Below are 280,632 nucleotides of genomic sequence, written 5' to 3' on the forward strand. Positions count from 1 at the left end.
CCTACTCCTTCATTAGGGGCCAGTAATTAACTGCTCACCCCGGGCTGGAGGGGCAGCCTGGCCCTGAGCCCCTCTGGCAGGCGCCAGCAAAGCCAGTCCTGCCTCAGGACTCTCCAGCAGCTGGAGGGGCCCTGCTGGATGGGGCCAGCACAGCTGGATGGGGGCCAGCACAGCTGGATGGGGTCAGCACAGCTGGATGGGGTCAGCACAGCTGGATGGGCCCTGCTGGATGGGGCCAGCACAGCTGGATGGGGCCAGCACAGCTGGATGGGCCCTGCTGGATGGGGCCAGCACAGCTGGATGGGGTCAGCACAGCTGGATGGGGCCAGCACAGCTGGGATGGGCAAAGGTTCCAAAAGCCATGGATGGACGCCCAGTCCCATGGCTGGCCTGGGGGGGAAGGCTCAGCTCCTGCTCCCAGCCCCTGTCCCCGCTCTGCTGGGTGGCCCTGGGCTCATGGGGACAATCTGGGGACACTTTGGATCACAGCTGGGCTCCGGGGTGGCACCAGAGGCCACAGGGGCTCTCAGCTTCCTCAGGTGGGAACCTCTCCCTGCTCCTGCCAGGGACACGTGCAGCAGCCCTGGAGGGGGAAACACGAGGAGGCAGCAGAATATTCATTTAAAAAGAGGTGGGAGTGGGGTGCAGAGCTTGGGTCGCGCTGAGGAGCCAAAGGAAGGAGAGGAGAAGGTGACCCTGTCACTCCTGGTATGGGCCAGCCTGGCCGAGGTTTTCGTGTTGTATTTGATTTTTTAACATCACTAAATATTGCTGGGTTCTTTCCAGGGTTATTTCTGTGCTCTCCTCTGTATGATCCCCTTTCTTTCAGCTCTTAGCTGTGGGAAGATGATTAAAAATGGCACATTGTCTGCACCTGGAATTCTGACACAGCCCCGGCACAGGCAATTGTGCTCCTGACAGTAACAAGGCGCTCTGGAACTCGGGATCCGGGGACTTTCTGTTCTCCTGCCCTTGCACTTAATGAAACCAGAGTTTGTTTTAGCAAGAAAAAGCCAGAGTTAATTTCAGCTCAGCTCAAACCAGGGGATCCAGAGGCAGGAGCCCGGAGTTATGGGAAAATCCAAGGAGAGGAAGGGATAAGGAGCGCTAGGAAAAGAAAAATCCTTTTCATTTCCCAGGAAGACATGATGAACAGGAGAGAGAGAGAAAAAATCACTTGACAAGGCTCTTCTAAAGAGGAAGAATAGTGCAAAGTGCTGGTTAAATTCCCATTGATCCTTCACTCAGCTTCCCATATACATGTGGGTTTGACTACTTGATACTTCCTTTCACTGTCATAAGTAATAACCGAGGGGAAACAATCATTTCTAAATAACTGCCTATGATTCTTCTATTGTAGTGATTAGTGCTGAATAATTATTAGCTGCGCCGCGTTTCTGCGGGAGCTGCCTATAGACGGTGCCTATAGATGGTGCTCTTGGCCTCGCACAGCCGCTCCTCGCCGGAACCCGCGTCCGAAACCCCCCGGGAATGGGGGAAAAAGGCAGAAATAAGGCAAAAAAGGCAAAAAAGGCAAAAAAGGCTCTTTTCCCCGCGCTGCTCCCCTGCCGGGGTTGTCTGGGAGGCGATGGCGCTGTTTGATCGCCCTGGGAGCGGCAGCAGAGGCAGGTTTGGGTCCTGGCAGGGATGGAGAGCCCGAGGCGATGTCCAAAGCCCTTATCCCGCACTGCCAGCGGCGCTGAAAGGCTCCCGAGCACACAGGTTCGTGACCCCACAAAGGCGGCTATCAAAGGTGCAGACAAAGAGAAATTGCGATCCAGGGGCTCCGAGCAGAGCCTGAGCTTCCCCCGGCGCTCCCCAGCCCAGCAGCGCCGGAATGATTCGCTGGGAACAGCCTCTGCATGCAGGAGCACGCTGACCATGGGCGAACAATAAACAGGGAAAGGAGAGGAGAGGAGAGGAGAGGAGAGGAGAGGAGAGGAGAGGAGAGGAGAGGAGAGGAGAGGAGAGGAGAGGAGAGGAGAGGAGAGGAGAGGAGAGGAGAGGAGAGGAGAGGAGAGGAGAGGAGAGGAGAGGAGAGGAGAGGAGAGGAGAGGAGAGGAGAGGAGAGGAGAGGAGAGGAGAGGAGAGGAGAGGAGAGGAGAGGAGAGGAGAGGAGAGGAGAGGAGAGGAGAGGAGAGGAGAGGAGAGGAGAGGAGAGGAGAGGAGAGGAGAGGAGAGGAGAGGAGAGGAGAGGAGAGGAGAGGAGAGGAGAGGAGAGGAGAGGAGAGGAAGGGCTGCTGAGACACCCTGCCCTGCCCTGGAACGCTCTGCACCAGGAGCTGCATTGCTGGGATTGGCATTTCCCCCAGGATGGGTTTTTGCACTGGGGTTTGTGGGGTTTTGCAATGAGGTTTTTGCGGTTTTGCACTGGGGTTTGTGGGGTTTTGCAATGAGGTTTTTGCGGTTTTGCACTGGGGTTTGTGAGGTTTTGCACTGGGGTTTGTGGGGTTTTGCACTGGGGTTTGTGGGGTTTTGCAGTGAGGTTTTTGGGGTTTTGCACTGGGTTTGTGGGGTTTTGCACTGGGGTTCGGTTCCATTTCTGGGAACGTGCAGCACAGGAGCTGTGCTGGGAACAGAGGAGGAGAGGGAAAAGCCTGCTCAGGAACCACTGCTGCCATCCTCTGAGTGCCTTCTGCTGCCTCTCCCAGGCTCAGCAGCTGCAGCCTGGGGACCTCTCCAGGCTGCCAAAGCCCTCAGCTCTGGAGCTGCACTGAGGGGAGCCTTTCTGTGGGATTGGGCTGTGCTGTGCAGGGGCTGGGCCCTGAGGGCTCTGCAGGGGCTGCTGAGAGGATGGAGACCCTGCTGGGATGGGGAGAGCTCTGACCAAGCGACCAAGCTGTGCCTTTCTCCCTGGGCAGGGCGAAGGGTGGCACCTGCACACTGGGGTGCAGGGCATTCCCTGCTGGACTTCCCATTCGGGGCTCCTGAATCCTCTGCAGGGGCCAAACAGCAAAACCAACCACAATGAGGTCCTTTTCCACCCAAAACTGCTCTTGCAGGGTCTTGCTGACGTGCACCAGGCAGGGAGATGCAGCAAGGCCACTGCTGTGGCCATGGTGACAGCAGCGAGGGTGACAGCAGCGAGGGTGACACGGGCTGGGCTGGAGGGGAGCTGTAAGAGGACATTGGGTTGGTTCAGTCACTCGGGTTTGCTGTGGAGGAGGCCCAGGATGATGGCTCTGGTTTTTCTCTTGCAACTGTCCCAGTGTGTAATAGAAAAATGGTTTAAAAATTCCCGATGACAAGAGCTGGCAAGCAGCAATCCCTCATGGTATCGATCCCCTCCACCAGCTGCACTGCTCGGGATCATTCCCATGGCCCTGCCTGGGTCAGGGTCAGCTGGACCGAGGTGTTCCTGCCTTTGAGGAGCACGAGGTCCTGCTGTGGCACCGGGACTGCCTTTTCCTCCAGGTGTTTGATTCCAGCTGTTCCCAAACCCCTGTGGGCTGCTGCCGGTGACCAGCGAGGTGTGAGGTGTTGGGAGATGCTGCTCCCTTTGGTCCCCTGCAGCTTCCAGGTGTTTCTAAGGCAGCAGGAGAGGCCAGGTCACGGCTCTGTGGCTGAAGCACTCAAACCTGAGGAGGGTTCCTCTGGTTCCCAGCCGCGGGTGCTCACAGCCATGGCCCCTGCCGTTGGGTTCTGGCAGCTTTTGGCAGGAGCTGTGGGGCTCGGTGGCTTCAGGGGCATTGCAGGACATGCCCAGCTCCGGCTCTGCTGGAGGTGACCCGGCCTTGGCAGAGACCCAGCCCTTCCAGAGAGGGGAAACTGAGGAACGGGGAGCTCGGGTGTCGCTGCTGCCACCCGAACTGGAGCCGGGGGGCGCGCAGGGGGTCGGAGCCGGGGCCAGACGCGGCAGCCCCGTTCCCCTCCCTGCAGCCCTTGCCCGGGGTGGGACAGCTGCGGGGCAGCTGCGGGGCTCTGTGGGCACAGCTGTGCCGGGGAGGGAGCGCGGGGAGGCTGCCCGGGCGCTGCGGGGCTTTGTTCCAGCGCGGAGCCGCTCCCGGGCCCGGCTGGGCCGCGCTCTGCGGGACGGGGGGGCGCAGGTGAGGAGGGGAGGGGGCGCCGAGCCCCGCGGGCGGGCAGGGAAGGGTTAACGCGGCGCGGGGGCGGCGCGGGGGCGGGCGGGGAGCGGCGCGGGGAGCGCGCCCGGGCGCGGGGCCGGCGCGGAGCGGGGAGCGCGCCCGGGCTGGGGCGGGCGGATGCGATCAGAGCCGCGCTCGCCGCACTCGGGCAGCGGCTACGGAGGCGATGAGAGGCCGGCGGGGCTGAGCCGAGCCGCGCCGCGCCGGGGGGAGGCCGAGGGGCTGCGGGCAGCGGCGGCCGCCCGGCCCCGGATTGATTTCCGCGGTGCCGGGGGCCGCCGGCATCCCCCGCCCTGAGCCGGGAGCAGCGGAGCGCCCAGGGCCGGTGAGTGGCCGCGGATGGCGGGGGCTGCTGCCCCCGGCCGGGGTGGGGGCTCCGCCGGGCATCCCCCGCCGGAGGACGCGGGGACGAGGCTCGGCATCGCTGCGGCCGCGCCGGGAGGCACCGGGGGCTGCGGAGCGCGGGGTGGTGCCCGCGGAGCTGCGCGGAGATGCCGGGGGTGCCTGGGGAAGGGATGGGGGAGCCCCTCGGAGTGCCCGGTCCCGGGGATCCGGCGCCCGCTCCCTCCCCGGGCTGCTCCGCGTTCCCGTTTGACATCGCCGCCTCCCCGTTAATTCTGCGGCCGCTCGGTACCGCTCAGTCACGCTCTGGAGCCGATGCAGCGGGAGAAACTCATCTCCATGAAAAGTTCCTGCTAGCACGGAGGCACTTTCTGGAAAACAGCCCCGAATCTTGGGGGAAAAGACACAAAATCCCCACTAAAACTTTCCGAAACCCGCGCGAGACCCTCTCTGGACGGGGATGAGGGGAGCGGTGCCGAACGCACTTGCGCTCCCCGGGGGAAATCCCAGCTCCCGGGTGATGCTGCCGGGTTCCGCAGCCCCGGAGCCGCCGGGTGGGTGTCGGTGACAGCCGGGGCTGCTCTGGCTGAGCTGTCCTCGCCGCTGTGACCTCCGTTTAACCTGGCACGGTCAGGCATTCCCGGCTTTGTCTCCGTTCACGCTGCGGCCAATAGTCGCACGTTCCTGGAGGTGAAGTGAGTGATGTTCAATTAATCTGTGTTCTGAGGGGTATCAGAAAGTCAATAGGTTAATTTTAAGCGAGGTGAATAGTAAGTGGCAGAGAGAAATAATCCCTTGTGCGTCTGTGAGCAGCAGCTGAGGCTCGGAGGTGAGGGAACGTGAAGTTCTCCGAGTGCCATGGTGTGAAACCAGCGCTCAAAGGCTGCTCCTGCTCTTGGCTGGGCACTTGATGCTTCACTGGTGGCTCCAGTGTGCCTGGCAGACCTGGGCTGGGCTGGGGACGAGGTGCTGTCCCTCCTGCTCCGGATGGCTTCATTGATAACGGTGACTAAAGTGAGATGAGGTGACCTACTTACAGCTGAGGGACAGATGCCTCGCAAGAATCTGTGCCATCCTCGGAACAGATGTTTGGCTTTTTTACCTTTAACACAGAGGTGTTAGATCCTTTAGAACTCGATGGGGCTTTTTTTTTTTTTTTTTTGGTCTTTATTGCTGTCCTTCTGCCATTTGTTGTCACTTTGAGGACCCTCAGAGCTCAAACGTGGCACTTTGGGGTGGTGCAGGGGAGCAGATAAAGCAGCTTTGATTCGAGGATCTCGGTGCGAGCAGCGAGGGACGTGACCCAGCGGTGTCACTTGTGAAATGCCTTATCAGCCAAGGCAGCCATCCCTCCCAACTCTCCCTGCCACATCCCCGGCGCTGGCTGCAAGAAGATAAAGTAACCCAATTTACTCCTCATTGTCTTTGCGGTGTTGTTGGATGTAATTAATCGAGGAGTTCCCCCCGGCTCGGGAGCTGGTGGGAGCACGCATCGCTGCTGTGTAAGATCTGCCATAACCCAGCACGGGATGGGAGCAGCGCTGCCCGAGCTGCGCCTCGTTCCCCGGTGAGCCCCGAGCCTGCCCCGTTCCCGGAGCTCCGCCGGACGCGGGGGCGAAGCTGCGGGCTCAGCCCGGCCGCGGGACCCGGCGAGGGCAGCGCTGCCCGCTCCTGGCCGTGCTCTTTAACTCTCCTCTGCAAATTGCATTAGGATGTGACAAATTGGCCCGCCGAGCAGTAAATGGAGATGACATTTGGAGCGCTTTGCGGGCAGCCCCGGCGCAGGCTCGGGGAAATGTGTGATTTGCAGGCGCTTCCCGGCAGCTCCCGATTAGGCTCCGCCACGAGGCTTTCCAGAACTTACTTAGGGAACTCCTGTTGCAGCTAAATGTGGGAGTCTCGAGCATGCCTGGGAAAGGTTGCCCAAAAGCTAGGGCAGATGTAGGTGCAGACTGTGTCTCATGCCGTGGGCAGCTGAGATGAGGAGCTGAACCGGGAGAGAAAGCAAAGCCGATATTTAGAAACTGCGTGAGTGGTGCCGAGCTGAAGGTGGGAAGCTGGGCTGGGCTGCTGGTGCCAGCGTGACGCTCTGCTGGGGGAGCAGGGGCAGCCTTGGCACCGAGGGGTGATCCTGGGGGTAAAGAGGCACCTTTGGCACTGAGGGGTGATCCTGGGGGTGCAGGCGCAGCTTTGGCACTGAGGAATGTTCCCGGGGCTAAAGGGGCACCTTTGTTCCCTGATGGGATGAACCTGGGGGTGAAGAGGCACCTTTGTCACCGATGGGTGATCCTGGAGGTGCAGGGGCATCTCTGCTCACCGAGAGATGATCCTGGGGGTGCAGAGGCACCTTTGGCACTGGTGGGTGATCCTGGGGGTACAGGGGCACCTTTGGCACTGGTGGGTGATCCTGGAGGTGCATGGGCACCTTTGTTCACTAAAGGATGCTCTCCTGGGGGAGCAGGGATGCCTTTGCTCACCGAGGGATGGTCCTGAGGGAGCAGAGGTGCCTCTGCTCACTGAAGGATGCTCGGCTGATGGAGCAGGGGCACCTTTGTTCACCGAGGGGTGATCCTGGGCAAGCAGGGTCACCTTTGCTCACCAAGGATGCTGTCCTGGGGGTGCAGGGCTACCTGTGCTCACTGGGGGATGATCCTGGGGAAGCAGGGTCACCTTTGCTCACCAAGGATGCTGTCCTGGGGGTGCAGGGCTACCTGTGCTCTCTGGGGGATGATCCTGGTAGGACAGAGGCGCCTTTGCCGCTTTGTGGCTCTCGGAGGAGGGAGTGCCCCACATCCCAACAGCAGCGTGCCCACCTGCCCCTCTCATCTCCCGGCGCATCCGCGGCCGCTGGAACACGGCGGCGATCAAGCTGCTTTAATTGGCCCCTGTGCAGCCCGAACGATAAATATGCAATGGGGGAGAGTGCCCCGCTGCTGCTCTCGGCGCCGAGCCTGTCATTGCTGACGGGGCAGGGCGTGCTCGCTCCCCTCGCCTCCGCCCTGCGACAGCCGCGCTCCCCCACCTGCCTCCGGCATCCTTAAAAAGAGGGGGAAAAAAACCTGGAAAAAAGATGAACCTGAGCATGCAGCGCTCCTGAGACAGGCCCCTTCACATTTCTAAACACTCTTGATTATTCAGCTAATCTTTATTTCATGGGCCCGTTACAAGAAACACAAACGGGGGAGAAAGTAGAAGGCGGTGACACATTTAAAATACACAAGAAAAGTGCTGGCAGGAATATAATCGCTCTTCTTCCAGCGATATGAAATATTTATGGGCCTAAGTTGTGGCAAGACTCTGCCTCCCCTCCCACCTAACTCCGGGATGTTTTTCCCGGTTCAACAGGAACTGGGGGCACTGGGGGCGCTGCCAGCAGAGCCCCGAGCCCCCGCTCTGGCTGCAGCCGGCCGGGCCCAGCGTCCGTCTGTCCGTCCGTCCGTCCCCGTGCAGGGGAAGGGAGGAGCAGGGCGCGGGCCAGGCTGCCCGCCTCAAACGGGAGCGGAGCTGTTACACTCCGTTAACTCGAAATAATTCAGCGGCGTCCCCTCGGCGAGCTGTGAAAAGCCCCCTTTGAGGTGCCCGTGTTGCGGAGGAGCCGCTGCTCCCTCGGGGCACTCTGCTATTAATTCATTAGATCTGAGGGGCTTTTTCCTCCCGTCCCCCCTCTTTTCTCTCCCACACCCCCCCCTCCCTGGCAATTCAAACAGTGATGAATGGACAAAAATCCCTCAAGGGAAACATTTTTTCACTTAGTTACAAAGATTTCATGGCTAATTAGAGTAAATGTGGTTTTTAGAGTGTTAATCTCTTAACCAGCTTGGCTGGGAGGCCACCGGCACCACAGCAAAGGGGGGGACCCGGGGGGACCGAGGTGCTCCCGACCCCTCGGGGCCGAGGCGGTGCCGGTGCCCCCGGAGCAGCCCTGGCACCTGCTGGGGTGGGTGCCAGCTCCAGGGTGGGGCACAGCGGGGCCGGGGGCGCCCGGGGAGCGGCGGCGGAAAAGCGCAGCGGGAACCGAAGGGAATCCGGGGCAGCAGCGCTGTCTGCAGCGCAAATGAATGGATTTACTGCGGGATGGGGCCGGCAGGGACTCGGGCTGGGCAGCCCGGGCTGTGTCCCCACGTGTGGCTGTGCCACAGGGTGGCCCTGCCGCCTCCCCCGAGCGCGGGCACGCAGCGGGGCCCTATCGCCAAAGGTGTTTTGTGGTGGAAATCCTCTCCTTTTGCGGCTGTGGGGGGATTTATTTCCTTTATTTCTCTTTTCTGCGGTTCTCCCCACCTGGCATCCACATTGCAGCCTGGTTTTGGCTGCACCTCCAGGGGGGAAATGGCAAAAGGGGCAGAGGAGCTCCCGAGGCTGCTCCCCCCGGCACCCAGCACCCCCAGCCAGCACAGGCTGGGAATTGGGGTGGGATGCGGGCTTGAAATTCCTGCTCATCCCACTAGAGGGGATCCTCTGGATCCAGCTAAAATCCGAGCCCAGCGAGGAGCGAAGCCGCAGCCCGGTGCCGATGTGGTGCAGGCTGGAAACCTGAGCCGGGGCCACGGGGGGATTTTGGTGCCTTTCGGACATTCCTGGGTGATCCAGGCTGGCTGTGGCCCTGAGCCTTCGCTCCGTGTCCGTGGCTCCCGTGCCCGGGTGGGGCGCGGCTGCTCCAGCAGCGTTCCCGAGGAAGAGCAACTTCCCCAAGCACACGCGTGCAACACGTGCCAGGGATGGAGCTGAGGTGCTGCGGGCTCCCGGCTGGGCTGGAAATCCCGGCCGGTACCGGGATCCTGCCAGGGACGGGGGCTGGGAAAGAGGAGCCCTCCCCTCCTTATCAGAGAGGGCCCATCTCATGTTTCTCCCTGTAATCGCAGCTTCTGTTTGGCTGAAATCGACCTGCGAGGGGGGAGTGAAAAGCGAGATAAATGTATCCTGCTATGAAAATTTAATCCTGCTTTGCCTGGGCTAAAATTGCGTTCAGGGCTGGAGATAAAAGGCGTCAGAGCCACGTTATAAAAAAGCCCAGATGATCTCCGAAGGCACGGGGAGGGTGAGGCTGGGAGAGCCCTGGCAGGGCTGTGCTGTGCCCCCCTTGCCTGGCACTGCCCTGGCAGAGCCCTGCCCCTGCCCAGCTCCCTGCTAGGGGCACGCTCAGCTCCATCTCCCGTTTGCTGAGGAAGGGGAGGGTTCATGCAGGAGTTTTCCCTGTGGAAGTGCTGTCATGCAGCTGACCCCAGCTCGCTGTGCACCGTGCTCTGTGCCTGCCGGGTCCTAAACCCTCAGTGCCCGGGGGTGACCCCGCTGTGCTCCCGAATGCCTGCAGGAGAGGCCCTGCAGAGCTCCTGCCTGCCCAGCCACTCCCAGAGGGAGCCTGGAGCCAGGCCCAGCCCGAGTGGGCTTGGAGGGCCCTGTCCCAGCCAGGCCCCACTCCCTGGGGCCAGCTCCGGGCTGTGTTTGCTGTGACAGCAGCTTCTCAAGAGGGAACGTCCCTCCCAGCCCTTTTCCTGCTCCAGCCCCGTTTCCCCACTCCATGAAAGTGAAAGGTGAGGTCTGAGTAAATATTGCCCTGACCTCTCACCTCTGCTGCTCCCGCTGCTGCTGCTGCTGCTGCCTCCCCAGGGCTGCCCTGCTCTGCCCCGGGGCTGTGCTGGGAGCAGGGGGCTCTGGGGGGCTCTGGGGGGCTCAGGCTGGAACACAAGCCTGGTGTCTCAGGGCTGAGCTGACAGGAGGGGCAGGGTCCAGCCTGGCTGCCCCAGCCCGGTCAGTGCGGGTGGATCAGCGTGGGGAGCGCAGTGAGCTCTGCCCGTGAGTGTGACAGCCACCAGCACGGTCCCTGCCTGTGTCACAGCCCTGCCATGTCCCTGCCTGTGTCACAGCCCTGCCAGAGCCTGGGGGGAGCCAGGCAGGTGCTGCTCAGGCAGGAGCCTCTGTGAGGGCCCACAGCAGGAACAATCCCTGTGAGCAGGAGAGAGCTCGGAGAGGGGCACAGGCAGGGAGGGCCGAGTGTGGGTGCAGCCTCTGCCCCTCTGTGCGACCTGGCAGGGCTGGACCAGCATCTCCCACCTGTCCCGGGCTCGATCACGCACGGGGATCAGCAGTGGGAATGCTGGGGGGTGCGTGGGACAAATCCAATCCCATTCTCCTGCTGAAGGGGCAGATGGGAGAGCGGCCGTCCTGGGCCAGGCTGCTCCTGCTGGTAGAGCACAGGTTGGAGCCAACTGCTCCTTTTCATTTTCCTGCAGCCCTGCGTGGCTCTGACACAGGATTTGCACGGCAGCAGTTTAACCCCCGCGGTGCCAGGCCCTGCAGCCCCGTTTCCCTGCCGGGGGAGGCTCAGGAGCACAGGAAAGCCGCGGGGCAGCGCTGGCTGTGCCGGAGGAAGCGTGGCCACCGCGGCCCCGTCACTCCCTGACTCAGCGTGGAAGAAGTTCCTCCTGTCATTTCCAGCCTGGGAACAGATTCCTGCAGGGAGATTGATGGGCAGCTCTTGCTCCGTGGAGGCTCTGCCATCAGCCAGAGCCCGCAGCCATCCCCCATGTGCTGGTCCTGCTGAGGGAAGGGCACAGATCTGGAGGGGTTCTCCAGGTGTTCCTGAGTCTCCCTGCTTTGGTTTGTTCGCCTGGGAATGAGCTTCCGAAAAGTGAGTCTGTGCTTTTGAGGTTAATGCCTGGACAGCACTCAAAGGAGGCTTTGAGTTGTTCGGATTTGTGTGGATTTTTGGGCTCTCGGGGTTTGCCTTGGCAGGGTTCCCTTCGTGCCCAAAGTGGCCATTTCCCCTCAGGATGGGAGGCTGGGGTTCTGGGAATTGGGAAAGCTGTGGTGACTGTGAGTGTGTTGGTGGCAGGGTTCAACCCCCCAGGTGATGGCCCTGAAATTGTCATTTTCCCATTTTTTGGGGAACATTTGCACAGGGCAGACCCCGGGGTTGGGTGCTTGCCCAGGTAGCCAAATCCGAGGGGTTCATGTGTGGCCAGCTCGTGTGAAGAGCTTTGTTCCCCGTGGCTGGGCAGATTTATTGGTGTCAGAGCAGAGGAACAGGGAGCTGGCTGAGGAACAGGGATGTTACAGTTCAACTCCATAAAACACGCCGGCTGTCTCCTCTGCTCACTCATCTGCCAAGTCCCCAAAAAGTCGCAGTGACAGGAGCAGAGGATGGAGCTCTGCCCTCATGATCATATTTCCTGTCGTTGCTGGCTTATGTCACAGCCTGGAATGTTATTTGAACAAAAAAAACCAAAAAAATTGCCTGCGAATTTCCTTTTGATTTTTAATGGAAGTGTGAAGAGGTGGGGAGGAAAAGGGAGCGTGCCTGGAGCTTTCCTAACTGCCTTGGTTATTCCTGTGCTTCAAATGTGCCGTTTCACAGCTCTGAAATCTGCTCTGAAGTCAAAACATAGAACTGTGGAATGGTCTGGGTTGGAAAGGACCTCAAAGTCCCTTCCCTGGAGCGTCCAAGGCCAGGCTGGATGAGGCTTGGAGTAACCTGGGACAGTGGAAGGTGTCCCTGTCCATGGCAGGGGTTGGAATTTCAGCTGGGATGGGATTTCAGGTCCCTTCCAACCCAAACCATTCTGTAATTCCATGATAAACCCAGAGTAAGCAAACTGCCAGTGAGAGCTTTTCAAAGTCCACCTTGGGGTGAGGAATCTTGTGTTTGCCTTAAACCTTCCAAAACCCCTGACTTTTGCTGTCCGCCCCTCTGGATTTCCAGGTGAATTTAACACCAGAGGCATCATCCCTTGTGAGACTGGAGCTGGGAGGGCCAGATGGAAACCCCCCAGCAATGAGCTGGGCTGGGAGGTGCTGTGGCAGAGCAAGGGGCCCTGCAGCTTCCCTCTGTCCCTGCTGTGAAGTTTCCTGGCAGCTCTCGAGGAGTTAATCCCAGCAGCAGCGAGGAGCAGCCCTCTCCTGGAGTGCTTGGCCCCACTGGCAGCTGAGGAGCCTCCTGGAGCAGGAATTGTGTTCAGAGGCTGCTCGCTGGTGACAGGTCCAGACTGCCTTTAAAAATCTCACAGCAACCGAGGAGCTCGGGCCAAACTCGCCGGGCTCGGGGGGACACAGAGGCAGCAGCCCCTGGCGTGTCCCCCGGGCCAGAACGAGGTGCTGCTGCCACAAGGGCTTGTGTAACTCTGCTTTTCAGGGCAGGGATTGTGTGGCAGGGACAATATCTGTGTGGCAGGGACAAGTTCTGTGTGACAGGGACAATTTCTGTGTGGCAGGGACAAGCCGGTCCCCTTGGATGAATTCCCCGCGGCCGAGGTTGGGCTCAGCTCAGCAGTGCCAGAACAAACTCCCAGGGAGAAACAACAGCAGAGGCTCTTGTGAGGACTTCCAAGGGGGTTGTATAACTTGGTTAAAAACCAAATGAAAAAAAAGGGATAAAAATTGGCCCGGCCCAGGGTGCTGGTCGCAAGGAGGTTTGGCCTCAGGAGGGACAGGCTGGGTGGAATTGCAGGGACCTTGCAGAGGGGGATTTCACTTCTGGATGTGTTGGATTTTAACCCTTCACTGCCCCACAGGCTTGCACCACGGAGCTCTGTGTCAGTCCTGCCACTGAAATGAGATTGGATTGACTTTAATGAAGGAATGGTCTCCCTGAGGGTGGGTCCTGCTGGCACAGGGCTTTGGGCAGCTCACCTGCCCCAGCAGAACCTGCTCCCACACCCTCTGAGCTGCAAAGATCCATTGGAAACAAAACCATTTTGGCCTAATTTCCTTCTCCTCCCAAGATTTTAATAAAAGCCCCATTATTTTTAACCCAAACTGCAAAATTTCAACATGAGAAGAAGCAGAATATTGGCTCGTTTGTTCATCCCTGCGAATTCCTGCTTCGTTCTCTGCAAATTCCCATTATAAACATGACACTTGGGCAGATTATCTGCTTTAGCCATCGTGTTACTGAGGGGGATATCACATTAATTTCCTTGTCATTGCGTTTGTTCTCATCTGTGTGGGATCGTTTGGTTCAAAGTCTTGTGGTCCTTAATGTAACTCAGTTGCTCTTTGCTTCTGCCTTCGAAGACAAAGGGAGCAGCACTCAGTGCCCCTGGATTTTCCAAAATCACTGATTTTCCTCTGATCTGGGAGGTTCTTTTTGGCCAGGCATCCCGGCTGGGTGGTTTTGGTGAGAGTTCCACAGGTTTTGGGCCAGAGACAACTCCACTGCTGAGTTTTGGCTTTGCCCCCACCAGTCCTCGAGCTCTGTGGGAATGTTTTGAGGATCTGGAGGAGCAGTCTGTGGTTGTAAAGGGGGGATTTGTAAAACTGAACCAGCTCAGAGCAGTGCCCTGGCTCTCACGAGATGTTTTGTTGTGTTTTTTGGAGGAAACTCCTTTTGTGATGGGTCCCTGGGTTTGCCAAAGGAGCCCTGCCACAAATTCGGCCATGGCTTCTCTCCCTGTGGGATCCTCTGAGCATTTTGTGGAGTTTTTGTGCTCAGCTCTTGCCCCACCTCAGTGCTGTGTCCCCTCAGGTGTGACAGGGGGGCTCTGATCCCCCTGTTGCTCCACCCAAGCAGTGCCCTGGGGATCTGGGGAGAGCAGGGATGGGGCTGGGACACCTCCCTGGGCAGAGCTGAATGCAGGGGTGCTGAGGGCTCCTGGGGCAGGCAGGCTGGCTGCGTCCCTGTGAATTATGGCCTCACACATCCTGAAGGATTTATTGTTTTCCGGCAGGGCTGGAGCCTGTCCCACAGGCAGGAGTGGGAGGAAGTGACTCAGTTGCTCTCCAGACAAGTGCAGCTTTGAGCTGCAGGGAGGCAGGAGGCAGCAGAGGGTGTCCTGAGGGAATTCCTGGGAATTGCTGCTCCCGGGGCTCTGGGTGGGATGGGCAGGGCTGGCAGGGCTGCCAGGCTGGGCAGTGGCCTCAGGAGCCATGGGCTGGGGATGTGACAGCAGAGCAGGGGACAGGGGAAGGTGTCACGGAGCAGGGAGAGGCTGTGGGTGCTTTCCTAACTGCCCTGATTGTTCTTATCATAATAAGAAGAAGCAGGGCAGTGATGCAGGGCTGGAGCAGCTGCAGCAGCCCATGGCCAATCGATTGCCACGCCAGGGGCACGGTGTGGGGCACAGTGGGGGACAGAGTCCGAGCAGCTCCCAGGGGCTTTTATGGGGCATTTTCCACCTCCACAGGCAGAAACACAGTGACCCTTCCTGGGTGGGTGCTGCAGCTCCCAAACCTCCCCTCCTGTCACCCCCATTGTCCCCACAGTGCCGCTGTTTGTGCCCTGCTCTGAGCTGCACAGGGATCTCTGGAGCTCCTGGTTTTGCTCAGGCTTTTGGGACATCTCATCCATCAAAGTGTCCAGCCCCTCTTTAGCCTCAGACCTTGTGGCTGATGTCAGATGTGGACGTCAGCAGCTGCTTTCTCCATCTCAGTCTCGGCTTGGCTGGAGAGAGAGAAGTTTTTAAATGACAGAGATCCTTAGCAAAGAAACGAGAGTTAGTGTTAAAAATAAAGAAAACAAGACAGCTCGTTTCATCTAAACAGAAGGGTTATTAAACAGGCTTGAATTAATCAGAGACCTGCCAGAGCTCTGAAATTGAAAAGCAGGGCAGAGGAGCAGGGAGCACACGAGTGTGAAGGAGCCACTTTCTCAAGCAGACATTGATGTCCCAACGCTCTGGGAGAGGAGCTGATGCTCAGCTGATGGTGGCACGGGGGGGAGGCGGCTCCAGGCTTTGGGGTCCTTGCCTGGACCTCAGGCCATGAGGCTGGGGGCACCTGTCCCCCTGGGAGCCCCCAGACCCCAGATCAGCTTGGTGCTGATCCCAGGAGATAAACCCGGCTGGGTGCTGGTCCTGGGAGATAAACCCAGCTTGGTGCTGATACAGGGAGATAAACTCTGCTAGGTGCTGATCTCAGGAGATAAGCCCAGTTTGGTGCTGATACAGGGAGATAAACTCTGCTAGGTGCTGATCCTGGGAGATAAACCCGGCTTGGTGCTGATCCCGGGAGATGAACCCGGCTTGGTGCTGATCTCAGGAGATAAACCCAGCTTGGTGCTGATCCTGGGAGATGAACCCAGCTTGGTGCTGATCCCAGGAGATAAACCCAGCTTGGTGCTGATACAGGGAGATAAACCCAGCTTGGTGCTGATCCTGGGAGATAAACCCAGATTGGTGCTGATACAGGGAGATAAACCCAGCTTGGTGCTGATACAGGGAGATAAACCCAGCTTGGTGCTGATCCCAGGAGATAAACACGGCTTGGTGCTGATCTCAGGAGATAAACCCGGCTTGGTGCTGATACAGGGAGATAAACCTGGGTTGGTGCTGATACAGGGAGATAAACCTGGCTTGGTGCTGATCCTGGGAGATAAACCTGGCTTGGTGCTGATCCCAGGAGATAAACCCAGCTTGGTGCTGATCCTGGGAGATAAACCCAGCTTGGTGCTGATACAGGGAGATAAACCTGGCTTGGTGCTGATCCTGGAGATAAACCCAGCTTGGTGCTGATCCTGGGAGATAAACCCATTCTGGAGGGTCAGGGAGCTCCACCAACCATGCCCAGAGGTCCCCACAGCCCCAGCCCCGCTGGCTGAGAGCGACCCAGGGCTGTTTTGGGCACACCCAGCCCTGAGCAGAGGCTGTGGCCATGGCCCATGTCCTGCCCTGCTGTGTGAGTGCAGCCAGGATCTCACCCAGCGCTGGCTGGCGCAGCCCTGGAGCTCTGCTGCAGCGTCTCTGTTTAATGGAGTGCCTGGGGACCCGTTTAATTTGGAGCTGGGGCTCTTCACTTGCCTGTGGTGTGCTTGGAGTGAGGCCAGCAGAAGCTGCTGCTTGTTTTCCTCCTGCAGCTCGCCGTGATCCTCCCTCGTGCTGCTCTGTAACATTCTCTGGTAATAAACTGCAGCTGGATGTCACCTGGGGACACGGGGCTGCGCTGGGGCTCGGCAGATAAAACTCCCTGCCTCGCCACTGGGACCTTTTGCTTAGCCTTGGGCAAATCATTTCCTCGTTTAATCTGCTTGCACCGAAGGTCAGCAGCCATTAAATTCCATTTTGTTGGGAACGAAGCCCATGAATAATCAAAGGACGCTCAGGTGCACCGGTGGAGAGGTGGGCAAAGCTCAGTCCGTCAGGACTGGGGTAGGAAACCAGAAAAAGCACTTTCTGAGGCACATAAAACTGACCTAGATTGCCTGGAGGGGCTGTGGATTCTGTTTCTGGGGGTCCTTGAGGACTCTTTAGAGAACAGCACTGCAGTGATGGCTCTAACAGCTGGGCCTGCAGCAGGAGGCTGTTACACATCACAGCTCTCCATCCAACTTTGCTCTTTCAACATCATCCAGCACCAGTGACCTGTTTACACAGGTCTGGCTGAACCCCAGCCTCCCCAAACCTTGACTAAACCAGCCATGAAACCTCAGAAGTGTTAAATTTCCCCTTGGTGTCAGACTTCAAGGCAGCCAGGGCGGGCAGGCTGGAGCCTGGGGGCTGCCTGGGGAGTGAAGCCCTCCCTGGCCACCTCTGCACTGCATTCCCCAGAGGAACAGCAGCTCCTCTTCTCCCCCTGGATCTGCAGAGGATCACACACCCTTTCTGCAGGATCCCTGCTCCAGCAGAGCCACCCCTGGCACTGCAGCAGGGCTGAGCCACAATTCCAATGGGACTGATACCAGCACCCTGACCCACAGGGTGTCAGGCTGGGTTCTGACTCTGGCACTGTTGCTTTGGTTCGCTGCATTGTTTATTTTATCCTTTCATTTTCTTCCCTAGTAAAGAACTGTTATTCCCTGCTCCCATAATTTTTGTTGCCTGAGAGCCCCTTAATTTAAAATTTACAGCGCTTGGGACGGCAGGGAAGGGTTCATTTTCTCCATTTCAGGGGAGGCTCCTGCCTCCCTTAGCAGGCACCTGTCTATCCAAGCACAGACAGATTTTTGGCCTGCCCAAGGCAGGTCATTGATGAGCTGTTCCACAGCAGAGCACTCAGAGGCTGCCAGCTGTGGTTTCTCAGAGGGCAGGTGCCAAGCGTGGGGACAGGAGAAGCTGTCTGGTGCATCCAGGCTGGGCTGTGCATTTCCCTGAAGCCCTGTGGGGTTGCTGGGTTAAATGGCTCCAGCTGTAGGGCACAGCTGGGTGACAGCCACAGCTCTGGTGCTGCTCTGTGATGGGGAAGATGAACCAGGAAAGCCTTATCAATAGGACTGCCTGGCAAAGGAGTTTGAGAATATGGAAACTATAAGCAAGATTGAAATGAAAGCAAGCTTTGAGATCCCTCAGTTACTGAACAACAGGAAAACAATGGTGTGGCTGCTGAAGGTGATCCCCTTTTGATGGAACAACACCCTCTGCTTGCAGACAGGCCCAAGGGTCAGAGCAGACCCTACAGCTTGGCAGAAGGGGCCCAAAGAGGACTTTTTAGGGTTTAAAATGTACCACAGTGTGGTAATGTAATGATTCTTATAGGCTGTATGGAAATGCTGTAGGATTTGTATCTTGTACTAGGTTGGACAGTGAGAATCAGAATATTCAACACAGAAGATGATTTATGGCATTGGAACAGGAACTTCGCTCTCTTGCCCTTTTACTCTCTTACCCCTTTTACTCTCTTACCCCTTTTAGTCTCTTACACTCTTGCTCCCTTACCCTTTTACTCTCTTACCCTCCCATCCTCTCTCCCCCTCTCTTCTCTCAGTCCTGCTCCAGCTGTGCCTGGCAGCTCCCAGCAGGGCCCTGCCCCTGGCCCTTTGCAATAAACCCCAAGTTCCAAAAGGCCCCTGCCCCCAGGCCCTTTGCAATAACCCCAAATCCCAAAAGGCCCCTGCCCCCAGGCCCTTTGCAATAAACCCCAAGTTCCAAAAGGCCCCTGCACTTGGTCCTTTGCAATAATCCCAGGTTCCACACCCTGGCCTCAGAGATCTCCCATCTCCATCCATCCCCACCATGCTACCCCTGATGCTCCTACAGAGCTGGGTCCCCCTGGGATGGGGCCTGAGGGTCACAGCTTGTCCAGGCCTGTGTCAGGTGTGGATGATGAGGTCAGATGTCCAGGCTTGTCCAGGCCTGTGTCAGGTGTGGATGATGAGGTCAGATGTCCAGGCTTGTCCAGGCTTGTGCAGCAAACCTGGGACACGCCAGGGGTGGCACTGGCTGTGCTGTGTCCTTGTGCTGCAATCTGCAGCTCCAAACCTGGGGCTCAGGGCAGGGCCCCCCTGGGTTTCGTGTTCCTCTGGACCCGTTGGGATGTGTGTGCACAGGAGGGAGGTGGAGGGGAGGGCTCTGCACAGTGTGTGCTGTATAAACAAATATCTGGGCTCCGGACAAATTTTGTGCATAATTCCTGTGATGTTGTTTGTTATCAGGGAAATGCCTTTTCGTGGCTGGGCTCTGTTCTTCCCCTCCTCTTCCTTGTCCCAGGCCTGGAGGAAGCAATAATCACAATGCTGTGCTTTGCCCTCTTAACTCTTTCTCAGAAGGCTGAGGATGCCATCCCTGGGAAGGAGCAGCCCTGGGAAGGGGGGACTCAGCTCCTGGCACGGGTCCTGCCCTGGCTGCCAGCACAGAGCAGGGACAGGAGGCTGGAGTTTGGTCCAAAGGGTTCAGGTTGTGTTTTAGGGAAATCTTGTTATTTGTCATCCCTGCGGGGAAACCTCGGGAGAAACCTCGCCAGACTCCTCACTGGTGATTTACAACCTGTTCTTGCTGTTGATGGAGTCCAAACAGTAAATAAAAAAGGCCAGGAAGAGGTGGTGGGAGCCATCCTCATGGCTCTGTGTTAGAGAATTTCAATTTTTCACACCCAGGTGCCAGTAACTTGCCTTGGGATCAGGCTCTTGGTGCTGGGGGGCTCCTCTGGCTGTGGTGGCCTGGCCAAAGAGGCAGCACTGAGCATCCAGACCTCTGATCCACGCTGGAAACATCCCAGAGCTTGGAGAAGCTTCCATCAGACACTTTGGCTCCAACTTTTTGCCTAATTAAACCCAAAGTAGATTAATCATGGTAAGGTCTTCCTCCACAGCTGACAAATGTGTGCTGAGTGTCACTCCTTGGAGGGGATCAATCACTGCAGCAGCTCCAGTGCCTGGAAAGCTTTCACAGGAAAATTCCCAACGAGCTGCAGGAGAGATGAGGGCCCAGCATCCGTGATCCCTCTTGCTGCAGGGAAATGGCCAAACTCGGGGCCTTGCCTTCACTCCCAGACCTGGTACGGAGCCGGCAGGAGGGGAAAGGCTCAGGCTGGTGCCAGAGGGCTGTGCCAGGGAGTTTGTCCTGCCTGAGGGTTTGTCATGTGCAGCCTGCCCTGCTGGTGACCCTTGGGGCAGTGCTGGGGGCTGTGACAGCCTTGGGGCAGTGCTGGGGCTGTGACAGCCTTGGGACCCCTGTGGGCAGTTCTGGGGGCTGTGACAGCCTTGGGGCAGTGCTGGGGGCTGTGACAGCCTTGGGGCAGTGCTGGGGGGCTGTGACAGCCTGGTGACCCTTGGGGCAGTGCTGGGGGTGTCACAGCCTGGTGACCCTGTGGGCAGTGCTGGGGGCTGTGACAGCCTTTGGGCAGTGCTGGGGGGCTGTGACAGCCTTTGGGCAGTGCTGGGGGGCTGTGGCAGCCTTGGGGCAGTGCTGGGGGCAGTGACAGCCTTGGGGCAGTGCTGGGGGGCTGTGACAGCCTTGGGGCAGTGCTGGGGGGCTGTGGCAGCCTTGGGGCAGTGCTGGGGGCTGTGACAGCCTTGGGGCAGTGCTGGGGGGCTGTGGCAGCCTTGGGGCAGTGCTGGGGGCTGTGACACCCTTGGGGCAGTGCTGGGGGGCTGTGACAGCCTCCTGACCCTTTGGGCAGCGCCACTGTCCCCACTCCCAGCCATGGACCTTGTGGGGCTGTCAACAGCGAAAGGGGCAGAAGCGCCCCCAGCTTCCAGAGCAACCCCAGCCCCCCCGCCCCTCCTGGCTGCCTCTGTCATTCCTCAGGAGGGTCTGGTCAGGATCACAGCCCCCACAAAGCCAGCGTGGGATTTATGGCCCAATCTGCTCCTCCCCGTGAGTGCCTGGGGAGCCGGGTGGCCTCTGGGCAGGGGGAGGCATGGGGACAGAACAAGGACAGGCAGGGAAAAGCTGGGAGGGTGAGGGGATGGGTGAGGGTGTGGGGTCACTGCGGGTTCTGGGGTCAGCGAGGCACTGGGGGTGTTTGCTGTGCCCTGGAGGTGCTGGGGCACACCCAGAGGGGTGAAACATCCCAAAAGCAGGAGCTGAGGGAGCAGGGGCGATGGGTGAGGGCCCAGTGTAAATCAGCCCACCCCCAAAGAAGAGCCCCCTCAGCAGCAGGCAAACACAGCTGCCACACTGGTGACATCAGAATTGTGCCTTTGAGCCGTCATTGGCCACAGGAGATTCTCTTGTTGTTTTGGCTTTAATTTTCTTTTTTTTTTTTTTTTTTTTTCTTTTTTGGGGGGTCTGCACAAAATGCCACTAATGACAAACTGTGGTGCCCGTGAGTGAGTGACAGCTGAAATGAGAGAAATGACTAATGGTGCCTCCTGAAGCCCTGTCACATGGAGATTAAATGAGCCCTTTTTTCTTCCCCCCTCAATGAGAATCATGGGCATTTGAATAATAATATTATAGTCTCCATTAGGATGACAGTGGGGGAAAAAATCGGCTCAGACCTGTGATTATTCCTTCAATCTAATAATTATTTAAATACCAGATAACTCCTTTCAGCCTAATTGAGGCCTTTCAGCTGCTTGGGTTTATATTGTGTCCCTGAATTTACTCTCTCTTTCACCTTGCGTTACTAATAGCTGCAGATTGCTTCTGAGGCTGTATTTTAAAACTCTCTTCAGAAAAAAAAAAAAAAAAAAAAAGAAAAGAAAGAAAGAAAGAGAGAGAAAATTAATGATCAAATGGTATTAAGGGTGAGAGTTAAAATCACCCATTCTGCTGGTGTTTAACTCCCCAGGTGTTTGCCCTCCTCCACAGGGATGGTTTGGGTTGGAAGGGGCCTTGAAGCCATCCAGGGCCATTTAATCCAGTAGAAATCCCAGACTGGTTTGGGTTGGAAGGGGCCTTGAAGCCCATCCAGGGCCATTTAATCCAGTAGAAATCCCAGACTGGTTTGGGTTGGATGGGACCTTGAAGCCCATCCAGGGCCACCCCCTGGCATGGGCAGGGACACCTCCCACCAGCCCAGGGTGCTCCAAACCCCGTCCAGCCTGGCCTTGGGCACTTCAGGGATGTGGCAGCCACAGCTGGCAACCTCTGCCAGCCTCTCCTGAGCCAAGAATTCCTCCCCAAAATCCCAGCTGAGCCCCACAGGGAGCGGGTTCCTGTGGCTTTGGTGTCTGCCCTGCTCAGCCCTGCACCCTGCCCTTGTCCCCCAGCCCTGGAGACAGGAGCTGCCCCAGGGTGACACAGATCCAGGAGGGGATGGCAGCTCCTGGCCACTCTGCCATGCTCAGATCATGGCCCTGGGGTGACACAGATCCAGGAGGGGATGGCAGCTCATGGCCACTCTGCCATGCTCAGATCATGGCCACTCTGCCATGCTCAGATCATGGCCCTGGGGTGACACAGGGAGAGGATGGCAGCTCCTGGCCACTGCCATGCTCAGATCATGGCCCCAGGGTGACACAGGGAGAGGATGGCAGCTCCTGGCCACTGCCATGCTCAGATCATGGCCCCAGGGTGACACAGGGAGAGGATGGCAGCTCCTGGCCACTCTGCCATGCTCAGATCATGGCCCCAAGGTGACACAGGATGGCAGCTCATGGCCACTCTGCCATGCTCAGATCATGGCCCCAGAGTGACACAGATCCTGGGGAGGATGGCAGCTCATGGCCACTCTGCCATGCTCAGATCATGGCTGAGGCAGATTCTCCTTCCTGGATGATCTCTCTGCCGCTGGCAGTGGCTGCTCATGAGTGCCCTGCCAAACCTTCCCTGTGAGGCAGAGCCAGGGGCTGGCTCACAGCTGACAGCTCTGCTGGGTTTGGGATGGAAATGTGGCTGAAAAAGACCTAAAACTGCTGCGGAACCACACACCCAGATGTGTGTAAAGTTCAATTATTTCAGTGCATTCATTTCTAGCCTGCACTGTCCTTGTGTCACTTTGCAATGGAACAACTTTTTAAGAACTGGAAGTAGGAAAATGGTGTGTGCAGGGCTCTCCAGGAGGCCCTCACTGCTCTCTGCAGGGTCTCTCCCTTTTGGGGCTCCCCTTGAACCAGAGCATGTCCAGGACTTGGGGCATGCAGATAAAGCTGCTCTGGGACCCCCGTGCTCAGGCGTCAGTGCCCACATGTGTCACCAGCACAGAGGGGACACTCCCAGATCCCGGGAGCCCTTTGTCTGTGCCATTTGGAAAGATCCTGGGAGGATCAGGGAACGGTGCTGGGGTGCTCACTCAGACGGAGAGGGAAGAGCCTGGTGCTGCTGGGGGTGTGGGGAGGGCAGCAGGAGCAGCTGCTCTGTGCCCAGCACACCGAGTGTGCCCGTGTGCACAGGGGCCCCAGGGTGAGGGAAGAGACGAGGGTCTGACTCCGTGTTTCAGAAGGCTTGATTTATTATTTTTTAAAATATATTATTTATTTATTTTAAATAAATTATATATTTTAAAATAATAAATATATATATTATAAAAATATAATATATAAATATATATATTTTAAAATGAAATAAGAATAATATTTTAATTTATTATTTCATATATTATATTAAAACTATACTAAAAGAATAGAAGAAAGGATTTCATCAGAAGGCTGGCTAAGAATAGAAAAAGAATGATAGCAAAGGCTTCTGTCTTGGACAGAGAGTCCGAGCCAGCTGGGCTGTGATTGGCCATGAATTAGAAACAACCACATGAGCCCAATCCCAGATGCACCTGTTGCATTCCACAGCAGCAGAGAACCATTGGTTGCATTTTGTTCCTGAGGCCTCTCAGCTTCTCAGGAGGAAAAACCCCAAGGAAAGGATTTTCCATCGAATGTGTCTGTGTCACACTGAGAGGGTGGCAGGGCCCGTGTCCTCCCCAGGACAGACAAACTGCCAAGGTGGGGATGGCGGGCCTGGCAGCGAGAGGGAAGGAAGCAGCTGGGGGAATGTGTCCCTGAGCAGAATGAGAAAGCCATCAGGGCTGCCTCTCCTGTCGTGTCTCCTGTCAGTGGCACAGCGCAGGGACAGAGCTCCTTTGTCACCTCTCAGGAACAGCCGTCCCCAGCTCCCAGCAGGAACAAGGCTAAAGAGAGAGGGACACCTGCAGCTCAGAGCGCCCCTGCGGGGCTGGGAATTGTTGGAAATTCAAATTAAAGCAAACCAGGAGCAGCAGCGGGGGCTCAGAGCTGCAGAGGGCAGGGTTCCTGTGGGGCGTGTGGGGTGTGATGGGTGCACGGTGGTGCCTCATCCTCAGCCTCTGCCCAGCGCTGGGGTGACCCCGAGGTGAGGGAGGGTTCTCTGGAGAGTTCCTTTGCCTGCCCAGCCTGGAGCACGTCAGGAATGCGTAACTGGGGATAAAGGAGAACTTTGTGGTGGTTTTCTCGCACTCAGACACCTCCGTGGTCGGGCCAAGCCAGCTGCTCTAGACTGGTGGTGTCTCTCCTGCTGGCAGGGTTTGGTGGCTGATCGAACCATGTGCTCCCACCTTGGTGGCAGCTGCTTTTTGGCAGGAAAGTACCTTGTGAAGGAGCTCCTGCCTAAAAAGCACCTGCTTGAGAGGCACTTCTGGCTCTGGGGAGGCTTTGAGGGGAGATGTCAACGCCTTCAGTGTGTGCTCAATGAGCTTGCCTGCACGAGGCTTCTTCCTCAGGTTCCCAAATTAAATCAGAGAGGGTTTCAAGGTAAAGAACAGCTCTTATTTCCTCTGCTGCTTCCAGCAACGCACCCTGCAGGAGACATCCTCTCAGCCAAGATTGCAGATGGGTGGCTGGGGCTGTGAGATGCACGCTTTGTCTTGGGCTGGAGCTGATTCTCCCCTCCCTGTCTGAGCAGAGCATGTTCTAAGCAGCCAAACCCCACCACAAATTAAGATGCAGGGGCTGAAACAAGTGGCAAAGCATCAAGCCTGAGCTGCTCTCCACTAAGTTATGGACTCACTTAATTCTCGCTGTGCTTAGAGACATCCTCCCTTTATCTCAAGGACTGTGTAATTAGAAAGCCTCCTTTGAATTTTATCTGCAGGGCACACGGGATCTAATCCTTGGCTCTGGGTGGTTCTTCTCTCCACAGAACCATGTGAGGGACATTGCTGGGGCTCAGGACACGCGCAGGGGACACGGAGCTCTCCTTTCCCAGGATGGATCAGAGGAGGACCTGGCCTCGGCTACTGGACTCTGACGGCTGCTCCGTGGCTCTGCTCTGCCTCCTCCTGGCATCGCTGTCCCGGGACGTGTCCAGCAATGCCTCCTTCAACACTTTCCACGCGGAGAACCGGGACTGGACGTTCAACCACCTGACGGTGCACCGGGGCACCGGCGCCGTCTACGTGGGGGCCATCAACAGGGTCTACAAGCTCTCGGGGAACCTGACCATCCTGGTGGCTCACAAAACCGGCCCCGAGGAGGACAACAAATCCTGCTACCCTCCCCTCATCGTGCAGCCCTGCAGCGAGGTCCTGACGCTCACCAACAACGTCAACAAGCTGCTCATCATCGACTACTCCGAGAACCGGCTGCTGGCCTGCGGCAGCCTCTACCAGGGCGTCTGCAAGCTGCTGCGCCTCGACGACCTCTTCATCCTGGTGGAGCCCTCGCACAAGAAGGAGCATTACCTGTCCAGCGTCAACAAGACGGGCACCATGTACGGGGTGATCGTGCGCTCCGAGGGCGAGGACGGGAAGCTCTTCATCGGCACGGCCGTGGATGGCAAGCAGGATTATTTCCCCACCCTGTCCAGCCGCAAGCTGCCCCGGGACCCGGAGTCGTCGGCGATGTTGGATTACGAGCTCCACAGCGACTTTGTTTCGTCCCTCATCAAAATCCCCTCAGACACGCTGGCCCTGGTTTCGCACTTTGACATTTTTTACATCTACGGCTTCGCCAGCGGGAACTTTGTGTATTTCCTGACGGTGCAGCCGGAGACCCCCGAGGGCGTCTCCATCAACTCCGCCAGTGACCTCTTCTACACCTCGCGCATCGTCCGCCTGTGCAAGGACGACCCCAAGTTCCACTCGTACGTGTCCCTGCCCTTCGGCTGCGTCCGGGGTGACACCGAGTACCGCCTGCTGCAGGCCGCCTACCTGGCCAAGCCCGGGGAGGTGCTGGCCAGGGCCCTCAACATCACGGCGCAGGAGGACGTGCTCTTCGCCATCTTCTCCAAGGGGCAGAAGCAGTACCACCAGCCGCCCGACGACTCGGCGCTCTGCGCCTTCCCCATCCGCACCGTCAACGCCCACATCAAGGAGCGCCTGCAGTCCTGCTACCAGGGCGAGGGCAACCTGGAGCTCAACTGGCTGCTGGGCAAGGACGTGCAGTGCACCAAAGCGGTAAGGGAGCGCTGGGTGTGGGCTGTGGGGGCCCTCGAGGGCCGGGTTCAATCCCTGCCCCAATGGAACACCAGTTTGCAGAGCAGGATCAGCTCATCTGTGCCTCAGTTTCCCTAAATTCAGAGCACCCTTCCCCTTTAATCCACGCTCTCATCCTGCAGTGGGATGACAATGAGGGAAGGGGTGGTGTTAAGGCAGAGTAAAGTGTGCAGCTTCCTGGGAGTCTTTGTCACTCCCAGCCCGGGGCTCTGGAAGCTGCAGGAGCCCTGGGGAAGGTGGCTGGAGCTGGCAGGGGGTGGCACATCAGTGGCCCCCACCCTGCTGCCAGCACCACCAGCTCCCTCCACACCACCCCGAGAATGTGGGGCTGCCCTGGGCTCTGTGTCACTCACAGCCGCCCCAAACCTTGTCTTTCCAGCCAGTCCCCATCGATGACAACTTCTGTGGGCTGGACATCAACCAGCCCCTGGGGGGCTCGGTGCCCGTGGAGGGGGTGACGCTCTTCACCTCCAGCCGCGACCGCATGACCTCCGTGGCTTCCTACGTCTACAACGGCTACAGCGTGGTCTTCGTGGGCACCAAGACGGGCAGGCTGAAGAAGGTGAGCCCTGTGCGTGGCTGTGGAGGGCCAGGAGCTGCTCTGGGGTTGGTGTCTCTCGGGATGCGGGCCAGGGTTTGTGTCTCGGGATGCTCTGGTGCGCCTCGCTGCTGCTGCTGCGCCTCACGGGTGTTTCCCAGTGGGAAACTGGGAGGGAAGCAGGAGTGGGAATGGCAGGGTGTGGGTCACAGCCTCGTGTTGGAGAGGCAGAGCTGAGCTCTCAGCGTTGTTGGTGTGGTTTGGTTTGGTTTGGTTTGGAGTGCCATTTTTGGGAAAGGTGAAGTTGAAGCTGCTGCAGGACGGTCCTGGGAAAGGAACTAAAGGAGGTCAGATGGAAATCTTGCAATGGTTTTGTTTCCCAGCAATCCTTCTGCAACTGCTGGAGAAGACTGGGAGTTGCAAAGCCCTTGCTGGTGCTGGCAGGATTTTGGTCATGGGAGACAGGAATGGGTTAATGTGGCTGCTTTTGGAGCCAAGCCTCAGGGCAGAGTCCTGCTGCTTCCCCTGCCTCTTCCCTGCTGCTGGATGATTGATCAGCCCTGGAACATTCCTTGTCCTCTGCACCACAAACACCGAGGGGGGGTTGCTGGGGCTCAGGTGGGAGTCACAGAACATTTCTGGGTTGGAAGGGACATGGGCAAGGACACCTTCCACTGGCCCAGGTTGCTTCAAGCCCTGTCCAACCTGACCTTGAATGACTTTTAGGCCTTTGGAGCCCAGCTGGGATTTCACTGCTTCTGAGTCACAAAATCCCAGAACATTCTGAGTTGGAAGGGAACTCTCAGATGAGTTCTGCATTTAAAATAAGTTTGGAAGTGGCCTTGGGGTGTAAGCAGAGGTGTGTGAGAGCCCTTGTTGGCCTCTGGAGCTGGAGCTGCAGCTGGGAGCCAGCTCAGCAGTGGGTCTGATCCAGCTCCAGCAAAAACAGCCCTGGAGCTGCTGCTCTGGCAAGCTGAGACCCTTCCAATTAACCTCAGCTCTAAATGACAGCATTAGGTGAACCTGTTAAAAGCAGCCCCTGCTCCTCCACGCCAGGGAAAGAGTTAACAAATGTAATCAACAGCAGGCTGTTAATTTTTTGAGTCCTTAAGCAGCAGGGAATTTCTTCCTCATCTATCCAGGAAGATACAAGGACAGGCAGATACTACACTTGAATGTCTGCATCATTTTAATTACATCAGTTCATTAATATTCATTCAGCACTTTACAAGTGCTGAGTAGTAGTAAATTAGGTGCCTCCCTGGTGCCTCTCGAGTGTCAGTGGGGCAATTTTGAACGTGGGGGAGAGGGAGCTTGTAGAGCAGAGCCCTCCACTCGCCTGCTCCCCGTGCCGTGGCACAGCGGAGAGCCGGGGGTTCTCAGCTAAATGGAAGAAGAGGAGCCCTCAGCACGTCCCAAATGCCTGTGCCAGGCACGGAGCTGGGGATGCAGCAGGGGATGCAGCAGGAGATGCAGCAGGGGATGCAGCAGGGGATGCAGCAGGGGATGCAGCAGGGGATGCAATGGGGAATGCAGCAGGGGATGCAGCCTGGGATGCAATGGGGGATGCAGCCAGGGATGCAGCAGGGGATGCAATGGGGAATGCAGCAGGGGATGCAGCCAGGGATGCAGCAGAGGATGCAGCAGGGGATGCAGGAGGGGATGCAGCCTGGGATGCAGCAGGGGATGCAGCAGGGGATGCAGCAGGGGATGCAGCCTGGGATGCAGGAGGGGATGCAGCAGGGGATGCAGCAGGGGATGCAGCAGGGGATGCAGCAGGGGATGCAGCAGGAGATGCAGCCTGGGATGCAGGAGGGGATGCAGCCCAGTGCTCATTGTGGGCAGGGTTTGGGGACAGGGGAGGCTCCTCTGTCAGAGGCAGCAGCAGCCAAGGGCCTGTGCCTGCACACGAGGTATTTACGGGCTTGTTCCATGAATTATGGAGGATTACAGGAGCAGCAGCCTCTCCAGCAGGGTTTAATTCCTGGTGCTGGTGTGCACTGAACGCTTTCTGATGCAAAGTTAATCTATTCCTGCTCCGCTGTCCAGAGGGAGGCCTGTGGAATCCTTCACCTGCAATCCTTCATCTCTTGGATGAAAATTGGCCCATCAGTGAAGTAAATTCATCCCAGACATCCACTACAGTCAGGTTCTCATGGCATCTGCCCTTATTTAACAGCAGAGCTGCCTGCAGCTGGTGGGATCCATCCCCCTGGAATTAACTGGAACAATCCCTGGTGTGGGGCTGAGGATGCTGTTCTCTCTTTCCCAGCTCTGTCTGCACCTTTAGCAGGTTTTCCCTCCTTTGACACGTGGGATTATCTTTGCCATGGCCTGAGGGAGCCCAGGTGAGGCGGAGGAAGCAGCTCTGCAGGGAGCTGAGGGGCTCTGGCTGCAGAGGAGGGACGTTAACAGGTTGTCTCTGCATTTTGTGCCTGTTCCAAGATAACCAGACCTGTCTGGAAGTCAGGGAGTGCTCAGGATGCTCAGGACTCTCCTCATCTCCCTTTCCCCATCTGTGAGATGATGGTGGAAACGTTCAGCACCTCTGTAAGTGCCAGGGATTGGTGCAGAGCCTTCTCCACCTGATCTCCTCCGCGTCCTCCTCCGTCTCAGATCTGCCCACACCATTAATGTCTGAAAGCTTTGTCACACCTATTCCCTCGCCCACAGCTGTTGATTTCCTTTGGAAACAAGCTGCTGGCTCCATCTGGGCTGCCAGGGAAGGCAGTTTTGTGTGGCTGGAGGAAAGTCAGGGAGATGGCTCCAAAATCCTTCCCATTTGCCTGTGCTCCCCCAGTGGGGATTCCACACTGGAAACACTGGGATATCCCTTGGTGTCCTCCTGCCTTTAGCTCTTCACCAGTGGGGATTCCTCACTGGAAACACTGGGATATCCCTTGGTGTCCTCCTGCCTTTAGCTCCTCACCAGTGAGGATTCCTCACTGGAAACACTGGGATATCCCTTGGTGTCCTCCTGCCTTTAGCTCTTCACCAGTGGGGATTCCTCACTGGAAACACTGGGATATCCCTCCCTTGGTGTCCTCCTGCCTTTAGCTCTTCCCCAGTGGGGATTCCTCACTGGAAACACTGGGATATCCCTTGGTGTCCTCCTGCCTTTAGCTCCTCACCTCACTGCTCCTGCCACATTCCCAGCTCCTGCTGCTTCTGCTGCCCAGGAATTGTCCCAGAGAGGGTGAAAAGCAAACGCTGCTGATGCTGTGGCCCTGTGGCTCAAGCACAGGTACATGGGATGAAATTCTCCCTCCTGCTCTCCTTCAAAGCTCCTCAGCCTCCTGGCTGTGGGAGGAAGGGGAAAGGGGCCCATGTTGGAGACACAACCATTCAGGATCGGGGATTCCTCCAATAAAACCATTTCCATCAAACAAAATGAGAAGGGACATTAATGCAACAGTTAACAGCAACTAAGTGCTGGGGGGAGATGTGTCAGCTTGCTTGTTCTGTTTATGGGCTTCATACAATTCTATCAATATTGATGTGTGATGCCTTTGATTTTGACACTAATCATTGCCATGAATTAAATTTGCAGCCATATAATTAGAACTGCTATTAATAGGGCCTCAAGCTAAGCACTGCTGTGCTAGTTGGCTTTTTCCTGATGGAAAACGGCATCCACGGAACTCAGCTCATGTGGTGTGCCCAGGAGGGGCCGAGCCTGATGTGGAAATTGCCCTGGCTGTGCCGAGAGGGGCTCCTCTGGAAGGCAGGCTCGTGGGGAGGGCCTGGCCCAGAGGTTTCCCAGGAATTCCCCTGGAGCTGCCCTCAAACTTCCCAGTGGTTCGGTGCCCTTGGGATGCACAGGCTCAGTGGGAGAGAGGGGGATTGCAGGGAGAGCAGAGCAGCTGCAGGGCCGCTCCTGCTGTGCTTCCATCTCCCCCTTCCCGTGGCAATCCTCCACTTGTGCCCCAGCCGAGCTGTGTCAGCCCCCTGTGCACGCCTGGTTCCATCTCATCAGCCTGAGCTCAGCCTGGGATGGCAGCAAGGCTCACCACTAAAAATCAATCTTGTATTTCATCCCGAGAGGTCTGTTTCTTATTAGGTCTAATAAATCAGTGAAGTGCCCTTCATTCAGCTTGTCAATGCAGGACATTGTTTGTGATCAAGAATAAATAAATGTCTCTGCTCTGTCTGCCAGCCGCCATCGAGGTATTATTGCTCCATCACGCTGTTTATGCTGGCTGGAGGAAAAATGCAGCTCCTGCAGCCTTGCCTGCCTTCCCACGGGCTGGGAGTGCTCCTGGGTGGCAGAGGGGAGGGAAAAGCTGGAACAGTGATGCTGTACCTGGGTTTCACCCAGCACTGAGCTGCTCGGTGATGATAAGGTTTTAATTTGTGTGCTCGGAGGTGTGGAGGTGTTGCAGTGCTGCAGGCGAGGGCCCAGGTGTGGTTATTTCAGTGCCCTGAGGTGAAGGATGAGGTGTGTGAACGAAATCACCCCCAGTTCTCCTGGAAAAGGGGTGTCACTGCTGTCCTGTTGTCACCCCTGTCCCAGGGGCAGCTGTGCTGGACGGGGCTGGAATCCATCCCAGGGGCTGCCTGCAGGAGTGCCACAGGGACATGCACAGTGCTGGCACTCTGTTCACGATGGGAACACACTCCTGTCACCTGCAGGACTCCTGAACTCTGTCCTTGCTCCTGCGCTTTTCCAAGGGACACCGTGAGCCGTTGGGTCGCGCCACCAGAGGAACGCGGAACTTTTAAGTGCCTTGTTACATCTTGGGACATGAGAGTTTTATTCAGCTTGGCTGGTTTAATTTGTTCCATTAGTGGGAATAAAGGAGGTCTTTCACAATGAAATATATATGTCCGAACCCGTCCTTAGATGACTTCATTTTATGGGTGGTTATCTCACCCCGGTGATTTATCCTTCGTTATCGCCCCCGCCTCACTCCAGGAAAAATCTCTGTTGCATCAGCCTGTGGAGAAGCCAAGAGGACACCAGGCTGTTATTGAGCAGATGAAAACCATCCATTTGCAGGCGCCTTCCCAAGGATTCGTCTGGTTTTAGCGGCAGGTTGGGAGGTCAGGGGCTCTGCTGGCTCCCTGGTCAATCCATCACCCTGGGAGCACAGATCCCCACGGCACAGCAGAGGTGGGAGAGGGCAGATGGTTCTGGTTTGGCTGAAGAAGTTGTTTAATTGAAAGGTCTGAGAAAAAAAGCCTGATTTTTTGCCCAATGATGTGAAATATGGGGGTGTTCAGGACTGTACTTGCTGCTGTGGTTGGAGGAGCTGGGATTTATTTTCTCCCTAAACAAGGATTTTCCAGCCTCAGAAGCAAATTCCCCTTTGCTTCACCTGTGCTGAAAAGGCTCCCCAAAATGCCCCACGGTCCCTTTCACATTTATTATTTTTCATAGCCAGAATTTGGAATCTTATTAATTGGAATTTGTGCAAGGGAATAGGAGAAGTGCTGGAAGCCAGAGGAGAGCTCTGGGCTGTGTTTGGGGCTGGAGATGGGGCAGAGCTGCCAAGTCCCTCCAGACTGTGGCTCTGAGCACTCAGGAATGTCCCTGCCACCTCTTAATGGCATGAAATTGGCCTCTCTTGTCCCAGCATCCCTTCCCTGGGCCTGGGATCTGGCGCCTGCCAGAGCAAGTCACGTCAGAAAAAAGCCAGGAGTTGGCAGAGAATTTTATGGCTGCTGGAGAGGGAAGGGCAGGTGTTCAGGAAATGCTGGGGATGTGAAACGGAGCCAGGTGAGCTCGGGGGCTGCTTTAATCTCATTTCTTGGCTCAGGAGATGGGGATGACTCTGGGTTTTTTACGTGGGTTCAGGCACCTTGAAAAATCAACTGGAAATTTCAGAGGGCAGCGACTGCGTTTGGTTCAGCTCTAAATGAAGTGGGGTTAGTGGGGCTGGGAGTGCTGAGCAGCCTCAGCCATGGAATCCACCCTGCCTGGAATCCATCCTGCCTCTGGAATCAAGGAACCATGGCTTGGCTGGGCTTGGAAGGAGCCTTCAAGGGCTCTGCAATGAGCAGGGACACCTCCAGCCAGAGCAGGCTGCTCAGCACCCCATCCAAACGAGGTTTTCATCCTGAATTCCGCAGATAATTCATCCCCACACCTTCTCCCAGGGGCATTATCTCCATTATGAGCATCAAGTGAGGCAGAAGCTATTCCTCCTCCGTTTCACCACGTTTTCATCAGATTCAATAATGAGTTTCTACCTGAAATGATCTTGGCGAAAAATATCACGAAATTCCCAGCTCTTTGGTGAGCTCCTGATGGTTTTCCTGTCCCTGCTCTCCTTGGAGCGTGGAGCTGGAGGAGTTCTGGGTGTTGTTGGCTTTGGGGGTAGGGCAGTGTCAGACTCCTGCCTTTCCACTCACGAGTCAAGAAGTTCATGCTTTCTTTACTATAAACATCTTTTTCTGCAGGCTTTTAAAATCCTCAGAGGTCAAAATAACACAGGTTTTGGTCCATTTGTAAGATCTTAAATCCCTGGGTGGCAAGAAATACTGTGAGAAGCCCGGGCTATGTTGCTTCTCTAAATGCCTCCTCGAGGCAGGAAAAACAAATGTGGAAACCACAAATGTGCCAGGGGAGAGGGGGGGAATGTGCAGGGAGAGTCCTGGGCGCTGCCACAGCCCCTGAGCTGCTGTGAAATGTTGGGATTTAGGGACAGTCAGGGGGTGAGGTGGGGTTTAGGGACAGTCAGGGGGTGAGGTGGGATTTAGGGACAGTCAGGGGATGAGGTGGGGTTTAGGGACAGTCAGGGGGTGAGGTGGGATTTAGGGACAGTCAGGGGCTGATGTGGGGTTTAGGGACAGTCAGGGGCTGCGGTTTGAGGTGGGGATGGCTGGAGGCTTTCCCTGCGTGTCTGCTGATGCTGCCTTTAGCATTCCCTCCATCCCCCGATGGATTTTACAGCCCGTTGTGGCTGTAAACACCCTCTGGGTGCCTCTTGCTGCAGGGCAGTAAAACCCTGCTGGGTTCGGGGCGGATCCATCACGGAGCATCCCCCGGGATTGCAGGCCTGGAGTAAATTTGGGATCAATGGTTCTGCAGGGCTCTGAAGGCAAAGGGCAGCAGGCTGTGACCCTCTCTGCTTTTCTTCTTTGTGCAGAGCCTTTCACGGCAGCAGCTCGGTGTCGTGAAATAAATAATTGGAATATGGGGAAGGTGCAGGTACAGGGGGAGGGAGAGTGGGAGCCTCAAGGACGCACGGGCTGCCCTCTGCCCCTCCAGGGAAAGGGAGAGCTGCTCCTTCTGATTCACACCGAGTTCAGCTGGGGGTTTGCAACCCAAAGGGCAAAGAAAGCAAGAGAAACACTGACCCTCACGTTAGCAATCAACTGATGAATATGTTTAAATCTTGTCTGTTTTGGAGCAGAGCACATCCCACGGCATGGGGCACATTTGTTGTTATTTGCCCTTGATTTTAAGGGCACATCTTTGATTATTTGCCCTTGATTTTAAGGGGAGTTTGGCCATGCCAGGGGCTGAGATTGGGCTGATTCCAGCAGCTCCAGAGTGGGGATGCAGCAGAATGGGACAGACAGCACCAAACACCAGCTCTGGGGAGAGAAAGGCAGCCCAGGGTTTGCTTGAGAAAACAAACAAGTTTCATGTTTTCAAGTGAGCCTGGCTGGTTCGGAGCCTGTGATCAGAGGCAGCACAGCCCAGGTCCAGCAGGAGCTCTGCTGTTCCTCCAGGAGCATTAAAGAGCAGCCCCTGCCTGCTGGAAATTGTTGATAAAGCTCTCTTTTTAGAGTCATTTCTGCTTCTCTAGCACAAATGTACTATTTCTTGTTTGGATGTGTTGCTTTCTTCATTCACTTTTATTACTGGGGACATTTACATGAAAACAGCTTTTTTTTATATATATTTTTTTTTGCTCTCGCAGCACATTTCCCAATTGCAGCTGCAATTCCTGCATGGAAGGAGAAATCCACCTTCCCTGGGAATGGGATTGGGAATTTGGAATGGGAATGGGGAAATGGGGAAATGGGGATGGGAATGGGGGAATGGGGAATGGGAATGGGGATGGGGGATTGGGATGGGGAATGGGGAATTGGGATGGGAATGGGGAATGGGGAATGGGGAATGGGAATGGAGATGGGAATGGGGAATGGGAATGGGGAATGGGAATGGAGATGGGAATGGGGAATGGGAATGGGGAATGGGGAATGGGGAATGGGGAATGGGGAATGGGGAATGGGGAATGAAGATGGGGATGGGGAAATGAGAATGGGAATGGGGAATGGGAATGGGGAATTCGGATGGGAATGGGGAATAGGGAATGGGGAATGGGGAATGGGAATGGAGAATGAAGATGGGAATGGGGAATGGGAATGGGGAATGAGGAATTGGGAACTGGGATGGGAATGGGGCACTGAGCAGTGCTGGCCCCCGCCCCACAAAGGCTCTGTGTGAATGGGGTCACAGTAAATGTCCCCAGCTCCCAGATTTATTCCTTCATTAGGAATTTAGATCCACTCTGCTGCATGGGATGCTGCTGTCAGGGAGGCTGCTGCTGTTTCCCTCTCTGGAATAAAGGTGGGGGCTGCCAAGGCTCTGCCCAGCCAGGCCCCCTCCCAAACGCCCCAGAGCCAGCGTGGTCTGGGCAGGGGGAGCAGGAATGGGCTGGGGAAGGGGCTGGGGGCTCTGCTCAGCCTCTGCTCAGAGTGAGGGGGGTCTATGGGAGGGAACCCCACCATAGGGGTGAGCAGGAGGGGGCTCCAGGGCTGCAGGGCTGCAGGGATGGTCCCCAATCCCCACGGCCTGGGGAGGAGCTGGGTGGGCTCACAGTGCCATGGCCAGCAGCCGCTCTTGGGGCCCCCACAGCCCCATCAGAGCAGGGAGGGGTCCTGAACATTTCCAGGAGCTGCGGGAAAAGCTCTGAAACTGTGCAGTCATGGAACCAGACAGATCAGGGAAGAGCTGAGGAACTAAAATTAGCAGGAGTGCCCCAGGCAGAGGCCACCTGGGGCTTTGTTTCGTTTCGCTCTCAACTTTCATCTCTTTTATTTATAATTTGTGGCTGATTGATTTTTTTTTTTTAAGCTGTTTTTTTCTTCCCTTTCCCTCCTTTGAAAGCGAGGAGCTTTGCTGGCTCATGATGAGCAATCCCTGCACTCCCAAGGGTGGCACTGCCCCTTCTGGCCCAGTTCTGCCTCCCCTGAGCCCTGGGAGCAGAGCTGGGCCAGCCCCAGGCCCACCCCGGACCAGCTCTCCTCCTCTGCAGCCTTTCCTGGGCTGCTCTTTGTGCTCAGCCCCAGCCTGTAACAGCTCTGGGACCTCTGGGGGCTGGAGGGCTCCCATGGTGATTTCAGACTGGTTTTGAGCAGCTGTGGCTGCCCCTGCATCCCTGGCAGTGCCCAGGGCCAGGCTGGACAGGGCTGGGAGCAGCCTGGGATCATGGACGGGGACCCTGGGCATGGAATGAGAGGAGATTTGAGGTCCCTTCCACCTCAGGCCATTCTCTGGCTCCCCTTCCCCATCCTCCCTTCCCCATCCTCCCCTCCCCATCCTCCCTTCCCCATCCAACTCTGACACTTTGGAGAGGGATTAAAGCCCTGGTGATTTGGCCTGAAACTCATCCCTTTGGAGACTCTTTTGCCTTCATTGTCCAGCAGATAAATCTGCTTTCAGCTGCCTGTGAGTGCTGGGATGGGGATGGAGGAGCAGGAGCAGCCCCAGTGCTGATCCCCCTCCCCAGGTGTGCTGCCCCTTCCACCCCAGCCAGGACCACCAGCATGGGCTGGGGGCCATGGCTCTCTGCCTGTGCCTGCCTCTGTGTCATTCTTCAGCACAAATGCAATTGGAGATACTCATCTCAACAAGGAGAGGCCTCTCTGTGACACTGCCTGGCCTCTCTGGTGGCCCTGGCAGCCCTGGTGGCACTGGCAGCCCTGGTGGCAGCTGGGGCAGGGGGATCAGAGCCCAGCCCAGCTGTGCTGGCCCAGCTGAGCTGGGTTTAGTGCTCTGAACCCTCCCAGCCATTCCTGCAGATTTTCCCAGGGCTCAGGTTGATAATGAAGGGATTAATTTAATTCCCCCAGCCCTCCTGCAGCTGCTGTGTGCTGCTCATCTGGGGCTGCCTTTGCTGCTGAGCTCCAGGCACTGCCCAGGGCTGTGCCAAGGATGGGGGCTGAGGGCTGCAGCCCTGGCACTGCCCTGCCTGGACAGGAACAAAGCCCCGATAAAGGCTGGCACCCCAGAGAGAGCTGGAAATGTTTGGGCTGTGGTGGAGTGCAAAATCCCCTTCCAGCAGTGCCAGAGCAGGGTTCCAGCCCAGCCCTGTGCCCTAGGGGCTCTGGGTGATGCCCAGGGGTGGCACAGCCCCTCTGTGTGTCTGTGTGTCTGTGTGTCTGTCCCTGCCCCAGGGAGGGAGGCAGGGCTGTTCCCCGGCCGGTGCTGGGGACAGGGGACAGGGGACAGGGGACAGGGACGTGTGGCCAGGGAGGGGAGGTGGCTGTAGCTGATCTCACGTTAGCATTGCTGGCTGCAGCTCCTGGCTGTGGGTGGCTGCAGCTTTTTTCCCTCCATTCTATCCCAAACCTGTTTCAGATTAAAAACAAACGCTGCTGCAGATCAGTTTGTCAGTCACTCCAGACATAATCTCCCAAAATAATCTTTACCAGCCCTCTCCTCCCCCAAGATGGGCAACAATTGTTTCAAGACATGTCAGCCTTTGTTTGAAAGTGAGCTTTGTGCTTTCCTGAGGGGAAGGGAAGGGAAGGGAAGGGAAGGGAAGGGAAGGGAAGGGAAGGGAAGGGAAGGGAAGGGAAGGGAAGGGAAGGGAAGGGAAGGGAAGGGAAGGGAAGGGAAGGGAAGGGAAGGGCTGATGTGTCAATGCTGGGGACAATTTTCTGCTGGGCTGGGACACCAGAGCTGGTGACCCTGGGCAGGCTCAGGGGAGCTCCAAACCCCTGCAGCACCTTGGGCCGAGGAGAGGGATCTGCTTTGCCTTGCTCCTGTCTGAACAGCAATCAGTGCTGGAAAATAATCCCTGCCAGGGACTTTTACACATCTGGATCAGTATTAGTCCATTAATCCACCTCCATTCCCTGCAGGTGGATCTGAGTGGCAGTGCCCATTCAGATGCCCCAGGGGCTCCTCCTGTGCCCTGGGCCCATCCCATCAGTGCTCCTGGCTCCTCTGCCCCGTGCCTGTGCAGGGTAAAGGCTCAGGGTCTGCCCCACTATGCTCTCCTGAGCCCTGGAAATGCCTTTTGGGAATGCATTTCCCAAAAGAATAAATGTGGCTTTTATGTGAGAGCTGCTGTGGCAAAGGGGGTTTTTAAAGGGAATCAAACGCCAAAACTTTAAAGGAGTTTGAATCCAGCTATCAGAGGTAATTTTTAGGAAGGCAGAGCTCGCTAGCTGTGCATCCCCTGGGTTTTTTCTCCCACATCAGCCTCCCCCAGCTGTGTGTGCTCCTGTGTGTCCCTGCAGCTCACACCAGGCAGGGAAACACTGCAGAGGTGCCCTGGGACCTGCCAGGCACCCCTGGGCTGTGCTGCTCCTGCTGCCCTGCACAGGATGGGAGGGAGGCTGGCAGAGCTGGGGATTGGCCACCCCTCCCAGCAGGAATTGGTTTGTGGGCTCTCCTGGCAGCCCCAGCATCTGGGACACGTCGGTTCACAAACGTGGTGAGAGCTTATCAGGGAATTGTGGTTTGGATTACAGCAAAATCCCAGAATGAGCAAATCCCGGCCTAATCTGGAGGGCTCTGGCAGCCTGGCTGGGGTTTCTGACAGGGAAATGGAGCTGGCAGAGGTTTCATGTGCCCTCTGGGAACTTTCTCCCAGCTCCCACCCCGTTAGGAGAACAAAGTGAAAATATTGCACTGGTCCCTCCCTCCTTATTTCTGGGCCTCCCTGCATTGGGATTTTCCATTTCTTGCCTCTCCTGGCGGTGCTGCTCAGTGCTGGGATGGTCCAGACAAATGATTTGCCTTGCCCAGGCACTGCTGAAGCTCTTTGTGTGCCTGGGCTAAGGTGGAGAGCCCCAAAGAGGAGCAGGCAGACCCCAGCCCAGCCCAGCCCACCTCCCTGGGTTCTGCTGGCTGCTCTCTCTGCCCTGCATCATTCAGAGCCTGGGGGATGTGATTTGCATTCCTTGCAGCACCGTGGGGTCTCTGATCCCCTCTGGGGGGAGATTACACGAGATTGCAGCGAGACTGGCAGGGAAATTGCTCCAAATTGCACCTCTCATGGCAAGGACGTGGCTGTGCACAGAGCTGCTCTGGGAAGGGAGGGGAGCAGAGAGGGACAGGGGGCTCTGTCACCCAGGGACCCTCAGGGGATGGTGCCCCATCATGGGGGAGCTGCTCTGAGCAGGGGGTGCTGGAATGGGCCCGGTGCTGCTGGTTCAGTCTGGGGCCAGGGTCAACATCAGGGCTCCCCATCCCTGCAGGTGCTCAGGGCCAGGCTGGACGGGGCTCTGGGGAACCTGGGGGAGTGGGATGGTCCCCACCATTGGAATGAGGTGATCTTTGGGGTCCTTCCCAAGCCAAACCATCCTGTGCCAAAGACGGCTTTGCTGTAAATGCAGGCTGCATTATCTGCCTTCTGAACAGACACTGGAGAAGCTTCTGTGTGAATGAGAGCTGCCCAGGCTGTGCTGGAGCTCCTGACCCCAGCATGGCCCCAGATCTCTCCTCTGAGGAGGGCAGGCAGCTCGGGAGCCCCAGGCTCTGAGGGATGGAGCTGGAGGCGGGCGGTGCCTTTGGATGCAGCCCGGATCAATGGGGAAGGCTTTGCCCCCTCGCTGTGTAAAACATCCAGAGCAAATGTAGAGTGACAGGAAAGGGGTCAGTGCTCTGGGTCAGCACTGAGGTGCTGGAGGAGATAATCAGACCCTTTTCCTTCCAGTTGAGTGCCTGCCAAAAACACCGGAGTGCCTCACAAAAGTGCAGGGGGCAGCCAAGCGTGAGCACTCAGAGAGGCCAGCACGGGAGGAGCCGCTGTCCCCACCCCGGTGCCACCAGCCCTGCTCACCCTGCCCTGCTTCAGGGGCTGAGGAGGATCCGGGCCTTGTGAGGGGGGACGTGAAACGTGAGCACTGCCCCAGGTCACCCGGCAGGTGACAAACTTCTCGGGATGCTCTGGGAAGTGTTTTGTGCTCATTCTCTGGATGCTCTGGGAAGTGTTTTGTGCTCATTCTCTGGGATGCTCTGGGAAGTGTTTTGTGCTCCCTTCTCTGGATGCTCTGGGAAGTGTTTTGTGCTCCCCTCTCTGGGGTGCTCTGGGAAGTGTTTTGTGCTCATTCTCTGGGATGCTCTGGGAAGTGTTTTGTGCTCCCCTCTCTGGGATGCTCTGGGAAGTGTTTTGTGCTCATTCTCTGGATGCTCTGGGAAGTGTTTTGTGCTCATTCCCTGGGATGCTCTGGGAAGTGTTTTGTGCTCCCCTCTCTCAGATGCTCTGGGAAGTTTTGTGCTCCCTGGGGCTCAGGGCAGGTGGAAGCAGCCAGCCTGGATTAGCGCTGCTGTTAATAGACCTTGAGAGCATCTCTGCTCCTATGGGGCTGGTAAAAGCCATAAAATGAGGTGATTTAAGAAGGCCAGTCCCCACTAACCCCACTCTAAGGGATTTCTCTCCTAAGCTCTCCCAAGGAACATTTTGGAGTTTGCTGCTGTTCCTCCTTCCCCAAACAAGGCTTTGGTGCTGATTGCATCTCCAAAGAGGCTCCCTGCCAGGGATATTTTGATAGAAAGTGTGATAAAATATAACACAGCAGACACCATCCCCCTTACACTTTATAAGGAATTTTGTAACCTGAGGGGATTCATTCTATGTCATGTTACAACACATAGTATAGATCCTGTCCTCCTGTTTGCTGTTCCTTTGCACACATAATGAACAAATCTGCTTGTATCTGAAAAACTCTTGTGGCTGGGCCTGAGCTAATCAAGTTCTCGTCTCCAGCATCTTCCCCTCACTTTGTCCCCAGATGATCTCGCAGTTATCCCGACTTTCTCAAAAGCACAAAATAAAACACTTTCTGTGAGAGCTGCAATTGCTTTTGACAACTCAATGGCTCTTTGGGATTTGGGAAAACACAAAAAAAAACCCCTCCCAGGCTCCTCAGTTCTGCTCCAGATCCCTTCTCCATCTCTTCCCTGTCATTTACACCCCGTGGAGTGGGTGGCAATGGTGGGAGTGAGATGCTGCTTTAGGAGCTGGGCGATAGGAGGGGTTTGGAGGCACGCAGGCAATTTAGCAGGGATAATCAATGGGATTTGGGCATTTTGGGGAATCTGTCTGTGCTGCTCGACGGGCATTTGTGCAAATGCTCAACAGCTTGAGACGGGAGATTTGTTCCCCGCTCCCTCTCCCTGTCAGCTTTTATTTGCCTTCTGTTGCCCTCCCGCACAATCCATAAGCCCTCCTCTTTTGCATGATTGTCTCGATTTGCATTTCCAGCAGATCCACTGACATTTGGCTGGACTCTGGGTGAAACACTCCTTGAAATTAGCCTGCACGTTGAGTTTGTTCTGGGAAGATAAGAAGGGAAGTGGCAGGGGGGCCTGGGGGGAATTACACATGTGAAACTGCGCTGGGAAAAGGAGCACCAGCAGCCAGACTGGAGGCCAGCAATATTTCTCTGGGATTTGTTTGGGAAGCAGAATTTGTCACCGTGGGCAATGGACTCGTCTCCCTCACCCCAGTGGCTCCCAATCCCAGCACAAACTCGTCTGAGGAAGCCAAAGGATAAATTGTCTGCTCGCCTGCTCTGGAGCTGCTCTGTAGTGCTGGCAATGTGAGACTGAGGAGGAATTTTAATTTCATGCTGTGTAAGAAGAGCGCATGCAACAGTAGCAGCCGTATGGATTTTCATATGAATAGAGTACAGTACTCGTGACAGGGCAGCAGTGTTGTCCCGCAGGTTTGCATTCTTCTCCTTTCTTTGCTGTTCTCACATTCCCCTCGCCGTCCACCCATCCTCGCACTTGCTGAAATGGAAAGTATGTCCCTGCCAGATGGGTGCACAAAGTGACGAGCCTGTTTCTCAGTTAGATGGCAATTGGCTTCAGAGACCTTTTGTTGCTTTAATTTCTGTGCAATCCAAGTGCGAGTCTGTTTTGCTTGAGAGGGAACATTTTTTAGCCTGGTGCCTCTCTTGCTCAGCTTCGCGGGGATCTAAGCACGAGCACTTTGCAGACAGTGGAGCCCATTAATGCTGCTCTGTCTCTAAAATAACAGGACTTAAATCTCTCGCTTGGAGGGGGAAGGCAGGTCCTAGGAATGATTGATCTGCAGGGCTGGGTTGTGTGGGGCTGGACTGGCTGCTTCTCACCCCTGTCCCCTTCCTGGTGATCTCTCTCGTCCTCACCCAAGAGCTGAACTCACCTCAGCAGCAAAGAATTTGGTTCGTAAAACGTGTCACGCTTTCTTCGGAGGAGGTTTTGTTTTATTTGGTTTTAAAAATTTGTGTGTGTTTGTTAGGGAAGGAGCCTGTAGTGATTTTTTCTTGAGGCTGCTGATCTAATACATTCTGCACAGCCATAAAATATGCTTTAGATAAACTTCTCCTCCTAACATCTGCGAGGAGCACTGCTCTGCTCGTTTCCATGCTAAAGCGGTCGTTAACGCGCCGGCACATCCCGGGCATGTCTGTCAAACCCAATCAGTTTTGCCAGGTAGGGCAGGTGGATAAATCTGTCTGCCTGCACACGCTGCTCTTTCTGATAGCCCTGCATGGGAGGAAGAGGCATGAATGGGGGAAATCCTTTTCCAGGCTGCTGGGGAGGTGCGTGCACGCAGCGGGAGACGAGCGCAGGCATCGCCGGATTGTGGGCGCAGCGCAAGCCTGGGCGCTGGGCTGGGGAAGGGGTTTGCAGCAATGCAAGTGGTTTTCTCTCCCAGCCTCGTCTGTCCCTGTGGCAGCTGCTGGCAGCACGCTGAGCTGGAGCCCAGCAGGGCTGGATCTGGCTCCGTGCAGTCCCTGCCAGCCAGCGGGAAGGACACAGAAACCCGGCAGCGTCTCCAGATGGACCTGCCTGGCCACCCTTCCCTGGGCTGGGCACGGCCCCAGCCACTGCCACAGTGGCCCTGGATAGGGTGGATATTGGGAAAAATTTCTTCACTGGAACAGTGGCCAGACATTGGAGCAGCTGCCCAGGGCAGTGGTGGAGCCACCACCCCTGGAAGTGCTCACAAAAGGGGCAGAGGTGGCCCTGGGACGTGGTTTGGTGGCAGCGGCTGAAGGTTGGGTTTGATGCTCTTGGAGGCGTTTCCCAGCCTGAAGGATTCTGTGTTCCACAGGAGAGGGGGGACAGCAGCTTTGGCCATGGCCCCCACCCCGGGCACACCCTGGTGTCCCAGCAGGGGTGACAGCTCCAGGCAGTCGGGTTCAGTGGCTCCTCCATGGCTCCCATTGATGCAGCTGCAAGCACATTAAAGAGTCCAGCAGCAAAGCACACCCACAGTTAATAAAACACAGATTTTCATCTGAAATCATTGCCTGAAATAGCTCCCTAATGGAGGCAGGGAGGCTCTGGGGACAGTGTGTCCTGCCTGGGCACGTCCCTTCAGCAAGGACTGAGCTCCACCAGTGCCCTCAGCACCCTCCAGACACCCAGCAAGGGAGAGCATCCAGCAGAGCCCTGGCAGAGCAGGGCACACCACCAGCTCCGAGCCCTAAAGAACAAGTGCCTGTCTGGATAATTCAGAAAAATCCCACCAGCCTGCAGGATCACACAATTCCCACCCAAACAACCTGAGGACGGTGAACTCTCAGTCAGGTTCAACCAAACAATTCCATGTTGAATGTGGTGAGTTCCTCTGAGGGCTGGTGGGTTCTTCCCCAGGGTAATTCCAGGAGATGCTGTCATGGCCTGAGAAGGGAGAGGCTTCCCCAGGGCACCTCTGAGAGATCCTCTCTCGCCCTGAGGAGGGTCAGGTTTGTGCCTGGCAGGAGCTGCCTCTGCTCAGCCCGGCTGAGAGAGGCTGTTGAGCAGCAGTTTCAAGTGCAGGCTGAGAGGGAAGCTAAAGTGACCAATAAAGTCTCTCTTCAGCACTTGTAGAGCCTTTGGGATGCTCTTATAAATCAAAGCCTGCAGGTAGGCTCAGGTGCTGGAGCACAGAAGCACAAACAGCATTAATGAGGCCGTGGAACATCATCCCCACGGCGGCAGAGGCAAAGGGGAGGGGGTTTCATCTCGCAGAGCCTCTAATGATGGTGCAAGTCCTTCAGAAGGAAAAAAGGGACAGTCTGGGGAAAAGGACCTTCTGGGCTGGCTCCTTCCCAAAGATCCAGGAGCTGCTCATGTTGCCTGCCTGCTAATTGGAGTTGGCTGTAACTGATTTAGAAAGCGATGGCCTTAGGGAGCTGAGATTGTTGTTTGTGTTTGTCTGGGATTAAATACAGATGGAATTAAAACGAGGGGGGAAGAAAACCCCACAACAAACCCTCGGCTGCAGGAGGAAGCTTTGATGGAATGAATTCCTGCTGCTGGCTCGGGGTCTCGGTGCCATTCCCATGGAAGCACCGGGGAAACAATGAAAGGGTAGAGGCAGAAATAGAAAGCAAAAAGATGAGTGGACTCTGATGAAAGGAGTCATATTAATAATGAAAACTGGAGGGTTTGAAGCTGCTTTAGAGTGAATTTTCAAGGCACAGAGCCCCTGGGGAGCAGGTGAAGGCACAAACCACAGCACTCCAGATGCTCAGAGCAGGACCTGGCCCCCAGCCAGGCTCTGGCAGCACAAACTGCAGGAGGAGACAGGGAAATACCTAAATACCTGCTGGCTTGGGCTGGCCAGGCCGTTTTCCTCCAACACCAGGAAAATTGGGGTCTCATGGCTTGAGGTCACGGCAAGATTCCTTCACAGCTGAGTGCAAGCCATGACACAACCAATAAATCATGGCAGTGGCATAGCAGGAGGCCGGGCATCATTAGCAGATTCCTCCCTGCAGAGGTGTGGGTGTGCAGGGGGGCTGTGCTGCTTCTGAGCAGTGGAAGAGGAAGGCAAGAAGGGGCTCAGCTCCTCTGCCATTGAGCAGTGGCCTCGTGCACAGGGGCTGCCCTGGCTGCCAGCCCTCCCTCACTGGGAAAATCTGTCCTGGGAGGGAACTTTCCATATCAGCTCTGAGCCTTGGCTCGGTTTGTAGCCCTTGTTTCAAAAGCTTTAGGAACATTTGATACCTGGTCTGCTTTTAGTGAGAGCAATTCAAAGAACCCCCCCTTGTTGGAACTGCAGCTTCTGGGGGCAGGGGATGGCAAACGGCCCCGTGGTGTCCCTCAGGTCACCTCAGAGCTGGCTGGAGGTGACTGAGCAGCTCCCTTGTGACCCTCCCAGGGTGAGGGCAGAGACGAGGATCTGACTCCGTGTTTCAGAAGGTTCGATTTATTATTTTATTATATATATGACATTAAAACTATACTAAATAATAGAAGAAAGGATTTCATCAGAAGGCTGGCTAAGAATAGAATAGCAAAGAATGATAACAAAGGTTTGTGGCTCGGCTCTCTGTCCGAGCCAGCTGGGCTGTGATTGGCCATTAATTAGAAACAACCACATGAGCCCAATCCCAGATGCACCTGTTGCATCCCACAGCAGCAGAGAACCATTGTTTGCATTGTGTTCCTGAGGCCTCTCAGCTTCTCAGGAGGAACAATCCCAAGGAAAGGATTTTCCATAGGAGATGTCTGTGACACTCCCTTTCCTCCCAACACCATCCCCTGCCCCTTCCAGCACCCCTGGCACTGTCCCTGGCTGGCTGCAGATCTCCTGCCAGGGCTCATCCCGGTGATGCCAGGGCTCCTGATGTTCCTGGGGCTGCCTGCACACACCAGGGCTGGCTCTGGGATCCAGCAGGGACCCAGGGCTCTGCAGGGAGTCAGGCTGCAAGGCTGGGGCTGTGGGAAGGTTCTGAGCCTGCTCCTCACACAGGGAGCTGGTTCTGGGGTCTGCAGTGTCCCAGGCACAAACATTCAGCCCCTACAGCAGCAGCAACCAAACTTGTCCAAACAAAGACCAAGACCTTTCTCCAAAAGCAGAAAAACCCTTTATGAACTGTCTAGGATGAGGAACAAAACCCTCCTTGAGACACTCCAGCAAATACTCCTACAATGATATCGCTTTCAAACCTGTGTTTCAGCAGGCTGGTATTGAGTCTGAAGATGAAGGTGTGACTGCTGAGAGCTGGAGGTGTCTGTAGTTTGTCACAGGTGAATTTTAGAAAGAAAACAGAAATATTTGACAGTGCCTTCAGCAGCTCAGCTCCTCGTTGCTGGGGATGGATGAAATGGTTAAGTGAAGGTGTCTTCTCTCTGTGCTTTCTTGGTTTCTCTGCCTCCCTGTTGGCACACGCATCCACATTCTCTGTTCCTCTCCCATCTGCTTCCCCTTCCCAAAATTCGAACATTTCACTCTTAAAATTCTGCCTTCATGTATATGAATGAACGAGGAAAATATCACTGCAAGCCACGAGGGCTGGGTGCTGGGATGGGGCTGGGATGGGCTCTGATCTGTATGAGGGCTGGGTGCTGGGATGGGCTCTGCTCTGCACAAGGTCTGGGTGCTGGGATGGGCTCTGCTCTGCACAAGGTCTGGGTGCTGGGATGGGCTCTGCTCTGCACCACAAAGCCCCTCGGAGCTGTGGTGGCCTCCAGCCCTGCCTGGCTGTGGTGCTGGTGCTGAGCATCCCCACCAGGAGCCTGTTTCCCCAGCAGGCTCTCAGCTGTGCCTCTCAGGTGCTGAATTTGGGCAGGCAGGGGTGGTGCTGACCCAAAATCCCGGTGAGATGGGGGCTCCACTCCAGCATCAGCAGGGAGGGGGCTCTGGCTGCGCTGCTGGCCTGGCTCCACGCCCCTCGGGGCTGTAACTGGAGCAGCACTTTGGGGAGTTGAGGCCCCTGGAGCAGGGGAAGCTTTGAGGGAAGCAGCCCAAAGGACAGCACAGGGGGAGCTGCTCCAGTGTTGAATTACTGAGCCACACACGCAGTGTTTGCCTAACCAGCTAGACCTGAATTGCTGTTCAAACACTGCTCTGCTGCCTGACGCTGGCAATCAGGGAGCTAATTACACTGGATTAGGGTTTTTCTCTTAATTACATGAAAAATTTAGCGCGGCTGATGTTCATGAGGCTGCAGGGGATTAGGGCGGAAGCCACGTGTTTACCTACAGGTCAATGATGGAGCAGGGCAGGAATGTGCTGGGGCTTTGTGCCTGCACCCTGCACCCAGCCTGGGCCCAGCTCCTGCTGCTGACGTTGGGAAGGGGACAGAGGGACAGGGACAGAGGGACAGGGACAGAGGGACAGGGACAGATGTGTGCCCTGGGCCCAGCCCAGCAAACCCCGCTGCAGCCCAGGCCTGAGCAGCGTTCCATGTGTTGCACACACAGATTATTCAGAGCCAGCTCATCTGCTTATCTGCTGATTGACTCTGAGATGCTGCAAAGGGCATGTGCCGAAGGCTTAGGGAGTTTCAGTGCGGAGATGGAGGAGATTTTGCTTTTTGTTTTTATTTTTATCCTTGATCTGCCCCAGAATAGCACTGGGGAGGCAGCTCAGAGGGGCAGCAGGAGCTTTCCTCACACACCAGGAACCTGAGCTGCCTCAAACCTCCGTCTGATGGAGATTGGGGCATGAATGAGCAAACAGGGAGAGATTCAGCGCCAGGGATTTATTGCAGAGCCTCCAATCAGGAGCCCTCAGTGCTTCCAGGACAGGGAATGCACCAGCCAACGTCCCCAGCCCTGCTGGCCCTGCCTGGTGCCCTCCTGCAGGTGACATTGCTGCAGCTCCTGCATGCCCAGGGATGCTGAGGCAGCCCCAAGCACGGAGCCAGCCCCTGCTGGGGCTTTGCCAGAGCCCAGGCAGGCAGCAGGGCCAGGGGAGGCCTGCAGGGAGCCCTGGGGCGCTGCCAGCCTGCCCGGGGCTCTCTGTCCTCACACGACCTCCGGAGACCCGGCCCTTTGTGAGGCTCTGCCCCGGTTCACAGGCAGAAAATGCCCATTGCCAGCTGCAGCTCTGCCCCTGCTGGGCAGGAGGGCCTGGGGGCTGGGAGAGTCTCCTCATTTCCCTCATTTCCCTCATTTCCCGGGATCTGAGCTGAGCTGAGCTCGGTAATTCTCTCACATCCTCTGCCCCAGCAAGGTTAGATCTGATCAGTAACACATGACTGGCTCTGCATGCACAAGTGAAACCAAAAATGTGCACGGCCTCCTTGTTCACCTGCTGGCTCCTGCCTGACCCAGAGCAGAGCAGAACCACCAGGCAAAGGGTTTATCCACAGCTTTATAAACCCCAAAGACAATAAAATCTGCATTCTCTTATTTCCTTCTGGGTTTTGGCCCTCGGCAGCTCCGAGTTTGGCTCATGTTCCAGCATCCCCCCGAGGTGCTGGGCAGGAAATCGAAGCCATTTCAAACATATTACTTACATGATGTTTTCAAAGAGGAAAGAGAATAATATTTCCTGAGGAGCCCTGTGGCTCCCACCTGATCAGCTGGAAGCCGTGGCTTTGGAGAAACAGGGTTTTTGTGTGGCAATTTTTGACAGTCATTTAGTTTTTTCCTCCTTGGGGAGAATCTCGACTCACTGAAGCTCGTTTGGAGCAAACTTCACATTAGACAGTCTTGTCTAAGTGGCTTTTGATGCCATTTTACATGGCCACTCAAGGTCAACAAAGCAAAGCAAGCAGGACCAATCCCTTCAGCTGTGAAATGCAGAGCTGGAGGAGGATGTTCCTGGGGAGAGAGAGCCTGGCACGGAGCTGTGCAGGATTATTCAGCTGGAAGGGCCCAGGTGAGGTGTGGACACACAACACAGATGCAGGGCTATTTTGGGGGCTTTGGGCAAGAGCTGCAAATGGTTTGTGACAAGCAGATACCTGGTGCCTCCCTCGCCCTAAATAGCACCAGAATGACACCAGCTGTGGGCTTGCTCTGCTGCTCTCTGTGCCTCACAGAGCTCAGGCTCAGCACTCAGCCCTGTTCTCCTGTTTTTCACTCCCCAGACGCCTCTCACAGCTCCCTCCATCCCTGAGTGCGTCCTGCAGACAGAGCCAGGCAGTTCTGGGTTTCTGTCCTGCCTCCTGTGTTCCTTTGGGTGCCTCCAACACTGAGCCCAGCTCTGGCTCAGGGCAAAGGGCAGAACAAGGGCAGAGAACGGGAAAAGGCCGGGAATGGCCCTGCCCAGGGTTTGTGGCACCCAGAGGGCTCAGGGGCAGCCTGGGCTGTGTCCACCCAGCCAACCCTGCAGTGCCCCTCCAGGCTGCCAGGCCCACAGGATGAGAGCAGGATGCTGCAGGAATAAAAACCCCTCTGCCTGCTCCTGGAGCTGTCACCTCCCCAAAAATCAAACAGGAGGGGAAAGGGAGAAGGGGATTATTGCTGAACAGAGGGAAGGGACGTCCCTGCTCCCTGGGGACAGATTAGAGAGGACAGGGTTTGTGCCCTGAGCTCTCCTCCTCCTGGCAGGAAGGCCCCAGGACCCTGAGTGTTCCACCCTTTGAGGGTTGTGTTTGGTGCTGCTGGAAGGTGCAGGGCTGCTGGCCCTGGACCCCCAGCAATTGTCTCTTTTGAACAAGGGCTCCAAAGGGATCAGCTCTGCTCCTGCTCAGCATGGCCTGATCCTGGAGCCCCCCAGATTAACAGCCTCTACCTCCTGCTTTCGTACTGAGCCCTCCCCTGCACTGGATTTCCTCAGAACTATAGAGGAAAATCTTGTGGGCACCTCATACATCATTTTGTACACCTCACTGCTGGTTTGGGCTGGTTTAGGGCTGGTCTGGGCCTTGCAGAGGTGGTGGCAGCACCAGGGTGTGCAGAGCCTGCCTGGGGGCACGGGATGGGAAGGAGCTTCCCTCTGCATGGGAGGGAGAGCTGGGCCTCCAGGAGAAGACAATGCTGCTGATTTAAAGCACCATCCAAAGCAATCCAGCCTCGCCAGCCCAAATTTCATTCTAATGAATCCATCCCCGGAAGAATACTACTTAATTAATTAGCAGCTCATTTGCATGTGAGGTGGCATGTTATTAAAGTTGTGCTGCTGCAAGTAGGGCTGTGACAAGGTGTGAGCTGACAGCTTTTCAAATAAAAAGTCTTTTCAAGGAATGATCTCCTGAACTGGCAGCTTTGTTCTGAAGGAGCCTCTCTTGTGCAGCAATGAATTAAAGACGTGGGGCTGCTGATTGGGCCCTGCATGGTGCCTGTGTGCCACCCTCCCTGCCTCATCCAGAGCAGCTCTGCACGAGGCTGGAGGGAGCACAGGGGTGGGAGAGCCTGGAGATAGGAAAGAACCTCCCCAGTGGCAACTGCTCACAGGGGTTTGTCCTGTCAGGGTGGCTGAGCTGCTGCTTTCCCCTCCAGAGCCCTGCAGAAAGGCAGCAGGGGATCCTGCTCCCCATCCCTTTCCCCGTGGCAGGGGAGGAGCTGTGTTGATGGAATAAATGTTCGTGGAATCTCTTCTCCTGGCAGATCCAACACTGTGGGTGCCCCCACACAGAAAACGAGGCTGGAGCCCCCTGCCTGCCCACTCTGCTCCCCTCTTCCCACCCCCAGAATGCCAAGGGATAAACCCAGGCCCAGCTGCTCAGCCAAGAGAGCCAGAGATGCTGCAGGGCAGGGATTGTCCGAGCCAAGGGCAATTTTAAACTCCCAGTTTCATCCATTGGGAAAGGTGGGATCGAGGTGAGAGGGGACACGTGTGGCTCTCCTGGGGCAGTGTTGGGATGATCCCACCAGGGTCTGAAATGCAGACTTTGTGCAGACTTTCTCCCCAGAGTTTTGCCAGGGCAGCCCCAGCAGTGATTAGTGGGAGTATTTAATGTTCAGTTGGACAGTGTGAGCTGGGAGAGGATGGATTTTCTCCTCCCTCAGGGAGCAGAGCTGCTCTCAGGAGCTGCTTTGCTCCCAGCCTGACAGGACCATGAGCTCCTGCAGGGAACCATCCATGGAGGCTTTGGGGCCAAGGCAAAGGTGATGCCCACGGTGACAGAGCCGTTCCCTCCTAATCTGGGAGAAATGCATCAAGAAAATGTGACAGGAGAGAAAGAGCCTGGGAGAGAGGGAGCCTGCAGGTAATGAAGTTAATTGGATGTGCTGATTTGAATGGAATGTGCATGCAAGGTTTGTCATTAGCTTTCTCAGGGACACATCTCTGATTTAAAGGAAAGGCACCCAATGGGATTCCTGTTGAGCTGAATTCTGAGGGGAGGCTTCCCACGTGGAGCCCAGTCCCACCCTGCTGCTCCTGCCTGCAGGGAAGGCTGGGGGGGGACATGGGGAGGGGTCCTGCAGGGGCCTGGCACACCTGCATTGGCAAACTCACATCCCACATGTGGGCTGGACTGGCTGAAGGGTCCTCAGAAATCCCCACACCCCTCTGGGCTCAGTGATGACCTGGAAACAGGTCCAACCCAGATGTCAGGGGGAGTCTGGGGTATTTCACTCCCAGAGGGCCTGAAGGGCTCTTGGAAACCTTTTGGGTAATAATTTGCAGTTCCAGGTGTGGATTCTCCCCTCCTGGAGGTTGCTGTGGGGGTCAGAGGATGCAGGACCAGGAGAATCGTGCAGGGCCAGATTTCACTTCGCTGCCACTACAAAAATCAGCAAGTTCAGGCAGTGCCTGCTGCTCCTGGCCCTGGGAATCCTCTCAGGAGCCCCTCCAGTGCCTCCCTGGCTGTTTCCACATGGAATCCCAAAGTGCTTTGGGACCCACGAGGCCCCTGCAGAGGTGGGGAGGAGTTCATGGGTGGCCCTGCTGCAGGACCCAGGCTGGGGAATCAGCCCCTTATTCAGCTGTTTTCTCTGGCACCAGGAATTCCATCCTGAGTCAGCCTGGTGGAAACACCCCTAATGAAAACAGACAGGTAATTTAATCATGGAAAGTTCCTGCAAAGAGATTCGATGTCTCCTAATGGGAGCCTGCTGGGGGGGAGTGCAGAGCTACCCCAGCACTGGCACTGCCTGGGCACAGCACCTGAGGGGAACTTTCCTGCACGAGGTGTGCTGGAGCTTCATGTCAGATTAGATCCTTGAGTGGCTCCTACACGCTGCCACAATGTGGTATTTTGCTAATCTCTGGTGGTAAAGCCCAGCTTAGCCTGCAGCTGCATTGTGGGGGTATTAGAGAGCTCAGTGTGAGCCCGGCTCTGCGGGGCTGCAGCCCCTGCACCCAGCACATCCTGCTCCTCCTCCGGGCTGCCCTGCGAGCAGGGACGAGTTTGGATTTGCAGATTAGGTCCTGAGGCGCTTCTCAGGAGGGATTTGTAAACATCCAGCAGGAGGGAAGGGCTGGATGTGGCCCGGGCCGCTCCTCGGGTCCCTGTCCAAGCGTGGCAGCCCGTGGTGTGTCCTCCTGGGCTCTGCTGCCCCTCTGATTCCTGTTTCCAGCTCCTGGGGTGCCTCTCCCCACCCCTGTGCTCCACCCATCCCCACCTCTTCCCTCGGTGCCCCTCTCCTGATCCCTTCCCACGGCCATCACCCTGCCGGGAGAGGGAGGGGACAGGAGCAGACAGGATCAGGGGATCCCAGCCCATCCCTGTGCTCCCCTCTCCCCCAGGGCCCCGGGTTGGGGATGAGCCCAGAGGGGCAGGGCTGGTCCCAGCCCCTGCTCCAGGGACGGCTCAGGAGCTGTCAGGCGCCGGGAGGGCACCCACACGCGAGGCAGAGGAATGGTTTCCCTCTCCAAACGTCAACAAGACGCTTCCTGCTGTGTGAGATGATCCCTTTCTTCCTCCCCGGCCTCGGGAATCATCGCTCTTCTCTCTGACATCATCATTTGTTGCCATGGAAACCGAGCCCCGAGCAAGAGATGCAGCGGAGCATCCCGGTGTCACTGGGTGCCCCTCGGCCTGGGCTGTGGGCAGGGGGCTCTGGGGGCTCTGGGGGCTCTGGGGGCTCTGGGGGCTCTGGGGGCTCTGGGCCTTCAACACCCGCCCAGGGAGTGGCTCTGCTGTCCCCTTGTCCTGGTGGCAGAGTCCCTGAGAGCCCCAGGGCTGCTCCCTGGCCCTTGTGGGGGCAGGAGGGCACAGACAGTGCCCAGCACCCCGTGCTGTGCCCCAAAACTCCAGCCCAGGCACCAAAGCCATCCCAGGCTCCCCTTCCAGGCACAGCTCCAAGGCCTCAGCCGGGCTGGAGAGGCTGTGGGGCACTGCCTCCAGCCCAGAGCTGCAATTCCCAGTTGGAATTGGTCTGCACCAGCCTTGTCCAGTGGTATCTCTCTTTATTAGCCCTGTCTGACCTCATTACTAGAAAGAAGCTCAATTTAACGAGCTGCTGGTGCCCTGAGGGAACTCTGGAAAACAGTTGTTTTTCACAAAGGCTGCTGATCCTTCATGTCCGGGCTTCCATTCCTGTCTGGCCATTAATCAGCCCTTTGTACGGTGGTGGCTGTGGAGCCCTGACAGCCCCGCGTTCCTGCTCTTTATTCCTCGGGTGATTTCTGTCCCTCTGTCCCTGCTGCAGCGTGGGTGACTCAGTGGCAGCACCCAGTAAGGCACTGGGCTCATACTGGTGTGGATCTGCCTCTGATTCTTGGTATTTCACAGGGGCTGTGACAATCCTAATTCTCACAGGTGGAATTAAAGCAGGATTTGACCTTCTGCCTTTTGGGGGATTTTGCTTTCTTTGACCTTCTGCCTTTGGGGGGATTTTGCTTTCTGAAAATTCAGGGTTTTCGAGGCAGTCTTGGGCTGGCAGCTTAATCCTGCCAGGGGCTCCTGTGCCTGGCTGTGGGCGTTCCACAGACCACTCACATTCCCTCCTGATGTTCTGCTATAGCGCTGAACACTCGGGAGGTAAAGGGAAAAAGAGAGAAATGCAGAGAATGAATGTGTTTGTGTGTGTCCAACATGTCTGAACATGGCAGGAGGCACCGGGGCCCTCTCCAAGGGGGGCATTTATTTGGAGAGGGTGCAGGGGAGCAGCTCTGCTCTCCTGGCATTTCCAGCCGGGCTGACTCATTTCTCAGCTAAACCACGAGATTTTTAACAACCTGCTCTCTTAGCTCCCGAGGACAGAAAAAGAGGCTCCTTTCTGTGCCAGTCCTGCCTCTTCTGAAGGTTTGGCCTTCGGGTTTTCCTGCCTTTTGCTCCATTATGCAGCCAGGCAGGGAACCCCGGGGCGGCAGAAAGGGCTGGGGCAGCACAGCCCGGCGGGAGCCGATGGCATCTGTGGGATAAGGAGCTTTCCTAGAGCCGCCTTCCCTCTCCTGGAGGGGCAGCAGCTGCATCCCGGCAATTCCCGGCAATTCCCGACACATCCCGGCAATTCCCGACACACCCCGGCAATTCCCGGTACATCCTGGGCTCATTCCCGGCACATCCCAGCACATTCCCGGTACATTCCCGGTACATCCCGACTCATCTCCGGCAATTCCCGGCACATCCCGGCAATTCCCGTTGCATCCCGGCAATTCCCGGCACATCCCAACTCATCTCCGGCAATTCCTGACACATCCTTGGCACATTCCCGGTACATCCCGGCAATTCCTGGCACATCCCGGCAATTCCCTGCACATCCTTGGCACATTCCCGGTACATCCCGGCAATTCCTGGCACATCCCGACTCATCTCCGGCAATTCCCGGTACATCCTTGGCACACTCCCGGCACATCCCAGCAATTCCCGGCACATCCCAGCACATTCCCGGTACATCCCCGGCATATCCCGGCTCATCCCCGGCCCAGCAGCGCTGTCGCTGCCCGCCCGTGGCTCGCCCAGCGCCGTTCCCATCCCGCGGCTCTCCAAACGCGCAGATCCTGGTGGGAAGGACAACGTACGGAGTTTGTTTATCCCGCTGCCCACAGCCCCCGAGGCCATCAATTATTAACTCGGGGAAGAGAAGGCGCTTCCTCCGCAGCAGCGGCTGCTGGCAGGGACGGCGCTTGTCACAGCCCGGGCAGGTTTTCCTGCGGGAGCAGGGCGGTGTTTGGGAGGCACGGAGGGATGCTTGGACCGGGTGGGGCTGTGCCAGAGCTCTGCTCGCTCAGCACAACGGGCTGGGCTGGCCTGGCCTCGCTGAATCCTCCAGGCAGGGAAGCGGCAGCAGCATCCCCGGGTTTCAAGCAGGGATGATGCTCCAGGAGGATTCCGTGGCAGGAAGAGGTGGTGGAGATTATCCAAGTGTCATTCTATAGGTGTCTAGAGAATTAAAAAAATACCTCTGCAGTATCTTGGCTTTGCTGTTGGCTGTAGAGTTTTGTGGTCTCCTTTCAGGTTTATTTTAGAGAGAATCTTAAAAGTTTACAGTTTTCCTTCCCCCTGGATGGTCAATCACGGCTCACTGGAGGTCTCTGTGCTCGCCTTGAAACCACAAAACTCTCTCATTATTTCTCCTGGAGTGGAGAAATCACACTGGCTACAGTGGAGACAGAACCTTTGCTCCAGCTCCTGCTCCCACACGCTGCCTCTGCTCCATCTGCAGTTCAGGGCTGAGATTTTTGGATCCATTCCTTTTCCTACCTTGTCCCCCTCCTCCCCTCACCCCAAAACAAAGGCAGAATTTGGCAGCTGTGAGGTGCCCCCTGACCTCTGTGTGTGTGTTTTGTGCTGCAGATCCGGGCGGACGGGCCGCCCCAGGGCGGGATCCAGTACGAGGTGGTGCCGGTGTTCAAGGACGGCAGCCGGGTGCTGCGGGACATGGCCTTCTCCACCGACCACAAGTACCTGTACGTCATGTCAGAGCGCCAGGTGAGTGAGTGTCTGCTCCCCTGCCCTGCCCTGCCCGGGGCATTCCTGCTCCTTTCCTTGTGCCCATGCTCACAGGGGTCCCAGGGTGAGGGAAGATGTTTCAGAACTCCACGTTTCAGAAGGCTGATTTATTATTTTGTGATATATATTACATTAAAACTATACTAAAAGAATAGAAGAAAGGATTTCATCACAAGGCTAGTTAAGCTAAGAATAGAATAGCAAAGAATGATAACAAAGGTTTGTGGCTCAGCTCTCTGTCCGAGCCAGCTGGGCTGTGATTGGCCATTAATTAGAAACAACCACATGAGCCCAATCCCAGATGCACCTGTTGCATTCCACAGCAGCAGAGAACCATTGGTTACATTGTGTTCCTGAGGCCTCTCAGCTTCTCAGGAGGAACAGTCCCAAGGAAAGGATTTTCCATCAAAGATGCCTGTGACACTTCCTCAGCACTGTGCTCTGGGGATCAGCCCCGAGGGGCTGGATGGGGATAAGGCCTTGGAGGGCCAGGAGGAGCTCAGGTTTTTCTGCCCCTGAGCAGAGATTGGCAGCAGTGCTTGGGGGAGAGCTGAACCTGTTTGCTCCTGGCTGGAAGGGATGGGAACTGAGCTGGTTTGGGGCTCTGAGCTGTTCCTGCCTCTGTCATGAGCTGCAGGGGTTCCTTGGTTATAAAGTAATTTGAAAGCAGGGAAGAAATGTTTGAGAAGAGGGCAAAGTCTTCTCCCCACTGAAAACCTTGAGGGAGTGAACCCCTGAGGCTGAGGAAGGCATTTTGTGCTTGTTGGAGACACTCAGGGACAGACACTTGCATCTGTAGCAGCCACAAATTTCAGATCCCATCCAGCTCGGGCTGGATAATGAGATCTGTGCAAACTTTGCAATTGAATTATTTTATTCAAATGTTAATTCTTGGTCACTTTGTGGCAGGAGCCACGTGCTGCCCATGCTCCCAGCAGGGAGGGAAGGACCCAGTGCGGATCTCAAACAGTTGAGGAAGTGTTTTCATTAGGAGCAAAGTCCAGGGGGAATGCCTCTAACTCATCTTTTATGAGGCAAGAGCGTCTTAATATTCATCAAAGCGCTAATTTGCTTAATTGTGAAACAAAAAGATGTGAAGAGAATTAGCAAATAATAGAATATTCCTGGAACATTAATTCCATTTCCAGCCACGGCTCTGCCTTGGGGAGACTCCAGGAGCTGGGGGCTGTTGCCTCTCATTCCCTGCAGGGTTTGCCACAGGATTCGCCTGTTGCCCTTGCAGCAATGCATGCTCTGGGTCCCAAAATCCAGCAGCTCATGTATATGGATCCTGTCAGCTCCTGTGGTGACCCCAGTGCCCCCATGCTGCAGTGTGATAGGTCAGCAAAGTGCAGCCAAGGAGATATTGCTCCCTGGTTCTCTCTAAAGGAGGCTGATGATTGAAAAGGGGTCAGAACTGAGAGGAGGAGGGAGGTCCAGCAGCTCCAGAGAGTGAGGCTGTAAATGGTGGGAGGTGCCCTCAGAAGGACCGAGAATACACAGCAAAAAATGGCCTTTAAGGGCTGGAAATGGAGAACAAACCGAAATTTGCCACAGCAGAATGCCACAGGGAGCAGCTGCTCCTGGCAGGGCTGTGCTGCAGTAAACGTGGGGGGAGGATTGCTCAGAGCTGGGGTTTGATATCTGAGACAGAAGCAGGCCAGGGATGTGTCCACACACGGCCCCAAGGAATGGCTGGGGCTGTGAATTCACCTGGGCAAGGTGCTGGGGGTTGTGGAATTTATGTGGGGAACGTGTTGGGGTTTGTGAATTCACCTGGGGAAGGTGCTGGGGTTGTGAATTCACCTGGGGAAGGTGCTGGGGTTTGTACCATTCACCTGGGGAAGGTGCTCCCCAACAGCTGCTGGCACCTCCTGAGCCCCTCTGGGCATGGGGACAGCCCTGGGACAGGCTCTGGGATGGGCTCTGGGGGCAGCTCCTGGGCCTGGGGCTGTGGAGATGGAGCTGTGGGGCTGTGGGGATGGAGCTGTGGGGCTGTGGGGATGGAGCTGTGGGGATGGAGCTGTGGAGATGGGGCTGTGGGGATGTGGGGATGGAGCTGTAGAGATGGAGCTGTGGGGATGGAGCTGTGGGGATGTGGGGATGGAGCTGTGGAGATGGGGCTGTGGAGATGGAGCTGTGGGGATGGAGCTGTGGGGCTGTGGGGATGGGGCTGTGGGGATGGGGCTGTGGAGATGGAGCTGTGGGGATGGAGCTGTGGGGATGTGGGGATGGAGCTGTGGGGCTGTGGGGATGGGGCTGTGGGGATGGGGCTGTGGAGATGGAGCTGTGGGGATGGAGCTGTGGGGATGTGGGGATGGAGCTGTGGGGATGTGAGGATGGAGCTGTGGAGATGGGGCTGTGGGGATGGAGCTGTGGGGATGGAGCTGTGGGGATGTGGGGATGGAGCTGTGGGGATGGAGCTGTGGGGATGGGGCTGTGGGGATGGGGCTGTGGAGATGGAGCTGTGGGGATGGAGCTGTGGAGATGGGGCTGTGGAGATGGGGCTGTGGAGATGGAGCTGTGGGACTGTGGGGATGGAGCTGTGGGGATGGAGCTGTGGGGATGTGGGGATGGAGCTGTGGAGATGGGGCTGTGGGGATGTGGGGATGGAGCTGTGGGGATGTGGGGATGGAGCTGTGGGGCTGTGGGGATGGAGCTGTGGAGATGCTTCCCACAAAGGACGGAGGGAGCTCCTCGGCACAGAGCCCAGCTCCCTTCTGTGCAGGCAGCAGCCAGGAGCAGCTTTGTGCAGAACTGCAGGGAAAAGAGCCTCTCCCTGCTCAGATCTGGAGCTGTGGCTGCAGGCACAGCCCTTCCCCATCCCCTGGCTCCTGTCCCAGCCCTGTCTGTGCTTTGCTCCAGTTTTTCCCTCCCTCTTTTTTTGAGCTCTCCCTGAGCCTTTCATGTCTCGCTGCCAACTCCTTCCAAAGCAGAATATTTGACATTTGATTTCACTCCCACAAAGCACAGAAGCAACAGTTGCACAGCCCAATCCGGGGGAGAGAGGAATAAAGAAACTTTGCTTCCAGGCACTCGGGGCTCTTGAACCACTCGGTTTAAGGGTGGTTATTAGGAGCTCTTTCAGGTTCCCTTCTCTCAGCACCTGCTTTCAGACACTCACAGGGGAAAGGAGAAGTGGCTCTGACACTATTTAAAGCAGGAATTCATTTCTCAGTGTTGGTGGAGCAAACAAAGCCCATTTCTGAGCAAGGCCCATTTCTGAGCAAGGCTGGGGAGAGCTGGATGGAGATGGAGAGGATGGAGAGGATGGAGAGGATGGAGAGGATGGAGATGATGGAGATGATGGAGATGGTGGAGTTGATGGAGATGGGTGGCATTGCAAGAGCATTGTGGGGTCCAAGGGCGGGAATAGCACTGGCTCTGGTGGGTGCTGGCAGAGTTGATCTCCCCAAAATCCCAAATTTTGGGTCCTGTCCCCAAATTCACCATGGGTTCTGTGGTGAGGGGACCAACACAGTCACAGTGAGGGGACCATGGCTCTTCTCAGCCACTGCCCAGCGTGAGCTGCCTCATTTTTCACAGACAAATTCAATTAACAGTTTCTATCAGGAAAAAAACAAAAAACACAAAACACAAAAAAGCCCACAAAAAATAATATATTGACATTGAATTGGTCACATTGCTGCTTCACTGATGAGACGTGAGGTGCACCCAGGGCTGATCAAACAGCAGGTGAAGGATTAATGGCAATGTTTGACAGATGTGGGGCCACCAACGCCCCCCGATTTAAAAATTCCCATTTTGTCACAGAGTCTGTCACAGAGCCCTCACCAACAACCCCTGCACGTGCAGAAAACCTTCTCTGCTCTCCCCCCTGCAGAGGGAAGGGCTGGGGCTCCCACAAGTGCTGCTGGTGCTGAGGGGTGGCTCTGCACCTCAGCCCAGCAGCATCACTTGTCTGGCTGTCAGCGAGGCCCTTGGGCTCCCTCGGTGCCTGAAAGCTCCAGCTCCATCAATCCCGTGGGATGAGGGGGCTCTGATGGCCCCGAGGCTGCAGGAGCCCCCTCTGCTCCCCAGCCTGGCAGGGCTGTGGGCATTGTGTTAGCATCAGCAAAACCGGGGCCAAAGATTTTCGCTGCTCTCGACAGAAGAAGGAATTTGGTTATTTTTAAGGCAGGAGTGAGAGGAGCTCGATCAAACCCAGGGCAGGGATTGCTGGCTCCGAAAGATTTCAGCACCTAATCAAGGGCTGCAGACGTGGAATTTCAATCAGCAGGATCGAAGTGGTGGCTGGAGGGAAGATCCTGTGTTAGGGGTGAGGGAAAACATCCCAGGAGGGCCCTTTCCACCCCAGCCTGGGCATCAGGGGCTCCTGGCAGGTGGGAGCTGCAGGGGCAGAGGAGCTGGTGCTGAGCAGGCTCTCCCTCTGCCCCCACTGCCTCCTCCCTGCCCAAAACCACTGTGCCAACACGAATTTTCCCTTCCTTATTTCCCAGCTCGTGATGCCTCAGTTGTTGGCGCTGCTCAGGTGAAGCCCCAGGTGAGGTGCTGGGGGGAACAGCAGCACCTTCCTCAGCAGGCACTGCCCAGAGTGCTGTAGGTGCAAAATTCACCTTGCAGAGCCGTCCTCCACAATCCCTGCACTGCTCCCAGCCCAGCCAGGGCTGATCCACCCACCAGGGAGGATTTCCCTCTGCTGCTCTGAGGGCTGGAACAGAGCCGCCTCCTGCTCTGGCTGGGAGCCTCAGCGCTCCCCAGGCAGAGAGAAGAGCCCAGAACCACCCCACCAACACCACCAAACACAGCAGAGCTCTGAGGGAGCCCCTGCTGCTCCAGGCAGTGCTGGATGTGCCCTCTGAGGCTTTGGAGGGCACAGGTTTGTGCTCTTTGATGGAACCAGAGAACCACAGAGCGGTTTGGGTTGGGAGGGACCTCAGATCTCATCTCACCCCACCCCAGGCTGCTCCAAGCCCCATCCAAACGGGCTTTGAACTCTGCAGGGATGGGGCAGCCACAGCTCCTCCTCATTGATTCCCAGACCTGTTGCTCTTCCACCGACTGAACTCCCCCTTCCCCCTCCACATCCATCACTGCGGCTTTAGGTAAAGGAATTGTCTTTTAGCCTGCTCTGGGAGCAGTGAAATATTTGCTTTGCAAGTGCCCCTGTGCCAGGAGCCGCAGCTCTCCAGGGATAATTTGTTGTGCATTCCCCTGCCCTGTAACCCCCAAAGGCTTCAGTCCTGTGCAAACTGCTTTGCTTTGGGCTGAATTTTCTGGATGCTGAGGGAGGGGGAGGCCGACAGGAGCTGCCCAGATGATTTAGGAGAGGTTGGATGGGAGTGAGGGCTGAGAAAAACAGGGGAGCCCATCAGTCCTGGAGCCTGAGCAGGGCTGTAAATACCGATGGTGTCCTGAAGAGAACTGAGAAAACATGATAAAAAATGCACGAGGCGTGGATAAAAGGCTCTGCAGTCATCAAGAGGGGAAAAAAATGAACTGATTAAATTTTTAACTACATTATCTGCTACTTGAACAGCCAGTTAGCTGGACACAATCTCAGCAAACTTTGGACACTGGCACAGGGAGAAGGGCTCAGCTGGATCCCACCAGAGGGGGGATCCTCTCTCCCCTGGGCCCCTCCACCTGCTCATGGGCTGGGACAGAGAGGGAGCTGGGATGGGCACAGCAGCCCCTGGAGAGGAAGGGCTGTACCCCTGGGCTGTGTGCACAGCTCCTCCTCCATCCTCCCAAAATTCCCGAGCTCAATTAGGAATAATTAAGAAATTCCGCTAAAAACTTGTCAGCTCTCATTAACGGTACCCGGCTGCCAGGGAGGATGTGTTAATTAGCACGGATTGCCCAAAAAGCCGAGCCCAGGCAGGTGGGGCAGCCTGCTGGGCTCCTGCTGCCCGCACATTTGTCAGCCCTGCTGGGGCTCACCTGCTGCTGGCCCCAGAGCCTCCCCCAGCCCCCAGGGATGTCTGTCCCGACCCAAAATAAACGCGGGCAGCTCAGGGCAGAAGCCTGCGAGGTGAGGAATCCTCGGAGAATAAACTTGGCGGGAGGAAGGGCTGGTGTGAGCAGGGGGTCGCTGGGTTTGTTTTTCCTGCGTGAGTTATGTCGCAGACACCGCTCGTGTGGTTGTTCCTCCCAAGCGCTGCCTGCCTTTGCCTGTTTGCAGTTTGTTTGTTTTGCTTTGGTTTTTCTTTGTATTAGGGCTGTTTCTTCCCCTGCCAGTCACAGCCACAGGGTTCCCACGTGTTTGCTTCGGCATTTGCTTCCCTTTCCAAATCCTCCCCTTCCACAGACCCATTGTTTCATTTCCATTCCAGCCACCGCGGTCCTGAGGTATTTCTAGAATTTCCCTTACGTGCACATTCACGGGCACAGAGCCTCAGCTCCCCAGGCCTGTGGGGTCTGCAAAGGGACCTGGGACATCCCCAGGAGCTCTGATGTCCCTCCAGATTTGGTGCCACCATCCCTGCTCCACCCTGAGGGAAGCTGAGCCCATGGACTCCCAGAATTTTTTGGGGTTGGAAAGGACCTTAAAGCTCCACTGGAAGTGGACAGGGGCACCTCCCATGCTGTCCAGAGCCTCATCCAGCTCTGTGGGTGATGCTGATGTCCAAGGCTGGGTTTGGAAGGCTGCAGGATTTCATGCCTGGATGGACAGACAGACAGACCCAGGTCCTCCTTACCAGCAGTAAAAGGAGAGAGCCGTGTTCCCAGGGGGGAAAAGGCCTTGAAGGAGAGATCTGAAATATCACACTCAGTGCTCAGTGATGAGATTTAGCAGCAAATTTGGATTCTTTTTCCCCTTTAAAGTTCCCCTTGTCCCCCATGCCCGTGCTCCTGGAATAGTTTGTGTCGCCAGCAGAGGAGTTTGGGGGTACTGAGCCAGCGAGGCCGGGAATTGCTCACATCAGGCACCAACAGAAAGGAAACATAACTCACAATATGCTGAGGGGAGCTCTGAAATTGCACAAATTATTCTATTTTATACTTTAATTAGTTCGAATTAGCAGTGGGAATAGATGCATAAAATGATCCAGCGAAGGGTGAAATGGAAAAAGGGCTGCGGCGTGGAGGATCGCTGTATTGTGGTGGGGTTTGTGCAGGAGCTGCTCCTGCTGGATCCCTCCAGCCCCTGGGGGGACTGCCTCACCCCTGGAAGTGCTTCCCTCACCCCTGCCAGTGTCCCAGGCCAGGCTGGACGGGGTTTGGAGCACCCTGGGACACTGGAAGGTGGCATGGTGGCACTGGAAGGGACCCCAGGGCAGAGGTGGCACTGGAGGAGGTTTAAGCTCCTTTCCAGCCCAAACCATTCCTGGGTCTGACTCTGCCAAGTTCAAGCTCTGTCCTGTAGTGCTTTCTTTGGGTCAGGCTTTGCCTGGGCTCCTCAAAAGCCTGGGACAATGTGGCACTTTGCTGGTGGCTGTGTGGGCTGGGGGAGCAGCTGAGAGCCCCCCCAGGATTGCCCTCTCCAGGCTTCCAGCCCCTGCTTGGACTCAATCTGAGGCTCAAGGGGGCAGAAGGATTTAAGAGAGTTCAAATCCACCCTGACTCTTAAAGCCTTTGCCTTTTTCTCCTTTTCCCCCGAAGGTTCTGAAAAATGCCCCCAGATGAGGTGGAACTTGAGTCAAGCTCCTGCAGGCTCCAGATAGGTTGAAAATTATGGATGTGCCCCAGGGAAAGTGGCTGGAATGGCCTTGCAAGCTGGGACTAAATATAAAAGTTTTAAGGCTGGTTGTAAAGCAGGAAAAAAACAACTTTTTGTGAGGTTTGCTCTTGCTCTCCCTCCTCCTCCTCCTCTGGAAAAATATTTCCCATTATAACTTTGCTGTGGCAAAAAATGTTGATATTTTCTGGAGGGAGGTACAGAGATTTCTCAGGGATGTTCCTGGAGAGCACATTCAGCATCCCAAATGGAAATCCTGAGCCCTGGGGCAGATCCTGCCTTTCTAAACCAGAACCCCTCCGGCCTCGGGTGTCCCTCCAGCCCCATCCCTGTGCTGTTCTGAGGAGCCACTTGATAACTGTGGCCTTTCTGCCTGATGCTGGGGAGGGGAGGGAGCTCCATCAATAATCCTGTATTTATTTGAGCAGCGAGCAGGAATGTGCCTGGCAGACTAAACACTGCCTGCTCCCCCTGCCCCAGCCCTGCCCAGGGCCTGCCAAGAGTGCTGGGGGCCAGACAGAGAGGGGGAGCAGCAGTCCCGGCCTGGAGCTTTCTGTGTGGGTGTTAAAGAAATTATTTTTATTGTAATCAAGCCTGGAACGTGCTGCTCACACAGGGGGATTGTTGTTTTCCCTCTTTATTTTCCCTCTGCCTTTTCCACCCGTTTCTCTGCAGCAGCCCCCACCAGGCTGTGAATGTTTGGCTCTCCGCTCCCAGATCTGGGAGATGGGGCAGTAATATCGGGTTTTTAGATCAGGATTGAAGCGTAGAGATGCTGTGTGACCTGTCCTAAGGCACACAGGAAATCTGGGAAAGCCTCCAGACCCTCAGGCCCACAGCCATTCCTCACTTCGCTCCTGCCCAACGAGGACAAGGAGGGAAGAGAAGGCCCTGGGTGGGGTTTGCAGTGCCAGGTTGTTTATAAAGACCCATAAATCCAGGCATCAGCTTCCCAACTGCAACTATTCCCGTGCACTCCTTGGAGAGAGCTTTTAGAATGGGTAAATGCCCATGAGAAGTTGATCCCAGTTTCACCAGTGTTGGTGCTCCCTTTCAAACTGCTGGGCAGGGGCAGCACGGGGGCCTGCAGGGCCTGCAGAGGGAGGGGGCACAAAAAGGAGCCCCGGGCACTGAGGGGCTCTCAGCTGCTGAGGTGGCTGGTGGAGGTGGAATGAGATGAGCTTTAAAGTCCTTTCCAAGGCAAACCATTCCAGGATTCGCTGATTCTAAGGCTCTCAGAGGCAGGGTGCTGCCTTTTGCTTTGTTAGTGAGGCCCTTAAGGACCCTGCCCCGGCCTCCAGAGCCACATCAAAACCAAACTGGCCAAAATCCCTGGAGATGGAGGGCAGGATTTGATCGGGGGTTGCTGCCTGGCTGTCTCTGGAGCTGAGGGGAGCAATTTTCCCCAATCTGTTGGAGTGAGAACAGCACTCAGCACTGGGATCAGGGACTTCTCCTTTGCCTCCTGCCTTATTTTTGGGCTTTTCCTCATCCATTTAAGTGACTCACAACTGTCAGTGCCTTGGGTGCTATTAACACCTCCCTAAGAACTACATCTAAGTATTTTTATTTTCATTTTCTTCGGGAAGGAAGCAGGGCAAGGCCAGGCTTTAACAATAACTCCTCCCTGTGTGGCTGGGCCTTGGAGCAGACAGCGCTGCCCACAAAAACAATTCGCTCAAAAACCCATCCAGAAAAGAGCTGACCACACTTTTATTTGGAGAAGCTGTGCCAGAAACAGCATTCCCGTGCCTGCAGAGAGGAGGGGGCAGGCCCCAGGCACTCAAAAACAAGCTGGGTTTTTCCATTTTAGGCCTCTGCGTGGTCCTGGCTGGTGGCCTGGGCTCCAGCTCGTCCCTGGCACCTCGTCCAAGCAGGATGCTGGAGGAAATGTTGGATTTGTAGGAAAAATCTCCCTGAGAGGCAGCAGCAGGGGGGTGGGATTGGGTTTAGGCTTTGTTTGGGGGATGCAGCCATCCAGAACAGCTATAACCCACCCAAAATGGACCTGAGCCCTCATTTCCAAGGGAAAAAGGGGATGACAGAATTCCCCGAGCTGGGAGGCACCCACAGGAATCACTGAGCCCTGGCCCTGCTCAGGACACCCCAAAACCCCACCCTGTGCCTGAGAGCAGCGTCCAAATGCTGAGTTTTGGTTGTTTTAGGGGTATTTTAAGCCACCAGCAGGATTCTGAAGCTGTAGCACCAGTGTGGGGTTTTGTGTGGGGTCTGTGTGGGGTTTCTGTGGGTTTCTGTGGGTTTTTGTGTGGGGTTTTGTGTGGGGCCTGTGAGGGGGTTTGCATGGGGTTTGTGTGGATTTGTGTGGGGTTTGTGAGGTTTATTGGGTTTTGTGTGGGGGATTTTGTGTGGGGGATTTTGTGTGGGTCTGTGTGGGGTTTGTGTGAGTTTCTGTGGGGTTTGTGTGGGGTTTGTGGGTTTCTGTGTGGGGTTTCTGTGGGTTTCTGAGGTCACCCCGATTTCAGCAGCGTCACAGCACTGGAGGATGGAGACAGAAGCACAGGAGGCTCCCATGAGCTGCCCGTGGTTATTGTCTTTGGGTGCAGGGCAGCACGGGCAGGCTCCAGGCTGGGCTGTGTAAATCTCGTTAGAAAGCCATTCCCAGCTAATGAAACCCTGGGAGAGAGGGATTTGGCTCCCCTGCCCTCAGCTGGAATAAATCCATCTCCAGTTGTGTGTGGGCTGCTCTGCCCTCTCCCCCAGCACAGGGGCAGCAGCACTTGGTGCATCAGCACCTCCATGTCAGGTGATAATTATCTGCTCTTATTTAAAAAAAAAATAAAATAAAAATAAAAACTGCCACGAAAAGCCTCACCTGGCCTTTAATCCTTGTGCAGGAAGCAGCCATGTAAATAATTCTGCCTCCCCTGCAGCCTGCTGGGCTCTAGGTATTAATGCCAGGGGCCAGAGCTGCTGGGGAAAGCTGGTGAGAGGAGGCATTTGGGATAAATGCACCTCAGCTCTGCTGTTTGTGTAGCTGGGATGTGCCTGCCCCAGCCACGGGTCCCACTGGGGTCATGTTTGTTTGGCTGTGCCTTTATTGCTCTAAGTGTGAATTTAGCAGCTCCTACCGGGTGAAATACGATTGTCTCTGTGCTCCATGGCCAGGCTGGGCTTTGCTGAGGTTCTGAGCGCAGCTGCTGCAATATTTGGGTTTATTAACACCCAGCCAAGGCAGACACACAGCCCTGGGGCTCAGCTGCTGGACCTGTGTCCGGATTTGTCCCTTTTCTGCAGGTTTGGGGTGATTTGGGCACCCGGGGCTGGCTGCCATCCCCATCCCTGCAGAGATCCAGGATCCCTCCTGTCCTTGTGCTGGGCCCTCTCCTCCCTGCACGCACTGAGGCAGGGATTGCTCTGCCCTCTGCTTCTTCTTGATTTATCTGCTTTCCCCACACCCATCTTGCCTTTCTCACCTATATTTATCCACATATCCGTGTATCTATCTCTCTACATATTTATCCAGCAACTGAGATGCAAATCCAGCAGTGCAGAGGCAGCCAGGCCCATGTGGGACAGCACAGGCTGCTGGAAATATTTCCATAGCTTTGCATTCCCTTTCCCCCTGCCTGTCCCAAAGAACACAGGGGTATCCTCTGCATGTAATGAAGTCTCTGAAGGGTTGAACAATATTTCTTTTCTGCCTCTAACTAATCTTTTTTAATGCTTGACAGCCTCATGTTCTGTAATTTAATGCATTTTATTTAGAAAATAACATTTAGTGCCACTTTGGATTTCCAATTATTCTTCAATCGGACTTTGAGGGCCTGATGTCTTTGTCACTTGGATGTGTGCAAGAGATGGCAACATCAGAGCAGACAACAGCAAATTATTTCCACTACTGATTACTAGGCTGGGGAGGAAAATATGCAGGGACAAATTTAGTCTCGGCATAAATGTATGAAAATGAGTTAAAGCATTGCAGCAGCAGCGGCTCTGTGGCTGGTGGGGACAGGCAGAGCCAGCCTGGCTCACCCTGCACCCTCCTGCAGCACCAGGGGACCTTTGGGAGGAAGGAAAGGCTCCAAGGAATGGGAGCTGCAGTGTCCCAGCTGGATCTGTCTGTGGTGCTCAGTGTGGGCTCTCAGGGCTTTGCTGACGCCTCCTGTGCAGGAGGAAAAGCCTCCCCACTAAACTCATCAGAAACCCCCAAATTACTGTGGCCAAGGGAGGAGCTGCCTGCTCCCACCTCGTGGGTGCCCCTCGTGCTCAGAGGGGACTCAGGGGTTTGATCTGGAGCTGTCAGGGCAGGTTTAGGTTGGATTTTAGGGAAAGGCTCTTTCCCAGAGAGTGCTGGCACTGCCCAGGCTCCCCAGGGAATGGGCACAGCCCCAAGGCTGCCAGATCTCCAGGGATGTTTGGACAGTGTGATGCCCAGGGTGGGATTTGGGGTGTCTGCGCAGGACAGGGCTTGGAACTGATCCTTGTGGGACCCTTCAGCTCAGGCTGGTCCAGGATTCTCTGATCCTTTTCCTGCCTGTACAAAGTGAGGCTCCCCCTGCCCCGCCTGCACTGGAGTTCCACAGCCTGGGGATCCAGAGAGAAGCAGGATGTCCCTGTTGGTCTAAATCTGCTCTTGGAGTCCAAACCATCCCTCCAGGGCTCCTCTTTAGCCTTGAGACAAGTCTGGCACCTTACCACAGGCTGAGGTGCCCAAGGTCACCGTGGGCAGGGCCAGCCCAGCTCTGTCTTCCCTATGGGAAAAGCAAAATGCCTACAAGACATTACAGAGCAGTAAATTGGGAGAACCCAATGAACTTTCCAGTCTCCAACGTGAACAAAGTGTTAAAATTCAGCCCAAAGTGACTTGGTGTGCACAGGGAGGAGGGAGGATCACCTCAGAGTGATCAAACCTTGTGTGCTGACCGCTCTCAGTGTTCCCTGTGGCCCTGAAGCTTGGCTGTGCTGTCTCCTGAGATGTTTCCTTGGTCTCACTGATGTGTCCATGGGTGGGAACAGACCCATGTCCTACACCCAGCCACGCCGGGCTCCTTCTGTGGGGAAAAAGGCTTAGAGCTCATTTTCCTGCAGAACCCAGGAGTTTGGGATATGCTTAGGACAGCTCGTTCCTCACACTGCCCGTCAGGTTCCTAAATTATTTTTGACAGCCGTGTGTAATGATATACAAATGGGAAAGTGATGGAGTAGCAGAAAATTGACTGGCAAGGACAGCGTGATGGAGTTGGAGAGCAATCCTGCTAAAAAGCCGTGGAGACTGCGGAGTGTTCCTGGAGCAAACACCAAGCAGGGCCCTGGCCAGGCTGTGGAAGCAGCAGTGATACCACTCTGTGACCTTTAAAGCTGCTTAGGACACTCAAATGCTTTGGATTTTCAAGGCTCTGTAAAATGACACAAACCTGCCATGCCTGGCATGTTCCTCCCAGGTCTGTGCAGTGTTTGAACAGTTTCAAGAGCCCTGAATGGTTCAGAAATGAAGAATTGAGCGTTGTGTTCCTGCCCTGTGTGCAGCAGGCCTTTGTGGCTGTGGAGAAGGTTTGAGCAGGGTCTGTACTGGCATTGCTACAGAGCTCACTTGGCAAGGCAGCATCCCGTGGGATGTGGGCTCTGAGGGATGGACCCTGCAGCTCTGCCAGCCAGGATTCATGGAATCCTAGGGTATGGAAGGCACCCACAAGGACCATCCATTCCAAATCCTGCTCAGACACCCCAAAATCCCACCCTGGGCATCCCTGGGGGTGTTGTCCAAATGCTCCTGGAGCTCTGGCAGCCTCGGGGAGCCTGGGCAGTGCCCAGCACCGGTCACCCGCTCTGGGATGTGGGATGCTGTGCTGGAAAAGCAGAGGGAAATGGGCACTGAAGGAGCCAGAGGGGCTGGGAGGCATCATTTGGTGCCCAGCCCCTTCTGTGGGCAGAGCTGCAGCTCAGTAATCCTGCCAGGCACACGCGGGCTGCGGGGCACAGCGAGGCTGGGCCATTGGAGCCGTGCCCGCGTGTGCCAAGAAAACAAACAGAAAGGGCCAGTCAAAGCTTTTCAGTGTCACTGACACCCTGGGACGTGCCAGAGCCGGGAACAGAGGCGGCATTGAGGCACAGCACGGCCTGGGAGGCTGCTGGGAGCGGGCAGATGTGGTGCTGTGCCCACCCTGTGCCCACCCTGTGCCCACCCTGTGCCCACGCTGTGCCCAAGGCCACTCGGACACGGTGGGTGGCAGGACACAGCCTGGGCCGGCCCTTCAGCAAGGAGGGCAAACAAAATGTGGCCTCCATGTCCCCCTGTGTGCCGAGGGTGGCACTGAGGGGGCTCTGCAGGGACAGCAGAACATTCCTGCTCCTGCCAGGCACAAGGCAAAGGCGGCTCCGAGGTGAGGTGGCAGGGCATGGGTGGCTTTGGGACACTGGGATGGACAGGGGCACTGCCACCCGTGCTGTGCCCCACTGCAGTGCCCTGCCTTGCCCCTGAGCTCGGGTGATGTCCCCTTGCTGCTGGCCCCATAGCAGTGGGGCTCTGCTATGATGTGTGAGCACACAGTGACTGTTCCAGCAGGGCTGCAGCTGCCCTGGCACTCCAGGCACACCAGGACACACAGCCTGCGTTGGGGACAGCCAGGGTGACCCGGCCCTGTGGCCGTGGCTGCTTTGCTCCAACTCAGGAAAGCAAGGGTTAAGCTCAGGGCCCCTCTGGAGAGAGGGAAATAACCCCAGGGACCCCGGGGTCCCTCGCTGTGCTCCAGCTGCCTCCGTGCATGTGCTGCTCATTTTTCATCCTGAGCACAGCTGCCGCCAGCAGCGCTGTCCTGCCCCTGCTCCTGCCAGTTTTATGAGCAGAGAATAAAGAGGGGGAGCACACAAAGCACCGAGGTTCATCTGCCAATTGTCAGGCTGCCGGGGCAGCAGGGACCCAGCCGTGGCGGGCACCTTTTCATTAGCAGCGCTCTCTATTCATCCCCCACAAGCTGCTCTCATTTTTGAGGAGGGGACCTGCTGCTGCTGCTGCTGCTGCTGCTCGGGTTTTTATCGTGTTTTGGCCCTGATTAGCTGGGTGGGATGGGAGGAGCTGCCTTCCCTGGGATCTCTCCCGGGGTGCAGAGATCGATGCCAGGGCTGGCAGAGCCCCAGGGCTGCCCCTCTTCCTTCAGCTGGGTAATTAGGAGCTCTGGAGAGGGGGAACAGAGGTCACACGTGCAGTGGGACCATTAACCCCGTCCCTTGCCAGCCACCCTGCAGAGAAATGCCCTGGGAGCAGCTGCTGCAGCGCTGGCTCCCAGCAGGGAGGGAGGCAGCTGAGGCAGGGCAGAGCCCCTGCCAGGGGCATTCACCCTGCTGGGAGGCTGGCAGCTGACAGAAACCGTGCCAGGGACCAGGACTGGTCCAGAAGTGGAGGTTTCATGGTTTCACATGGCAGAAAGAGCCACCCTCGTGGGTCCCTCTCCCTGTCCCTGACAGAAGCAGAACACAGGAGGTTTGCAGCTGACAAACACTGTGCCAGGGACCAGGATTGGTCCAGAAGTGGAGGTTTCATGTCTTTCATGTGGCAGAAAGAATCACCCTTGTGGGTCCCTGTCCCTGTCCCTGACAGAGGCAGAACACAGGAGGTTTGCAGCTGACAAACACTGTGCCAGGGACCAGGACTGGTCCAGAAGTGGAGGTTTCATGTCTTCCACATGGCAAAAGGAACCACCCTTGTGGGTCCCTGTCCCTGCTCCTGCCAGAGGCAGAGGACAGACAGAGCAGGTCATGGATCCCCCAGCCCTTCTCCTGGTTTCTGGCATTCCCACGTTGTCATTGATCCCTGCCCGCCTGCTCAATGCCCCGTCCTGGGGCAATGATTCCCCCTTGTTCCCAGCCTCCCTGGCAGCTGAGGGCTCCCAGTCCCCACAGAAGCTGGTTAATTCTGTCCTCTCCAATCCCTTGCAAGCCCAGAGCTTTTCCTGGAGCTGCTCTGTAGGTAGGCTCAGCACAGGCTGCAGGATCCCCCTGGCAGTCTGTTGGGTCTGCTGCTGCACTGACGCCAGGGATATTTATGGAAATACATGCAGAAGCTCCTCAGTCTCCGATGGAGCAGAAATAGTTTCATGGCATTATTTGCCCAAAATGCCACCGTTCTGAGTGCTGGATGCGGGCACTGAGAGGCTGATGTCAAAGCAGCTGCTTACAGCAGGAGCTGAGGTGGCTGCCAGGGACAAATGCCTTGGTGTGGCAGCCCTGGGAGCATTAATGCAGCAATTCTGGGGTCTGTGTGGGGGCTCTGAGCTTGTATCAGCCCTGGGAGCATTAATGCAGCAATTCTGGGGTCCCTATGAAGGCTCTGAGCTTGTATCAGCCCTGGGAGCATTAATGCAGCAATTCTGGGGTCCCTATGAAGGCTCTGAGCTTGTACCAGCCCTGGGAGCATTAATGCAGCAATTCTGGGGTCTCTATGAAGGCTCTGAGCTTGTATCAGCCCTGGGAGCATTAATGCAGCAATTCTGGGGTTTGTTGGAGGCTCTGAGCTCGTATCAGCCCTGCCTCCCACCAGAGCAGCGCCGCAGCCCCAGAGCTGCTCTTTGATTCCACATCTCCCATGCAGCAGAACAGCAGCCCAAGGAAAAGCAGGTAAAGATCAGAGCCAAACCCTTTACCCGACCTTTTCTGTCTACAAAACCCATCCCAGCTCTCATTTCCCACAACAGGAGGCCCTGGCTTGGTGCTCCCACTTTCCCAGGGGCGCTGCCAAGCCGCAGCAGCCGTGTTTGCTCTGGGCTGTTTGAAGAGCTCGCTTGTGGTGGCACTGCAAGTGAAGTCATGTCCCGAGGGCCGGGGAGGTTGTGGGGAGGTTTGATGGGGGAAAACCGCCGTGTTGTGCCTGGTGACCCAGCCAAACCCTAATTGTGTGTTTAGCACAGCCCAGGCTGGAGCTGTTTCCTTTGCCGCGGTCTTGGCACGCTGCCCTTGGCTGGGATCGCTCGTCCTGTGGTTGGGGCTGCTCAGGAGTCACCCCAGTCATTAGGAAAGGAATGTTAAAGGGCTGTTGTGTAAACCCACTGCTGCCTGAGCAGGCCTTGTTTTCAGTGTAAATCTGCTGCAGGGAATGCTTTAACCTTCATCGTATTTTATTTTTTTTTTTTTATTATTTCATTAAGTAAGATTTATACAGGTAGAGTATTGGAAAGGTCATCTGTCCCTTGAGCTGTGGGAAGAGCTGTGAGCATTTCTCCCTCCCCACTTGGCTGTTATACCCCTGGTTTCAGCTGGGAAAGCACCAGGCCTGGGTTTTGTTGTCTTCTGGGGGTGAATTTATCCCTTCCTGGTACACAGAGCCCCCTCCTGCCCCATTCCCACCCTCAGTGGATCCTCCAGCAGCAGCACCCTGGCCTTTCCCCAGGGGATTGCATCCCAGCTGGGGGAAGCAGGGGGTTATTCCCCTCCTCTCCCCCAGGAAATTTGGCATGTTAGATCTGCAGCAAGGACTCGGGATCTCTGGATGCTTTGCTGCTCCTGTACCCCTGAATTGAGATATTTTATGTCTTTCTTGTTTACTGTATGTGATGAGGCTAAGTGAGGGGTTTTTTGCAGATATTTAAGATCCTCCAGCAGCAAGACCTCAGTGGTTTGCCAGCCAGGGTGTGCTTTAGTGCTCTGCTTATCCCACAGCTCTGAGCATCCCCCAGCACCCAGGACACTCCAGCCAGGCATGGAGCTTCACAGGCCGAGGCAGCAGAGCTGGGAGGGAGCTTTTGCAGCTTTTCTAGCAGCAACCTGTTCTCCAGAGCTTTTCTGAACCCTTAGAACAGATGGCTGGGCTGGAGGCTGAGATGCAAGGACAAGGGACTCATGTTGACATTACCTTTACCAGAGTGCCTTTCATCATTAGCATGTAAATGCCAGCAAACACCCAGGAATTATCCATCTATGATCTCTTCATCAGAAGAGGCCTCTGATCAGGTTAATCTCACTTTCCCAGCGTGGAAAGGAGGATGCTGAGCAGCTGTACCCACCAGCAAGTGGAAGCAGAGTGAATTTCTGAGAGGGGAGGATGCTGTGAGCACCAGGTTTGAAGTGGCTGCCAGTGATTGCTCTGCCTCTTGCACAGCACTGCCAGGGCTGGACTGGCAGAGCTGATGGTGCTGATTGAGCCTGGTGGGGCTGCTCCAGGGGCAGCTGCCCTGGAACGCCCTGGCTGGGTGCTGAGCAGCCCAGCTCTCCCTGTGTCCCAGGCATCTCCTATGGAAAATCCTTTCCTTGGGATTGCTCCTCCTGAGAAGCTGAGAGGCCTCAGGAACACAATGCAAACAATGGTTCTCTGCTGCTGTGGAATGCAACAGGTGCATCTGGGATTGGGCTCATGTGGTTGTTTCTAATTAATGGCCAATCACAGCCCAGCTGGCTCGGACAGAGAGTCTGAGCCACAAACCTTTGTTATCATTCCTTCCTATTCTATTCTTAGCCAGCCTTCTGATGAAACCTTTTCTTCTATTCTTTTAGTACAGTTTTAATTTAATATACATCATAAAATAATAAATCAAACCTTCTGAACCATGGAGTCAGATCCTCGTCTCTCCCCTCATCCAAGAACCCCTGTGAGCACAGTCACACCCGTGGGCAGGAGGGAAGCTCCCAGCCTGCTGCATTTCCATCCTCTCACTGATCTCCTCTCCCTCCTGAGAAGCAGAAGAAGCCAAAGCAAGCGTGGGGGAGGGTGGAGGAAATGTGTTTTAACAGTAAATACGGCCTTGTTATTTATCAATGCAGAGTAATTGAAGTAATTTCATGTCGGTTTTAAATGCAGCACCCAGGGATCTAATCTATCTGTCTAATATTAATGGGGAATATTTGCTTGCCTCATTCATTCATTACTGTTTTCATTAAGACTCTAGTCCCATTTAGGAGTCTGTTTGTCATTTTAAACTCTTCTGTTTTATCTTAGCCTGCCACTATCCTGTTTAACAAGTGAAGTGAATCCGTGAGTTGCAGGCTGGCAGCCTGGGGGAAGGGGCTCTGCTGTCTGGCGTGTGCTGCTCCTGGGGAGCCAGGAGAAACAGACTGCAGGCACTCCCAGGCAGCAGGCCCAGCATCCACAGCCTGGAGATGCAGGGTTCCACAGCAGAGCTGGGGGGCTGAGCTCCCAGCATGGCCATCCCTGCTGGGACACAGCTCTGGAGGCTCCAAGCCAGCCCAGGAAGCTGGGATGGGGTTGATGAGTGCTCAGGGTGCTGCCAGCTGGGTGCTCTGGCTCCTCACAAGGTGTGTTCCCCTCTAAGGCATCCCCACCTTCAGGGGATCACAGAATGGTTTGGGTTAGAAGGGACCTTAAATCCACTCAGTGCCACCCCTGCCATGGCAGGGACACCTTCCCCTGTCCCAGGTGCTCCCAGCCCCATCCAGCCCGGCCTTGGGCACTGCCAGGGATCCAGGGGCAGCCTCAGCTGCTCTGGGCACCTGTGCCAGGGCTGCCCACCCTGCCAGAACAGCATCTCCTCCCACTGCCCGCTGCCAGGGGCTCTGCCCCTGCCCCTGCCCCTGTCCTGGAGCTGGGAGGAGCCCAGGGAGCATCACCTGCAGGGCTGGGCAGGCACCAGGGCTGGAGGCTCCAGGCCTAATTAGGGACCCGAGGAAGGGGAGCATTGTGCTGTTAACGACTCTCTGGCAAAATGCTCTGAGTAAAACAGTAATTTTTCTAAGCACAGCCCAGTTGTGAGTGCTCGTTGAACACCCAATTACTTTGGTTACGACTCCAGAATTATTCCGAATTCTATTTTTGCTGTTTTCTCACCAAACAGAGAGAGGAAGAAGCGCACACTTTATAATTATTCACCTTAATTAATTTTCTGAGCTTCTGTTAAAACTTTTAAATGACTGCAGGGAGCACGCCAGGAGTTCCATGGCAGCCAGGCAAAGCAGGGGCTGTGAACTGATGCGAGATGAAAGTTTCCTGAGCTGGATTGATCCCCACCTGAGCCCGGAGATTCTGGAAGGCTGCCCCACTTTTATCCTGATTAATTAGCTCCCCTGAGGCCTGGGCTAATCAAAGGGCACTGCTCATCAGCTGGTGGCCATGGCAGGGTGGCATCAGAGGACGGTGCCAACACGTCAGGGAGCCACTTGTGATGGCAGCAGTGATGTCCTCTGGCAGGAGCACGGGGATGGGCCCTGGCTGCCCCAGGAACATCATCCTGGGATCCAGAGGGGACTCCCACAGCAGCAGGGAGGCTCTGTCACCCTGGCAGCTGAGGAGAGGGCAGCTCCTGCCTGGATCACCATCCTGGCTTCCAGGAGCTCCTTTGACCCTTTTTGTGCAGTCAGGAATGAAATTGCCACTCCCCTGAGGTGTGGTGGCTTTCCAGGCATCCAGGGACATGGATCCATCACAGCAGGGCCCTGTCCTCGTGGGGGAGACCTTTAGCATCCCATTCCTCGTTTTTGGCACCCTGTTCTTGTCAGGGAGAGGTTCTGTGGGTCAGTTCTGTAAGAAATGAAGTGGTTTAGGGTCCCAAAGGAGAAGGATCTGCTGAGGGTCCTGTCCATCCCTGCATGGGGACACTGAGCTGTCACCAGCGGCCCGGGGGCAGGAGCAGCTCAGAGGAGCCAGGCAGGAGTGGATGTGTGGCTGCACCTCATTATCCCATCCATGAATTTCATGCATTTGCCATTCCAGAAGCTCCTGTGAGTTCCTCAGCCAGGCCTGCACTCCAGATCTCCTTCCAGCGCTGCAGATGACAGAATTTCCTCCTGCCTCGGTGTGGGCACAGCTCTGCCCAGCTCTGGGGGCAGGTGGGCACAGGGTGGCCGTGCCTGCCTGGCCCCACAGTGCCCAGGTGCAGATGGTGTGTGCGAGGCAGGAGGCAGAGCCGGGGCTGCCAGGGCACTTTGGGGCTGTCACCCAGGGCTGGCACTGCTGTGCCAGCCTGAGCAGGGGGCAGATGCCACAGTGGCATCCCAAATGGGATGCCAAGGATCCCAAATGGGATGCCAAGGATGCCAAATGGGATGCCAAGGATCCCAAATGGGAGGCAAATGGGATCCCAAAGGCTGAGCCTCCGGCCACAGCTGGGAGCCCAGCGAGGGTGAGGATCAGGACACCCAGTGCCTGTGCCAGGCAGGGGCACCTGCCCCCGTGCCCACCCTGCAGCCCCAGGGTGTCACTGTCACCTGCTGGGGCAGAGGAGGAGCTGCCAGACCGAGCAGCCCCCGCACAGTCTCGTGCTGGAGATGAAATCCCATTTCCCCTCCTGGATGAGGCTGTGCTGCTCCTGGGAGCTGAGAGCGGGCTGGGATCTCTGCCTGGCACTTTGTTATTCCAACAAACCCCGCTCAGATGTTCCATATTGATGTGATGATTAACTGGAGCCGTGGTAAACCACAGGGAAGTGTTTGTCTGCAGGAGCCCGTGTGCCAGAACACGAGGCTGCTCCGAGCCCTGCCGGGATGCTGGGCCGGATGGATGCAGAAAACTCTGGCTTGAGGACAATTTTCCTGCTCCAGCAAGCCTCACTTCGGGATATTTGCTGTTTTTTCAGCCTTTCTTGCTTCCCAGAGGAGGCTGTCCTTGCTTTCATCACCTCCCTCGGGAGCCTGGCACGCTGCACGGAGGGTCTGGGGCAGCCAAGGAGATGGGAATGTTTGCAGATCTGATCCCTCACTCCAGAGTGATCCAGTCCCTGTGCTCCAGCACAGCTTGTCCCCCTCAGATGTTAATGAGGTTCTTATAGCAGCAAAGCCAAGCCCAAGCAAAGGTTGCCTGGATCAGAGTTGAAGGGGCTCTCTCCGTGCATCTGCAGTGCTGTAATTAAATAATCCCCTCGTAGCCATGGCAACGTTGTCTCCCTGTCCTCTCCCACTCGCTGCTTCTCTGCCACAACTTCCCGGCCTTGATTTGGTTCTGACAGCCCGGGGGGGCTCTGAGAGCCCCTCAGAGTGAGGTGTGGGGCAGCAGAGCTGCTCCTGCAGGAGCCCTGCAGCTGCCAGAGCACTGCCCCTGTGGCACAGGGATGGATGCTGGAGCCATTCCCACCTTTGGGAGCTCCACGGCACCCCGGGGATGCTCCTCTGTTATTTGTGGTTAAAACTCCCCCTTTCCCCTCTCCTCTGTGTCCTGGCTCTGCCCCATGGGTGCATTTCCTGCATCCCACTCACTGCTGCTCCTTCCACACTCCCTGGGGTCTCCACCAGGCAGGAGCAGCAGTTTCCAGGCAGGGATTTCCACAGCCCAAGGCACATTGCACCCACATGTCCTGCTCAGCAAAGCCACAGCGTTCCCACCCCTCCACACTGGGAATTTTCCTGGCAAAGGCAAAGCCCAGCAGGATATTCCACCTGCAGCTCTGCCTGGAGGCACGGGAGGGAGGAGCAGTGGGAAGAGTCTGCCAGACTTTTTACAGCCTCTGGGAAAGTCTGACTTGATTTTCCCCGTCACCCTGACACATTAATGGCTGCAGCTGAGGCGTCCTCCTTGCTCCTTCCCACACTTTTTCACGTCTCCTGCCCCAGCACAAAGCAGAGTTTTTCTCATGAATAAAGGAAAGAATCAAATCTCATTGGAAAGTTCATCAACTTTGGGCTCCTGCTCAGTGAGTGATAGATGGCTTTAATTACACTGAACTAGTTGGCATCTCTACTCCACTCCCCAAAGTCATTAAAAATAGATTTTCTGTTTGAACTCCAGCCCCCCGAGGGGTCTGTGGGCAGCCTGCTGTGGCTGTGGGATGCTCCAGGGGCTGGCTCCAGCCAGGGGAGGTCACAGGACTGGGCTGGCAGCACGCAAAAGCTGTGGAAACTTTGCTTTATTTAATTAATTTATTCCTTTTATTTATTTATTTATTTATTTATTTGGAACTGGTTACTTGTACTTATGTGCTCCGGGGGCTGGCAGAGTTGGAATTTGTGTGTTTTGGAGAGTCTGTATTGATTTTTTTTTTTTTGTAATTTATTTTATTTTGCTGGTGTTATGGGTCAGGCAGTCAGGGACGGTAATAATGAGGCTTTATCATTTAATGGTGGAGCAGCAGGTCCAGGAGGAGAGGTCACAGTTGGGCTGGGGCTGTGCCCTCAGCTGTGAGGAGATCCCCCAGCAGTGCTGGATTCTCGGCCGCTGTCCTTCACACAGATGCTCCTCCAGAGACATTGCTCAAAACCTCGGTGTGGTTTTTAAAGAATTATCATGTGCAGCTCCCGAGCAGAAAAAGAAACGAAGCGCTCAACATCAAATCATCTCTAATGAACTCTTATTCACATAATTCCAACCCTCCGTTATTTATAGAGCGCAGCGAGAGCATCCAGCTCCTCACAAACATGAAACAAGCCCTGAGCTGCATTTAAATCATGGGGACAGATCCTGCCAAGCCTCCCTTTGTGGGTGTGAGCAGGGCATCTGCTCTGCTGGGGGATTTTGGGGCTGGGTCAGGGCTCAGCGTGCTGGGCTGATTTTGGGGCAGCCCAGGCCCCCCCTGGGTGCATCCTGTGCCAGCTGGTGCCTCCCACAGGGAGATTTTTGGGTTGAAAAGCCCAGGTTTGCTGCTGGCTCTCCACCCAGGGGCAGCACTGGTCTGCACTGGTCTGTGCTGGGCGGTCACTGGGCTGGGCAGTGTCTGTAGGAATAGGATGGGCCATCCTGGGGGCTGTTCTGTCACCAGGCCCCTGGGCTTGTTCCCACCCCATCTGGAAAGTGCTGTTTGCCCCTTACAAGGGAGAGGCAAGGCAGCAAAAATCACATCCCCCGTGGCCACCCGAGTGCAGACCCTGCAAGGGCACCCCAGGCCCCTCTGCAGGCAGGAATCAAACCCCAACCCCTCATTTCCACCTCTGAAATTCTCCTCTCGGTTCCTGAAGCCCTTCCCATGCAGCAGGGGCTGCAGGCACTCCCAGCTCTGCCCCTGCCACCCCTCACTCCCAGGGTCCCAACCCGAGCCCTCCACCCTCCCCACGGGCTCCACCTCGGCCAGAAAACTCCAACCCTGGGCGAGCTCTGTTTCGGGAAAAGCTGTTGAGTGGGGCTGAGGAAACAAGAAGAATAGCAGCCCTATTGGTGTCCAGCTCAGAGAGGAACTGGGTTCTCACTGTGTCAACAGCACTTGGCGTGACAGTGGCCGTTGTGTGGGGAGACACTGCTCCTTTCAGCGCGGCTGCTGGGAGCCGGGTGCTGTTGTGACGGACAGAGCCAGAGCCATCCAGCAGTTGTTTGAATTCCCAGCCAGTTGCAGGCATCGCTCCTGGGGCCCAGGAGCTGTGTGAGGCCGGGAGAGGATTATCTGCAGTGTTTGGTGGGGGAAATGGGAGTAGAATGGCAGAATCGCGGAATGGCCAGGGCTGGAAGGGAGCTCAGAAATCATCTGGGCACCTCCTGCTATCCCGGGTTGTGCAAAGCTCTGCCCAGCCTGGATTTGAACACCTCCAGGGGCAGGGAGTCCACAGGCTCTTGAGCAGCCTGTTCCAGTGCACCCCAACCTTACAGGAAGGGATTTCTCCTTGAGTAACCTATTCCAGTGCCCCCAACCCTACAGGAAGGGATTTCTCCTTGAGTAACCTGTTCCAGTGCCCCCCAACCCTACAGGAAGGGATTTCTCCTTGAGCAACCTGTACCAGTGCCCCCCAACCTTACAGGAAGGGATTTCTCCTTGAGCAACCTGTTCCAGTGCTCCCCAACCTTACAGGAAGGGATTTCTCCTTGAGCAACCTGTTCCCGTGCCCCCCAACCTTACAGGAAGGGATTTCTCCTTGAGTAACCTGTTCCAGTGCTCCCCAGCCTTACAGGAAGGGATTTCTCCATATTTTGTACAGGGAACACTACAGGAGCTCGAGATGCAAACCTACCCCTGCTGCTGGAGGTGGCAAGGAATGGGTTGGAAAGGTTAAAGTGGTTCAAAATGCTGGAGGTGGCAAAAGATGTGTTGGAAAGGTTAAAGTGGTTAAAAAGGTTACATATGTCTTTGCTGGAGCCAAGCAGTGACCTGTGGTTAAAGCCTGGTGTCGTTTTGAAGCCTCTGGGCCTTTCAGTGCTGGTAAATAGGTCAGGACTGTGCTGCACCTCACCATCACCATCATTCCTCATGTGCTGTGAGTGGGAGAGGGGTTTACAGCATCCTCCTGTGCTCCCTTCTGTGGCATCCCTGCCTGGAAGGGACAGGGACCTCCAGTGGGTCAGGCCTGGGGGCCCAAGTGGCTGCTGCTGGAAGGGCTCGAGTGGCCCAAGCAGTGAAACCCCCACCAGACCCAGCAAAGCAGTGAAACACCAACCCAGACCCAGCAAAGCAGTGAAACCCCAACCCAGACCCAGCAAAGCACTGAAACCCCAACCCAGACCCAGCAAAGCAGTGAAACAGCAACCCAGACCCAGCAAAGCAGTGAAACACCAACCCAGACCCAGCAAAGCAGTGAAACACCAACCCCAACCCAGCAAAGCACTGAAACACCAACCCAGACCCAGCAAAGCAATGAAACACCAACCCAGACCCAGCAAAGCAGTGAAACACCAACCCAGATCCAGCACAGCACTGAAACACCAGCCCAGACCCAACAAAGCACTGAAACACCAACCCAGACCCAGCAAAGCAATGAAACACCAACCCAGACCCAACAAAGCACTGAAACACCAGCCCAGACCCAGCAAAGCAGTGAAACACCAACCCAGACCCAGCAAAGCACTGAAACACCAACCCAGACCCAGCACAGCAGTGAAACACCAACCCAGACCCAGCAAAGCACTGAAACACCAACCCAGACCCAGCACAGCAGTGAAACACCAGCCCAGACCCAACAAGCTGCCACAATCCCTGTGATTCATCCCCTGCAGCAGCTCCCTGGGAAAGGGGGAGGCAGAAATTGTGAATCAGGGAGGAGAGGGCTCAGCTCCAGCCCAGAGGGGTCCGAGGAGCTGGCAGCACTGCGGGAGCCCAGCTGGGGCTGTCTGTGCCCAGGACTGACCCAGGGGACGGGTGACCTCACATCTCAGTCTCCAGTAATTCCTATTCTTGGATGTCGGAACGAATCCATTTCATTTCAGGCTTTGCCGTCGTGCCTGTGGCTCTGAGGGGCTCAGCGGGCCCTGGGGCTGCTCTGGCTGGCTTGGCAGAGCAGCCCTGAGCGTGTGTGTGTCCCTTGCAGGTGTCCAGGGTGCCCGTGGAGTCCTGTGAGCAGTACACGACCTGCCAGGAGTGCCTGAGCTCGGGGGACCCGCACTGCGGCTGGTGCTCCCTGCACCACATGTGAGTCCAGCCTCGGCTGTTCCCTGGTGACAAGAGCAGCTCTCAGAGCTTCCCAGAGCCTCCCACACAAAACAAGTCAGGCTGAAGTTCCTCAAGTCCATTTTTCCTCCCTTTTGGACATTCCCTGCATTGCAGCTCGGATGCCGCTGGAGATCCCTGAGCTCCCGGGAGAGGTGAAGGGAAATCAGCTCCTGCTTCAGGGGCAGGGTGATGTGGATGGAAAACCAGATGGGAAAATGATGGAAAACCAGGATTTGAACTGGTGGGAATGGAGGCCTGCTGGTTTGCACACCCCTCCTGCTGGTTTGCACCCTCCTGCTCTTTGCCCAAATCCCAATAATGTGGAATTTTTAAAGGCAACAGCAGATGTGATCCTGTGAGTGGGGCTTTGCTCCCAGCGAGGTTTCAGCAGCAGAGCAGAGCACAGGGCCCCTTTAAATCCCCAAAAGGGAATTTTCAATCCTGCAGGGGAGGTCAGGGGGTCCCAGCTCCAGCTGCTCCCGGGGGACCCAGCAGAGGGGCTGGGAGCTGCCACAAAGCTCCGAGGGTGCTTTTCCCCAGGGGAGCTCCAGGAAACCCTCTCTGCATTCAGGAGGTGTCTGTGCCCTTCCTTTCTCTGGCCTGCCATAAAAACCAGCACTTCCTAAGGCGGAAGGGAGCGCACGGGGCAGAGGAGCTGGGGGAGGAGGGACAGAATCCCCCCGGCCCCGTGCCAGCTGCTGGGCAGCCCTGAGTGCCTGGCCAGGGGGAGGCAGGGCTCAGGGGCCCGCACTGCATCTCTTGGCCCCTTGCCTGAGGAGCAGGTGCTGGGGGAGCTGCAGGCTCCTCCACAAACCCGGCCTGGATCCGGGGCTGGGGGCGCAGCAGCTCCCCACTGTGGGTCTGGGTGCTGGGGAAGGGCCAGGAGAGGCAGCTCAGCCCCTGAGCATCCCACAGGCTCCTCTCAGGGACGGGCTGCGGGTGCTAGCAGGGCTCTGAGCATCCCACAGCAGCAGCCCTGGGCACTCTCAGCATCCCTTGGGGGTTTTTAGGATTTTTCCTTTCCAAGCGAGCCCCTACAGCAGAGCCACCCTTGGTGCAGCCTTACCCCAAAGGCCTTACTGCCCCAGCTCCTCTGTCAGAAGGGAATTATTTCCATCCCTGCGTGCAGGAGCAGGGCTGGGGGCTCTGGTGCTGCTCCTGCAGCAGCTCCTCTGCAAGGATCAGCGAGCACTCCCCTCATGCTAATGAGCTGAGTCTTCACAAGCCACCTGGGAGGCAGGTAAAGGTTGTTATCTTCATTTTGCAGAGACAAAACCCTCGATGACAAGAGGAGAGAAAAGTGTCATTTCCTCTGCCCTTTTGGCCATGACATTTCAGCATCAGCCTATTCCCAACAAGGGCTCTTCCCCTGGTGGGATTTCTCAACCCTCCCTCCAAGCATCTGCACTTTGGAGCAGTGATCATTTTTTAGCTTTATTTTTTTAAGCTGTAAATAATTGTGTTTATCTTGCTGTTCCTCAAAGCCTCTGTCATCTTCGTTTGGAGGCCCCAAGTGCTGGAGTGCTTGTATTTAATTTGTCACCTCTCCCCTTTCATTCTCACATGTTCCTGCTTCCAGCTGCTCCGTGGAAGGTGCTGGGCCAGGGGTGATGCTCCCGCTGTGTTTGGGGATGGCTGAAAGGCTGAGGGGTGGAGCAGGAGGTGATTTGCTCATCCTCTGCACGGACAGAGGGATCCTTTGCTCTTTGGGAGCCGTCAGAGGCCTCCAGGAGATTGTTACAGGGTCTCTCCAGCCCAGTGGGATGTGAAGCCTGCAAGACTTCCCCGTGCTGCTCTCTGCAAGTGTGTTATTGTCTCCAAGCCTATTTATCTCTGTTGGGGCTGTTGCCATAAATAGGATGATAAAAAAGAGCCATTCCAGCGAGTCAATGAGATAAAGGCTCCAGTCAAGAGCTCACTTTAGGGCTATCTTAGAGATTCACTTAAACCTCGATATTTCTTCCTTTGGCACCATTCATATTTAGCTCCTTTATGCTCCAAAGGAAAAGGTACAAAAGGAGAGGGTGAGGAGAGCAGCCCCAGCGTTTGTTGGGGATCAGGGGGGTGGTTTGGAAAGGGAACGTGGAAACTTCACTTCCCTTCATCTAAAGCAAACTCCCACTGTTCCACAGAATCCCACAACGCTCGGGTTCAAAGGGACCTTAAAGGCAAATCTGCCACCTGCACCCATGGAGGAGGGCGGGAAGGGAAGGATTTTCCCCAGATGACAGAAAGCAGGGAATCCTGGAGGGCTGCCAGCCCCACAGCGTGCCCTTGGTTCCCAGTGGGTGCCCTGCTGCATTTCCCCCTGCTCCAAGAGCACCTGCAGCAAGAGCAGGGACGAGGAGCTGTGCTGGAGCACATGGAACACCCAGAGGAGCACTCCAGGCACCTTGGCATGCTCAGAGGCTCCTGCTGCTGGGAATGGGGCTGGGAGCTGCAGGATGGCAGCAGCCAAGCCCTGCTGGCAGCAGCTGGAGCTCCCACTCCTGCCTGGGGCTCCCCCCCAGCTCCAGCAGGACATGATTAGGTGTGGGTTTAATTAGGACAGAGGCACCATCCTGTCCCTGCCTGTTACAGCTTTCTGCTTTAGCTGGTGTGCAGATGAGTCCATGGCTCACCCCACGCCCCAGCACATGGACTGGCACCTCTGGATTGTGTCCCAGCGCAGGAATTACTCATGGGATACTCGGGCTTTGTGGTTTTGCTGATCACTGAATATTTTCCAGCGCCCTTTGGTCCTAACCTGGTGCCCAACACCTGCTCCCTGTGCGGGGCATCACCGGGTCCTGCTGTGGAACACCTCCCTGGGGGTTTGGGGTGTGTTCAGTGCTCTGGGGGATGTTTTTGGGGCTCTAGGAGATGTTTTCAGTGCTCTGGGGGGTGTTTTTGGTGATCTGGGGGTTGTTTTCAGTGTTCTAGGGGGTGTTTTTGGTGATCCAGGGGATGTTTTCTCTGCTCTGGGGGATGTTTTCAGTCCCCTGGGGATGTTTTCAGTGCTCTGAGGGATGTTTTCAGTGGTCTCGGGGGTGGTTTTGGTGATCTGGGCATTGTTTTCAGTGCTCTAGGGGGTGTTTTTGGTGCTCTGGGGGATGTTTTTGGTGATCTGGGGGTTGTTTTCTCTGCTCTGGGGGATGCTTTCAGTCCCCTGGGGATGTTTTCAGTGCTCTAGGGGGTGTTTTTGGTGATCTGAGGGTTGTTTCCAGTGCTCTGGGGGATATTTTTCTGCTCTGGGGGATGTTTTCTCTGCTCTGGGGATGTTTTCAGTGCTCTAGGGAGTGTTTTTGGTGATCTGGGGGTTGTTTCCAGTGCTCTGGGGGATATTTTCTCTGCTCTGGGGGATGTTTTCAGTGCTCGGGGTGCCCCTGTGTGGCAGGTGCTCCCCGCGGGACCGCTGTGAGCGGGCAGAGGAGCCGTTCCGCTTCGCCGCGAGCATCGGGCAGTGCCTGAGCGTGGCCGTGCAGCCCAGCAGCATCTCGGTGTCAGAGCACAGCCTCCCGGTGAGCAGCGACAGGGACAGGGCCCTGCGGGACAGCCACCCCCGGCAGGGAGCACTCCACACTCCAGCCTTCCCCCTTGCCTCGGGCACAAGTGTTTTCTCATGAGGTCACACTCACGGAGGGATGGGGCAGCCAAGGGGTCACCCGAGCCAGGGAGAGGGTGGAGAGGGGGGCACAGAAACAAATTCCCCTTCCCCTGGTGTCTCAGCTCACATTTCCCTGCTCTCTGTAGCTGGTGAAGGAGAGGCTTTGTTTCCCAAAAAGCTCCTCTGTGAGCTGGGCTCAGGCCTGGCTCTCTGAAGCTTCCCAGCTGTTGCTGCCCCACTCCTCTGCGGCAGCTGGTCCTGCTGCCCCAGCCCCCCGTGTAGAAATGGTGTGGGGAGAGGGGGCTGAGCCCTCCAGGCCCTGCTTTGCCATGGGGACACTGCCCAGTCATGGTGGGGACACTCCCCAGCTGTGCTGGGCTCACTGGGGACTCTCCTCCCGGCCAGGGCAGGGTGGTGTCCCCCATTCATGCACTGGGGAGGGAGCTGCTCTGAGCTCAGGGCTCTGGGGATGGCCCCTGCTGCTCTCAGGGTCCTGCCACAGGCACTGAGGGTGGCAAAGCTCCTGTAGAGCAACCAGGGGACAAAATCTGCCACTGCCAGCAGTGCTGGCCTGCAGCACCCCAAGGCTCAGCACGGTGGGTTTGTATCACAAAGAACATCCCCGCCTTCCTTTGTCCTCCTCCCTTCCCCATCACAGCACAGCTGGCCACCGACTGTGGGCAGGTGGGTGATTTAAGGGGGATGTTTTGGACGGGAACACAGGCAGGGCTGGGGATTTGAGGGAGGTCTGGGCTGCTCTGCCTGCTGACAGCTCTGCTTTGCTCCCTGGTGTCCGTGCTGCAGCTCAGGCTGCGGGTGAGCGACGCTCCAGACCTCAGTGCCGGGGTCAGCTGCCTCTTCGGGAACCTCAGCGAGGTGGAGGGGCAGGTGTCGGGCAGCCAGGTGCTCTGTGTGTCACCAGCAGCCAGAGATGTCCCTGCCATCCCCGTGGATCAGGGTAAGTGCTGCCTCCTTGGTGCTGGCTGGGGGCTATTTACAGACATGAACGGGATGGGGCTGCTGTGGAACTGCCTTGAGCTGTTTGATTTTCCAGTATCAGTCTCATTATGTGATTGTGACAATGGGAAGATGCCAGCAGCTCACGTTCTAGGGAGCAGACACAGAACTCAATGTTACAACTCACTTTATAAGCTTCTTGACCAATCACACAAAGCAAAAGCACATTGACAGTAGTTCTATCCAACCACTTAAAAGCACAGGTACCTTTGGTTAAACAATGCTTGCTTATTTCGAATACAATACCTACTTGTAAGCCTTAAAACACAACGCACAGAGCTCCATTATTAAGCTTTAACTTCCTTAATATCTCTCTAGATAAACTTTTCTGTAGCTTAGAGAGTTATTCTAGCTAAGCATTAATACACAGACCATTGTTCTATTTGTCTTTGCTTTTCCACAGTTTAAATCATTTCTCTGCTGACCAATCTCATGGCTGCTGCATGGCTCTGCTCACAGTTCTGCTGTCTCTGGGGCCTGCATCTTGCAGCTTTCCCCAAACCCTCTGATGCTGTGGGTTCCCACAGCTCCTGGGCAGTGACACGGTGGCAGACAGTGCAGGGCAGCTTTGGGAGTATCAGCTGAGCAGAGCTGAGCCTTTGGGGCTGCTGCCAGAGAAATTCCTGCTGCTGTCAAAGCCCATTGAGCCCAGGGAGCTTCATCCCCAGGAAATGCATCCCACACAGGGCAGGAGGGGCTGGCAGCAGGGAGTGTCCCTGTCCTCACTCCCTCCCTGTGCTGCCAGACAGCTCCCAGGGCAGGACAGGAGCCGTCTGTCCCCTCCAGGGGGGCTCACAGGAGCTCTCAGCCCTGCCAGGCCGGCTGGATCTGGGAAGCAGCAATGTCCCCTGGGCCTGGCTCAGCACCCACGAGGAGGTGGCTGCAGCTCCTCTGTCTCAGCGCTGCTCTTTGGGCTGGCTCCTCATTAATGTCACCTCTGTCATATTTTCTCTTCCTGAAACTGAAGCACCACTTGCTTGGAGCTCATTTTCCCCTTGGCATCCTTCCAGGTGTCCAGGGTGCCTCCCTGGTGATGTCTTTGTGGTTCTGAGGCATTTTCTGGAGCCTGAGCCTTGGGGAGCCCTGCAGGGGCTTCCCCAGCAGCCCCAAAAGAACAATGTGCTCTCAATGAACCCAGAGCTCAGGCTCCCAGGGAGCTCCACTGCTGCCTCACTTGATTCCAGCAGGGCCTCCTGCTCCAGGAGACAACTCTGGGCCATGAAGCTGTGGAGCCCAGACCCTGGAAGTGCCCAGGGATGGGCTTGGGTGGGGTTTGGGGGATGCTGAAGGTGTCCCAGCCCATGGCAGGGGCTGGCACTGGCTCTCTGAGGGTCCCTTCCAACCCAAACCCCTCCGTGACTGCACAGTTCTGCTCCTGGGCTGGATCTCAGAGCAGCCTCACGTTCTACACTGCAGAGTGAATCAGGGACCAGGGCCAGGCTCCAAAACCATTCCAGGGCCCCTTCACCCCCTGGCTCTGGGGCACTTTGCCACAAGGGCTGGGGTTGGGGGGCATTGCTGGACATGGGCACCCGGGGGGCTCCAGGGCAGGGTGGGGTGGGGTCCTGGGGTCTCCAGGGCAGGGTGGGGTGGGTCCTGCTGGACTCGGGGGGCTCCAGGGCAGGGTGGGGTGGGGTCCTGGTGCTGGGAGGTGCAACCCGAGCTGCCCCAGCAGCAGCAGCAGGGGCTCAGCAGAGGGCAGAGGGCAGTGGGCAGCAGACCCCCCCCTCTGGCTGTGCCAGTGACGAGCCCTGCTCTGTCCCCAGACTGGTTCGGTGTCGTGCTCCAGCTGAAGTCCCGGGAGACGGGCAGGACCTTCGTCAGCACCGAGTTCAAGTTCTACAACTGCAGCGCCCACCAGCTGTGAGTGCCCCTTGCCCACCCCCGAGCAGAGCCAAGAACCAGCCCCGAGCATCCGGGGAGGGGGCGCTGGGGGTGCCACGGGGGGCCCGGGTCACAGGGGGGCTCCGGGAGCCGCCGAGGAGGCAGAGCCGGGAACAACCTCAACCTGCTGGTGCCCCCAAGCTGCGCGATCCCGCAACTGAGAGCGGGGATGGAGCCGGGAGGGATGGGAGGGGATGGGGAATGGGGATGGGGGAATGGGGGAATGGGGAATGGGAATGGGGATGGGGGAAGGGGGAATGGGGGAATGGGGATGGGAATGAGGGATGGAGAAGGGGGAATGGGGATGGGAATGGGGGAATGGGGATGGGCAATAGGGGAATGGGAATGGGGATAGGATAGGGTGGGGGAATGGGGATGGGGAATGGGGAATGAGGAATGGGGGAATGGGGATGGGGAATGGGGGAATGGGGATGGGGAATGGGGGAATGGGGAATGGGAATGGGGATAGGATGGGATGGGGAATGAGGAATGGGGGAATGGGGATGGGAATGGGGGAATGGGGATGGGAATGGGGATAGGATGGGATGGGGAATGAGGAATGGGGGAATGGGGATGGGAATGGGGGAATGGGGATGGGAATGGGGGAATGGGGGATGGGGAATGGGGAATGGGAATGGGGGAATGGGGATGGGAATGAGGAATGGGGGAATGGGGATGGGAATGGGGATGGGGAATGGTGAATGGGGATGGGGAATGGGGATGGGAATGGGGATGGGGAAGGGGGAATGGGGCCCCAGATTTGCTGTGCTGATTAGAATGAGCTCCCCTGGCTATGGAGGTCAGCAGAACGCTCAGGAGAGCACAACTGAGCCATCAGAGCTGCTCACACAGTGCCTGCTCCCTGTGCCCAGCTGGGAGAGCCCTGCCTGCAGAGCTGCTCTGCTCCTCTCCAGAGCTGCCTCAGGCCACGCTGCCACCCCCCTGGTGACATTTGTCTGCCTGGCCTGGCCTTGCTCCAGCAGTCCCGGGCACTTCCCTCTGCAGGCAGCTCAGTGCCTGGAGCCACGGGCAGGGCATGGACTCAATCCACGGGCACAGCTGATCCTTGTGCCACCAAGAGCTGCCACGTGGCACCAGGGGTGGCCTCGGAGATGGAGGAGGTGGCAACTGCCAGGGTTAGCAGCTGTCACAGCTCCTGCCTCTCTGTGAGAGGGGAACAAAACCCACCCAGGCACTCTGCTGGCAGCTGGGTCCCCTGGGGCTCAAAAGGGTCTGTGTTCTTTCAAAAACATTTCATAAGCAGTTATTTTTTTTTTTCCCCAACATGAATCAAAAGCACTTGCAGCACCCCCTGCACTCCGAGGCCAGGCAGGAGTGTTGCTGCTGCCTTGAAGCATTCCTGACTTGCAGAACAACTGATCCCATTTTTGCCAGGCTTGCCTTCTTTCCTAGAAGCTAAAGCCCAAGCCTGGTGCCTGTGCAGTGCCCTGCTCTATTTTACACCAATCCAAGGACGTGCAGCAAATCCCAGCTTGCATTTTACTCTGGGATAAACTGTGAGGCTGCCCCAGGTCTGTCTTTGGAGCCTGTGTGTTTTCCTAAACCCATTTCTCGTTCTGTGCTCTATCAAAACCACCCCCACCAAAGGGAATTATTTTCCCAGGTAAGGCTGAATTTCTGGCACGGCCTGCAGAAGGCTGCAGCCCTGCCAGGGTGCTGGGGGCTGTGCTTAGCCCTGCTCTCCCCCCAGGTGCCTGTCCTGTGTGAACAGTGCCTTCCGCTGCCACTGGTGCAAGTACAGGAACCTGTGCACCCACGACCCCACCACCTGCTCCTTCCAGGAGGGGAGGATCAACGTCTCTGAGGTACCTGTGCTGGTGTCCACAGCGGTCCCAGGGTGAGGGGAGAGACCAGGATCTGACTCCGTGGTTCACAAGGCTTGATTTGTTATTTTATGATATATATTACATTAAAACTATACTAAAAGAATAGAAGAAAGGATTTCATCAGAAGGCTGGCTAAGAATAGAAAAGGAAGGAATGATAACAAAGGTTTGTGGCTCGGCTCTCTGTCCGAGCCAGCTGGGCTGTGATTGGCCATTAATGAGAAACAACCACATGAGCCCAATCCCAGATGCACCTGTTGCATTCCACAGCAGCAGATAACCATTGTTTGCATTGTGTTCCTGAGGCCTCTCAGCTTCTCAGGAGGAACAATCCCAAGGCAAGGATTTTCCATAGGAGATGTCTGTGACAGTCCCACTCTGGGATTCCTCCCTCTATCCTCTGCTTTTCCATGCCACAAGCACCAGAACCCTCTTGGTGTGAGCTTTGAGGGCCTCTCTGGTGCCCAAAAGTGCAGGAGCAGCTTGGAAGCAGAGCAGTGCTGGTGTCACTGAAGTGCTGCTCTTGACCCGAGCAGCAGAGCTGAGCCTCCCCTGCTGTGTGGGAATGCCCAGGTTCATTAATTACAGTAATTGCTGTAGTGCTTTCCCCCAGGGGTCCCAGAGACTCCAGCGCTTTCAGCAGCTCTGCTTTGCTTGCTCAGAGCAGCAGCTCTGGCTGGGCTGGGCAGTGCCTCCTGTTGGGATTCGTGGCAGGGCCTGACTGTGGCTGGTGAAGGAATTACCAAAGAGCACAGCCCCAGATTTTGGAAAAGGGAGCTGGTTTGGGTTCCAACGCCACGGAGCCGGAGCCATCTCTCTTAGCAGCTCATAAAAGGTGTGGGGCTCCCATCCAAAAATGCTTTTAACACTTGGAAAGGCCCAGGCTGTGAATGGCTCTGCCAGCTCTCCTGTGTGTCCCAGGGCAGAGGGATCCGTGGAGGGAAGGGGTTTGTTAGCACAAATTCCCGATTTACCACTGCAAGGAGCCCTTGCTCTGGGGTTTCTGCACTCCTCGTCCTGCCTGATCCCCTGCCTGCCTCATCCACACGGGGTCCTGGTGCTGCAGGGTCCTGCTCTTTGCCCTCACTGTTCCTACAAACAGCTTTGCAGCACCTGAAATGAGTGCAGGTCCTAAAGCTGCAAGGGAAAAACACTTTGAAAGATGCTCTGGAAATCCTGAGGGTGCTGGGAAGTGGGAAAGGCAGCAGTGAGGACATCTACAAATAGGAGAGAAAGAAAGGAGAGGAAGGCATGCCAGCAGCCAGACAAATCCTTGTCAGTGAGTGATGGAGATGGAGAAAAGCAGGGGAGATCAGTCAGTGGTGTGAACACTGAGCTGTCAAAAGGACTGAAGGTTCAGCCAGGTTGGTGCTAAACTGGGAGTAAACTCCACTCCTGTGTCTCCCTGGCTGCCAGGAGATCCAGGGGTAAAGGGCAGAGTCATTTCTGAGCTGTGCAAGGACCTGGTGGGAAGCTGCAAACCCAAGGATGGGCAGCGTGCCTGGGATGGGAATGGGAGCCCAGGGAGCAGCTTCCACCCCAGGAACAGACCAAAGGCTTTCTCCATCCACTCAAAGTCAAGAAAATTCCTTTCACCATATCAAGAGAAGGCAAAACCCTTTGCCTCTCCTCCTCTTGAGTGGTGGGGTGGGTTCAACTCCACACTCCCAGCATCCCTGTTCTCCTCCACACTCCCAGCATCCCTGTTCTCCTCCACACTCCAGGCATCCCTGTTCTCCTCCATGCTCCCAGCATCCCTGTTCTCCTCCACACTCCAGGCATCCCTGTTCTCCTCCACACTCCAGGCATCCCTGTTCTCCTCCATGCTCCAGGCATCCCTGTTCTCCTCCACACTCCCAGCATCCCTGTTCTCCTCCACACTCCAGGCATCCCTGTTCTCCTCCACACTCCCAGCATCCCTGTTCTCCTCCACATTCCAGGCATCCCTGTTCTCCTCCACACTCCAGGCATCCCTGTTCTCCTCCACACTCCCAGCATCCCTGCCCTCCCAGGCTGCACAGGTGGGGCTCTCCCTTCTCTGGGTCCCCAAGCCCAGGATCTCAGGGTGTCTGACAAGTCCCTGCTAAAGCAGGACGATCCCATCATCTCTGTTTTGCTGCTGGGAGCACCCAGGGCTTGCCTGAGGTCACACAGAGGGAGAGGGGAGCAGTTGGAACCCCTGGAAGTTCCTGCTGGGATCACAGGGCTGTCTCCAAAGAACTTCCTCTGTCATCTTCACCTTGCAGAGGATTTCTCACCAGGGATGTTTTGGGGCACCTCACACCTTCCTGGTGATTGGCTCTGGTAAGGGCTGATGATAATGATACAAGTGCTCTCCATCATTTCTCCTCCAGACCTCGGAGCACAGGCAAAACCACCCCAAATAAATGTGTTTGCTCATTAAAGAGCAATGAATTTCCCCTTCACACACAGCCTGGTGATGATGATGCCTTTGCTATGGGCTCTCCACCAACACACAAAGAAGCAAATGCCTCATGGAGAGTTTCCTCTCCTAAACCAATTCAGATCACAACGTTCTCATTGTGTCACGGCCTGATGTATTAGGAAATTGTTTGTGCTTCCCCTGGCTGCCTCCCCAGCAGAGCCAGTGGTGTTTGGAGTGGGGATCTCCGTGCCTGTGCCCTACTTTCAGTCCCCTGTGCCTCTCCTTACGTAAGGTTTACACACGTGTTCACACGGGCCTGCACATCCCTCGCATCTTTATCTTTAATTTAAGGGAAATATCTTGAATATTCCCTTTTACTCCTGGCCCATCAGAGCTGGCATCCCAGTGGGATTGGATGTGTAACGAGCTCCCTTTGATGCTCCCAGGAGTTGTCTGTCTGGAGGAGGAACAAGGGCCCAAAGCCTCAGCCACTTCAGGAGGAGATGGGGGAGAGAATTTCCCTTTCCATGAGCTGTGCTCCTGCTCCTTGCAAGGCTCTGCCCCCAGTGCCCGAGCTGAGTGCTGCCCCTCTGCCCTGCCTGCCAGGGAAATGCAGCCCAGGGAGTTTCCTGATCCCTCCACCTGCCCTGCCAGCAGGAGCTGTGTGCTCAGGTCCAAGGGCAGAGCTCAGGGACAGATGTGGGGGTGCAGAGGGTGTGTGGGTGCTTTAGGAGCAGTGGAGCTGTGGTTTGGGAACACAGATATTCCACAGCCTTTGCAGCAGGGGGATCCTGCAGGACAGAGCTGGCTGCTCCTGATGTTCTCCCTCTGCTGGGAATTTCTAACATGGGGGAACCATCTGAGGTCTCCATTTCCAGGTAGCCAATTCTTTAGGAGCTAATTATTACAGAAGCAATTATTTTCCCATCCTTTTCCTGGTCAGAGCCTTCACTGTCAGCAGAAGGTGCCTGCTCAGACCTTGCCCCCGCTAAATCAGGATTTCTCCAAGAAATTCTCCTGGGTGTGGAGCACTGATTGTCCCACTTTACAAAACCCCAGATCAAGCCCATGATGTCATTTTAATGTGCCTGATGTGGTTTGGCATGTGTGTGTGTGTGTGTGTGAGGTTTTATGATGTCTCTCTCTAAATGAGGAGAAATGTGGATTCATAAACATCCTCACACCCCACCCCAGAGGAGAGCTAGAACCAAATAAATCCTCTTAGCTCCCCAGGATGTGAGAGCCCGTCCCTCTTTGATGTCCAGCGTGTGCTGATAATGCCATTTCCACAGGGGAATGCTGATCTGGGGACAGAGAGTTCCAGATCCGGGGATTTCTGTGCCCTTGGGGCTCCTTTGAATTCCCACTGATTTTGTGGCAACGCCCTTGCCCCTGGCTGTGCCCTTGGGTGCTGAGTGCTGCTCGATGTGCCTTGAAGGAAACCAAACAAAACAAAATCAGCCCTGCAGAGCTGTCCTGGCAATCCCCATCCCAGCAGGGCTGAGATGTGCTGGAGGTGACTCAGAGCCGCAGCTCAGGCCACCAAAGGCAGCCAATGACTTTGCAGGGTCACACCTCACTTTGGGGAGATGCCTTTGCCTGAAATAGGAGCAAAAAGCCTGGTTTCAGCAAAATTCCCTCAGCTCTGAGCCGTGGCCGTGCTTTTATCATCCGTGCTGTGGATGGTTGGTGTTCAGAGGGAGGGAGGCAGGAGGGAAGGGCTGCAGGAGCAGAGGGAGCAGTTCCTGCCTGTAACCCGGGCCAGGGAGCTGCTCCTGCCTCAGCTCCGGGCTGTTCACAGGAGGGGAAGGTCCTGAACATCCCCCTGCCTCCCCAAGTGATGGAGAACAGCCAGGTTAGGGCTCAGGGCTGATGGTGTGGGTTAGGAACTCACCAGGCTGGGCTCCAGCTGCCTTCCTTTCATGTCTGGTTTCCAAGGAACAGGGGCTGCTCTCCCTTCCAGTGGCATAAATGAAGGATAATGTGTTTCCATGAGTGACAGGGACTGTAATTTATATCATTGGGAACACAACTGTGAACCAGGGGTTTACATTCACGTGCCAGATTGGGTTATGTTTATAACTTTAAAATAACGGGCGGCAAGTTAACATTTGTGGAGAGTTTGCGGGGGTTTTTTGAAGATGAAAAGTACAGAAACAGTCTATTTTCTGCCATTTGGGCTAAATCCTGTAGTCAGAAGAATTGCCTGCCATTTCTAGGCAATTTTTTTTTTCCAAATAAGAGCAAAGAGGTTTGACCTACTAAAACTGCTCGGTTAAACACAAATAATAACCATGGGTGCTCTGTTCTGCTCCAGAGACAGCTGCAGAACGTGGGTCTTTAAGGTATTTATAGACCTTGGAGTCTTTGAGGCTAAAAAGTGTTGGAGAAGCATAAAATGTCTTTGTAAATTGTGTGTGCTGATACTTCACAGGCAGAACATTCCCCGAGAGTCTGTGCCACTCAGGCACCCAGCCTTGTCTTCCTGCAGCAGATCTGATCCCTGTTTATTCTGGCTCGGGGAAGTCAAGGAGGATAATGAGAGGATTCTGCCTGTTTGTTTAGAGAGAGGAGGCAATAATGGCCTTTCTAACTCGCTGCAGGATTTACCTCTCATGAATTAAAAAACAAAGTAAACTGATTATGGAACAAGCTGTGTGTGTTCCACCGCCTTTATTCGGTGTTTTCTGGGTGCTTCCAGCTCTTCCCGGGGAGGGAACCAGGATGGGGCGCCCAGGCTGAGCCTGACACAGCGGGGACACGAGGAGGGGCCTTGGCCAGAGCCACAGAGCCCAGCCCAGCAGCAGGGCTGGTGCTGCCAGCCCCTTCCAGGCCTGGGAGATTCCTGTGGAGGGGATCAGCATGGACAGAGGCACTGCCCAGCTGATGATAAATAAAGCCCTGGCAAAATCATTGCTGATGGTAAACCCCTGGCAAAATCATTGCTGATGGTAAACCCCTGACAAAGTCATTTACCTGAGCAGTGGCTGCTCCACCAGGGACAGCTGAGAGAGGTGGTGGAGGGACAAACCACACAGGGTCTGTGGGAAGGGCTGTGTGCGCAGGGATGGGGCAGTGCGGATGGGGCTGTGCAGGGATTTGAGTTTGAAAGGATTTGGGTCACAGGGATGTGGCTGTGCAGGGATTTGGGGTGCAGGGAATTGGGTTTTTGGGGATTTGGGGTGCAGGGACGTGGCTGTGCAGGATTTGGGGTGCAAGGACATGGGGTTTTAGGGATTTGGGGTGCAGGGATGTGGCTCTGCAGGGGTTTGGGTGCAGAGACATGGCTGTGCAGGGATTTGGGTGCAGAGACATGGCTGTGCAGGGATTTGGGGTACAGGGATGTGGCTGTGCAGGGATTTGGGTGCAGAGACATGGCCGTGCAGGGATTTGGGGTGCAGGGATGTGGCTGTGCAGAGATTTGGGTGCAGAGACATGAGTTTTCAGGGATTTGGGGTGCAGGGATGTGGCTGTGCAGGGATTTGGGGTACAGGGATGTGGCTGTGCAGGGATGTGGCTGTGCAGGGCCGTGGGCGCACATCACTGAGGCAGCAATTTAAAAAACAAATTGGAAAAAGAAAAGCCCTGAAAGCTGAGCTTTCCCCAGGGCTGGAAATGCTCACAGGGGCTCCACAGGACGTGCAGGGTCCGAGCTGAGCCGGGCCCTCCCCAGCCCCAGCAGCTCCTCTCGCTCAGCTGAGAAATTCAGCAGCCACTGCCTGCAGCAGCCTGGCTGCCCACGGGCATCCTGGCTTTGCTGGAGTCTGGCATCCTCCTACAGATCCCTGCATCCCCAAATGCAGATCCCTTGTTGGTGTGATCACTGCCAGCCAGCACAGAGGGGCTGCCTCACTCCTGCTCAGGCTGCGCCTGCCTCGCTTTCCCCACAGCTCCAATGTGACATTTTCCTTCCTCTGGAACCAAAGGAATGGGAAAAAAATATTAAATCTATTTTGCCCCACTCGTCTCTAATGATGGCAGAGCAGTTTTTGCTGCCAGCACTTCCAGCAGCAGGGAGCAGATGTGGGATGGAGTCCCCTCCTGTGCCTGGGAAGGAAGGAGCCTTTCCTTAGCAGTCTCCTCACGGACTGAGCTGGCCAGGAGGGATAATGGTCCATAACATATTCATTATTTTCAGGACTGTGCACTGAAGTTCTCCCACTGGTGATGCAAGTGGAGATTTTTTGTTTTCAGTTGTAATGGGGTAAAGGATTCTGCAGCTCTGGGTTGCTTTTCCTTCCAGCCCTCGGGGCTGGGCCCCTCTGCTGGAGCTCAATGGGACTTTGGGGTGAATCAAACCCTTCCATGCAGGCAGGTGGTGAGTGGAAGGTAGCACAGGTGAGTGGTGCTTCAGGAGAGGAGGGAATGTGCAGAGTCAGCCTGGAAGAGCTGGATGGAAAATGCTGTGAATCCAGGGAGTTTGCTGGTGGTGAGCTGGGGCTGGGTCTGGGTGCCAGGGTCAGTGGGAAGCAGGGAATGCCATTCCCTCCCTCCCAGCCTGTGAACCCTCTCCTCTGCAGGAAAGGGCCTCCCTTCCCTCCCCAGCACAGCTGATGGAGTTGGAAATCACTCTTGGCTGTTAATCCGTGAAAGTCCCTGTTAGGAATAAAATAAAATATATATACGGAAAAGTGCCACTAAAAAGGTTTACGAGGCTGCAGTTTGAGTGAGCGGCTGCTCCAGAGCAGAGCAGCTGTTTCTCATTTACAGCTGGTTTGAGCCATGGTGAAACACTTCCCCTGGCCCTGGCTGGGAGCTGCCTGCCTTGGGGACGGGGATTTTCTCCCTGGACAAACATCCTGGGCAGGATGGCTCCTGGCATTGCCATTAGCACGATTGCCTTTCATCCCCAGGCTGCAGGGGCTCGGGATGCCACTCTGGGATTTGGCAGAAGGAACAGAGACGGACGTGTTTGTTCTAAACTCCTGCTTTAGCTGGGGATTAATCACTCAGTGTCAGGTGCTTACAGGTACTTAGGTACCTTGTTCCATTAGATCAAAGCAAATTAGAGCTGAGCAGAATGTAAATACAGCTGATGGTCAGAGGTGTTGCAGCTCCTGCTGTAGAAATTGGAGGAAAATTGTATTTCCCAGTGTGTTGTGCAGAGATAATGTTTGGGATGTTGAGATCTCATGGGAGGGATGTCACACAGTTACCAGCAGCTGATAAGTCATTTTTTGTGGTCCATCTCAGGGTTTCATTTAGACATTCTGTTCGTGCTTGGGTGAGCTGGATATCTGTGCAATGGTGTTTCACAGAGTCACAGATGCGTTGGATGGGAAGGTGTCATGGTTCTGTTCACATCTCTCAGGGCCTGAAACACTGAGGTGTCCTTGATTGCCAGGCCTGGAGAGGAATTGTTGTGTCTGACCAAAATTGGAGAGCAGCATTATATATATAACTACATATATTATATATATATAACTCCAAACTCACACTGTGTATGGAGTTTGGAGTTATACACTCCAAATTTTTCAGGATTTGCAGAATTGAAGGATTACAATTATATTTAAAAAAAAAAAAGAAAAATATGAAAAATATAAGTATGGAGTTTGGAGTTATACATTCCAAATCTTGCAGGATTGCAGGATTACAATTATATATAAAAAAAAGAGAAACATAAAAAATATAAGTATGGAGTTGGGAGTCATGCACTCCAAATTTTGCAGGATTGCAGGATTACAATTATATATAAAAAAAAGAAAAATATAAAAAATATAAGTATGGAGTTTGGAGTTATACATTCCAAATCTTGCAGGATTGCAGGATTACAATTATATATAAAAAAAAGAGAAACATAAAAAATATAAGTATGGAGTTTGGAGTCATGCACTCCAAATTTTGCAGGATTTGCAGAATTGCACGATTACAATTATATAAAAATATATAAAAGAAATATATAAAAAATAAAAATATTAAATATAAAAATATAAAAATATACATATATAAATATAAAATATATAAATATATAAATATGTAAGCTATAAAATATTAAAATATATTAATATAAAATATAAAATATAAAATATAAAATATAAAATATAAAAAAATATAACAAATATAACAAATATAACAAATATAAAAGCTAAAATGCTAAAGCATCACCCGCACACCCCCTCCATGACCTCCCACCTTCTCCCATTGCCTCCCAGGACTGCCCCCAGCTGTTCCCCACGGAGGAGATCCTGATCCCGGTGGGAGAGGTGAAGCCCATCACGCTGAAGGCCCGGAACCTGCCGCAGCCCCAGTCGGGCCAGAGGGGCTACGAGTGCGTGCTCAGCATCCAGGGCATCGTGCACAGGGTGCCCGCCCTGCGCTTCAACAGCTCCAGCGTGCAGTGCCAGAACAGCTCGGTGGGTGAGAGCAGCACGGGCAGGGCTGGCAGCGCCCGGGCAGGGGGGAAAATCTCCCTAATCCTAAATCCCAGGTGGGAGAACGCCCGCGGGGAGGAGATGCTGGATCTGGAGTGCCCTGGCCGCCGGTGGGGGTCAGCCAGGGAAAGGGGAGGAGGAGGGAATGCAGGAGGTGTTGAGGCAGGCTAATTCACACACGGGGAGATAAGGAGAATCACAGACCCCTTATCGGGGAGCTGTCAAATCCCAGGTCACGGTGGCTGGATGAATAGAGCGGTGCTGGAGAGCAGGGAAGGAGGGGGAGAGGGAAAGTGCCGGGGGGGAGAGAGAGAGAGCGGGGCTGGAGAGGGGAATCACCGGGTGGAGAGGGGAATCACCGGGGGATGCTGCCCTGGAGTGGGGAATCACCGGGGGATGCTGCCAGGAGAGGGGAATCACGGGATGGAGAGGGGAATCACCGGGGGATGCTGCCCAGGAGAGGGGAATCACCGGGTGGAGAGGGGAATCACCGGGGGATGCTGCCCTGGAGGGGGAAATCATTGGGGAATGCTGTCCTGGAAAGGGGAATCACCAGGGGATGCTGCCAGGAGAGGGGAATCACCGGGTGGAGACAGGAATCACCGGGGGATGCTGCCCTGGAGAGGGGATGCTGCCCAGGAGCAGGGCAGGGTTACTCATCCCCTCCTCAGGACAGGGCTCAGCCTCACCAGGGCATCCCAAATTCACCCTGCTGGGTACCCTGGGATGCCAAAACTCAAATGGCACATGCAGGCACCCCCACCCTGATGCACAGCCCGAATTTGGGTCCCCCCATGTCCCTTCACGAGCAGGAACAAGCGTGGCCCTTCCTCTGCTCACCATGTGCTCAGAAAGGGCCCTGGGCAAAAAGGGCACAGTCAGTTTGTTTTAGGCAGCACAACAGGGTCCGTTTGAATATTCAGTGCAGATGGCCTTAAATTGTTAATGAAGTTTTGAATTTTTAAAAGTTTTACTGGATATTTATACATTGCTGGCCGTCTTTGGACCTTGCAGCTTGGTGGATAATAAATGTATTAATAGTACATAGTACTTTTCCTATCCAGAGTGATTTATAAGCATTAGAGAAGCACTTTTATTGCTGTTGGGCTGATAGGGAGTGGTAGGGGGAGGATGTGAGGGCCATTCTGGACTCGCAGCTTCATGTTCCACCCCAGCTTAGTAAAAGCCAGTACAGTCAAACATGAGTTAAAACTGCACAGCTGCTGCCCAGGGACAGGCAGAGCACTCTGCCCTGCTTTAATCACCACTCCCTCCTCCCAGAGAGGTTGGCAATGCTCACTCACCTCCTGAAGTCTTTTTAGCAGCTCTTGGTTGACCTAAAGAGAGCTCCAGAGAGAGGCCTGGCCAGTGCTGGGTGTGATAATGGGAATTTCAGCATTCACTGGGAATTCAGCTGCAGCATCCAGCCTCACTCAGCCACAGCCCCCAGGATGTCATAAAAAGGGGAATGATTCAGGCCAGGGCTATCGTGGAGCAGGCTGAGGCAGTGGCTGGGGCTCTGCACCATCTATTTTTGCTCAGCTGTTTCCTGTTCCACCTGCAAAGCTCTGCAGTGGGGCTCTGGAGCTCCCAGTCAGTCACAAACTGGGCAAGGAGCAGCCCAAGGGCAGCAGTCCCAGTCTGGTTACCTGGAGGGGCTGTGTTGGTAAGCCAGAGACAGAGTGACGAGGGCAACCACTGCGAGTGGAATAATTAATCTGTTACCTCTCACAAGGACTAGATCTGATTTAATTATCTCCTCCTGATGAGGAGAAGGGACTCAAAGCAGAACCCTGGAGATGAAGTGTAAAAATGTGGTGTCTGAGGCACCAGCAGATGTTTTTAAGCAGAGAATAAAGATGGTTTCTCTCAAAAAACCCTCTTTGTCTGGGAGTGTTGTCTCCCCAAGCATTTCACTCTGGATCTTACCCTGCAGTACCTCTATGATGGGATGGACATCAGCAACCTGGCGGTGGACTTTGCCGTGGTTTGGAACGGGAACTTCGTCATTGACAACCCAGAGAACGTGAAAGGTAAAATCTGCTTCAATTGGCTTCAGGCCATCCCAACTGTGTCCATCCCATGGAAATCCCTCAATCCCACCTGTACCCCAAGGGGATATCCCAGCTGTATCCTGAGGGAATCTCCCAATCCCAGCCATGTCCCAAGTGAGTCCTCCAGGCCCAGCTGCACCCTGAGTGAATCCCCCCCAGTCCCAGCTGCGCCCCCAGCCCCAGCTGCACCCCAAGGGAATCCCCCAGTCCCAGCTGCACCCCGAGTGAATCCCCAGTCCCAGCTATACCCCGAGTGAACCCTCCCAGTCCCGAGTGAACCCCCCAGCCCCAGCTCCACCCCAAGGGAATCCCCCAGCCCCCTCTGCACCCTAAGTGAATCCCCCCAGTCCCAGCTGCCCCTCCAGCCCCAGCTGCACCCCGAGTGAATCCCCAGTCCCAGTTCCACCCCGAGTGAACCCCCCAGCCCCATCTCCACCCCGAGTGAACCCCCCAGCCCCATCTGCACCCCGAGTGAGCCCCCCAGCCCCACCTGCCCCCCCAGGAGCCCCTGCCTGGCTGACCCCCGTCCCTGTCCCGCAGTGCACCTGTACAAGTGCGCGGCGCAGCGCGAGAGCTGCGGGCTGTGCCTCAAGGCCGAGCCGCGCTTCGCCTGCGGCTGGTGCAGCGGCGAGGGGCGCTGCACCCTGCGGCCCCACTGCAGCTCCCCGGGCGCCCTGCCCTGGCTCCACTGGGCCGGACACAACGTCAAGTGCTCCAACCCGCGCATCACCGAGGTGAGCCCGGCCCCGGCCCCTCCTGCCTGCTGTGCCAGCGAGGCCCCGGACGGGGATGATGGCATTGGCTCCAGGATTGCAGAAGGCTGATTAAATGCTTTATTCTGTCATAAGATACTAAATATATATATACATAATATCTATCTAGATATATAATATCTAGAGATATAGTATATATACTAGAGATATAGAGATATATAGATATATAGATATATGGATATATAGTATATATATACTATAGATATATAGTATATATATACTATATATATGTATAGTATATATCTATATAGACATATACTATATAGATACATATATAGATATATATATAGGTATATAGATAGATATCTATAGCTATATATCTATATCGTATGATAGATATATACTATATGTAGATACATGTTATACTACTGCACTACACTCTGTTATACTACTGTACTCTACACTATATCACACTACTGTACTATATTGTACTACACAGAATCACAGAATCACCAAATCAATCACAGAATCACAGAATCATGAGGTTGGAAGAGACCTCTAAGATCATCGAGTCCAACCTATGCCCTAACACCTCACTTGATGCTAGACTACAGCATCAAGTGCCATGTCCAGTCTTTTTTTAAACACACGCAGAGATGGTGATTCTACCACCTCCCTGGGAAGAGCATTGGTCAGTGAATCCAAACACTGAGTCCAATTAAGAAATCACCCTTTGGTGAACAATCTCCATAACCCATTCCACGTGTGCAGAACAGGCGCAGCAAATGAAGGTAAGAATTGTTTTAATTCTCTCTCCGAGCTTTCTCACAGCCTTCCCCAGGAAAATCCTGGGAAATGCTGTGTCTCTCTCTGTGTTCAGAGGATGTGTGATTGCCACGCTCCCCCAAAATCCTCCCGGCCCTGAGAAATGTGGGCAAAACACTCCAGAACTTTCTGGGATGTTTTTAATGTGCAGCCTCTGCCCCACCCACGCTGCGGTGACCGCCACGGACTGCGGCGGGAATGCTAATTAAACCAGGGAGCTAATTAGTCTGGAGTTGCTGGTTCTGATATTTCTGTTCAGCCCACTGAGGGATGCAAAATGTGTCCCAGGAGCATTTTCAGCAGTGAAACTGCACTCGCTCTGTTAACGCTGCTATGAGGAGTGACACTCCTGTCAGGTGGGAACGAAGGAAGGTTTGGGTTTCTCAGGTAATTAAATCCCCCAAAAACGCCTCCCTTGCCCTGGCTGTGTTTCCACACTGCAAAAGGTGTAACACAGCAGGATCAGAGTTGTCTGTTACACCAGTGCTGCTGGCAGTGCTGCTCAGCACCCAAAACCTGCCAACTGGATCAAAACCCAAGTAAGTGTGGAAGTCTCCTCTTAAATTAAATTAGTTTTTGCACTGGTTTAACTAAACTGGCTCAGATCCCGTGGGAGGGAGGCATCAACCTCCTTTTATGGAGGAGAGGAGGAAGCACAGAGGCTGCTGCTGTCTGTGGGCTGGGTGGGGCTGGCAGGAGAATGATGATGCTGAGGAGGGTCCATCCATCCTCAGGGACATTACCAGACTTTGGGATTTCTTGGCCCTTCTGCCTGCAGTGGTGCACCTTTGCTGGGCAGGAGTTTCTCTCGTGCAGGTGTTGCTCTTGTGCAGGATTTCTCTCGTGCAGGTGTTTCTCTTGTGCAGGATTTCTCTCGTGCAGGATTTCTCTCGTGCAGTGTTTTGTACAGGGCAGAGTGGAGCTGGTGGTTGGTTGTGCAGGGATGGGAAAGCACTAAAAAGGGTTGGAAGCCTGTCCTTTCCCTGCTTGGTTGGTCTCTTTGTTTTCCAAGTCCCAGCTGTGCTACCAAGAGATAAAATGATGCTTAAAGGCTCCCCTGGTTCTTCCCCTTGCCCTGCCACTGGGCAGAACCCACATTTCTCTTGCCCAAGTGCTGTTTTGCTGCGCAAGGTTGTGCTACAAGAAGCAAAACAGCCTCTGCTGAGATTTGCTTCCCCATAAACCATGCAGATAGTTGTCAAGTCAAAGAAATCTTGGAATTATTTATCTGCTCCTCCTTGAGCTGGGCAGAGAAGGGGAAAAGCACTGTGCTCCAGCCACCAAGTGACTGGAATGTGAGCAGTGCCAGGCTGGCTCTGGCAGCTGGCTGCAGGCAGGGCACTGCCACCAAGTGTTTTATCACTGTCCAACTTGAAAGCAATACTTTTGGGCTCTGTCCAAGCAGAAAAGAGCAGAGCTCTGCTGTTACAGATTTCTTGACTCCATCCCCAGGTCTGTGTCTGAGCCCTCAGAGTGAGACTGTGGAGGAGACCATGAGACCTTCCCAGCGTTTGTTGCTGCTGGGTCCTTTCCCAGTATCTGAGTTTTCTCAGGATTTTGGGCACCATTTTGCCATGCCCAGTGCTGCAGAGCTGTACAGATGGGAGGACACCCTGCCCTGGCCCTGACAGGTCCAGGCTGGCACTGCCACGTCCCCCATCCCTTGGGCACCAGCAGCGACAGGACTGGGGAGCAGGGCTTGCTCTCATACTGGAGCTCACATTGCAGCCTGGATTACCCAGAGTAAAAGAGCCTTTAATATGGGCTGGTTTCCACTCCTTTTGCTTCATCTGGCCAGGTTCACCCTTTGTGACAAGGCTGAGGTCAAGGGCCTGGCTCCCAGGCGCCAGTGCCTTCGGGGGATGCATAAATAAGGAGGTTGTGTCTTAATAGTTCTAAAAGTAAATGAGCAGTGGGATATTTGCAGTCCTCTCACTGAGTGAGAGGTCCAGCCCTCCCCAGCAATGTCCCCTCAGCCACTTCAAACTTCCACCCGGCCCGTGGCCTTAGCAATAAATAAATAAAAATCAGTTTTCTGGCGAACAAGCGGCGCTCTGATCTCCTATTCATTTATTTGCAGGCCTCATTAATATAACATCAGCGCAACAAACAGCTGAAGGGGGGGCAGTGTCAGGCTGAATAATGGAGTTGCTCTGCTGAGATAACAATTAGGCTCTGAATGTGCCATCAGCTGAGGCAGAGACAAGGAGGGATCATGCCGGGATGACAATGCTCATGTGCTGCCTCCCCGCTGGGCTCATCAGCCGGGATCCAGGGCTCGGAGCAGCGGCAAAAAAGCACAAAGAGGATGGAGGTGGATGGGTTTGGGGAGGGGGCAGGGGCTGTGCCGCTGATTGGGGTCTCTGTGCAGCCCAGCAGATGCCAAGGGCTCGCTGTGCAGGGCTGCGAGTTCCCTGCAGCTCCGCAGGGAAAGCCCCAGCAGCTCCAGCCCCAGCTCCTCTCTGACTTCTTCTGCAGGCAGAATGTTGCTTCATGTCAGAAATGCTGAAAGATTCGAGCAGCAAGACATGACACTGAGAACATTTATCCTCATTGCTGGAGCTGTGTCTCCTGCAGGCTGCAAGGGGAAGGTTCTGGCACTGGGCTGGGGCTCCTGGATCCAGGGGATCCCTTGGATCCCAACCTGGGGGATCCCTTGGGGTCCAACCTTGGGGATCCCTTGGATCCCAGGCTGGGGGATCCCTTGGGTGCCAGCCATAGGGGTCCCTTGGATCCCAACCTGGGGGATCCCTTGGGTTCCAACCTGGGGGATCCCTTGGGGTCCAACCTTGGGGATCCCTTCAATCCCAACCTCAGGGATCCCTTAGATCCCAACCTGGGGGATCCCTTGGGGTCCAAGCTTGGGGATCCCTTGGATCCCAGCCTGGGGGATCCCTTGGGGTCCAACCTTGGGGATCCCTTGGATCCCAGCCTGGGGGATCCCTTGCATCACAGCCTTGGGGGTCCCTTGGGTGCCAGCCATGGGGGTCCCTTGGATACCAACCTGGGGGATCCCTTAGGTTCCAACCTTGGGGATCCCTTGGATCCCAACCTGCAGGTCCCTTGGGTTCCAGCCTTGGGGGTCCCTTGGATCCCAACCTTGGCGGTTCCTTGGTTCCCAACCCTGGCGGTTCTTTGGGTTCCAGCCTTGGGGGTCCCCACCTTGGTTTCAGGTAAAAAGCAGCAATAAGAGAAGTGCTCTGGAGCACCTGCAGCCCTTCCCTGGCCAAGGGCAGGGTGTGAGGGTGACTGAGCTGCTGCCACCCCCTCATCCCTGTACCCAGCCCATTTCAGGGCTAACACAGGGCTGCACACCTGATCCTGCCCAGCCTTATTGCAGGGTTGGGATTTGTCTCTGCAGTGGGGAGAGGTGACCTGCTCAGGAGAATTCTGCCTCCCACACCCCGCTCAGATCTCAGTGACTTTCAAGCTGCTTCAGTTTAGCAAACAACCTGAAAAAACTTCCAGCAGAGGTGCAGATTCCTAAACAGCAAATATCCAATTCCTGGAATGGCCTTGCTCTTTCTCAGCTGTCCTTTGCAGCTCCTTTTCATCCTCCACAGAGCTCCAAGTGAAAAGCCAGTCTGGTGAAGTGATTTTCTTGAAATTGGGGAATCTTTCTTGCTAATCCTGTCTGTCTCAGATCAGAAATCTGGACTGGCAGCCCTGCAGCTCCCAGCTGGGATTAAGGCAGACCAGGGCTGGCTGTGCTGGAGGTGCCCCACGCTCACCCCAATGAGAAGCTCAGGATGCTGCTCGGAGGGTGCCCAGCTCTGGGTGCACCGGGACCTTTAAGACTTATCTTCTTTCTGCGATTTTGACTGAATCTCTCCAGCTGTAATTAATTGAATGCATCTGTTCTAACCCTGGGGCTGCTTTATGGCACAGTTACTTCAAAACTGTTCAATTAGTGGCCACTAAAATCTAGGTCGAGTGGAGCTCCATATTGGGGATTTTCCAGGTCAGGACATTTGTAAAATACAGCATCAGCTGGGCTTTGTTCGGGGAGGCCTCTCAGCCCTGCTGCTTCTGCTCAGCTCAGGAAATGGCAAGCAGTGACTTCTTTTTTTTTGAGCAGTGATGAGACAACGAGACAGCAGAGTAAGTGCCCCAGTAAATGCATTTTAACATCATCCAGAGCTGCAAAGGACAGTTGTAACTGTCAGCCAAGTTCAGGTGATTCCCCAGCAGTGATGTAAACACCACCAGGCCTCCAGGACTCGGTGTAACACAATCCAGCTTGGTTTTGCAGTGGGTTTATGAGCACGTCGAGCTTCCCGGAGCTAAATGGTACAAGACAGGCCATGGTGTGAGTTACAGGGAACAGCAGCACAACAGGCACTGCGTGGTGAATAAATTAAAAACCTGCAGCAGGCGGGGAGGGGAGAGCGAGGTGGGAATTAAAGGATGTGGAGGAAGGAGGGGGTGGCTTGGTGGGGGCATGGAGCTGGAACAACCTCAGCCAAAAATGGGACAGAAAGCCCAGGGAAGTGCTGGAGTTCACCCTGGCAGTGTTCAAAAACCAAGTGGACGTGGGGATGGTGGGATTCCCTCTTGAAGACCTTGGGTGTCTTTTTGGAGATGCTTTGGGGAACTGGGAAGCACAGAAGTGATGGGGACAGGGGTGTCCCATGAGGGCTGCTGTGGGGCAGGTCACTGGGATGGGGGCACTTGTGTTTGGCCACGTTCCTCACTCCTGAGGAGGTGGAAAAAGCCACCCATCCATCTGGAAACAGCGAGGAAAAGGTTCCGAAGAGCTCAAGCTTTTTGCCAGAGACAAGGGTGGAACAAAGAAGCATAAACAAGATTTATCCATTAAATTAATTAAATTGCATTATTATGGATTGTGTTTATTTATTAATAACTGCAGCACAGGGAAGATTAGAAACTCACCCAAGAGCAACAACAGAGCGGTGGCAGATTCAGGATAACTGTCTGAGAGTCCTGGGTCCAAATTTTGTGACCATGCATTATTGAAATTTATACTCCTCATTGAAGAGGAGATTGTCCTTAGTGCAAGTCCAGGGAAGCAGGGATGATTATGGCTGAGGCAGGCTATAAACAGGCAGCTTGAAAGCACACACCTCAGCCTTTAACGTTTTTAAGTCATTTGAGGTGCCAAGTCACTAATAAAATGTGACATTAACATTCAGAGAACAGCCAAGGCAGAAGGCAAAGTTCTCCAATCACCAGGCTGCTTCTGGAAGGTGACTTAGCCTGTTCTGGATGGAGACAGGAGCCAGGTGTGTCCTTCTGCAAGGATTTCTGGGAATGGCACTGCCCACTCCTCTTGGCCAGCTCAGGGACCTTGGAGTCCTCTCTTGGAGCAGGGCTTGGATGGATTTCAGCATCCTTGGGCTCCTCCAGGACACCCAGAAGAGCCATGAGGGGTGGCCCTGGCTGGTCTGGCAGCAGCAGGAGAGGTTCCAAACCAGGGATGGGTCTGAAGAAGGGGCGTGGTGGGGATGTCACTGTCACTGTGATATTTCATGAAAATCCTTTCGCAAGGCTTTTACTCCTGAGAAGCCTCAGAAAAGCAATGCAAACAATAATTATCTGATTGCTTGGAATGTGGTTTGGAGGCTTCTCACCAACAGGTGCATCTTTGATTGGTTCCTTGTGAATTGTTTTTATTTAATGACCAATCCCAGTCCAGCTGTGTCAGACTCTCTGGTCAGTCACAAGATTTCATTATTCATTCCTTTCTAGCCTTCTGATGAAATCCTTTCTCTCTATTACTTTTAGTACAGGTTTAATATATCATTGTGATATTATTGATACGATATGAGATATGATACGATATGAGATATGATACGATATAATATAATAAATATAATATAATTAATATAATATAATATAATATAATATAATATAATATAATATAATATAATATAATATAATATAATATAATATAATATCAGCCTTCTGAAACATGGAGTCAAGATTCTCACCTCGTCCTGGGGGCCCTCAAACACCACCCCATGTCCTCACCTTGTCCTGTCTCCCTGCAGATCCTGACGGTGTCGGGGCCCCCGGAAGGAGGGACCAGGGTGACCATCCGTGGGGTGAACCTGGGCCTGGACTTCTCGGAGATCGCGCAGGGCGTGCAGGTGGCCGGGGTGCAGTGCACGCCCCTGCCCGAGCACTACGTGGTGGCTGAGCAGTGAGTGTCCCCTCCCCTGTCCCCTCCCCTGTCCCCTCCCCTGTCCCCTCCCCTGTCCCCTCACCTGTCCCCTCCTCTGGGCACCCCCCAGAGCTCCTCCCTTGATGCTGGTTGGGGGCTGTTTACAGACAAGAACGGGACGGGGCTGCTGTGGAACTGCCTTGAACTGTTTGATTTTCCAGCATCACTCTCATTCCATGATTGTGACAATGGGAAGATGCCAGCAGCTCACATTCTAGGGAGCAGACTAGGAACTCAATGTTACAACTCACTTTATAAGCTTCTCGACCAATCACACAAAGCAAAAGCACATTGACAGTAGTTCTATCCAACCACTTAAAAGCACAGGTACCTTTGGTTAAACAATGCTCGCTTATTTCGAATACAATACCTGCTTGTAAGCCTTAAAACACAACGCACAGAGCTCCATTATTAAGCTTTAACTTCCTTAATACCTCACTAGATAAACTTTTCTGTAGCTTAGAGAGCTATTCAGACAAGCGTTAATACACAGACCATTGTTCTGTTTGCTTTTGCTTTTCTACAGTTTAAATCATTTCTCTGCTGACCAATCTCATGGCTGCTGCATGGCTCTGCTCACAGTTCTGCTGTCTCTGGGGCCTGCATCTTGCAGCTTTCCCCAAACCCTCTGATTTTGTAGATTCCCACACTCCCTGACCTCCAGCCAACGCTCAGGAGGCCAAAACCTCACCAGGAAGGACTGTGGAGCATGGGAAGGGATCCCCGCACATCCCCGCACATCCCCACACTCTGGACTCTCTCTGCAGGGGTTAAGCAGCACTTTAAGCTTGCATTAAATGTTCTGTTTCCTTGCACACCGCGGTTCCTGCTTGGCTAAGCACCTTTGCTGATGAGCACCTTGCTGCTGCTGCTGCTGCTGCCTCCCCATCCCACTTGGAATTCCGCCGGCGCCGAGGCTGCAGCTGCCATTTGTTAGGCGGGCGAGGCGCTGACAGCCCCGCGCTCCGAGCGGGCTCCCCTGCAGTCAATCCATTTGTTTCACTGAGAAAAATGTCAGCCCGAAATTAGAGAGCAGGCCTGGGACAGGGGACAGGCAAAGGAACCCCTCGGCGTGGCAGCCGTTCGGGGCTGGGCTGGGCTGGGGGAGCCACGGTGCTCAGGGGGTGTCTGGGGACATCTGTGCTGCGTGGGACAGGAGAAAGAGGTGATGTCTCCTCTTGGGTTGTGTCACCTCCTGCTGGGACCAGGGTGGTGGCCTGGGCAGTAGGACTGTGAGTGTGGAGCTGGCCAAGGTCCCATGGGTGGTCCCAGGAGCACAGATCTGCCCCAGCTTCATCCTCTGCTGGGAAATTCATTTTTCTCTGCTGGGAAACCCATTCGGTGGCTCCCACTCAGACCCCAGCAGGCCCAGGACCCGTCACCAGCAGCATGTGGTGGAGTTGGTTGGGTTTTGTCCATTCCTGGCGTTTCTATGCCCATCTGTAAGGCAGGAGGGGCATTGCTGACCCCTCTGGAGCAGCGAGGGGCAGTGCAGATGGAATTTGGGATCATGGGGTGAAGGGTGCCTGGGCTGCTGCAGGGATGGCACCAATACCCCATCACTGCAAGCAGTTGGGGCTGTTCTGCTGAGCAGTACTTTGCTATATTTTATTTTTCAAATAAAGGATGGAAGATTATGAAATTATCCCCCTTTGATGGTATGAAACCCTGATTTTATAATCATGACTCTAATTACGGCTCTTGAGCTTTCAAAGTTTGTTAACATCATTAAAACATTTACCCTGGGCAGATAACAGCAAGCGTTAGCATGAGAGCTGCCTTTTAAAGATGAATACAGATAAAAGGACCCTCTTAAGGGTTCTGTGGGCAGACTGAATTCCAGGACTGTAATGACTCTGCCATATGCTCCAGCCCCGCAATCTATCAGCCAGCAATTAGGTTAATGTTGGTGAAAGGGCCACTTAGCCCGGCAATCAGCACCCTACAGCTCCGCCGAATGCATCATTTTGTAACAAGGTGCCTGCTGGGGATTTGGCTCTGAGCAGGGCTCGGGACCAGGTGTGCCCGGTCACTGGTGCCCTGTCCCACACCCATCCCTGCCCGGGCTGGGCTGCAGCTGCTGGAGTTGAGTGTTTGGTGTTTCCTTGGGCAGAGAGAACCTCCCCTCTCCTCTCCTGCCCTTGGGGTGCCAGGAACCACCCCCAGGCTTTGTTTGCCCCGAGCTCAGAGTGGGCTCCTCTGCCCGCTGCCAGTCTGCAGGAGGAGGAGGAGGAGGAGGTGGAGGAATAACAGGCAGAGAGGTGCAGGGGCAATGTCTGCTTGAAAGGCAGAGCGAGGAGCACGTGGCAGAGGAAGGCTGGGAGCTGAGAGGCTTCAATCCCTGCTCTCCAAAGGCAGTCTCTCCAGGCAGCCCCTTTTGATGTGCAGCAACGAGGACGTGCACGTTCCAGCTCTTTACCAGCATGTGTGTATTTCATCAGGCCCTCCTGGCATCACCTGTGCACAGCAGCTTCTTTTTTTCCTTCAGTCTTCGTGGTTTATTTTATTTTTTATTTGCAGTGAATTAATTGCTGCTGAAGGCAGCTCAAACACTGCCTCCCCAAACTGGGGCCTTTTCTGTCTTCGTGTGTGATGGGCAGAGGAGGGAGAGCTCCCTTCTCCTTCAAACTCAGCAGGCAGAGGCTGCTCTGGCCCTTCTCTGCTCCCACTCCCAGGGTCAGATCCCCCCAGAGATGGAGCTGCACCTCCTGCCTCAGGCAGGTCACTCCTGCCTTCAGCTTTTCCTCCCTGAGGCCAATCCCCCATGTCCAATCCCCCTCTCAGATTCCCACTCTGGGGCAGGTTCCTCCCACCCTCAGCTTCCCAGAGCCTGCAGGGATGCTCTCAAATTGATCCTCCCAGCATTGCTGTGGCAGCAAGCAGCATGCAGGTCCATCTGGAGAGCCCTGCCAGCTGATGCCCCTCTGAAAACCTCCCCCAGACCTGCTGGCATGCCTGGCATCCGCTTGATCCCATCCCCAGCTGGTGTCACACATCCCCTGTGCCCTGGGAGCTGGGGGTTGTTCATCCTCAGTGAGCAGCCACGGTCAGCCTCAGCAGCTCTCCCTGCTCTGCAGCTTTGCCCTGGGCTTTTGGGGTTGTTCATCATCATCTGTGGTGAACCACAGCTGCTCTCCCTGGCCCTGCAGCTTTCCCAGCCTCAGGATGTGCCCACGGGGCTGAGCTGCACCACACCAGGAGCACAGGGACAAGCTCTGTGACCAGCAGCAGTGTGTTTGTGGCAGCCAGCCCTGTCCCCCAGCAGGAGCTGCTCTCCAGGGCTGTCTCGATCATCCCCCAGCAGGTTTCTCCAGTTGTGATTAACTGGGAGTCTGCAGTGTGAGCTGTTCCCTTAATGAACTCATCTGTTACTCTGAGGACTTCGCACTCACTTTGCTACTGGCTAATATATTGCCATTAGTGCTCTGCTTTGCTCTGGAGTTTACAGCTTGTAATAATTATGTCTAATTTTGATTTTTTTTTCCTTTAAATTACTACACAGGGTAAAAATAGACTCAGTAATTAACTCCTTCCAAAGAGGCAGATATCAAAGTTAAAGAGGAGGGGGGGGGGAGAAAGGAGAAATAATGGCAGCGTGGAGCTGAGCAGGGCACTGCTGGCACCTCCTGCCAAAGCTCCACTGAGGCATTTGTGCTTCCAGGATCGTCTGTGAAATGGGGCAGGCGCTTCCAGGGATCAGCTCCGGCCCAGTGCTCCTGTGCATCGGAGAGTGCAAGCCCGAGTTCACGGCCAAGTCAGCGCAGCACTACGTGTTCGTGGTGAGTCCCTGCTGGGGCCAGCACGTGTGTGCCCAGCACTGAGCCTGGCACACACAGGGGCTCCAGCTCCAGAGGAATTGCTGGGGTTTTTCTGGGGCTTTCCCCCTGGTGTTGCTCAGTTTTTGGTGCCCAAGTTCACGGCCAAGTCAGCGCAGCACTATCTCTTCATGGTGAGTGCCCTGCTGGGGACAGCACTTGTGTCCCCTGGAGCTGAGCCTGGCACACAGAGGGGCTTCAGCTCCAGAGGAATTGCTGGGGTTTTTCTGGGGCTTTCCCCCTGGTGTTGCTCAGTTTTTGGTGGCCCAAGTTCATGTTCGTGGTGAGTGTCCTGCTGGGGACAGCACTTGTGTCCCCTGGAGCTGAGCCTGGCACACAGAGGGGCTTCAGCTCCAGAGGACAGTCCTGGAATTGCTGGTTTTTTTCTGGGGCTTTCCCCTGGTGTTGCTCAGTTTTTGGTGGCTCTCTCAACAAGCACAGCTTGCAGGATTGAGAGCTCACTCTGGATAAACCAGGGCTCCCACAGTGTTCGTATCCAGCTTTGTACCCCCAGAGCAGTGATAATGGAATCACAGATTGGTTTGGGTTGGAAGGGATCCTCAAAGGCCCTGTCCCACCCCTGCCATGGGCAGGACACCTTCCACTACCCCAGGCTGCTCCAGGGATGTCCTGCCCTGTCAGAGCCCCCCCAGCAGCTCCCTGGCTGCAGCAGGGGCCCTGAGCTGTCCTTTCCTCCCTGCAGACTCCAGCTGTGAGTTTCCTGAGCCCCAGCCGTGGCCCGGAGTCGGGAGGGACCATGGTGACCATCTCTGGCCACCACCTGGGCGCTGGCAGCCGCGTCTCCGTGCTCCTGGGGAACCAGACCTGCGAATTCCTCCAGTAAGAGACAGCCCAGGCTCCTGCAGCACCCCCTGCTCCCATCCCAGTACGGATCTGCTGGAGCTGAACGTGCAAAAATCCATCTGGGAGCCCCTAAGGCTGCCTCCTTTATTGCATGAAAACATCTTCTCTTTTATTGTGATGGAGGCTTGCATGGCAAGGGAGGGATTCATCGGTGTCAGTGCTGTTCATTATTTCATTTTAATGCTGTTCCAGTGGTAACTGCTCTGAAAATCACAGTGAAACACCACTGGGATGGAAATATGCTTATGTTGGTCACCTGCCCCCCAACCTGGCTGCTCTGAAGAAAATGGAACATTTATATGAAATCTCTCTCTTTACACAGACCTGCATTGCTTTTATTGTAGCCACTGCTGCAGGTGCCTCAAACTCCTAAAAATGGTCTGGGATCCTCAGGGCAGAGCAAGGCGAGGGTCTGCTCACACCTCCTGCTGAGGAACTTGCACAGCCATCAATCTCTGCTGGGATTTCCATGGCAAATTTGCTTTTTCCCCAGCAGTGTAAACACAGAGTTGACATTTGCAGGGTTTAATGGGTTTTCCTGGGGCTTAGTTAAAAAAGAGATGTTTGGTTTACATCTGTGTGTACCAGTACACAGCCCTGCCCACCCTGCTGGGGCGGGCACAGCCTGGGTGGCAGCCTGGCATCCAAAGGGATTCTGCCTCAGATCCTCACCCAGGCTGCCCAGGAGGAGCTGAGGAAGCTCCTGGGAGAGCAGAGATCCCTGGAGGTGAATTTCTCATCCAAAAGCCCGAGAGGTTCTTGCGTGTGGGAGCTGTGGGTGCTCAGGTGTGGGAGCACATTGGGTTATCAGCAGGGCTTGCTCTGGATCCATGCCAGGATGGTGCCCAGGGCATTCCAGAACCTTCCAGCGCAGCTCAGCCCTCCGGGTGTTAGGCAGTGTAACTGATCCATCAATATTTCCTCCACATCCCAAACAAAGGTGCCAAATTGCTGCCTCAGATGGAGACAGGGAACAGCAGAGGTGTGGGGGCAGCCCTGGAATATCATCCTGGAATATCATCCCTTAAATAAACACCTGATCCTTGTTCAGGCAACCTGCAGCTGCTGAGCTGCAGAACCTGGAGGGGTTTTGGATTCCCTGGGAGTTGTGATGGCAGCAGGACAGGAACCTCAGCCAGGGCTGCTGAGTGCCCCATCCTCACTGGGGCCATGCCTGGGACTGCTCTGAGGCAATGAACTCCAATTGTACTCCAGGGCGTGGGGGAGCCTGACGAGATGAAGCAGCTCCTAATGAGATTCCCTCTAATTACAGCTTCCCCCATTCTCCCCTCTCGGATCGGAGGAGTGGGCAGATTCACCATGACGACACAATAATAGCACAGAGAGCTAATTAGCTGATCACAGGGAGCTGGGAGCTGCTCTGCCAGCAGCCCTGCATCACTCCTAGCCCGTGCCAGAGCTGGGCAGGCACGGGGTGGGCAGCAGCAGGGCAGGAGCCCTGAACAGAATCACCCTGGAGAATCCAAATCCTCACGTGAGGAAGCCTCTGTGGCTAACATTAAACAAGGTGGATGTGATAAAACCAAGTGGGGATAGGAAAAGGAGCAGCAGCAGGGCAGGAAGGGATGGATGTGTTATTGCATCAGCAGCAATGGTCAGTGCAATTGGTTTGAGGTGTTTAGGGGGATGTTTCAGGGGGATGTTTGAGGTGTTTCAGGGGATGTTTGAGGTGTTTCAGGGGGTTGTTTGAGGTGTTTCAGGGGGTTGTTTGAGGTGTTTCAGGGGATGTTTGAGGTGTTTCAGGGGATGTTTGAGGTGTTTCAAGGGATGTTTGAGGTGTTTCAGGGGATGTTTGAGGTGTTTCAGGGGGCTGTTTGAGGTGTTTCAGGGGATGTTTGAGGTGTTTCAGGGGGCTGTTTCTGTCCCCTCAGGTGAAAGGGTGGAAGGGCCGAGGTGTGAGTGGGAACACTGTGGTGCCTGCTGTTCCATGCCCTCCTGAATGCCCATTAGAGAGGGCAGGGGTGTGTAAGGACCCCGAGAAGGGAGCACACCTTGTCCCCCTGGCTCAGAGCTCTGCTGGGAACAGAGCAAGGACTGTACCTGAGCCTCGGCCACCCAGGCACCTCCACAGGCCCTGAGGATGGTGAGGGTGGTGAAGGTCGCCCATTCAGGTTTTGATTTAAGCACCAGACTGGCGGTGAGGTGCTGCAGACCTGCCTGCCCTCTCCCCTGGGGGAACCCAAAACTGAAGGAGCCACAGAAAGAGTGCTGACTTTCCAGTGAGCTGGGGTAGGTCTGGGCACCAAGGAGAGCCAGAGGTGGCCGTGCAGGACGTGCCAGAGATGTGCCTCCAGTGCTTTTTGTAGGATCAGTGCCGGGAGCCGGGTGGTTCCTCCCAGCTCTGTCCTGGATGCTCAGATGCCATTCCCCTTGCCCATCCCTCCGCCCACCGGCGCCTTTGTGCTCTGGCAGTGCCTCCCTGTGTGGCTGCCTGCACCTTCTCTGGGGCCCTGGTGGCAGCAGATGGTCTGTTGTGTCCAGCCAGGCAGCACCGAGCCGAGGTCACCCCGCTCTGGGGGGAGACAAAGCCGAGGCAGCTCTGCCACTGCCACGGCCCTTCCCAGGCAGGGGCTGCTCATTGTGCCGCTCACAAGAGCCTCGTGTGTGCGCTGGGCTGGGGAGGGGAAGAATTTGGCTTTTCACTGAGCTCATGCGTCCCATTGAAAAGGCAGCCATCTGTTTTCACACGCCCAGCAGACGGCAGCGGGTTCAGGGGGATGTGGGAGCTGCAGCTTGGCACAAAGAGGGGTTTCAGGGGGGCTGCACTGCTCCCACCACGGGCAGAGCTCCCCACCTTTCCTTCCATGCCAAACCCTCCTGCCCATCTCAGCAGCTTCCCAGGTGCCAGTGTGGGGCTGGCTGTAGGCTCAGCCCTTTATGGGCTGCCCCAGGACGGGAGCAAGGCTGTTTCCTGCCCCTACACCACTGTGAAAAGTGCATATTATATGGCTCTATGCAGATATTTACTATATTTTGTTGTATTGATTAGCAGTGCTGCATTAACATTTTAATGGTGTGATAAATGCAGTTTTGTAGTTAAAAAGGTAACTTTTGTAGTTAAAAGAGGAACTATGTAAGTGAGATATATTTTTAAGAAAGGAATGAGGTACCAGATAGCAGCCACAGGACTTTCCACAGCCACCACCCCATTAACAGTGCCCGTTTCCCTCCTGTGCAGGCGATCCATGAATGAGATTGTTTGTGTGTCAGCACCCTCAGCCCACGGCCTGGGGGCTGTTCAGGTCTCTGTCAGCGTGGACAGGGCTCAGCTGGAGAGAACTTTGCTGTTTGAGTACATCGATGACCCCAGGGTGCAGCACATCGAGCCCGAGTGGAGCATCGCCAGGTAAAACAGCACCTCCCTGGCTCTCGCCTGCCCTGGGGCTCCTCAGCACACACCCAGGCCAAAAAAGGGGCTGTTTGGGAATGCACATCCCTCCCAGCAGCCTGAACAGGCCAGGGCTGGGCATTTCTGGGGTTTGCATTCAGCACAGCTCAGACCTGGGGTTACAGGGAGGTTGTGTCCAGCCAGGCAGCCACAGCAGACCCTGCACCAGGAGTCTGGGGGCTCAACCAAAGCCCAGACCGCCCCCTCTGCTGCAGAAGGGCACAACTGCTCCTTAGAGGCTCCTTCCTGTGGTCCTGGAGCACCACAAAGCCAGCAGCCACCTAGAAAGGAAAGAGCTGGTGCTGATCAAAAGGGAATGTCAGGGACAGGATGGCTGCAGCTGTCACACCACGGGGACCCTGCTGAAAGCCCTGGGCTGCACCCATCCTCTCAAGCCTGACCCTACCGGCCCCTGGGGCCCAGCCCAGCCCTGATCAGCCTCTCCTGCCTTCCCACAGCGGCCACACTCCCCTGACCGTCACCGGCTCCAACCTGGACGTGATCCAGGAGCCGCGGATCCGCGTCAAGCACAACGGCAAGGAGTTCATCAACGTGAGTAGGGGCTGGGAGCATCGCCCTGCATGGGGCACTGCTGCAGCTGGGACCATCACCCTGCACCCTGCATGGGGCACTGCTGCAGCTGGGCAGGGCAGGGAGCATCCCCCTGCACCCTGCATGGGGCACTGCTGCAGCTGGGAGCACCACCCTGCACCCTGCATGGGGCACTGCTGCCTCCTGCACCCTGCATGGGGCACTGCTGCAGCTGGGCAGGGAGCATCACCCTGCATGGGGCACTGCTGCAGCTGGGCAGGGAGCATCACCCTGCACCCTGCATGGGGCACTGCTGCAGCTGGGAGCATCCCCCTGCACCCTGCATGGGGCACTGCTGCCTCCTGCACCCCTGCATGGGGCACTGCTGCCTGCCTGGGCAGGTCTGGCACAGCAAAAGCAGCTCTGGGGGTATTTCCTGCACTCCCCCAAGCTGGGGGCACTGGGAAGAGGGAATTTGACACACAGAATGTGAGATTGCCTCCTTCCCTTATCTGTGTTCTTTCAGTCCCTGAGTGAGAAGCTGAGATGAACCCCCAGCTAAATGGGGACTAAGTGAGGTTCTTGTATGTGCTACAAGTCAGAATTGAACCTCCAGGACTTCAGAAATTATTCTGGCCAAGTAAAGCTGAAATATATTGTTTCTATGCAGTGATCTCTGTGACTGAGTCTGTATTCTCATGGAAAGGGCAAATCACTGAGAGGTCTTTTCCTATTCCTTTTCTCCCCCTCAAGACCTTTTTCATCTGAGCTCTTTTTAAAAAGACATCTAATTTTGTTGCTAGCACTTGCAGTTACAGTGCTACAAAAATAATTCTGAAGACACAAAATTGAGTGAAATTAAATCTTTCAGTTATGGAGAGAGGCCAAATGGTTGGGCTCTTGCTGCTTTACAAGGCAAGAGCCCCATAAATCAGTGATTTCCCTGCTTTGAGGGCTGCAGGAGCTGTGGGTGTCCTCAGCCCAGCAGGAGATGACCTTCATGTTCCCTCCTGCCCACCAGTGTCACATGCTCCGTTCCCTCCCCTCGCTGGCATTTGGGAATGGCCTCTAATCACCCATTTGCAGCAGGGAACTGGTATTCCCTATGGGTCTGCTTCAGAGCTGGAGAGGAGGAAAGTGGAAAGAAATGGGAAAAAAAATAAAGAAAAATGAGTAAGAGCTGCTGTGTGAGCTTTTAGCTCCATTGAAACAGGGCTCATTTTGGGCTCACCCTCCATCTCTACCCAGTGCCTTCATGTGGCTGGAGGAGAAGCAAATTACCCCAAATCATGGCAGTAATGCCTCATGGAATCAGCAAGGTTGGAAAAGACCTCTGAGACCACGGAGCATCAGGACTGCATTAAACATTCCCAGCTAAGCATGAACCCACTGTGGGCTTCCCATCCACCAGAGCATCAGGGTCCGGCTCAGGGCAGGGTGTTCCTTGCTGAAAACACAGCATTCCCCAGGTGTGCAGGGTGGTGCTCAGGGCAGGGTGTTCCTTGCTGAAAACACCCCCTTCCCCAGGCGTGCAGGGTGGTGCTCTGGGCAGTGTTCCTTGCTGAAAACACAGCATTCCCCAGGCGTGCAGGGTGGTGCTCTGGGCAGAGTGTTCCTTGCTGAAATTCCCCCTTCCCCAGGTGTGCAGGGTGGTGCTCAGGGCAGTGTTCCCTGCTGTTTCCCCCTTCCCCAGGTGTGCAAGGTGCTGAATGCCACAGTCCCAGCTCAGGGCAGAGTGTTCCCTGACGTGTCCCCCAGAGTGTTCCCTGCTGTTTCCCCATTCCCCAGGTGTGCAAGGTGCTGAATGCCATGGCCAGCTCAGGGCAGTGTTCCCTGCCGTGTCCCCCAGAGTGTTCCCCGCTGTTTCCCCCTTCCCCAGGTGTGCAGGGTGGTGCTCAGGGCAGTGTTCCCTGCTGTGTCCCCATCCCCCAGGTGTGCAAGGTGCTGAACTCCACGGCCCTGGCCTGCCTGGCTCCCCCGCTGACGGCCGAGTACCGCCCGGGGCTGGACGCCGTGGAGCGCCCGGACGAGTTCGGCTTCATCTTCAACAACGTCCAGTCCCTGCTGCTCTACAACGACACCAAGTTCATCTACTACCCCGACCCCACCTTCGAAATGCTGAGCTCCACCGGGGTGCTGGAGCAGAAGCCGGGCTCCCCCATCATCCTGAAGGTAGGGAGAGCCTGGCTCGGCCTCGGGGAGCCCCAAAACCCCCGGGAGAGAGGGGGGTTCTTTCTTCTGCGGAGTTTGGGGTGCCCTAAACAGAGCCCCGCTGTTTGCACGGGCTGGCAGCTGGAGGAATGTGCTGCATCTCTGCCGGTGTTGTGTCCCCGTGTCCCCAGGGCAGGAACCTGTGCCCGCCTGCCCCGGGAGGAGCCAAGCTCAACTACACGGTGCTGATCGGGGAGACGCCCTGCGCCGTCACCGTGTCCGAGACGCAGCTGCTGTGCGAGCCCCCCACCCTCACCGGGCAGCACAGAGTGATGGTGAGAGACGGCACGTCCTGTCAGCATCCCCTTCTCCCCTCCTCCCCACCCTTCATCCTCCTCCATCATCCCCTTCTCCCCTCCTCCCCACCCTTCATCCTCCTCCAGCATCCCCTTCCCCTCTCCTCCCCACCCTTCATCCTCCTCCAGCGTCCCCTTCCCCTCTCCCCCCCACCCTTCATCCTCCTTCTCCATCATCCCCTTCCCCTCTCCTCCCCACCCTTCATCCTCCTTCTCCATCATCCCCTTCCCCTCTCCTCCCCACCCTTCATCCTCCTTCTCCAGCTCCCTGACTCTCGGATCCACAATCCCCAGCAGGATTTTCCATTTTATGGGTGTCTGATTGGAAATTTAAAATATTGATGTGGATTAGCATGGAGAGACTTTGTCCTTCCCTCAGAGTCGCTCCCTTCTAGAAGGAAAAATGCCCCTCAGAGCCCTCTAGAAGGAGCAAATCTTCCTGGCAGTGCCTTTGGCACTGGGTGCCATCCTTCCTGTGGATGAAGTTGAGAGCATTCCCAGTGTTCTCCCTCCTGGAGGGGTTAATCAGCCACAGAGGCAAACCTGAGCTGCCAAGTGGATGGAAAGGTTTTGCCTTTTCCCGAAGCAGGAGCCAGGAACATCTGAACCCTGGAGTGGTTGGATCAACCCCCTCATCCAGGACAGCCCTCAGTGCCTCCCTCTGCTCGGGGTTTGGGCATTGCTGCTTCCTCTGCTGCTCCTGCAGACCAAGCCCCAGCTGTTGAACTGCCTGAGCAGAGCCCAAATGAGATTGTAATTGTGATTTATATCCCTTGAAGTTCAGCATCCAAAACATATTCAGATTATCACAGTGTGACTCCCAGCAGCTTGACCTGGCTGAGAGCTGCTCACATCTGCGGCCAGGGCACATCCAAGAAAAGCCTGTCCTGGTGTCATCTCCAGCCTGTTTGCTCCACAGCTCTCACGTGGGGGTTTCTGCTCCCTTCTCTGCTCTGCCCTTGCAGTCACTCTGGTTTCTTGTCAGTGGAATGATCAGGGGCTTGTTAACGTCCACGCTTTACGAAAAGGAGTTGAAAGCTTATAAAATGAAAGTCAAATGGAGCCATCAGATAATAAGAACAAAGCCCAGATAGTGAAGGGCTGGCACATTTATCATCGCTTGAAGCCTCCCCGTGCTCTCACAAGCAGCCCCCTCTGTGTTTGAAGGCAACTGGGGTTTTCTGCTCCTGAGCAGAGGTGGCTCAGTGCTCCCCAGGGGTCTGCAGGGCCCTGTGGTGGGCAGGGTGGGTTCTGGCACAGGGGCACGCCCTGAGCTGCCCTCAGCTGTGCTGTGCCCCGCAGGTGCGTGTTGGGGGGGTCACCTTCTCCCCTGGCTCGGTGAGCATCGTCTCTGACAGCCTGCTGACCCTGCCCGCCATCGTCAGCATCGCGGCCGGCGGCTCCCTGCTCCTCATCATCGTCATCATCGTCCTCATCGCCTACAAGCGCAAGTCCCGCGAGAACGACCTCACCCTCAAGAGGCTGCAGATGCAGATGGACAACCTGGAGTCCCGAGTGGCCCTGGAGTGCAAGGAGGGTCAGTGCTGCTGGGGCTGGGGGGCCCTGGGGGCTGCAGCTCCATGGGTGGGGTCCCAGCTCTCCCAGTGCCCCGGGGAGTGCAGCGGGGAGCTGGAGGGGAGTTTGTGGGTGCTCCTTGGGGTTTTTGTGGGGTTTTTTGTGGGGTTTTTGTGAGTTTTTTGGTGAGTTTTTTGTGGGGTTTTTGTGAGTTTTTTGGTGAGTTTTTTGTGGGTTTTTTGTGGGTTTTTTTGTGAGTTTTTTGTGGGTTTTTTGTGGGTTTTTTGGGGGTTCCCATGCCTGCCCCACTGCGGGAGGGTGGCAGCCCGCAGCGTGTGAGCAGCAGACACGGCTCTGATGTGCAGAGAATGGGATTAGAGCTTGATCCTGCTTAGGCATCCTGCCTAAATTTCGGGTGTTATTTGGAGTATGCAGAGCTGCTGCTTGAGAGCTTCCACATGGGCGAGTCCTGTCCCTTGCAAGGAGGCAGCTGAGCCCTCCTCACCCCGCAGGTGAAGGTGGATTTTGGGGGGTGCTGCTGTTGTTTCTTGCTCCTCCCACCCAGGAAGGGGCTTAATCAAAGTAAAATAAATATCTGCACATTTCATAGTGGAGAGAGAGAGAGTAGCATTGGATTTGTTCAGCCGATTTAAAGGGTAGCCTTGAAAGCACAGGGCAAAAATTGAGATGTATTCAGAAGGCACAGATTCATCTTGGCACAGCCCAGCTGGGGTACAGAGGCTTCCCTGAGCCAGCGTGTCACACTTTGGAGAGGGAACAGGAGGAGACACATCCAGCTGTACAACACGGTGTTAGGAGAGGAAAATAAATCCCTTCCTGACCCCTGCAGCAGCTCAGATTTGATCTGCATCAGATTTGATTATCTTGCCAACTGTTGATCGAGGAGGAAAACAAGAAGAAAGGAAAATAGGGGAGGCAGCAAGTTATGAAAACACATCCTTGTTTCTCTGCGCAGCCTTAAAAGGTGTTTTAGGTGTGTGTGCACAGGTGTGAACTGCATACAAATTACCCACAGCTTTGTTCTCCGTCTCTGCTCTGAGCACAGCCTGCTCTCCCACCCTGGGCTGCTGAGATGGAGCCTCCAGGGGTGCTGAGCTTGTTGGGGCTGGTCTTGTTGGCATCGTGGGGATTGGACATGGGTTGCATTCGGTTATCTCAGGGGTCTTTTCTGACCTGAACCTTTCCTTGATCTGCCCCTCCTGCCGTGCCCACGGAGAGGGCAGCCAGCCCTGCCCAGAGCACCCTGGAGCTGAGCTCTGCCCCTTTCTCTCCCTGAGCAGCCTTTGCAGAGCTGCAGACGGACATCAACGAGCTGACCAGCGACCTGGACCGCTCGGGGATCCCCTACCTGGACTACCGCACCTACGCCATGCGCGTGCTGTTCCCGGGCATCGAGGACCACCCGGTGCTGAGGGAGCTGGAGGTAACCCCCGCCCTGGCCCGGCTCCCCAGGCTCCCCCGAGCCCGCAGGGACGGCAGCAGGAAGCCCTGCAGCGCCCTGAGGGCTCCACACCACACAGCTGTGATCCAGCTTCGGGGGATGCTCCAGCTCCCCTTTTCTTTCTTACTCCCCTGTGGGCTTCTGCATGCGCTTAACTAGACAGGGGAACATGACTAAGAGTATAAAAACAATTATTACAATCTAAAAAATTCCCCTGACAAAAGATGCAACCCATCCTGTGAACAGTCATTGGATGCCCTGGGGTCAGCAGGGTTCATTGTAACTCCCAGCCTGGAGTTTTATCTCCTCCCACATTGCCAGATTCCTTTCGGCTTCTCCTCCCTGGTGTTGGTTGATTTTTATTTTATGGGGGTTTATATCGCTCTAGAGCAGCGGCAGAGCAAGGCAGAGCAGTCGTGGCGTGTTTTAAATGCTCCAAAGTCCCTTGGTGAGGCAGGGGATGGGTGAGAGCCCGGAGCATCCTGCCCGGAGCATCCTGCTGCTGTTCCCTCGCGTGTCCACAGGAGGGCAAGGAGAATGCCCAGGCATCCCAGCCTCCGAGCAAGCGCTCCCATCTCCCTGGATTTCCCACCAGGATGTGTAAAAATGCACAAAAAACTTTCGCTGGGAATACGGAGGAGTTGGGAAGGCACAGGGCTCCATCAGTGCACCTGGAAGACGGGCCCTGCTCACCAGCAATAGGATGGGGTTCATAAACATCACCTCACACCTGGGATGGGGCTGTGATGCCCACCCTGGGATGGAGCTGCCATCCTCCCCGTGGGATGTGCTCAGCTCAGCTCTTCAGGCACTGGGACTGCCCCAGTAAATCCTGAAATCCTGAAATCCTCCACACAGACCAGGGCTGGATGTAGGAGGGAGGAGTCCTGCTTGCTTTAGGGCTGGATTCCTTTAACCAGGAAGGCTTTCCCTACAATTAAAGCATTAATTTGGGTTTCTTTCCTCAGCCACCAGCACCCAGCAGTTGCTGTGGTGTTTCTAAAACAGGAGCAGCCTCTCCCAGCCCATTCCTGCTCCGAGTTCTCCAGCTCCATGCATTATGTTTGCTGTTGGAGTTGCCAAAGAAGCTGACACTCCAGCAAACAAATATGAATGCTTTTTTTTTTTTTTTTTTACTCATGAAAAACAGAATTGCAGAAGTGATAAATGTGTTGCCAATTACACAGTTGCTTAATTATGTAACGTTAGTAAAACCAATACATAACTCTCCAAGATGGTTTGGTAAAGAGTTGCTTCGTGCAGTTCATCATTTTCACTTGTAATGAATTACTTGAATCCGCAACTGGCTGAAAGCCTCAATTAATTTTTTACACTTGGCCCATAATAAAGCAATAGTCTAAATTAGTATTTAATTTACTTACAAGAGTGTCACTTTTTGTGCAGAACAAGCAGAACTGGGTGTCATTTCTGGGGCCATGAGGCTCCAGGCTGCTGCTTTATGGTGTGGACAGGGTGCAGCTCCCAGCCAGGGCTCAGGGCAGCTGAGCAGGGAGAGGTTTGCTCAAAATGCACCAGAAACCACATCCAGGGATGCTGAGATCCTGAGGGTGCAGCCAGGGTTAAACCATCCTGATACCCCCAATGTGAGAAGGGCATAGAACTGCAGGAGCATCTCCAGAGGAGGCCAGGAAGTTCCTCAGGAGGCTGGAACAGGTTGGGAGGGTTGGGAATGTTCAGTCTGGAGAAAATAAAGTTGTGTGGAGACCTCCCAGCACCTTCCAGGGTCTGAAGGGGTGACAAGAGAGCTGGAGTTGGGACTGTTCATCAGGAACTGCAGGGACAGGACCAGGGAGAATGGATTCAGACTGCCAGAGGGCAGAGTTAATGGGATCTTGGGAAGAAATTATTCCCTGTGAGGGTGGGGGGGCCCTGGCACAGAGAAGCTGTGGCTGCCCCTGGATCCCTGGAAGTGACTGAGGCCAGGCTGGAGCACCCTGGGGCAGTGGAAGGTGTCCCTACCATGGCAGAGGGTGGGATGAGTAGATTTTTATGTCCCTTCCCACCCAAACCATTCCCTGCTCCTGAGATGCTGGCAGGGCCACCCTGGTGCTGGCAGCGCTGCCCCGCTGTCCCTTGTCCCTCCGTGCCACAGCTGACGGCCACCATCTCCTCCTGCAGGTGCAGGGGAACGGGCAGCAGAGCGTGGAGAAGGCCCTGAAGCTCTTTGCCCAGCTGATCAACAACAAGGTGTTCCTGCTGACCTTCATCCGCACGCTGGAGCTGCAGCGCAGCTTCTCCATGCGCGACCGCGGCAACGTGGCCTCGCTGATCATGACGGGGCTGCAGGGCAAGCTGGAGTACGCCACCGACGTCCTCAAGCAGCTGCTCTCCGACCTCATCGAGAAGAACCTGGAGAACAAGAACCACCCCAAGCTGCTCCTGCGCAGGTGAGGCCGGGCGCGGGCAGGGGATGGGTCCTGAGGGCGCCTGGTGGGGCTTTCAGGAGGGGTTCCTGCATGGAAAGGGCTGGGAGGGGCTGCCCAGGGAGGTGGTGCAGCCTCTGCAGGGGCTGGTCTTGTTGACAATGTAGGGATTGGACACAGGATGGATTTGATGGTCTCAGGGGTCTTTTCCGACCTGAATAATTCCAGGATTCTGTGATCTGAGGGCTCTGCAGGGTCTGGTCTTGTTGTCAACGTGGGGATTGGACACAGGTTGGACTTGATGGTCTCAGGGGTCTTTTCCAACCTGAATAATTCCAGGATTCTGTGATCTGAGGGCTCTGCAGGGTGTTGGAAGGGAATTGCTGCTCTCCATCCATTTCCTCACCTGTCTCCAGGTCGGGGGCTTAGCCCTACCCTGGGATGGCTGGACAGGGTCTCAGACAACATCCTCTGGCTCTGCCTGGCTGGGGAGCAGCATTTGTGTGCCACAGCTGGGCCAGGAGCTCAGGATGGGTTGAGCAACTCACCCGAGGCAGAGCTGGGAAGAGCCAGCAAGAAAATTGGGAAAAAATGTGCATTAATGCGGGGCATAACAGCGGGCACAAGGAAAAGGCTGCCCCTGTTCTCCCCATCCTTGGGAGTCCTGCAGAGCCTGGCCTTGGCCAGTGCTGCCCCTGGGCTGTGCTGGGGCTCTGCTGGCATCACACTGGAGAGAGGGGAGGATTTCACAGCTCCAGGAAAATTTCAGGGGTCCCTGCAGCCACAATGAATATACTTGACAGGAAATTGCTTTAAATCTGGCTGTGTTTGCGGAGGCAATAACTCATCTTGGCAAAGGAAGCCGCCTTAATTTCCCCCGTGGTTTGACGAGTCACTGGGAAGGCGTCTTCTGCCTCAGCCATCAATAATGACTTTTCCTGGCGCTCCAAAAAACGCAGGGATGGTGATAAGAGCTGTGCCCACTTCTCCCTGAGCAGCCAGCAAGGAGCCAGGGCTGGGGGCTGTCTGTCCTTTGGGCTGTCTGTCCTTTGGGCTGTCTATCCTTTGGGCTGTCTGTCCTGCACCAGGATTTACCCATTGCACAAGGAATCGCAGGATTGGGCATCTACCACCAATCTGGGCAATTTCAGCCAGTGTTTCACCACCCTTGTAAAAATCCCTGCTTTATATCAAGTCTGAATCTACTCCCTTTTAGTCTAAAAGCTTTATTCCTTGTCCTGATACTCCAGGTCCTATTAAACCTTGGCCTGGAGACCTGTCCCAACCCTGTGCCCAGCCCAGCCTGGAGCTCCCTGCTCTGACTTAATAAGGAGTGATCAGCCATGAAGTGAAACACTATTTTTGAAAACGTTTTGAGCTCTCTGGTGGCAGCAGTTGATAACTGACACTCAGTTCTTTCCCTCTTTCTTCCTGGCTTTCCCTTCTCTCTTTCTTCCACGGCTGCCCCTCGCGGGAGACAGCAAGAAAGTTGACGTTAAATCAAACAGCTGCTCTGCTTGCTGGCAACAGCAGTTTGGAGACCTACACAGAGCAGGGAGAATTAATAAAACACATATTTATTCTTTAGGTTCTCCCAGCTCGTTTTGTTTAGCTTTGTTTTCTTGCCGGAGCAGCCAAGGCTGGGCGCTCTTGTCAGGCTCCTTTGGAAAATCATCTCTGGATTGTGCTGTGCCCTCCTTCTGTGGTCAGCATGAGGAGCGTTTCCCCCAAGTCTAGGGGTTCTCCTCTGCCCTGGCAATCTCCAGGAGTTTACTTTTTATTTTTGGAGCAGATTCTTAACAGCATCCAGAGCCTGGTGATGGGACAGAGTGGTGCTGGTAGGGGCAGCTCAAAACCTGGCAGCAGATTTGGGGGCTCAGCAGATTTGGGGGCTCAGCAGAGCCCTCTGTGTGTAGTAGAAAAGCCAGGCTCTGGGCTGTGAGGCAGTTTCCCATTTGCAAGGCAGAGGAGGGCAGGGATGCTCCATGCAGGCATTCCCAGCACCAGGGAGGGTGAGAGCTGCCCCTCTCCACCAGCACAGGGCAGTGAGGATGAACCCAGCATTGACTCCACTGCTGGCTGTCCCCAGGACTGAGACACTGCAAATATCCCACTCCATCCCACCCCATCCTATAAATCCCACCCTATCCCATCCCATTCTTCCCTGCAAAATTCCCCACCTTCTCTGTCCCTCCACTTTTCAGTGCTTTTTGCAGAGCTGGTGTCATGAGCAGCCCACAGGGAGAGGACACAGCAGCTTCACAGGGAGGGCTAATTGGGAGACTTGCTAGTTCTTCATTTAATATTCTATGAACAAAGTAGTTTATTAAATTAATATTCCCCCTGAAGCCCTGAATGTGTTATTTTCTGAGTTTTTCACCTCGTCTGTGGCTTGTGTCAGTGCCTCTCCATTTTCTAGGGCTGTTTGGAAGGGTGCTGGTGCTTCTTCTCTTTAATTGGGTGCCTGAAATATTTCAAACAGGAGAACGACGTGAGTGTCAATTTGTAGGATGAATTTTTAGGCAGTTAATCAATTCAGCCTTAAATTCTTCGGGGATCTGGAGACATTTTCACGAATTCCTGACAGATGTTGCCATCCTAGGAGATGATGGATGATGTTACCCCAGGTCTGTTGGCCGACTGGTGTCAGTTTTTGTTTGTTGAAATCTCTGGCTCCTGTTTATTTTTGATCTGCCTGGCTTTGGAATCAAGCCCTGTGCTTCTTTGGTGTGTGCTTGTAATTCCAAGCACTTGGAATGCTGTGGGGACTGAGAGCAAGAGGCAGCCCCTCACTTAAAGGGAAGAACAGGGAAAAAAGGAGTGGAGTGTGAGATGTGACCCTCTCCAGGTCGGGGAGGAGGTGACCTGGCCCATGGCGAGGGCAGAGGGGTCAGCCCCCAGAGGGAAGGGAATTGCATTCATCCCTCTTTGCTTGCTGGAATTTGGACCAGATCCTGGTGTCCATGAGGGGAAGGATGAGCCAGGCCAAGCCATGGTCACAGGTGGGCATGGTCCTGGTCACAGGTGGCCTGGGACATGGTCACAGCAGCTTCCCCCTGCACGAGGCTGGGGCTCCAATTTGTGACACCCCCCGACTACCAGAACCATCCCATCCCACCCCATCCCACCCCATCCCACCCCATCCCACCCCATCCCACCCCATCCCATCCCATCCCACCCCATCCCATCCCACCCCATCCCACCCCATCCCATCCCATCCCATCCCATCCCACCCCATCCCATCCCGTTATCCCATCCCATTATCCCATCCCATCCCGTCCCATTATCCCATCCCACCCCATCCCCATCCCATCCCATCCCATCCCATCCCACCCCATCCCATCTCATCCCACCCCATCCCATCCCGTTATCCCATCCCGTTATCCCATCCCATCCCAGGAAAAGGGGCTGTGGAGCTTTAAGCAAAACCTCGGGACCCTGCAGAGGCAGCGTTGAAAGCTGCCATTAGGAGCCATTGTATTTAAATTAGAGATAATGTCGGGCACAATGCGGGGAGAGGACACTGGGTGGGACTGCGGAGAAAGCTGCAATTTCCCTGCCATTGTCACTCGGCTGTCCCTGATTGCCGGGAGCTGCTGTAAATCCCAGCGAGTGGCTGAGCCGGGCTGTAATTTGCGCCACGTGCGGGGAGCTGAGTGTCACCAGGCTGGCTGTCACCGGCCCCAGCAGGCTGGGATGGGCTGCAGGGACAGGGACAGGGACAGGGACAGGGACAGCGCTGCTGCTGCCCTCGGTGCAGTTTCTGGGCTCCGTGTGTGATGTTTGCCCTCCTGCCTCCCCCAGGACCGAGTCTGTGGCCGAGAAGATGCTGACCAACTGGTTTGCCTTCCTGCTCCACAGGTTCCTCAAGGTAAGGAGAGGTGGAGCGGGGATCCTGCTCTGCTCTCTCAGCCTCCAAACACCCCGGCAGGGTGAAGCTCTTCCATCAGGCTCCAAGAGATGCAGTGGCAAGGAGGGAAAGGTGGAAATTTGCTCCATGCTCACAGCCTCCCCCAAGCCTCAGGTCTCCCCGAGTAATTCCCACTAAAGGAGGTTCTGTTACACCTCTCTGGTACTTGTGGGGAATTCTCACATCTTCATGCCTCAGCTTCCATAGTTTTAACTTCATTTGCGGCTTTGGAAGCCCCACTGACTCCAGGGGAGTGAGTGGTGAGATCGAGATCTCAAATTCCATTTTTTTACAGCCATAAAGGCTCAGCAGGGATTTACCCTGCCAAAGACAACACAGCCATGGAGCAGTGAAGCTCAGGGCTTTGGCTGAGCTCTCCAGGAGCTGCTGGGCCGCTCATGTGCTCAGGGCTGAGCCCGTGGGGCTGAGCCTGTGCTGGGGCGAATCCAACCAGGGCTGGCACAGGAGGAGAGGCACCTTCCCCCTGGCGAGCCCTGTGTCCTCCTGTGGTGCAGGAATGTGCTGGGGAGCCCCTGTTCATGCTCTACTGTGCCATCAAGCAGCAGATGGAGAAGGGCCCCATCGATGCCATCACGGGGGAGGCGCGGTACTCCCTGAGCGAGGACAAGCTCATCCGGCAGCAGATCGAGTACAAGACCCTGGTGAGTGACAAATCCAGGGATCAGGGCCCTGCCTGGGCTGTGAGTGTTGCTGGGCAATGAGGACACGTGTCCCAGCCAGGTGTGGCCCCAGGTCACAGGTGTGTCAGGAAAATGAATCCACAGACACCAGAGGTTTGTGTCCAAAAAGGAGACAGAGGAGTCCTTTTTGGCTTTATTCCAATAAAGGGAGAGGCCATGGGGTGTTCCCCTGGGATCTCTCACATTTTTGGAGGATGCAGCCTCCCTTTTTATCCCAATTTCTGGCCACATTTCCTTCTCTCTTTCCCCTTTTCTGAGGTACTTGAAAGGTACAGACTTTCCAAAACACCTGATACCAAAGATTCCCCTCTAATGTACAGCCCTCCGTTTTAACTTTTAATTCTTATGGAATTTAGGGTTTTTTCCTTCCCCATTGTTTCTTTCATCTTTCAATGTCTAATTTCATTTATCATCAAACCTAAAGTTTATTTGTAAAAGCAAATACCTTTTCCCATTCATCAATCACTGGAATCCTTCCCATCGTTTCTTTTTTCTCCCAGTGCTGGTTTTATCCACCAGCAGCCCCACAGCTTGTTTGTAAAGACAAATCTGCCATTTCCCCTCGGGTGGGAGGGGAATGCTTTACCTCCCTGTGCTCTGGGCACTGCCCTCCTGCAGCCAGTGGGAATGGACACCCAGGGCCCCTCTCTCAGCAGTAACTGTGTAAATATCACAGATGCAGTAGCAGGGATGCATTTAGGGCTGCAGCGAGGTTGCACCTCTCCTTCAGAGCATGGTGTGCTTCTCCTCCTGCAGATCCTGAACTGCGTGAACCCAGACAACGAGAACAGCCCAGAGATCCCCGTGAAGGTGCTGAACTGCGACACCATCACCCAGGTCAAGGAGAAGATCCTGGATGCTGTGTACAAAAACGTCCCCTACTCCCAGAGACCCAGAGCTGTGGACATGGATTTGGGTAGGGGCTGCCCTGCCTGGAGGGAGAAAGGGAGGGAAGTGATCAGAGGGGCTGGGGGTGATCCCCGGGGGGATCAGAGAGGCTGGGGGTGATCCCTGGTGGGGCTGGGGGGGATCAGAGGGGCTGGGGGGGATCCCTGGTGGGGCTGGCACCCTCTGACCGTGGCTTTCCCCGTCCCCAGAGTGGCGGCAGGGCCGCATTGCCCGCGTGGTGCTGCAGGATGAGGACATCACCACCAAGATCGAGGGCGACTGGAAGCGCCTGAACACCCTGGTGCACTACCAGGTGAGGGAGCAGCCCCACTGACAGCCCCCAGCAAGCTGCCAGCGGGGAAAAGAGCAACAGGAACCCAATTCCCAGTGCCTCCTGTGCCCAGGCAGACAGCCTGTGTGATAAACCAGAAGGGTTCCATGTGCTTCAGCATTAGGGGGGAAAGCAGCCTTGACACGGAGCTCAAAGGAAGCAGCAGAGTTGAAAATTGGCTAAATTGAACCTGCCAGCCGTGGGAGGGAGGCAGAGGGAGCAGTGCAGGGGCTGAGCTGGCACTGCTGGGGATGAGGGGCCTGGGGAGGGCAGCACGGGGGGCTCAGGACTTGGTCTGGGGGCTGGGGCAGCCTGGAGTGCAGCAGGGGAGGAACAAAGGAAGAGAAGTGGAGCCAGGCAGTGAAATGCTCACACAGGGTGGGTGAGAAGGCCTAAGAAATTCTTGTCATCTTTATCTTCTGGATAGGGCAGAGTCTGTGTGAAAGGGCTCCTCACAGTGTGAAAGATTGGAAAAGAGGGAGCTGGGGAAGGTTTGGTTGGAGGGAATCAAAGCAGAAGATGGGAAGAGAGGCAAGGAGGGGGCTGAGGAAGGTTTGGCTGCAGGGAATCAAAGGCTTTCCCTCCCAGCCTGTCTGCAGCACAGGATAAGTGCATTAATTGGGACTGTAACCTACTCCTGTCCATCACCACCTCCCCAGAAGTGTTTAGTGTTTAATCTGGCATCTCTCCCTGTTTATCCAGCATCTCCAGTCCATCAGCCTGACTCACGCTGGGGGACTTGAATGGGAGCCAGTATTGACAGGAGCCCTGCAATCAGGGAGCCAGGCAGGAGAGTGCCATCAATATGCACAGTGCATGTTAAAAAGCACCTCCAGGGTCAACTTTTCCAAGCAGCCCGCAGGATTTAAACACAGATTACCATAAAATGTCAGAGAAGTTGCGCAGATTAATTCCATTGTTCCTAAAAATCTGTTTTACCTGACAGTTGCAAGGGATTAACCAACATGCAGGGAAGCAGCGCGACTTTATTATGCCTTGATCTTTAAAAGTCATCGTCAGGAAGTCACAAGTGAAAGCTGTGCTTGTCTGATGTGTGCTGGATGCTGGGGGAGGGAGCACTTCTGTTCCAGAGCCTGTGGGAAAACCTGAGCCAAAAGCTTCCCCTTAAAATAAACAAAATCCTCGCAGCACTCGGGATGCTGCAGCTCCTGCTGCCATTTGAATGTCAGGTTTGCTCTGGAAGAAGGGAGGAGTTGGCAGCCAGACACCCAGCCAGGTAGGGACACGAGCCCCAGCTCTGCTCAGCCCAACTGAGCTCTCTCAGGCATTACAGAGAAGCCAAATTCTGTTCACTGCAGCAGAAACCCTGTCAAGGCGAGCTTTGACAGGATTTCAAAAACTAACTGATATATATATATATATATATATAAAATATATATATATAAAATTATATATATAATTATATATATAAAATTATATATATAATTATATATATATATAAAATATATATATAAAATTATATATATAAAAGTATATAAAAGTATATATATTATATATAAAAATATTTTTATGTATTATATTAATATACATAGATAAATTTTAAATAAATATATATTTATTTATTTATTTATTTAAAATTTTATTTTATTCTTACCAGTTTGGTTTTTTTGGGGGTTTTTTTTTCTGTCGGAGTAGAAGTTTTTATTAGGTATCAAACCTACAGATGTTCCAGGACTGCACAGTAAAGTCCCAGCTTTAGGAGGGTGTAAAATCACTGGGGTTCCATGTGCTCTCAGCGTTTAACAGGAGTGTGACACATGAGCCAGGTGTGGTTCAAACCATTAAAATAAATGTGGATTTCCAGAAGAAGGGTAAAGATGATCTCTAGGAAAGAAGTGAAAGCTGCTTTGCAAAGCCCTGCCCATTTTTTATGCAGAGCTGTTTTGTCTCTATCCTGCTCTGAAGGCAGGGGAGATCCCTGTGTTTACAGGTGGTGCTGGGGGATGCTCAGCCCAGGTTCCAGGTGTGTCCCTTGGACAGGTGCTGCAGGAGCCTCCTGGTGCTCCTCATTCCCAGGATCCATTCCCCACAGCCCCATTCCTGCAGCTCCAGGGCTCCAAAGCACCCTCCTCCTCCTCCTCCTCCTCCTCCTCCTCCTCCTCCTCCTCTTCCTCCTCCTCACCGTGCCCCGAGGTTGGTTATTTATTTAATCCCAAGGGTTTCCCAGCTCCACACCTGGGTGTTGGATTTCGCTGCTTTTGTTTTCTACATTAGAATCACAAAAATACAATAACTGATCAAATGCATTTTTCATGGGAAGCCTTCACATTCAAAACCCAAATTGGAATTAAAGAGAAATGTTCACCTTTCTAATAGTTTTGAACCACTTTATGAAATTATAGAGAGAACTGTTCACCTCCTGCTTATTTCTTCATTTATAAAAATAGATGTGTAGCTTAAATAAGTGTAATTCTTTGTTTAATTCTCCAGAGCTGTTACACATGGCAGGGAATTGTATTACATTTGTGCAGTATCCTTTTGGCTTCATGGCCATTAAACTCCATGGGAGAGTCCTACCCCGTGTAGTTTCACTCAGGAAAAATGAAACCCTGAATTTCATACGGAATGATTTACAGTGGCTCACGCAGGGTTAACTCAGAGGCAGCAGAGCATGAATACCTGTCAGCCCCTTCCAGTCTGGAGAGGCCAGGAGACCAGGAAGCTGCTTTAAATGAAAAATTAGGAGGAGAAAGGGGAGGTTTGGGTGGAAAATGAGGCTTAGGGAGCGAGGGTGGTGTGGACGCGGAGCTGGAATCATCATCGTGCCCTCGCTGCCCCGCGCAGACACAGCTCCGAGGCCTGGGCTCCCTCCTCCCCCTGCCCAGCTTTCCCTTTCCCTGTCTTTAAGGTGCTTTGTGCCCCGTGTTTCCAGCTCGTAGAATAATCAGAATATTTATAAAGTTGTAGAGCAGCCAGGCAGCCCGGGGCGCGTCCCGGGGGTGCTGTGGCAGCGCACAAACGCGTGCTCCACCTGAGGCTGCTCTGCAGCTGCTGGGGCTGAGCTGACAGCAGCCATTCCACCCCGAATTTACTGAGTGAGAGGGCTCTTTCTGTGTGTGTGTGTGGAATTTTTAGTGCCTCTCTCCCAGTAAAGCACAGCCCTGGTGGAAATGGATCCGGCACTGGAGCACCCCGGGCTCGGGTTTCTCCCTGGTGAGATGGAGCTGGAATGGAAGCTAATAACAGCCCAAGAAAATAATATCAGCACTGATCACTCCTTCCACTGGCTTAATAAATTGGATGAAGTGAGGCAGGAGCAGCAAAGGAAATTATGGAGGTGTTTGGAGTGTTTTGCTTAGAAAAATCTCACTTTTGTGCCGTGAAACACAAGTAACTATTATTTCCACTATCACCAGCAATAATAAGAACTCGGATTTCCATGAAACCTTTCATCTGGATGGAGCCCAAAGCCTTGGAGGCAGCACAGGTCATTGTGTGCAGCTCACCTTGGTGCTGCAGATAGGGTACAGACCCCTGGAGCTGCTGGGGGAGCCAAAACCTCCATTCATGGGGTCAGTGCTGAGTCCATCTCCTGAGTCCTGGCAGATAATGCATGGTTTAGCCCCAAAAGGCAATTCCTGCAGCAGGAAGAGGCATTTCTTTTGTGCTGAGCCTCTAAAAAGCATCTGCTGAGTCCTGGCAAGACGTGGTGGCTCTGTGCTCCCTCACTGTGCTGCACCACAGGTCACAAGTTCAAAATTAAAAGCTCCTCAGGCCCATTCCCTGGAAACCTGCAGCTCCTTAATTAAGGGGAATAAGTTAGAAAACTTCCAGTGACTACCAGATTTATAGGGAGGATAAAATTAAACATGGCTACTAAAATCTGCTGTAACGAAACCTTGTTAGTGCTAATGTTCATTTATAGTTTGACTTCCCAGTGTTTAATTCCTTCTCTGGAGCAGTAAAGGGATAACAATTAAATACCCTGAAAGATGGCTTTATGACTTGCTCCGCTGTAAATCAAACTTTTAAAGTTCGTAAAAATTGCTAAAATAAAAAATGGTTTAATAGGAATGTTTTATGGCCCATAACGTTATTACAGCCCTTTTATTCCCTCTGCATTGTTACTTTAATTGGATCACAACAATTCTTGAGATTCTCATTTTTATTGGGTAAGGCATAACCTTAAATCAGAACGACCAAAAGCATCTTCACCACATCTTTTGATTTATCCCTCGCTTCCCTCGGCCTCCTGCTGCAGCCTGACCCAGCACAGGGCTCAGGGAGCGTGTCCTGGGCTGCCCTTCCCTGGATTTGCTGGATCAGCAGCCTGGGATCACGGGGTGGGCAGGGAATCCCCCTGGCTGGTGACTGGTCCTGCTTTGCCTCCCCAGGTGTCCGACCGCTCCGTGGTGGCTCTGGTGCCCAAGCAAACCTCCTCCTACAACATTCCTGCCTCTGCCAGCATCTCCCGCACATCCATCAGCAGATACGGTGAGAAGTGGGATGGGAAGGGATGGGATGGACGCACACTGGGGTGTAGGTGGGGAAAAAGCAGCAGCTCCCCGCAAAGAACCGCCCAAAACAAGTGGAAATCCAAACGGAAAAACAATCCCTGGCTGCTGGTTTGGATTGCAAAGGCTTTTCCAGCTGTGAGAGCAGCAAAAGGACCAGGAAAGGTGAGAGGAGGGGAAAGGAAATGCCAAGAACAGGAGCAGCCTTTGGGAGTGTGGGGTTTGGGAAAGGTCCAAGGGCTCAGAGGGGATGGGTGATGCAGGAGAGGATCTTTGAGACCCTTGGCCCTGAGCAGCACCACAGATAAACCTGATTTATCTGATCCTCCCCCTGTTCCTCCCCAAGTGCAGGATCCTGAGCTCTGAGCTAATGGGTCACAAATGGGGAAGGGCAATCTTAGCACAGAGTGCAGGGATGTGCACACCTGGGAATTCCTGATTTGCATAATAGAAGGGCTCAGCACATTCCAGAGGGTCCCTGAAGATGCTGCAGCCTGAGAAAATGAGCCTGCAAGGTGCCAGGTGCACGCTTGGAACACTAAATCCACAATAATTGTAATAATAGACTTCCATAAAAGGCAGCAGTGGCAAAATCTCTCGAGTGCTGATCTTTCATTATCGTTCATTTCACAGAGTGTTTTACCAGCAAAAAGTCTCCTGACAAACCCATCTCCTCCTCTTGTTTATAGCTCCCAAAATAATGTTGGTTTTTAGCTCGAGTGAGTGTTCTGAGGAGCCAAAACCAGGGGAGTCTTGAGGTAAAAACCAGGAGAAAAGGCATTTTTCCCTGCCAGGTGCAGGCCCACACATCCCATAGTGCAGGTGATGGAAAAACCAAGGCTGGGTCTCACAGCCTGAGCCCTCAGTGCTCATTGATCTCTGTCAGCTGGAAAAGCTTTTGCAAAGCACCAATACGAGCAATCATTGCTCATGTTAAGATTAATATTTCTAATTGTGCCGGCAGAATTTAAATTAGATACTTATTTACTTCCCCTGTCATATATCAGTACAGAGATATGTTTAAAAATAGAATTACTGCATGCTTCCTGAGCTGTCCCCCTGTCTGTCTCCTTAATTATATCAGTTGGAGCACTCATTTATCTAAGCCTTAATCAGGGATGAAAATCCAGCTACTTTGGTAATGACTTGAGTATTTCCCTCAGCTGATTTACGATCGATCCCCACACTCCTGACGAGGAGGGGGAGCAGTGAATTGAAGGCTGAACTTGAGAAAATGCACGAGATTCCCAGAGAACAAAGAAATGTAGCAGGAGGAAAAATCCAGCAGGGCACATTTGGGCTCCTCAGCCTCATGTCTCATCCTGGAGATGCTGGGGATCGAGGGAGGGACATTCTTTGGGAAGGGAAATATATAAAAACATGTGCCAAATGTCCCCATGGTTTCTGAGCAATGCAGGGAAAGTTGTCTGGTGCCCTTTGAGCTCCCTTTTCCTGCAGGGACAGCAGGGACAGCATGAGGCTGGGATGGGGGACAGCATGAGGGATGGCACAGGGGGCAGGACTGGCCTCAGGCTCTGCTGTTGATGCTCAGCTTGAGTCCTCTCTGCTCTCCTGAAAGCCTCAAGGACAAGCTCAGCAGCTTCTCCTGCCCTTTGCGCTGGCTGTGCTGGGCAGCTCCTCATTATTTACAAAATCCTGAAATTGGAGCTCTGCTTCTGCAGGAGTCAGTGCCCGGGGCTGTGTGCGAGCTGTGACTCAGGGAGGATTTTTGTGTGGATCTGTATGAGGAGGAAAGGATGTGAATGGGGCAGGAAAGGCCATATTGGGAGGGGAAAAAAAAGCTCAATTCTGAGGTTTTTTGTTGAATGGAGACCACCACAGATTTTTGCCAAATTTTGACCGCATAGAACGAGAACGCGCGCGAAACAAAACCGTGCGGGTTTTCCATTTCATTTCCCCGCCAAAAAAAAAAACCAAAACCCACCAACCAAAAAACCCCAGTGCCAGCAATTTGGGCACTATCATCCCTGCTGAGGACACTGAGGAAGTGCAGGAGGGTTTTGCTGTGAGCGTGACCAGCCTTTCTCCCTGGCTCAGACTCCACGTTCCGCTACACGGGCAGCCCCGACAGCCTCCGCTCGCGCGCGCCCATGATCACCCCCGACCTGGAGAGCGGCGTCAAGGTCTGGCACCTGGTCAAGAACCACGACCACGGCGACCAGAAGGAAGGGGACAGGGGCAGCAAGATGGTGTCTGAGATCTACCTGACCAGGCTGCTGGCTACAAAGGTAACTGGGCTGGATTCACCTGGGGAACGCACGGCGAGGGGGTCCTGGTGAGGCTCAGCTCCCAGCCTGGCTGGGTGTTCCTGGCACTGGGAGAGTCCTGGAGCAGCAGCAGAAGCCCAGCCCAGATTTTCTCACACTCAAGGCAATTGCTGCAATTCTCCTTTTTTTTTTTTTTTTTTGCACACTGTTAAAACTTCACCGATTCACAAATTGGTGGATGAAGCAGTGCCTGGAAATATTTACCTATTCCCTCAACCAGATATGATTTTCCTGCTTTCCCCTACGTGCTCATCAGTGTGGATAACACAGCTGGGCTCTGGAAAGCAAAAAATAAATTATTTCAGGTTAGAAATAGAGAGTAAATGAGTGAGTAGCTGCAGGCTGGAGCTTTTTGAAAGACCCCAACCTTGGTTATTCCCATGGGATCTGTGGTGGCACTTTTTGGGGCTGGTAACATTTGGCGTCTCTTCCTGCCATCACTGCTTGGCCAGGGGAGTGCCTGTCCCTCCCCTCACCCCCTGGATTGCTGCTTCTGTCACCAAAACTGCAGGAAAAACAGAGACTTCTAACAGCATCTTTTCAATATTAGAGAATTAGGCATTACTTTATTCTGGCCAGGATGTGCAATAGAAATCATTTCTTCCACACATGCCTGGGTTGTGAAAATCATCCCATCGCACATGGGGTTTTACCCCATTTTTCACATATTTGTACATAAAACCTCCAAGGAAATTCACATTCACTGCTTCTAAATTACACAATTCTCAGTACTTGATCTCCTATTGGTTATTGATCCTTTCAGTGCTAATTTGGGCCTCATGCTTTGGTTCTCTTATCAATCATTTCCCAGACCAGGTGTCTCTGATCACACTGGGGGTGATGTTTGTCAATGTTCATTTATCCCCTCTGTATCTTCTGGCTCTGGGAATCTCCTTTTTGTTGATTGAAGCCCACAAGCTGGAAATTCCCAAACCCTTGGTGAAATGAAGCCTTTCCAAGAGAAAACCTCAATTGCCCCCACCCTGCGCAGAGGCAAACAAACCCCTGAATAAAATCACATTACAAAAAAACACAAAGCTAGAAGCTGTCTGCTCTGCCCTCCTGCCACCAGGGCACGCTGCAGAAGTTCGTGGATGACCTGTTTGAGACGCTGTTCAGCACGGTGCACCGTGGCAGTGCCCTGCCCCTGGCCATCAAGTACATGTTCGACTTCCTGGACGAGCAGGCGGACAAGCACGGCATCCACGACACCGACGTCCGGCACACCTGGAAGAGCAACTGGTAACGGGGGAAAGGAGGCGAATACGGGTGGTTCTGGGCAAAGAATGATGTAGGGGATGGTTTTGGGATGGGTTGGGAATGGCCAAGCCCCAAAGAGGGACACAAAGCTGTGCTGCTCACGGGGTGGGAGCCTCGGTGGGCTGCCAGTGTTCACAGGATGCTAAAATCCTGAAATATCCTGATTTGGAAGAGAAGGGAGACAGCCTGGCTATCGCTCTGCCCAGGGTGGGAGCTGGACACTGCCCTCAGGCTGTAGATCTGCACATCTGGGCTTTGGAAAGAGTGGAAACCAAGGTTCCAGTGCCTGCCCTGTGCTGCCAGCACTGGCTGGGAGGGGGAGCTCAGCCAGTGGCTGCACCTTTCCCATCACTTTGGAAAGCACCTGGGGCATTTGGGCTCCAGCAGGAGGTGGCACAGGGAGAAGGAGCCAGCTCTGCATGCCTCAGGCATGGGCTACAGCCAGGTCCAGCCTCTCCAAACAGTGGGAGATCCCACATCTCTGCCTCTGCTGCTATTTTAGGATTAAAACCTCTGTGGGTTGGAAATTTACCTCTGCAAGAAAGGAATAAAAAAAGCACAACAAATGGTTGTTCCCTGAAGACCTTGCATTTTCCCCTGAGTCCCTCGTGGTTTAAAAGGTCTCTAATCATCATGGCTGCAAAAACTGCTTCCCTGCTAAGGCAGCAGGAAGCTCAAAATGATTAATTTAAAGCCTTAGAAGGAGTTATTGGGATAAAAACTGTAGAACCGCAAGAAATTACGAGAAAAAAAGAAAGCAATGACCACCAGAGTTTGGTCTGCCAGAGCCAACAGGCCCCACCAGGCCTGGACCTTCTTTCTCCCCCATCTCAGCTGAGCTGCAGCATTTCCAGAAAGGGAATTTTTGTGGGGATGTGGGAGAAGGCTGCCCCTGGAGCAGGTTGAAGCAAATGGAAGTTTGGAAGAGGGAGCTGGGGTGTCTGGGGCTGGGGCTGAGCTGCTCTCCTGCAGCACTGCAAGAGTTAAGGCTGCAGCCTTCAGCGAGCTGGAGAGACAGAGAGAGCTGCGACTTGAAAGGTAATAGAAAGCAGCAGCTGCTTTTTTGATCCTGCTATACAGCCAGAGAAAAAAAGGAATAATAATTCCCCTTTGATTGCAAAGGCCCCGGGATTTGGGGACAAAGCCTGTGGTTCCTGCTGCCAGCCCGTGGGTCCTGGAGAGCAGCTGGGCAGAGCTGATCAGTGCCAGGGCTGCCCCTGCTCACCCCGCACTGACCCTGCTCTGCTGAGCTCCTCCTGCAGGTGCCCCCCCAGTATCCCCAAACTGCCCAGCTCTGCCCTGCCCCATCTCCTCCACTGCTCCGTGTGGGATCTGAGCCTGGAGCAGCTCCTGGGCATGGCAGGATCCACCAGCAGCACTGGGCACACTGGGCTAACTGGTGCTTGATGGCCTCAGCCCAGCTCCTGTTTAAATTCTTCTCTTATTCTCCCCACCGCTCGTGTTCTGCCTGGGAGCACCATGCACAGCATGCACCCTTTCCTTTTGTCTTATTTCATTTCATTTCATTCCAATTCTCTCTTTGCCTCCCAGCCTCCCCCTCCGCTTCTGGGTGAACGTGATCAAAAACCCTCAGTTCGTGTTCGACATCCACAAGGGCAGCATCACGGACGCCTGCCTGTCCGTGGTGGCTCAGACCTTCATGGATTCCTGCTCCACCTCCGAGCACCGCCTGGGCAAGGACTCCCCCTCCAACAAGCTGCTCTACGCCAAGGACATCCCCAGCTACAAGAGCTGGGTGGAGAGGTGAGGGCAGCACGTGGGAGTCGGGGTGCAGGGTGCCCTGAAACGCCATGGATCTCAGGACAGAGCATCTTGAGTGGAAGGGAAGCACAAGTGTGACCGTGTTCACAGGGGTCCGAGGATGAGGGAAGAGAGGAGGATCTGACTCCGTGTTTCAGAAGGCTTGTTTTGTTATTTTATCATATATATTATATTAAAACTATTCTAAAAAATAGAAGAAAGGATTTCATCAGAAGGCTGGCTAAGAATAGCAAAAGAAATAATGATAACAAAGGCTTGTGGCTCGGACTCTCTGTCCGAGCCAGCTGGACTGTGATTGGCCATTAATTAGAAACAACCACATGAGACCAATCCCAGATGCACCTGTTGCATTCCACAGCAGCAGAGAACCATTGTTTGCATTTTGTTCCTGAGGCCTCTCAGCTTCTCAGGAGGAAAAATCCCAAGGATTTTTCATAAAATGTGTCTGTGAAGGACACAAGGACCACCAGTGATGCTGCAGGGTGGTTCTCAGCCCCACCAAGCACCGCTGCTCCCGTTTTCAGCTCATTAAAGCCCAGAATCCCATTTTGCTGGATGCAAACACAAAGCAAAAAGCTGTTTTTATCCCTGCAGAGCTTAGCTTAAATCCCAGGGGGAACAGGAGCATTTGGGGCATGCCTGTTTCTCATTTTTCCCCTCGTTCCTGCAGGTATTACGCCGACATTGCCAAGCTCCCGGCCATCAGTGACCAGGACATGAACGCCTACCTCGCCGAGCAGTCGCGCCTGCACGCCGTGGAGTTCAACATGCTGAGCGCCCTCAACGAGATCTACTCCTACGTCAGCAAGTACAGCGAGGAGGTGGGTGTGGGCAGCAGTGTCCCCTGGGCCATGGTGGTGTCCCCTGGAGTGATGGCATCCCCTGGGCCATGGTGGTGTCCCCTGGAGTGATGGTGTCCCCTGGAGTGATGGTGTCCCCTGGGCCACGGTGTCCCCAGGGTGACAGGGCCCCATGGCAGGTGTGTGGGAGAGCAGATGCAGTGCTGGGCTGTGTAGGGATCCCTCTGCTGCCTCCCAGAGCTCCTTGCCCTCCCTTCCCTGGGTTCAGCCCAGCTGTAGCTGGCGCTGCTCCTGCCCCACTGTTCTCTTCACGCACAGAGGGGTTGGGGATTGGCCACACTTGTAGCATCCTCCCCAGGAGGGTTGAGAGCTGAAATATTGTGGGAGCACCTGGATACCTCAGCTCTGGCACGCACCCAGTGAAGTGGAAAATATTCATGACCCATCAAAGCTCCCCAGAAACCTCGGTGTCCTTTGGGAGCAGCACGGTCCAAATCCCCGTTGTAGTGGCACAGGCTCCGCTTTGCAAAGGCTTCCTGGCAGCCTGAGCTCCTTTAATGAATGCATCACTTGAAACCAAGTTCTCGCCATCTGTTCCACCCCTTCATTTCTCTGCAAGAAGAACCGATTTTGTAATTACGTCCACGAAATGGAAGGGTTTTGTCATTGAACTGCATGTAGCCATTTGTGATACAACACCACGGCTATTTTCCCATTAGGCTTGAAAAATCTCATCACTTTCCTGCTAAACGAGACAAGAAACGTGGACTCCAAGGCACCAGAAATGTGGAGTCCAAGGCACCAGAGTGGTTTTTGCTGGGTGGGTACGGAGGGGTCCAACACACCAGTGACAGCCAAGTTGCTTTGCTACTTATTGGGATTTCACAGCTCCTCACATGGAGCTGCTCACATCTCGCTGCCCACCCACCTCTCCCACCTCCTCTCTCACGCTGATTTCTCTCTCTGATTCATTTTCTTCCCCCTTTTCCTGTTCTCCCCCCCAGCTCATCGGAGCTCTGGAGCAGGACGAGCAGGCTCGGAGGCAGCGCTTGGCTTACAAAGTAGAGCAACTCATTGGGGCCATGTCCTTCGAGAGCTGAAGAAAGGTCACGGGCAGCAAAGGGCAGAGCATCGCGCGGACTCTCGGGAATTTGGAGGGAGAACAAGCAAGGAAGGCACTGGACACACCCCCCCAAGGCTCTTCTGGAGAGAGCAGAGCTTGGCTCAAGGACTGGCTGTGTTCAAAAATCATACAGGATCCAGTTTGAAAGGGCAGGAAGGGAAGAAGATGAAGCATCTGCATCAAAGTCCAAGCAAGGTGGATAATTTTTTTGAGTGCACGCAGAAAGAAGGAGCCTGGAAAGTCTGGATGTCTCCACGACTGCTGCTTTGCATGAAAGTTGTTTAATGTATATTGGAAAATAAAACTTTATTTAAAGGGTTTTTTTAAAAAAAATTAAAAAACAAAGGAAGAAAAAGAAAAAAAAAAATAGAGCAAAAACCACAGAGGCCATAGAGATAATCCTGGCAAGGAGGATCAGGTCCGAATCCTGTCCCTGAGAGCCTTCCAAGGACACGGCTCAGGCATTCTGCAAATGGACTGTCACACAATTGGAACGTCTGGAAAACCAAAATGTCTTCGTTTTGGATTCTTACAGCACACAGGAGCACAAGTTTGCACCACACCTTTTTACACAAGAGAAATAGCAGTTTTGCCCAAAAATAGTCCAGTGGCTGAGTAACTTAGAGGCACTAGAAGGAACTTTACCTGAATTGCAAAACCACCAGATCATCCGACCTGTCCTGAAATCCAGCTTTATCCATGTATTTATATCATGTCAATATACCTATTTTTTTTTTTTAATCCCATTTACTGTCAAATGAGGGAAGGTCTGAATTTCATTGCTTTTCCCTTTTCCACCTCCATCCCACCTCACTGGCTGATCCAGCAGTGTCCAGCATGGCCATGGTGATCCAGCAGTGTCCAGCAGTGTCCAGTATGGCTGTGGTGATCCAGCAGTGTCCACCAGTGTCCAGCAGTGTCCAGCATGGCTGTGGTGATCCAGCAGTGTCCACCAGTGTCCAGCAGTGTCCAGAATGTTTATCCAACAGTGACCAACACTGACCCATTCAGTGTCCACTGCTGGTTCCTGCCACATGAGCCAAGGCAGAGCTGGGCTGACACCTCCAGGGTCGGTTTTGGGGGTCTCCAGCAGCCAGCTCTGATTTCTCACAGCAAAACCCCCAGACCCTGATGTTTACGGTGACAATACTTGAAGAGCCTGGATGCTGGGAGAGCAGATCCTTGATTTTCTGCTGGACGTGCAGTCCTTGGGCACAGGCTCCCTGTGGGTGTCTCCTCCAGCGTTTGCCGCCTCACCCAGGGCCAGGACTTGCATTTCCACTGGGAAAGGGAGAGAAATCTCTGCTCCAGGCAAGAGCAAACCTTAACCAGCACCCCGGGCCAGCCAGCTCTGCTGTTGTGTCTCTGTGTCGGCGTCTCGTTGTTCTCCTCAGTTCCTTGCTGGCCCCCACGGCTCCTGTGGCCAGGGACAGGCAAATGTTTGTGAGTGTTATTTCTTTCAAAGACACCAAAGCTTATGTGTGTCCCTTTGTGGAGTGCCAGGAGGGGAAGGAGTGCTGTAAATATTTCTCTCTGTAGTAAATACTGATACATGTGCAGGCTGCAGTGGGGAGGCCAGGGAGAGGAGGCCTGATGGAAATACAAGAGTTGGCTGCAGGAGCTTGGCAATGGCAGCAAAATAATCCCTGGTGTCTGCCCAGGCAGTGTCACACCAGACTGGGACCTTCGTTTGCAGCCAGTGTGTGTTGAAGGAAAATCCATTTCCATCTCCATCCCCCTCCTCCAGCATTCCTGCCTGGAGGAGCCCAGCAGGGCTGCTGGCCTTCTGTGTCCTGCAGTCCAGCACCAGGGGAGGGGAGAAGCACGTAGAGAAATACTCAGGAAACTTGGTTTAATTACCATTCAGTAAAAGCCATGCCAAGTCCACTTTCTTTTGGTAATCCACTTCTGTGAGTCTCTCTGAAAAGCAGAAAATGCTGATGATAATAATCAACCTTGTGCAATAAGTTCTTGACATTTACAGCGGCCTGAGCACTGGATTTACTGAGACAGGGGGAGAGTGGCAGAAACAGAGACTGAAAGGCAGAGCAGTGCTTGTACTGCCTGTTATCCAAGAGCTCCCTTCCCAGGGACCCTGCTCCTGCACAGTGAATCTCATTTCTGAGGCAAAAAATGTGCAAAAGTCCGACTAAAAGTGATTGGAGCAGTCCCAGCCTGGCCTGCTCTTTGCTGCAGGTACCCCAGGGCACGGCACAGGGTCAGGCTTGGAAATCCTGCATTTTTTTTTTTGCTGGTTCTGTTCCTGCTGTTCACAGCGATCCACCACACAGCTTAGGTGAGGGATTGCCGGGTCTGTCCCAGCTGTGGTTGTTGGTTTGGGCTCACCAAGTTCTCACGGTACTCTGAAACCCAAAGAGAGCACTCCAAAAAGCTCCTGGAGGACTTCCAAACGCTTCCAAACACCATTCTGGGGAGTCACCTCTGCAGGACTCACAGTACGAGCACAGCCCAAAGCAAAGGCCTGGCTGAGCATCACCTGGGCCTGGTGACAGTGTCCCTGCCCCACAGCCCTCATGGTGCTCCTCTCTGCATCTCTTTGAGAGGCTCCTGTGTAGCTTTTCATCCTGCTTTCCTCCTCCTGCTGCCTCCCCTCTGGCCAGGAGCACCCCCCAAGCCGAGGCTTTGTCATTCCTCCTCCCCTGTATTTTCTCAGCAGAAATGGAGGTCCCCAAACACCCCCTGGTGTCCCCAAACACCCCCTGGGTTCTCTGGGAGGACATTAAGAAGACAAGGGGACAACTGAGTTCATCTTCTGGGCTGTGGGACGATTCGAGCTGAGAGAAGAAAACGGGAAGCAGCAGGAGCACTTTGCAAACCAGTAAATTCTTACACTTCTGACTGAATCCCGAAGGAAACAGCAAAACCTCCTCTTCCATCACCTGGAAAAGCTTTGGGAGGATGGCAGAGGGAACAGCACAGTCCTGGCTGGAGGGGTGGCCTAGAAATACGTTGCCAAGTATCTTCTCATGGTGGTTGACATTAATTATGGATCTTTGCAGGCAATTATATGGATTGAAGCAACATATCCCCCTGGGGCAGAGCGCTGGGAATCTCTTGCCCTGTTTGCATCCAACATTTCCATTCCTCCTTCGGGAGGAGGAAGCTTCAGATCTCAAAAATGGCATTTTCTTCGCACTGGCAGCAAACTGGACTCGAGATTTGGTCAGGAGGGGGCTCTTGCCTTAGATGAAACGATTTCACGTCCCTCTCATTGCCCCCCTCCTCCTGCAAGGCTGCCCAGAGCTTGGAGTCTCCAGCTCGCTGCGTTTCAGGTATTCCAACGTCAAAGTGGGAGACGTCACTTGCCGGGATCTCTCTGCCTGGTGTCACCGCTTGAATAATTCCCTTTAATCTTCTGCTCACGAGCTATCAAAGCACCCACTCCGAGGGGGAGCGAGGTGCTAATCAAACGCTTCTCCACCTTGAAAGCCTTTATTAAACCCCACACAGGAGAGGGGAGCTCACAGGCACGGCTGGCCCTGCCTGAGCCCCACCGAGGAGCCACAGCCACCAAAGATCAGAGGGTGTGGGCAGCCAGGGCTCCACGCTTTACCATAAAGGATGGGTTTGAAGGGAGGCAGGAGGGATCAGCACGGCTGGAAACCCTGGGAATTCCAGCATGGATATCCCTGGGAACCCTGGATACCCTGTGTGCAGCAGTGAGCACCCACCCTGTGAAATCCAGCATGGATATCCCTGGGAACCCTGAATACCCTGTGTGCAGCAGTGAGGACCCAGCACTGAAGAACAAAACTGCTGCCACAGCCCAGCTGCATCCCAGGTGTGGAATTTCAGGATTTTCCCTGAGGGATGGACGTGGGGACAGCGGTGCCTCCCCAGGGCTGGGGCTGTGACACGCTGGGGACGGTGAGTGCAGTGCCAACAGAGACCTTCATCACAGCAGTGCCTTCCACACTCTGTCTTAAAATCCTGGTGGCCCATCCCCACGTCAGTGTTCCCTCCTACCTTCCACTGGACTCCACAAAAATGTGCCAATGTAGGAAACAGTTTGGGTGGGCACACGGAGGGCAAAGGCGAGAGGGTTTAAGGCTCTGGGGTTGCATTCTGCACGTGCTGGCTCCGAGCTCCTTGTGGGGCTCTTGATGTTTAAATCTGTGTGGGAAAAGGGTCAGAGCATCCCCTCCTGCAGTGGGCACAGCCTCCAAACAAGGCCTCATTCCCAGAGGTCCCCAGGAGCCAGCAGGGATGGGGAAGGCCAGGGTGGCACAGGGCAGAGCAGCTCCCAGCACGGCCCCTGTGCTGCTCCAGAGCCTCGAGCCCCTTCCCTGGCAGCAGCCCAGCCACGTTCTCCTGTCGCTGGCTGTCCTCCATCCAGTTTCCTGTGCTGTCAGAGCTCACCTGTCACAGGGACTCAGCTCCCCAAACTAAATGAAACTAAAGGAGACTGACTTGAATAAGCTGGGCCATCAGGGAGAGCTCACGAGTGACTGTGCCCTGGAGAGAAGAAAAGATGTTCCGAGGAGGGGAAATAACTGACATCAAAGATGCATTAAAATGCCACAGAGCCATCCTATTCCAGATCCACATTTGTACCAGGAACTGCAAGGCAATAGTGAGTGCAGGGAGCTGTGGCATTGTACAGAGTTGTGTGCGAGGAAGAGCCCGGAGCACAGTCCTGTCCTTGGTGCAAACACCAGCCTGGCCCCAAAACCAGAGGCCAGCGGGGTCAGAGGCTGAGGGCAAAGCACTGGGGCCAGCTCTGAGGCCACCTGCATGGGCAGGATGGTTTGGTTTTACTGATGAGACATTCAGTGGGGAAACAATCAGAGTAAGAGATGCATGCACTGCGAAGGGGCTGGTGGGGAACTGCTGAGCTGAGCAACCCCAAACGTGCAATTCCAGTGCACTTTGGTCGGGTTAGTTTTGCTGGGGAAGAGGATGGGAGGTTTGGACCGGTTTTGGCTGTCTGGAAGGCTTTGTGAAAGCCCCTTCACCCTGAGAAGCCCCAGATTTGGGTGCTGGTCCTGTTCTGGGCAGGCAATGGAACAGCAGCCGGAGCCCCGGGTGGTGCCTGGTGCCTTCCTGGCTCCTGGAAGAAAACCGGGGCTCTGTGGTGCGTGCCCTGCACCCCAGGGTGCTCTTTGGGGTGCTGGGGTCAGAGAAGGGGAGGTGGGAGGCTGGGGCAGTGTGGGATGGCAGAGCCCCCCTGCTCCATGCTGGAAAAGCCGCTCTGTCCCTCCCGGGTGTCTGTGCCCCCCTGGCTGAGGTGGCACCAGCGGTGTTGTGGCCGTGCTGTGAGCATGGCAGTGTCTCTGTGCTTGTTCTTTCAAATCCCCTTTTGTCCCTGTGTTTCCCATCCCTCTCCTTCCTTTGTAACCGTGGAATATAATCCCGAAAAAAATTCCCTTTCTGCAGCGTTGAGGAACGCACCCCAAGGGCCCGCAGGGTCCATCCGCTTGCACGGACAATATCCCAAATATCCCAAACTCCCTGGGCCTCCCAGGGCTGCCAAATCAAACACCAGATCTCCTGGATGGCCTTGCCTTTGGGATTTTTAATACCTCTCTTTCGAATAAGCTTGGAAGTTTATGCAACAGCTTCTCTGGCCGGCGCTCCCCTCCCGAGGACTGGGCACTCAAAGGTGCATGAGGAGCCCTGGGGAGGGAAAAAAGCTGATCTGGCCACGTTATTCATGGCTTCAGAAGATGCAGTAGAAATGTCCTTCTCTTACTGCTGAGTTCTGGTGCTGATGGCACCTTGGAGAAGCAGCAAGGGCAAGGGAATGTACAGGTACTAAAACTTCTGGAGTGCCCCCAAAAACATCGCAGAATGTAGAGGTATCAGCCATGGAACAGATTCTGATATTTCTCCTTCCCCTTCTCCTTACAGACCAACCCCCAGCAGTTTTAGGGGATTTGTGTGTTGGCAGGAACAAGGAATTTATTTGTATCTGTGCCCATTCCACCGTATCCTTCTCTGGCTCCTCCCCTCCCCATTATACTTGACACACTGGAGTTCTGTATTATATTTTTTTTTAAGATGATTGTCTGTTTTTTGTTGTTTTTACAAGTGTTGTGGAAAAAAAAAATGTAAGAAAGTTTAAGTATTTAAAAATGTTCCAAGGAAATAAAAGGGGGTTTTGTTATTATTCTAATATATTATTGTGTACCTATTGTAAATATGAAACACTCCTATTTTGCAAGCCAAGGACTCACTTTGTACTGTTGTTATATATAAATAAAGTTTACTGGTTAAAAAAAACCCTCCTGAGTAGCTCTTTATTTTCCAGTATGCAGCATTTACTGTGTGAGGAATATTTATTTACTGAATCCCAGCAGCAAGAAATGGGTGAGTGGAAGTCCCACACTGGTTTGGGTTTGAGGGGACCTTAAAGCCCATCCAGTGCCATTTAATCCAGTGGGAATTCCAGACTGGTTTGGGTTGGAAGGGACCTTAAAACCCATCCAGTGCCATTTAATCCAGTGGGAATTTCAGACTGGTTTGGGTTTGAGGGGACCATAAAGCCCATCCAGTGCCATTTAATCCAGTGTAAATCCCAGACTGGTTTGGGTTGGAAGGGACCTTAAAGCCCATCCAGCCATGGCAGGGACACCTTCCACTGACCCAGGCCTCTCCAAGCCTGTCCAGCCTGGCCTTGGGCACTGCCAGGGATGGGAAATCTGGAAATAACCCCTGGATGGTGCAGCTGGGATGGGGATCCCCAACACTTGCAGGCAGGGGCAGCATGAAATTCCATTTATTTCTGCTCCTGGAGCGGGAGCATCAAACCCTGTTTGTAAATAAAGGACCCGGGTGAGTTCTTCATGTTTTCCCCTGGCTGAAACGCTCAGTCCTGGAGGTGAAACACTTTTGCTTCCATTTCATAAATTCAAGCCAAGACCTCAGCAAATACTGAGAGGCGTCTGCTGAGCAGCAGAATCAGCGAGTGACTTCTCCAGCAGCTGTCTGTCAACTTTAATGACCAATATGGTCGCAATTACAGCAATGAACTTTCTCTAACAGCCCCAAATTACTCTGGATGATGATAAGTGACAGAAAAATGGAGACCCTTAAGGAAGCATTAAAGAAGAAACGTGGATGTGGAACAAGAGGTCTCACTGCTTGTTCTGGAGGATCTCAAGGGGTGGGTTTTTGTTTTTTTTCCTTTACAAATTAGGTACTAAAAAGGATAAATCTGAGCCAGAAGAGGAAAGCCTGGCATGCTGTGGGTCCCAGCAGGGAGTTCAGTGCTGCCCCAGGATGGAGTTTTTATGGACGTTTGAGTCTGAATCCTCTGGTTTTAGTGCAGGGCTGATGGGGAGATGGGAAGCTGCTCCCATTTCAAGGGGATGCAAATCCATCCTGTCAGAGCAGCACTCTGCTCCTCAGGCAGGTCATTCCAGCTTATTTCCCTCAAACTGAGACCAAAGCTTGACACGGACCTCAGGGGGAGCAGTTTGGCCACGTCCTGCTGTCTCCCCCCTGCAAGCAGCAAGTTTTAACCTCCCCAGATGGATCCCATGGGCTTTGCTCTGCTGCTGGAGGCCCTGGAACCATTCCAGTGCTGTGACCACCCAGCATGGAGAGGAGTTTTCACATGATTTGTGAACGAGGGAATAAAAGAGGAGACTCTTGTTTGTCACCTGTGCCTCGGGTAAGTCTAAATTTAAAGAACTAAATAGGAACTGAGTTTCCCAGAGCTTCCCTGAGGGCTGGGGGAGCTGGATTTTGTGGTTTTCCTTCAGAGATGCTGATCCTGTACTTGTTTATCTGTGGCTACTGCCACAGACAGACCCTGGAGGCAGGACAGCAGCTGCCAGGAAAATCTCCACTCCCTGTGACCCTTTGGGAGGTTATTGACTCCTTCAGCTCAGCAGAGGAGAAAGAAATTCCAACAGGAATCGACAGCATCGACCGTGGGGTCATTTGTATTCATCTGCACCTTGTTAATAGATGTAATAAGGATACTCAATTAAAAATTACATTTTATCTGGCGTGCACTTCACAGGCCTTTATTGGCACTGACAAGGTCAAGTGATGCTTAATAAAGGTTATATAAAATGCAGATGGCTTGGGTCCCTCTGTCACACCCACACCCAGGGCAGAGGAGTGAGGAGCCGCAGACGCAGCGTGGGAAGAGTCGGGACAGCAGCTTTGGGTCTTCCACGTGGGAAGTTTGGGGCTCCCAGCACTGAAACAGCAGCAGAAAATCCTGGAGCTTCCCCTCAGCCCCTCATTTGTCCCTGCCACCCCCTGCACCCCCTTGGCCAGCTCCTATTTCCCCTCCTGAGCGAGTGGGGGGCTCCCGTGGTTTGATCACTGTCACTCTGCAGATTGTGCAGCAGATTTTGGACATCCTGGTGCTGCCTTTTCCAGCCTGGTTATCAGGGCGAGCTAATGGAGGTGACACTTCCAATTATCAAATACAGCCGTGGCATTAATTTTGACCTGTTTAAATTTCAGCATCTTTTCCCCTCTGTGAGTGCTTAGCTGGAGGGTGACATAGAATTGTATGGGATCAGACAGTGATCTCAGGCTGGCAATAACAGCCACAAAAATCCCCTGCTCTTTATTTATGCAGGGGCTGGTTATGTTTAAGTGGCCAACTCATTTGTAATGGAAATTTAATTCTGTGTTATTGGACACTTCAGTGCTTAAAATGGAGCAGATCACTAAAACCCACATTAAATCCCCCCCCTCTGGACTCCAGGCTCTTTCCAAGGGACATTCGGGACCCCTCACCTGCAGGGGCTATAAAAATTATAATTTAATTAAAATTTAAAAGTAATAATAATAAAACATAAAACCTGGGTGCCAGGTCAGCCTGGAACCTGCAAAATATGGATGTTGTCCCAGACTGACATCAACATGATGAAAACCCATTAATTAGTTTAGAGATCATCCTGAAGAGAAATCTTGTCAGTGCTCCAGAATATTGACAGGTCTGTGCAGGCAAGTGGATATAAAATAATGTGGAAGTATAAAAACACAATATAAAATAGATGTACAGCATAATCCAACATGAACATGTCTGTATCCATTTGGATCAAGAGTACACCCCGAGGTTCATGTTAAACTTAAAATTACAAATACTGATGCCAAAACAAAGAGGTTGTTTTTCCTCCCAAATTATACTTAGGAAATTGGGAACCACTCAGGCTTTATTGTCACCTCATAATTAACTCCAGTGAAGGAATCTAATTACAATGTTCAATGCTGCCCCAGGGCAACGTGTGTAGGAAAAGGGAAGAGGATGGTCAGGCTTAAACAACTCAGGTAAAAATGAACTCCATGGTAATATTTGATAATTAAGAATGTCTCTATCAGCTTGTCTGGCTATTAATGAATTGGGCTGTTCTTTTCACATTTGATTACTGGAGTTTTATGATGCCTGCTCGCCTTTATTGCTCCTGGGAATGGGTTTGTCTGTGGGCTGAGCACCAGGAATGGTGGTGGAGAATGAGCTGGGTTGGAAATGATCTTAAAATTCACCCAGTGCCACCCCTGCCATGCCAGGGACACCTTGCAGTGTCCCAGGTGCTGCCAGCCCTGCCCACTGGGCACTGCCAGGGATCCAGGGGCTGCTCTGGGCACCCGTGCCAGGGTGTTGGGGGATTTAATTCCATTTTGAGAGCCTTGGCACTGCAGAAACACCAGGGATGGATCCATTCCTTAGTCCTGGCTGGACACACGGACCCCTCGTGTCAAAGGGGTGGGAGATGGCCGGGGGTCCCTGGGGTGCTGGGCAGCCCTGCCAGAGCTGGCTCTGGACAGACGGACACCTCATGTTAGGGTGGCAGTTGTTCTCCAGGAGCCACCAGGACATGGAGAGGGCTGCCAGAGCTGGCTCTGGACACATGGACACCTCATGTTAGGGTGGCAGTTGTTCTCCAGGAGCCACCAGGACATCCAGAACTGGCTGTGGACAGACAGACACCTCATGCTGAGGTGGCAGAGGTTCTCCAGGAGCCACCAGGACATCCAGAACTGGCTGTGGACAGACAGACACCTCGTGCTGAGGTGGCAGAGGTTCTCCAGGAGCCACCAGGACATCCAGAACTGGCTGTGGGCGCCCAGACCCCTCATGTTAAGGTGGCAGTGGCTGCCCAGGAGCCACCAGGACATGCCGGGGGACCACACGGACCCCTGGTGCTGGCGCTGGTGGGTGGCAGAGCCGCCGGACCCGGGGCTGGCTGTGTCACACAGGGCTGCCATTGTCATTCCGCTCCAGCCGCCGCCTGCCTGCAGAGGAGAGCGCGTTTTCTCTTTTGTTCGCACTCAATTAGGCTGAGCTTTGAGGAGAAGATGGGAATGCTTAAAAGTCCCTTTTTTTTTGCCTCGTTCAGCCTGCACAAAGGGATGATCTCGGGGGAGAGGCGCTCCTGCACGCGTTTTTAAGGATTCTTTTGACGTTCATTTGATTTTTGCAGCGGGAACCTGCGCTGTCTCTGAGCTCCCCACAAAGGCATGGCCTCGGGCTGTACAGGGGTTTCTAGCCCGGGTCAGGGACCTCATGAATATTTTACAGGTGCTCAAACAGCATCTCAGCCTTTGACAAGGCCGGGGCACTGCCAGCACCCTTCCTGGGAGGGACATGGCTCAAGGCAAGGCAAGGCACACACAGCAAATGCACCAGCCCAAGAGATCAAGGAGCAGGGATGCTGCAATCCACGCTGGGAGGGGGCTCAGAGCATTGCTGGGTGCTGGGCTGGCCTGGCTGCTGCACAGGCAGGAGCAGGAGGATGGATGGATGGATGGATGGATGGATGGATGGATGGATGGATGGATGATGGATGGATGATGGATGGATGGATGGATGGATGGATGGAGGGATGGATGGATGGATGGATGGATGGATGGATGGATGGATGGATGATGGATGGATGGATGGAGGATGGATGGATGGATGGATGGATGGATGGATGGATGGATGGAGGATGGATGAATGGATGGATGATGGATGGATGGATGGATGGATGATGGATGGATGGATGGATGGATGGATGGATGGATGGATGGATGGATGGATGGGGGATGGATGGATGGATGGATGGATGGATGGATGGATGGATGATGGATGGATGATGGATGGATGATGGATGGATGGATGATGGATGATGGATGGATGGATGGATGGATGGATGGATGGATGGATGGATGATGGATGGATGGATTGAGGGATGGATGGATGGAGGGATGGATTGAGGGATGGATGGAGGATGGATGGATGGATGATGGATGGATGGATGGATGGATGGATGGATGGATGGATGGATGGATGGATGATGGATGGATGGATGGATGGATGGATTGAGGGATGGATGGATGGATGGAGGGATGGATTGAGGGATGGATGGATGGAGGATGGATGGATGGATGATGGATGGATGATGGATGGATGGATGGATGGATGGATGGATGGATGGATGGATGGATGGATGGATGATGGATGGATGGATGGATGGATGGATGGATGGATGGATGGATGGATGTTTCCAGAAGGATTGGGAGCCAGCAGTGATGGCCCTGGCCATGCTGAAGGGTGGAATTCACCTCCCCTGCTGGGAATAAGACAGATCAGTGCTCCTGCAAGGCAAATCACCCTCTGGAGATGCTGTAACTCCCTGTATCCCTGTCAGGGCAGGAGCTGCTGGAGCTCCGAGTGTTGGCAGGGTGAGGGTGTAGGAAATGCAGCAATCTGTACTGATGGCAGGCCTCAAACAAACACCTCATTTACACACACACACACTAATGAATTGGCTCCTTTTGAGGGGAGCTGTGCAGTGGGGAGGCTGCACCTCTGGAACAGGGCAGAATCCCCTCCCTCCATCTGCAGAGGAGCTGCTGGTGGGGAGCCAATGCCCCCAGACCAGGAGCTGCAGGATTAGCAGCTTGGCAATGGATATGGCCAGAGTAATAATCTGTGGAGTGATTAATATGGAGATGATTTTTGGATTAATAAGGATGCAGCAGAGCTGTCTGCTCAGGAGAGATGTTTGCACTCTGCAGCTTGAACGCGGTGACCGTTACCTTAATGCTGTGATTAAATCCACATTTAAGGCACCTCATTAAATTAGAGTGTAAGAGTGAATTCTTACAGCCCACAGCAGGAAATGCATTCAGGCCTGGTGGGTGAAGAATGCCAGCAGATCCCTGGAGCACCTCTGGGGGTGTCTGGCAGCTGCCAGCCCCACCTGCACTGCTCCCAGGTGTGTGGCTTCACCTCGGCTTTGAAGCTGCTGTCCCCCAGCAGGGATCCTGACCATGGTGACACTGCCACAGTCACCCCTGTGCAGCTGTGGCACCTTCAGCGAGCTGGGTTCAGCTGCAGGATGACTCTTGAGCAGAAAAATCCACTGCAAAGCAGAGCTGTGGGGCTCCTGCCATGCTCTGAAGTGCACTGAGCTCGCCCACCTCTGCTGAGCCCTGGAAAACGAGGGGCTCTCACTTCAAAAAGGGGTTAAACGTGCAGGTGGATCCCTGACCTGTCTGCAAAGCACTGACCTAGAATGGAAGGAGACTTTCTAGTGCTTTATGGGCTCCCCTGCAGCTCAAAGCTCAGCTCACGTCCCCCTCAATTGCCTTTCGCTGCTCTGGGGATGAAAGCAGCCTTTGGCAGAGGGGATTTGAGAGCTGAGGCACTGCAAATCCTCTCCTTCCAGCACAGACAAATGCTGCTCCAACCCTGTGAGGAGGCCTGGAGGGGCCCCTGGGTGTGTGCCCAGCCCCATGTGCCCTGTGCTGTTTGTAGAACATTCCCTCGCATTTTCCGCTCGCTTTGGCAGGTCACAGCTGCTCTGGGCTCTGGGCTCTGGGCACATCTGCACAGGTTCCACACGGGAGGGCCCCTCAGCTCCTCCTCACCCTGCATTTCAGGGACAAACCCCTCAGCTGGGACAGGGACTGGGGTGTGGGGAACACGGACAGCACACACTGCACCCCACGGCTCAGGCGAGGATTGCTGGGGCTGCCCTGTGGAGGAGGCCTTCAGGAGAGTTTGCCCTTCACTTATTTCAGCTTCAACTCCCCGGCTTTGCGTTTTCCAAGCCCGAGCCGAGGTGCTTGAGGATTAATTGGTGGCGGCTGCTGAGCGAGGCTCATTAAGCAGCAGCCTTGGGGTGCAAGTGGCCGCTCACCGAGGCTGTAATGAGCAGGACCAGAGCTCCAGGACTGGAACTTCTCTCCCCCAGCATCTGTTGCCACAATTACGGCCCCAGAGCCACGGGAGCAGCGCACAAAAGAGCCCTGTGAGGGCAAACAGGGGGCCAGCAGGGGTTTATGGGGGAGCACCGGGCTGCGGTGGGGTCACCGAGGGGGTTTGGGGACATCCCTGCCCGCCCCACAGCCAGCAGGGCAGGGATGCCATCAACCCCGGGCTCGGGGGGCCGGCAGGGGGCTCCCCCCGGGGCTCACGGCAATTAGCACCCTGCAGTGATTAACACAGCAGTTTGTGCGTGCTGTAATTGCGGGGATAATTTATGCACGCGGGTGATGACAGCGGGACGCTCCTGCTGCCGCTCCTGGGTGCCCAGGGCACAGCTCCGTGCCCCGGGGGCAGTGCCTGGGCCGTGCCCCCTGTCATGGCACAGCGGCCCTGTCCCTCCCGCCGGGTGCTGCCGGTGCCAGGAGGAGGCGCAGGGAATGCAGGAGGTGCTCGGGATGTGGAGGTGTTCGGGATGCAGGAGGATGCAGGAGGTTCAGGGGATGCAGGAGGTGCTTGGGATGTGGAGGTGTTCGGGATGCAGGAGGATGCAGGAGGTTCAGGGGATGCAGGAGGTGCTCGGGATGCAGGAGGTGCTCGGGATGTGGAGCTGTTCGGGATGCAGGAGGATACAGGAGGTGCTCGGGATGTGGAGGTGCAGGGGATGCAGGAGATGCTCAGGATGCAGGAGGTGCTCGGGATGTGGAGGTGCAGGAAATGCTCAGGATGTGTGGCTGTTCGGGATGCAGGGGATGCAGGACATGCAGGGGATGCAGGAGATGCTCGGGATGTGGAGCTGTTCGGGATGCAGGAGGATACAGGAGGTGGTCAGGATGCGGAGGTGCAGGGGATGCAGGACATGCAGGGGATGCAGGAGATGCAGGGGATGCAGGAAGTGCTCGGGATACAGGAGGTGCTCAGCCTGCGGAGGTGCAGGGGATGCAGGACATGCAGGGGATGCAGGACACGCAGGGGATGCAGGAGGTGCTCGGGATGCAGGGGATGCTCGGGATGCTCGGGATGCAGGAGGATACAGGAGGTGCTCAGGATGTGGAGGTGCAGGGGATGCAGGACATGCAGGGGATGCAGGACATGCAGAGGATGCAGGACATGCAGGACACCGCAGGAGGTGCTCGGGATGCTCCGGTCCCGCCGCTCCGGCTGCCATCTGGTGGCTTCCCAGCGTTTGTTTTTCCGCTCCTGGAGCAGCTCCCGAGCTCTCTGAGCCGCGGTGGGAGAGCAGCGCTGGCCAGGCTTTGGAGGGATCGCAGGGATTTGCACTGGGTGGGGACTGACGCCGGATTTCTGTCGGGTTTGTATCAGTTTGCTTTGTTCCAGCACTTTCCGATACGGTTTGGCTCAGCTTTCCCCTGTTTATGGCCCAAATGTGCTCCTGACCCCGGGCACACAGACTCTGACATCAGCCCTGTCTCTGCAGCTCAGGAGATGCCAGGGATGAAGCCCAGGACAAGGGTTTGGAATAATGATCTGTGATGTCCTGGCCTCCCAGCCCAGCTGGCAGCTCAGATCCTGATTTGTAACAGAGCAAACAGTAAACAAAACCAATAAAAATAAAACCCCTGATCTATGTGCAGAGGCAGGGGATTGTAAATGGACTGGCTTTAAAATCTGAAAGCTTGGCCTCTGAACATCACCCTGGGGCTGGGACGAGGCTCTGCATCCTCCTGCTTCTGAGTTTTATGGGGTTTTTTGCCTCATTTGGAAAAGAAGGATAAAATTAAGTAAGAACTTATGACCTCAGAGGGATGGTTGTCACCCCAAAACACTTTAGGGGCTGTGGATCAGCCCTTTGAGCTGCCCTGATGCTCTGCAGAGCAGGAGCTGGGCTCTGAGAGCCAGCAGGGGCTGGATTTTGGAGATGTGACCCCGCTCCAGATGGGATGGGAGCCCCCCAGAGCACAGCCATGACCCTGCAAGGACCAGCTGCTGCTGAGGCAGAAAGAAACCTGAGAAAGAAATGGGATAAAAATGCATTTTGGAAACTGCATGGGCTGCTCCGAGTGTGCGCTTCTGGGGTGAGTGGTGGGAGCCTCCCTCTGGAGTCGTAAAGCCCTGGAATTCCCTGCAGGGAACGTTCCCCATCCAAGCAGGAGGATCCTGCTCCCCCCTGGCTCCCTGGTGCTGCTCCCAGAGGCTCAGGAAGGCACATCAGAATAAATGCGACCCTCTTGAAGGCAGCTGAAGCTGCAAAGGTCAGGAGAAATGACTGACGAGGAGAAAAGTACATGCTAATATTTCTCCAAGAGGAGAAAGAATTACATATAATGGGTGTAATATTCAGAGAGAGAGAGCACAGCCTGGTGACTGATGCCAGCATTTTAAAGGCACTTAAGCCTTAAATTTCCCCTTGATAAAAGTTGTGTCACGTCACTCTGACACGGGCTGTGGGGGAAGTGTCACCAAAACAGAGCCCGGGGAGAGGAGTGCCAGGGAAAAGAGCAGGAGCAGAGGGTGCCACGGCTCTTCCTCCCTGCAAGGTGTGCTCAGCACAGCTCCAGCCCCTGCAGGTTTTTCCTGTCCTTTTTCCTGCAAGAAAGAGCCCCCAGATTCCCCTCTCTGCTGCAGCAGCTGGTTTTGATCATCACCAAGAGCCTCACACCCTCAGCTTGGACACGGCCAAGGGTGGGACTTGTAAATCCTGAGCTTTGGTCCAAGCCCGCGGCGTTTGTGTCGGATTGTTGTGAAATGAGGAGCTGGGGCTGTGAGAAATTCGGGGTTTGGGCAGAAATGAGGGGCTGGGGCTGTGAGAAATTGGGGGTTTGGGCAGAGGGTGCAGGGTGAGGATGCAGCACCCTGAGGGAGCACCAGGTACCCAGCCCAGCACCTCAGTTCTGAGCAGGGAGAAGCTGCTGCTCCAAAACCCCTTCTGATTTATTGAGTTGGGCACACAAAAACCCCCACAGGATAGTAATCAAAGTGATAAACTTCATGCTTCTCTATCACAAAAAAAAAAAAAATAATTGTTCTGCCTGAGCATCATTATCCCAACATTTTTCTGCTCCTGTGTCACTTACTGAAAATAAAGGTTCATTTCTCCCATTATAATGAGCTACACTTTCAATAATTCACAGGCAGTTTTTTACTGGGCTTTATTTTTTAATCTTCATCACAAGGTTATGAAATTTGTGCCACTTTCCTGAGTGTTCCTGAAGGATCTGCAGGAGGAGAAGGGAAGTGAAGATTTGCTGCAGTTCATTTAGTGGGGTTTTCCTGTACTCTTTTGGAACTATTATTATTATTGTTGTTGTTGTTATTACTATTTCCAGTACCTTCTACTGAGGGAAGACTTGGAATGAAATCTGAGCCCAAAGATGCCTTCCAGGATGTTATTTTAGAGACAACATTTTCCATTCCTGATTACTTTGATACCTGCAGAAGTCTCTGAAGCAGCGAAATCCTTGCAAAACCATTCCAGGCTAAAAAATTGCACTTTCCCCCCCTCTCTTTGTATTGTTTCTTACCTGGTTTGATGTATACATATATGCTCTGTGTATACAAATTTAATTTTCCATACAGAAAGTTCTGCCTGTCTTCAGGAGCAGGTTGTGGAACTCCTGTGGCATTAACCTGGAAGCATCATGAATTATGGTGCTATTTCTGAACGCTTTCTTCATCTATATGGAATGATTATTTGACAGAACAGCCGTTCAATGTTGTTGGAATAATTATTACGCTTGTTTACTACATCAATTTCGGCTGTTATCATGGATTCTTTGAAATGCTGGATAATTACATAAATAATTAGGAAACAATCTATCAGTGCATTTTAGGGCAAAGCAGAGCTGCTGATCCTTTATACACCCAGGACAAAAACTTGGGGAAAGAGGAGGGAATCCATGGCACCGTGGATAGGTGGTTTTCCATAAATTCCCACTGTTTGTTGGCTCCTCCTCATCCTCCCTGTGCCCTCAGGGCACTGCACATCCCTAAAATCACGGCATGACCTGGTTATTTCCACAACTCAAATGAGTTAAAATGGGTTTTCCTGACCAGAATGGTGCCTTGTGTCTGGCACCAGCCAAGAGTTGGGGATTCCTTGGGATCCCATGGCCACAAAGGCCCTCTGGGCCCTTCCCTCTCCCTCTGCTCTATCTGGCAGGAACACAGCACCTCTATTGATCCTGAATCTCCTGAGGGGTCATTAACACATCATTAATTAGCACAGAGGCGGAGGGGAGGTCTGTCAGCACCTTCACCTGCCGTTCCCAAACTCATCACCTCCTTCTGCACTGGAAAGGGAATTTTTTTCCTCCCTTTTTAAGGAAAAAAACCAGGGATGGGTGCAAAGAGTGGTGTGGGCAATCGGGAGAAGATGGAATTCCTTAATTTGTGAAGGACGGGGGGAAGGATGGACCTGTGTCACCTGTGCCACCTGTGTCACCTGTGTCACCTGTGTCACCTGTGCCACCTGTGTCACCTGTGTCACCTGTGTCACCTGTGCCACCTGTGCCACCTGTGTCACCTGTGCCACCTGTGCCACCTCTGGCAGCCAAGGATGGGCAGCAGAGGCTCTGCTGGGCGCTGGAGCTGCAGCTCTGGCTCCTCAGCCCAGCACTTTGAACATTTCACAAGAATAAACCAGGTTTGAATGAGGCTCCGTGAGCGTCGTGGGGAGGATCCGAGCCCAGCTCTGCCTTCTGATTGAATTTTCCTGCCTTTGTTTAAACTCCTCTGCCGTGAGGGGAGGCAGCAGCACCCCCTGAGCTGTGAGACCCCACAGCCCTGGCCCCCTCCCCGTTTTGGGGGACATCTGGTGCTGTCAGCTGAGCAGCTCCATCACAGCTCCCCTCGCCATCACTGGGAGACGCGGCGGAACAAAAACAAAAGATGTGACAAATTTGTCCTTTTCTCTTTCATAATTAACCAAAATATCTCGTTGTGTAGCAAAGCGTGGCTCCTAATTAACAGACAGGCGAGAGGCTATTTTTAAAATCCAGACCCCCAGTAATTATATTTGCAGCAGAGAATGATATTTCAGTCAAACGCGACAGACAGTGAGCCAAGCTCCCATGCGAGGCAATTAATATTTCACACCTGCCAAGCAAATCAGTGGCAGGGAGGGGAGGGGATGGCATTGATGCTGCACTGGGGGGCCCTGCCTGTTCATGGAACACCAAAAATCCTTCACTTGGCTGTGGGGTGGCCGCTGAAGCAGCACTGGCTGCTGTTGGGACAAAGAGAGTTGGCCAAAACGGCCAGCGGGAAAGAGAATGGGGAGAGGATCCGTGGGAAGGCTGGAAAGGGGAGAAAATAACCAGGAACTGGAATATCAGCCCTGCCTGTCCCAGCACAAAGTTATTTTTCCTCTCCTGGCTCCTGGGGGCTGCAGCACACCGAGGGTTTGGGCTCCTCTCCTGCTCCAGGAGCTCCTCAGGGCTGGAGCTCCTCTCTCCACAGCAGCATCCTCCTCTCCCCTGCTCTGGAAACAAAAGCCTCTCTTTGCTTCCACTGCTTGTGCAGCCCAGGATTAATCTGCCCTCTGCTAATGGATAATCTGTCAGCCCTGGGATGCTCTGGAAGCTGGGAGCAGGTTCAGGGGGCTGTGGTGCCATCTGCTCGATCAGGAGGGTTTGGAAAGCCGACGTTCCATTTGTTCTGTGGGGTTTGACAGTGGATTATTCTCCGGATTCCAAAATAATTAAGGGAATCAAAAAGCAGAAAGAAGGATGACGAGGAGGAGGAGGCAGAGGGAGGGGAGGCAGCTCTCGACCTGTGCTCTGGGCAGGACAGGCTGACAAACCCTGCCTGGGGAAGCTTTGCTGTCCTTTGTTCCCGCGCTTGGCAATAAAATTCCACAAGCAGGGAGGCAGCAGGGTGATCCTGGAGCACAGCACAGCCACAATTATACCTCATTCCCAGATAATTGTAAAGCTGTTGTGTTTAACAAGGAGCTGGTCTGGGGAAGGGGCTCTGTGGGCCAGGGTTCCTCTCAAACACTCTGTGCCCTGGGCACTGCGGCTCTGGAAATTTCCCTTCCAAATCATGGAGGAGTCTGGCCCAGGCAGGAGCCTCTATTGACCTCCTGCCACCCTCCTAATGAGAAAAGATGATGGTTAAACTCCAGGGGGAGGAAAAGCAAACAAACCTCCTTTCCTCCGTAAAAACAAACCCGCAAACCTGTAACAATTAATCTGAAAGCAGCCGGGAGAGGTCCCAGGATGGGCTTTGCATTTCCAAGGCTCTCTCTGAAGCACTCCCGCTAAGTGATGGAGCCCGAGCCTGCCCACATCGATCGCGTGGCCTTTGCCACCCCAGAGCTTTCTGTAAATGATGCAGTGTCACCTCCCATCACCAACCCCTCCCCGGGACAACAGATGGGGCTGGGGGGAGCTGTGTCCCACGGGACTGAAGGGAAAGTCCTTTTAGGTGGAGAAAAACCCATCAGCTCAGAGCATTCCTCATGAGCATTCCCTCAGTCCTCCTCCCTGGCCGAAGCAGCGCTGGTGACTCTGCTGTGGCCACCGAGGTGCCACCCTGAGCGTGATGGAGACACAGGAAAAAGCTCTGCCCTGTGCCTGGAAAGCTCCTCCTGGGCCTGAAACCCTCCCAGCTGCTCTGGGAGCACCCAGAGTCCTTAACTCTGCTCCTGCAGGAAGTTCTGCACCTTGGTCGTTCCTAATGCATTTTCTTATTCTGTCATAAATATATTTTTTTTGCACCACAGGACTGAGGAGAAGAGTTTGAGGCGGTGCCCACAATTTGGGTGCTTTTTCATGGAATCACAGAGTTATAGAATGGCCTGGGTGGGAAAGGACATTGAAATTTATCCCATCCTACCCCTGCCATGGCAGGGACACCTTCCACTGCTCCAAGCCCTGTCCAGCCTGGCCTTGGGCACTGCCAGGGATGGGGCACCCTGTGCCAGGGCCTGCCCACCCTCACAGGCAAGGATTTATTCCCAATATTCCAGATTTATTCCCAATATTCCATCCAAACCCCCTCTCAGTGCTTCCTCTCAGCAGCACTGTGTGAGACACCCCGTGATTTGTGGGGTAAAGCAGCACAGAGATTTTAAATGCTAATTCTGTGGGATGCTCCTATTGGCTGTGCCTGTCCTGTGAGTCCCACTCCTCCTGAGCTGCCCCTCTCTCCCCTTCCCAGGAGGTTCCACTGGATACCATCCTCTTCCATATGCACTTTGATTCCAGTGATCCTGGGAGCTTTTTGTTCTATTATTCACCACGGGTCTGTGTTGTCTGCGCTTATTATGAGCCATCAGAAGGTACCTGGGAGCCCGCAGCCTTCCCAGCCACTGCTATTGTACAAACACATCAATAAATAAGTGGTGTCTGAATTTAGCTGTGAGCTCGTAGCTGCTGGCAGAGCCCTGTCATTTTTTCAGGTCATCTGGCACTGCAGCTAAAATAGTTTTGCTGTTGCATCCTTCTCTTCAGGAGACAAGCAAAGAAGCGGCTCTTAGGTTCCTGTTCCTTTTCTATTTATCCCTCGAAGAACAAGGAGAGGGCTTCAATCCCAGACAAAAGGAGGGTAGGGAGGCAGAGCAGAGGGGCAGAGCAGCAGGAGTCAGTAATGACCCAGGATGCTCCCGTCCCTGCCTCTGAACAAATCCTCCTTTCAAACAGGGAAAGCCTCTTCCCTCTGGGACCTCGTTTCCCAGGTAGGAACCAGCAGCACTTTATTATCAGCAATTGCCAGGGTGGAGACAGGAGCCCTGGGCAGCCCCTTCCCCTTTTCTGCTGCCACTCTGGGGCTCCAGCAGCGCCTGCCACCGAGCTGCTCTTTCCTTTATTATAAATTAATAAAGCCATTCCTCTGTTTCCCGATTACAGTTTTGGTTTCTCTCTCACAAACACCACCAATTTTATCATTTACCAGGAACTAATATTTAAATTAAAATATTTAAGAAATATTAAAATATTAACTATTTTAAATATTAAACAATAATTAAATTGATTTATTTAATTAATATTAAATGTTGAAATATTAAAATATCGAAATATTAAAATATTAAAATATTAAAATTAAGTGTTTAAATTACACCATATATCCTTACATTATCCAAATCATTTGTCATCAATGCACTTTCAATTAACCTTCCCCTGTATTTCCTAGTATCAAAAACAATAACCAAACACCACCAAAACACCACCAAAGTTGGGTATTTTAAAGGCTGTGCTTCCTTTGCATTGAATTACAGCTGGAGAGGGGGGAAACAAAGGCAATGGAACTGAGATTTCTTTATTTTATTTTTTCTCTGATTCCCTGGGCAGAGGGGATGCTCGGCAGGAGCCAGCCAGGCTTCTGGCAAGTGGAAACTTGGGATCAACGAGGAGACCCACATCGGGTGGTTGTGTTCGAAGCACATTTGTAAAGACAACGAATTAAATGCAGAAAAGCAGCCAACAGGAGGCATTTTTTCACCAAAAGGTTGGTCAAGAATTGGAAAAAACAACCTGGGGTGGAGTCCCCATCCCTGGAGGGGTTTAAAAGATGTGTGGATGTGGCACTTGAGGCCATGGCTGGGACTGGCAGGGCTGGGGAATGTTGGGCCCTTTTCCAACCCTTTAATGATTCCACAATCCCATAACTGCACTTAGAATGAGCAGCATTGCAAAGGGCGCTTATTTGGAATTAAATTCTGAATTAAACATCTCATCCATCTCAGATTCTGCTCACTTGGAGCATCCACAGGAGGGACTTGCTGCAGTGCTGGCGATGGATGGAGAGGGCCAGCCATGAATCCAGCTCCTACATGTTCCTATGACATCCAAAAACGGAGAAATAAATTGCAATTAGCAGCTGCAGACCTGGATGGAGGAGCCAATCTTCACCCTGAATTACCAGACTTATGCTTTAATGATTTTTATCAGTGTTTGACGGTGCTGCTGTTTATTATAGTGAAACATTTTGGAGGGAGCAAGCAATGGAAAGCAATCAATGAAATCAGGTTAATGAGAACCTGACACCACTCTGATGGATGGGGACAGGAATGTCCAGCTCTGTCCTCTCCTCTCTGCCCTCTCACCTTCCTGCAGCTCCTCCTTGCTCCTGGGATGTTCAACTCATTTTGGATCATTCAAACTAATGGGGAAATTTCCAGAAAAATTAAAAAAAAAAAAAAACAAACAGATTTTGAGGGTGGCTTGGTACCTCCACACACTGAGAGGAGGTGCCTGAAGCCACACCTGGTGCATCTGATGGCACACAGGGGTTCAGCTGCACCCTGCAGACATAGGAAATTCACTCATTTACTCTTCCCAAGGGATTGTCATAAAATTCCAGGATGGTTTGGGCTGGGAGGAATCTTAAAATTCCTCCAGATGCACTCCTGCCATGGGCAAGGCCCCCTTCCATTCCCTCAGCTTGCTCCAAGCCCGGTCCAGCCTGGCCTTGGACACTTCCGAGGTTGGGACAGCAATTGAAATATTGGGTTTAGAAGTAAAACCCACATATATATGTACATGGATTTTATAGGTATATAATTTTTTTTTTTTTAACTTGAGCAAATTCTTGCCTCTTCATAACTCTCCCTGCTGCATTTAACTGTGCTCTGCTATTTATCTCCGTCTTGCACAGCCACTTGCACAGAGCAGAATCATTTCTCTGAGAGAAACAGCTGAAAAAACCCCTTCAGAATGTCAGACTTCTGCTCTTCAGATCATACATTTTATTCCAAAAAGCCCTTGGAAATCTTAAAAAAAAAAAAAAAAGAAAAAAAAAGAGAAAGATGCATGGCTGCTGCAGGTCTAACACACTGTTAATAAAAGTGGTCTATTAAAACAAATTGCTCACGGTGATCATCCTGCTAAAATCAATATCTTCAAATAATAAAGCAAATACCAAGTGCACACACGGCTGCAGGCAGGCAAACCATCTGCTGGAGAGATTGCTGAGGAGTTTTGTGCCTGAAACTTTTACTCTGAGGCTGCTGCTTCAAATGGAATCAGGGGATGCTCATTTGGTGCCTCCTGTGTGGGCTGGGAAAAATGTGGATTATATGATTGGCTTTTGCAAATATTAAAATGAATATTATATGTGTTATGTTAGAAAGTGATGCTGCATTAATCCTTTTAAATAGTGTGTTTAATATAGTTTTAAGTTCTAATATTAAAATAGAAACTGAGCAGTATAAGATATTTTTCTAAGTAGCTCAAGGAATGGAGAAGGTAATCAAGAAAATCTTCACACAGAGGTAACAGCAACAAGACACCAAAATCTCAAACTAAGAGTTCTTGCCTCCTTATTGGGAAGGCCCAGACTTGGAGGGACCAAAATTGGTTTACAAGATGAGGGGGGGAAAGTTAACAATAACCAAAAATCTCTGGTTTAAAAAGAATGTGTGCATCCTGTATTGCATGGATTAATATGCAGCAGGCTATTGCTTTTAAAGGTTAATCCTTTGTTAACAAGCCACACATCCAAGAGGAAAGCATCTGAACATTCATCATTCTTTACTTTTTTATTGTCCTAACTCTGATTGTCCAAATTCTTATTACTCTAACTTGTATTACTATTTTTATAACCATTTTATTATTATTAAACTTTTAAACAATTTTAAAACAAGCGATTGGCATTTTTCACACGGGCCATTCCCAGCTCTTTAATCCCTGCAAGGGGCAGGAGGCTGTGATGGAAATCAAGGATTTGAGTGATTTTCCATGAAAATCCGCCCCAGAGGAACATTCTCCTGCAGCAACACCAGAGCTGGGGCAGGTCAGGAGGAATTGCCTACAAAACAAGGTGAGAAGGGGCAAACTCTGCAGCCTGCAGGGAGGGGATGCTTTTCCCAGGCACAGGAACAGGGTTTGGGTGGGAAAAAGGGGAATTCTGGCACAGGATGAGCCGGGAGATGCTCACTGCAGTGACCTGGAAACAGTTGGAGCAGCAGAGGCAGGAAACCAGCCAGGCTGCCCCAGCTCCAGGGCTAAATAAAGCCCTTTGTTGTCCTGGCATGGAATCCCTCCTGGATTTGAGACGGGAAGAAGGAGGCCCCTGGAGATGCTATCTCCTCATCAGCATGGCCAAAGCACAGCTCAGAGGGCAAGAAAATCCATCAACAGCTCTGAAACTCACCCAAAAACCCCCTCAGGTTGTGGGGTTGGTGCTGTGGGGGGAATGGCTCCCACTGAAGCCCTGGGGATGCCTGGAGGAGAAGAAAACAAGGATTCAGGGAGAGCTTTTAGCAGCTCCTGGTCTCCCCAGCAGCCTCCTGGGCAGGAGGGCACGGCCAGGGCTCCCCAGGACAACCTGGTGTAGAAAGGGAATTACACCACCATGAAATCCCAGCAGCATAAAACCAAGGGATGACAAGTTTTAAAGGAAATCACAATAAGGGTGATGCTGCTGGGTCAGCTTTGGGGATCTTTGGGTTTTTTTTAGGTGAATCCCACCTGTCCATCCCTCAGGAGCTGAACCCCACCTGTCCATCCCTCAGGAGCTGAATCCCATCAGTCCATCCCTCAGGAACTGAATCCCATCAGTCCATCCCTGAGGAGCTGAATCCCACCTGTCCATCCCTCAGGAGCTGAATCCCACCCGTCCATCCCTCAGGAACTGCCTGCTCAGGGCAGAGTTTGGGTTCTCCTGCACAGAACCAAAGGTTCCAGGAACCAAAGGACCAGGATTTGGTGCTGCACCAAAGCAGATGTGATCCCAACAGCATTTTCCCAGGAAAAACAACCCAAACTTCACTAAATGCCGTTTTATTTGCAGCTCCACGCTCTGCTCTGGCTGTCCATCATTCCCAGAAGCTGGATCTGCTCCTGCAGCATCTCCTCCTCCTCCTCCTGCAGCAGTTTTTGGGGGCTGAGCGTGCTGGGTGTGAGAGAGGAGAGTAATTTCCAGAAGGAGCTGCTGTCTGGGAATGGGGCAGCCTGCTGAGGGTTGGGATGCAGAGTTTGTGTCCTTTGGGGTTTCCCCATGGTGTGGTTTGCTCCATGTGCCTCCGAAGTGCTGTGGAGAGTTTTTGCCCACTCCATTTGAAGTGGGAAAGTCATCGAAATGCTTTGGAAGCCGTGAGTGGCACTGGGGAGGTGGGTGCAAGGTGGATTTATTTGATGTGTTTGTGCCCAGGAGCAGCCCCCAAACCCTGCACATCCTCTGGGCCAGCAGTGCTGCTGCCTTGGGGGGGATGGTGGGGATGGGATTATTTCATCTGTCCGAAATAGCAGCTTTTAAGAGGTGAGGAAATGACTGCACCAAAACCATTGTGTGCCATCTGCCTGCTAAAATACTTATAGAAAACATGTTTCCTGGCATATAGCTTCCCAGCCATATGTCTATTGCATCATTCACAATTAAATTCAATCACCCCTAAACGCTTGGACGGAATCCCAGCCCGTGTGAGCGAGCCTTCATCGCTGTGCTGCACAAAATTTGGACACTCGATCCCCCAAATGTGGGGCTGGAATTGGCTCAGGCGTTGCTAACCTGATACAGCTGATGCTGAGTGCTGGGAGATAATTCAAGGGCATGTTCCTTATTGTGGTCTTGCAATTTCTGGCCATAAAAATGTGTTGGGGCTCCGAGAGAAAGGAAATAATTGTGCAGGATTTGCCCTCAACACGCTCGAGTCATGGATCCATGAGAAAAGGTGTCTCCTGCTCATGGTATCAACAAAATAACCAAAGGAACAGCTGGATATCTGGGATATTTAGGATACACTCTGAGCTGTGTGCACAGAAACACCCAACAACAAAGCCTGGCCTGCTCTGTGTTAGGCTGGGTCAGATTTTTGTCAGCTGAGGGGGAAGGAGGGTCCCAGTGCCACCAGCACAGCAATTCCTGTGCCACAGGAATGACCAGGAGGGATGGAAGCACCCCTAGATGTGCCCACAGCAATCCTCTGAGGACATCTGGTTAAAGAATAATCTTAATAAGTCACTTATTTTGTGGGTTTGTGGCTCTTGCTTGGAGGAAATGTTGGATTTCCCTGCGCTCAGCTGAGCCACTCTCCCGGAAGGAGCTCTGTGGGATGGTCTGTGCATTAATAGGAGTGAAATCCCACATCTCTGACACAGGGAACCATTCCAGCCCAAAGCTGGTTCCACTGGAAGCCAAACCCAGGAGCTTCCCCTGCGCGGTGTCTGCCAGACCCGGCCATGGCCTATTTTTAGTCCAGCTCTCTATTTCTGGGCTGCTTTTGAGAGGTGAAACAGACCCAGCAGCCAAACCTGGATCATCCTGTTGGTTTCTTTATCCAGGAGCAGCCTGGATAAAGTGGAAAGTGTCCCTGTCCCCAGCAGGGTGCAGTGGAATGGTCCCTTTTATGTCTTTTATGTCCTTTCCAACCCAAGCTCCTCTGTGGATCCATCACTCTGATTTTCAGTCATGTTATTCAACCGAAATTCTCACTTCCATAGACAAAAACATATCTGTTATTTAAATAAGACTCTTGTCTCACTCTGCCTTTCACATCTCATCTCTGAATTCATTTTCTGGGCTGACATGCAATGTAAAACCTGGTTACACACTGAGTCAGGCGCTTCCCAATGTGTGCGTGTGTGTTTGAGGGAGGAAAAAGGGGAAAAAAGGGAAAATTCTTGGTGGGAGCTGCTGGAGTCAGCAGGGCTGTGCCCACACTCAGCTTTTAGACCACATTTTACCTGGATATTTTGGCCTTTCCTAGAGCTGTGTGTCCCTGTCAGTCAGTAATGGATTACTGAACGTAACAGAAATCTTTATATAGATTTTGGAGCCCTTTGCTGAGCCACAGATGTTTCCTTCCAAGAAACATTTTCCTGCCACAGAACCAGAGAAGGCTTTGAGTTGGAAGGGACATTTAAACATCATCACATCCAGCTCCTGTACTGTTCTAAAAGCAAAAGCTACTGGAATTTTGTCCTACAATAAACATGGAAATACCATTTGGGGATTTCTTTGTAGGTAACACCATCCTGTTCTTTTTTTTGTGTATGTTTTTTAATCCTTTTCTGGCTGTAGCCAAATGATGGCCATTCCTGCTCATGCCAGGGGTTTGCAATGAGTTTTTGGGTCCCTTAAAACCCAGAGCAGTTTCTGTGATTCTGTGACTGTAGAAGTGTTCAGGAGCATCCAGGAAAAGAAAAAAACATTGAGTAAGAGCTTCCTCATCCTTCTTTCCACAGCTTTCTTTCCTGTCCACCTCATTTTTCAATTTCCTGTTCCCAATGACTCCTTTAGTCACCTCATCATCCAGCTATAAAAGAAAAGATGGAATTAATACTGAACTGGAGCTGAGTTTCCCAAGTGTTCATCTCTCATTTTTTGTTAAACCCAAAGGCCATAATTTGACTCCCAGGCTGGTTTGGGTTGGAAGGGTGATTCAGGACCCTCTCACTCCACCTTCCCCTGTCCCAGGCTGCTCCAAATCTCACCCAGCCTGGCCTGGAGCATTCCAGGGATGGACACCCCTGTGAGGACACAGAGCATCCCTCCCTCATCCTGCCCTTCCTGAGCTGCTCCCGCGTGTGCCTGCAGGGCAGAACCAGAGCCAGGTTTGCCCCCTGGGAAATAAAACCGCAGCCAGGGCTCCCACAAAGCATCCCCAACGAGCCCAGGGAGGCTCCTGCTCTCCCATCCTGCTCCTGCTCCAGGTTCTGTGCCAAAGCTCTTGCCTGCAGGCTTTTCCCTGCCCCAGACCCTCTCTAACCCATCTGGTTTGTGCTCCCTGTTTGACTGGAGTCAATTTAGTGGAGCTAATGGAGTCACTTCTGCTCAGGTCAGCGGTGATTTCACATCCTTGAGTTCCCTGCTTAATTTGCTGAGAAATCTCTGATTCTGAAGCCCATTTTCAGCGCTCCCCTGTTTCCCACAGTGCCAGGACCAGGCTTGGGGCTCTCTGGGCTGGATCTGGGTTTCCCCACATCCCTGCTCTCCTCGGGCTGTGTTTGCTTTGCTCTGAAGGAGCTCAGCTGCAGGCTGGGCTGCAGTCCCTGCATCCAGCTGCACCAGGCTGTGTCCCTGCCCTCCTTGGACAGGAAAGCAGCAGCTCTCAGGAAAGAGTTAATCCCAGGCAGCCTTTGGGATCCTTTGCTGGGGAGAGGGCTGATCTTTTGTTTGTTTTGAAGCTGCTGGCAGGAAAGCAGGGAGGAGAAAATTACCTAAGTGATAGTGAGGTTGCCACGAACTATATAAAAACTGGGAAATCAAAGCCCAGAAACTCCACCTCGCCGTCCTGAAGCACAAGCACAACCCCTGAAGAGAAACCCACCCCAGCAGCTTTGAGTGATCTCAAAGGCTTGAACTCCAACCAAGCTGCATGAGCTCAGAGCTGCTGCGGGACTGAGCAGCCCAGGAGCTGCCCCGGAGCAGGGAAAGGCTTTGGGAATTCCCACAGCCATGAAGTGGGGGCAGCTCCTCTGCATCCTCTGCCTGCTGGAGCTGGCTGGTGAGTACTGATGTCCCCAAGCCTGGGTGGCAGCAGGGACGGGGCGTGGGGCAGCTCCTGGGAGCAGCAAATGGGGGGAAGATGCTTCTCCAGGAGTTCGGGGTCCAGGGCCACCCCAAAACCTCAGGAAGGGACAGGAATGGGGCTGGAGCTGCCCACAAACTCCCGGGCAGCTCCAGGAGTGGTCCCTGCGCACAGGCAGAGTGCAGCCACAGTTCAAGCTGTCTCTCAGCCTGCTCTGGTGTAAATGAGCCACGCTGCTGTTTTGTGGTTGGAACTAAACATTTGCTGAAAATCAAATGAGTCTCCATAAATATTAAAATCTCCTATTGCAGCTCTTCAAATATTCATCATGCGAAGCGATGAATAACAGCGCCGAGATTTTCTCTAGGTGCTGCTTTTTAAAGGGTTGTGTTTTAGGGAAATATTATCATTTTTGTCCCAAACCCAACAGCCATGAGGTAATAAAAAAGGACTAAAAAAGTGAAGCAGCACTCTGTGTGTTGCCTGGTGTGCTGGGACAGGAGCCAGCAGCCTGCGGGTGTCTCCTCAAATGTGATTTTTTCTTACTCACACGAATGGGAGCGAGGAGATCTATTGCAGGAATTCACTGGGTTTTGTTCTCCTGTTTCACAGAGCTCCTTTCATGTTCCCCTGGCTGCCCAGGTAAATTGCTCACCTGAGCCGCTGGCTGACCCTCCAGTCTGTGTCAATTTGAAAGGAATTGAAAAAGAATCCCAGTTCTATGTGAGAAAAATGACATTCAGGGCTGTGTGGTTGGGCTGAACCGAGCGAGGGTGTGAGACAAAGGTGTGAGGCAAAGCTTGAGCTTCAAACCTCCAGTTCCAAACCTTGAGTACAAAACAAAAGTGATGGAAAAGTGATAAAAAGCTCGGATTTTGGAAGGACAAAGCTCGTGGGCGGCAGGGGCTTTAACGCTTTGTGCAAAATGTGCCCGCACAGCCCCTGCCCGTCGCTCCTGCAGGATTTTCCTGCCTGCAAGGTGGAGGAGGTTGGCTCCTCCTCGGTGTAGCTGCTGGGAAAAACCATCCCTGGGGCTCTGCTGGTTCCTCAGCTCCGTGGGGAGGCCCAGAGGCTCCATCCAAGGCTGTGCAGCTGCCCTGGAAATCCCAGCTCCGGCTTTGGGCTGGAGCCGCTCCTGGCAGCGCTGCTGAGGGTGGGAGCGGCTCCCAGGGCTCCTCCAGCTAAAGGCACGAGTTTTATAGGAAAAACCCACCCTGGGACAGGGGCAGGAGCCCTGCAGGTGCAGTGTGGGGTTGTGCTGTGGGGAGGATGGGGTTTGGGTTCTGGGATCCAACCCCACGGGAGAAAATCCCCCGGGAAAGCCCAAATCCCTGGAACTGCTCCTTCTGCCTGGTCCTTTGGGGTTCCTCCCGGGTTCCAAGGAAGGGATTGCAGCCACCCCTGCTCTGCAGAGTGGGCTGCAGTTCCCAGACCTTCCCAAGCCCCTGGGAGGATGCTGTGAGCAGCTTGTGTTGGATGGGGATGGATAAAGCACGTGGAGAGCTGTCCTGTGCTTGTCTCAGAGTGAGCATGGAACAGGGAGCCTGGGTTGTATTTGTACCTAATAAAAACACTTTATTCTTTCACTTAACCTTTCATCTTTCTTCTTTAAATGTTTTTCATTCCTCTCTGCCAATCCTGATTTTTAGAACAAACCTCTTTTCTTGCCATTTTCACACGTCCTTTCTTTCCTCCACTCCTTCTGCAACGCTTATGAAAGTTCTGAACATCAGGAAAGGAAAAAGAGACTTTAAAGCTTCCAGCTGCTCGAGTTTAACATCCTTCAGAGGCTGCTGCTCCAGCCAGGAGAAATCCCAACCCCGGGAAGGTGCTGGGCTGCCCGAGAGGCCCCAGCCCCAAGGAAAGGCTGGGAGCAGCAGCTGGGCTTTGGTGGGGCAGCTCGGGGGGCTCCCCCGGCCCCCCGGCCCCGGCCCCACACCCACATCCTGTCTGGGCCAAGGAAAAGGGGGAGGGCAGGGATTTTTATCAGATATTTCCAGAGGGAAGAGGGCTCCACCCGCTTGAATTCCTGCCACATGGCTGAGAGCTGCAAAGGCAGCGTGAGTAATGCCGGCTGGAGCGCCTGGAGGGGCTGGGGGGGAGCCGGGGCTGGCTCCGGCCCCAGGGCTCTGCATCCCTGCCCAGAGCTCCTCTCCTGCATCCCACAGCTCCATTTACCCTCCTCTCCTGCATCCCACAGCTCCAGAGCTCCCCTCCTGTATCTCCCAGCCCAGAGCTCCTCTCCTGCATCCCACAGCTCCATTTACCCTCCTCTCCTGCATCCCACAGCTCCAGAGCTCCCCACCTGCATCCTCAGGGCTCCAGAGCTCCCCTCGCTTATCTCCCAGCCCAGAGCTCCCCTCCTGCCTCCCATGGTCCCTTTACCCTCCTGTTCTTCATCCCACGGTTCCTCACCCTCCTCTGCAGCCCTGGACCAGCAGTGCCCTTGTGCCAGCTCAGGGCATCCCATCCCAGAGCTGGGAACAACCTCTGTTTATTCCACTGAACCCTGTTAAAGGCAGAGCTGGGAACAACCTCTGTTTATTCCACTGAACTCTGTTAAAGGCAGAGCTGGGGAACAACCTCTGTTTATTCCACTGAACTCTGTTAAAGGCAGAGCTGGGGAGCTCCCCTGGCCCAGGGCTCTGTGTGTGCCCAAGGAGCCCAAGGAGCCCAAGGCAGAGCAGGGGCTTTGCCAGAGGTGAACCAGGAGATCTGAGGCAGGATCAGCTCAGGGGGTGCAGGTCCTGCCCAGAGATTCCCAGTGGGATTCAGCTCCCTCTGTGCTGTTTGCTGTGGGTCGGGATTGGGATCCAGTGATGGAAACTTCCCTCCTCTTTCCTGAACCTTTGCCACTGTAGAGATTTTTTGTGGCCCTGGCTGAGTGCTCAGGGATGAGTCTTGGAGCAAGTTTAACATTTGTATTGTTGCCTTTTCTTTATTCAATCGAAGATCCTTCCTGAGCCCCATTATTAAAATATCTTTAAAAAATCATTTACTTTTTAAACCCTGGGTGGGTGAACACAATGGGTGCTGGGAAGTGCAATTTTCTTTCCCATCTCTGCATGGTTTTGCTCCTGCACGTGCTTGCATTGCCAGGTGAAGATTTCTCCCAGGTTAATAAATAGCTTGGCTTAAACTCTAAACCCTCAATCCTAACAAACTGACAAAGTTTAATAAAGCCATTAAAAATGCATGGTGCAATAAATAACCCTCTTTAGCTGAGCACCACGTGGATTATCCGGCCCACATCTGGATCATTATTTATCTCACGAGCCCAAAGATTTCATAAAAACCCCTGACCCATGTTTTGTGGAAAAGCTCCTGCAGATGCTCCAAGAAAGGCAAGAAAAAGAAATCCAAAGTGACAGCTCCTCTCCCAAACCACACTGAGCAGCAGCCAGGCCTCCAGTCCAATATTCAGTGCTGAAAAGGCTTTGGTGAGGAGTACCTGGGGTGCTCTGCAAACATCTGGAGGGGTCAGAGGTGTTTGGGTGGCTCTGGTACTCGGGGAGGTCACGGCAGGGCTGCGTTGTTCTGGGGATGTGGGAATTGAGCTGAGCCTAACAGAGCTGTGCCTAAAGCCTGGCTCTGCCCAAAGCCTGGCCCTGCCCAAAGCCTGGCCCTGCCCAAAGCCTGGCCCTGCCCAAAGCCTGGCTCTGCCCAAAGCCTGGCTCTGCCTAAAGCCTGGCCCTGCCCAAAGCCTGGCCCTTCCTAAAGCCTGGCCCTGCCCAAAGCCTGGCCCTGCCTAAAGCCTGGCCCTTCCTAAAGCCTGGCCCTGCCTAAAGCCTGGCTCTGCCTAAAGCCTGGCTCTGCCCAAAGCCTGGCCCTGCCTCTGGGCTGCTCCTTGCTCTGGGCACCAGTCCTGCCTCCTGCTTTTCATTTGCTAAAAGTCAGCAGGAAAACTCAGTGACTTAACCAGCTGGAACTGAGCTGCCTTGGAGAAGGAGGAACTTCTCCCCCTGAGCTGAAAGCTGTGCCAGAACCCAAACTGCAGCTCCAGACACCTGCACTGAGCCTCAGCAGGGCCCCCAGAGCAGCTGCAGCCCAGGAGGGGTGGGAGGGATGCAATGGGATGGGATGGGATGGGATGGGATGGGATGGGATGGGATGGGATGGGATGGGATGGGATGGGATGGGATTGATAGAATGGATAGGATAGGATGGATCAGGATGGATAGGATGGAATGGACAGGATGGATAGGATGGGATGGATAAGATGGATAGAATGGGTCAGGATGGATAGGACAGGATGGATAGGATGGATCAGGATAGGATAGGATAGGATAGGATAGGATAGGATAGGATAGGATAGGATAGGATAGGATAGGATAGGATAGGTCAGGATAGGATAGGATAGGATGGATAGGATGGATCAGGATAGGATAGGATAGGATAGGATAGGATAGGATAGGATAGGATAGGATAGGTCAGGATAGGATAGGACAGGATGGATAGGATGGATCAGGATAGGATAGGATGGATAGGATGGGCAGCACCAGTGTGGGCAGCCCCACAGGACCAGTCTGAGCCCCCCATTTCCCCTCTGGCCCAGCCTCCCCCAGCAGGACCAGCAGAGCAGCTCTGCCCCTGCCACCCACAGCCAAAACCAACCCTGGTGCCTCAGGCTTTGCTCCTCCCAAGCCCATCCAGGCTCTGTGCAGCTGACCCAGCCAAGAGCAGCCCCTGCCAGGCCCATGCCCAGCTCCCAGTGCCCAGGGATGTTCCCTGGCAGCAGATCCTGCCCAGGACCTGCCAGAGCTGCTCCATCTCTCAGGGTGGTTTGGGAGGATGAAGTAACTTTTCTTGGAGCTGGGGCTCCCCTGGGCACAGCTACAAATGAAACAACACATTCTGTATGATTTTCTCTTTAGTGCCTGGATGAGAATCTCAAACAGCAAGAGCCCTGGGGTAGAGACTGGAGCTGTTTGCTGAAAGTGGGAATAGATCCTAGGGAGAGAAGCTGAGGAATGGGGAGAAATGCATTTTCATTGACTCACACAGCTCATTTCAGAAGGAAAAGCTGGAAGTGTCATCTCTGTAAGGCAGCAGGAAGCAATATATAAACTTTAGGTTAGAACAGCAAGCCGCTCTCCAAACATTCTGCTTTACCTCCAAAGATGTTTCTGCTCATGAGTCAGGGCTGATCCCAAGCCAGTGGGAATGTTTCTATTTACTTTGAGACTGTGCCTGCAACTGTAAATCCAACTTATCTATCCTGAGGCACACCAGTGATCTCTTCCAAGGCTTGATTCTTCCCTCCCAGGATTATAAACCCAAACTGCTCTGAAATCCAGAGCTTTGTGCATCCACCAGCGAGCTGGGGCTGGGCTGGGGTGAGGGTGGAGCTTCTCCTCCTCCTCCTCTGAGAGCCCTGGAGCCCCTCTAGGGCTGCACCAGGCTCTGCTGCTCCCCGGGATGAAAAGTTTCCCCCCTGAGCCTCTCCCAGATGTGCCCCAAGGGTTTTTTTTCTTGGGGCAAGAAAAGGCGAATTTGGGAGAGCAGCTGAACCTTTCCTGCTCCCCCCCAGGGGCTCAGCAGCCCCTGAGAGCTTCTCTTCCCCCAGGCTGCACTGCTGGGAGCACCACGGCCACCCCCAGCCCCACAGGAGGGGACAGCAGCAGCGGGACAGCGGGGGACAGCGCCGCCACCGCTGCCAGCACGGCCACAGGGGACACCAGCAGCACCCAGCCAACCTCTGGTAACCTCTGCCTTTGTTCCCCTGTCATTCCCGGCAGCCTCTGTGGCCATAATCAGATTTATTGAGTGCCCCTGCTCGTTAAGGCGTGGTCTGTGCCCTCGGCAAAGGAGGCTGAGCGTGGTCACAAGGTTCAATTCCATCCAGAAATCCCTCCTGGGGACACCCCCCCAGGCAGCTGAGCCCCATCCTGGTCAGAGCAAAGGGCTCAGGGACGTTGATCTCTCCACACACACTGGGAGAGCCACCTGTAGGAGTCCCTTGGGGAGGAGAGGACAAGGGGGAATGGCTCTAAGCGGGAGGAGGGAGCTTTAAATCAGATTTTGGGCAGGAATTGTTCCCTGTGAGGGTGGGGGCCCTGGCACAGGTGCCCAGAGCAGCTGAGGCTGCCCCTGGATCCCTGGCAGTGCCCAAGGCCAGGCTGGATGGGGCTGGGAGCACCTGGGACAGTGGGAGGGGTCCCTGCCATGGCAGGGGGGACACTGGGTGGGCTTTGGGGTCCCCTCAACCCAAACCAGTCTGGGGTGCCAAGATGGGAGGCCCAGCTCAGGCTCTGGAGGGCTCAGGAGGGATGGGAGGATGCAGGGAGCCTTTCCCTGGTGCCGTTTGGGATCAGAGGCTCCTCTGGAAGCCTCGGGGCCGGGGAGGAGCTGGGGGTGATGCTGGGGGGTGGCTGGTGTCACCCAGAAATGAGCCCACTGTCCCTCCCCCAGCTGTGGGTGTGTGTAATGAGGCAGAATTAGCAGAACCAGGGCTAATGAGCTTTTCCTAGCAAGCCAAAGGCTCCTGGTGCTGCTGCTGGCTCTGACAGATCAATGTTGTGTCACACACCGAGCTCACAGGGCTCCTCCTGAGCCCTTCTCTCTGCATTTCCTCCAAGCTGCAGCCACGGCCAGCTCCGGCGCCACCGGGACATCCCCAGAGCTCCTTGGGCAGCTGAACACGAGCCCCCAGCCCAGCCCGGCCCCCACATCCCCGCCAGGCTCCTCCCCGGGGCCCCGGGGCAGCGCGGGGGTCCCCACGAGCCGGAGCGCCCCGACCCAGCCCGGGGACAGCGCACAAGGCCCGGGCAGCCCCAGCCCTGCGGCCTCCTCGGCGCCTCCCGCCGGCCCCGCCGCCACCAGCGCGCTGCCCACGGCCGGGGCCGCCGCCCAGGTGAGGCCGGGGCTGCGGGGAGGCCGGGCTGGGGGCTGGCACCGCAGCGCTCTGACCCCCTGTGCTCTCCTTCCAGCCTGGCATCAGCTGCCGCAGCGCCGGGGACCAGGGGGACCCCGCCGGGGCCGTCTGCCTGCGGCTCAACGAGTCCGGCACCTGCGTGAGTGTCCCTGGGGTCACCCACAGCCCCCCACTGGGGGCTCTTTGGGGTGGGGGCTCCAGAAATCACCCTGGGCTGGGGCAGGAGCGGCTGCTCTCAGCCCCAAAGGGCTCCAGGGGAAACGCGGCCTCGCAGCTGCACAAATTCTCCCTTTTCCTTTGCGCTCTGGGGTCAGCTCGGCTTCTAAAGCATCTCCCACCGTGGCCAACAGGAAGCTGCCTTTGTTCTTCTTCTTCCTCTTCCCTGTTGGAAACAAAAGTGCCTTTTTTTGTCTTGCCAAGTGCCCTAGGAAAGAAAACAGGGCATTGCAAGGAGCTGCTCAGTGTCCCCAGCAGCTCCCAAGGGAACCCCAGGCTCTCTGTGACCGTCCTTGGCCTTGAGCACCAAAAATGGGGAATTTGTAACAGCACAGGGGGGTCTGATGGGCTGGGGGGGAAAAGACCTCTCCCACTGGATATTCGCTGGTGCAAAGAAATTAACGTCAATATGATTGGCAAAAGTTTTACAGAAATTGAATAAGGCACATATACACATCTACTCATGCACGTAGTCAAGCTTACAAAGATCTTCATGTATTTTTTCTAATCTGTTCCCGTGCTGACAGCCCTGTCTTCTTCCTTGCTATGGATACACTGGAAAATCACCAATTGCTATTTCTTTTATTAAGTCAGCTTTGCTGCAGGCCAGCTGCCCAGCCCCTCCAATGCAGGGCTGTCCCTCAGCAGAGCCCTCCCCAGCCCCAGGTGGGAGCAGGCAGCTCCTGGTGATTTATTAAAAATAAATATTGATCTAGTACCGATATCCAATTGGTCTAGTACCGATATCCAACGGTGATGGACAAAAACTCTCTGACAGTTTAAAGTTAGAAAGTGGATGTTTATTGTGGGATAGCTCCCAAATACACAGCACAATTTACAGGTGATTACAGAGTCCTTTTATTGAATTGTATTGAATACCCAAAATGCAAATACATTGTGATGACTTTGGTACATCCCAGTCCCAATATGGATATTGATCTGGTACCAGTATCCAAAAACTCTCAAACAGTTTGAAGTTAGAAAGTGGATGTTTATTGTGGGATAGCTCCCAGATACACACAGTGATTTACAGGTGATTACAGAGCCCTTTTATCTCTACAAGTATGGAATACCCAAAATACAAATCCATATTCATAACTCTGGTACATCCCATTCCCCGCCCCATATGGTAATTAGCTCAAAAGCCATTGAGCATGTACAGTTAGTCCCTTGAAATGGGTCGGTGGTCCCTTTCATGGGGAGGGGTCCCAAAAGGAGGAAGTAAATGAAGTCTTCCTCATTCTGACCTTTCTATCTTTTCAATGCAAATCTGACAAATGAACCCTTGGTAGAACTCCCATTCCCCATCTTCAACTGGTTTCAGAACAGAGGAGCCCTGCAATTGTCTTATGTTCCTAAAAGCCATTTATCAGTTTCTATATTCTTCATGATAAACCCAGCTAACCAAACATTGCCTTGACAAGCAATCAATTATTAGTTAACTACTAACTCTTAACTTCATCAAGGCCTACCCATTTATTTTAATTAACTCAAATCAAGCTTATCTCTAACTAAAATCTTAGCTCCTTTAAAATCTCTAAATCCCTTAAAGTTCCCGTCTCACTGGCAGGACCTGGGAGCCAGAGGAGAGCAGTCCTGGCAGGACCTGTGTCCCTCTCTCCCCCTGGCCTTTCCCGAGGCAAATGAGCAATCAGCTGGCACCGGGAGCTGCTAATTGCAAAGGGAAACTCTGACACTCCGATGAGTTCTTTCCACAGCACAGAAAGGAAAATACACACTTGGGTCTCTTGTTCCATCTTGGCCTTCCTCCTCCCCGAGCCAAGCTCTATAGAAACAGCTGAAAATGATTTGTTTGTTGTTCTCCCGTGGAGGAGTTGCTGGATTTCCACTTTCAGAGGATGGAGGGACCTGGGGATGGTCCTGGGGCAGCTCTGGGAGAGGAGGAGGGCACAGAGCAGGACAGGACAGGGTGGGATCCAGCCCAGGGCAGGGCTCAGTGGAGCTGTCTCTGTCTCTGGGGTGGGCACAGAGGGGCTGAGCAGGGCTTGGCAAAGCTGGGCTCTGTCTGTGAGCTTGGCCGCGTCTGAAAATATCCCCAAGGAGAAATCTCATCCTGTCTGATCCAGAAACCAGCCCACAAAGGCTGCAGCTCCTCACTCCTCTTCCTCTTCCCCTCCCAGAGTCAGTGCAGCTCTAAAATGTGAGAAATGTGGTTTTTTACCTTGCCTTTGATCAGCAACCTAGCAAAAACATTGAAGACATTTCCTAAACAGGAAGGCTCAATGCTTCTTTGTTATTTCCCTCCTTTCCCAGCCCCTGCCTGGGACTCTGAAACAATAGAGCTCTTCAGTTGTTCCAGCCCAAAAACTGGGGAGTCTTGCCATGCGATTCAGAGCCTAAATTTAGCTTTGTTTAAATGCCATTTTCAGGGGTTGCTAGTAATACCTCCATTTAATTTATTCTCATTAAGTTAAGACATGAGAAATGAGCACCTCCAGCCCCAAGGTGTTGGGGCTCTGGGCAGTGCTGGGGTGGGAGGGGAGGGTTTGGCACCCAGAGCAGCTTTGCAGGGCACCAAAATTCAAATGGGAAAGCACAACACCTCCACCAGCGTGGCCGAGGCACAGAATTGCTCAGTTTGCTTGGATTAATGGCTGCTCTTTCTGAAAATTTGTCAGGAACGCTTTTTGGAGAGGAAGGGCTTGGATTTATGGCAAGCACTGTGTGAAAATAGAACCCACAGCGCGGAGTCCCCCTGCAAGATCCAACTCGCTCCATCCAGCCTGGACAGAGACTGTTTGCTCCTCATCCTCGAAGGAGAGAAAGGTCAGTGAGGGCATTCCCTGCCTGGGATCCCCAGATCGTGGTGTGGGCGCTGGGACAGGGCTGGGAGGGGAGGAGAAACCTCCCTGCAATTCTGCTCCTTCTGCTGGGGTCCTGCTGCACCCCTGGAGCTGTGGAACTGCCCCCAGGAGCATCCCCTGTGCCCAGCCAGGCTCCTTGGTGTGCCCTGAGCTGCAGAGTGCAGGATTCGTGTCTGGAGTGTGTGCGGAAGGTGTGTGATGAACATTCAGTGTGTGTAACGTGTGGGATGAACATTTAATGTGTGTAACGTGTGTGATGATCATATTTAATGTGTGTAATGTGTGTGATGAACATATTTAATGTGTGTAATGTGTGTGATGAACATATTTAATGTGTGTAATGTGTGTGATGAACATATCTAATGTGTGTAATGTGTGTGATGAACATATTTAATGTGTGTAATGTGTGGGATGAACATTCAATGTGTGTAATGTGTGGGATGAACATGTTTAATGCGTGTAACGTGTGTGATGATCATATCTAATGTGTGTAACGTGTGTGATGATCATATCTAATATGTGTAATGTGTGGGATGAACATTTAATGTGTGTAATGTGTGTGATGAACATATTTAATGTGTGTAAGGTATCTGATTAACATTTAATGCATGTAACATGTGTGATGAACATGTTTAATGTGTGTAACATGTGTGATGAACGTATTTAATGTGTGTAATGTGTGTGATGATCGTATCTAATGTGTGTAAGGTATGTGATTAACATTTAATGTGTGTAACGTGTGATTAACATATTTAATGTTAATGTAATGTGTGTGATGAGCATATTTAATGTGTGTAAGGTGTGTGATTAATATTTAATGTGTTTAACATGTGTGATGAGCATATTTAATGTGTGTAACATGTGTGGTGAACATTGAATGTGTGTAACATGTGGGATGTGCTCTCCTGTTTTAAATCTCACAGATCCTGACAAACTTCTGAACACGCTCCCAAAGTCCCACTGGGAAAAGGTAAATCCCTGAAGCAAATTTGGCTGCAAAAAGTGCCTGGCCAGGTGGATGAGAGCTGTAGCTGGTCAGCTGAGGCTGGGGACATGCTGAGACTCCCTGCAGGCATCCAAGGCCAGGCTGGACAGGGCTGGAGCCCCTGGGGCAGTGCAAGGTGTCCCTGCCCATGGCAGAGGTGGCACTGGATGATTTTTAAGGTCCAAACCAGCCTGGGATTGATTCTGTGTTTAGAGCCAACCACCAGGGATGCAGCACAAGAGAACCAGCAGAAGCCGTGCCATGGCTCTGTGAATGCTGAAGTGTTCCCCAGCAGAGGTCAGACCCAGCAGTAACTCTCAGGATGCAATTGGCACTCAGCTTCCCCAAAGCCCAGGCTGGCATTCATGAATTCCTCCTCCAGCCCTCCCCTGAGGCTGCCACTGGCTGGGGCTGAGCCCCAGGTGTGTCCCAGGGTATGAACAGCAGAGCTGAGAGATCTCAGCCAGGTGCTCCAGACCCTGGGTGTGCTCCAGAGGCCAAAATTCCCAGTGCCACAGGAGACCCAGGCTGGGAAGGAGCCTGTGAGGGCAGCCAGGGCTGGGGCAGCAGAGCTGCAGTGCTCAGAGCTATCTCAGCCAGGTGCTCCAGACCCCGGGTGTGCTCCAGAGGCCAAAATTCCGTGTGCCACAGGAGACCCAGGCTGGGAAGGAGCCTTTGAGGGCTGGGGCAGGGCTGGGGCTGCAGAGCTGCAGTGCTCAGAGCTATCTCAGCCAGGTGCTCCAAACCCCGGGTGTGCTCCAGAGGCCAAAATCCCCAGTGCCACAGGAGACCCAGGCTGGGAAGGAGCCTGTGAGGGCTGGGGCAGGGGCAGCAGAGCTACAGTGCTCAGAGAGATCTCAGCCAGGTGCTCCAGACCCCGGGTGTGCTCCAGAGGCCAAAATTCCCAGTGCCACAGGAGACCCAGGCTGGAAGGAGCCTGTGAGGGCAGCCAGGGCTGGGGCGGGGCTGGGGCAGCAGAGCTCCCCAAGGAGGTGACAGCAGCATTGTTTGAAGCCTGAGCAGCAGATGCAAACGTTTCCTGTTTGTCCCACTCGCGGCTCCCTTTGGTGTTGTTTTTTTTTTGGTGTTTTTTTTCGCAGTTTGGAATAGAATCCCTGAAGAAGCAGAGCCCGAGGGGCCGGCGGGACTCTCCGCAGAGGACGCTGATCGCGCTGGTGACCTCGGGGCTGCTGCTGGCGCTGCTGGGGCTGGCCGGGTGTCTCCTGATGCGGCGGCGCAGCTGGAGCCCCGCGGGACAGAGGCTGGTCAGTGCTTACAGGTGGCACAGCCGCGCCTAGAGGGGAGCCCGGGGGCACCCGGGGCCATCCCCGCCCCTGCGGCTCTGAGCTCACCCCCCCAGCGCCCCCAGCCTGGGCAGGGCAGGGGCGTTGCACAGAGGGAGGGGGAAGCTCCCTCCTCTGCCCAGATCAGCTCCTGCAGCAGCAGCGCTGCCCCTTTGCCACACTCCCAACAGGTCTAAGGCTTCTTTTTGCTCAGCAGTCAGAGCTCATCCAGCAGGACCCCTCCAGAGCCCCCGAAACCTCATGAGTCTGTCATTACCAGTGCTGCCCCCAAATTCCCGTTCCCTGTGTCAGTCCCGTGTCTGTACCCGTGCTGTAATAAAGGCAGTGTCTCCCCACCAGCCACGGTAATAAAACATATCAAGAAAGAAAGAGGCAGAAATTTCCTATTTCCATTCTCCCCTTCCCAGGCAGGCTGGCCCTGAGGATTCCTCCCTTCCAGTGATTTTTGGGGACGTGACCCTGTGTAAAGTGAGGCTGGGCCACGATTTCCCCACCCCATTGCCCAGCGTGAGCAGCTGTGTGCTGGGAGGCCATGGGGGCATTTCCTGGCCAGGAAGGATTTCCCCAGAGCACAGAGCTGGGAAATGCTGTGTCAGAGGCAGGGACACTGCCTGCTGTCCCTGGGGCTGGCAGCAGTGGCACTGTGTGCCAGGCAGTGCCAAGCTCCAGGTGAGGAGTGTCCAGCCCAGCCATGGAAAAGAGACTGAGTGCAGTCCAGCCAGGAGAGTGCTGGGTGCTGCTGAGGGAATTCCAGCTGGGAATTGCCAATTCCGGGGCTGCACAACGCCTGGGGAACCCTCTTGAGGCCCTGGCTCCTCCAGAGGCACCTGCTCCTCACAGCAACAGCAGCACCCAGCCCTGCAGAGCTGCACTTCTGCCACAGCTGGCAGCGAGTTCTGCACTTCAGAGGAAGGGCAGGCAAAGAGACCATTTCCATCGTTTCCATGGTGTTTTTTCCTTGGCCAGCAGAGGCTCTGTCCCAAGGCGAGGGTGGCTCCAAAACCTGGTTAGGGGAAAACAGCAAAACCTGGCAAAAAGCTTCTCTTGAAGGTTCCCTGCAGGAAAAACTGCACTCCCAAAAACTGCACTTCCAAAAACTGCACTTCCAAAAGCTGCACTTCCTGGGTGTTTTCCTTGCTCCACATTGGTTCAGGCCCTCTTCTCCCCTTCTTGCCAGCAGTGCCCTGACCTGTGTCTGTCTGTCCCTCCTGCCCGGGCACCGTGGGCAGCCCCAGCCCAGCATCCCCTTCCCTGTCTCACCGTGTCCCTTGTGTCCCCAGGCTGAGGACCCCTACGACACGGAGAACGGCAGCCAGGGGAACACCATGCTGATGTCGCCCTCCCAGGAGCCGGCCGAGCTGCAGGAGAAGCCAAACCTGCCCAAGGTGAACGGGGGCACCCAGGAGAAGGGGCCGGGCCACGCGTCCTCCCAGAACGGGCACTCGGGGCGGCAGCACCGCCCCGCCGACACCGAGATGTGACCGCGCCCGGAGCCCCGGGGCACGCAGGAGATCCCTGCGCACACACCGGGCACCGCAGACCTTCTGCAGCATCATCATCGTCCCCGTGAAGGACTCCAAAATCAGCCTAAAGCACACGGAGAGACAGAGCTGCCAAAGAGCGGCTCCTTCTCCTCCTCCTCCTCCTCCTCCTCCCGCTGACCACACAGGACATTTTTTGCAGCTGTTCTCTGCTTTTGTTGTCAGAAGAACATCAGGACAAATGCCAGTGGCCTTTGGCCTCCCCAGCTTTCAGGCAGAGGCAGAGTTTGGCTCCAGGCAGCCCAGATTTCTGGTAGCAATATGTTAAGGCTGACCAAAGTAGTTAAATTGGGATTGCAGTGACAAAAGCCTCTCAGGTTTCAGATAGTTTTGGTTAACAGAGTTGTTTATAATCTCATCTTTATGTTTAAGTGCAGGATTTCTTCCTCTTCTGAGACCATCAGGTATTTAACCCCTCCCTGTCTTTAGGGCTCCTCTACTATTTCCTACCCCAGCAGAATTTGCTGAAGCTGTGCGTAAAACTTTCCAGATGGAATTGAAGGCTGAAATGTCAACTTCTTTCTCTTTGGATCCTACCAGGACTGTGTCCTGAAGGTTCTTTTAGAGGAAAAAAACCTTCCCCAGCCTCCTCCTGCCAGGGGCTGGGGGCTGTGACAGGCAGGGCCAGCAAATTCATCCCCTGAGTGAGATGGAGAACGCTGGGTAGGGCTGGGGGGCTCTGTGGGCACCTGGGGCAGGAATTGGGGCTGGAGAGGTGCCCAAGGGCCCCCAGAGGGGTGAGGGGGAGGCAAAGCCCGGCTCTGCAAAGGGCAGAGCTGCTCTGTCTGCCCCAGAGCAGGGGCATGGGCACAGAGCAGGGTTTCCCTGTGGGAAATTCCAAAGCAGGAGCAGGAGCAGGTGCGGGCCTGGCCCCTCTCTGTGCTGACCCTGCTCCCGAGGGCAGCGCTGCTGGAGCCACATCGAGCCCCTGACACCCCAGCGGGACCCTGGGCAGGTTTGTTCCCCATCCCAAGCACATCTTTAGGGAGCCAAAGCTCTGATTGTGCCAGCCCAGGAGGGGAGGTGGTTCAACACGAGCCCCAGCAGCGACCTCCACACCTCAAATCAGCCCCAAAATGGCCCTTGGAGCTGATCTACCCTCTCATGAGTGAATTCATCCCAGCCTTCTCTCAGTGCTGAACACCTGAGGGAAGGGGTTTTTTTCTGGTACAGTGCTCAAAGCAATGACAGCAGCATCCATCACCACCTGGGGCTGTTTTGTTTTTTTTTTGTGGGTGCAAGAGTCGCTTAAACACAATTAAAATATTCCAGGCTGTTTGCTTTGGTGTGAATTGCTTCTCCCAGATCTCATTGTAAATAATCCCGGTTGAAAAAGAAAAACAATTAAGTACTAAAAGCCGGCTTCTCTGTCGTGTCCTTGGAGCAGCAGCCGCTGATCCCCGCGGGATGTGCGGCTCCGGCTGCTGCCAGCGGGCTGGGAGGACAACGCCTCTCAGAGAGGTTCTTTCCCCGCAGAAATCCCATGACTAAAGGCTCTGGCTTGCCCTGAGCACATTCCTCTCCCCGAAAAACGTCTGCAGGATGAGTGACGTGCAGCAGGCTCTTACACCGCCTTTGTTTGATTTGGGGGTTTTTTTTGATGTTTAAAACACCCGGTTAATTCCTGGGAAAATAAAAGGGACTCCAGAGTGACGTGCAGGGCTGGGGATTGACCTGGCAGCAGGGAGGCTCCACCAGGGGAGGGGCAGGAATTTCAACATGGAAAGGGTGGCCAGGCCTTGGCAGGGGCTGCCCAGGGGGGTTTGGGGTCCCCATCCCTGGAGGTGTCACCTGGAGGTGGCACTGTGTGCTCTGGGCTGGGGACTGATGATCCTGGGGGAATTGATGATCTTCAGTGATCCTGGGATTCTTCTGTAAGGGCTCCCTCACTCTGCAGTAACCAGCAACATTCCCTGCCCCAGAAATCTGCAGGAGAACGCAGGGAAGCCCTTGGGGCCTTCTCTGGTGGAGATGCTGGGGCTGCGCTGAAGGCAGGAGCTTTGGGAACGGGGATCTCTCCCGATTCCTGATCCTCTCTGGGATGCCTGACCCTCCCCAGGGCCGCTTCCCTGGCACGGGCACAGCAGGAGCCCCTCGGGGGACACTCCCAGGCATTGCTCGTGTTCCGGGGCATCCTGACCTCAGGCAGCCCGGCTGGATGCAGGAAAACCAAATTACTTTCCCAGGGAAAGCTCGATGAGCCCGGGAGCTGGGGCCGGCGCTTTTCTCCTGGTAATTGTTTATCTAATTAGCACGAGGAGCTGCAGATCCTATCAAACGTCAGGTGCACTTTTCACAGCTCAGGGAATGTCCTGCAGCCAGGCAGGGACAATAAAGTTACAGTCAAGCGCTCTGCCAAAACAAAAGGTTCCTCCGAAGGCAGCCTGGGGGAAATGCCGGGAGCGGGGCCGGTGCTGAGCCAGCGGAAAAGGCTGGAAAAGGCTGGGGGAAAAAGGCTGGGAAAGGCTGGGAAAAAAAGGCTGGGAAAGGCTGCACTTCCAGCTCAGGAAGTTTTTTGCCTGTGTGTAAACAGCCCTGGCCCGGCCAAAAAGGTTTTTCTTGTTATTCCTTCCTTATCTGCCCCCTTGCATTCCTTCCTTGCCCCCTCCCCTCACCATCCCCGGCAGCCTCGCTCACAGCTGCTTTTTTGGGCCATTTTGTGGGGGTCTGAGCCCATTTCAGCTCCCAAGAGCAGCCTGGTTGCCCATAAACGTGGTTCAAGGCTGGTGCAAGTGCTCCTGCCTGGTTCGTGAGCTCACACTCTGCTCCCACACAATCTTTGGCCAATCTTTACCTTGGGGAGCCTCATATTGAGAGGGGGCAGATAAGGAAGGAATAACAAGAAAAACTTTTTTGGCCGGGCTGTTTACACACAGGTAAAAAACTTCCTGAGCTGGAAGTGCAGCCTTTCCCAGCCTTTCCCAGCCTTTCCCAGCCTTTCCCAGCCTTTTTTTCCAGCCTTTTTTCCCAGCCCTTTTTTCCAGCCTTTTTTACTGCCTCTGATTTCCCATTCTGTAGAGCGGAGCGGGGTGGGAGCCCCGAGCATCCCGCAGGGCTCGGGGCAGCACGGGAGGCACATTTTTGCTCATTTTTGCTCATTTTTGCTCATTCGTGCTCCAATGCTGCTATCTGCTGGCTGCGCCCCGCCAGAGCGCTCCGAGCGGGCGCTGCCCTGGCAGATCCCGCATCTCCTCTTTGATGTGGGAGCTCTCCCAATTTCGCTGCTCCCAAAATCCGGCCCCTGCCCCAGCGCAGGGCCCGCGGCGCTGCGATCCAGCCCCGGCTCAGAGAAAGCGAGGAATTACAGAGGAATGATGGTGTGAGCAGAGGGATGTCACTGCAGGACACAGAACACACAATGTGCACACGCTGCTGTTCTCGAGGTAAAAAAAAGGGGAATTTTGATTTCTGACTCCAACATTTATAGATTTCCAACATTTATAGACTCGGTTTATAGATTTAGATTTAATTTCTGACTCCAACATTTACAGATTTCCAAAAGCGACCCTGGATTGGAGGGTGACAGTGCCACCTCTCCAACGACACTGGACAAACCAACAGCCCATCAAATTTCTCCTCTTCCTTAAAGGAATGCAAAACAATGACTTATTTACAGAAAGCGTGTGAGAAAGTTTGCTACAAGAATGTCAACATCAGAAGGTTTAGAAAATCTTAAAAAATTCAGGGCGACAGTGGGACTTGGGGCTCAAATTCCAGGAACGGGGAACTTGGGGCTCAAATTCCATCCACGGTGCCATTTCCAATGTGGGTTTCACATCAATTTCTTTCCCATCTTCTTGCTCAGTGTCAGATCCTGCGTTTGTTTTTTTTCTGTGGGAGCTCTCCCAGTTTTGCTGCTCCATCCACGCAGGATTTTTGGTCGGACCCAGGGGATTCAGGGGCACAGAAGGGCTCTGGTGACATCCTGTGTCCCACCTCGGGAAAAGAAGCTGGAAAAGCATCACTGGGGCCAGGACATCCCTGAAATCCCAGCAGCAGCCCTGGGCTCAGTCCCTCTGAGCCCAGCTTTGAGCCAGCCTAAACCTCAGCCACCATCAGCTGGCCACAAAGGCATTTCCCAGAGCTGGAAAAGGGAAATGATCAAGCTCATTTTGATTTTTTCCCTCCTTTTCCAACCATGGTGGTGAGCCTGGCAGCACTGGATTAGTGGTTGGACTTGGTCTTAGAGGTCTTTTCCAGCTTTAACTCTTCCATGATCCTGTCTTTGCTTTCCAGGTAAAGGAACAGCATCTGTGTAGGGCTTTCCATCCCCCCTTAAAAAAAAACCAAATTATATTTAGAGCTCCTTGCATCACAGGCACTTCCCATGTGTTTGGAGCCTTTAATCTTGGCCTTCAGATCCATTTAATTTGCTGCTGTTTTGATTTGTAGTAACAGACATAAATGAGATTATCCATCCCCTGAGATCGACTGTCGGAGGCAAACGCTGAGGAATTGGGGTCTGGAAACATTTCCATGTGTGGCAAAGCCGGGGGAGCCAGGACTGAGCTCCCAAAGTGGGATCAGGACCTTGGGCTGGTGCAGAGCTGTCCCTGACCCCTCCTCATTCCTGGAGGAGCCGCAGGGGCAGGAGGAAACACCTTCACAGCCTGCAAAGAGCATCCCAGCTGCTGGGAGGCTGGAAATTTTCCTTTTCGACTTGAAAAGACAAGGATGGGTGAGCCAGGGGTGCAGTTTGTGGGTCAGCGTGGAGCCAGATGCAGAAATTCCTTGGAGTTAAGGTCTTCCAATTGAAAAATTCTTTGTGTTTTTCCTCTGGAGAAGGAAAACCCCGCAATTTTTGAGTAGTTTTTCTGTTAATTTTCTAATGGCAGCTTCTGATGTTGGGGAAGATGGGTTCCATTCCTGGTTCCACTGCTCTGACTGCAGAAAAAGAAAGGTCTGAAAAGTTCTGTCCCTTTTTGTCTTGTGTAAGACACAGGTGCCCCAAGGACTCCTACATGGGAAATTGGTTCTCAAGTCACTTATGTTTTCTTCTTATAAATTAAGAATACATCACCCTTCTGACTCTTAGCTATTTATTTGCTATTTCTGGTTCTTTTGATTTTTTTTTTCATTTTTTTTTTTAATCTTCATGTTTGCATCTTCCTTCTTTCCTTATCTCCTGCCTGCCCCAGAGGCTTATTGCTGCTTTGGCAACATGCTAACGTGTTTAGGAACGATAAGACGTCTAATTAATAGTTTAATTAGCAGTACAAGGCCTTAATAGCTTATTAAAGGAAATACATTCAGAAAATTCTTTTCCTCTCCTCATGCTGGTACAATACAATTTCCCAGCAAATGATAAAACAGTTTGGAACGTTCAGATTTTAGAGAGGGACGTGGGGCTGTGTTGGTGATTTCACGGGGGATTTCACAGCGCTAATGCCATTATTTTGTTGTTGTTGTTGTTTTAAAACAATTTAAGAGATTAACAAAAGCGATTGGGAAGGAGCAGGCAGGGCAGGCAGGAGAGAGGAATGAACAACTGCTTTCCCCGTTCGTGTTTATGAACAATCCTGGGGAAGGCGAACTTGCTCTTTAAGAGGCTCCGGCTGAAATGTCAGGTGGAGGTCGGAGCCGGGGCACAGCGCTGCCTCCTCCCGCTCCTTTCCCACTAAATTACTGAAAATTCTTTCATTGAAACCGAGGCGTCCTTGGCTCACCAACTCCAGCAGAGTCTGGCCCAGCTCTGAGCCCGGTGGCTGCCTCTGGCTTTGGGCAGCGAGGATGAGAAACCCGGAGAGGAGAGGAGAGGAGAGGAGAGGAGAGGAGAGGAGAGGAGAGGAGAGGAGAGGAGAGGAGAGGAGAGGAGAGGAGAGGAGAGGAGAGGAGAGGAGAGGAGAGGAGAGGAGAGGAGAGGAGAGGAGAGGAGAGGAGAGGAGAGGAGAGGAGAGGAGAGGAGAGGAGAGGAGAGGAGAGGAGAGGAGAGGAGAGGAGAGGAGAGGAGAGGAGAGGAGAGGAGAGGAGAGGAGAGGAGAGGAGAGGAGAGGAGAGGACACAGAGCAGGACACAGCAGAACAGGGGAGAGGAGAGGAGAGCACAGCAGAACAGAGCAGAGCACAGCAGGGCAGAGAGCACAGCACAGCAGAGCAGGGCAGAGGAGAGCACAGCACAGCACAGCACAGCACAGCACAGCACAGCAGGGCAGAGAGCGCCGCCGCAGCTCGGCTTCCCCCGCCGCCGTGTTTTTCCTCTGACCCACACAAAGATTTCTTTCTAAATTTATCGCAGCGTTCATCGGCAGTCCCACATAGCGCAGATTAGGCGGCTGGGCGGGCAGAGCCCATCGCAATGAGGGCAGGGGAGCCCGGAGAAGCCCGGGAGAGGGCGAGGGGACCCATCCCCGCTCCCCATCCCCGCTCCCCGGGACCCCCAGCTGCCCCCGGCCCCTGCTCCACAGGATCCCCCCGGCGGCCGCAAAGCCCCCACGGTGGCAGCGCCCCAGCTCCCGGCCGGCTCCAGGGAGGTTTTGCCGCTCCCCGGAGGCCCCGGCGCTGGCACCGCTGGGGAATTTCCACTGGGCTGCGGAATTCTGCGCAGGGCGCGGAGCTGGGGCAGCGCTCGGGGAGGGTCGGAGCGGGGCTTGGTGCGGCTCCCCCGGGCACCGGAGCGACCCCGCGCCTCCCCAGAGCTCTCGTGTGCCCCCCGGGTTATACCTGCGTGGGTCCGTGCCCCGAGGAGCCCCCGGGGGGACACGGACGGGTCCCGTCGCTGATTTGAGCTGCACGCTCTGCAGAGATGAAGCCCTGCCCAGGGAGTCTGAGCCGTGTTTGGAATCACGCAGGGAAATTATGCAGTTCCAAGGATGGCATAATTGGGAGAACGCTTGACTAGCGCAATTTTCTTGTGTGCCTGTCAGCAAATCACTTAATGTGTGCTGTGCCAAGTTTCCCAGGCGTTAAATGGGGAATGATTATCCCACCACTTCCTAAGAGGGAGCGAGGATAATACCCACTAATGACTGTGGAGGTCCTGGAAGGTGGTCCCGGAGTTGTGCAGCGGCGCACGCAGGGGCTGCAGCCCTGCAAGGAACACGCAGCACTTTAAACTCGACCGCCAGACATTTATTTCTCCTCATGCTGCTGTTTTTGGTTTTTGTTTTTTAAATCCCGAAATAGATCCGCGTCTGTTTGTGCCGGATTCTCAAAGACTGCGCCGTCATCCCCTGGGATGGGACATCCCAGCTCCGATGGGGAAGAAGAGGAAAATGCCGGGGGAAGGCGGCTCGGAGGGGTCTGGAGCGGACCCCTCACTCCCGCCCAGCTCCCCCCGCGCCTTTTCCCGGCATTTCGCTGCCTCCTGGGAACTGGAGGCGCTGCGGGGTGACCTTGGCCCCGCGGCCGCCGCCTCTGCGAGGGATCCAGGAGGGCTCGGGGGGCTCGGCCGCCTCCGCCGGCCCCGCTCGGCCCGGGCTCCCCGCGGCGCCCCGGGAGCGATCCCGGGCCGGGGATGCTGCGCCAGGCGAGTACCGGGGCCGGGGAGCGGGGGGATCGGGGCCGGGCACGGCCCGAGCGCAGCCCGCGCACAACCCGCGCACGTCCCGCTCTATCCCCGCGCACATGGCGCGCACGTCGCGCTGGATCTCCGGGCTCATCCCGCGCACGTCGCGCTGCATCCCCGCGCACATCCCGCGCACGTCGCGCTGCATCCCCGCGCACATCCCGCGCACGTCGCGCTGGATCTCCGCGCTCGCCCCGCCGCACCCGCGCTCACAGCGCGCTGCATCCCCGCGCTCACCCCGCCGCATCCCCGCGCACATCCCGCGCACATCCTGCGCACATCGAGCTGCGTCCCTGTGCACGTCCTGCGCACATCCTGCGCACATCCTGCGCACATCCCACTGCATCCCCGCGCCTCCCGTGCGCATCCCTGCCTGCATCCCCCTGCCCATCCCCTGCCCATCCCCTGCATCCCGCCATGCCCATCCCCTGCACATCCCCTGCATCCCCCTGTCCATCCCCTGCATCCCCTGCCTGCATCCCCCTGCCCATCCCCTGCATCCCCTGCCTGCATCCCCCTGCCCATCCCCTGCACATCCCCTGCATCCCCCTGCCCATCCCCTGCCCATCCCCTGCATCCCCCTGCATCCCCCTGTCCATCCCCTGCATCCCCTGCCTGCATCCCCCTGCCCATCCCCTGCCCATCCCCTGCATCCCCCTGCCCATCCCCTGCCCATCCCCTGCTCACCCCACGCCCCCACTCCCGTCCTGCCCCCCGCTTTTCCCCCCGATCCTCGCAGGAGCCGGGACCCCCCCCCCCCCGCCACAGCCCCGGCCCGAGGGGAGGGACTGGCGTGGGAGAGGGATGAGGATAATTTAAAACCATGATAATGCTGATAATGATGGTGATTATTATGAGAATGTCAATAGGAATAATAATAATAATAATAAATAGGAATAATAGGAATAATAACAATAGGAATAATAATAATAAAATCATAATAGTGCTGATAATGATGATTATGATTATTATGATAATGTCAATAGGAATAGGAATAATAATAATAGGAATAATAATAATAAAATCATGATAATGCTGATAATGCTGATGATTATTATGATAATGTCAATAGGAATAATAATAAATAGGAATACTAGAAATAATAGTAACAATAATGATAATGATAATGATAATGGTGATAATGCTAATAATGGTGATAATTATATCATAATTATGTTACATTCTAATAATAATAATAATAATAATAATAATAATAATAATAATAATAATAATAATAATAGTGTTACATTTAAATAAAAGTATCGAAGTAGATAAAATCTTAGCCAGCTCTGCCCAGGCTCCCTCCTTCCCAGTGGATAAGTGGGACTGACAGCCCCAGGCCAAATGGGAACATGAGGTGGAATTCAAGGGTCTCTCATTCTTCCTATTTAACCCAAGGCCACGGGGGTGGAAGGAGCTGCTTCGTATTTCCCCTGTTTTCTATTTAGGGATAATTGCTCCACACAGCATTGTAACTTCCATGCCATGGGCTCTTATGTTCCTGCTCTTTTTTTTCCTCCCAGAATATATGATGCAGGTTCTGTTTGTGGACTGCTTTAATAGCAAGGTGGCTGAGACAAAGTTTACTCAATAAACTTGCTTTTCCCCTTGAGCAGCTTGAGCTTAGATAAACGGGCTTTAAAGTCCCGCTCTAGCGTGGGACTAGGACTGTTTACCATTCATCATTGTTAGTTAATTGCAGTTTGCTTAAATATTTAGTTTGGATTAAGTTCTTTTATTCCCTTTTCTTTAAAAATAATAAATAAAGGTGTGTTTAGCCATGTGGTAAAAGGCTTTTTAGAAGGCTTTTTAAAGACACTGCAGGGGGGAAGCTCCATAAAGTTCTTTATTTATATTTTGCATTTAAATTATCTTATTTTTAGTCTGCTGTGTTGTTATATTTGTAATTAGCCAGGCTGAAGCAGCAAGGACATTTCACTGTTTTCTGTCGAGGCTGCAGACATTTTTACTCCTTATTTCAAAGAGAAAAACCCATTGAATCATGGACTGTCCATAGCTGGAAGGGACCCACGGGACCATCAGCCCCTGGCTCTGCAGGGACAGCTCCAAATGCAATTTTTAGAGCAGGTTAAAGGCACCAAACCCAGCTGGGGGCCCGCAGGTGGATTTGCTCCATGGGAGAGGACAGGGGAAGGGCAGTTTGGGGAAGGAAGGGCACCAAGGAGGATTCCCAGCCCTGTGAGGTGTCCATGAGCAGGGTGAGGAGCCGAGTGCCTGGGCCCAGGGCAATGAGCAGCAGGAAACTGCGGGGACGGGCTGGGGGAGGCCTGGCAGAGAGCAGCAGAGCACTGAAAGGGCCTTTTTTGGTTCAAACTGCCGTGTTCCACAGCAGCAGTGACCCAGTCGTTACGTAAACAAGGGTTTAATTTTGGAACTTTAATATTTCATGGCTTAAGTTTCCTCCCCTCGTTCACACAGGGCCTGGCTGGCAGAACTCTTCTCACCGCTGTTATCAGCCACTAAAGGCATGTCCTGTGCTCTGCTCCAGCTCCAGTCCATGAATATTTCATGAATATTTGGTTTTGGGACAGTTCTGTGCCCCAGCAGGGCTCTGCCAGCCTGGGCAGGGTTTGGAAGGTGCTCCCAGCCCGGGTGGCTCCTCTGAGCCCAGGGAGGACAAGGAACACCAAAGGCTGTTGGTTTCTTTCCATATTCTTGCAGTGAAGGTGCCACAGGTGTCCCCTGGGAGGGGACAGAAGCTCTGCCTGTCCCCTGCTGCCAAAGGCAGAGCTGGATTCTCACCTGCGGTCCAGCCCTCCCTCCTTGGCTGGTCTGTTCCAAACCAGCAGAGAATTCAGGAACAGGAGGTAAATTCCATCAGAAGTGCTTTGAAGGAAGGAGTTTCCATGGAGATGGGGACTGGGTGGTTTATTTCAGGTTATTAGGAGGCAGCAGGTCCTTCCCAAATGAACCTGTGTGGTCTCCATCCCACGACTTCTGCCTTTCCTTCCCCCTGGGCTGCGCTGGCAATGGTGGTTCCATCCTCTCCACTCATGGAATGGCTGCAGCTCCAGCTTGGAACCATCCCTGGACCGTTCTGAGCATCCCCTCCCATCCCAGTGGGATGGATTTCCCTGTCTTGGGTCTGTGAAAAGGATTTAGAGAAAGGTTTGGGTCGGGGGCTTTCAAACTCACCTCATTCCACCCCTGCCATGGCAGGGACACCTTCCACTATCCCAGGCTGCTCCAAGCCCCATCCAGCCTGGCCTTGGACACTTCCAGGCATTCACAGAAGTCAATTTTTGTTCTTTGTGCTGCAGGAATTACCTTGGTATTCCGAGAAAGAAATATTTGCCTTGAAGCTGCAATGGAGCATTTCCCTTGTGTTCCCAGACTTTTCCTACCTGGCTTTCCCTGCCACAGCATTCCCAGCCAGCTTCCACTCCCACAGAGCACCGGGAGAGGGAATAATGGGGACTTTGCACCTTTCAATGTGATTTAATGTGCATTTCTCAGTGCTGGGCTGTGCAAGGGGCAGGGATGTGTTCGGGCACGGCCTGGAGCTGTCCCTGCTGTGCTTACCTGGCACCCCCAGGTGCTGTGTGAGCCTGGCCCGTCACGCTGCCAGCCCTGCCAGCCCTGCCCTGCCCAGCCCTGCCCTGCCAGCCCTGCCCAGCCCTGCCAGCCCTGCCCTGCCCAGCCCTGCCCAGCCCTGCCCGGCCCTGCCCTGCCCTGCCAGCCCAGCCCAGCCCTGCCAGCCCTGCCCACACCTGCCCAGCCCAGCCCTGCCCTGCCCAGCCCTGCCATCCCTGCCCAGCCCTGCCAGCCTTGCCCTGCCCAGCCCAGCCCTGCCCAGCCCTGCCCAGCCCAGCCCAGCCCTGCCAGCCCTGCCCAGCCCAGCCCTGCCCTGCCCAGCCCTGCCAGCCCAGCCCAGCCCTGCCAGCCCTGCCCAGCCCTGCCCAGCCCAGCCTGGCACGGAACTGGCACGGGGCAAGCACGGGGTGAGCCCTGCCCAGCCCAGCCCTGCCCAGCCCTGCCCTGCCCTGCCAGCCCTTCCCAGCCCTGCCCAGCCCTGCCCTGCCCTGCTGGGGCTGCACAACCCGGCCTGCCTGGAGCTGCCCCTACACACAAGGGTGTGATGGGAGGGACTGGGATGTACTGGGATGTGCTGGGATGTACTGGGGTGTACTGGGGTGTGTTGAAGTGTGCTGGGGTGTGCTGGGATGGGCTGGGATGGACTGGGAGGGACTGGGATGTACTGGGGTGTGATGGGAGTGACTGGGGTGTACTGGGATGTGCTGGGGTGTCCTGGGATGTGCTGGGAGGAACTGGGATGGACTGGGGTGTACTGGGAGGGACTGGGGTATGCTGGAGTGTGATGGGGTGTGCTAGGATGTGCTGGGATGGACTGGGATGTTATGGGATGGACTGTGGTGTTATGGGGTGTGACGGGATGTGCTGGGAGGGACTGGGATGTACTGGGCTGTGCTGGTGGAGGATCCCTGGGCCAGAGCAGGGTGTTAATACCAGGGGGTGACGGGCACCTCTGTGACATAACTCTGGTTGCCATGGTTACAGGTGGAAATCTGGGCTATGGGTTACCTGGGGCCAGTGGCACACGGAGCAGAGCCTCCCGTGCCATTTGGGGACACCTGAGGGGGTGTGAGCGGGGCTGGCGGCCACCAGAACCCCCTGAGCCCCCAAACTAGAGCTGGAAACTTCCCCAGAGCTCCCAGACAGGAGGGGCAGAGGGGAGCAGCCCCGGGCATGGCACGGCTCGGGCGGAGCAGCCTCCTGTGACAACAGGCAGGAGGAGCCAGCCCCAGCCCTGGCACCTTCTGGCACTTCTGGATGCTAGCACCCCAAATTGGGCTACCCACATTTGGGCAACCCACGTTGTAAGGCTGCAGCCTGGGCCAGTGGAAGACATGCCTGCCCATGGAACAAGATGGGATTTAAAGTCCCTTCCAACCCAAACCATTCCATGATAATTTATTCTTATTTTCTCAGGTTTTTTTTGGGAAGGATCAGTATTAGATGCTGGCTCAGAGGCTTAAACCCAGTCCTTGCCCTTCCTCAGGTGCTGGCCCTTCCTGCAGGATGAACGAGAATCCTCAGCTTTTTTTTCCCCTTTAAATGAGTAAAATAGGCTGGGAAGGAGCTGGTTTATGTGGCGTTTTTTAAGAGGAAAAGAATTGGCAGGTACATGAGCAAAGCTGAAAGTATTTTCATCTGTTTTGGTTTGTAATGCTTAATGTTTTGTTTTCTACTTGACACGCTATTCAAAGTAATCACTCAAAACAAAGTTCTCCCATTCTGGTAAGGGGAAAAAAAAAATCTGTGTTGGGACTAATGAGATTAACGGCAGGTACACGAGCAAAGCTGAAAGTTTTTTCATCCGTTTTGGTTTGTAATGTTCAATGTTTTGTTTTCTACTTGACACGTTATTCAAAGTAATCACTCAAAACAAAGTTCTCCCGAGTGTGCGGCTGCTTTGGGAGGCACGACGGGGCTTGGGAAATGTGCCGTGATTGATGGGGGAGCCTCAGCCCCGCTCGCAGCCCCGCTCGGCCCCGCTCGGCCCCGCTCGGCCCCCCTCGGCCCCACTCGGAGCCGCTCGGCCCCTCTCAGCCCCGTTCGGCCCCGTTCGGCCCCACTCGGAGCCGCTCGGCCGCTCTCGGCCCCTCTCAGCCCTGTTCGGCCCCGCTCGGCCCCGTTCAGCCCCGTTCGGCCCCACTCGGAGCCGCTCGGCCTCTCTCGGCCCCTCTCAGCCCCGCTCGGCCCCACTCGGAGCCGCTCGGCCTCTCTCGGCCCCTCTCAGCCCCGTTCGGCCCCGCTCGGAGCCGCTCGGCCTCTCTCGGCCCCTCTCAGCCCCGTTCGGCCCCGTTCGGCCCCGCTCGGCCCCGCCAGACGCGCTCGGAGCCGCCCCGGCTGCCAGGGAACGCCCCGAGCCTCAGCCTCGCTGCCACGCACAGCATTTATTCTGCTCCGAAATTTAAAAAAATAAATAAATAAATAAATAATCCTGAAGTGCTTTTTATTACCGAAAATTATCATATTTGGGATTATCATATTCATCAGCTCGGCTGGCCGGGGTGTTCTGCTGCTCCTGATGGGATTGGTGCTGGCAGCGCTGCCTCAGCTTTCTCCCTGCCTCTTGTCTCAGCCTGGAAACTGGGATTGGAAATTATTTTGGCCGGGGATAAACTGGCCTAAATAATTTGCTTGTACAGCGCTGAGCCACTGTGGCCTCTGGGTCTCAGCTGAGCCTTCTGGAGGCTTCTAAAAATAAGGAGTTCTAAGCTATTATCTTTTAAAATGCTTGGAAAAAAAGAGGGGGCAAGACGAGGATTCTTTCACAGTTGTTTTGGCCTCAAACTGCCAAGATTTATTTTTTTAAAAATGTGTTTTCTTGATCAGTTCTCTCCATAGCCTTTCATAAAAAAATGGCTCATAAATTTAGGACAGGTGTTTTGTACTTCTATAGCAAAAATTATTTGAAAACCACCACTAACTTCTAAAATCCAAGCTACCAGTAATAAAATGAAAATTGATCCTAAAGCCATATTTTTATGCATGAGTTGATTACTCTTCCCAGCCTGGAATTATTTTGCAAACACAGCTCAATTAGAGAATGAACTTTTCTATTTTTTTCCTAAGAAAAAATAGACATTGTCATTTTTGAAGATATTTTGGATTTTTTTTTCTTGCCTAGCTAATTCTCATTAATCTCATTAGTCCCAACACAGATTTTTTTTTCCCCTTACCAGAATGGGAGAACTTTGTTTTGAGTGATTCCTTTGTATAACTCACAAAGTAGAAAACAAAACATTAAACATTACAAACCAAAACAGATGAAAATACTTTCAGCTTTGCTCATGTAAAAAAAAAAAAAAAACCACATAAACCAGCTCCTTCCCAGCCTATTTTAAGGTGAAATCACCCCATTCATTTAAAGGTGAAAAAAAAGCTGAGGATTCTCGTTCATCCTGCAGGAAGGGCCAGCACCTGAGGAAGGGCAAGGACTGGGTTTAAGCCTCTGAGCCAGCATCTAATACTGATCCTTCCCCAAAAAACCTGAGAAAATAAGAATAAATTATCATGGAATGGTTTGGGTTGGAAGGGACTTTAAATCCCATCTTGTTCCATGGGCAGGCATGTCTTCCACTGGCCCAGGCTGCAGCCTTACAACGTGGCTTGCCCAAATGTGGGTTGCCCAATTTGGGGTGCTACCATCCAGAAGTGCCAGAAGGTGCCAGGGCTGGGGCTGGCTCCTCCTGCCTGTCCCAGGCTGGGCTCCCCTGGCACAGCTGGTCCCAGTGGGCACAGGGGTTCTGCTGCTGGCCCAGCAGTGCCAAACGAGCTGCTCAGGAATGCCCAACAGGTTTTTTGTTGGTTTGTTTTCCCGTTTGTTCATTTCCCAGCGGGAAAATGTTGCTTTGTTACGCGACAAGGTTGGCAGAACTTTTAATGGGAAGTTTTTGTGTACCCAGGGTGCAGCTCCAGGCAGCTGGGAGGTGACAGCAGGAGGGACAGGCAGGACTGAGGGACAGCCAGGAGCTCTGCCCTGGCCCCATGGGACTTCTCTGGGGGAAGCCAGCAGGGCTGTGCAGGGGAATTTCTGCCCAGCAGCCCACAGGGAGCAACTGCTCCGCACTGAGTCTGTCTCATTTAAATAAAAACAAAATAAAAAAGCCAAATCCTGGATCTGCATTTCAATGCAAAGGGCGATTGAGCCCTAAAAGTGTAAATGGAAATCTTTTCTGATCAGTTCTAAGCAGAAATCCTGTTGCTCCTCAGCACATCCAAACCCTTATCCCCACTGAGAGCTGCCTGCCAGCCTGGACACGATCCTGCCTTTCTCAGGGCTGGGTCCTGGCATTCACCATGACTTTGATTTGTACATAAAACATCCCATCAGGCTCAGCTGGACATTTAAATAAAGCTCATGCTGTTCCCTCTGTACCTGCAGTTGTTCCTCAGGTAAATCCAAGATGTTAAAATTTGATTTCTGCCACAGAAAATAAAAGAAACCCCAGAGCATTCCCTCCTGGTTTCTGATTAAACAAAACTAAGTTGTTACAGCTGAAGGCATTCATTTTCTGACTAAATATTTAAATTGGTAATTAATATCCATCCCTTTGGTGGGAAAAGAGCTGTTTGCCAGAGTTTCCCAGAGTGAATGGGACAAACAAACTTACCAGAGTTTGGAAAACAAGAGGCTTAAATCTGTTTATTTCCCACTAAACATTTTGCAACGCTGCTGACAAGAAGCAGCCAGAGGAGCAGTCAGAGAAGGAGAGAAGCAGTCAGAGGAGCAGAGAAGCAGTCAGAGAAGGAGAGGAGCAGTCAGAGGAGCAGAGAAGCAGTCAGAGAAGCAGCCAGAGGAGCAGTCGGAGCAGAGAAGCAGTCAGAGGAGCAGAGAGCAGTCAGAGAAGGAGAGAAGCAGTCAGAGAAGGAGAGAAGCAGTCAGAGAAGGAGAGGAGCAGTCAGAGGAGCAGAGAAGCAGTCAGAGAAGCAGTCAGAGAAGGAGAGGAGCAGAGAAGCAACCAGAGAAGGAGAGAAGCAGTCAGAGAAGCAGTCAGAGAAGCAGTCAGAGAAGGAGAGAAGCAGCCAGAGGAGCAGAGAAGCAGTCAGAGGAGCAGCCAGAGGAGCAGTCAGCTCGGAGCACTGTCCCAGAGGAAATCAAACTAGCCAGGATTGCTGGCACAGCCCTGCTGCGGGGTTTAAGCAGAGCCTGGCACGGCAGGAGGTGCCCAGGGCTCGATCTTTGGGCAGGGAGGCCGCGGGAGCTGCAGCCGTGCCCGGCAGAGCCCGGGTCACAGCAGAGCCGATCTGCAGCGGGGAGTGCGGCTAAGCCGGGCTGGGCAGCTGGGGCTGCAGCCAAGGCCAGCAGCAGGGACACTGCTGGCACTGGCACTGCCACTGGCACTGGCACCCTCCGAGCCCCCAGGTTAGGCAAGGACGGGCACCGAGTGCCCCCGGCCCCGCTGCGGCCACCCGGGCACGGAGCCCCGCTCCAGTCACAGCCCCTGTGCCCACGGGAACCTGGGCAAAGCAGAAGTGTGGCTGTAATTGGGATTAATCTATTTTTAGCAGGCTGTCTGCTGCCCTGTCCACGCTCCAGCTGAGATATTTAATTCTGTCCAGCTCGAGTGGCACCCAGGACTGATTTTTCTTTCCTTACAAACCTTTAATTTGTTTGTTGTTCTGTTTTGTTTTGTTTTTTTAATTCATTGCTATTCCTTGTTTTGTTTTTTTTAAAAAATCTTTCCCCCCCCCCCTACATACAATAACTGGAAAATCCAGCACTGAAGCAATACAAATGTTGCTGTATTAAAAAAAAAAAAAAAAAAAGTTATACAACGTTTACTATCATTATTATTCATTTTACTATGGAGTTTGGAAACCTCGTCATAGATCAGGAATGTGTTGTACCCTGCGCTGCACAAACAGCACAGAAGGAAAATTGCCTCTTCCAAGCTATATTGGATAAAAACACACAGTGATACCAAGAGGATTTTGGTTAAACAGCAGCAGGACAAGATGTTAAAGCCATCTCTGAGCACCTCACCATTTACTGACCCCGCATTTAAATACCTGCCGTTCGTATCTTTAACCTTTTATGAGGTATTTGCAAAGGGAACTTCGAGATTAGCACTTGGGAAAACACCCTGGAACACAGCTGGACCGACATCAAGAGGCTCCTCCGGCCCGGGAATGTTTGCCTTTCCCAGATCCTCCCGCCCGTGCCAGGGCAGGACCCGCTGCCCGGGGATCGGTGCCTTCAGCAGAGCACGGGGCAGCTCCTTGGGCTTTTCCTGCCCATTGGGAAGATGCTCCGCAGGGAAAACCAGGCACCCGTGCCGAGAGCTGCCCCGCAAACCCAGCCCGGGGCCGGTTCTGTGGGGTTTGGACCCTGCTGGGTTCGGACCCTGCTCGGTTCGGACCTGCCCGGTTCGGACCCTGCCCGCCCCAGCTGTGCCGTGCCGGGCCGGGGTGACTCACGGAGCTGCGGGTGCTGAGCTGGAGCGCGGCTATTTCCGTGCTCCCCCTGCAATCCCTGCTCCTCCGGCTGCGCTGTCAGGCACCTCAGCACCCCCGCCGCCTCTATTCTTAGCAGCTAATAGCTGAAATAATTCCTTTTGTCTCCGCGCTGTTGGCTCCTTGCTTTCGCTGCCCCCACAGCCGCTGCCAGCGTGGGGAGGGCGGCCGGGGGTCCCGGGGATGGGGGCGGTGTCCTTGTGCCCACCGGGAATTCTGGTGTGGGCTGAGCATCCCAAATACCCCGGCCCCGACTCCAACACGAAGCGGTGCTTTGAGGCAGCCGGGATGTAAATGCGGTGCCACCTCTTTGAAAAGGATCCTGGCTCTTCCAGCTGGGTTTCTTAGATTTCACCGGAAAAATTCCAGGTTTTCAGAGGGAGGGCCAGGTTTTCACCTGCGGGCTCTCATTTCAGTGCCTGCTCTGCGCCGTGGGCTGGGTTCGCACCGAGAATGCAAACGCTCCATGCAAATGCGAGTCCCCAATGCCAGCACAGCCGTGCCAGCACATCCCCGACAGCGCCCGGGAGCGAGCCCGCACCTCTGGCAGTGCCAGCTGTTCCACACAATTGCCTTGAACCACCTCCCGAGGGGCACCGAGAGCCCCCCGCCCCGCTCTTTGTGGGGCTGTCAGCTGTGCACACCCAAACAGACGCACGGAATTGGCTTTGGAACTGTCTGGGAAGGGGTTTGTTGCTCTTTATCTGCCTGCTGCTCTTCCTCCTGCCGCTTGGGACCCCAGGGAAAGCAGCAGAGTGTTCCAAATGGAACAGGGTGCCCAGAGCACCCCTGGATCCCTGGAAGTGTCCAAGGCCAGGCTGGATGGGGCTTGGAGCACCCTGGGGCTGTGGGAGGTGTCCCTGCCTATGGCAGGGGGTGGCACTGGATGGGCTTTAAGGTCCCTTCTAACCCAAACCATTCTGTGATTCTGCTGGGCTGGTGAAGAAAGGACTCACTGGCCAATTCTCTGGAATTCACTAAAGAAGCTTGTCTGGAAAACAATAAACCTTTTGGAAAGAAATGAAACCTGAATATTTGTTGAGACTGTCCCTCACTGAGGCTGTGTTTGTAAGGATGAAGTATCACTGGCAAATCCAACAAGAGCTACCCCACACCAGCACTTGAAAAACCGACTATTCTGCATTTTAAAGCAGCTTTTAAGCCTCTGGCTTGGTAAAGTGAAGAAACTTTTCCACTGCCCCGTCCACCTTTGCCCGATTCTTTGCTCCTTCCGCTGGTGCCCAGCCCCTCCCGCGGGGATGTGCCAAGCCTCCCCTTCCACGGCTGAGGTCGAGGGGTTACAGATTTACAGCTGCCCAGACTTGCTCCAGCCCGGGCAGGAATTCGCTTGGCATGAACGAGGCCTTTGGATTATTTATCTCAGCCTTTCAGTGAAACAGGAACATGCCCTGATTTTAACAATCGTGCTTCCTGCGCTGGGGGAAGGTGTGGCCGATGGCATTTAAACCGAAACCCGAGCCAAGGCTTCCCCGGCAGGAAGCTGGAAGTGCGGGCAGGACCACGAGGGTTTCCTTCAGCACTCAAAACACCAAGGGCCTCCCTCAGGTCGTTTTATCACGCCCAGCAGCAGTAATGATGTGCACAGGGTGAGATCTGGGGAGTGTCAGACTCCATTTGTTGTTGATATTAAGGTCATCGCAGCATGACGGCAGAAAATTGCACAGGAGACGCTGGAGAAGGGAGGATGAACCTTCAGGTACAGCCTGGCACAGAAGCAGGGCAAGCCCAAGCTTCCTCTGGAAGCTGAGGAATCGCTCCCTGATCCTTTCGTGGTGTTGAGGGAACTGTCAATGACAGCCTGGAGGGTCAATCCCCTCCTTCCCTCCCTCCTCAAAAAATGGTATTTTCCCCAAATATCCAGCCTGAACCACCCCAGTTGCAAGTCCTGAAATCTTGTTAGAATGCTCAGCACTATAATTTTAATTTTATTAATCAGCACTCTAAGCACTCAGGGCCCAGCTGTGATCAGCCATGGGGTCATCCCCAGTTTTGGAAGAGATTCCTACCTTGCCATTCCAACTGTGACACTGATCTCCCCTGTCTCACACCACAGCCATGGATTATTCCCATTTTCCAAGCCTCCTTTCTAGCCCAGGACTTTGCACACTCATAGGCAGTTCTTACAAAACCAAAGCTCTGCCTCCTACTTTTGAAGTCTGGAAGGAAAAGAAAAAAAGCTAAAAAAAAACCCAACCCAAACCAGTTTCCACACATGGAAATGGCCTCCAGTTAAACCAGAAAAGCAGCCTAGATTTTTATTGTGGAATGTCGAAGATGCTCGAACCAGAAAATGCCAAATCCTGCCCAAGAGTGTCAGAAAATGACTTTATGTTTTTAGGCCTCGTCACTCAGTTCTGAGGGCTGAAGTTTTCCATTGCCCCAAGATTTCTCACAGTTGATTTCTCACAGCTCTGAGCTCTTCTTGGGAGCCTGAGTGCCACCAGCAAGTACCTAGAGGCAGGCAAAGACAGAAACACACCAGGGCTGGTGATTTTCAAAGGAAAGCAAACCATAAAATAAACGCTGCATTTCCCCTGAAAGCAACCAGAAAGAGTCATTTGGGATAAATCAAAGTCGGTTTCACCTTCCTGACACAGCACAGGCCTGACAAAAGCAGTGTGAGCCGACAGCACCAGCGAACTGCCCTGTTTCTGAGGCTCCCAGCTTTCATCTGGTGTCTCATCTCGCTGTGTCACTTCTGGAGCTCCCTGATCTCGAGGTGGGCTCTGCCTGCCTGCACAGCCTGGTGCAAACCACCAGGGAGAAGAGGGAACACAGAAAATTCACCCTGGCCCCGCGTGCCGGGGCTCCTGAGAGAATGGGGGTGACGGGAAGCAGCACAGGCAGCTCCAGTCTCAGCAAAGCCCGGCCTGCTTGGGGGGATGACTCATTTCAGGAGCCTGTGCTCGCTCCCAGTCATTAAGGAAGGAGTTAATCCCTGCAGCTTTGGCCACAAAGTGGATGTGTAAGGCCTGGAGTCCCATGGGCTCGATTGCATAAGAAACCATGTATTGTGGCATTTAGTTGATCATGCACTACTTCTTCTGGTCACATGGAGGCTTGATTTCCCCTTGCATCAGCTACTACAGACTTTTCACATTTCTCATGCTGGTGTCTGTTCAGTTCACCGGGGTCATCCCCTTCACCCCACGGCCGAGCCCCTGCTGCTCACCCAGCCCTGACCCAGGGGATCTCGCCCCATTTTTTGTAGGATCCTATCAGAGAACCGGGCGCTTGTAATTTTTCTCATTTGTGCCTGTGCGTAACAGGTGTCATTTTCAGAGTAGTACAGACAAATCCCAAAATAGCTCAGGCTCTTCAGACGCTGCGAGGAGAAAAAAAACCCGTGGTTACTTCAGCTTTGGTTGTAGTGAAAAACCCAACGCTCGCAGCCGGCTCTGAAGTCAGAATTAAAATGGCAGACGGAGGAGTGGAGCAGGGATCTCTCTGCATTCCGTGTTTCCTGACGGACTGCTCCTCGCTGCTCTGTGTGTGCACATCAACTCCCTCTCAGTGCTGCCTCTCCATCAGCTTCCCTGATTCCCAGGAGCTGCACCTACCACGGATCCTCCTCCACACTTCCCGGTGCTGGCAGAGCTCTGCCTCCCCTGCCGGGTGCCGGGGCTGGCCGGAGGCACCAGAGTTATTGCAGGGATCTGGGGGGCAGAGGCGAGGAGAGAGCGTGCAGCTGCAAAAGGCTCCTTGCCTGGGGATGATGCCTGCTGTGCTGAAATGCAGAGCTGCCTGTGGACTGTCTTTGTCGGGGATTATTGGATTCTGGTGACTCCAGGAGTGCAGTTATTAGTTCCCCTGCCTACGCTGAGCGTTTTGAATCTGTGTGTGTGATAACACTTATTAATGCTGCTCAGATTAAGAAGATCTTGTGGCTTTCCAGCACTTCCAGCACCTTATCTCACGCCATGCATCTGCCCAGCAGCTAAACCACGCTCAGATCAGTGTCTTGTGGCCAGCAGAGCAGGGGCTTGTGGGGCCAGCAGTAGCCTCATGCCCAGAAGTCCTGCATCTGATCACAGCAGCAGCTCCTCTTAAGCTGCCTTGTGTTTTAGGGGATCTGCCTGCTGAGGATTTGCAGGACATGGGCCTAAAATATTTCATTTCAGGAAGTCAAGCAGTGGTTCCTGTCACCAAAACAGTTAATCAGAAAGCACCAACTCTCCACTGCAACGTGTGTGTGCGTGCACGTGTTTTTGTTTTTTAGAGCCAGCAAGATTTGCTTTGGTTTTTTTAAAGCAGAAAACACCAAAAAAGTTGGCTGTGGTTTCAGCTGCTATCGCTCGAGATTTGTACTGCTGACTACCAATGCTAAAAGAGTTAACCTGTATGTAAGTATGACTCAGAAGCAGAGAAGGAGATGCGAGGCTGAGAGCCGGGGAGGCAGCACAGAAACAGAGGTGAGGAACAGAATAATTGCCAAAAAAAGGTGCAGAGTCCAGGAGCGACGCTCCCTCCGGTCTGCCTGGCCCTGGCACCGCTGGCACGGGCTCCCTGGAAAGCTGCAGTTCCGCTCTTATAACACAAGGAGCAGGCTGGAGAATTTAGAGCTGCGTCACAGAGCTCAGCGAGAGAGTGAGAGAGCAAGCTCCGTCGATAGGTCTACCAGCAACAGCCCTGCTGCAGCAAGAGGGGAGAGAGGCAGCAAGAGAGGCAGAGAGGGCTCCAGGAAGAGAAGTGGCACCAACACCACGGACTGGGCTCCTGCCACCATCCACTGCCATTTGCACCTCGTCCTGGGGCTCGCTTGGCGTAGGAGGCTTCGCCCATTGACGATGCTGGAGACCCGGCGCGCTTAATCCCACGGGGAGGGAGAGTGGGCAGACACCGAAAGGGTTAACGGGAAGGAAATTTCTGGAACCTTCTCTTCTGCGGCGCTCCAGAGCGAGCGGAGGGCTGAGGACTGCGCAGATGGTGCACGGGCACGGCTCCTCGGTCCGGTTCGTCTCCCTCACGTACGTACCCTTTGATCAGGATGGGGCTGGAGCTGCAGCTACGTATTTGGATTATTTGCAGGGCGTCCCTTTCCCCCGGCGTCCCTGAGTTCGGATCCCAAAGTGCCTTTATTATTATTTTGGCTGGGTAGGATTGCTCTGTTCTGCGTCAGAGCTGTTTTCTCAATGGAGCGACGGCACAGGTTGTACTAATGTCACTCCTGCCGGCATTGCTGTACTGCAGAGGAGGGTAGTAGTCGTGGGGGAGAGATGACAACTTTGCAAAGACTGCTGTTTTCCCGGTTTGGCTGGGCTTTCTATCCCCCCCCGTGTCCCTGGAGGCTGGCATGTCGGCACGGGGCTGGTGCAGGGGTTAACAGGCGCCCTGCGATTCCGAGCTCGCAGGTTTGTCACTGCGTAGTTCGCAAAGTGGCAAACGGTGACGCAGTGATCATTGCAGGGCACGTCGTCCAGTTTTTAAAAGCACTGGGGACAGGTAGACGGGTGCCTTCCAGACGCTTCCACACCAGCTGAAAGGGGTTAAAGATGAGTCGAGCCGGGAAGCCAGCATTTAGGGATTAAATGTCATCATTTTGGCGTTGGAAAGTTGTTTACCTTGCTCTCTCGGTGTCTCCATGCTGGCAGGCGGCCAGCTCACATGTGATAGTCTTCCCTGGACTGCTGCATCATTAACGAGAGCCAGCGCCGGCTCCCATTGGCCGGGGAGGGCGCAGCGCCGGGGCCGCGCCGCCATTGGGCGCGCCGGGGATGGCAGGTGGAGCGCCCGAGCCCATTGGCCGTGCGCGGGTGTCAGCGGAGCGGGCACGGAGCGGGGCTGCCGTGCCCTCTGACACTGCCCGCTCCTATTCCCTGCCTGCCCACTGCCTGCTCCCTGCCCTGCTCCCTGTTCCCTGCCTGGGGGTGTCAGCGGAGCGGGCACGGAGCGGGGCTGCCGTGCCCTCTGACACTGCCCGCTCCTATTCCCTGCCTGCCCACTGCCTGCTCCCTGCCCTGCTCCCTGTTCCCTGCCTGGGGGTGTCAGCGGAGCGGGCACGGAGCGGGGCTGCCGTGCGCTCTGACACTGCCTGCCGCTGACACTGCCGCTGACACTGCCCGCTCCCTGCTTCTATTCCCTGCTTCTATTCCCTGTTTCTATTCCCTGCCTGCTCACTGCCCGCGGGTATCAGTGGAGCGGGCAGCGAGCAGGGCTGCCTCTGCCCTCTGCTCACTGACACTGCTCGCTGCCGACTGCCTGCTCCCTATTCCCTGCCTGCTCCCTATTCCCTGCTCCCTATTCCCTGCCTGCTCCCTATTCCCTGCCTGCTCCCTGCCCTGCTCCCTATTCCCTGCCCGTGGGTGTCAGCGGAGCAGGCAGCAAGCGGGGCTGCCGTGCCCTCTGACGCTGACGCTGCCCGCTCCTATTCCCTGCCTGCTCCCTGCCCTGCTCCCTATTCCCTGCCCACTGGCGTCAGCAGAGTGGGCAAGCAAGCACGGCTCCCTCTGCCTGCTCCCTGCTTCTATTCCCTGCCCGCTCCCTGCCCGCGGGTGTCAGTGGAGCGGCCATGCAAGCAGGGCTGTCCTCTGCCCACTGCCTGCTTCCTATTCCCTGTCTGTTCATGTCAGAAGAGCGGCTCTAAGAGCGCTGGGCTCCTGCCCTCTGCCTAAGGCCCTGCTCCTTATTCCCTGTTCCCTGCCTGCTCCCCCTCCCTGCCTGTGGGTATCAGCAGAGCAGCCCTGTGAGCGCTGGGCTGCCTCTGCCTGAACGTTGATCCCAGCACTCCGAGTACCAGCAGCTGCCCCTGTCCCACTCCCTGCCTGCTCGTTGTCTGCTCCCCCTGCTCCCTGCCCATTCCCTACCTTCTCCCTGCCTATTCCTTAGCATGCTCCATGACTGTTCCCTGCCTGCTGCTCCCTGCCCAGTTGCTGCCCATTGCTGGCTGCTCCCACCTCCCTTCCCACTCCTGCTCCCTGCCCACTCTCTGCCCGCTCTCGCTCCATGCTCACCTCTGACCCCAGGATGCCAGATGTCCCTCGGGCAGGAGGCAGGACAGGAGCTGGTCACTGCTGGCTCTGCTGGGTGCAGTCCTTCACCCATGGGTGCTCCCAGGAGGTCTCGTTTCGCCATCCACTTGCAATGATGACGTGTCAGAGCTGCAGCCCACGGTGCAGGGGAAAGTACTGGGGTTCAGGGCTTTTCTCCTTGCTTCCTTCTCCCTTGTGAGATGCTGGAGTGTTGGCAGCACTGTGAACTGCTTGGGGCAGGGATTGCACCTGGAAATTATGTCGTGGGAATAGTTAAAGAAATGAAAACGACTCTTGCCCAAACTCAGCTTTTGTTTGCACAAGTGTGAGTGTGCCACAGGCTCGGTAACATCACAGAGAGATGGAGACTGCCCTCAGTGATGGGTCTGTAAAGGTTTGCAAAGGGATAACAGTGTTAGAAAGCAAGGACGGAAGGACTGGGAACTGGTTAAGGATGACTGGGAGACTGAGAGCAGAGACCAGCTCTAGAGAGAGGGTAAGGAAGTGAAAGGGAGAACACTTTTCCCTCTTAACCGTTTACTATACTATTTTTTCACCTCTCTTCTTAAAGCGCCCAGCAATGAAGATGGCAGCTCTGCCTGGAAGTGCTGAGGACACAGCCAGCCTTGAGCTTGGTCCTTCTGGCCGAGGAAGTCTCCCGATTATGCAGTGGAGTGGTAACTTTACTTTCTCATACAACAGGGGCCATTATTCCATAGCCTTTCATCATTCTGAGCTTACCCAAGTTTCAGGATGTGCTAGCAGGAGTGTTTAATCTCTGTTACTCACCGGCTGACATCTCCAGCATCAGGGTTGGTTGTTTAGCAACAATCGCTGGGCTCAGGCACCGCGTGGCCGCCGTCCCCATCGCCTGGGCTGCAGCCTGGGCTCTGCAGGGTGCTCTGGGAGACAGGGAGAGAGGGCAGGGCTGGATTTACACCCCAGACAGAATTTTGGAGGTTCGGTCGCGCAGGCCGCAGGCGCTGCGGATTTTTCGCGACGCCGTCCTTTGCGCAGGGCCGCCATTTCCAACGGCAGTGCGGCACAGGGACGGGGAGGGAAGAGCCCGACAGACTGTACGTGCCACTCCCCACTTTCTTTCCCTCTTTCCCATCTCCATCTTTCCTCCTTCCCCTCCTTTCCTGCCAGATTCCATAGGGAATTTCAGCCTCTTACTGCAGTCATCACAACCCCTCCTGACTCACTGAGTCTTCGCTGGCTGTAGCTGGCTCCGTCAGAGCATCCTTGCCTCCCGCAGCGCCAGATCTGCAGAGCAGGGCAACAACAGCCACAGCAGAGACAATGGTGGCCCCTGCAGACAGACAGACAGGCATAAATACACACACACACATGAGAACAGTCCCAGGCAGCTGTGGAGGGGGTTCTGTATGGCCAGGAGCTGGACTAAGGCATGATGCTGGGTTGTGTGGATGATAGGTGGGTTGAGTCTGTTTTCTCGAGTGTTGGTTGCATGGACAGCTCTTTGTGGTTTTCCCCATCATGGCTGTGGGGTGGAGAAGCCCTGACTTTGTAAAGCTGGTGCTGTTTCATGGCTTTCAAGGAGGTGCCACTGGCTGCTGAATGTGTTCAGCACAAGGATGTATTTGGTTTAATTCTTTTTGCCATCGTGTTTTGGCCGTAGCGATTGTTTAACTGTGCCTAAACGCAGGGAGGGTAAGGAGACGGATATAAGAGGAGTTATTTCAATGTTAAACTCCAGCTGTAAATCTCATTACTCAGGAATTGAGGTTACTGTCAGCAGGTAAATCTGTGGGACTGGCAGGAAACAAGGCTAAGAAGGGGACATGGCATATTTCTGTAGGACAGCAGTGATTGTGTGCACAGGGGTGGCACCGTCACCGTGAGCTGTACCTGGGTAACTGTTCCGCGATCGTTTTCCGCACAGTGCTGCAAAAGGACTGGGGAAAGCTGTGATTTCTCCCTCCCTCTGACACTTGTGTGTGTGACACCGTATGAGCTGATTCATTTTCCTGTATCTGGGTTTCCCTGCTCTGGGGAGTGGGGTTTGCTCTGCCTCGGCCTTGGTGCAGCATCGTGACGCAGCGTTCGGTACCACGCCGACAAAACACACGCAGTTTTCTCAGGCGTTCTGACCGCTCGGGGACCACGGGCTTTGGGGAAGGAAGGGCAGGATTTCACATGCCCATGATATAAATTTAAAAGCATTACCTCTTCTTGTCAGCCAGTGAAGGAAGGCTCTGTGAAGGACGAGACGGCCGTGATCTCCTCCTGCTCTTGTTTTGACGATGGTCATGTTACATCTGTGACGCAGACGAATTTTGCTGTTAGTTCCTGTCGGTGCTTTAGGGAGTGGAGCTGATGGGGGCACAAGCTTGAATATGGTTAGAAATATTCATTTCATGCTGATGTTAGAGTTGAAACTACACCTGAAGGGTCAGGGGTATCAGGTCCACCTAGTGACCCCCCAAATGGTGAAGGAATTCGGATGAGCCCCAGCACCCCTGGCCATTTTGCTGCTCGCAGAGCAGGCTCAGAGCCTGCAGCTCTGCTGCTGCTGCTGTTCATTTCCATGTTATACAAATACAGCATTGGGCTCTGTGTCAGGAGCTTTCTGATGCTGTGAGAAGCTTAGAGTCTACAAGCAAATGTTTTTCTTTTCTTATTTGGGAACATTCATTAAAATGTCTAAATGCCAAGTGTTCTACCCTCTCTCCTCTGACAAATCTCTCCCAGACCCATCCAGAAAATTCAGTGCTGCTGCGTAGGATTTTTTTAAACTTTATCATGGTGTTTTCTTACAGTTTAATATGGGTATGGCTGGGGGGAAGAGTAAGATTTAATTTGGTTAAATATCTGTAATGCTGATGTTAATGGACAGGGATGTAGGCAAGAGATAAGAGTTGTCCATATCCCCTTTATCTCTGTATTTAAACAGTCCAAGCCCAGGCTGTGAGGAAAAAAGGGAATACTCTATCCCATTCCCACCCACCCAAACAATTTCAGTACAAAGGCAGCAGGAGAAAAGGCCAAGCTGGAATGTCACAAAATGGTTCCACCAGCACTCAGAGATGCCAGTGCCGTTTATCCTGGCACGGCTCCGAGAGCGGCACCGTGAGCTGCCTGCTGCAAGGTCATTCCCCTGAGTCATGGTCAGCAACCAGTTGGTTCAGGAACTCCCAATCTACTCCTCTTGCAACTGTGCCCATGCCTGAACCTGGAGGGGAGGCTTGAGAATTAACATTACTGCAGTAGTGGGGGCACTGAGCCCAAAACTGTAGCTCCAAAAAAAATCCCATGTCTCTGAAAGATTTTAAAATCCATATCTGTAGTTTGTTTCTTTGCTAGCTCCAAAAACTTTCCACTAGTTCCCTCATCCCCTTTTCCCCCAAGACTTCCTCTGGACTGCTGGGAACTAGGAGTGCCATGTATTTAAGGGCTCAAACTCTGTTCTAGGAGGAAAACCTCCGTGTACATTTGCATTTCTGTGGCTATCAGGTGGGCTCTGCAGGCTCCCCAGAGCCTGTCAAGCCAGGGGTGTCTCTCAGGTGCTTTCAGTTTCAGGTACCTCAGCTCAGGAGCTGTCTTGTCCCCTCCCAGGTTTCCCCATTATTCCCTGGTGTTCCTATTTACCCATCTCACTTGTATTTTCAGTTGTCTCAGGACAACACCAGCCATGGACATGCTCAGGGCTGTCTCAGCCTCCCAGGCAGCAGAGCAGTGGTTAATGCCTGAGAGCAAAAGAACTTACTTAGTGCCCAAAGTTCAACCTGGGGGCACGTTCTGTGGACAGAGAGGGACAGGGGAGCAGAGCTGCCAGCCCACCTCCTGACCCTGCCCACCATGAGCCTTCGCCACCCTCATCATCACTGCCTGGTTTCCAAAGGGACAGAACCTGGCTGCCAATCCCGATGCCAGTGACGGCTCCTCGCCTACAGGGAGGCAGATGTGATGGCTCGTCTGCTAAAAACTGAGCCAACACACTGTGATTCAGCCCTCCAGCTTTCCAAGGAAGAGCTATTTCTGAGTGAGGCTCATCTCTGCAGCTCCCCCCACAAACACTCACGGCGCTCAGGAGCCCAACAGCAGCCCCTGGGTTTGCATTTGGATCTCCAGCCCAAAAGCTTCTTAAACACCGACTTGGACAGCGGCTCTTGGACACACGGTGATATTTCAGGGATGGAATGATGGAAACCCTGGGAACAGGGACAGACCAGGAGCTCGTGTGCCTGGGGGAGTCAGCCAGGAGTGTTTGGTCAGTGCTTTTCTCCAGCTGTTTTGTTTTGCCAGGTCCTTGTACTGCAGGCAGTGTTAAACTAAAGGCTTGCTTTCAGCTGTCTGGTTTAAAGGCAAGTTATACTTCAGTGAACATCTGGCTGGGTTGGTTTCCTTATGCTCCTCCCTGGCACAGGACATTCTTTTGTCTCTAGAATGACACAAAAGAAAAATATGGCTTCCCTTGCCATTACCTGGAGGAGCTGGAGCGGTGGTGTTGGGGGAACACCGTGTTCCTGAACTGACTGTACAAATCACAACAATCATCTCCCTGTGAGAGCATTCAAGCCCTGCAATCAGTACTTTACATTCTAAAGTGATGCTTAGGTACAGGAGTTAGGAATAGAAAATGGCCCTTCTGGTTGCAGCTGCTTGGGTGGATCATTTCTTTGAGTGGAATGAGTTTTGCAATGCGCTGCTCACTCAGGCTGTGTAGGGCTAAATTTGATGAGTTCTCTTTCCTACTGCCCTTCCCTGACCTCAGCCATGTAAGTGCAGTGCTCTTCTCGAGTTTGCCCAGTTTCACCTCACTGTTCCCTGTGAATTCTGGAATTCTCCACAGGATCCAGGGGTTCAGCAGCTCCTGTGCCCTCCAAACAGGCTCAGGGTTTGCCCAGGAACTCTCCTGAGAGCAAAGCTGGAGGAGAACTGGATGACTCCAGGCAAGTCAAAGCAATTTCAGACGAGCAGGGGGGATCCCAAGATGGGGAACTACAGCACTAATATCTAAGCACACCTCTAATGGTCACCATGCTAAAACAGACACTGCAGAGTGCTCTGACAGATTCCCTTTGACAGGAATTGAAATCAGCGACTCAAACCAAGCAGGCCTGACTGTCCCACTGCTCAGTGAAAAGGGACACAAAGCTGCACAGGCTTTTACCCCCATCCTGTCCCAGTGTTCAGCCTTCCTTGGAGTTTTGGGGGATTTCAGGCACAGAGTGTCTGGCTTTTGACTCCATTTGTACTGCAGTTGTAAGGCTGCAAGAGTAGGACTGAAGGAATAAGCTACCTTCAATTCAGGATTGTAATGTGGAGTTTTTATTGTGGCCTTAATAAAGGAAAAAAATATCTCCCTTATGCTTCAAACTCGTGAAGGAAGTACCTGTTCTTGCTGCCCATAACAGCAGTGGCCTTTTCAGAGCCATCTCCTGGCACAAATATCAATTTTCCTGAGCAGTGCAGCCCTGCTCTGCCTGCCCTCAGCCCAGGCCGGTGCTCTGACACACCAAGGGCTCCACACTGAGGACTGGCTCCCAGTGCAAGTCAGAGCACATTTGTCCACAGCTGACCCACGCAGCCCCAGACCTGCACAACAAAGAGATGCAGTTACAGGCTCCCCACGCTGAGGAGGCTTTTTTTGAAACCTTAGAAGTTCACTCATTTCCATTCCCCTTACAGGTCAGCACTTGTCCTGTCACACCCCTTGTCCTGCACCTGGCCCTGGGCTGATTCATTCCTTCACTGGGAGGATGATGCATCAAGCTCAGATTCTCAGCATGTAAAACAGGGATTATTTTCTCCAGGGGAGACCAGAGCCTGATGAACCACGAGTTTCACCCCATGATGTGAAAATGGAGGAGAAAATTTATGATGCACACTGAGATCTGTTTTGCTTTCTGTAAAAGCCCCAGAACTGCCTTTCTATAGAAGGTTGTGAAAAATCAGGTCTGTGACATCCAGGCTTGCCTTGCTCCTGCAGACTGAAGGTCTCAGGGTAGAGAGGAAGTTCCCTTTCACAGGGAAGGCAGGGATTCCCTTTCTGTCTTTGTCTCCTATGGAATGTATAAAACAGTGTGAAGTCCCTAAAAGGCTTTGAGCTGTTCCTCTGAAAGAAGCGACAGCACTGCCACTAAAACATCTGAAAAGGAGGAAAACCACAGAATGATATTGTACTTTCCCTGCTATTATTTACTGGAAAGTCCAGACCACTGTGACAAAGCCAAGCACAGGTGACAGCATTTGCTGCTCTCCACACAGCAAATGTTGGAGACCAGCATTGCTTCATTTTCTTCCCTGAGAAGGTGGAGAAGGGCTGGGATGAATTCCCAGAGCAGCCCCACCCCTGGGAGTGTCCAAGGCCAGGTTGGAGCAGCCTGGGACAGTGGGAGGTGTCCCTGCCCAGGGCAGGTGTGGCACTGGGTGAGCTCTAAGCTCCCTTCCAACCCAAACCATGCTGTGCTCCTGTTTCCCTGCCCGTGTGCACGTTGCCAGCAGGGAGCTGTGGATCACAGCATCCTGAGCTGCTCCCTTCTCCTGCCCAGACACACTGGGAGCCTTGGAAAGGAGAGCACAGACAGATGTACCCTTCCCAAATGTGCACCTGCACCTTGCCAAGAAGGGCTGACACCTTCTGGGGAGCTTGTGAAGGCAACAGGACAAGCTCCAGGTAGCCTGGAGGAGAAGCAGCAGCATCTTAATTATGCCGAAGTGAAACCTGGTTTTATCAAAACTATAAATAATAAATGAGCCATTGGTCTGCATCTGCTGCATGATATTTCTGGAAAGGTTGGTCTCCTTTGCAGAGGGGAAGATGTGCAGAGGTGTTCAGTCCTGCTAAGTCTCATACTTTGACACAAGTTCCCACTTTCAGCAGCACAAAATTAAGTGACGTTTCCTCCAACTATTTTTCAAAACCCTAATGAAGATTTCTTTGTAATGCTTACTACTGAGGCAAGGAAAAAACCAAAGCCAACCTAAGTGTGAGCCTGTTTCTCAGAGATGCTGCTGTGATTCTGTGATTCTGCACCTGCCTCCCCTCAGCAGCAACTCCTGGTGCAGCTTTTCAGGAGTAAATCTCACCTGCTAATAGAGGGTGCCTCCTAAATAACTGTGCCACACGGCAGGCACTGGGGAGGGAACCTGCTTTCCACTCGTCTTTCACCCTGTTGCCCCAGATAATGGATTTAGAAACGACAGTCAATATCCAGACAAGGAATCTAGTCCAGTTATTTCCCCTTCCTCCACCCCTCTTTCTTGGAAGGACAAGCTCCTGTCTCTGAGCTTCCCCTCTGCTGCCTGGGAGTGTGCATTAGGATGGAGGCACCAGAGCAGATTTTTGGATGTGGTTACACCAGGAATACACAGAGCTGCCAAAACCCCAGGGCATCAATAAGTGAAACTGCTGCCTCCAGTTGTGCTTTGTTCCATTTCACATTGGCCTCCACTCCAGCACAGGTCAGACACTTATCCAAGGGTTGATAGCTCCTGAATTATGCATGTGTGGAGCAGCTCAGAGGCTTCTCAGCACCCCCTCCATTCCCTCTGCTTTGAGCTGTGGACACTGCAGGTTAAGTGCTCAGCCCTGCTGCAGTTCCAGGAACCATCAGCCACTCATCTCCACACTCTCCTTCCTCAACAACTTCCACTGAACCATTTCCAGTTCAATTTGTGAACGCTCCCTTTTTGTTCTGACCCACACTCCAAGTACTTTCAATCCAATTTATCTTCATCCCGCCTGCAGAATTTAAAAGTTGTCTCACAGAAATCTGCAAGTCCTGGCTTACTTAAAGCACAGGGACTGCTGACAGAGGAAGTTCCATCAGGACACTCACATTTCCTTTCCCTGTCACAAAAAGCACCTGATCTGTCCTGTACTCTCTGATCAGTGAGTGACAGAAAGCCAGAACACTCTCTGTCTTGGACAGAATGAGGTTTATAGCTTGGTTTCATCTGCAGTGAAATGGAAAAAGTGTTCCTGAACCACACAGATTTCCCACACTCGCCCCATCAGCATCGTGCTCTGCACTAGCAAGAAATAAAACCTTGATCATCACTTGCTGGGAAGAACTTGAGTGCATTCCACCTGGCTAGGGCAGGAAACAACACTCACTGCCAGGCTGGGGGTTTTCCTCACCACATATTTCATTTCTCCTACACCAGCCTCAACCATCCACAAGATGCCACAAAAAAAGCGTGTCCATAAAGTAGCTAAGCCCAAGTAACTGTCTTGCTGTCTAATAAAATTAAATAAATGAATTTTTCTCTAGGTACGGTGGAGATGAAGGATTTTCTCCCTCAGCCTGCAGCCATGCACAAGATGTGTCTTCCTCTGGAAGCTGGTTTCACATGGTGGCTTAGATTTTCCCACTTTGTATCTAGCACCATTTGAAATCAGTGTTCTAGGAGCAAGAATTACAGCGTGGGAGGAGACCAAGCATTTCAACAACATCCTCTGCTCCTCAGATCAGCCCCTTTTCCAAAGGTGCTTTCTTTGCCAGCCATCCACTTTGTAACATCACCTGATTTCTAGACACTTCTCCAACCACTGTATGCACCCTCCAGGGCCAGGGCCACACCAGCACAGCCTCCTGCTCCTGTACTTCTGCTCAATAAACAATGGATATGAGTTCAAGGTGTCCAGAGTAAAGTGATCCGCAAGTCGCATGAAAACCAACGTGCTATCCCTTGTGCCTGACAGGCAGAGTATGTTTGGTACCCACAAACTAGGATCAACCTTGAATTTACTGCCTCAGAGCAAAAGGATTTCCACCTCCTGCTTGGGGGCTCCATCACCACAGGATTCTCATTTCATAGCTCTGCAAACACAGAAATTCCCCCCAACAATTTGACCTCAGCAGTCAGACACAGAGGCACCTTCAGCAATGCCAGACTGGCTTGGGTTGGAAGGGACCTTAAAGATCATCCTGTTCCAATCTCCTGCCATGGGCATCATGAAGATGCCACACAGCACACACAGAACCCACTCCTTTTTCCAGAATCACTTTTCAGCACACACAGAACCCGCTCCTTTTTCCAGAATCATTTTCCAGCACACACAGAACCCACTCCTTTTTCCAGAATCATTTTCCAGTTTGCTGCTGGTCCCTCCCAGCAATATTTCACTTCTCCAGCCCTGCATCCCAACCTAGAACGAAGCTGAACTCTTTTTTTGCCCTCCCTGCTGCCCAGCGTGTTCCCAGACATGGAAAAGCTGATCCCTGTGTGGATGAAGGTTTGATCAGAGCACTGAGTAGTCATCTCTAAAGAATGCATAGCTGTCATCTCCAAGAGGATCCTTCTCTGAGCCAGGAAAACGTCTCTTACACAGGCTGACCGATTTCTCTTGGTGTTCAGAGTCTCAGTTTTTGTCTAGCACCATTTGAAATCGGTTATGATGTAGGGGGAAAAGCAACAGTAATGGGAAACTTCCTTCCCTCACCCCCCAGGTCACAAACAAACACCATCCTGAGCACCACCTGGCCTCCCCAACACCACTGGCTTGCTGTTCTGTGACCTGGAGTTCCCCCCACAGGCTGAGCATCCTGCACACAAGAGGACAGTCAGCATCCCCTCAAGTGAGGATGGGATGCTCCCAGACAGAGAGAAGCATCTCCTCAAACATAACTCAGCTTCTTCAACTCAAGCAAGCCAGGGCCTGGGTGTGACAACACAGCCACCCACCCCTCTGACCACTTCTACTCCATGTGCTGTTTGTTTGCCTTAACCTGTTCTTTACACAGATTTTTTTTTTTTTCCTTCTGAATAAAATTGTGTGCTCTATGCTCCTGGGCTCTGTCTCAGGCAGAGAGATCACCTTGCTCCCTGCTGGACAACACCTAAGTGCTGCAAGTCTCTTCATTTCAGCCCCCAGCTCCATTTTCACCACCCTTAGAAATATTCAGATTCAGAGAATCAGAATGGTTTGGCTTGGAAGGGACCTTAAAATCATCCAGCTCCAACCCCTGCCATGGGCAGGGCTTAATTTATACTGATTTTAAGTGTGACACTGAAAACCCACCAACCACAGTCACTCCACATTATTTAACCCTAAACCACATAACTCTGGACCTGTTTTGTTACTCCCACTGCCCCTGTCGCCAGTAGATGGCAACAACTCATTTTTATTCCATGCAGCTTTCCCTTAGCAGAGTTCACGTCCCTTTAATTATCAGTTCCAGACTCCAAAAGGAAATAATTCATGCAGCACTGAGTTGTAGAAAAACAGCACAGGACTCATGACAATTAGACCCAATTAATTTGTAGTGTTTAAGTCAGATTCACAGAATCACAGAGCAGAATCCCACAACGGTCTGGGTTGGAAGGGAGATTAAAGATCATCCCATTCCCAGGAACTTTGCTTATCCCCTCAGTGCTCACTGCAATCCCAAACCCCACAGTGTGAAGCTGTGCAGCCTGGCATCATTTCCACACCAACTCACTGGGAGTATCTCAACCACAAACTGCAAAGAAAGACAGCACATGAAGTTATTTTTTCTATTCCACCCTCTGAGAGGCTTCACTCTGTCAGGAGCTGGCTCCACAGCAGTTCAGTACATTTCAAGTGTGAACCTCACACAATTCCTCAATCCACTCTCCCTCACAGGTCACCTAAACCCACCAGAGCTGTATTCCCCAAGGATTGCATTTGTCACACTCTGGACTAAAGGGCCAAAACACCTTCTGGGCTTTGCCTCGAGTGTTCCACCAGAAGAGCCCAAATTTCCTCTTCTCCATCAACTTTTCACCGATTTTTTTCAGGAATCAACACTGTAAAATTTTGGAGGTTCTGGGAAATTCTCTGCAATTCTAAAAGGAAATCCCAAAAGGTGCTCAGCAAATCAAACCCCATCCCCTACACTGCCACTGAGTAATTCTGTGTACAAACTGCAAACCTCAATCTCAGCAGTTTCCACCTGATATTCGGGACATGAAAAATCATCTGGATAACAATGGGAGAAGAGCTGCTCAGCACAATGATGAATGAAAGACAAACACTTACTGCTAAATAATTTAACATTTTTATTTGGAATATTACAAATCATGGCTAATCTTTACATCCAGAAAGAAGAGCAAAAACAACAGCCACTTTTTACAGTGATTTAAATTCCAAATTAAGAACATTCCAGTGTATTTCAGCACATTGCAGATGCCAAAGCAAGCTGAGCTCCTGACCAGCACCACACTCAGTCCCAGTCACACATCCCAGTGTTTACAAACAACTCTCAAGCTGAGCTATCAGCCAGGCCACGAACAGCAAATCCTTCTGCAGAGCCAAAGCCCCTTTCTAACAACCACAGCCTATTATGAGCTCCAACAATACAACTGCTGGGATTGTCCCAAAAAGCCCTATAAAGCCCCAAACAGTTCTGTGCCACTCCAACAATCTGTTTATGACAGGGAGAGCAGTGCCAAGCAGCCACAGACAAGCCAGAGCACTTTCAATGCATCTGAAGCGAGGCTATTTGGGTTTTCTGTGAAAATTAGAAGCTTTCTGGATGCTGATAGTGAGATTCAAGGAGCTAAAACCTGTTCTAGTTAAGATATGGGGTTTGCTGAGGAATTAGAAGTAGCAGTGATTCTAAACTAATGGCAAATACAGTAATGGGGGCTCCTGGAGTGAGAATCTGGACTAAAACATTTGCTGAACAAGCACCAAGCAGCAAACAAGAGACCACCACATGTACCAGCACTCACAGAACTGAACTGGTTTGGTTCTCCTTTAACACGAAAAGCAAGTGACAGGGAAAAGCTTCTGCTTCTAAGCAGGAATCTGATGCTAAATCCAGCTTTTCAGAGCTTGATTTAACATCCCAGTCTGCAGCCAGAGGTTAGAAATGTGGAGTATGTGACTTCAAGTAAAAAAGCAAGGAAAGTGGATCACACAGCACCTGTTTCTACCCCTGAAAGCAAGAGAAGATCTCCAGACCTGACATCAGGGCTCACTAAAATTGAGCACCCTAAGAACTTCCACTGTGCCCATGACAGGACACAGCCACCACTGAGCTCTCAGCAGCTCCTTCAATTAGGGATCTCCTGTCAACAGGCAGGGGATGCCTTTGCTACAGAATCCTTCAGTTTTCAGGTCCAACAAATCCACTGCAGTCTTTGGGAGATTAAAGCAAAGAATCATAAATTTATATATAGCTTTTTTCCTTCTTAAAAGCAAAGGAAAAGCTGTAAAACTCTGATTTCAAGGCACACTTTTTAATTCATTATATATACAGCAACCAACTTCGACAGACAAAGAGGTAGAGTATATAAGATCTTAACTGTGATAGTTTCCAAAAGACATTGCCTCCAATGGCACCAGACTCTTCAGGGAACGAGCAACAACACAAAGGGAACGACAGAACCATTTACAGCACCTCTGCTGCAAAGAGGGATGGGAAGGACAGCCAGGTTTGAGCGAGCAGAGCTCTACAGGACAGAGGAGAATATTGGACATCTTGTGCAAGCCAAGAGGTGGCACTGAAGGCAGCAGGGACAGGGGCATTGCAGCACTCCCACAGGCTCTGGCATGCTACAGGTATTGCCCTTCCCCAGCTGACGTGCACAGAAGGACAGGGAGGGCCCAGGAGGCAAAGCAGGATCTGTGGTAGCTATAGTGCACACACACTTCTTATCCTATCAAGCATCTCCTCCTCCAGTTCACCAGCACAAGGAACTCAAGGGCAGCCACTCAGTGCAAGGGAACCAATCCTTGTCCAGCTCTGCCAGGGACATCCCAGTGCCCAGACCCTCCCACCCCAGCAAGGGCAGTCATGGTTTACACATCTTATATTCGGCAGAACTGGGAGTGCTGTCACGTTTCCTACAAACAAAAAAACAAGTCAGATCAGAGGGTTTCACATTGCAAGAGGTTTTACATTTACACTGAAAGCACATCCTTAGTTTTGGCATTAAAGCTGCAGGTGAAGTCACAATTTAGCCTCATTCTTTAGCCTCTCTTTACCAACTGCTGCACTGAGGAGATTTTAGCTTCATTCAGCTACTGAACTGTCAGCAATGACCCAAGGAGCAGCACAGCCTTAGATCCAAAGGGATCATTCCAAGTGATGCCTGGTATCACCAAAAACTAACACCAGAACAGTTACAGGATTCCCTTAACTCCACCAGGTGCACCCTGGAACTCATTTTAATTACAGTCTGCTTAGTATTTTTTTCCTAACCAAAACTGAAATATTTGTTCATGTGGATTTTGATTCTGCAGTCCACTAACAGCAACTTTACAATACTTAAATACACAAGAATTAAAATTCACAATGATATTCTTAAATATGTCCCAAGTTCTTCAATAACTCCTGTTCTGCTTTAACAAAAAACCCACCCCATACCAAAGCTCAGTGCTATTACTCCAAGTCTCTAAGGAGTTCCTTATTCCATAAGAAAACCTCCAGAATTACCAGTGTCTTGACACACCAGACCAGTAATTTCTCTTATCATGTGTAAAGGTAAGATTGGAATGAAGAATTCTATTCTATCTCCTGATTCATTTTTTTCTCTCCAAAATTAAGCCAAATTAACCCAAAAAGCAGATCCTATCTTAATTAGAAACATCTTTCTTCAGAGTGAAGGTAATATTCCTTAATCTATACATTATTTTGGAATAAACTCCAAGCTTAATATTCATATAAAAACTCAACAAAAATACTGAAAATTCACCCGTTCTTTACAAGTCAATAAAATCAAGACTATGCACATGAAAAGACCTTTGCATTAAGCAGGAATAAGAGAACCCATCACCACCTCAGAATCTGTGCAATGGAGAAAAGCAGCAAAAAAAAAAAGAAGAAGATGCTGATTTTAAAAAATATTTGTAGTTCCAGATCTGTTGAGACTGCAACGACAAAATACTGGCAAGGAGAAGTCAAACTGAGCTGTCCTGTCTGCAGTGTTCAGTTCAAACAAGGCAGGAAGAACCAGATTTTGGAAGAGCCCATTTGACCCTACACAAGTGCAGGAGGAACCCCAAAATTCATCACAGGCATCTCATTGGAGTGAGGTTAAAATACAGGAGAGCACATCAGCTTCAAAGCAACTGAATTTTGATTCTTTTCAGGGCCACAGAACTCTGGGTTTGAAACAGAAATCACCTTTTCATAAGAAGGTTTCAAAAGATCCTTGTTAGACCCTTCATTTATTCTTTTCTAGAAAGCAAAAATGCAGATGAATCAGTAATGGTGAGAGATGTGAGCTGGTTTTCTCTGAAGGGATGCACAACTACCTTTAGAGTTTTAGTGCCCAAAGGTGGTTCCAGCTTCTAATTACAGGGAATTAAACTATTAGCTAAGAAAAGTAACTCACCACTGGGACGGGTGCAGACATTCTTCTGAGTATTGTAGGCAATGTGCTACTCATTCTTCAAACACAACACCAAGAAAATGTGATTTACAATCATTGGAAGCTCTTACTGACACTGCTAAATGATAAATCTCTACATATTATATCCTGTTCTCCCAAAATGAGTGAAAAGTCAAGAGATTCTTTCCTACAGGAAGCCAAGGTTCCCAGCTACTCTTCAGGATTCCACACTCCTGAAATTCCAAGCAAACCACAATAAAAAAGACACTTAAGCTGCATTGCAAAAAGTCCAAATGAAGTGGAAAGTTATACCTTTTCATTAATTCATTTGTGCAGTTTCTTCCATCTCAGCTGGGACATTAGTTTTTAAAATACAAATGTCCTTGCAACTCTCATCAACTGTGTACGAGCTGAACAGCAGAAAGGGAGAAAGGTCTAATTGAATGTCCCATCCAAGGGCATTTCACACACAAAGAAACAGAGGCCAGGAAAGATCTGCTGTCACTTGGAGGCTACAAACTGCAAGGATCAGGGGCTGGAAGCACAACAACAAAGGCTCAGCTGCATCAGGAACTCAGAACACTAAACAGGGAGATGGAGGCTTTCATAAAAGGAGATTAGATCAGGGTTTTCAGACAAGAAAGAGCTTTAACAGTCAGATGTTCAGAGAGGAAGATGAAGGGAAGCACTAGGCACAATGAGGCTTTTCATGCTGTCAGATATTCAGGGATGTCACAGAGTTTAATTTTTGATGATGCTGCTTTAGATCCCTCCTGCTTTCTGCGCCCTGAGAAGCCTCTCCACGGGTGAAGGCAGCAAGTGCTGCCCTGAACTGCAAGAGCTCTCCTCTGGCCCATCCAGGCTGCAGAATATCCAAGTACTGAATAAAAGCAGTGGCTCAAAAGCACCAAATTGCTCAGAGCACACTCTGGCCCTTGGATTGATACTCCACTGTCTATTTTTAAGGCTAAAACCTCACTGGATAAAAACCCTCTCCCAAGTCCTCTGTGCGGACCTCATTACAAATATGAGCCACAGGAATATTCCCTCTGGTTTGCTTCATTTAAAGCATTCCTTCCTTTGTGTCATGTACTGCAGATAAATCCCAACAGGTTCTGGAAAAAGACAACACTGATGAGATGCTCACCCTGACATTCCATGTGTACCACCTAACCTGCCCTGGACCAGCAGCGTTTTGCATTTTACAAAATATTTCTCTGACAAAAAGTTTTTTCCCAGAAGATAAAATCAGACATCACAGCAAAAAGCAATGCACAAAGAGGAACTTAAATCTCCTGCCTCTCCATGAAAAAACACACATAAACCCCAGTTGTTTTGAAGATAAACTTTAAAACACCCCACATGTCTCATTAAAAACAGAACACTAATTGCTTGTGCACAAATCTAGTATTTTACAGTTGATTTTGCAAGTCTTTAACATAGGGACACCAACATTGGGGCTGAAGGAGGAGAATAAAAACCTGAAAACCTTCTGGCAGCACGAGCCCATACAACCAAGACTCCCCCTGGCTTTAGGAGATAAACTGATATGTTGGAAGCAGATGGACAAAATACTTTCCTTGGCAAACACAAGCTTGAGAACAGGGTTTTTCCTTCCTTGAAATTAGTGCAAGTGTTAATTAGCAGCCTAGCTGAACAGCAGATTCAAAACCAAAGACAAATTCATGGTTAGGCTTTAGCTCCCATCAGCTGCTGGGAGGAGCTCACACAAAATCAGACGTTTGAAAAAGAAAGGGCACACAAAGCTCAGGAAACTTAAACATCAGCACAGCTTTGGCTCAGTCATTTGGAAACTTGCAGGATTAAAAAAAAGGAAGCTTACTCACCCATTCTGTGAGAAGAATTTCTTGTAGATCCAGAAGGCTGCCAGGAGCACCACAACTACCACAATCACTTTAGGAAGAAGTGGAAAAAAAAAAAAAGCACTTTAGAGTAATAAAGATCATCTCCAGCTCACAAAAAAGCAACAAAAATTTTGCAGAAATAGCCTTGTTTTCATCTACAGGTCTATCCCACCTCTACCCCCCTAAAAAAACCCACAACCCAACTTATTTATGGAATGAGCCATGTAAATTAAATATTTGATTCTTCAAGATAGTTCAGCTCAGAACCAGTGACCACCAAGATGGCAAAACTCCACCGGCTCAGAAACTAAAACAGGAATGACAGGGGCCCAGTGTTACTTTTTACAAGTTTGTACAAATCTGGTTAAGGAAGGCAAGGACAGAGGATGAACTGAACACTTCTGTTCACTGGCAGAGTTATTTACTCACAGTGAATATTTACTTGTTGGAAACTGCCTTTGAAATGTGACCTCACCACATGAGAAAATACACATTTCACACTAAATTAAACTGTAATAGCTAAGTCATCTTTCTTTGAATCATGCAGCTTTAACCAGAACTCCAAAATCACTCTGCTGCAGTCCCAGGTGATTGGAATAAAAAAATGGACTTTCACATAAAAAAATATAATTTGTATCGTATTTTTTTAAGGTTTTAGAAAATACTTACCACAGATGATGGCTATGATATATCCACCTGAAAACAGAAGGAATCAGCATCACAAGAGGAACACAGATGCTTCTTGCTCAAATATTATCATAAAAATATTCACAGAGCTATTTCAAGTCAAGTACTTCTATCAACACAATCTTTGAGGCAGACTAATTTAAATAATAATATTTAACTTCGAATATGAATATTTTAATTCATTTTAACAAACCCTGTTTTTCCCATTAAAATAAAGAAGGAAGCTGCATTAAATCATTTCTCCTGAGCACAAAAGGACTGTTTTCTGAGCTGTATTTTCATCCTAGTGGAGATTTTGCAGCCTGTACTTACTGAGCTGGCAGGTTGGCACTGCAGGCACCCACTGGTTGTTTCCAACGTACTGAATCCGAGCCTCCCCATTCAAGGTGTAGCCCGTGTAACATTCAATGGTAATGAAATCCCCCACAGAGTAGGAAGATTTTTCTCCCTCTACCACTCTCCCATGGTTTATGACTGGTGTGGAACCAGAACCTTCAGATTCACCTGGAAAGAAAAGGTGGGAGGAAAAAAAACAAAAAGAAGTATTACTAGATCAGATATTTACAACTTGTCAGTCTGCTCCTGATTTTAGCAATTTTACTCACAGGAACACTGCTGTAAAACACCCCAGGAACTCTGTCCCTGGCAGGTCACTGTCATCTCTGCAGAGCCATCAGGGAAGGAGCAGCCACCATTGCACCTGATCTGCACTGACTCTCCTCTTGTATAGGCAGGTTTGTCTGGAATCAGGGCCCCGTTGGGGATCTTCGGGGCAGGACACAAATCTGGAGTAACTAATGCAGGAATTTAAAACAAGATTAGTGAGAATAAAGCTTATTTCATAACTCAGTAACTCATTCCACAAACACAAGTTGCCTTCATGTAAGAAAAATAGCTCAGCACATGTCAGAAGTTTAACTTTACCCCAATTTAAAGTGCAAATATTCCCCTTAGAAAATTTAAACATCACTGTAGGCATTCATTAGGGTAATACAATCCTGTGACATGGCAGCTCAGAAATCCTTACTGGTTCATTATTTCTCTGAGCTCTAGAATCATTTCTAGAAAGCAGGAGCTGAAGAGCTGCATAAAAAAAACACAAAGACTTCAACTACTCCAGAAGGATACTACAGCTTTCCTCACTGTGCATACTCCTAATTCCCTGGATCAAATATTTTTTCCTGTATTCCACATCTTTTCTCCTGCCTTCACCCATGAAATCACTACAACACCAGGATGCTCTATTTTAGCTAAAACAATTTCAACACACAAGAGAAAAGGGAAAATTACAGAAAGTCTTACTTTTCTCACAGGTTGGTTGTGGAGGAACCCAGGTGTTACTTGCTTCACAGGTAATTACCTGTGCTCCAACCATGAAATAGCCTTGATTACACTCAAACACAACTGAGTCCTTGTATCTGTAGGGAAATCCAAATCCAGATATTTTTCTCCCGTTTTCAACTCTGGGGTCCTCACATTTGACCACTGAAAGAGGAAAAACATTCGTTAACACAAACATGCGTTAATAAACAGAAACAAAGCTTGGACACATCTGTTAACACAAACATTTGTTAACACTAACATTTGTTACCAATGAAAACAAAGCTTGGAAACACCTGTTAACACAAACATTGCACCAAACACAACATTCCTTTTCCACACATGCCAATTGCCACAAGTTGTTTTGGAGAAGCTTTGTAGAAACATTGATTCCTGCACTTCCCTAGTGGCTGTGTTTTTAGGAACAGGATTCCTCCTTAGCTTTTTACAAGTCCTATCCAGCCCCCACATCTTTGCCCTTGACACAATTTTTCTGCAGGTTTTGTGGTCTTCCAGTTCCTTCACTTTGGCCTTGTCACTTCTACCAACAAGACACTCAAAATACAGGTATTTTTCAAGCTTTAACTTAAATTTTAGCAATATTCTATTCATAATCCATCCATATCCACCATGCTGATGTAATCTCCACTGGAACTGTACCAAACTTTGTACCACAGCATTTCTTCCTCCTTTCCTAGAGGCTAAGTCCATTCTCCCCACCCCACTTCCAAGGAAAGGGCCAGACACTGTAAAAAAAAAAGAAAAAAAAAAAGAAAAATCCCAACAACCTCGACATTCTGGAGGTGGCCCACTCCAAACTCCGTTTGAGTGTGCATCAGATGTGCAGTAAATGGTTTCTGGGCCAATGAGGGAGAAGGGATCACTGCCCTGGGGGGCACCCAGGCACCTGTAGGTCACGGAGGTCTGGTACACGTAGCTGTCTCTCTCCTCGTACTCCCCGTTGGCTATTTTGGGAGGTGGCTCACAAGGAATTACTGTAAATCAAGCACAAAAACTGGTCAGGTTGGTTTTGCTGTGTTAGCTGGTTCATCTCTAAGAGCAAGCCTTGGTTTTCCAGTCATTTCACTGAAAACCTGAGACAGCCACTCGAAGTCAAGCTACAGAACCTCAGCTTCAACAAGAGGTTGATTTTAATATGAGATATTAAATGAGATAATATGATTTTAATAGGAGACAATTACCACCAAAACTGACCTTTTTCTGTGGTCAATCATCACCCAAGGAGAAAAGAAAAAAACCATCCCTGCTTTCCCATCATTTTTTATACTGGCAAGTTGGTGGCACAGCTGTTTGTAAATAAACTACCCCCTCTGAACAGAAAATCAAACACAGCAGTAATTTACTTACTTTCACAGTAAGGCAGAGCTCCATTCCAGTCAACACCTCCACTCATGGAGATTACACAGGAAATCTCTCCCTTACCCCGTAATCTGTATCTGGACAGGTAAAAATTTTGAAGAAGCGAAATTTAAATTTCTCATTTCTCCAACAAGCACAAAAAAATTGGTTCTTATCAATAATTCTGTTCTGTGATTACAGGGACATAACACACCAAGGTTTTGTTGTAATGAGAACAGAATCTTGCTTATTTTGCTGACAGTCTCACTTTGAAAACAAAACAGAAACAACAGAGAAATCACTAAGGAACTGTGGAAGTCTTACAATTTTTAGAAATATCCTCCAATATTAAAGTCCTAAAATTACTGATACTCAAGGAAAAGGAAAAAACCCTCCTTAGTGTTGTTGACTTAATTATTCAATAATGAAGGATGATGAATATATATCTACCCCCTCTGCCACAGGAGCATTAAAAGAAGTCACCAGAGATAACACTGCAGTTCTGCAAAATCTCACTAAAAAACTTCAGGTTGATGCAAAGAGTAATTAAATCAGAGAATCAAATTAAATTTTGCTGTAATTTTATTTGCTACAGGTAGAATTCAGACTTCAGGTCAGAACTGGAACAGAAAATTTGGGTTTATTTCAAATCTGGTGTAAACATAAAAAAAAAAAAAAAAGAAAATATTAACTTCACCAAAACACTTACCCTTCATTACAATGAAATGTCAATTTTGAACCAAATGCAAGATCTCCTGGATCATAATAACCATTTTCCAAGGATCCTGGGTATTTACATTGTCTCGCTGGGGGAAGGCGGCGGGGGGAAGAAAAAGAAAAGAAAAAATTCTACATTTTTGTAGTTACATACAAAGACAAAATCTTTGGCACTTATTGCTCTTACCCACACCAGCGTTTTCCAAGCTTTATTTAAAATATGGCAAAACCCTAATTCCCACTTGCAAAGCAATTGGAACTGTTAAATGTCAGTGGGAAAAAAAGGTGTACAAAAACTCACCTTTACAGAACACGCTTGTTTCTGACCACTGCAAGTCCTCACCACACATCCAGGTCAGTGACTTCCCTGGGACCCTTATGTATCCTGGCCGGCAGACGAAGGTGATTTTGGTTCCAGGTGGAAAATTCTGGATGTCCCTGGAGTTCTCATCGAGCTCTGCATTCTGCTGCCGCTCTGGCTTGGGACATGAGCCTGGGAGAGGAGGGAAAAAACAACACATCACCTTAGTGACAAGAAGAGAAACACACTGAGGTGTAACAGCACAGGGGACAGAATCACTCCAGAGCTCTTAAGGATATATTTAAGTCGTTCCAAATTTTTTAATTTGCGTTTTAACTGTGTGCAGCGTCCAGCTCTACTCATGTATATGGCACGTTACTCACTGTTTCCTTAAGTTCTTTAGTCATTCTACCCAGACAATGCACTTCCTTCCAGATCCTATTTTCAGATTCTTGTCTGTTTGCCTTTATTTTGTAGTTAAACACCCGACTTCACTCACTGTACACCCATTTCGTTTGCTGCACGAAAAACAAACACGCCAGCCGCACTCACAGAGCTCATTGTCCTTTCTTAAGGAAAAAGGAAAGCGGGTCTGAGGGACAGAAAGCCGAGTTTAGAACCGGCTCCAAGGCCAGGCTGGAGGGAGGCTCAGCGGCAGGTGTCCCTGCCCAGGGCAGGGTGGAACGGGATGCGCTTTGAGGTCTCTCCCCACCCGAACAATGTCACGATTCTCTCGATTCAAACCCGCCCAAACCCTCGCGGCTGCACCACCGCCCTTAGAGCCATTTCCTTCCTTCCTGCCAGCCTCGCCCTCCCCATCCCGACCCCGATCCCAATCTCAATCCCGATCCCGATCCCGACCCCGATCCCGATCGCTCCTCCCAGCCGCGGCCCCCGAAGGCTCCGCGCCGCGCCCGCCGCTCCGAGCGCCCCTTCCCCACCGGCACCGCCCGCTCAGCGGAGCAAAGAGCGAGCGGCCGCTGTCTCACCCTGAGCCCAGGCTCCGCCGAGCTGCCACAGCACCAGCACGGACAGCAGCAGCAGCAGCGGCAGCACCGAGAGCCATTCCATTCCCGCAGCAGGGCCGCGGCTGCGGCCGCTCCGCTCCCTCCCGGCGCCGCCGGAGACGCAGCGCAGGGCCGGGTGTGCATGCGCGGCCCGCCCCGTCCGGCCCGCCCTCAGCGCGGCTCCGCCATGGCCGGGCCCGCCCGCCGGGGCCCCTCACGCCGGGGCGGCACCGTGGGGACAGCTCGGGCCGCTGGTCGGTCAGGGATCGCTGATAATCCACGGACCGAGGTCTGCGTGCCGGTGTTACACACAGGGCTGCAGGGTAGGGCGGTTTTCAGGCACAGCCGCTGTGTTGTGATGAGTTAATTGCTACGCTAATGACGCAGTCCCGGCTCGGTTCAACGCATGCTCGGGGAAGGCTCTGATTGAAGCGAATGTGTGATTTTTAGCAGCGTAATAGTCGCTGTTCAACTGAAGAATACTTCCGCCTTGAGTATTTTGCCAAATACATTCATCAGCATCTTGATTTACTTCATCCTTAAAGATAGTTCATTCGGGGATGCCCTTGACTAGGATGCTCCTGCCCGCTCTTTTTTATGAATTGAAAGTATACAGAGATCTCCCACTAAAGAATGCCCTGACTTAAAGTAATCTTGGAATATGTGGACATATTCCTCATTTTACAACACCCTCGGCGCATTACAGCCCTGGGTGCGAGGAGATTGAATCCTTTCCTGGGCAGCTCAAGGAAAGAGGGGAAAAAATTAAAGTGTGTTTAGGTGCCACATTGGAACAGCAGCAGTGATAAATTAAAAATAACAGCTAGCTCAGGATGGACATTCCTGTGCAGTGCTGCTCGCCTTTGGAAGTTAAATTTGAAGTTAAATCCCGTGTGTGGTGGAGCAGCATTAAAATAGAACAGCCCAAAAAAGTTTAAAAAAACCAAAACAGAAAAGACTTAAAGTTCTGGGTAGGTGTAAAAGAAGACACAGAATTGTCATCACCAGCTTTTATTAGGTTAAGCATTGGTAGAGGAACACTGCACATAAGCGTTGCTGGAAGGAAATAAAGATGTAAATACAGCTGTAATTAAGACATTAATTAACCCATGGTTACTCCCACATTTGTTCAGGTATATTTTGGTGGGCATAGGGAGACAGGGAGTGGGGGATATGGCCAGTGCATTATTGATTGTTTCTTCCCACCAAGGCTTGGGGTTATCCAGTTATTTGGGGACAAAGGAAATACTCTTCATCAGGAGCAGTGCACAGAATTCCCTCAGAGGCAGCACCTGCACTGTGTGCAGTCTGAGCCTCATCAGATCCTTACAGTAACTGAGCATTGCAGATTTACAGTAAAATGTCCTTTTTTTTTTGCCACAGAATTCCAGTATCCCTGTGAGCGGCGCTTCCTCGCTGCAGGGAACGAGCTGGGTGCCTGGTTAGCAGCAGCAGGGAGGAGATATCTTTCCAGCCTAGGAAAGAGATGATATCCTGGTGTTGAAATCAGGATTTCCTGGCTTTGTACTGGTGTGTAGAGATTCCATCGCCACCCGGAGAGAGAGGAGAGAATTTCTAGGAAATGCTTTGTTTCAAAGAAATCACACAAAATTGATATTGTTTGCATGCCCCACTTTGTAGGTGAAGTGCTGTTAACATTGAAAATTCACTGCTGGCTCCAATAGATCCACCATAGAAAACAGATTCACTTGTAAGTAAAAACACCATTTTAGTCAGTATGAATGCAATAAAAAACCCCAGGAACCAAGTTCAGTGTCCTTTTCTGACTCTTCTACTGCTGATGCAGTTTTTCAGCTTTTTCATAATCTGTACAAATTAAAAGCAGCTTTAAGTCAGAAGCAAGGACTGGTCTGGAAGTCTGACCTGTGCACACCAACCATCCAGACTGTGGAAAAGGGAAGACACACTTTGAGGGTGGTGTCAGAAAGAAAAATAGGATGTTTTAAACCCCCAATATGTTTAAAACATCTTCTATTCAGCAAAAGAAAATATCCTATAGAAGACAAAAAGGAAAGAGGTTTCTAGCTGAATTATTGTATTAGGAAAATAGTCATTCAAGGAGACAATGCAGTCAGCAATATAAACAAATGACAGTATAGTTATTGCAGCTCTAACTGGTATTTTGTGCTGAGGAATACAAATCCATACCTCCTATGGCAGACACGAGCCTTCGTGTTCAGTGTCTGGGTTCAGGGGGGTTCTGTAATTATAGTTTTCATACGTATGATAATAGCTACGTGAAAAAGAAGAAAACAATGAATTGCCTTGTAAAAGAGCACTTGGTTTGGTTTCCTTTAAGAAAGAGAGGCTTGAAATAAAATGACTTAACCACACCATGAGTTCCAGGTTGTATCATTTGCAACCTGAGCTGAAGATACAGAATTACAGGGCCCGGACGCACTGAGGCAAATATTTCAAGTGTATGAAGCGTATAAAGCTTGGGGCTTGGCACCAAGGGGCAGGAACAAAGAGCCAGAGCTGCCTTACCCTTGCTTCTGCTTGGAAATGATTTTCCAGACAACACCTGCCCCCAAGAGCAGCAGAACTGCTGCAGCTGCCACTCCTGAGGGAGAAGAATGCAGGTTATTCTCACTGTGTAAAGTACACAAAATGCACAACTGGGTGTATCTGCCGAGTAAGCAGAGGGAGGCTGTGCCACTGAGGCCACTGAGCTGGGGACAAAAATGTTTGTGAGCTGCTTACCTAGGCCTACTGACCCGGGCTTGGGGGACGCTGGAGGGAAGGGAAAAAAGGAAAATCAGCAAACTGTTCAACCAAAATACAGCATTTCTCAACTGTCCTTAATCAACACCAATAAACCTTTTAGAATCACAAGACAGTTTGGGTTGAAGGGACTTAAAGCTCATCCAGTTCCACCCCGCTGCCATGGGCAGGGACACCTTACACTGTCCCAGGCTGCTCCAAACCCCAGTGTCCAACCTGGCCTGGGACTCTGCCAGGGAACCAGGGCCAGCCACACCTTCCCCATGCCAGTGTCTCACTGCTAACACCACAACACCAGGTTTCTGAAAACCACACCCGTGTACACTTCCTTATTTTAAAAATGCAGCCAGACATTTGCGTGTTTAAAGTGCATTTGCATCTTCTGTGTGATCTTTGCTCTGTTTACGTTCCACTCACTCAGTTTACAGGCTGGCACGGGAGGGTCCCAGCTGAAATCCTCTTGGCACTGGGTGTGACTGATGCCTTCCAGCGCGTAACCATCGTCACATTCAAGAGTGATGTTAGTGCCAGAGCGATAAGTACTTCCTTTAATGGCTTTTTTAACACCTTGGACATCCGGGAATTCACATCTGATCTCTGAAATTGGAAGCAGTAAAAGGAGGACATTTAGAGGGAACACAAAATATGAGAAACACAGCTGTGGGTTATTCAGGACATTGCTCTGGAGTTCCTTCTGAGTGTAGCCAGGAATTAATTCTCATTCCGCATTCTGCAGAACTGGGAAAGTGCCCGAGTCCCAGGTGGAATTCCAAAGATCAGAGGAAGCACAGACTCACCTTTGCACTGCGGGAGGGGCTGGCTCCAGGACCCCGACCCCGTGCAGTTGATGAAAGCGTTCCCAAGCAGGGAGTAACCGGGATCGCAGCCGTAGGACACAGCGGCTCCGGGGGGAAAGGTGGCAGAGGCGTTGCCTTTCAGCCTCCCGTTGGTGATGCTTGGAGGCTGCGGACACTTCACAGCTGCAAAGTCAGGGAGAGACAATCACCAGGATGCTGAAGGGTGGCCAGGGAGTGACTGAGGCACCGTCCCTCTGCAGCCTCGACTGCTCCCTTTGAATTTCTTTCCCTGCACTCAACAGCCCGGACCCCTGTAACTCCAGCAGGCTTTGGAAAGGTTAAAACTCGAGCTTGTGCTTATCACACATTCTGTACTGAGATTTAGACCTTCTACAGACCTTCCCCTAAGGCAAGGCTTGTTAAATGTCCTTTGTTCTTTGCTCTCTGCAGCCAAAACAAACCTTGACAGACGGGAGGAGGATGGCTCCAGGCTCCAGATTCTGTGCAATAAATGGATGCTGTCCCCAGGAGGGAGAAGCCAGGCTCACAGATGTAGTTTACAGATGTTCCCACAGTAAAAACTGCCTTTGCTGGGCCACGGAAAGACCCGTGGGTGATATCTGCAGGCTTGGAGCAGTGCAGCACTGAAAACAGAGAGTGGAGATCAAAGCAGAGCTCAGAGAGACAAGAGGGAAAACTTCAGAACAGCTGGGGAAGGCTGAATGCTCCCTCCCCCAGCACTGACCCCAACAGTTCTGCCCAACCCTCTGGAAAGTTTCCTCAAAAAAGGAGGACAGGTTGGGAGGAGGAGTTAGTGATTAGTAAATCAAATCTTGCCTCATCAGGTAACAGACCTACCTGGCTTTGCTGTGGGTTTTTTATCAGGGTGGTGATAACGTTCTGACACTCCATCTAAATGCAGCATTAAGAGTTTAAAAACATGGTTGAGCAAATAAAATGTACACATTTACCTTCATTTCCCATCATCCTGGTGTTATATTCCCAGGAAAAAAATTCACAGCTCTCTTATAGTCAGTGTCCTGCAGCTACCAAATTCCACATTTCCAGGGAATTAAGAGAATGTGGATTATGGATTGCAACAAGCAGTGTGAGAAAGTGCAAATCATGTCAGTACTTACAGCATTACCCAAGCCCTGCTCATCTCCTGTGTGTGAAGAGAGGCATAAATGAAAGGTAAAATTTCTGAGTTCTCCTTAAAGTAGTTGCAGCAAACAGGAAAAATAAAACCAACTTTGGCTTTGGTAAGCGGGCAGGACAGAAATCAGGTGAGAAACCAGGAGGAACGTGCAGTGCCACCAAGCCCAAGAGCTGATCCTTACCCTGCTCACAGACAGGTACAGGTGGGTGCCACCTCCTGTCCCCTTGGCACTGGGACGTGGGGTGGCCTCGCAGGGTGAAGCCTCTGCGGCACCTGAAGGTGACAGAGTCCCCGTAGGTGTAGCGGGGCCTGGGGACAGCCACCCTCCCGTTCTGCACCTGTGGGGCTGGGCACACCACCCCTGAAAGAGAAACTCCAATTTAGGGGTACAAAGCCATGTGGGTGCTGAATGAACGCATCCTAAAGCCCATTCTCAGTGTGCTCAGAGCAGATTCACAGGTAGGACTTAGAGAATAACTCCAGGAACTGAGGGGAGGGGTTTCAGTTCTTTTAGGTACCTTAAGGATACCACAGTATTATATACATATACATATATATATAAACATAGATGGCGTGAATATATTCTAATAAATACATGGAATGGGGTAGAAATCTGTCAGTACTGTCATTCTTGTGAATGCTTTACTGTCCCAACCTCAAAAAGCAATGCCATCTGAAAAAAAAGACTAATTGCAATGATCAACCCCTGCAAAACATCCTTGTGCTTTGGTTAACAGTTCAGGGTTCGGAAAATTCCATTTCAATGGTACTCAAAATATCACTCTTCTACAAAACATATTTTTTCACTTGATTTCTTATTTACTGTTGTAAAACAAAGGGGACAAGTCCCTGCAGGCATCTCACAACTCTTCAGTCTGAATTGCTGTGACAGATCAAAGCTTACATGTGGAAGATTTTTAGAAGAAACCAAATATGCAAGCATAAAAAAACCCCTAAAAACTATCCCAGAGGAATATTATCCTTTAATAGTCTTATTCATTTAATTCAATTTATTTAAAGGAAACACTTTTTAATTTTAAGGACTTAATATGGCAATTTTGGCCCCAATATAGTGGTGACCTACTTACTTTTACAGGTGGGAGGCACACCAGTCCAGGCAACATCTCGTCCCAAAATCTCACATCTCCTGTGGGACTCTCCAACCAGGCTGTACCTGCAGGTGCAGAGAGAGAAATATCAGCTCATACCAAGCCCCTCAGCTTGGATTTTTCCCTCCCCAGAGGTTTCCTTCTGCAGCCTCCTGATTCCAGCTGATCACCAAGGTCACTCTGCTGGTTTGACACGTGGGAATGAAGGATGCAAAGTTGCTTCTTCCCAGATCCAAGGGGAGCAACACTGACCCCAAAAACTCTGGGTTAGATTGGTCAGGTGATAAATCGGGACCCAACTGATTTCCAAAGGGCTGGAGCCTCCTTGCAGCACGGCCTTGCTCCCACTCTCAGCTCCTGCTCAAGGGCATCTGAGAAGGAAAACTGAAACTGGTTTGCAAATTAATCTGCTGAGCACAGGAGGGAAGAATGAGACAGTTCTCCCTTTCTGGAGCAGGCAACTACAGCGGAATTGGAACCAAAATTCCAATTCAGGTCTGCTGTGGGAGAACAGCTGTACAGAGGAGTGGGCTCTGATTGTTTACCCACCACCAAACTCAGACACAGAGTCAGCAAAGGCAGCGTGGGACTCACCCTTCATCACACGAGTGGCTCACAGTTGACCCAAAAAGGAGATCTGTCAGAACAACAACTCTGCCATTCCTGAGGGGTTCTGGGTGTCTACATTGCTTCCCTGGGAAAGAACAAGGCTTTGTTTAAACTCCTCTCTTGAGGCTGTGCTACACACTATGAGAAGGTACCTTAAGGCTCTGTCCAAGTTCTGCCACCAGCAAAGATGTGATTTCAAAAAGGCCCAAAGCGGCCCAGACCATGTGACTAGTAAAGCCATGTACCAATCCTTCCTTCAAAAACCCACAAAACAGACAATTTCCAATAACCAACACCAAATGGATGGAGCTATTCACTTTTACAGAACTCTAGGGCTTCAGACCACGTGTGGTTTTGGAGGCAAGTCAGAGTTTGGGGCACTCCGGGGCGTCTCGAGTGTCCCGGCCGGCAGCTGTAGCTCACAGTGTCCCCAACAGCAAATTCCAGCTGATTTCTGTATTGCCTGCTTAGCTCAGCAAAGGTGAGGTTTGGAGGTGCACCACAGCCACCTGTCAGGGGAGAAAACAAGGGGAGAAATGGGGATGTCAACCACAAAAGTTGTTTTAAAATGCATTTTGCGTATGTACGGCTTAAAATCGTTGTGCAAAATGGGTAAAAGAAGGGGAGGGTAAAGGAGTCAGAATTTTGGGAAGGGTAAGGATGAATCCTACAGGTAGAAAGTGCCATAAGTCCAAGCTCAGAGCCGCAGTGTACCTGCACACTGAGGGAGAGGGAGGCTCCAGTTGCCAGAGCTGGTGCAAGAGATGGACGCCTCTCCCCGGAGGCTGTAGCCAGGGTCACAGCTGTAGTTCACAACCATCCCAGTGGGAAAAACCTCCAAGTCCTGGCTGTCGTGGGTTCCTTTGGCAATATTTGGTGGTGAAGGGCATTGCAGCACTAAAGAGAGAGGACAAAGCAAAACTGAGAAAAGGGCAGGGCCACGACCCTGGGACAGGTGGGGAAGTTGGGGTTGTTCAGCCTGAAGGGAAGGCTCCAGGGAGACCTTAGAGCCTCTTCCAGTGCCTAAAGGGGCTCCAAGAGAGCTGGAGAGGGACTTGGGACAAGGGATGGAGTGACAGGAACGGCTTCCCACTGCCAGAGGGCAGGGTTGGGTGGGATATTGGGAAGGAATTCCTGCCTGTCAGGGTGGGCAGGGGGCTGCCCAGAGCAGCTGAGGCTGCCTCATCCCTGGAAATGTCCAAGGCCAGGCTGGACAGGGCTTGGAGCGAGCTGGGGTAGTGGAAGGTGCTCATGGCAGGGGTCGAGATTAGCTGATTTTAAGCTTCTTTAACTCAGTGTCATAGGGGAAGAATCACTATTTCCAGGAGTCTGCCCAAACCCTCCAAAGGATAGAGTGATGAAGGGGAAATTGCAAGGCTTCAGCGCACAACAATTTAAACCAATTAGAAGCAGCTGCAAAACTTACTTTTGCAAAACTCCTGGGCTTCAGACCATGTTAGATTTTCAAGACATGTGATAGTTGGTGTTATCTGTGGCTGTTCCACGTATCCAGGCCGACAAGTGTAGTTCACAGTCATCCCAACAGGAAACTCAGTCTGATTTTCATATTCCTTGCTTAGCTCAGCAAATAGCAACGGTGTTGGTGTGCCACAACCGGCTGCCAAGAAATGAAATGAGCATGAGAAATGTGTCCTTGGCTGTGAAATGCAGCTAAAGAGAAACAGGTGCATTGATAGGCACTGCTAAGCCCCAAGTTATTAATGCATCTTCTATGTAGTCTGACATTTGTCTGCATCAAATAACACTCTGCATATAAGGACACAGGCACTTAATTTATGTGGTCTTGAAACAAAATGGGGTAAAGCAATGCCCAAAAATAGTTTGGTCAGTGTGGTGCCTTCACACAACTCTGGGCTGTAAAGTACATAAATCTTTAATTTCAGTGTTTAGAACATCCAAGCCTGTCTCCTTTTGGGAAACTCGAGCAGTGCCACCAGCTTATTCCCAGTGCCACCAAAGCGAGCACAGCTCCTGCTGTGGTTCTCCCCATGCCAGGCAATCCTGCAGGTTGGCAGGTTTGCCTGACCCAGGGTGAGCCTGGCATGGGATGGATGCTGAGTGTGGTACAGAATGGATGCTGGGCCTGGCACGGGATGGATGCTGGGCCTGGCACAGGATGGATGCTGGGCCTGGCACGGGATGGATTCTGAGCCTGGCATGGGATGGATGCTGGGCCTGGCATGGGATGGATGCTGGGCCTGGCACGGGATGGATGCTGGGCCTGGCACGGGATGGATGCTGGGCCTGGCACAGGATGGATGCTGGGCCTGGCACCGCAGGGATGCTGAGGCAGCCCCACCTGCACAGCGAGGGTAGGGAAGGCTCCAGTTGCCCCAGGCCGTGCACAGCACGGAGGGGTCCCCGAGCAGGGAGAAGCCAGGCTGGCAGCTGTAGCTCACGGAGGTGCCACTGGTGAAGTTGGTCCCGGGCTCGGCGCTGAGCGTGGCGTGGGCGATGACGGGGGGCGGAGGGCAGGGCCGCACTGCCGGGCAGGAGCAGAGAGCAGAGGTTGTTTTAGGGCTTTCACCAGAGGAGCAGCGCTGGCACCACGGCAAAGCCGTCACTGGCTCACCTGGCTGGCAGGTGGGCACCGCGGGCACCCAGCGGCTGTCAGGCTGGCACTTGGCCCCACGGCTGCCCCTCAGCACGAAGCCTGGGTGGCACCGGAAGGTGACGTTGTCCCCAGGGTGGTACACAGCCCTCCGGCCCTCAGCCACCTCCCCGTCCTTGATGCTGGGGCTGCTGCAGGTGATCACTGGGAGGGAAAAGCAGCAGAGCTCAGGCTGGGGGCACGGCTGGGGGCATGGCTGCCAGAGCTGAGGGTGCTCCTCTGGTTTTGGGAGGCCCTGTGAGTGCGGTGCTCTCCCTTTGCACTGGGGGTAGCAGCATTTGCAGCTCACCTTCACAGCGGGGGTAAGGGATGCTCCAGACTCCCGATGGCAAACAGGAAATGGAGCTTTTCCCAGTGAGGAGGTAGCCTGGGTCACAGTGGTACTTCACTGCCATGCCAGGGATGAACTCTGCCACCCCCTTGCTGTCGTGCTGGCCATTTCTGATAGTTGGAGGGGAAGGACACGGCGGCACTGCAAGGAGAGGAAAACATCCCAGCTAGCCAAGAGCTGGTACCACAAACCCCCCTGCAGGCTGAGGCAGCCTCTTAACTTTGTTCTTTCCCATTAACTTCTGCCCAACAGCAACGAGGGCTGTCACTGAATGATATTTCCATCCTACCCTCTCTTACCTTCCAGCCTTCATGTTTTCTGAGCTTATTGACATAAAAATGATAGTTTCTCACTATTTAGACATCTACAGTGGTTAGTTTCCATCTGTGGCCCTAATAACTTGCTCTGGTCTTTCTGTGGTTGTTAATGATATCAGGTACCAGCCTGGATTTTGTGGATTCATTTAAACAGCCCTACATTTAACAAGGGTCTGGATCACAGAAACATTCAGGTTTCAAAAGCCCACTACCCCATGTCCCAAGTGTCATATCCACATGTCTTTTAAATTCCTCCAGGGATGGTGCCAGATGATGCCCACTCCTCCCCAGGCAGCCTGTTCAGGGCTTTGGATGGGGATTAGAAGGATGGCAGGACATATATGTGCATCTTTTTCCTTCCCAGCCCCTTTACCTCCTTTACAGGGGTTCAAAAATCAGCTGTCCCTCATTTGCACTTACACTTCTCACAGCTGGGGACAGGAGGGTGCCACTTGCCCCCAAACTGGCAGTGGGACTCTTGGGAGCCCTTCAAGGCATAACCAAAGTTGCACTCAAAGATGATGATGTCCTCCAGGTTGTAGGTGGTCTCTGACCCAGCCACTTTTCCATTCTCAATCTCTGGCCTGGTGCAGCCAATTGCTGGAAGGGAAGAGCAGGAGATGTGAAGAGCTGGGGATGTGAAACCCCTCCTGGCTGTGGAGGGGCACTGGGCAGGGACAGCACCTGCTGCTGGGCCTTGCCATCCCTGTCACGGGCATTTCAACATTTCTGACTCTTGTTCTTAGGCTAAATACCATTATTCAGCTGTTCCTGAGCGTTTGTACTCAGTGGGAACAGAAAGGGAAACCCACATGGGGGCACATGGGGCTGCTCCTGCCCCTGGCACCTCTGCTCGCTGCCTGTCCCTGGGGATTTGCTTGCAGTGATTAAACCGAGAGCCCAGAAGGAGCAAGGAGCCCCAGGAGCGCACCTCGGCAGCGGGGCTGGGGCCGGCTCCAGGTGCCCCTGGCGGTGCAGCGGATGGAGGCGTCGCCCAGCAGGGAGTAGCCCTCGGCGCAGGTGTAGAGCACCACGGAGCCCGGGCTGTGCCTGGCGCCGGGGCTGGCGCTGTGCTGCCCGTTGGCAATGCTCGGCGGGGCAGGGCAGCTCACCTCTGCCGGGAACAGGGAAAGGCAGGTGAAAAATGGGGCAGGGCAAGATAAACACCTAAAAGCCCCAACCTGCTGAAAGCAAAGGAGCGAGATAACACAAGAGCAATCAGCCGGGACAAGGTGATACGGAATTTTTCCAGGAACTCTCCTTAGCTCTTTGCTTCAGCAGAAACCAACGTCCTGGTTTTTAGAGCTTCTTCAGAAGCAATAAATCAAATTAAGTTGTAATGAAAACTGAAGCAATAATAGTACTCCCCCATCAGCATCAAAAAGAGAAAGCCGTTATAGTAAAGCACTAGCAAATATGCATTTTATGCGTCGAAAAGTGATTAAAAAATTGTAAATCCTCCGAGTTGTTTTGAACACTGACATTAACTGCTGTGAATAAATAAAAGCGCTTGTGTGAGCTGTGTCCCCCAGGTTGTCCCTTGTGCCAGGGCCAGCCAGAGCTGGCTGTGGGCACAGCCCGAGCCGTACCTTGGCACCGTGGCACTGTCCCACTCCACGTGCCGCGCTCCCCGTCCACAGAGGTGCAGAACAGGGAGGTGTCTCCAGCTGGGGCCAGCCCCAAGGCACAGGTGTAGGTGACCACATCCCCCAGGGAGAAGGTGTCCCTGGAGCCCCCGCTGTGTGTCCCGTGGGGAATGGCCGGAGGGGCAGCGCAGGTGACACCTGTGGGCAGGACAGGGGGATCAGCACTGCCCGGGCTGCAGGGCACACACACTGCCCAGGAAGGGCACTGACACGGGGGAAGCCACCTCAGCGGTGACTCAATGACCTGATGCTCCAGGAACAAACTTTGCATGGATAAAAGCACACATGGGAATGAAATCTGTCCCCTCCTGTGAGTCACTTCCTTGCTGCCCGTGTCTGGAGGTGCTGGGACAATTCTTACCTCCCTTTCCGTAATCATTGGTGACACAGAGAGGGACTGGCCAGTGAGAAATACTTACCCACTAACAGGAAGTTTAAAACATTAATGTTTCTTTCCAGTTTGCACCAGAATAAATAAAAGACCTTTGAAAGCATTTTCAGAAGCATATCCAAAACAAAATGAAAAGAAAAAGGAAATATTTTACACATTCAGTGACTTGAGAAATCTTTTGCAATAAAACCTTTGGCTTGAAAGAAATTCCACTTTATCTTGTAAACCATCTCCAAGGGCCTGTTGTGGTGGCCTACTTACGCTGGCAGACAGGAGGATCCCCACTCCATGAGACGTGTGTGCCAGAGACCTCACAAATTCTCTGGGAGCCTCCCACCAGCTTGTACCTGGACCACACAGAAGGATTCGTTATTTGAGCAGTGAGATTTTTTTCAGCTTGAGATTTCTTTACAACCCTTGCAAGTGGCAGCCAAGAGTTCTGACTTGGGAACTGGGTTGTGAAAAGCTGAAAATCCACTTCACTCTCCCCAGGGCAGGACTCACCCTTTGTCACAAGTGTAATTAATTTTGGACCCGAAGAGGAGATCTGTGAGGACAACAGCTCTGCCGTTCGCCGGGTTCTCTGGGCTGGGGCACTGCTTCCCTGGAAGGCAATGCCAGCCTCCATCAGCCCTCAGCTGTGCCCACATCCCAGCAGGGATGGCACCACAGGGAGCAGGCAGAGGCACCCACAGAGTTGGGGAAACACAGAAACCAGCCAAGCCTCCCACTTCAGGCTTTCCGCGCTTGCAGGACGTACTTTTACAGAACTCCAGGGCTGCAGACCACGTCTGGTTCCTGAGGCAGGTGATGGCTGGGGACACCCCCAGGAGCTGGCTGTAGCCAGGCTGGCACACGAATTCCACCCTGCTCCCCTCAGGAAACACTGTCTGGTTCCTGTAGGGCTCCTTCAGCTCGGCAAAGCCCAGCCTGGCAGGGGCTCCGCAGCCAGCTGCCAGGACAGAGAGCAGCCTGGCTGTTTAAGAGCCATAAAAGGCGGATTTAGAGAGTGGGGGAAGGTCAAAACCTGTTGGGACACTTGCCCTGCTCGCAGACGGGCACAGGCGGCTCCCAGGTGTTGTTTGGCTGGCACTGGATCTCTCTGTGGCCACGAATGGCATAGCCTGGGTCACACTGGAAGGTCACAGTGTCCCCGTGTGCGTAGGCAGCCCTGGCAGCCAGGATCCTCCCGTGCTGGAGCTGTGGGACAGGACAGTTCGCCTCTGGAAAAAAAAAAGAGGTGCAGGTGCTCAGAACAGGCCCTCAGGCAGAGCTGGGCAGGGCATTTCAACATTTGTCCTCAGGCAGAGCTGGGCAATGTGAAGCCAACAACGGCTGCAATTTTAAGACGCAAGCCTGAAAATAATTTTCTTGGAGAAGATGTTGTGCCCGCATCCTGCAACATCAAACATTCCAAGGGGAAAGGGGAGCAGGGTGGCTCTCCAGCCTCCCCTGCTCTGCTGGCCTCAGCCCTGGAAAATGCTGGGGCGAGAATTCCAGCTAGCTGCAGTTTCCCAGCCGTTCCCAACCCGGAGCAGCGGCGCTGGGAGGATGGCCGGGGGTCCCCGCACCCTCGGGCAGCCCTGCCCACCTCCGCAGGCCGGCAGGGGCTCGCTCCAGACGCCGTTGCGGCCGTCGCGGGTGGTGCAGTGGATGGAGGGCTCCCCGTGCAGGGGGAAGCCGCGCTGGCAGCTGTAGGTCACGGCCGTGCCGTAGTGGAACTCGTTCAGCAGCCGGCCCGTGTGCTGCCCGTTGGGGATGTCCGGCGGTGGCTCGCAGGGGATGCCTGCAGAGAAGCAGAACCTCAACTCAACAGCAGCACCACAGCACCCGGAACCCCTCGGGCTGTGGGGCACAAACACTGGTTCCAAAGGTGGGGTGAAGCCACCTCCCAGCTGAGAGCTGGTTGGGAACAGGATCCCCCCCATGGCAGGTAGAAAGCAGAGCGGTCATCAAAGCTCTCTGTGGAGGAAACTTTGCATTGTCTACTTTTTAAGAAATAAGAAATCGAGTACTTATTTAGCAGCACTTGTATAAAATCCTGGTGCCAAGTTTTGGAACGGGCACAGACTGTGCGTCACGCGTGGTTCACACCTACCAGGAGAATCCGGGAAACGCTTTAAAACCTCAGAATGTACCAGCAAATGTTTCTTTCTTCCGTATGAAACGGCCCTGATCAGCCACGCTACTTGATCAGCAGAGAAACCCCCAGGTGGAATTGCTGAGGAGCAGCACAGCAGCTCTTGGGCACTCACCAGTGGCGGAGGGAGGGAACAAACCCGGTCCGGGATTTTGGGATTCGCTGCTGGCCCTGCCTCAATGCTCTGCCTCTCCTTAGGACTGACCCTCGGTCTCTCTGGGTCTGACAAAACAACCCCTAAGCTGAGCGTGTTTTCCCTTCCTCTCCTGCAATGGGCTCCTGGTGTCAGTCAGCACCAGGATGCTCAAGCGCTGCTGGAAAAGCTCCAGCTGAGGTGTTGCTTTCCATAATCCCTTCAGCCTTGGGATCTTGTACCTTTTCCCACACTGCTTTCCTATGACTTCCAAACCTTCTGGTAATTTTCCTGCCCACAAAGGGGAGAATTGCCTGTGAAAGCTTTGATTGGAAAGATGTGGCAATCTCTGCTGGAAAATATTCCCCAGATCCCATGCAAGCCCCCAGAGCCACGAGCTACTCACGCTGACAGAGGGGAGTATGGCCAGTCCATGCAACACGTCCCCCAGAGACCTCACAGCGCCTGCTGGCTTGTCCAATTAACCTGTGCCTGGTGGTGAAAGGGTTGGTCACTCACCCCAAGCCATTTCAGCTGGAATTACTGTTCCTCCCAACCACCCGGGATGTGGGATCAGCCCTGCTGGCAGCAGAGCTGTGGCTCTAAAGGGGAAATTCCTTCCCTGATCTGCCTGACCCATTTCCCAGCATTTATAGGGGATATATATAGATATAGATATAAATATAGATATCAATTATATAGATATAGATATAGATATCCATTATATAGATATATATATCCATTATATATAGATACATATATATATACATATACACACACACACACACACATATATATATAGATAGATATATATCCATCATATATATATATATATATCCAGAATCCATTTACTGGGACTGAATGAACAGGGGTTAAAAAGGGGGACACTTACCTAATCCACCTCCAAAGTAGGACTTACCCTTCCTCACAGCTGTAAACCACTGTAGACCCAAGCTGGAGATTTGTCAGGGAAATAATCCTGCCATTCATAGGCTCACCTGGGTGACTGCACTGTTTCCCTGGGAAAGGAAAACACCCTTATATCCTGTCTCTCTACATCACAGTACCAAATATGCAATTATTCCTCCAGTCCCCTGCCCACATTCCCAGTCTCCCCCAGCACGGATTTCCAATTTCAAAGGGTTACATGGCTTTACTAGTCACATATTCAGAATAACATCAAGGTTTTGGCAGCATGGACAGAACCTGAGACCTGTTCCTCCTGCAACAACAGACACCAAATCAAGGAGCTATTCACTTTTACAGAACTCTAGTGCTTCTGACCACACTCCACTCTCAAGGCATGTCAGAGTAGGTGACATTCCTGGCACTTTAGCATATCCAGGGCGGCAAGTGTATTGCACAGTCTTCCCAACAGGAAAATCAATGGCATTTCTGTGCTCCTCATTTAGCTCAGCAAACTGCAACCTTGTGGGAGCACCACAAGCACCTAGTGAGAGAGAAAAGAGATGTGAGAAGCAGGCAGGACAGGCACATTGAGGCCAAGCACACAAAGAGCACTGTTAGGAGGAAAGGGGTTTGGTTTGCCTTGTAAAAATGTTCGTTTTGATTAATATAGCCATTAATAAAGACATTTTCCCAAAGGATTGCAGAGGATTAGGTTCTTATTCCCAGGATAGGCTTGAATCTTCCCCTCAAAGGATTTAACAACATTTTTTTAAACAGGGTTAGGGGACATAAACCAGCAGTTATGTCAGGTACCTGGAGACCTGGTGAAGGAGTGGTGGTGGGGCAGTGCTCTGTCACACACAGGAGCAGGGGGCTGCCAGCTGCCATCCTCCTGGCAGGACAGGCTGGCACTGCCCTGCAGGCTGTAACCATCGTGGCACCGAAATGTCACCGTTTGCCCGGGGGCAGAGAGAAGCCCGTGGCCACCGACTTGCCTTCCATTGGCTACGATTGGATTGATGCAGACAGTCCCTGGAAATGAGGGTGTGCAGAAGGGGTTGGAGCAAAAGAAAACACAAAACCACCGGCTGTTAATGTTGGAACCACAAAATCAGCGCAACGTCCACACAAACCTCCCCAGCCGTAGGAAGGCTTGGCACTAATTGATTCCATGATACACTTTACATGGAATTAACCCTCTTGGAGGATCTGTTTGCACTGGTGAGGGTGTCCCCTGTGCTCAGAGCCTGAGGGGACAGAGCTCGGACTCACTTTCACAGCGAGGGCGGGGCTGGCTCCAGTTCCCCGATGCTCTGCAGGACACAGCGGCATTTCCGACCAGGTAATAGCCAGGATTGCAGCTGTACCTTACAGACATTCCCATGGTGAATTCTGCTATGTCCCGGCCGTTGTGATTTCCATTGGCGACCTCCGGAGGCATCGGGCAGGGCCGGACTGCGGGAGGAAGATGGGAAATTTAACTCAGCGAGAGAACGGGGAGCGAGGGGAAGCGCCCGGAGGGGTGAAATCCCAGCCTGCAGCCCCCGATCCTGAGCAGCACTCACCGCTATGGCACACGAGCACCGGCGGGTCCCAGATGCCCCCGGGCTGGCACCGAGCCTCACCGGAGTCCTCTGCTGCATAGCCGTGGTGACAGTCAAAGTGCAGAGTCTCTCCAGCTCTGTAGGTGCTCTGCGCGTTGTGCACCTTCCCGTTCTGCACCTCGGGTACCTGGCAGCCGATCGCTGGGGGAGCAGTGACAGCGCCCTTTAAACTTCACTGCGCGAGGAGCGGATCCCGCACACACAGAGCCCTCTCCTGCCGCCCAGCCCACGAGAGAGGCCCCACAGACCTTCACAGCGGGGCAGGGGCCAGCTCCAGCGCCCGGAGTCCGTGCAGGTGATGGACTCGTTGCCCAGCAGCTGAAAGCCCTCCCTGCAGCTGTAGGACACGGTCACTCCCCGGGGAAAGCTGCCCGAGGAGGGCCCGGAGTGCAGCCCATTGGCGATGCTCGGTGCCCGGGGACATGTCACCTCTGCAGAGGGAAAGAAAGCGTCCTGTGGGTCTGCTCTGAGCTGGGTTGTGCTCCTGGCACAGCTCAGTAACAGCAGGGTGATCTCCTGAATTCTGCTCTGGGCTGCATTTGCTGGGTCACGGCTTTAGTTCACTCCCGGTGCAGCTGCACCTGGAAGGGAATCACTGGCAGGAATGAGAGTCCCGACAGGACTTCGGGCACATGGCAGGATTTGGGAGGGATCCACACTGATGTGGAAGCAGCGAGAGCAGTGAGAAGTTGTGATTACTCTCCACTCCACAATGAAGGTGAAAATGCCCCACATCTGGCCAGAAGCAGTGTCAGAACCCCCCCGGCATTCAGACCCTGCCATCCTTCAGGGTTCACCTCTCCCCATCCCTCTCAGAGCCCCAGACAGGTCGCAGCCATCCCCGTGTCCCACCGGAGCTGTTTCTGTTTCTCTGCCAGCCGAGCTTGGGAAGGGCAGCCAGGACAGATCCACCCCAGCTTTGCCTTCCCAGTGAACTTGGGAGGACACAAGAGAGTGTGGGACACTGGTGTGACACTCACCCTTTTTGCACTGCGGCAGAGGGGGGTCCCACCTGGAGGCAGCCCGGCAGGTGCTGCTGCCCGGGCCCCGCCGGCTGTAGCCCGGGTTGCAGGTGACGCTCACCGTGTCCCGCGTCCGGTAGAAATGGCGACGAGGGGACACCCGCCCGTAGGGCACCCGGGGGGGCGGGCACCAGGCAGCTGGGAGGGAGAGAAGGGAAATGCGGACCTGCCCGGCCCCGGGGCGCTGCAGGGTGTCCGTGCAGCCCGGTGCCCGTGGGCTCTGGGGGCTGCGGCTGGGCTGGGGTCCCTGGGACCCTCCCTGTGCTCCTCGGGGACCCCGCTGCCACCTCAGCTGACAAAACCTGCGTGTCCAGGATCTCGTGTCAGCACCCAGCAGGGTCAAGAGCCTTTCCTGGCCCTCCTGAGGGCGTGATCTGACCAGGAAACCACTGACAGGGCAGCCCAGGATGGACCCGACAGCCCCCCAGGGTCTGTGCTGTGCCAGGGGGCTGGGGGCGCCCAGCCTGGGCTGGGGGTGCCAGCTGTGGCTCTGGTGACGGGCCAGCTGTGGCTCTGGTGACAGGCCAGCTGTGGCTCTGATGGCCCCAGAGGGTCTCTGCCATCAGCAGAGGGGCTCAGGGCTCTGTGATGCCGAGGTCCACCTGGGACCAGTGCAGGGCTCCCGTTTCCCTCCGCAGAGAAAAGCGCAGGGATCAGCGAGGACAGAGGAGTGATGAGGAGCAGGAGGGCCGTGGGAGGAAGGCCCCAGAGGAGCAGAGCTGCTGCCCTGCCTTACCTTGAGCCCCGGGCGTGGTGCTGAGGAGCAGAGCGGAGCTGCCCAGCAGGCAGAGGGTGAGGGTGGGCACCATCCCTGGCACAGGCAGCGGCTCCTGGGGGCACGGGGCAGATATGGGCGCCCCAGTTCCCCCCACTGCCCCCGTGGGAGGAAGGAGATGCTGCTGGGGAACTTCCCAGGACTGTGGGACAGGAACTTGGGGGCTCCCCAGGACGTGCAGGCACAGCCAGCACCCCCAGGAGGCTGCAGGTGCCTCAGGCTGCTGCTGCTGCTGGTTTTAGCAGGGGAGGATGTTCAAAGAGGGGTGGAAAAGGGCTGGGTGCAGGCAGAGGTGCTGTAGCTGCACTGTGCCCATGGAGCAGAGTGTCCTCCCTAGGGAAGTGGCCCAGGCTCTGTCCCAGAGCCCCAGGGGATGGTGGTGGCACCTGAGGGACACAGCACAATTCACCTGCCCAGGGGTGGGATGGGCACTGGGGAATTCCCTCCTTCCATAAAAATGGGACCAGCTGGGGACACAAATCCTCCTGACCTGACCCTGGGCTGATCCTCCCCCTGGCAGGAAGAATCAACTCCCAGCCAGGACTTTTGGATGAGGAGCAGCCTCAGCAGCTCCAGCTGCCCACCTCCCACAGGTGACGCTTCCTCAGCCTAAAGCAGGCAGCAAGACATGAACTGCTCAAGTCCTTTTATTTCTTTTATTGACAGAGAGCTTCCAATACTTACAAATCCAACGTTCACACTTCAGAATTGCACTTGGTCATTTGCACTCAGATTATAAAGAAAAATTATCTGCAATTGATTACAAATGCAGTAAATAAACCCTCTCCAATGGTAAATTTTGGTGACCACAGCTGTAAACAATGTTTCAGCATTCACAATTCCTTTCATGTGATTGTGGGGAGATAATTCCAAGCTGATCCCCAAATCACATGTTAAATAATTTGAAAACAAAAAATCACTTTGGACTATGCAGTGTGAATAAATGTGCTGGGATTAAAATAGCAAAATCAAACACAACCCAGAGCTGTGAGGTTTCAGGTTGTGTTTTGTCCATTTAGTCACTCACATGGCTTACGGTAAAAGAGCAATAAAAATAACCAGCAATGTGCAAGTGCTTGTTCTGCAAGGCTGAAGAAACAGGATCTGCAGTGGCCCTGTGCCAGCTGAGCAGGACAGAGCTCTGCTGGGGAGGGAGAACTTGGGGGCCTGTCTGGAACAGGGCTGATGTGTGCATGAAAATGGTTATGTGTGGGTTTCCTTCTTATTAGAGATGTGTTCCTGCTAGCAGGGGAAAATGGAGAAACCAAAGGTCTGTAGTAGACACATTTTGGGTGGTTCCTGTTCCCAGTGTGCATCATGAGAAGCTCCCAGATGGGTGATTTACCTCTGCAGCAGACAAAACCCCAAACCTCAACATTTTGCTTTGCCAGCAGCTGAAAGTCTGAGTGTCTCAGGCCTAGGCAGTCAAAATTCCACCACAGTGGCATTTCCCTTCTGAGCAGGAAACCTTCCAATCTTAACTCCATTTTATGACAGCTTATCCAGCGAGCTTCAACCAGGCTGAGTTAGAGCCAGGAAAGGACACCAATGCCTCAGCATGGCCTTGCCCTCAGCCAGACAAATCCAGGGCCTTTTGCCCACATGGTCCCTCCCTCACCTCTCTCCATGCTCACACACGTCCTCAGCACAGCCACGAGTGGCTCAGGGCAGACAGGGTGAAAACAAAGTGCCCAAAAGCCGTGGGGTTGGTGTCCTGCTCCCAGGACAAAGGTCTTGGCATCTCCGTGGCTTCACACAGGGATAGCTGCCCTTGAGTTCTGAGCAGCATTCCAGAAGTTCTCAGCAGCATTCCAGAAGTTCTCAGCAGCATTCCATTACGAATATTGAATTTATAATAAGTTCTCAGCAGCGTTCCAGGTGCCTTCCAAAGCACTCCAGTCCCACACAGCAGTGCCAGGGTTTCCTGGCAGTCGCTGCTTCAAGGCCACTTTGTCAGGAGGGAAAAGCAGAGCCCTGCCCCACCTCCCTCGTCACAATTCCCAGGAAAGCTCAGGCACTGGACACCAGTGCAACAGCAGCAATTAATTGAGCAGAAGCAATTAATGAACTTGATTACATCTGGCAAATAATGAGACTGCAAAGTCATTTAAGCCACTCTATGGGAAGGCTTGATTAGTAAATATGAAAAAAAACCCCAGAGCCAGGATACCAGTATTCTTTGTTTTATATTCCTTTTATTTACAAAACAGTTTTACTATAAATACTGTAAATTTTGCACTTTTATCTGCACACTAGGAAAGGAACTTCAGTTTAAAAAAAAGTAGTTTAAGAAATACAAATAAATCTTGTAAGATTGTGCAAAGTGGAAATTGTTTTCCTAGCGCAAAGAAACGTTTACTGACTTTTTAAAGTCTCACTTTAAGAGCTGCAAAAATACTTTGTTCATACAAAAATAAACATAAAAGCGGGCATTATACCAACAGAGAGGTGGGTTTGAAGTATGTTTGGTTTTTCTGCTTCTTTGCCAGCCCAGGTGAAGTCAGAGCCTTGACTTGAGGTCCCTTTATTGCACTCAGAGCTGAATCCCTGCCAGGCATCGGTGCTGAACTCCCCTTCCCTCCTCAGCTCCTGGATTTATCCTGCAATAGGAAACAAGCAGGGATCAGGGGGAGCCCCTCGGCCTGGGGAGGGTTTGAGGAGCCCTGTGCCCCTCCCCAGGGGGTGTTTGGGGTGCCCTGAGCAGCTCCTACCATCAGGTGCCAGGCGCTGGGGCTGGCACAGGTGAGCGTGGGTGGGCACCGAGCACACGGGGCACAGGTGGCAGCTGGGGCTGTGCAGAGGGACCAGGTGGGCTGGGGTCCCCTCCCCGGCCAGGGGACACAAGGGGCTGCTGGCTGTGTCCCCGTGGACGAGGGACAGGAGCTGTCTGTCCATGCAGGGGGCACAGACCGGGCCCTGGGGGCTGTGGGGACAGAGGTGAGTGAGTCCCAGCAGGGTCATGACAGGACCTGCCCCTCTCCAAACCGCCCTGCACAGGCTCCAGCAGCCACAGAGCTGCTCTCCTTCACTATTGCCCTTTTTAAACTCCAACAGGCAGAGATTCAAGCATGCAGAACTGGACCAGCTCCCCCACGACTGGGGCTCCCAGCCAGTGGAGCAGGCACTCACAGGAATAAATGGAAAAACCCCGAGGCAAATGCAGCAGCAAGGAGTTCACACTTCCCAAAGCCAAAGCAAGCAGATCCACACGTCCAACCATGTTTATCTGGTTTTTCATGTGAATTTGGCTCTGTCAGTGGTGTCTCTGTTGAGGAAGTTTTGCCAGCTTGAGAGAGCACCGGACTCACATGGGCAAGTGTCAGAAGATAAATAAATAAACTGAGCAAATAGCTTTACCTCGTCACTTCTCTGGCCCAAAACCTCACCCTGCCACAAGCAAAGGAACCACACCCACAGGTGGGAAAAGCCCTGGGCAGTGGCTGAGAAGAGGCTCCCACTGCAGGGTCTCACCTGGGCTCTTTGCTGCTTAACCAGAACCAGAGCCCCAAAGAACACGAGGCTGAGTCAGGTGAGCAGAGCTGAGGAGCACAGGATGCTCCAGAGACACCCAGGGAAACCCCACAAGCATCATCTGAGTGAACCTCACCCAGTCCCACATCTCTGCTTGAGCAGGCACCACCCTTCTACCCTGGCACAGGGCGAGGAGCAACCAACACTCACACACTGCCACCTGCTTGTCCTCTGAGTTCAGCAGCGAGCTCTGGGCCCTCACTGCAGTGCTGACGGGGGCTGGACAGGAGCTGCCGGCCCTGGCCACACTCACCCCTTGTGCTGCCACTCCCCCGGTGTCACGGCACTGCTGCCACCCTGGCCAGTGTGGGCACGGAGCCAGCTCTCACAGATGGGACAGATGTGGTCACTGTGGAGAAGAACCATTGAGGATGAGCACTGAGAGCACGGATGTGCCTTCCAGGCCATGGCTCTGGGGCTTGGAACAGCCTGGGACAGTGGGAGGTGTGGGGTTGGCATGAGATGCTCCTTTAAGGTCCCTTCCAACCCAAACCACTCTGGGATTCTCTGATAAGCACAGTTCTGAAATTCACTGATTTTTGCCCATGACCCCCGTGGCATCTGGGTGTTTTTAGGTGGAAGGCTGACCTTTGGTGGTCCATGGGCTGCTCTGCCTCACTGCTCCACGGAGCAGCTGCTCCTGTGCCATCTGCCCTCAGCACATCCACAGCTTTGGCAGGAGAGCTGAACACACAGAGAGAGAACACACAGAGCCTGAGTGTGTGGCTTCCCAAAAACACCGCCTGCCCAACAGAGCCACTGCTCCCCCATATCAAACCCTTGCTCCTGCTAAGACAGGAGCCACATGAATTCCAACTGCAAAACTCACTTTATGCACATAGAGATGCTTCCTCCCCCTTTCCCCTTACTTTGCTCCCCTGTGGGATCTGTACCTGATGCCTGCTGGGCTCTGGCTGTCCCCACCACCAATGCTGGGGACCGAGTAGCTGCGGGGTTTGTGGGGCTGGGAGCTCAGCCAGGCCTGGCAGGTGGCACAGCCGTGGCGTGGGGGCTCTGAGAGAGGGGCCAGGTCACTGTGGAGCTGCTCCTCACAGCTGGGACACACGTGGCACTTCCCTGTGTGGCTGTGGATGAGAGAGATGGGGGAAATCCACCCAGCAAACCCCAAACCCTCCTGAAGCCCCCTTTGGACAGCAGGGTGTTCATCGTGGCATTTGAAAGTCAAAAACTGTTCAAATATCTTCTGCACAGGTGAGCTCAGCAGCAGTGAGACCCCTGGCTATAGTCACAAGTAAGTCTGGCACAAGGTTTTGGGCAGATGAACAAGCAAACCTACCAAAAATAGGAATTCCAGGGCTTGGGGTGCTTCTTCTCATCTGTAACCTCCAGGTGCATCGCTTCGTCCCTTCCCTTCACCTCCTGCTTTTGTGAATTCACATTATAAGAGCTGGAGAGACAGAAAGGGCGAAAATTGTAGAATAAAATCTTCACAACATGGAAAAATCATGCTAACCATGCAAGTATACTGAAGGGGTATGGTTTGAAAGGAAAAATCCACTTATCCCCAGGGAAAGTTCTGATTTTGGAGGGGCAGCTTACTGCTTTTCACTCTCTTTCCGTCTCATGATGATCCCAGCTAGAATTCCAAGGGCTACTGGGGGAACTAACAAAGAAGGGAAAGGGAGAGTGAAATCAACCATTGACTCCAGGTATTTAACAGCAAACAGCTTTGGGGTAGGAAAATATATTTTCAATTTTAAGCTACTTACCAATGCAACTCGGAATGAGGATGCTTGCTGGGGAGGAAAATAATGAAAGGGATGTTAAAAATATGAAGGCCAAAATGTGGTGCAATTACAGCAATTAACAGGACTTCTAAGAAATGGAACTCTTACCCAGCCAGTAAGGATTGTCTTCTGAGGGTTTGGTTTGGTTTGTCTCTGCTGTGGTTTTAACTAGGGAGAGACAAAAGAAAAGCTCTCAAAATGTGATTTTAGATGGTGCTCGGCTTGTACAAAATATATAAAATAGTTCAGAGAGGAGTAAACATCACATGGGCAGGTGATTTGTGCATCTCAGGCTGTGGCAGGGACCTCTCGTGCCACTCCAGGCCTTAAGGACAGAGGGGATTCTGCTGTTCCACTTGGCTTTATTGCCTGGGTGTTGTTGGACCCGAGACACAAATAAATCCTTTCTAAGTTCCCTCCACCAGCTTTGCAGCCACCGATAATTTCTCACATTGTTCATTACATTTCTGCCTGTTCCTCTTGAAGGGAAAACATAAAACCAAGTCTGGTTCTGCCCCTGGTGCTCCTCAGCAGAGCCTGGCGCCTGGCAGAGCAGGCGCTGCTGCCCTGGAACAAACCCTGCAGAGTTCCTGTGCGGCCAGGACGGGCTCGGGAGCGAGGGCAGCCCAGCAGGAGCGAGCTGCGGGGAAGGGGTGGCTGTGAGCGGATGGGGCTCACCCCGGCAGGCGGGCGGGGCCCCGCTCCAGGTGCCGCTGTCGCCGCTGTCGCCGCTGTCGCCGCTGTCGCCGGTGCAGCGCAGCGTGTCCTGTCCCACCAGCTCCAGCCCCGGCTCACACGTGTAGGTTGTGACGGAGCCCAGCGCGAACTCCTCCGAGCCGTTCCCACTGTGCTGCCCGTGGGGGATGGCTGGAGGAGGGGGGCAGGAAATCGCTGCGGGAGAAAGAGGAGAGAACTCAGGAGGGGACCCCGGGATGCTCTTCTCAGCAGAGACTGATCCTGCCAGGCTTGCACAGGAACCAGTGATGCTCCTGGGGACTCCCTGCTTGTGACAGCAGCTGTCCCCTTGCAGAGATGCTGGCCTGGCTTCACTTAGTGAAGTAAACCAAAAATTCAGAATTTCTATGCTGGAATATTTGTTTTTTCCAGTCAAGCACTGGACAACTTCACTCACCCTGACAAGCTGGAAGAGGACTCCAGACAGCTTTGTCACCCTGTAGGAGACACCTGATGGAAGGTGATGCTCCCTTTAATCTGTACCTGCGGGGACAAAAGGCACATCCCAAAATCAGCTGGTTGCCACCAACCAAGAATATGTCACCACAGAGGTGCTGAGGACTGCACGGGCAGAGCCCCATGTCCCAGTTCACACCCCAGTGAGTCTGACCAGGCAGCTGGGATGCAGAGGGAAGTGACTTCACACTCACCCATGGTCACAAACCACTCTGGCTGTTCCACCCAGCAGATGATCTTTTGGGATATCTTTTAGGATGACTTGGCCATGTTCTGGATTGGCTGGAATACCACAAGACTTCTCTAAAAAAGAGTAAGATTATCCTTAGGGCACCATGAGGCTGGGAAAAGCCCCACAAACTTAGTTTTCATGGTGGTATGGCAATGTCAAATCAGGCAGTTAATGGTATTTCATGTTAAATGTCATTAGAAAAGAGCAATTTTAAAATACAGGCATGGCGCTTGGAACACAGCATTGGGGAAAATGAAATGAGATGGGGACAGGGACACTCACTCTGACACAGTTCAGGAACTTCTGTCCACGTTAAGTTGTCCAAACAGGTGCTGGTGGGGGGCTGGGCTGTGGTGTTGTCATAACCTTGGCGACAAATGTACCTCACCGTGGTGTTAACGGCGTAAAAATTCTGCATTTTGTCTTCTGGTGATAGTGCAGCAAATGGCACAGATCTGGGTGTGGGACAGCTGCCTGGCCACCACAGAGACACCCAAATGTCCGGTTACAGAGCAAAAATAACAACATTTTGCTTTCAGCTGTAAACATAAATCCGAGTGATAACACACGAGTCTCACTAAGAGCACGGACCCCCCAAACAGTGCCCTCCTCCCTGGCCACTTCCAGCAGGGAATTGTCCGAGGTGGGGAAGTGCAGCCAGTTCTCACTGGAGAAGTTTCCAAATCCCCAAAGCCAAACCTCCCTGCCTGGTTAACCCTTTGGTCACTCAGTGCTCTGCCCCTGCATTCCCTCCCCTTTTCCGTGCTCTTCCCAAGCTGTTTCTCTATTTTCATTAACACACAAGTGCCACGCAAGTGGCTCCAACGGCTTCGGTGGAGTGTAGGAAAAAGGGGCAGCAAGAGAAGTGGCCAGACCACTTCATCCTGTGTGATGAGGAAACCCCTGAGGCAGCGATTGCCAAAGCTGTGGGTGTTCCCACAAGCAGCCCGCACCCTCCTGTGTCAGAGGAAGGGAAACACTCACGGCCACAGAACTCTGGCAGGCTGGACCAGCGGGAGTTCGACAGGCACCGGATGGTGTTGGAGAGAAAGGGGAGCTTGGTGTAACCCGGGATGCAGCCAAAGGTCACTGTGGAGCCCACACTGAAGCTCTGCTGGTGTTTGGTGTCCCCCTGGGGCTCGGCGTGGCTGATGTTTGGCAGTGGTCCACAGTCCCCTGTGGGAAAATAAAAGGAGATTTAGCAGGGCTCCTTCTGCATATATATATCACACACACTGCCGTGGATAACCCACACTGCCGTGGATAACCCACACTCCCATGGATAACCCACATTCCCAAGAATAACCCACACTCCCGTGGATAACCCACACTGCCATGGATAACCCACACTGCCGTGGATAGCACACATTCGCATGGATAACCCACATTCCCATGGATAACCCACACTGCCGTGGATAACCCACACTGCCGTGGATAACCCACACTGCCGTGGATAGCCCACACTGCCGTGGATAACCCACACTGCCGTGGATAACCCACACCCCCGTGGATAGCACACAGATCCCACACTCGCACACCCACAGGTGCAGAGAGCGCTCCCACACGCACGGAGCACCCAGCCCAGTGTGCCCGGCTCCCCGCACCCCGCTCCCCTCCAGGGCTCACCCCACGCCGCGGGCAGCTCCAGCAGCACCAGCAGCACCAGCAGCAGCGGCAGCAGCGAGCAGCGGCGGCCGGAGCCCATCGCGGGTCCCCCGGCACTGCCCGGGCAGCGGAGCCACTCCCGCGGGGCTGCTCCGAGCTCCGCGGTGCCCCCGCCCGCCCCTCCCGGCCAGCCCGGCTCAGCTGAGCTCAGCTCAGCTCCGGGAAGGCTCTGACGAAAGCCGTGAGCGCGGTGGGGAGCGGGGCTGGGTGTGGAACGCGCGGGGTGAGCGGTGCCAGGCGCGTCTGGCATCCCAAGGAGCGGCTCCCCGGGAATCCGCTGCCTCAGCCTCTCCTTCTCAGCCTCACTCTGCACTTCCAGGAAAGATCCCCCTCCCTCCAAAGCTGCCAAGCCGCAAAGGAAAAGAAAATACCCAAACCTAAAAGGGCAGGAAGGGGAATGTGTCCTCCCAGTCCAAGGAGAGGGCAGCCAGCAGCAGCCGACCTGCGCCTTCCTGTTTCCCTTGGTTATCCAGGAAACCGCGATGTTTCCTCTGCTCAAACTTACCAACTTACCCCTTTTATTTATTTCTTTTTTAATTTCCACTTTATTTTCCTTTCCTATACAATTTAAGTTCCAATCAGATGTAACAATGAGATACAGAGGTGGTTTCCGAAGGAAGGAATCCAGCACCTTGGATAACGTTTCCCTGTAAAACACTCCCTTGTAAACACGGTGACAAATTCCATGGAGAGAGACCTTGGCTGCATTTTCACAGCTCACTGGCCTGAATGGGGACGGTGGCTGCATAAGGCAAAAGGAATCTGTTAGCAGGAAGAAAAAAAACACCTTTAAATTCTGGGGAATTCTCCTGTATTAGCTTAGGGCTGTGACTTTGGCACGGAGCAGGAAGATGCTGAAAAGTATTTGGCAAAAGACTCTGCGTGATGCTGAGCCCCCGCAGGGAGTGGCTGCACTCACAGAACCGAGTGAAAATGCCCTTGCTCACAGGCTGAAACCCTGAAAACCCCAGAAAACATCAGAAAACCCTAGAAAACACCAGAAAACCCCAGAGAACACCAGAAAACACCAGAAAACACCAGAAAACACCAGAAAACACCAGAAAACACCAGAAAACAGGCTGTTTTCTGCTTGGGGAGGGAACAGGAGACATCTCTGCCCCCTGGCCGGGCACAACCCTGCCCTGTGCACCCACATTCGCTGCCCCGTTTTGCCGCAGGAGCCGCGGGAGCAGCGGCTCCTCCCGGGCGGTGGCTGAGGCCCCGATAGCAGCTCTGTCCCTGCCCGGCCACCGAGGGCCAGCAGCTTTATCTGGCCCTGCCACCCGTCCCCGCAACGCGGGGATCAGCCCGGGCACCTGCTGGGGTCACACACGGGGAGCAGCGGCAGGCGGCAAAGCCCAACAGCAAAAACAGCGCTGGAGCTGCCCCGGGACTGCCCCGGGAACTCAGCTCCCAACACCTCCTGAGCTGAGCCTGGGTCTGCCTGAGCTGAGCCCGGGTCTGCCTGAGCAGAGCCTGGGTCTGCCTGAGCTGAGCCCGGGTCTGCCTGAGCTGAGCCCGGGTCTGCCTGAGCTGAGCCTGGGTCTGCCTGAGCTGAGCCCGGGTCTGCCTGAGCTGAGCCCAGGATCTGCCTGAGCTGAGCCTGGGTCTGCCTGAGCTGAGCCTGGGTCTGCCTGAGCTGAGCCCGGGTCTGCCTGAGCTCAGCCTGGGTCTGCCTGAGCTGAGCCCAGGATCTGCCTGAGCTCAGCCTGGGTCTGCCTGAGCTGAGCCTGGGTCTGCCTGAGCTGAGCCCGGGTCTGCCTGAGCTCAGCCTGGGTCTGCCTGAGCTGAGCCCGGGTCTGCCTGAGCTGAGCCCAGGGTCTGCCTGAGCTGAGCCCAGGGTCTGCCTGAGCTGAGCCCGGGTCTGCCTGAGCTGAGCCTGGGTCTGCCTGAGCTGAGCCCGGATCTGCCTGAGCTGAGCCCAGGATCTGCCTGAGCTCAGCCTGGGTCTGCCTGAGCTCAGCCTGGGTCTGCCTGAGCTCAGCCTCAGCTCAGGGCATGCAGGGCTCAGTCCCAGGGTGGCTGAACAGGATTAGGGGAGGTGTAAGTCCAGCTGCCTTTTCCAGACTTCCCAGAAACACATTCCTGCTTTCCTCCTTTACTACTTTTTTGAAATATGTAACCACCAAGTTTAACTCGCTATGGATGGCATTTAGAAAATAAATGTTCAGAGTGATAAAGAACTGACTGAGCGTTGAATCTGATCATTGCCAGGATATACCTTAAAGCTGATTTCTTCTTGAAAAAGAGAATAAAATATGATGAGAAAACAGCAGGGAGTTGAATTCACAGAGTACCCTTTATAAGCAATTCCCATTTATTACTAAATAGAAATAAAAACCCAGAAAGGCTTTGGGAGTTTGAGGTCTTTACAGGACGAAATTGGGGTAGGCAGCCAAAAGAACACACATGACTTTTCCAGTCCCTCTGTTGCAGGGTGGCAGCCCTGGGGAGGATATTTAGGAGTTGTATTTCTGTGTCTGTGCGTGGCTGATGTGCTCACAGCAGGGCTGAGCTGCCTCCCTCCCTCTGGAAAGCAGAAGTGGCTCCTTTGCGTTATGAGATCAGAGATACCCGGCCCACACGAGGCTTTATCTTCCTGTGGTAGAAATGAAAACTGCAAGGAACTTTGGGCTGATACACAAAGAAGCTTTTGCTAAAGAAAGGGCTTAAACCACTCAAGATATATAAAGATTAAACAGTGTAATATCCCAAGTACCACGGTTTCCTGAAATAAATACAAGAGGACAATACAAACTCTGCAGGACAGGGAAGCCCTTGCTTTGCTTTTCCCGGCTGGCAGCTGGATCCACAGCTGGATCAGCCGCAGCCAGGAATTCCTGGGGAGTTCAGGGAGCAGTTCCCTCCCCAGGGAGGCTGGGGCTGTGTTTAGGGTTTGTTATGGTGTTGCCAGTGAGCAGAAGAACCTGCGGGCCTGGAAACACCGCGTCAGGCTGGGCAGGAGGACACAGCCGGGCTCCGGGGCAATTCTGCAGCAGCCCCTGAAACCCTGGCGGGGTCAGCAGGAATCGCAGCTGGATCGGGACGCTGGGAGGCAACCGCTGGAAGGAAAACTCGGGTGGGAGGAGCAAATATGGAAATCAGCCAATAAATACTTTTAGGAACAATTTTCCATCGATTTCTTGGCATGCTAAAACATCATCATTAAAAAATTACATCTTACAGGTGAGACCGAGCTGATTTAGGTCATCCTTTACCTTAAAGCAAGGAGAAGGAGTCCTAATAAGTGTGACCACTGCATGGGGCACTTTTGGATCGGGTCAGGAATGGTAAAAGATTTTCTGGTTTTGACCCAAAAGACAAAACTCAGGGATGGGCAAACTCAGCTTGACCCTGACACCAGAGGAACAATTTTCACCATCCCTCAGTTGGGTACTGAGATCCTCCCATGTGTGTTGTGTCTTCCCCACTTACAGTGAGACAATTACAGCTCCCAGCACTTCCCACAAAGCCAACATTCTCCCTTTTCATGGGCAAAATTATCCTCTGCAGCGGGTGGGGAATCTGGGGGACCAGGACTTCCACCATGTCCAGCTCCTCCTGGCTGTGCATGAGCTCCCTGTGGGGAACAAGGCTGGCATCAGCACCCGGAGCCCTGGCACTCCCAGGGCTACATGGTACAAAGTTCTCTCTTGCTTTTCAAAATGCCCAAAACATGAGTTAAAAAAAAAAAAAATCTGTAATAACATAAGGGCAAGGAAATAATCAATAAGTTAAAATGTATTTCAGACAAAGCAAAGCTTTTTATGAGAATGGGAGATCAGTGCAGTCAAAGCTGAGCTGTGAACCAGATGCCCAACCAGCAAGAAATGTAAATTATACATTAGAGAAAACTTACAGAAGAGAAGAACATGACAAAAAACCCACTCACTTCCACAAAATGATGGAAATTTGGGCCGTTTTAACTTCTGCAAGCAACCAGGTGGGGGAAGGATCCCCATGTACTTCGGAGGACACATGGATCCTTTGCTGGGCCCAGAATAGGATTTTGGGGATTTGTACAAAGGTAGAACAAATCTGAACTCTGAGGCAGCCCAGTTCCTGCTCACTGAAGAGAAATATGGGGGAGAAAAAAAGAAAATTCTGGTTTTTAGGGATGGGAGTAACCAGGAGGTGGCACTGATGTCGCTGTCCCTCCAGACTGACCTGGTTTCCTGAAGAAGGAGGAGGGCTGGGAGGGTTGGATGCTGTTTTGCAGAGCCTTTTTATAGAAGCTGAGCTTCCTCTCCCACAGGAGACCCTTCTTAGAGGGCTGGGCTCCATTTCCCTGGGGACCTGAGAAAATGGAATTCACGGGGTCAAATTCACCGGGTGGCCTTTCCTAAAAAAGTGATAAAGGAGGAAAATAAATGGACTTGATTCAACGTCGAGTGATTTCAACTCACTTTTGGGAGGAGCTCTCCTCTCCGTGTCTTTTGCTCCAAGTCTGACAGCTGAGCTTTTCTCTGGGGGACAGAGAGGGAGCATTGCTCAGAGCACTCCTCCTTCCTTCAGAGCCCACCCAGTCCTTGCTCCAGCACTGCCTTTTTCCCCTTTAAAATTTCCTTACCACTTGTGTTTGACCCCTCCTGCACTTCATACCCACAAAATTTTAAGCTGGTTCATCCTAAATACCAAACTAATACTAAATACTAAGTAATAAATACCACATAATAAATAATAAATACTAAGAAATAAATACAAAATACTAAATATGAAATATTAAGTACTAAATATTAAATAATAAATTTCACTCGAATACTAAACTAATACTAAATACTAAGTAATAAATACTAAATACAAAATAATAAATACTAAGAAATAAATATGAAATACTAAATAATAAATTTCACCCGAATACCAAACTAATACTAAATACTAAGTACCACATAATAAATAATAAATACTCAGAAATAAATACAAAATACAAAATACAAAATAAATAATCAATAGTAAATAATAAATATCAAATAAAGATAAATAAATAAATAATAAATAATGAATAATTAATAATAAATAATAAATAACAAATAATTTCAGCCACTGAACTGGGATGAAACCACCTTTGCACTCGGGTGTGGCTCCACTCCAGACCCCGCTGGTTTTGTCCCTGCTCCCACACCGGATGCTCCCATTCCCCACCAGCTGGAAGTTGAGGTCACAGCTGTAGTTCACCGTGGAGTTATAAGCAAAAATCTCAACTCCTTCCCCATCGTGTCTCCCGTGGCTGATTGGAGGAGGTGGGGAGCAGGTAATTACTGCAGGAGAGAAGGACAATGTGTTTGCTAAAGCTCCGGTTTTAATAAAAAATACAAAAAGTTTGAGTCTGCCCTTGAGTTTGAGCACTAGGTGGGTAAAGCACTGCTGTCTGTCCCAGCTCTTCTCTCTGGTTTGCTCCCCAAGTGTTTCTCTTCTCACACTTTCCTCCCTCTCTTCTCCCTCTCTTTATTTGCCACAACAAATGAACAGCAGCTTGCCACACTCAGGATTCCTGGAAATCTCACCCCATCACCTTCAGTCATGACAAAAATGTTGATTTTGTGGGAACAAAGCTGCTGAAACAGCAGCAGAACAGGCATTTCCCAGCTGTGCTTTTGGGGGCAGATCAGCCACAGAATATCCACAAAAACAATCCAAAGAGAGCTTTGGACCGGACATGGAGATGCAGGATCTGCTGGAGTGAAGTAAAAAGGTTTAATCTCACAATTGAAGATGAATCTCACATTCACAAGTTGGAAGTTTGCTCCATTCAACATCGTTTCCTTTCAGCTGGCACCGGATGAAATCATTCCCGACTAATTTGTACCTAAAATACACAAGAGAAAATCAGTGTAACTGTCCAAAACCTGGGGATATTTCCCACCCACCTCCAGTACAAGCATGATCAGGAGTGTGGGAGAGGCAGTTTTAAACAAGCAGAGCTGCTGACACTGCTGGTGAACAGAACTCCTGTCAGGATCTGTGTTCATCTATTTTTGGTGGTTCCCTGCTCTGACTCTGCATTTTCCATGGCAGGGAAGGGAGAAATTGGAGCTGAGGCTGGCAGAATGCTCTGGGAATGCCAGACAGGGCTGGGCTGGGCTGAGGGATGGATTCCCACGCGGATTTGCTGAATCAGTGCCTCCAACCCTGCCTGCTCCTGGTTGACAGCAGTGCTGGGATTGACCCTGTCCCCATCCAGGGCCTTCCCCATGCTGCTGCCACCTCAGGGGTGAGGTGACAAGGGAGGAGCACCTGGGACAGTGGAAGGGGTCCCTGCCATGGCAGGGGATGGCACTGGATGATTTTTAAGGTCTGTCCCAACCCAATCCAGATTCAGACAGATCCTCCTGTACTCCAGGACCAGTGAGGGGCAGCAGGGACCAATCCATATTGAATTAAAGTGGCTCCTGCTCTGGTTTGCTGGAAGCTCAGGGGCAGCTGACACCTTCCCCATTGTGAATGATCCTCCTGTGCAGAAACCCTCAGCATCTAGCCAGGATGGATAATGATAATATCTGACCTAACTTCCATGAGCAACAGGGTCCCTCCACCCTGACATGGGTTTCCAAAGCTGAGCTCAGCCCCAGCAGGGTGGGACACGCTCTCATTTTCTCAATTGCATCCCAAGGGAGAGACAAAACCTCTCTGCTACATCTGGAGCTGGGCAGCATCAGCCAGATGATGCCAGCTGCTTCCTGCTGGAGGGAGGAACACTGGCTGGAGTGGCAAGAGATTAAAATTTCAGGGCCTGTCCGCTGCATTTGGGCCCTGATTGAAAGCAGGCAGCAGCCATGAGTCAGCTCCTGACTGTGGAAATTATGCTTCACTGCACTTTTCCAGCTGAACTTTAATGGATTTTAGAAATCCCAATGTAACCCTTTTTGTTCAATATATGTCAACTCTCTTAAGCTGAATTATTTTAAATAAGGGGTATTGAAGTCTCGAGTTATCAGCTGCGGGTACAACCAACTGCTCCTGTTGGGATGGGCACTCAGAGCTCCTCTGGGTGGCACTTGGAGGAAAAGGTGGCTCTGAGTCCTGGTGCCCTCCCTGCAGCCGTGTGCCCCTCTGGAGCCGTGTGCCAGCACTCACCCATCCTCACAGAGCACTTCCACCCGTGCTCCCAGCTGCAGGTCCCTGAGGGGCCCCGTCCTGCCCCCGGCCAGCGCTCCTGGGGTGCCACAGGACCTCCCTGGGGACACAGGAGAGGCTGAATGGGACACGAGACAGAGGCTCTGGGGAATTCCCAAAGCTTCCAGGGCGTTTTACGCCATGGGCACCACAGCCAGGCTGGCAGGAGCCAAAGGTGGGGATCCCAAAATGCTCCACACCCACAGAGGGGTTTCCATCCCAATGGATTAGGAGCAAGGTACTCGACTGTGAAAAAATATTCCTGTCCCATCACCAGTCTCAATATTCCATGAGTGTCACCAAGAGAATGCTTTGCCTTCATGTTGAAGTTCAGGGCTACAATAGCAAATTGGGATTTGTCCCCTGCCTGTGCCATGTCCCAGTGAAAACATCTTTAGGACCACAAAAAGGTTGGAAAAGACCTCTGAGATCTCTGAGTCCAACCAAACATTCCCTGGCATGAAAATCAAACCAGAGCTGTTTATGTCAGCAGGAAAACCAAAAAGAACATCAACCAAATTACATTCCTTGTCATTCCTATTTAATATTAAACAGATACTTCTGCTCAATCTTAAACAGGAATGACAAGGAATATCCCCCAATTTCATGCTAATGGGGCTGTTGGGATGATAATGACCAGGCTGTGTTTTGGGAGCAGCCAGAGCTGCTTTTTTGGGGCGTGGGGCAGCAGAAATACTCACTCCTGCACAGCTCAGCAGGCTGTGACCACGTCAGGTTCTCCAGGCAGGTGCTGGAGGGGGAGCTCTCCGAGGAGTTCTCGTAGCCGGGCCGGCAGACGTAGCTCACGTTGGTGCCAACAGGGAAGAAATTCCTCCTCTCGTCCTCCTTGGACAGGGCAGCAAACCTCAGCCTGGCTGGGGCAGCACAGCTCCCTGGCAGCCAAGGAGAGGCAGCCTGACAGAGCTGCCCACCAGAGGCTGCCCACCAAACACTCCCCGAGACCATGGGAACGCTTCTGGAGAGCTCCTGGTGCTGGGGCCAGGTGAACTCGGGCTCCTTGCCAGGCTGCCAGCCTGCTGCAGGCACCAGAGCAGGGATGGAGGGGGGTCAGGAGCCCGGGGAGGGGCCAGCAGGACATGGATGAGCTGGGGGCACAGAAACCCTCAGCCCCATCCCTGACGGAGCCCCCTGCGGCCACCAGGGGCTGTGAGGGACAGCAGGGCAGAGGGTTTGTCCCCTGGGCAGGGACAGTGCCAGGGCAGAGGGTTTGTCCCCAGGGCAGGGACAGTGCCGCACAGAGGGTTTGTCCCCTGGGGGCAGGGACAGTGCTGCACAGAGGGTTTGTCCCCTGGGCAGGGACAGCAGGGCAGAGGGTTTGTCCCCAGGGCAGGGACAGTGCCAGGGCAGAGGGTTTGTCCCGGGGACAGGGACAGTGCCAGGGCAGAGGGTTTGTCCCCTGGGCAGGGACAGCAGGGCAGAGGGTTTGTCCCCAGGGCAGGGACAGGGACAGCAGGGCAGAGGGTTTGTCCCCTGGGGACAGGGATAGCAGGGCAGAGGGTTTATCCCCTGGGCAGGGACAGGAGGGCAGAGGGTTTGTCCCCAGGGCAGGGACAGTGCTGCACAGAGGGTTTGTCCCCTGGGCAGGGACAGTGCCAGGGCAGAGGGTTTGTCCCCTGGGCAGGGACAGTGCCGCACAGAGGATTTGTCCCCAGGGCAGGGACAGTGCCGCACAGAGGGTTTGTCCCTGGGGACAGGGAAGGTGGCAGCGCAGCACAGCCAGCACGAGGGACAGGGACAGGGACAGGGACGCTCCCCCGGGGCCGTGTTTCAGATATAAAGGAAGGTATTTACGGCCGCAGGGCTCGGCCAGCCTGGACCAGATGTCGCCGGGCAGGCACTGCACGGTGTCCGGCAGCCCCGGGATCCTGCGGGCTCCCCCCGAGCAGGTGAACGTCACCCTGGATCCCACCGGGAAGCTGCTGGAGCTGCTGGAGGGCCTGGAGTGGTTCATGGCAGGAGGGGGCCCGCAGTCACCTGCGGCAGGAGAGCACCTGCTCAGGTGAGGAGCCCCTTCTCTGGCCCCGTCCCCGCCCCGGGAGGGTGCTGGGATGGCCCAGGGCTCCCCCGAGGGAAGGCAGCAGCCAGGGCTGGGTCCGTGACAGCCCCAGCCCAGCCCCGGAGCAGCCGGGTGGGATCCAGGCAGGTGTCCCTGGTCCTTCCCACGGCCCCGTACTCACCGTGAGCCACAGGAATGCTGAGGAGCCCCAGCACGGCCAGGAGCAGCTCGGGGTGGCCAGAGAACACCCCAGAGCTCGGGGGGTCAGGGGGTCCCCCCCATCCTGCTGCTCCAGCCGTCATTGCAGCGAGTGCTGAGCTCCTCTTGGAGCCCTGCTGCCTGCCAGGGCTGGGAGGGGATGCTCTGCAGGCTCCACCAAACCTCTGGAGCTGTGGAAGCCTTCCCAGGACACCCACGGAGCTGAAATCTCCGTCAGGAACACGGAGAGCAGCCAGGGTGGGGAACACTGTCACTCACAGGCTCGGGGAGAGCCTCCTGGTCCTCCTGCCCCAAGCTCCCTACTTGTGTCACTTCATTATTTTCTTCTGAGCCTGGCAGTGAGCACGGACCAACAGAGTTTTTCCGAAACTACTTTCCCAGAGAAGAAAATCCCTGTTTTAGCCCCAGGCTGGATCCAGGGTGGGAAACACCTCCTTAGTTATTTGCTGGCAGGTAACAAACCACAGATGTGCTGTCAGCAGTCAGTGAAGCAAATAAAAGCATTTTCCTTCTTGTTTGCTGTTTTTTCTTTGGATTGCCTGACTCCTGGTAATGAGGAACGGCTGTGAGCAGCCACATCTCATTAACCCTGTGACATGTCCTGTGTGACATCAGCCAGTGCAGTGGGTTTGTCCCCTGGGGACAGGGACAGTGCCAGTGCAGTACCAGCACCACGGCTACCGGCCCCAAGCCTACACATATTTAATTTTCTGTAAAATATTAAAACACCATGTCCCAGATTGCAAGGCAAGATGTATTCTATTTGCCATGTTTGGCAGCTTTCTTCTGGTCAGTGGGCAGTTTTCCTTATCTCTTCCACACCCAGTCCTCCCTTCTGGGAGACATCTGCTGATAACAGCTATTGAATGTCACTGCATGACTGGTAAGAGCTACAGCATCCCATTGGGAGGAGCCAAGCATTCCTGCTAGAATATAATCTGAGGCTCTGGGCACAGCAAGACAGGCTTTATTTTCCCACTGGATTCCCAGAGGAAACAGCTGCCTCTTCCACTGGATCTTCAGAGGAAAATCCACCCTTCTACAGCATCCCTGATCCAACAGAGCCACACCCAGCACTGCAGGAGGGCTGCAGCCAGGGCTGCCCGGCGATGGATGGATGGACAGATGGATGGATGGATGGATGGATGGATGGATGGATGGATGGATGGATGGATGGATGGATGGATGGATGGATGATGGATGGACAGATGGACGGATGATGGATGGATGATGGATGGATGGATGGATGGATGGATGGATGGATGGATGATGGATGGATGAATGGATGGATGGACAGACGGACGGATGATGGATGGATGATGGATGGATGGATGGATGATGGATGGATGGATGGATGGATGGATGGATGATGGATGGATGGATGGATGGATGGATGGATGGATGGATGGATGGATGGATGGACGGATGATGGATGGATGGATGGATGGATGGATGGATGGATGGATGGATGGATGGATGGATGGGTGGATGGGTGGATGGACGGATGGACACTGCAGCTCCATGCCCTGGCTGCAGCTGAGCTGGGCAGTTCTGTGGGCACTGGCTGTGAGCTCCAGGGCCGTGGGCAGGGATGATCTGAGCAGGGTCTGATTGGGGCCACAGAACTGCAGCAGAGCAAGTGTGCCACCTAGTGCCACTGCATCCCAAATCTGCATCCCAAATCTGCATCCCAGATCCACATCCCAAATCTGCATCCACATCCCAGATCCGCATCCCCCACCCATACCCACATCCATACCCTGGATCTGCATCCCAAATCTGCATCCCCCACCCATACCCTAAATCTGCCTCCCACACCTTCGACACCTCATTCTGGATACCCCCAACCCCTCTCCCATCCCCCTTAACAGACCAAGTGACCAGATGAATAGAGTACAGAAAATTAACCCTTTTTATTGATGCATTGCAATTGTTCTACATTTTTACCATATTATGTAGAAAATACTTAAAATACAAGCTACTTTGTAAAACCAAAGACAAACATTGAATCCAAAGATAAACTATGTTTTCACAATGGACCCTTCTCCCATATAGTTAGTATTAAATTTTTAAATATCTATTTCTTTTGTTAAAATGATTTTTACATACCCCCTAAGTACATCAGCAATACAAACATAGATCAGTAATTGTCAGAAACTACCTGTATCTAGCGGCTTGTAAAAAGGAAGAGCACAACCATAAAAGAAAGTTAAATTTTACACAGTAACTAGCATATCAAATACATTTAATAAAGTAGGAATTCCATTGCAATATCAAGGATTCAAGCAGAAATACTAACATTACATATAATGTACTGCTACATGTAGTGAGATAGATATAGTTCAAGCTGAATCTGAAATCACACATTATATAAAGTTTAGCAACAAACAACCATGTGGACATGCGGCACCATTCAGAAGTTTAAATAAAATTAAAAAAAAGAAAGCAGGGCTGTGCCAATCCTGTCATTTAGAAGCAATTTAGTTTCATGTACTAAAAGAAATTGCTGAGTCAGAGGTAAATTACTGCATCCCATCAATTAGGTGCTAAGCAGGAAAGCCTCAGGAGTTGCCTCTGCAGGGGCTATCACAGCTGCAAATACAGGTCAGGTAAGAGAAAACTGATTGAACAGCTCAAGAATCACAGACAAACCCAGCTGGGACCACTAGCTGGCTATCAAATATTCCAAAGGTGAATCCCAAACTAGGTGTGAAGAAAATTAAAGGATGCCAATTCCTATCCAGAGATAGCAGACTTCTCTCCAAAAATGTGTAGCAGGCTCTGACAATGAGGAGAGTCAATTCTTGAACCCAATTTGAGGCTGGATATGCAAGGGAAGAAGGGATGTATCTCCTTAGAGCAGAACACAATACACCTAAATTGGGCATCATATACTGGGGCCCTGCTGGGATGGGGTTTGCTGTGTATCACAGAGGAATTTTGGGGTATTATTTGACAGCTTGTTCCAAATGGAGCACGTTTGATTTTACCTACATCATTTCCATCTCATCCTCCCTGTTCCAACACTTCTGGGAACTCAGGCAGTGGAGGAGATGACACCGTGCTTAGGGAATACATTTGATTGGGATTAATTCTGTTCCAAGGTCCTCTAAATGGACATTACAAGCTGCTGTTTCTAAGGGAAAGTGGGCAAGTTCTCAAAATTATTAGCAGATTTTGCTAGAGGTCTTTTTTTCTTTTTCCTGTTAGTGAAGTGTTTTCCATGAAGTCCTATTTGTGAAACGGGGAGTTGGAGCTTGGTTTGCCTTTTGGTGGAAAGGCACAACTCTGTACCCAAGAGGTATCTCAAGGCAAGTACTGAACACAAGCAATGTCAAAAAAAGCAACAAAGTGCCTACAGCAACAAACAGCATCGTTTGCAGCAACGATGTGGCACAGCAAGGTTGGTTCTCTACAAACACACTGAACATCAACGGGGGCTAACGCTACCGCCCAGCTCCACAGCCCTCCAGCCCTCCCTGGTCCCTCCACCTCAGGCCAGTCCAGGCTTCCTTCTAGCAGGAACGTGGGCTTGCAGAAATGGTTTGGGCATTTCTTGCCACAGCCAGGTCAGGACTGGCCTCCTTCCCACTGGGACGGAACATAAACTGGGGTTCAAGGTTACCAAACCTCTTATTGCTGCAGTTACGCGACCGCTCAAACCAGTTTATATCATCCTTTTGGACAGGATACTTTATGTGTTAGATGAGAAATAATTCCTGGTACAAGGGACCCAAGGAAACAAAGTGTAGTCCAAAACCTGCACTGATTATCCAAAGTGAGTATTTCCTCTGAACACTAACTAGGGCTACAGCTGACAGACCTTCCCAACAACTCCACATTAGCAGTAGCTATAAAACTTTTTAATGGTATTATGTGCTTTACAGCAGGCTCTCTTTGGTATAAATATTCTATCACCAAGCTAGCAATATTTTACACGACACATCTGCTATTCCTGTGGGGGAAGGTAACGCTACACTAAACCTAATAAAAGTGATTGCACGTTATTTAATCACTTCTGCAATATTAGACTAAACATTCCAATGCATTCCCAGCACTACCTTATCCGAAATGCACTGACAGACACTAACAGTACATGTGCCATTTCAAGGGAAAGCTTCGAGGGGACGTCGCTTCACTGGGAACAAGAACGGAGCTGGGATGAGAGCGGTGACAGGGAGAGGGCTCTGCACCATCCTGCTGCTCTGGCTGGGGGAGCTGGGTGGGTGAATTGCTTCAATTCGACGGGGGCTTGCTGGTCCCTCGTAAGGCAAGCTCACTGTAAACTCTAGTCACACTACATCATCATTTAAGGCACTACAATAAGGGGACACACCAAACAACTCTTCATCACACATACCTGTGCAAAACAAATCCAAGGTATCCTTTCCTCTCGTGAAGCTCTACTCCTCTCTCAGTGCTACAGTGATGAGCTCTAACCATTGCATTATATCACATACATTCCAACATGAATCAATTCATTTTGGTTTAAATACAAAGGATACAACACTTCCATCCCCAGGAACGTTTAAGAATTAGACAAACACTAAGTACAGAGTTCAAGTATAATCACTACACATTTTGATTACAAAGACAGAACATTTGGGGTTAGCAGGAAGTTTTGCTTGTTATATTTTTCTAATCAATATGTACATATTTCATTTTCTGTAAAATATTAAAACACCACCAATACAAAACTTCTAAAATAGTTTTAAATTCAGTAATAAACTTTAAAATCTGGATTTTTTTTTTCCTTTTTTTCTTTTTCTTTCTCTTTTTTTGTCTTGTTTTTTCTTTTTTTTTCCTTGCAATTCCTACATGCACGTACTGTTTACAAGTCTTATTAAGAGCGCTTTAGAGTAGCTGCTGACATATCCAGGAGGATACGCTCACAGGAGTATAAAAAGCTGTACACATCAATACAGTGATGTTTCATTGTATTTCAAATTTATCTCCCTCCTAAATGAATCACGTGAGGCAAAAACATTAAGAAAAACAGAACAAAGCAAAGCCCTGTGCTTCTGTGAAGGAATCCAGCTCCATTATAGGGCCAGCATCTAATAAGCTGCAGAAACCAAATTTTAGAGCAATGCTGCATTATTCACTCTCAACTGGAGACAACAACACCACTCTGACAGAGCTACTGAGCTCTGTCACACAGTGAGATCCTGAATACAGTTTGAACCACTTAGAAGAATTCTGCAACGAACACAACAAAAATTCAGCTGGGTTATGGAGAATTTTCGAGAAAACAAAGCAGACTCCAGGGTTTACAGGACTCCTGAATGTATCGTGTTGCTGGCATAAGGCAGCTGCCTCTACCAGTCCTTAAACAAAGCAGAGGAGTAAACAAAATACCTTTGACAGAAACATATATGGAGATGTAATGGCTTTTCAGAACCAGCAATTTGTTAAAGACAAAGTGAATTACAGAACAGATGTCGAAATGTTAAATCTGATTTTAAAACTGCCCCAGCAACATAATGAGATAAACATGCACATTTTTAGTGGCAACGTGGATTTGTGCAAGCTGCTAAAATAGAATCTGCAAATCTTTTTGTTTAAGTTACACAAGTTAAAAAAGACATCAGGATCTGTCTTCTGAGACACTGATTTGACACCCCTTTTGATTAGCACAACAGAACAATTTTAAATAAACGTGACCATGAATTTTTTAAAAGCATCTATAAAAAGTAAGTAAAATTTTAAAAACTTAATTAGTGACCCTCGTACTGGTAACAAAGCATGCTGCTCAGTTAGTGACTGAACTCACCGGAGACATTTGGGAACAACATACAACCAGATCAGGGAGAAACACGAACCAGGCAGTCACTCCCAGGCAAAGGTTCACCTGAAATCCTCTCCAGCCTCTCAGGCCCCTCGCAGGACAGCGCTTCACTGGCAACTACAAGTAGGAGTACTGGTTGATCTTGGTGGGGCTCAGCGGGTATCCAGTGTAAATAGCAGATCCTCTGGAAGCACCAATATAGGACTGGGGAGCGAACTGGTGTTGGTACTGGGCGGGGGGGACGTTGGCAGAGGTCAGCAGGCTGGGCCCCACGCTGACAGGGACCTGGTGCACCAGGGTGCTGGGGTGGGCAGCGTAGGTGGCGTGGCGCGACGAGCCCTGCGGGGAGAACAGGTGGGCGATGGACGTGGTGGAGCCCAGCGTGGCAGCAGTGCTGGGGGCATAAGTGTACATGTGGGGCTGGCTGGACAGGTGGGCACTGGCCGTGGCTGCTGCCAGGTGGGGATGCACTGGGCTGCTGTGCTGGAACGTGTAGGGAGCCTGAGAAATCGTTGACGTGAGGGGGGCCACGTAAGCTTGCTGCCGGCGTGGGACAGCATTGCCGTTTCTCTCCTGGGAGGCCAGCACTGTGGTTTGCTGGTTCTGCAAGGGGAGGGAGTAAATGAGGTTAGTGGTCATGCTCAGGTGAGCAAGGGGCAGCCAGAGCCCCCAATGGACACCTCCATCCCCCCTGACACAGCTGCAGATCCTCCCTCCTCGTGATGCCCTCCCGCGGATCTGAGAATGTGACTGCACTTCCATGGGGACAGCGGTGACACCTTTCCTCTGCAATGGGGCAAACTGCCACAGCTGGGTAAGTGAGGGAGGTCCTAGATCTGACCCAGAACTCCTCATGCATCTACTCCTCTGCACCTTGGGAGGGTGGAAGCAGGGCTGCCCTGTTTTAGCACCAGAAAACCTGTCTGGTGCCCATGGCAGCAGTGAACTGCAGGGGTAACAACATTCTGTCTCCTCTGAGAGGGGCTGCAGTGTGACCCAGAGATCAGAAGTCCTGACACAAAAAAAGTGAAACCAATCTTTGAATTGAACCATTCAAAGATGTCGGGTGTCAATTGTTAGTTTGAAAGAGAAAGTCCAGTCTTAACCTACTGGTTGGAACTCTGTGAGGTCTAGAGAAAGGTAAAGAACTACAGAATTTCCTCATACTGCGCCTTCAAAGTTACTCTAACTCAACAGCTGGACCTTGGTGTCACCCTCCTGAGTGGCAAGAAGGACCTGCTGTAACTCAGGTGTGACAAGGAGCACAGAGAGACTATGGAGACAACCACACTTGTCCTACCCTGCACCACCCCAGGACAGAACCAGCTCCCAAGAACTAGCGCTTGCAACTACTGATCCTCCTGCAAGCCAGCCTTCCTCCCTGCCTCAGAGGTTCCTGAAGCAGCTGTGAACCAGCCCCAGGCAGCAGGGACAGGTGGGCTCACCTGGCTGAGGTTGAGGGGCTGCACGCCGTTGGTGACCACGCGGTGGGAGCGGTAGCCCGTGGGTGTGATGCAGCATCCTGACGACTGCCCGCTCACTGAGGCCACTGGCTTGCTCTTACTGCTGCTGCTGCTGCTGCTGCTCAGGATGCCTGCAAGATGCCACAGGCTCAGTCCACTCCTCCCCTTCCCACAGCTCTAGGCACCAAACTGACTCTGTCACAGAGACTTTGCTTTAATTACGATTTCAAATGTGACTAAGAAACCATCAGGAATGGTTACAGATCTGCCTAAACGCAGCCAAATGTAAATGAAAGGTAAATCTATCAATGACTATGAAAACAGACCGAGGCAAGTCCAAACTGTGAGGATGAATGTGTGACAGGGACAGGAGAGACCTGAGCCCTGACAGAGCACCCTGAGATACCCACCTGAAGCCTGGGTGGCTACGATGCAGTCATTGAGCTGCATTTTCAGGGGTGGGACGATGATGGTGCGGGAGCTGGAGCTGTCAGCAGCAGCTCTGCTGGGCAGCTCCAGGGCCCCCCCAGTGCTCCTGAGCGAGGACAGGGGGTCTGGGGCATAGGGGCTGCTCAGGGATGAGTCTGAGTCAGGGGAGTCGTTGACGGTGACGTAGCTGATGACGTTGGATCTCTGCTTCATACCCAAACTGCAGGGGGAAAAAGACAAAATACAAATGGGAAATGTTCTAGCTTTGCCCACCAGATTACAGATCTCCCTCTGGGATTTCACACCCTCCCTCCTTGCCCATTAAAACTCGGATTAACTGCAGGCACAACAACACAGAGATGTGATGGGGAATGTTCTGTCTCATGCAGCTCTTCTGAGCCTGCCCGGGGCTCACACCCCGTGCTCCCCCCTCTCCCTGCTGCATGAGCTGAGCCCAGCAGAGCCCAATGACCAGCCCACCTGGCAGGTTTGTATTTGCTGTCCTCCTCCTCGTCAGTGTCGCTGCGGATGGTGATGACGCTGACAGGGGGGCTGGGAGTGTCGGGGATGACGATGGGCTGGTGCTGCTCCTGCACGGGGACCAGCACGTTGGAGGAGGACGAGGTGGAGCGCAGGGGGCTGCTCCCAATCAGAGAGTACACTTGGGTGGGCACAGGCTCCAGGGACGAGCTGGGCCTGCAGGGAAAGCACAGCAGGGTTCAGCTCCAGCTCAGACAAACAGCATTAGGAACATACAAGCGTGAACATGAACGGAACCTCAGTGCACACACTCAAAGAGCCAAGTGCCACAGACACGGCCAGAGAAGGCACTCAGGGATGCTCTGAATGGGACTGAACCACCTGAACACTGCCAGAAACTGCCACCCCTCATCCAACACTTCTGTCACTTGCACTGCTATGGCACCAACACCCCAGGAGTGTAAAACCCCTCTGTAAAACCAGCAAAGCACTTGGTCAACCATGTCCTTGCACTCACTGAAATTAATATCATTTAAATCGGTGACGACAGCACAAAGGCTTTTTCCAAGACATCTTTAAATGCAATTGTAGCATAATAAAGTTACACCTTCAATGCCTCCATGATCAGGAGATGCTTTTTTCATACCAAAAAGGCAACCTCCACAAACAAACTCGTGGCATTTCTAGGACTGGGAAAGGAAGCAATGGAATCCTTACTTGGCTGTGCTCGGTGCTGGCTGCTTGTTCTTCTTTGCTGGCACATTGCTGCTCTGCTGCTGCCTCACAACATGAGCAACCCCAACGTTCAGAGGCTGTGCTGTGGCCAATGTCACGTGGTTGGTCAGCAGAGATGGCTGTTGCATGAGAGTGCTGTACTGATTTCCATGGGAATGTGCATTCCTGGAGCAGAGAAGAAACAAGAGACGCAAATCCCATGACTCCACTGCAGGAACCAGGAGCTGCAGCGAGCCCCTGAGGGGAAGGGAGACACTGTGGGCTCTGTGATGGATGTGTTCCCACTTGGCAGGGAGCTGGAGCTCCTGCAGTGCCTACCTCCAGTCAGCCAGCTGCTGGCTGCTGCCGATGGTCTCTGGGATCACGGCCGCAGGCTGGACAGAGTTGTGCAAAGCAACCCCTGGGAGCTGCTGCCAGGTGGAAGGGAGCAGGATCTGCTGGGTTCCCCCCGGCCAGGCCTGCTGCAAAACAACAAACACAGACACGAGGATCACTAGGCTTCAGTTCCTGCAGGGGCAGGCAGAGATCTGTCCAAGCAATTAATGCACCAGGGTGGATTGTTAGCTTGCAGAGATACAGCTCATCCTTGCATGTTTTCCCAAGGACAAGAAAATCAGAGAAATAAGCTTCCCCAACATTTTGCTGATCTCTTTTATCACTGCTGTCACCTGGAGAAAAAAGTGTTTATACTGTGCTGCACATGCAGCCAGGTATTGCACTGCCAGGTGCAGCAGCAGTGCTTGGGACTCTGGGTGAATGTAAACTCACACCACTGTTCTGCTGAAAGGTCCCAAAATATGAAACCAATTTGGTCCTTTCTGCTTTTCTGCCTTGCAGGGCTCACATTGAGAGAGCTGACATGGTGTCATTATTGTGGAAATTCACCCACCTCAGCTGAAGCATTTAAGAAAAGCCACATTGAGAGATAATTTGGTTACATGAAGGCAGGTCCAATTCATTAATATTATCGCTGTTCCAAATAAATTTGACAGCATAATATTTCCATGATTTTGATAATATATGGCTTTCTCTCCTGCAGCTTAAACTGCAAAATCTGTTGTTTCAAATTCAGTATTTCTGCAAGTAACAGATCCACTTAGTACAAATAAATACCAGTTCCGAACAAGAAGCCTTCAAAGCAGAGAGCTGCTAAAACCTCTGCCAACATAAGCAGAATAATAATAATAATAACAATAACATTGAAAAAATAAAAAATAAAAAGAGAAATATGTTAAAAGTCACACCATGCGTCTTTCCAAAAGCCAACACCTGCACAAGACAAAGCAGAGAGTTTAATACAGCAAGATATAAATTCCCAATGAGAGGCAGAAATCGGGCCTTCCAAGCGACGAACTGTTTTGACAGAGGAAGGACAAAAATATGCAAAGCTTAGCAAATGGCTAATGCAAACTCAGGGGAAGCAGCAAGGGAGAAGTGTTGGAAGCACTAAAGGTGAGCAAATTCACGCCAAAGGCTCCCAGAATCCAAACAGAACTAGTCAAGTCCTCCAGAGAAACTCAGAATGCAGGCTCGGAGTCTGGAGACAGCCGGCTCTGATCTCCACTGCTGTACAGGGGAGCTGGACCTCAAGTCCACTGCACACACACAGCAGAACAGAATTTGCCTGTTGAATCAAAGCCCAATTACACTTTGGAAAACATCACTAACAACTCACTTGTGTCCCAAGCTCTGCTATAGTCACCCCTTGCTGTTTTTGGAGCCCAGATTGCAGCCTTTCAGCAATCGAAATTCAACAGGAGGAAAGAAGAAGCACCCCTGGGTCTGTTTAGCTCAGAGCTGTGACCAGGAGAACCCCACTCTCCTGCCTTCCCATCCCCAGAACCAGGGAGCAGCTCACTTGGTTCACAAGAACTCAAATGAGTGGGTTTAAATTTCAGGACAGGTATGACTCGAGCAAATTCCACTTCAGCAGAGGTCTCCCTCTCGGAAGAAAATGACATTCAAACTACCACTTCAAAGCCACAAGAAACAACATGGTTCACACAATGGAATGTGCTTTGAAAGACATGTGAGGATACCAGCACTTCAGTGCACTGCAATGTTTTCATAAGCTTCACTGATCTGATTCTGGAGTTTTACAATGACTTCTTTGTGGCACTTGCAAAGTTGTTCTGATGCAGGTGCCAGAATACAGAAGAGGACAATTTTGCAAACGTACATTTCTTAAAGGTGTGTTCATTCCTTTTCCCCATCCTTTTTTGAAAATTGTTCCAAATGACCTAAAAGCTAGCTATTGCCATTTTGGATACTAGAGCTCACCTTTAATTTCAACCAAGAAATACATATCAACTGAAAGTATCTGTGAGGAACAGAATCTTTATCTGGATGAAGCAAGCTACGTGCGATTGGCTATAAATAACAAAAGGCCAGAAAATTATTGTCAGTGTTCAACAGAGGTTAAGAGAAATCAACTGCTAGAGCAATACATTAAAGGATTTGCTGTCATTAGGGATTTTAGCCTGTGCTTAATGATCTGAAACATTTCTCCATACAAAGCAGCTTTACACGTGTTGCAAACAATATATGGAGCTAACTTGCCAAGTAGGTCAAATTCTGGCCATCCAGGTACCTGTAGCAGAGTCAAGCTAAAGACTGATTCCTTTGTATTCCACAATCAAAAGGCAAAGATAGGAGAGTAAGTGAAGAACAAGAATGATTACAACTCTTCTAGGGTCTAGTTTAGAAGAGCTTTCAATACTAGGCTAGCAAAGGTAATAGTCAATGGATCTGGATTCTTTACAGAGCCACACTAAACGTCAGAGTCAGACAGTGCTTCAGCAATGTTGGGGAGGAAAACAACAAGACATTAAGATGTAGCAAGAACACAGCCACAAGATGGCACATGCTTCCATGCCCTCTGCAAGTCTAAGTTAAAACAAAAACTCAGTTAGTGAACACAATCAAGGGAGGCAATTACCAGTACTGCAGCCGTCTGTTCGACCAGCGCCGGCCGGCCGGCTGCGCAGTTCAGGGTAAAGGGCACCGCATACTGCGGCGTGATGGTGGCTACTTGAGGATGAAGAGTTGCTACCATTAGTGGTGTACAGCTTCCCTGAAATGTAGATCAGGCAGTGAGTGAAACACATGAGCTGAGGCAGGTCAGTGCAGGTCAGTGCGCTGGGCAGGGCCGGGCACGGAGGGAAGGGACGCACCGACACCGACACCAGCACCAACACCCAGAGCCTGCACTGCTCCACAGGCACCTGCAGGGCCCCAGGAGAGCACGAGGAACTGGCAATCTCCAGTCCAGGGACACAGTTCAAAAGGCAAAACAGGTTGGGGAAAAATTTGGGGACAGGACCTCTCCGATGACACAGTTCAAAAGTCCAAATGAGCTGGGGAAAAATTTGGGGAGGGGATGTCTCTCTGATGACACATTTCAAAAGTCAAAGTGAGCTCAGCTACTGGCACTTTACTGGGTCCCAGAGGGCAAGTGACAGCCATGCTGCACTAGCCATGGCACAGTGCACCCTGGGCAGCTCCCTGCACTTGCTGTCAGACCTTCAAATCCACACACAGAACTCTTGAGAAAAGGTAAACTATGGGATTTCATGGAAGGCACAGCAGGTCTTTGGTGTCATGAAAGAGCAAAGTTATCCATGATGAAACCACCCAGACATGTATTAGTCTATCAAATGTCTAATTTAAATTAGATTCTTGGTGTACAATTTGCACTCTTGGATTCAGGTGGGCCTTCAAGTGGGTTCTGCTTTTTGGATACTGTGACCTGTATCATTAATGCTAAAGAAACCAGCAATCACAGAATGCCACCTAAACATTTGGACTGAACAAACTAAAAATTACTCCTCTACAAGGTCTGCAAGTGCAATATGCTGCCTGAAGAGTAAAACTAACAGAGTACTTGTTAATGCCAGCAAAAACTAAAACTATGCAAATAAATAAAAATGCACTTAATTATAAAGGCAACTACAAATTTTCAGTGAATAAAACTTGTGAATCATCAGGCACTTATTGTACAATAAAGGATTACTTTTTGGAAATTAAAATGGGTTTAATTTATGACACATTACTAATATTTAAAACAGCATTTTTAGAAAGATTTGTGAATTTTGGTATTGTATGTTGCTTAAGCTGCAAACTGCAGAAATAGATATGTCATTGCTACACATTAATTCACACTAAGAATGTAACTAGCTGAGAAGGATTCAGAAATAATTTTGTTGATTTAAAGATGAAAATTTAGCATGAGTAATCTGTGTTGTCACCTCTGTTTACCGGGATCTCACTTCTCACAGCAATGATTTCTCCTGCCACGTTTTTAAAGTGTAGGCAAAAATGACCAGCACTGCCTTACAGGCAGTGTCCATGCCTGAAAAACACAGCCTGTTTTTAGCAGCTGAAAACCACATATTGATTCCCATTATTAAATCAAACTCCTAAAACCAGGGAGGCACATGACATAAAATAGTTCAGACTTTAAATATTCCAGAAAAACAAAACAAAACAAGAAAATACTGTCTTAGAAGTGACCTGCATTTAACATTTCAGTGTGTCCTGAGAACCCCCTGCACTCAGGCAGGTTCTCCTGGATGGTGGAATTGCAGCTGAGCCTATGAGGGGTTTGGGGTGGTTTTTTTACCTGTGTGAGAACTCCAGACTGGATCTGCAGTGGCTGTGCTGCAGGTGCTTGTGGCACAATTGGGACAGCATTTTCCATCCTGACTGGGAACCCAGAATGCTTTGTAGTTGCCTGAAGTCCAGCTGTGGAGGACAAGACACATCACTAAGCTGTAGCACTATTCTTTCATTTGTTTCCACAAATCAAATTCTTACTAGATAAGGGCAGAGGATAGGGTGGGATTAAAGGATAGAAAGGCTTTGACAAAATCCCAGTAAAACACCAGCTGAACATCAACTTCTGCACCCTGGGATCTCACAGGGCCATGATGGACAGCTCAGCTCTGTCTGGTTTGCAGAAACAGTGACACGAACTCCCAATTCCAACCTGCTTCAGACAAGTTTGAAGTTCAAGCCTTCACCATCAGTCCCCATGTCACAAATAACCTTCCAGACTAAGACAACCCAGGAGTCAGCATAACTACAGAACCCTGAGGATGAACAGAGGCATGAACAGAGCTGCCTGTGCTGAGCTCACTGACCCACAACCTGTGACAATCTGCTGGTGGCAAAAACCTGCATCAGGGCTGTCAACTGAGGCCCAAACACCAGATGTTTACTGTTGAGATAACAAACAAGCAAGACACACTGATTTTTCAGGCAGGTCTGGCTCCTCTGTTCCCTGCTTTCTGTGGAATGCTGCTGTGTTCAGTTTGGGGGGAAAAACTGGTTGAGCAACCAGCTGGAGCCTGCAAGCCAGGCAGGCAAGGTCCTGTCACCTGTTCCAGCACGACCTGGAAGGGAATCAAGCTGCCTGCACACGTCTGACCTGGTTCTGCACCTCCATCTGATGCAAGAGCCCCGTGTGACACCCACAGAGAGCTCTGCTCTAGTCAGGCTTTTCTCAGTTTAGTGCAAATCACAACTTTTCCCGCCCTAACAGCATCACACCAAGGGTTCTTGGCTTACTTTGAAAAGCAGGGGGACAAACAATGAAGGTCTGCTGGAAGGGGT

At 53.1% G+C, this 280,632-nt stretch overlaps 5 protein-coding genes and 2 long non-coding RNA genes across 21 annotated transcripts in view; 3 read left to right on the forward strand and 4 right to left on the reverse strand.

The window, feature by feature from the left end:
• The first annotated feature begins 1,605 nt into the window (after positions 1–1,605).
• Positions 1,606–141,924, forward strand: PLXNA2 (plexin A2). 3 transcript variants are annotated; one of them, XM_077190609.1, is made up of 32 exons: positions 1,606–1,722; positions 24,563–25,817; positions 26,236–26,418; positions 54,877–55,011; positions 80,726–80,826; positions 84,224–84,347; positions 85,238–85,391; positions 87,217–87,313; positions 89,046–89,160; positions 97,719–97,919; positions 99,874–99,970; positions 100,532–100,725; positions 107,541–107,692; positions 111,375–111,492; positions 112,232–112,368; positions 115,592–115,759; positions 116,260–116,353; positions 118,265–118,504; positions 118,675–118,818; positions 120,142–120,376; positions 121,656–121,798; positions 123,956–124,224; positions 128,005–128,071; positions 128,626–128,772; positions 129,568–129,727; positions 129,909–130,012; positions 134,386–134,485; positions 136,564–136,754; positions 137,866–138,035; positions 139,605–139,817; positions 140,506–140,656; positions 141,640–141,924. In XM_077190609.1, exons 2-32 carry the CDS (start codon positions 24,630–24,632, stop codon positions 141,733–141,735), a joined length of 5,688 nt encoding a protein of 1,895 aa, XP_077046724.1. In that variant the 5' UTR covers positions 1,606–1,722; positions 24,563–24,629; the 3' UTR covers positions 141,736–141,924. The 3 variants fall into 3 exon arrangements, with proteins under 3 accessions (XP_077046724.1, XP_077046725.1, XP_054504948.2); XM_077190610.1 differs by lacking the exon at positions 1,606–1,722 and adding an exon at positions 4,029–4,046; XM_054648973.2 differs by lacking the exon at positions 1,606–1,722 and adding an exon at positions 4,145–4,410.
• A 28,096-nt stretch (positions 141,925–170,020) lies between these two features.
• On the forward strand, positions 170,021–185,337 carry CD34 (CD34 molecule). Its single transcript, XM_054648998.2, has 8 exons — positions 170,021–170,290; positions 175,881–176,015; positions 176,893–177,167; positions 177,244–177,327; positions 180,044–180,191; positions 181,153–181,199; positions 182,315–182,479; positions 183,799–185,337. The coding sequence occupies exons 1-8, from the start codon at positions 170,242–170,244 to the stop codon at positions 183,997–183,999; spliced, it is 1,104 nt and encodes a 367-aa protein (XP_054504973.2). The 5' UTR covers positions 170,021–170,241; the 3' UTR covers positions 184,000–185,337.
• Positions 185,338–187,495: 2,158 nt separating this feature from the next.
• On the reverse strand, positions 187,496–191,042 carry LOC143695693 (uncharacterized). Its single transcript, XR_013185181.1, has 2 exons — positions 190,719–191,042; positions 187,496–188,943 (listed from the first exon to the last, which is right to left on the reverse strand). It is a non-coding gene; the product is annotated as an uncharacterized LOC143695693 (long non-coding RNA).
• A 12,775-nt stretch (positions 191,043–203,817) lies between these two features.
• Positions 203,818–230,298, reverse strand: LOC129130513 (membrane cofactor protein-like). Of its 10 annotated transcripts, none has more exons than XR_013185186.1 (15): positions 230,072–230,298; positions 229,083–229,274; positions 228,774–228,870; positions 228,074–228,162; positions 227,494–227,700; positions 226,688–226,870; positions 225,991–226,179; positions 225,698–225,889; positions 225,368–225,394; positions 224,681–224,747; positions 210,747–210,838; positions 209,762–209,868; positions 209,346–209,458; positions 208,539–208,805; positions 203,818–204,039 (listed from the first exon to the last, which is right to left on the reverse strand). XR_013185186.1 is itself a non-coding variant. In XM_077190587.1 (14 exons), the coding sequence occupies exons 1-13, from the start codon at positions 230,151–230,153 to the stop codon at positions 209,378–209,380; spliced, it is 1,605 nt and encodes a 534-aa protein (XP_077046702.1). In that variant the 5' UTR covers positions 230,154–230,298; the 3' UTR covers positions 203,818–208,805; positions 209,346–209,377. The 10 variants fall into 10 exon arrangements, 4 of the variants coding, with proteins under 4 accessions (XP_077046702.1, XP_077046705.1, XP_077046703.1 ...); XR_013185185.1 differs by having other exon boundaries at positions 203,818–207,064; XR_013185184.1 differs by having other exon boundaries at positions 203,818–207,064; positions 207,150–208,805.
• LOC143695695 (uncharacterized) lies at positions 206,416–211,234 on the forward strand. The gene is made up of 2 exons (XR_013185190.1): positions 206,416–206,555; positions 209,128–211,234. It is a non-coding gene; the product is annotated as an uncharacterized LOC143695695 (long non-coding RNA).
• Positions 230,299–232,261: 1,963 nt separating the features above from the next.
• On the reverse strand, positions 232,262–257,268 carry LOC129130232 (complement receptor type 1-like). The gene is made up of 46 exons (XM_077190444.1): positions 256,737–257,268; positions 256,095–256,286; positions 255,393–255,584; positions 255,073–255,181; positions 254,820–254,905; positions 254,366–254,578; positions 253,796–253,855; positions 253,670–253,696; positions 253,500–253,563; positions 253,237–253,347; positions 252,833–253,024; positions 252,528–252,623; positions 252,193–252,288; positions 251,120–251,331; positions 248,370–248,444; positions 247,592–247,771; positions 246,860–247,042; positions 246,573–246,752; positions 246,280–246,462; positions 245,821–246,039; positions 245,357–245,548; positions 245,018–245,117; positions 244,505–244,590; positions 243,417–243,611; positions 242,869–243,048; positions 242,586–242,777; positions 242,330–242,429; positions 242,087–242,172; positions 241,378–241,572; positions 240,720–240,902; positions 239,430–239,612; positions 239,102–239,284; positions 238,829–239,011; positions 237,935–238,126; positions 237,223–237,405; positions 236,826–237,017; positions 236,494–236,593; positions 235,879–235,964; positions 234,802–235,151; positions 234,490–234,543; positions 234,093–234,306; positions 233,632–233,814; positions 233,252–233,431; positions 232,814–232,843; positions 232,598–232,673; positions 232,262–232,343 (listed from the first exon to the last, which is right to left on the reverse strand). The coding sequence occupies exons 1-46, from the start codon at positions 257,023–257,025 to the stop codon at positions 232,262–232,264; spliced, it is 6,939 nt and encodes a 2,312-aa protein (XP_077046559.1). The 5' UTR covers positions 257,026–257,268.
• A 10,745-nt stretch (positions 257,269–268,013) lies between these two features.
• The window catches only part of HIPK1 (homeodomain interacting protein kinase 1), a 25,106-nt gene continuing 12,487 nt past the window's right edge, over positions 268,014–280,632 (reverse strand). Inside the window, exons 8-16 of one of the 4 annotated variants that reach the window (XM_054648975.2) lie at positions 280,588–280,632; positions 279,641–279,762; positions 277,958–278,092; positions 275,338–275,477; positions 275,002–275,184; positions 274,285–274,500; positions 273,786–274,024; positions 273,358–273,506; positions 268,014–272,515 (exon numbers count right to left, since the gene is read on the reverse strand). The exon at positions 280,588–280,632 is cut by the window's right edge and continues 178 nt beyond it. In XM_054648975.2, the coding sequence (XP_054504950.2) occupies positions 272,030–272,515; positions 273,358–273,506; positions 273,786–274,024; positions 274,285–274,500; positions 275,002–275,184; positions 275,338–275,477; positions 277,958–278,092; positions 279,641–279,762; positions 280,588–280,632 (1,715 nt within the window). In that variant the 3' untranslated portion in view covers positions 268,014–272,029. Of the gene's footprint in view, positions 272,516–273,357; positions 273,507–273,785; positions 274,025–274,284; positions 274,501–275,001; positions 275,185–275,337; positions 275,481–277,957; positions 278,093–279,640; positions 279,763–280,587 lie in introns of all 4 variants that reach the window. The other 3 variants (XM_054648977.2, XM_054648974.2, XM_054648976.2) reach the window with 3 other exon arrangements.

Source organism: Agelaius phoeniceus, chromosome 25 (assembly GCF_051311805.1).
Source record: "Agelaius phoeniceus isolate bAgePho1 chromosome 25, bAgePho1.hap1, whole genome shotgun sequence".
Lineage (NCBI taxonomy): Eukaryota > Metazoa > Chordata > Aves > Passeriformes > Icteridae > Agelaius > Agelaius phoeniceus.

Coding starts and splice junctions, on each gene's coding strand:
- LOC129130513 (XM_077190587.1), bottom strand. CDS start 230,153: ATGGAATGGCTCTCGGTGCTGCCGCTGCTGCTGCTGCTGTCCGTGCTG. Junction 226,180..226,687: donor ACAACCAACCTGTGAGAAAA/GTAAGACTTTCT, acceptor TTCCTGCATTAG/TTACTCCAGATTTGTGTCCT. Junction 210,839..224,680: donor AAATTCTTCTCACAGAATGG/GTGAGTAAGCTT, acceptor TCTGCGTCACAG/ATGTAACATGACCATCGTCA.
- PLXNA2 (XM_077190609.1), top strand. CDS start 24,630: ATGGATCAGAGGAGGACCTGGCCTCGGCTACTGGACTCTGACGGCTGC. Junction 26,419..54,876: donor AGACGGGCAGGCTGAAGAAG/GTGAGCCCTGTG, acceptor TTTGTGCTGCAG/ATCCGGGCGGACGGGCCGCC. Junction 138,036..139,604: donor CACACCTGGAAGAGCAACTG/GTAACGGGGGAA, acceptor TTTGCCTCCCAG/CCTCCCCCTCCGCTTCTGGG.
- CD34 (XM_054648998.2), top strand. CDS start 170,242: ATGAAGTGGGGGCAGCTCCTCTGCATCCTCTGCCTGCTGGAGCTGGCT. Junction 180,192..181,152: donor CATCCTCGAAGGAGAGAAAG/GTCAGTGAGGGC, acceptor TAAATCTCACAG/ATCCTGACAAACTTCTGAAC. Junction 182,480..183,798: donor GCCCCGCGGGACAGAGGCTG/GTCAGTGCTTAC, acceptor TTGTGTCCCCAG/GCTGAGGACCCCTACGACAC.
- LOC129130232 (XM_077190444.1), bottom strand. CDS start 257,025: ATGCCAGACGCGCCTGGCACCGCTCACCCCGCGCGTTCCACACCCAGC. Junction 255,585..256,094: donor CCTGCCAGAGTTCTGTGGCC/GTGAGTGTTTCC, acceptor TGTGGTGGCCAG/GCAGCTGTCCCACACCCAGA. Junction 235,965..236,493: donor AGCCACTCGTGTGATGAAGG/GTGAGTCCCACG, acceptor CTGCACCTGCAG/GTACAGCCTGGTTGGAGAGT.